Source organism: Lynx canadensis, chromosome A1 (assembly GCF_007474595.2).
Source record: "Lynx canadensis isolate LIC74 chromosome A1, mLynCan4.pri.v2, whole genome shotgun sequence".
In the NCBI taxonomy this organism is placed as follows: domain Eukaryota; kingdom Metazoa; phylum Chordata; class Mammalia; order Carnivora; family Felidae; genus Lynx; species Lynx canadensis.
Window position 1 is genome coordinate 174,153,240 of NC_044303.2, and position 251,748 is coordinate 174,404,987.

Here is a 251,748-nt window from a genome sequence, read left to right on the forward strand (position 1 = left end):
AGGTGATTAGCTAATAAATCTCCTCATCTTGGCCTTCAGGCCACACCTGGGTGACCTCCCTGCCTCACCCCCACCTCACCCCAAGTGCCCTGGACTCCCCTGGTGCCCCCAGCCTCTGTCTCTCTGCTTCCTTGGCCTACCAGTCAGACTCATCTTTTCAAATGGCAAAATCCTATTCAGCCTCATAACCCTGGGAAGGTATCACCATTCAGTCACTCACTTATGCAGCTGATGATTGAAAATGTATTTATTCAGCACCTTTATATGCCAGGCACTGGGCTTGGCATTACAATGAGTAATATACAAAGATACAGAAAGAGGAAACGAGAGAATCCTTGCCCCCTAAAAACCCCCAGAACAGCTGAGGAGGAAGGAGGGAGCTCTTTCTGGCCCCTGCTAGGCCACACTCAGAGCAGGGGTCTTAAATCCAGATGTCCCTGGGGGTCCACCAGACCTCTAAGTGAAGAGGCAGGCAGGGCATGGCTGATGCCAGGTGTAGACCCCTTCTGAATGGGGCTTCAGCCCAAGTGTGCCTTATGGAGGGCAGCTCAGTGTTGACAACTAGTTTTTCAGGAGAAGCTAGAAATCCAGATATTTATATGAAATCTCCTGGTTTTTAAATGCAATTCTGGTTTTCTTTAGATCCACCCTCCCTGGGAGCCACACAAACCTGCCTGCCTGCCTGTCTGGCAATAGGGGTGGGGGGAGTGGGGGGGGGGTGGGGCTGGTCTCTGGGGCTGGGTCTCAAACCTTCCAGAGCCCATCTCCTGCAGGGGGAAAGGAGGGGCAGTGTCTGGGTGGGCGATGCCTGATCACAAAGCCCAAGCTACAACCAGGCTCAGATGCCTCAGTGGGGTACCTCTACCCGGATCCCTGGGTCCTGGAGCCAGCCCACCCCACCGCCCCGGAAGCCCGGCAGAGCCAAATGGTCTCTTTTCTCTGCTGCAGCATCTCCCAGGAAGGCCGCTTCAACCGGTCGCTCTGCAGACTTAAATAATAAATTGCAGCAGAGAGAGGGAAATTAAGCAATGCAGGGTGGGGAGGTGGGGGCTGGGGGCTGGAGGCTGCAATGGAAAATCTGATGAGGAGTTAGCGAAGTGAAAAGGAGCAGGCGGGCGGGCGGGCGGGCTGCAGGGGCGGCGAGGGATGGGTCTCCCCACCACCCCATCCCCTGAGCTTAGGCCTGGAGCAGGGCTGCATTGCAGCCTCCATCTGTCGACACCAGGAATCTAGCTGGGTCCTGCCGTTGCTTAAAGCAAGATGAAGCCCCCTGTCAGGCCCTCGCCTCCTCAGCACACCCCTCAGTACAAGCCTTGCTCACACACACTTGGCACCCAGGACCCCTTAGGTTCATCCCCATCCTGGTCCAGCCTGGTGAGTGGGAGTGGGGGTGCCTCGGCAGCTTTCTTCCTTGCACCTTTTGCTCTCCCTTCCTCCCTGCATCCCCCTACTCTGAGCTCCCCAGGGTGCCCAGTGCCTAAGGCTAACATGGCACAAACAACAGGTCAGAGCATTCTGGTCAACCACACTAGAAGACGACCACCAGGCTGGGAGAGCCCTGGAGTGAGGGGGTGTGGAGGGGGTCTCTGCCACTCCTGGCTGGGAGAGGTGGGGAGATCTAGCCTGGCCCTGTGTGCCTCACTTTAGAGGCAAGACTTGGGGAACAGCAAGGCTCACCTGGCCCCCAGTCAGCAAGATAGAAGAAAGTCCTTTAGGAGGGGTCAGGACAGACAGCCCTGGGACAGCTCAGAAGGTCCCCTGTGCCTCAGGGAGGCAGAATGTTTGTCACAGAGTGAGATGGTCACCAGAGTGGCCCTGGAATGTTACTGGAGGACCCCAGTAGCCAGAAGGGAGCATGTGGTAGGGGATAGACCCTACCCCAGGTAGAACTGGGGATCTCAGTGGAGAGCCCTGGGAATGAAGACACAACACGGACACAGGCACAGATGCATGGTGAGCCCGGCCCCCCTTCAGGGCCTTGACCCTTCATGGGCCCCTCCCCGACCTTAGTGAGAAGGTGAGGACTTGAAACTGAAAAAAGAGACCCAGGATCAATTGAGAACACCCAAAATGACTATATGTACACCAAGTTTCCCAAAATAGGGGCTAAGATAGAAATTGAGTTCAGTATTAGAAAACCGGAGAACCATTTTTGCCCACCTGAGTTTGTAACCCTGGAGACTCTGCCCGTGCTTGGCACAGAGTTCTCAAGAGGCATTTGGTGTGCAGGCAGGGACTCTCCTAAGTGTCTGCTCTGCTCCAGGCACTGTCCTGGGACTGGGGTGGGACCGAGGTCCCAACCCTGCTCGCTGATATTGGAGGTGGAGGAGACGGTCAGTACGAAAGTGACGGTAACTGCGTGGGCGCATGTCAGATGGTGGGAGCTACAGTTTCGAACAGTCAGCGCTGGATCCTGTGATCAGAACTGCAATGGATGGGGCCCAGGAGGGCCTCTCTAAGGAGACACTGGGCTGAGTCTCCAGTGAGGAGAAGGCTAAAGGAGAAGGTCAGAGGAGAAGGCGTTTCAGGCGGAGGAGACGGCAGGTGCAAGGGGCCAGACATGGGGCAGTGGACCACGGCACGGTGTGAGCAGGGACAGAGAGGCCCGCAAGGCACAGGGGGATCTGCCCTTCCTTCTGTGAGATGGAAAGTCGGGAGCAAGAGAAAGTGAAGCAAAGAAGACTGGTTTGATTTACTTCTTTTAAAGAGTATGTCTTGATGATAGGAGACAATCCGCAGTGAAGCACGGGGTCCCCAGCCCCCTTGGATGGCTCCTGATGCAGTGTCCACGGCAGGCTCATGGCCTCACTGGCCCGGCCTGCAGCCCCGAAGACCGCTCCATGGGATTTACCGCCACAGAGATGCTATTTGTGCACACCACCCAGCAAATAGTACAGGAACTTAATTTGCTGTGAACCAAATGTTTCAACAATACGTCCTGGCTTCTTTTCTCTATTATCACTTTCCCTCCAAATAATACTGCCTGTGTCCCTTTACCATTTCCATGTCCTTCTTTCCCTCCCTGATTTGCCTTTCCTTGTTTTCTCCCCATTTTCTCCTGTTTCCCCCTCCCCGCCTTAAACATCTGTGTTTTCTCTCCAGGGATCGCACGAACCCTTCTGCATATCCTGTGTGCCACGCACATACTTGTGTAATATCTACGACAATTATCACAGGACTCTTGTTTGCAAGTTGCAGAAATCAAAACCACACTGTCCTGGAATGGAATGGCTGATACAACTAGAAAGTCCATGGGTAGCGTGCTTCAGGCATAGCTGGATCCAGGGGAACAAACCATGTTTCAAGACTCTGTTATGGACTTAATGTTTGTGTCCCTGCCTGCTGCCAAATTCACATACTAAAGCCCCAGCCCCTAGCATGACTATATTTGAAGATAGGGCCTTTACATTGGTAATCAAGGTAAAACGAGGTCATTAAAGATGGGGTCTTGATCCCACAGGATTGGTGTCCTTTATAAGATGAGACACAAGATTACTGGCACTTGTGAAGGTTCTCTCTCTTTCTCTCTCCCTGCCCTGCAAGAATACACTGAGGAAGGAGCCATCCGTAAGCCAAGAGGAGAGGGCTCAGAATGAAACCGACCTTGACTTTGGACTTCACAGCCTCCAGAACTGTGAGATATAGATGTCTGTTGTTTAAGCCACTCAGTCTGTGGTGTTTTGTTATGGCAGCCTGAGCTGACAGGGACAGACTCCATTTCTTTCATCTCTCCTCTGCTTTCCTGAGTTGGAGTCATTCTCAGACAAACCCCCCTTTTCATGGAGGCCCCCTCAGCAGCTCCAAGCAACGTACTTACTGCTCACCACCATGGGGAGACGGCGAGAGCCAGCTTCTTTTTGTCAATAGTTTCAACAAATAGACAGAATATAGTTTTGGCAGTCAGGTCTGGATCACGTCCCCACACCTGAAGCCAGAGACCAGGGTCAGCGCAGGGGGCAAGAGGAGGCTCAGGTACGCTGTTTGCAGTGAGGACTTGAAGGCTCAGAGAGCACAGGGCCTTGCCTGCGATCCCCAGAGCTCATCCTTGCCCCATGTCTGCTGATTCCTCACCTTGAGCCCACACAAGGACACGTCTCTCTGTCTCACAGCCTCCTCCAAGCTTCTCCTGGGACCAGCAGGTCCTGCCCACCTCCTTCCTCACTCTTCGTGACTGGCTCCTCTTAGCGTCATTCACCACAAAGGGGCTCCCTGGGCACCGGAAGATGGGTGGTTCTGCTCACCACTCACTCAACCCTCTTCATTCCCCTGGAATCCGTGTGCAGCCAGATGGGTCCCAAGGAAGGAGAGTGGGGAAGCCACATCTAGATCCATGCCAGCGTCCATCTGCATGGCCCAGGGAGAGGGGAAGAGCCTTCTCCATGACCCATGTGGGAGTCCCCAGTCACTGTCCCGAGTTAAGCTGTGGGTTGTATGACTATTCAGGCCACTAACCCAACTGTGCTAAAACCACAACCATATGTTCCTACTCTCTGTATTCTTTATTTCAAACCCCACTTTCTGCCCAGCAGCAGAATGTAAGACTTGGTCAGTTTAATGATTAGGGTTTCAACTCTGTTGATTTGGAGCTCCCCTTCCCCCAATCCCTTTGTCCCTGGATTCCAGTGAATGTGGATGGTGTCACCACATGGGGGGCATGGCAGATGGGTCATATAGGTCAATGTTTTCCCTGCTGGCATCCCCAACATATGTCTTGGCTGTCATCTCCCTTGAGCGTTGGCAGGAATGAGGTGTCTGTGCCCCCATCTGGTCCCTGCTTGTAAATTTGGGTGGTGGCCTCCCCTTGTCACAACTCAGAGGCCCAGTTGCCCCCCTAGTGCTCTGGGGCTGGGAAGCTCCCTGGGATGTCTCGGGCTCTTGCTGCAAACCACTTGTCCTTGTCACCACGCCTTGTCAGGGTACAGGATACCGGAGGACCTCACCCAACCAAGAAACAAGGCTCAGGTGCTCCCTGCTGCTGACCCTCAACTGCTCTGGGGTCTCCTCCTCCTCAGCCCTGCCAATGGTAGGATAAAGAGGGCATTGCAGGTATCACTAGCCCACCCTGGAAGACTTCACAGTATCACCCACCCCAGACTGGGTGGGGTCAAGCCACAACCCTAGGAGAGATGAGGCCATTTCTGGTAACACCGTGTGCTAAGAGCTACACATGGGGGTGGGGGTGGGGTGGCTGCAGAGGTGGGTCCCTCCCTCAGGAGCAGGTCTATCAAGGAATCAAGATGCCCAGTGAGGAGCTCTTGGAGGAGGTCAGAAAAACTACCCTGCCTGCCATGCAGAGGCCAAGTGGGTCTGGAAATCGAAAGCACCAGCCAGCAGTTGGTGAATGAGGGATTGAAATCAGGGCTGGGAGAGTCCGTTGGGCTGGGTTAGGCCTGCACATCTTGGGTTCTTGTGTTCATATTTTGTGATACCCCAGCACTAACAAAGCTGTGCTCAAGGGACCCTAGGGAAAGGTTATTTACATGGGAGCCAGGACATGAAAAGAGGTGGGTGGCTGGAATCAGAGAGAGAGACCTCCAGGAGGAGGGTGAAATTCAGGACATAATGACCCAGATTTAATTAATGGAAGCAAGAGTCCCCTTGCGGGGGCTACCATTGGGCTCATTTGCCTGGTCACATCAGGGAGTGCCACCTGGCCCCAGAAGATTCCTGGGCTCCAAGCCCCTCAAAAGTACAGATGGCATCAGCCAAGTATCTTTCAGTTCCAAGAGGCCAAAGTCCCACTGTGACCCTCAACCGCAAGGGGAAATATGCTGACTTACAACTAAAAGTCAAGAGATGGCTGAGCTGGTCACTGAGAGCCTCTGTGGTTAATTTTACTTTCAACCTGACTGGACCACAGGGCCCAAACATTTGGGCAAACATTATTCTGGGTGTTCTGTGGGGGTGTTTCTGAATGAGATTAACATTTGAATTGGTACACCCATAAAGTAAATTACCCTCCCCAATGCAGGTGGGCTTTGTCCAATCAGTTGAAGGCCTGAATAGAAGAAAAAGGCTGAGCTCCCCCCAAGTAAAAGAGAAGTCCTCCTGCCTGACTGCTTTTGAACTGGGACATTGGCCTTTTCCTATCTACAGACTTGAGCTGAAAAACTGCCTCCTCCTGGATCCTGCTGGCCTTTGGACCAGAACTACACCATGGGCTCTCCTGGGTCTCCAGCTTGCTCACTCAGAGCAAGATCTGGGGACTTGTCAGCTTCCATAATCACATGAGCCAATTCCTTATAATAAATCTCTCTCTCAATATATATGCATCCTATTGGTTCTGTTTCTCTGGAGAACCCTGATTAATACAGCCTCCCCGGGGTCTTGAGGAAAGGAAGCTCCAAGCTTAGGCCAAGAAGTGGCCTGACACTGCCTCCCAGGGCCAGGGTCTGACTGAGACGAAGCCAACCTAGCAGAGAGCAGAGCTGAGAATGAGAGAGCTAGATAAGGTCTCGAGGATCTTGGAGCCCAGAGGTGCACCAAGCTCATGCCACCACCTTCCGAAGTTGCCTCAAAAAGCAACTCCTCGGGGCGCCTGGGTGGCGCAGTCGGTTGAGCGTCCGACTTCAGCCAGGTCACGATCTCGCGGTCCGTGAGTTCGAGCCCCGCGTCAGGCTCTGGGCTGATGGCTCAGAGCCTGGAGCCTGTTTCCGATTCTATGTCTCCCTCTCTCTCTGCCCCTCCCCCGTTCATGCTCTGTCTCTCTCTGTCCCAAAAATAAATAAACGTTGGAAAAAAAAAAAAGCAACTCCTCCCACTAGGATGGCTAGGATAAAAAAAGTCAGACAACAGCAAGTGTTGGGAGACATGTGGAGAAATTAGAACCCTCATATGTTACTGGTGGGAATGTCAAGTGGAAAAACAGTTTGGAACTTTCTCATACACAGAGTCACCACAGGGCCAGGAGTTCCACTTCTAGGTATATACCCAAGAGAAATGGTTTCCTCACTGAAAGGTATACACCAATGTTAATAGCATTATTCATAATAGTAAAAAATTAAAAAAAAAAACTGGAAACAACCCAAGTGTCCATCAACTAGACCACAGTAGATGAACAAAATGTGGTCTATCCGTATGACGGAATATCATTCAGCCCTAAAAGGAATGAAGCTCTGATCCATGCTACAACACAGATGAACCTTGAAAACGTTATGCAAAGTGAATCAAGCCAGAACCAAAAAGACATGTAGTGTATGGTTCCATTCATATGAAATGTCCGTAGAGTAGTGGTTGCTGATGGGACACGGGGATGATAGCTAACAGGGTTCTTGTGGAGGTGATGAAAATGTTCGAAACTGACTCTGATGGTGGTTGCACGTATCTGTGAATATACTAAAAACCAGCGAATGGTACGCTTTAAGTGGGCGAAGTGTGTGGTATGTGAATCATATCTCAATAAAACTTTTTTTAAAGAGCCATTTGACTCCTCAGAGAGCTCTGAAACATGAGTCCTTCCGCCAGGGTAGAGATCCTAGTCCCCACCAGGCCACCGTCCCCAGCCCCCTAAGCATCCCTCCCACATCCCTAAGGGCGGGGCCCCAGATGCTGTCACACGGATCCTCAGCCCGTACCCACAGGCCCAAGTCTCTTATGCTCAGCTGGACCCTCAGGTCTCTGTGCTACCATCAGGGAGCCAAGGTAGACCCCTCCATGTCGGTGCTCTCCATCCCCTGCTCTGTGTTGATACCATCCACAGACTCAGACTTTGCCTTAGCCACCCTCCTTGGCCCTGCCGGCCAGCTACCCTGCCAGCCGCACGGTGCCCTCTGATTTCTGCCCTTACCTCCAACCCTTGCCTGTGGCCCCAGCATCCTGTCCAGCATCATGCCTGTTGGTCTTTTGCCTCCCTCACCTTGTGGGGTCAGCCTTAGCGCTCTGGGGTCGGGTCTCCTCCCTTCTACTCTGATGTCCTGTCCACCTTGGCCATTACTACTCCCTTCTCTGCCATCCACTTCCTGCTCACGACATGGGCAGGAACCAGAGCGTGAAGCTCTGTGTGATTTCACTCACAGTCACCTGGGAAGTGACTGCCGCAGTGGGGCTGCTGGAGACAGGTGGCTGGAGCCCCACAGCAGAGACATTTGGGACAGCAATTGGCAGCATCTCCTCCACCTGTAAATGCACACCCCTCCCCCTCCAGGAAGTTCAATGCTCACCTGCCCTCCAGAAACTGGCCCAGCTGCCTGGGAAGGGGGCAGGGATCCTTGCAAGGTTTGTAATTGTGAAAAGCTGGAAGCCACCGAGTGTTCGTCAAGGGAAGACTGGGTGGCTAAAACACGGGCTAGTCATGGAAGGGAAATCCACATCCAGTTTCAGGAAGGATCAAGAGCCACGTGGATTTATGCACACAGAGATTGAAAACATACTGAGTGCAAAAAAAAAAAAAACAAAAAAAACAACCAAGAAGCTGATAATACAGTATGATTTCTGTTTTAAAAAGAGGGGGAATCCACAAAAGAGTGCTACCTCTTTTAAGGTATCTTTATGTATTTGTAAAATCAAGAGGAAAAAAAAAATCATAGTAGTTACCTCTGGGGAAGGGGGAGAAGGGGTGGGGTTGGGGCTGGTGGTCACAGGGGGCTTTATCTGGAATGTTCTAATTTTTTTCAAAAGGAGAATGGATCCTTGTATGACATGTGTAATTTATCATAACTGAAGAAGGACGAAGAATTCCAACAGCTTGGCCACATGCCCCTTGTGCCAGCCTTGCTCCTGGCTCCCTGCCCACTCCCCTCCCCCACTCTCCCCATCTTGTCCCCTCCCGCCCCTCAGGCCTTCCTCCAGTCCCACCCCCTTCTCTCTCTGGACCCAGAGCTGGAGGCTGTTAGATCTTCCATTTAAAACTCCTCATCCGCGCCCGCACTGGGGAGTTTCTTATTCCCTTTCAGATGTAACTGTCTGTCACCAATAATAGTCTTTTTCGATTTCATTTCCTTCAGCTCCTGCCAGCCACTCCAAGAGCCTCCTTCCCATCCCAGCTGCCCCCCCAGCCCCAAGTCAGGGGAAAAAAATACATTTTTGCCTTTACTATGATGTATGCGATCCCATAAAATAGTGAAACAGATATGAAAGGTTGAGAGAAGGTAGATAAATGGCTCCTATTATTCTACCAATCAAATGAAATACCTCTCCACGTCCTCATTTGAATGATAATAAAACTCGGAGAGGCTGCTGGTTCGCTGTTGTCATCGCTGGCAGCCGCTGGAGCTGAGGAGCCACAGGCCAAGGTAACCTTGGGGTGTCCTCTGCAGCCTGCTGGGGCCTGCAGCCCCGTCTCCTCACCTCTCCCCCAACCCAGGGCTCCTCTTACTCACACCCGCATCCCCTTTTTCCTGCCCCACTGCCAGCTCAGCTCACCCACTGGACTGCTATGCACCTGTCTGCCCAGCCCCCAGCTCTCTCGGAGGTCCACAGGGCAAAGCCAGGGCCCCAGAATAAGAAACCAGGGTACCCCCCAGGAACGCCCTCCCTTTCTGCCTTCTCAGTCCAGACCTCCTCGGAAAGCCCCTGACCTCCTGTCTAGGCTGACCACCCATGCCGGGCATTCCCACGGCACCAGCCACACACCTCAATGACGGGGCTGTAACCTGTGTCTTGTTCTGTCTCCAGTCCAGGGCATGTCTGTCTCCACTGCTTGGCTCTGAATTCCAGAAGGCAGGGGCCATATGGGACTGGCTTGGCAGTAGCCTCACAGCCTAAGCACGTGTGCAGAGTTTTCGTTCACTCCGTCGGCATTTACTAAAAGTGCAGAGAGCCCCTCCTAGGTTCAGATACCTCACCAGCAAAGGAACTGGTGAGAAGCCCTTCCTGAGGGCACCCTCTCCACAGGCGTGGGGTGCAGTCAAGCCCCCACCCCTTTTGAGCTCTGTGATACCAAAGCCTCGAAGTGCCCATAGTTCAGTTTCCAGTGCATTCGCAGAGCCTCCCATGCATCCTGGCCTGACATCCAGGGGATACCTGTGGCTTTTGCCTTCCCTGCATTTCCCCCACTTTGTGGGGGGCAGCACCAGAGGACTCACCACTTCCTCACCACGGGCAGTCCTGCCCGGCTGCACCATCACGGCACTGTGTACCCTGGTGTGTACTAACAAACACAGGCCAGTGAGGCCAGGCAGACCCCTCTCTGTGACTGGGACTCTTCTGCAGAATTTTTCACCCTGATGGCCACACCCTAAAGAGACTTTATTTTTTTTTTTTAAATTTTTTTTTTCAACGTTTATTTATTTTTGGGACAGAGAGAGACAGAGCATGAACGGGGGAGGGGCAGAGAGAGAGGGAGACACAGCATCGGAAACAGGCTCCAGGCTCCGAGCCATCAGCCCAGAGCCTGACGCGGGGCTCGAACTCACGGACGAGATCGTGACCTGGCTGAAGTCGGACGCTTAACCGACTGCGCCACCCAGGCGCCCCCCTAAAGAGACTTTAAATTCTCATGACTTAAATTCCCAGCACAGCCCTGATTTCTGCCCCCGCTTCGAATGAATTCTACTTGCTTAAGGATAGCCAGGTCAGCTGCTGGCCCAAGGACGGCCAAGGTGCGGACAATGCCCCGAACTGGCTTGCAGGGCATCAGGACTTGCTCTGTCATCTGGCCCGGCTGTGATATCCCACTGTCTGCCCCTGACTCCATTAGAGCAGAGGCCTCACTCAGTAGTCTCCTCCTTCTGTCTCCCCAGTGCCAGTGACAGCTCCTGCCCACAGGAGGCATTTGATGGCAATGAATGAAACAGGGGTAAAGGTACCCATGTTAGAGATGAGGCAGATGAGCCCTAGAGGGCAAGAAACAAGTCGGGACCCAAATCCAAGCCTTCTCTCCCCTTGCCTGGGACCCCTTCCTCTGCCCCAGTGGCTCCCATATACCAGACTCTCCCTCCTTTGGGTTTCCTCAAGTCAAGGAACATCCAGAGGAAGAGCCTCCCAAGAGATAAGCCAGAACTGAGGCTTCAAGTCCATGAAGGGGAACACTACCAAGTACGGTGTGGAGGGTTAGCTGACTGCAAGCGACAGGAAGTTCCCAGAATGCACTGGAAGGTCGTCTGACAGCTCACAGAATTAACAGCAGGCAGAACACACAGGCCTGGGAAGGGCCAGGAGCGAGGGCTGCTCGGAGCCTGCTCCAGCTCCTTTTCGGTCCTTGTGTCAGGCCTCAAAACCCTGGGACAGAGAAAGGCATGTGATCCTCCTCTGGCCGGGGTGAGGAGGAGTGGAGCCTCTATGAGGCTGCACATTATGGGGAGTCTGCAGACAGAAATCAGCACTAGCACCTCCTCAAGGGGAGTGGACTCAGAGCAGCTGAAGCCCCACAAGCTGACAAGAGAGGTCACCCAGACTGTCACTCCTGGTTGCAGCCTAGCTCAGCCTCCCAAGGGCTGCTTTGGGCCTGGCCCCATTGCACAGGCTTCCAGCAGGGTTAAGAGTGCAGGCTCACAAAGCCGAGTGTTCCTTAGAGGAACTGAAACTGAACATTTGGCAGCTGGGGAACTAAAGGCCATGAAAAGACAGTGACAGAGCCAAGGACCTTCCTACCACAGCATGGGGCTGACCCTGACTAGGGACGGGACACTCAGGCCTCCACCAGGGAAGAGGCAGTGTGGCTGAGGCAGGAGCTATGAGCCATGTGACCCTCAGTAGGGCCACTGCGGATCTGAGTCCCCACCACCTCATATATGAGATGAGGCTGCTTCTCAGGACTGTTGTAAGGATTAAACAAACATGAAATTGATTTGCTTATATGAAAATACTTGGAATGGAAACGAAAACATACATCCGCTCAAAGACTTGTACATGAAAGTCTGTAGAAGCCTTATTCACAATCGTCAAATACTGGACACCATCCAAATATTCCATCAATTGGTGAGTGAAGAAAGAAACTGGTGCCTCTACATGATGAAATATACTCAGCACTAAAAGAAACAAACCACTGATACACCCCAAAACGTGGATGAATCTCAAAAGCATAATGCTAAGTGGCAAAGCCAAACTCAAAAGGCTGTGTATGGAAACTCACAGGCTGTGTATGGAAAGGCTGATTCTCGTTATTCGTGGCAGTTATGTTCTATAAACTTGCTAGAGACACTGAATTTGCAAATACTGAACCATTGCTCTAAGGGGAATCCAGGATTAGGATCCTGCAAGCAAGTTTCTGGTCGCATTTTCAGCAACCAATCAATACATACTGTGTTGTATGTGTGTTTCTGTATAAAGAAAGACACTTTAGGGGCGCCTGGGTGGCTCAGTCGGTTAAGCCGCCGGCTTCGGCTCAGGTCATGATCTCGCGGTCCGTGAGTTCGAGCCCCGCGTCGGGCTCTGTGCTGACAGCTCAGAGCCTGGAGCCTGTTTCAGATTCTGTGTTTCCCTCTCTCTGACCCTCCCCCGTTCATGCTCTGTCTCTCTCTGTCTCAAAAATAAATAAACGTTAAAAAAAAAAAAGAAAGATACTTTATTTAATATATATAGTTGATTCATTAATGTTGAACTCGTGGCCAACGACGCTAAAACTCAGGTATGAATAAAGCTTATCTAACATACGTATTTTCTCCACAAGGCACATCACAGCCTTCTTGGAGCTTAGGAACACTCAATGGCCCTTCAGCCCTACACTCGGGGGCCATTTTAAACAGCAAAACCACCAACAAAGAGCACAGAAATGTGAAAAACATGATATTAAATAAACTTCACAAAGGACACTTACTTACAGCAGGAGAGCTAAAAGAAGAAAGCAGAGTGTCACCTTGTTTAACCTTATCTGGGAACTTGTGCATCGAGTGAATTACATTGTTCCCCACTCTGCACGTGTCCATGCATGACCATGAAATCACCACAAGTATTGATTTGGGGTTTACAAATAAATTTTAGTGAGTAAACGAGTTCACAAATACGGAATCTGTGAATACTGAAGATTGATTGTATATGAAACTCTAGAGGAAAAATTCTAACTCACGGTGACAGAAGGCAAATCAGCAGTGGTTGTCTGGTAGGGAGAGGAGCAGAGACTGACGAGGAAGGAACACAAGGCAGCTTCTGGGTGATGGAAACATTCTCTATCATGATTGTGGTGGGGGTTATATAGGGGAATAAATCTGTAAAACGCACTGAAATATACACTTAAAATGGGTACATTTTATTGTTTGCGAATTATGCCTCGATAAGTTGACTTTACAAAAACGACTTAGCATGATGTCTGATCATTCTGCCGTTCCTTCTGGGATCTCAGGGCCAGCCTCCTTGGAAGGGTCAACCTACAATGAAGGAAGAGGCAGGGAGTGCCAACTTGGGCTCCATTTCGAAGCTGTTTGTGTCTCCCCCTCCCCATGAGATGGTATTTATGACCCAGACCTTTGGCTTCTCCCAACCAGACTTTCTCATTTTCTCAGTTGTCGATCAGAACTCTTTTAGCTTTAGATGTAAGAAACCCAATTCGAACCAGCTTAGACAAAAAAGTGGGGAGAGAGTGTTTATTTGCTTCTGTTATTGGAAAGAAAGCTCTGCATCAGACGTAGCTAGGTCTAGAGCTCTGGTGTGGTCACCAGGCCAAGATTGGTCACCCTCTCCTGAGTCTCTTTCCCTGTGTCAGCTTCACTCTGGAACCAGGGGAAAGAAGGAGGTCTCCAGCAGCTCCAGAACTCCAAGGAGAGGGAACTTCTCTGTCTCAGCCAAGACTCGAGAGCAGGCATCCTTTGCCCACTTCACTGCCGAGGGGATAGAACATGCTGACTGGTCAGACCTGGGTCCTGTTCTCACTTCCCATGAAGAACATAGACCTTCAAGGATGGAGGAGGATTCTTCCCAACCAGAATATGGGGGAAGAGATGGGGACAAGGCAGAAGCAGCAGATGCCCAACACCCAGTTTGCTTTGAGCCAGAGCTACTTTTCCTGAGCTGACTTCATAGATACACCAAGAACCCAGACATGGCAGGGAATAGATGGAAAGTCGGAATTCAACTCAATATTCTAGAACCCCATGGAAAAAAAGGCAGGATATTTTGACTTTAGTTGTCCCAGGACAAAGAGCAGAAAGAGTTCCTGGGTTCCACACCTCTTATCCTTGCAACTTCCTCTGACTAGAAGTAATTGACTGGCTTTGCTGCCCCAGCTCCCTGCTCCTCATGCAGAAACCAGGTGCCATTTGCTTTTTTTGCCACAGAGATTCCAGTGACCTAAGCATCTTGTCCCTGTTTTGAAACCAATACCAATTATTTTGAAAACTAAGTCCTTTCCTGGCATGCCAAGAGCTCTGTCATTCAGTTCTGGCCTTAGGGAAATATTGTGTTACTATCTTTTTGGAGGACATGATCATGGACTCTCCTGAGCATCAGTGAATTTTCTTGGACTCTTGCTAATAGAGGATTCGTTTTGTCCCCTTTTCAAGAAACTTCTTTGAGAACACACTGAATTTTTCTTCAATTTAACAAACATTTATTAAGTGTCTGCTTCATTGGAAACATGATGAAAGAGATGGTTCTTGCCCTTGTCTCTTCCCTTCTAATCTGTATACTTATTTATTTTCTTATGTTAGTGCATCATTTAGTGTTTCACTACAATGCTGAATGACAGCACTGATAACATCTTTGTCCTATTCATGCTACTAATGTTTCAACATTAAGTATAAAGTTTGTTCCACATGTCCGGTAGATGCCCTTTATTGGGTTAAAGAACTTTTTTTTCCTAGTTGCTAAAAAATTGTGTTTTTTTTAAATCATACATTAATGTTGAAATGTATCAAATACTTTCTGAATCACATTTTACTAGGATGTATAATCAAAAAGTTTTACTATATTGAGCCCTAATAGACAATAGAAAGGAACCTACAGGAGGGGGATAAAGAGGACCAGGGACAGCCAGGGAAACAAAGGAACATTTGAGTAGGTCCTTCATGAATATGAAGAAACTGACCAGCATCAAAGTGCGGATGGCACTGTGGGTCAAGGAGGACAATCTAAGCAAGAATATGGTGGTGTGGGGGCACGTGGGTGTCTCAGTTGGTTAAGCATCTGACTCTTGATCTCAGCTCAGGTCTTGATCCCTGGTTCATGAATTCAAGCCCTGCATTGGGTTCCATGCTGGGCATGGAGCTTACTTAAAATAATAGTAATAATAATAATAGTAATAATAATAATAATAATAATATGGTGGTGTGAACATGCCTTAAGAGAATGGGGACTAGTCTGGAGTGATCCTTTCATGTGAGATGCCTCTTCTGGTTGGCAAATGCCTGCCCACTGTGGGTCCAGGACCCACCTTAGCCCTGCAAGAATGGCAGCTTGGGCACTTGACAATGAAGTCAGCACATATGGCAAAAATCAAGAGAACAGTCAAGATTACCCTTGGAAGTTGCTTAAGTTGTCCATAAAACACATACATGGGTTTTATGTCTAAAACCCTATAAGAATTCTAGAGTGCTCCTGCTTGCCTGCCAGGCTAACTCCAACTTGCTTCGGTGTTAAGCTTTATCCTATAACATTAATGTTCATTAATAGATTTGTTCAGTCCTGGGGGACTTTTGAGTTTGAGTTTCCTCTCAAGTCAGCCAGAAGTTAGAGAATACAGGATGCCACTGTGATGTGCAGGTAGCAGGCCCTGGACACCTTCTCTTAAAACGGCCAAGGAGGTCTCTGTGTCTCCTCTAAACCAGGCCAAGTTTGGCCTGGACATCTCTGGGAGTTCCCCTTATCCCCCTGAAGTCTGCAGGCACAGTGACCAGGGAGTGGCAAGACTCTTCCCAAGCCTGGCTTTCCCAGAACCCTCCAGCCCAGCAGACCCAGGCAGCACTGGTGTATGGCCCACACCACCTCGGGAAAGGGGTCCGACCCACCATGACCCCGCAGACCTGGCAGCTCGGCTTCTGGTCTTGACTATGACCCTCCTTGCCTTTATTGCCACCAGTTTCTCAGCTCATCTCCTGCTCATGGGCCACACTCCAACCACACTGGTCTCTTCTTTTAAAAAACATTAAGGGGCGCCTGGGTGGCGCAGTCGGTTAAGAGTCCGACTTCAGCCAGGTCACGATCTCGCGGTCCTTGAGTTTGAGCCCCGCGTTGGGCTCTGGGCTGATGGCTCAGAGCCTGGAGCCTGTTTCTGATACTGTGTCTCCCTCTCTCTCTGCCCCTCCCCCGTTCATGCTCTGTCTCTCTCTTTCCCAAAAATAAATACACGTTGAAAAAAAAAATTTTTTTAAAACATTAAAAAAAATTTTTTTTTTAAATCTGTATGTAATCTCTACTCCCAATATGGGGCTTGAACTCATGACCCCAAGATCAAGAGTCACATGCTCTACCAACTGAGCCAGCCACACTGGCCCTTTCTTATTCCTCAAACATCCCAAGTTTGCTCCCACCTTAGGACCTTCACACTGCCTATTTCCTTTGCCTGGAACGCTTTTCCTTCTCATTGTTCAGGTCTCAGTTCACATGTTGCTTCCTCAGGGAGGCCTCCTCAGGCTCTTCCTAAAGGGCCACCTCATTCAGTCACTGTATCACATAACCCTGTTTATTTCTGAGCGCTTGTCCTCGCTTATTACCATCTTAAGTTTTTATTTTCCTAGTTACTCTCTATCACCCCCTCCCCCGCCCCCGCCACCCACAAAGAAGGTCTTGATTGTTTTGGTCCCCTTGCCCCTACCCAGAGCCTGGCATACAGTAAGCACTTAATAAAGATTTGTGTATTGATTATGCAATGGAATCCTTGTTTCCAGTAGGCCCCATGGCTGCCTGGCCCTGCTTTGGAATGTCTCTCTCCCTCCCCCAGACATGACTAATTGAGGACACTGCCTACCTTACCTTAGGGCCCCAATGCCTTCCTGGGATGCCATCCCAGAACTCCAGTCCTGCCTCCTAGACTGGCCTACCCCAGCAGGCAGCTAAATTTGAGAGCCCCTCTGCCCACCTGTGAGTTCATCTTGCCCCAGTGCCCGGGTTGAAGGCCAGATGGCAGCCTTGGTGGGTGGGCAGAGACACCTGCAGATTCCCCATCTGAATCACAGGCCTGCTCCAGGCATCTCCATCTCCTGCCCACCTCTCCTCCCCTTGCAGGCCTCCGGGTGAGCGTCCCTTGGCGGCACCTCCTGCCACATTCATCCCCATTAGCCGCCGTCCACACTGGGCCGGAGGGAGATCAATTACCAGTGCTGGCCACTGAACCGTGCTAATGAGGATGTACGCTCACCGGGCCGCCCGGCTGGAGGCAGAGACGGGTGGGAGGGGCAGGGGAGGCAGCCTAGGCCAGCTACCTCACTAAAGGCATGGTGGGGTGGGGAGGGAAGCTCCCTCTAGAGATCCTACAAGAAGCCCCCGGTGGGGCAGGGACCCCAGGCACCAAGCTTTAGCTCAAGCTGTGTGAGGGAGAAGAGGAAACAGCCTGGCTGGGGATTAGGGACTCAGGAAGCAGGGTGACTCTGCTGAGAAGAGGGGCATCCTCAGACCTGGACAAATAAGACGCCCCCTGAGTCTTCGCTCAGGCCCTCCCTCTGCCAAAGGTGCCCTCCCTGTGTCTGCCCCACACCCCAAGGACCAGTTCAGAGATCTCTGTCTCCAAACTCACCCCCAACAGAAAAATCACCCCCTCTTGGCTTCCAGGCCTCTTTTAGACCTTGCACTGCTCAATTCTGGCTATGCCAGATGGTGCTGTTCTGTATGAAAAGACGCTTGACCTCTTGTAAGAGCAATGCAAAGGAAAACCACAAGGAGAGATCATTTCCTTCTATCAGATTGGCAAAGATAGAAAAGCTGGATAAAGGCGGCGCTGGCCCTGGCTGCTGGGAGCGGGAGGGGCTGGTGGGGCTTTATGTAAATGGGTGTGATCACTTCAGAGGGCAATTTGGCAATAGCTATTTAAATTAAAAATGCACATGTCCTTTAACCCAGGCCATTCGCTTCCAGGCACTTATCCTCTGAGATATAACTGCGCAAAGACAAAAGTACAAGAGTGTTCGCTGCCTGGAAACATCCTACATGTCCATCAGGAGTGGCCGAGAAAGTCCATGAGGCCTCATCACACAGTGGGGCATCCCGGCCTCCTCGCCCGTGGAGTGAGATAAGCAGAGTGCCCATCTCCAGGCTGTTTGGGGAAGTAGATCAGTTAAAATAAATAAAGTGCTTAGAGGAGCATCTAGCACATACTAAGTGTAAGTTCTCACCATTATTATCGGTTTGCTATTGTTGAAAAGAATTGGGTGGATCTATACATACTGATATGTAATTATCTCCCAGAAATGCTGGTCAGTGAAAAAGGCAGACAGAAGATTCTGTTAGAGGCGCCAGTCGCGCAGTATGTGGATTGGGTTTGGGCTTGCTTTGTTTCTTGAGGAGATCTGCTTTTGAATGCATAGACCATCTCTGGGAGGACTAGGCTGGCAGGGGACTAACAATAGTGGCTGCCTCCGGGGAGGAGAAGGTGACCAGGAGACAGGGGCCAGAAGGAATTTGCACATATCCTTCCATGCCATTTGCGGTTTTTAACCACATGCCTGCACCACCTATTCAAACACATAAATCACTTGTCAAGACTGGTGACTCACCTGCCTGAATCTCCCACTGGACCCTGAGCCCCCTCAGGACAGAAATAGCGTTGGAGCTGTTGCCAAGTTCGGGGCACCCAGCAGCACGGCCGGGCACACACAAGTACCTGCAAATGTTGGCTGGCAGGCAAACCACCACATTCCATGTGGGCCCCCTGCCCAGAACCCCCTCTCCCCAGGCATGATTCCCGGGAGACTCCCACAGTGGGAGCCGGGGGCATGCTGGAGCAGCCGGGGGACAGTTTGACCTGATCAGGAGGCAGAGCTGAGAGCCGATTTCCAGAGGATCATTCCTGGAGGCAGGACCCAGGTGTCCAGGTGTCTCCGGGCTCCCAGGCACCTAAGCCTCTGCCAGGGACTAGAGCTTTGGGCCACAGCAGAGGCCCCTCTGTATACAGGTTACTGATGTCCCCATCTGTCTGTGTAGCTGCACAGGGGACCAGGTAGGCATTACCAAGGCAACACTGCCAAGGGGCTAATTGTGTCTTTCACACCTCGGATGGGCTGAGTTCCAGGCCCCCAGATGCAAAACTCCGCCCATCAGGCTAATGCCTGGGCTGAGGAGCAGAAATGAGGCCCCAGCCCCAGGAAGGGACCTGCTGGGGTCAACTCTGCCATCAGCCCTGACTTGAGGCCACCCTTCCCTGTAGCCCTGTCCTCTCGTCCAGTGAATCAGTGGCCACTCCAGCCTAAACCCCAGGAGAGAGGGCTTGGCTTCGCCTCTAACCAGAGCCTGGGAGTGGAGCCCAAGTGGGAACAGCTTGATTATCACCATCCATCAGGTGAGGGACAGGGAGGCAAAACATGGCTTGCCCCTGCAGGGAAACACCCCAGCAGTCACTCAGGGAAACACCCCTACAGTTACATGGAATGAAGCAGCTTTACACGCACAGACATGACTAAGTCTTCAAAACACATTGTGGGGGTTGGAAAAGCAAGCTGCAGCAAGACAGGGGCAGTATCCTGCCGCTTCAAACACACACACAATGATACCGAACCTTTTCCCTGTGTATGTAATATGAGTGCAAGATTTTAAAAATGTAAAAATGTCCGGAAGGATCTATAGTTCACAGCTGTGATGACAAAGGAGAAAGGCACGGGAGGGGAATAGAATGGGGCAGTAATTTAGTTTTAGTTTCATCCATTTTCTAAAGTAGATTGTGTTCCTATTTTACCTATGCTATCAAAATAATTTAAAATTAAAAGTCTTTGCTCCATCTTGCTTTTTCATAGAAAGCAAGACCACTCTCTGACCACCCCGTTTAATACCAAGGCCCACCCCCAACCCCCACACCCCCAAGACCGCCTACTCTCTCTGATATTCCCATAGCACTCACACACCTCCTCCCCTGCGAGTGCCTCATTCAACGCTCACTGTGTTGTATTTTCTTCCTTCCTAGGTGGGGTGGGCAGCTCTAGCCCAGGGAAAGAGCCCTGCCCACTGCCTGTTTTCATGTAGCTCCAGAGCTAAGAATGGTTTTATGTTTTTTAATGGTTGATTATCAAAAGAGGGATAATATTTTGTGACACATGGAAATTATATGAAATTCAAATTTCAGTGTCCAGGAAATTTTATTAGCTCACTGCCATGCCCATTTGTTTGTTTTGTTAAGAGCTCCTTTCTTTTTTTTTTTTTTAATTTTTTTTTTAACATTTTATTTATTTTTGAGACAAGGAGAGACAGAGCATGAACGGGGGAGGGTCAGAGAGAGAGGGAGACACAGACTGAAACAGGCTCCAGGCTCCTTTCTTTAAAAAAAAAAAAAAAAAATTTTAACGTTTATTCACTTTTGAGAGAGACAGAGCATGAGCGGAGAAGAGGCAGAGAGAGAGGGAGACACAGAATCTGAAGCAGGCTCCAGGATCTGAGCAGTCAGCACAGAGTCCGAGGCAGGGCTCGACCTCACGAACTGCAAGATCATGACCTGAGCCAAAGTCGGACCCTCAACCGACTGAGCCACCCAGGTGCCCCAAGAGCGCCTTTCTACCATAAAGCAGAGTTGAGTGATGGTTGTATGCCCTGAAAGCTTAAAATGTTTACTATTTGGCCCTTTGTGGACAAAGACTGCCGACCCCTGGTCTGGACTGTGAGCACCACAGGGTGGGAAGATCTTCATTTTGTTCCTTATGTATCCTTGTCCTACAGTGTCTGACATATTGTAGGTGCTCAGTAAATCTGATTGAATGAGTGAATGGAGATATATGTGTTGGAACATGTTGCCTGGACCTCCTAGAGGAAGCGACCCCCCCCCCCTCCCCCCACAGCGTGCAGGGGCCTAAAGGTGGGCTCAGGCCAATGTCATTGGCTCTGAGTCCTTGGAGAAGAGTCCAGACAGTGGCAATGCCTGGATTTAGCACTGACAGGGTCACCTCCAGGTCTCTGGAACCACGGAATGGACTTGCTCAGCCACAGGGGCCTCCCCTGCGATGACGCCCACACCTGCAGCCCCTCCCTGTCTCCAGCTGATTCTGCTGCACTGCATGGACTGTGCTCTGGTGCCCTCTGGTGATCACTGGGAGTGGCTCCCTCCAAGGTACGCACTACCTTAGCCTCCTCACTGGCCATCTTCTGAAAGGAAACCCTACCCCAGCCTCCTTAGCCCGTCTGACCTCCTCAACAAGAATTCACCAGTCCAGGATCTCTCTTTGCTTTCCAGTTCCCCACTCTGGAGTAGACGGATGTCACAGAATGCCCTCCCGCCAAGCTGATGCCAGAGGCTGCCAGCAGCATTCCTCCGGTTAGACAATGCAGGCCCAGGGCTATGTGAGGCTCCCAGGCTGCAAGAAGATGGCCACCTTTGTCGTCACTAACGTGCACTCCTCCCTGACAGAGGGTGGGTGCCCTTGGTTCCCATGGCCTAGGGACCCACCTAGAGGGATGGGCAGGGGGTGGCCTTATAAGCTTCCCTGTGTTTTCTACACATCTGGACAGATCCCCTTCTGGGTAGGGACTCCTCAGCACAAGGAAAAGAACTGCTTCAGCTTCCACTTTGGGGACAGGAAACATGTCTCTAACCAGCATGAAGTGCTGTCACCACATACACATTATGTATGCCATTAGCAATTGTTCCATCTGTCTCTGCCAAGAGACTGTGGGCTCCAGGACAAGGGCAAGTTTGAGCTGTCTTGGTAACCCCAGCCTCCAGCCAGGGCCTGAGTGGATGGTGGTGGATGGGGGCAGTGGATGGATGGATGGATGGATGGATGGGTGGATGGATGGATGAGTGGATAGGTGGGTAGGTGGTGGATGGATTGGTGGGTGGGTGGGTGGGTGGGTAAGTGGGTGAATGGTGAATGGAAGATGGACAGATGGATATCATATAGCAAAACTGAGCTTTGGAGAATTCTGGGTCCCCAGCCAGAGTCACAGCCACTCCTACCAGTCATACCTATCCCATCTCATCAGTCCCATTGCCAAATATATTCTGGTTCTACCACTTCCCTCTGCCTCTCAACCACCCCCACCTCTTCAGCACCCCAGGCTCCTTCATGCCAAGCCCACCCCAGCTTCAGGACCTCTAGGGAAACTGGCACCAAAACCTAGAACACTATTCCCCTGGAGCTTCCCAGAGATGGCAGCCCCTCCCACCAGCCCATTAAGGGGTCCCTTCTCCCAGGCACCCAACTGTCACTGTCTAGCCATCACTCTCTTCATAGCATATACTACTAGCATGAATGTTTATGTGCCTACTTGTGTTTGTGTCTCCTGCACAAGAATGCAGCACAAGGGCCAGGACCTTGACCTTTTCTTCTCTACTTCCCCACCCCTAAGCAGATGCTCAGCTCACACTTGGGGAGTGATAGGTTACTGCCCCTCACTAGTTGGCATTTCAAGTGTGCAGGTTTCACCTAGACTCGGCAGAAGGGCAGGACTGGTGCAGTGCAACACCAAGAGGGGTCAGACCTGGGTGCCTCTTCCCGGCTGTGTGCTCTGGGCAACTCGTTCCCCTGAGCCAGTTTCCTCATCAGGAAAGGACTCTCCACCTCACAAGGTGTTGCGAGGTTTCAGGGAAAATGAAAATGAAAACATTTAAAATCAGAGACCACAAGACACACGCACAATATCGTGAGCTGCATTTATTGTAGCACGTATAAACCACCCGCCACCTGTGTCTTTCGGAGGCCTGAGGACACAGTCCAGCCCGCATCTGGGAGCCACAGTGCTGGGCACATGACCCACAGCCCGCCCACCTGCAGCAGCTCCCAGAAGGCCTGAATCGCAGAGCGGCCAGAGACCCATGGGTGACTGCTCCAGAGGGATCCACAGTGGCACAGGGCCCAAAGCTGGCCCCCACACCTTTTGTTTGGCTAGCAGCGTTCAAAACGTTTTTTCATTAGTTGCCAACAACTTAAAAATTAAGATATTTCACATAAAACTCTGGCTCTTTGGCTTCTCCAGATGTCTCACATTAGACCCACATTCCCACTTTACAGTAATTAGCTACAGCTGAATGACAGCCACGAATTTCAGGTGGGAAACTGCTTTGCCACAGTCCCCACCACACCCATTGTAACTCAAAGCCAGTTGCCATTAGTGACTCAATCATGCAAATATTTCTCATTACAAAGCAGTCTCTGTGTCCCATCTCCAGTAATAGTGGGAAAAATCAAAGTTGCACTACAAAGGCCTCACAACGCAAAGGCCCACTTTATTTATTTTTATAACCCACCTGGCCCTGAGGGCATCTAAGTTAGAGATCTATGAACTAGCCCAAACCTCTCCTTTCATCCACAAATGCAGGGGGATGGACAGTCACTCCATATACCCCCTTTGTGCAGATCTGAAAGCAGCAGCCAGACTTCCCAAATCTGAGCCATTTTACTCCTTTAGAAGTCTATAAATTCCCTGAACCCCAAAGAGCTAGTAAGCAGGGTGGACACACCACGCACAGGGCTGTACCTTGGATGAGGTTGCCCTAGGAAAGCTGGACGCAGGTAATGCTGTGCTGATGCGCACTCTGGTGGCCATGAAGCAGCTCTGCAGGCCACCAGGAAGATTTTTGAACTGGATTCCAAGGGAGCCTAGGAGTCAAAACCATCAATGGCCCCCAAACCTGGCTCCCCCTATCCCCATGGGTGCCAAGCTCAGGCTTCCAGCTACTCCTTCCCAAAACCTTCCCGATCTCCATCCCACCCCTCAGCCCCTCTCCTGGGCATGCCTGGCACCCATCTTAGTCCCCAGGAGGACCAGACCCCTCCCAGGCGGTGGCCTCTTCGGGGCAGGCTCCAGCCTCCCCATTCTTCTCACTCCCATGCTTCAATCCGGGCTTGGCCCACAGCAGCCTCGCAGCATTTGCAGGGGAAAACCCTGCAGAGGTGGGGGAGGCCAACTCCCAGCCAACAGGGTCAGGCAGGGCACTTAGGTGAGCAGAACAGGCCAGGCAGAGAACGGGAAGCATATGTCCCAGGAGATGATGCCACTGAAGAGCCGTTGTGGCCAGATGGCCATTCTTCACAAGATGCTGGGGAGCTGGACTTTTATGTGAAATATACCAAGTTTTAAAGGTTGGCTCAATTGTATACACTGCCTAGGCCAAGAAAACACGCTGGCAGGGTGCATCCGGGCCTGGGCCCCAGGTGGAGAGTACCGCTGAGGCCCTGCCGCTGACAGAACCTCCGAGATGGTGGGCATAAGCCAGTGGTTTTCAAGGTTTTGTTTATTTGAGTAGTTTGTAGCCATCATCATGTTTGATCCTGAGAGGCAAGCGAGGGAGAAAAAATTCTTGGACCCATTTTAAAGTCTGAGACATTGAGGCCAAAGGGGGCTTCTGGCAGGGTCAAGGTCACAGCTAGTAGAGAAGACAGCTCTGAGGCTGCATGAGGCTGTGTCCCCAGCAACAGCAGGCCCCAAGCCTGCCCTAATAGCCATGCACACAGACGTGTGTCTCAGCCTGGGCGGGGGGCCCCTCCCACCCCACCTCACCCCACCAGGCCTGGACCCTCTTAGCTGGGCCATTCCTAGTCCCCTGGAGAGCCCACCACCCAACAACAGCCGCAATGGTGGCTCCCTGTGCACACTCACACACACACCTGCCCTCCATGCACACAGCTCCAGGACAGGCAGCCTGGGCAGAGGCACATAGCTTTCTCTACAGGTGCACAGTGCACACACACTCAAGCTCCCTATGGAGCGGAAATACCATAGCCTTGCCCATCATGGGTATAGTGGCAGGGGAAGGGGTGGGGGGCGGGTCCCTGGGTAGGCCAGGCAGGTGGCCATGGCCAGTGTGGCAGCCTCACCAGTTGGCCTTCACTGCCTTGATGTCACTCACAAGGTTCTGGGCCAGGCAGATACCAAAGATCTGTAGGACAAAGAGGCAAGTGAGGGAAAGTCTGCCGGCGGGGCAAGGGTGTGGGGGGGGCATGCTGTGCTGAGTCAGTACCTGGAGGAGGGCGATGCCCACAAAGACCCCAGCCACAACGATCAGGTTGTCCTGCAGCCACTTCTCAAACTGGCCCACACAGCCTTTGGTGTGGATGGAGCCCTGCTGCTCCAGCTCCTGGGGACACACAGGCAAGGGGCTTGGCCCACCCACCCGCACAGGCCTCCTCTCAGCCTAGACTGCCAAGCTTGTCTCCACCCCAGCGCCTTACACCTTTGCACCTGCTGCCTGGATGGAACTCTACCACAGGGCCTTTGCATGACAGATTCCTTCTGGTCATCAGAATCTCAGAACAGATGCCCCCTCCTTCAGGAGGTCTTCCCTGACCACCCGGCCCCAATCCTATCAACCTCCCTTACTTTATTTGCATTCAAGCTCTTGGTTGAAATTGTCACATTACTGTTCACATGTATTTATCCATTAGCTTTCTGTCTTTCTCCCTCTACTAGTGTGGGAGCTCCTTGAGAACAGGGGCTCTGTCTACCTAGCTCATGACCATGAATCCCTACCATCTAGGGCACTGCCAGGTGTGAGCACCAACGGGTGCTCGACAAAGAGCTGCAACGAGCAAACACACATGTGTCTGTGCTCACGGGTCCACTGCCCCCATGTTTGGAAGTACAAGCTCTAGGTGCCTGGATGGTTCCTAGGACTCAGTACCCCCTCCCCCACAGAATTCCTGAGACCTCACAGAGGAGCTTATGGGAGGCTGTCCTTTCCATCCCAATGCCCCCAACTCTGTCCCCACCCCTCTCACCAGCTTGAGCCGGACATCGTAGCCACACTGGGTGTTGAGGACATCTTCCTGAGGAGAAATAGGCCAATAAGCGAGTTGGTGAGGGGATATCCCACGGGGGCCCATGACACCCAGCACTGGAGTGGTTCTTGCTTCTCAGGGGAAGCAGATGGAACCACAGACTCCGCCATGCCCACCACTCCTAGACAAGGCTCACAGAGGCCCACACACCTCTTTCCTTGGTGCCAGGACACATGGCTACAAACGCCAGCCTGAGCTGCCTCCTGTTTAGGAATCCTGCCTGCTCGTGTTTTCTAAGAATGGGAAGAATCCTGGCCCTCAGTGTCCCAGGTGAACTGTGCTGGGAGAGAAGTCACCGGGAGAAGTTTCTGCTCTGAAGAAAGCCATACAAGGGGTCAGAAGCCCCACGCCCGACCACACCAGCATGGCGGCCCAGCGGTGTGGCAGCTGCCTCACTACAATCATAGAGGCAGGTTTTGCTGAAGGGGCGCAGGCCCCACTGCTGCCCACGGACACAAACTCCTCAGTGTAGGAGGGGTGCTCCCATGTAAAATGACCCCCACCCCCGGCACCCAAGGCCCCCAGAGCAGGGCTGAGCCCAGCAAGCCCTGTGGTGGATTTTTCCCACACTTGGTCTGTGCACAGCAATGCCCCTGCCCCTCCTCACCACATCCCACTCACCGCAGGGTCCCGGACGCAGCAGGAGAAGGGCACCCCGCAGCGCTCCCGGCTCGGGTTCAAGTCAGTGCAGTTGAAATAGATATTGAGGTTCCAATCATTAGGCCCTCGGGCTCCGCAGCAAGACCACTAAGGGGCGAGAGGAGAGCCCTAGGTGAGCCAGGCCCACCCCAGGAGCCCCATCCAGTTTGGAGACAGGCCCAGGCTACAGGGAGACAGGGCAGGGCTGTGCTGCGAGGGGGTCTAGGGGCAGCTGGGCAGGTGGGCCCCTCCTCACCCTCCCAACAGAAAGGCCAGACCTAAGCCCAGACCCATCAGAGCATCACTATGCTCCTGCCCAGGTTGGTGGGGGCAGGGAGGTACTGGGAAGGGGTGCCCTGAGAAGTGGGTATCAGGCCAAGCCCTGTGGGGGAAGGTACCACTGAACCCCATGTCTGTACTGGGCCTCCCCACACTTGCCCCAGAGATTTTGCGAAGACTTTCTCTCTTCCTCTCTGCAGGGACAAGAGGGTAACCCTGTCACCGTCATACACCCTTACACTTCATAAATGCCACGGCAGCACCTGTATCCCCAACACCTCTACCCAGAATATCGTGCACTGCCTCCCTAGGCGTGGCAATAGTGAGTGTGAGGCCGCACTGAAACTAGCTCGTGAGTCAGGGGAGGCAGGAGCACATGCCTTAGACCACCCAACACAGAAACCAGCCCTCAAGGGACCAGCTTAATGCAGACAGAGATAGGCCCCTATGGGCAGAGCAGGGAGAGTGAGGCCTGGCCAGCGGCTCTGTGTGCACAGGTCCCAGCAAACAGCCTGGCCTCTGCCTGCCTCTTCTCGCTCTGCTCAGCACTGATGTTCCTGTTGGGGAACATCTGCCCCTCTTTCCACAAACCCTGCTTCTTCTCCAAGGCCTTCCTCTTCTCCACCCTTCCTCATTTCAGCTCTTACCACTATTCACAATTTTGTATACACGCGTGCGCGCACACACGTACATTTGTCTGTTTTGCTTATCATCTGTCTCTTGCCCCAGACTGCCATCCCCATGAGGACAAGTCCCAGCTTTTTTCACCACTGAATTCCCAGCAACCTTCCCAGGGTCTGGCACACAATAAACCTGTACCAATTCTGTGTTGAATGAACAAATAAATCACATCCTAACTGCCTCACTATAGGTCTGCTCTGTCCTGAGTTGAAAAGTCCTCAAAGAGGTACCAGCTCTGGTTCATCTCTGGATCCCGGAACAGTCTCTTGGGTTGATGGCCCTGAAGGCATGTAACTGTGGAAGTGGATGTGACTGGGTGAGACTATGTGTAAGTGGGTGTGAGTGGATAAGGAGGTGCAGTCGGGAGGTGTCTAGGATCTCGTGAACTGTTCACTGACTGCTTCTTCACATTGGTTAAGTATAGAGTTTAAGAGCAGAGCTTTGGTTGAGGGGGAAAGTCTCAAACTCTAACATGTCCAGAGGCCAAACAAACAATAAAAATGAGAGAAGAGGGCCAACAGGTATAATAAAATAAAGAGTGGCAGACAATGGCAAACAGAGAGCTCCTATACCAGCAAAGGGGATAGCAGCAATGTAACTGCAGCCAAGACTATGGGTCCAGAGTTTATTAGAAGGGGAAATTTATATTTTTATATCAAATTTTCTCCTTTAAGTGTGTTGTAAACCTTGGCCTACGACCTGCCAGTTTGGAGTCTCTGGCCTCTATTCCCCAACACTGGGTCCTTGCAGAACTAGGCATAATGGGGACCTACAGGGATCACATAAACTAGCCTTCCCTCAGACAGGGGCCTCCTGGCTCTTTTCCCCGGGGCATGGGTGGAGGAATGGTCCCAGCACACACGGGACTTATTCTTTCACCCATCTGCCCAGCAGGAGCCTCATGCAGGTAGCGCAGGCTGGTGCTGGACTCACATATTCCTGAGCAAAGTCAATGAGGTTCTGGAGGTCAATGTCGTCCCGATAGGCCTTAACATTGTTGTTGATGAAGAAATTGAGCTGGTCTCGAATCCAGTCCTTGAATACGAAGGCCAGAATCCCTGTTGCCAGTTCCAGGAAGAAGATGAGGCCGAGGAACACGGAGAACTGGGGTGGGGGACATACAGATTGTAGGGATCAGAGGTGCAGGGCCTGCGGGTGCCACGGGGCAGAGCTCCACCCCCACCCCAACCCAATAAAGTGGACAGTCCCCACCTTTTCTCCCATTAACATTGTTTTATGATGGCGAAGGACAGCACTGCTCTTATAACCCACTTATTCTGCTTCCTCTGGTAATCATCCTGTTTTCGTTGAAAAACCACCCTCCACATAGCCTTTAATTTAGTTCCTGTGGCTCAGGCAGAGCCATCTCCACCTCCTTCCCCATTCCCAGATAGAGGACATGGCCTGTGCGAGGAGCCCACCAATCAGAGCGCTACCTCTCCCAGGGCCACAGGGATTGGTCCAAAGACAGCCAATCTGGACCAAAGAGATGCAAAGAAGTGACTGCTTCTGATTCTTGATTTCTACTCAGGTCCTGCTCTCAGTCAGATGAAACCCATCTCAGGCTCCTCAGGCTCCGCACTGACAGCAAGGAGCCTGCTTGGGATTCTTTCCTTCCTTCCATCTCTCCCTTCCTCCCTCTTTCTCTCTCTTTCTTCTTTCTCTTTCTCTCTTTCTCTCTCTCTCCCTCCCCCCCTCCTCCCCACCTCCACTCGCACATGCGCACATGCCTGCACTCTCTCTCTCAAAATAAACTTAAAAAATTAAAAAAAAAAAAAAAAAAGACTGGATGACTGGTTAGGAAGAGAGAGGTTCAGCCTCTAGTAGGGGTTCCCGGAGGGGCAGTATGAAGCTAGCCCCCACCCATTCGTGGGCATCCTTCCACCCCTTGGGGAATGGAGCCAACTGGAGGGACAGAGAAGAGAAACAGAGAGACCAGGCCAAGTGACATTGCGGTGGCCCCTAGATCCAAATGTGCTGACACCCAGCACACCCCTGGGCTTTCCCTAGTGAGCCCATAAATACCCTTTCATGCTTAGGCCCCTGGGTTTCAGTCATAGCAGAAAGAATCCTATATAGATAATACAATTCTGACGATTACTGTTATAATAACGTAATAATAAAACTACCCATTATTAAGTACTAACTACATAGATGTGGGAGGAGGTTGGGGTCCCCAGTGGGCCTAGGTGAGGGTGTACTCACAAACTTGAGCAGGAAGGTGTTCTCCCGGAGGGCCCCGATGCAGCCAGCAAAGCCCAGTACTGACATGACACCTCCAACCACTACAAACAGCCATACGGGGTCGAGGCCTCCCAGATCTGTCAGCGCTGAGATGTTAGAGAGAACGCCCTGTGCCAGGGGAGCAAAGGCAAGTGGTCGGCCCGATCCTCCCACCACCTCAACCCATGGCAGCCCCACGCCCTACTGCACCACCTTACCTTCTCACCCCAGGCCCAGAGGCCAATGGCCAGGAACAGGGCTCCCAGCACCTGCAGAAGCAGCATCAAAGAGCTGAGGGTTGGAGCAGCATCCTTCCCCACCCGGACAGAGCCCCCTCCTCCCTAGTACTCAGGGTCTTCAGGAAGCCAGGAGGAGAGAGAGGAGGAGGGGTGGGTCCAGGGTCCTTTCTACCTTTCCAAGAATACATTCCAGTGTTTCTCCCCCACCAAACACAGCCTGGAGGATGGATCCCACTTAGTCCTTCCCAGAACTCAGAACTGGAGCAGAGGATGGCCAGGATACTCCTGCCAAGCAGCAGCAGCAGCAGCAGCAGCTATGTCCTGAGCCTCTCCTCCCACCAGACCTGTCTGAGTTCTGGGCTCCTAGCCTCCTTTCTGCTCCTTCCCAATCTGGCCATTCCACTGCCCTCCAACTCTGTGATGGTTGCCCTACTCCATTTTCTGTTTTCATAGCTCATAAGCAAAGACCCCTGAATGACCAGGAATCCCAATGTGAGCAGGATCCAGCTGAGGGACCCTAGTCTGGGCCGGTGGCTGTGCCCTTGAAAACTTCTGGCCACAGTTCTGCCTGGGCCTTCTAAGCACAACCCACCATCAGGCCTCAGTTCCTTACTGGGAAGAGCCCTGGATGTCAAGGCTATCAACCTGAGACTGGGCAGCTCCCCAGATGTTCAATCTCACAGGAAGAGTGTCCCTCCTGCCCCAGCCAGCACAAGGCCGTGACCCCACCTTTTCAGACCTTCCCCACCCACCTGCTTTCATAGGCTCCTCCCCTTCCCCCCACCAATTCCAGTCAATTCCACCATGATCACCCAGTTTAACACCTTCCTCTCTCTGACCCCAGACTCCTCCCACTGCTGTATTCTTCTCTGGAAATAGCTTTCCTTCCCCTCACCTCTATACTAGATCTGGAATGTGAAACGCAACATCACTTCTCCTGCCTCATCCCATTTGACCCACCCATGGCCTTTAGACAGGTGACTGACTACTACTTTCTCCTTTCTGAACCCCTCTTTGGTTACCCAACACCAATCCTCTCTCTGCTCCTTCTCAGCCTCCCTCCCAGGATTCACTGCTTCACCTGCCCTATGCACATGGCCACCCACCCCCACCCCCACCCCCAACCAGGTTTAACCTTCAGCCTTCTGCTTTCTTCCTCCTCCACACTTATTATCCACACCATCAGATGCCAACATCTCCCAGATCTCCACCCAAACCTCTCCCTGGCTCCAGACTCCTATGTCCAACTGCCTGCTGCAAACACCTCCAAGTCCCAGGCCCTGTTACGTGTGCCGGGAATACATCAGAAAATAGAACAAATGAGCTCTCTGCCCTCATGGAGTTTACACTCCAGTGGGAGAAATCCACAGTGAGCAAACAAGGTAATTTCAGATACCAACAGATCCTTTAAAGAAAACCAAACAGTGATGCAGTGGGGAGTGACTGGGGGTTGTGGAGGCATGCTTCAGTTAGGGAAAATGGGGATATTTTAGCTGAGGTCTAAATAGCGAAAAAGTGTAGTGAGAAGGAAATTCCAGGTGGAGGGACTGGCAGAGGCCCAGAGGTAAGATCATGTTTGGTGGTGCGAGGGATAAACTGAAGGGCAGCAGGGCCAGACTCCAGAGAGTGCTGGAGGCCATGGGAGGAGTCTGGACTGTATTAATTGTGGGAAGGTTCTCAGCAGGGTAACAACCAGGGTCTGCTTTCCTTTAAAACAAACAAACAAAAATCTTGGGGCCTATATGATAGGCACCTCCCTCCAGCCACCTTGACCCAAACCTGAAACCCTCTTGGCCCTCCAAGCGTCCCAGTCCTGTCAATTCAGCCTCCTAACTTCCCCTGGAGCCTTCCTCAATTCCCACTCCCCAGCCCCTAGCTGTGACCCAGCCCTCCTCCTAGGTCTCCCACTTCCAAGCCCCATGCCCCTCACCCACTCTCCCCATGCAGCCAGACAGATCTGCCTCTAGTACAAAAGCCAAAGCAGACCCATTATCCAGCGCTGAAACCCTCACTGCTCTACATTGCCCTCAACATAAAATTCAAGCACCAGCCCAGCCTTTCCTGCTCTGGCTCCCCACCCCCACTCCCCTGCAAAAGTTGGTGTGCCTGCAAAGAGCCTGAGTTTCTCTTGCCTGTCCCCCTTGACATGCGGGGTTGGGGGGAGGGGGGTGGGACTCACTATGCTCAATGCTCTGCCTCACCTCTACCCACTGCCCTCTTGGCTCTGTGCTTACTGGCCCTGTCGTTCTAGGTTAAATGACTTAACATCTCTGTGCCTGTTCCCTCATCTATAAAATATAGATAATAAATAAAATAGCTGTGTGAATACAAGTTAGAATTCATTTAATGGGCCTAACAACCCTGAGGGGCAGGCTTCATTACCCCCACTCCCAGGAAGGGAAGCTGAGGTCCAGAGAGAAGTGACTTGCCCAGTCTCAGAGCTCTGCTTGCTACACCCAGGCCTCCAGACTTCCCCACCAGTACTCTCTGCACATTGCCCACACCCTGGAGAGCTGAGCATAGCTGGAACCAGAAGGCCCACCACACAGGGGCGACTGCATGGGCAGCACGTGGGTGGAGGGCGGTGCCAAAGTCTTGCTGAAAGAAACAGAATGGGCCCGGCATTTTGACACAAGGCAGCAGGAGTAGAGACTGCAGAGGCAGCAAGCAGCCTTGGAGACGGGATGGGGGAGGGAGAAGGGAGGATGACTTGGCAAGGCCCTGGGGGTACAGATGCCACCCGGGGAGGGGCACTTGAAGCTCCCTTCTCTGGCAGGGCCAGCAACTGCCCCCGAAACCTCGGTTTTGTCAGCTGTAGAATGTTGAATTGTTCCCCAGGGCCACCTCAGGACGTCTCAACAGGGCAGATCTCCTGCCCCCAGCAGAGGACTAGAGCTATTGGCCCTCCCCCAGCCTGCAAGCCTCCTCACTGAGGAGCAAGACCCACACACCACCCCTTCCCCGCTCCCCCCCCCAAAGGAGCTTAAGGCTGGGTGAGAGAATCCGGCCCTTCCCTTCGCGGAGACACTCCCCTCGGTGGGCTAACCAGGGGTGGAGTTCAGCGAACACCCCACACCCCAGAGTAGCAGTGAGGCTGGATGGGAGAATGGGCGACGGGGCACCAAGAGCATCCCTGGGAACCTTCCCCTTTCTCCACCTGGACTCTGGAAGATACCAAGAGACTCCACCCCCACATCCTACCCCGGCGGCGCCTGGGACCCGCCTCCAGCAATCCGGGACTCTCCGTAGTTCCCCGGAGTGGTCCTGGGAGTGGGCGTAGAGTGGGAAAAAGAGATGGGGGCTGGGGAGAGATGGGGGGGAGAGATGGGGGGGGAGAGATGGGGGGGGAGAGATGGGGGGGGAGAGATGGGGGGGGAGAGATGGGGGGGGAGAGATGGGGGGGAAAGACCGCTCTCTGCCTTCAGGATTTGGGACCGTCCCCCTCCCTCCCCCCAGCCCCTGCAGTAGGGGCTTGAACCTCCTTCTCCCGCCACCTGAATTCAGCACGGGGCCCAAACCCACCCCGCTCTCACCCAGAAGACAATGTTGAAGCCAAACAGGAAGTATTTCCCGCAGCAGCCGACCTCGGGTTCCTGGAAGTGCTGGTGCTTGCCCGGCATGGTGAGCAGTCGCCCGCCGGCTTGGGACCGGAGCTGGGGCTGGCCCGGCCCTCCACGGGCCGCCCTGGGCTAGAGCCGCCCGGGGCCTAGCCCGGCGGCTGCGGCTTCATGGCCGCGGCCACACAGAGAGCCGGTCGGGTCCCGCCCGCCCCGCAGGGACCGCCCCCGGCGCCCCGACCGCCCCGCTCCCAGCCCGCTCAGTCCCCTCAAAGCCCCGCCGCCTCTAGGCCTGACTCCGCCTCCGTCCTACTCAGTGCCCTCGGAGCCCCGCCTCTAGGCCTGAGTCTGTGACCTCCGGGCTCCGCCCCAGGCACGTTCCGCCCCAGGCAGGCCCCGCCCCTCTGCCCGACTCGGAACCCCGCCTCTAGGTCTGACTCCGCCCCGAGCGCCGGCAGCTTTCTCTTACACCCCCCCCCCCCCCCAGCGTCCTACGGACCTGAGAAGCTTGACGATGGCACAGCAAGTTGCAGGTACGAAACACCCTCATTACTCCCACCCCACCAGGCACAGTACCAGCGCCACTTCCGTACCCAGCCTTGCTGTTGGAACTCAGTCCTGGAGAAGAGTAACTGATGCTCTAATGAGCAGATGGGGATGGCGATATGGATCGTGTTTTTAAAACACAGGACGTTTTATTACAGTGTAATCGAAGCAGACGCACTTTTCACTCAACGGAAATTAACTCTGCCTACACTGGCTCAAACTCAGGCCTGATGACATCTAGGTCTTGTGAGGGCCGCGGCCTCTGCTCCCCGACACTTCAGTTTTGCCAGGGGCAAATACTCGACCCCCTGGCTCAATGACCCTCTGACATTGAAACCTCGCCGACTCTTCCCATCTTACCCCTCTCCCCATACTAGATGGATCCCTGATTGGGCCCTGGGGGGGGGGGTCTCACACGAGCCCCTCAAAGCAGGACAGGAGATTAAGGTTTTGGGGGGCCCAAATCTTACTCAATTTTAGAATCCTCAAAAATAATTCTAATAATTCTAATAATTCAGAAGTGTTTATTTGGAGCAGGAACAGAAAGGGGCTTAAACTTCATCACCTTCCAGTTAATCCATCTCAAACCTAACCACCACTGTTCTGTCTCCTGTCTCATCTATCTACCCGCCTCCATTCAGCCTGACTAAGGCAGGCAAGGCCCAGACAGCCCTGGCCACAGCTGAGGAAAGGGCAAGTAGACACACAGGGCTCTCAGTCCTTAGCTCACCACATGTCTGTGAGATAGTGGGGTTCTGCCTGTAAGCCTCCAACCCTTTTGATCTACAACCCCACTTCCGAGGCCCCACCCACGGCTGCTTGAGGGAAGGTACAGGATACTGGGGAGGCTCCAAGGCTATAAATCTGATGAAAGGCAATTCATAAAGGTTTAAAGTAGAGTGATTACAAAGAGGAAAGCCCATCCCCCTCCTGTCCTTGAGCTCCTGCTCTCAGAGTGTCAGTGGTCTTGGGCCTGCTCCCCCAAATCAGAAGAGTCTGGCCCTCAGGTCACCCAGCCTCTTTCTCAGGGGTACAGAGAGAGTAAGTGCTGGATTGTAGGGTTCTCTTGCCATCTTTCCACCTTCATCTGAGCTCTCCTTTCCCCAGTGACTCACCCCAGCCCACCCCCAGGTGAAACAAGGAAACTCAAGGCTTTCCTCCACCTGTTCTGCATCCTCAGGATGGCTCCCTGACCACAGATCTATGCCTAGGCCCCAACTCATGTTAAGCAATGTTCATATTCACTCCAGGACAAGTGAGAAACCGGTTCTCTACCCCCTAGTCCTACCCAGCATCAGCACTGTAGCCCAGCATCCCCTTACTTATACACACACACACACACACACACACACACACACACACACACACACACACACAGAGTGAGAGGCTCAGGAGCAGCTGAATCACACCACAAACTTATTCTTGGCTAGGGAGTTGCTCTTGGTGGCAGTGTCTGCATGGGCCTGGTACCCAATGACGATCTTCGTGGAGAGGCCCAGGCGCTCTTTGTACACACGCCTGAGGGAGGAGTAGGAGAGGAAATTAAATAGTCAGCAGCAAGTCCTGGAGATCACCTGGGACCCTGGGTCCTTTGCCCATACGTCCTACCCTAGTTCCAGCCACCATCACTCTTGTGACGTCTTACCCATGTGGAAACCCAAAATATGACTCTTTACGCAAAAGAAAAGAGTCCTGCTGTAAACAGCTTGAAATCTGGATTCCAAACCCTCATATACATGGGTAAGGAAAAAGGAGGAGCTGACATGGAGAGTTCCAGAGGTCTCCCTCACAGGCCAAGCCACACCACGCTCAACTTCTCCCCTAGAAGAGACCCTGTGCCAGAGATATCACTCACCCAATGTGCAGCACGCCCGCCTGGTTCTCTGCCTCCCTGGTCCACACAGCAATCTTGTCTCCCTTGGTTCGGATGTTGATGACAGCCCCACACACCTCCCGGCTGTGCTCCTCAAAGCTCTCCCCGATCAGACAGAGCAGCTGGGGCCAAAAGGAAGGATGGTGAGACCTCCACCTCAGTTACAGGGACTGCCCCACTATCCTTGATGGTGCCACCACACCAGCCAGCCTCTTCTCTTGGGGACCTCCCCCGCCTTCCCTCTCCTCCCAACCCCCACTCACGGTCTCCAGCCACAGGCGGTCCAGCTCACTGTGACGCTGCTGCTTGGCAAGACTGACCAGCCAGCGGCCACCCCTCTTATTCCTGCTATCTTCCCACATGGGCTCAATGCCATCCTAAGAGGTGGAATGACAAATCAACTGCCTCCCTTTCTTCAAAGGGAAGTGGGGACCCAACCATCTTCCCAGGCGCTGCTCTGACCCCTAAATAAGCCTCAGTAGGCCAAGTTCCCTCTTGCTTCCATTCCCTTTGTATGGGCAGCTTCCACCATCAGCCACTCGGCCCCCCACACCCTCCTATGAGCTCCCACAATCCCCTGATCCTCAACACTGGTCATCTTTTGTAGCCTTGTCATATATGTGTGTATGTTTGTCTCTTTTACTGAACTGAGCTCCTTGAGGCAGGAGTTCAAATCGGGGCGGGGGGATTAAGGAAGCCTCTAGGGCAGCCCTAGTGTGTGGAAGACCAGACATCCCAGGCTGGGCACAGACCCCCTGGGGAAGTCTTTAAACACTGATGTCAGGGCCCCACAGCACACACCTGCTAGGTCAGCACCTCCAGCGATGGGCCTGGACACTGATGAGGCGTGTCCTCGGGCAATTCTGATGCATATGCCTAGTTCAGGAGCCAGGCCAGAAACCTGGGCTCCTTCCTGGTTCCCCCTTCTCCCCTCTCCCCTTCCAGACTCGTAAATGTCCTATAAGTACAGCTCTAGTCTGACACTCTACCCAAGCTTCTGTATATAGCATTTCCTCAGATTGGAAGTCCCACCTTGGCTCTGAGGAAGACTGTCTGTGGCACCCCACCCCCAAACTCTCCATGAGGGAGGGATGCAGAAACTGAGCTGAGGAGAATCAGCCCTCCTGTGGCCCGAGGGGGTAGGTGGGCAGAGCTTACCTTGAACAGGGCGTAGTCACAGCCAGAAGAGAGCTTACTGGCCAGCTGGATGTGACTGTACATCCTGGAGAGAGCCCCCCCACCCCGCCCCAATCCAGGCTGAAAGTCCAGACTTTTTAAGGCCTGGTTCCAACCTGCCTCACCGCCCCAACTTCTTACCAGACCCCACTGTTTTCCACCCACCTTCAGGCCTCCAAGCCTTTGCTCACTCACCCTTCTCACCAACCCCTTGCCCCCTTCTATCTCTACTTACCCAAACCGTCAAATCCCACCTTCTCCCTGGAGCCTTCCCTGACCATCCAAACCCCTCAGGAGGCTTTTAGAGCCCCAGTGCCGGGGCAGGGGGTGTTTTGGGATTCACCCATGGACACTATCAAGTAGCCTAATCCTCACTTTGTGGCTGAGACCAGCTCAGAGGGGAAAGAACTTGTCCAGAGTCACAAAGCCAAGAAGTGGCAGAGTCAGGGTCAACTCCTGGCTCCTCCCACCTCTCAGACTCTCTTCCAGGTGTACAGGATGGTTTGGTGTTGATCTGGCTGTATTTCATGGACGCAACACACACACACACACACACAAAAGCTTCCATGCTGTTCTGGCGTCTCAGCTCCTCCCCTGAGACTCTCTTCCCTAAGCCCCAAGAAGTTTTCAGGGGGGTCTAGATCCTAGTCCCAGTGACCCCCACCCCCAAGCAGAACCCACCAAGCCCCAGCCCTCAGCAAATGCTGAGAGGTCGCAGGGAGGGCTGGAAAGCAGTGTAGGAAACAGCTCCCTGGAGGGGTAGGGTCTAGGAAGGACCCCCCTGGCTCTGGCCTCCTCTACAAGCAACAGACACTCACGCCCAAAAGTCCTCCACGGTGTCAAACTTGGTGACCAGATGCAGGTTGTCCTGCCAGGCTCGGCTGCGGTCATTCTTGAAGAACCATAGGGCCCACCTGGGGATAGGAGAGGCCAGGAGGAAGCAGCGAGCCCCTCCCAGGCCCAGAACCTGCAGCAGGTGCTGGCAGGGAAGTCCCACCCCTTCAAGTATAAATAAGGAGATGGGATTTAGGCACGGCCTCTACACGGTGACTGGAGTCAGTGATCCTGAAAGGCTAGGACAGGATGGGGGAATTGAAGCCAGAATCTCTACTGGGTTAAGGCCAGAAGAACCAACAGGACCCAAGTCTTAGGCTAGCTCTGGCCTTTCTTGGATGAGGGAGTGGGGGCAAGAGAGCAAGGCCGGGTGCAAGGCCACAAAGCCTGCCTTACCTGTTCAGCAGCGGGTGTAACTCCAACTTGATCCCCTGGGGGCCCCCATCCTGGGCTTCCTTCCTCCTCTCGGACAGCTGATCCCCAGGGGCATTCAGAGCCCCCTCAGCCATCAGGACAGCCACTGCTGCCCCCTCTTTCTCTTCCTCTTTCTCCTCCTTCTCCTCCCAGTTTTGGATTCCACCCTCAGCCTCTCCAACCTGACCAAAGAAAGAAATCAGGGTGAACAGCAAGCTCCAGCCCAGCCACCCCAGCCCCGTCCCTTGCTACACGAGGGGCAGGAAGGTGGACTCACAGGGCTAGCAGTAGCCATGCAGCTGCTTGGGCTTCGTCCCATTTGGCCCCCAGCTGCGGGCTTTTAACTCAGTCGTGCCACCCCACCCCCCAGAGCATGGGATGGGGAGGAGTCAGCGTGGTGTTGGGGGAGCTCAGAGGGGAAAGAGCTTGTGCTGTGGTGTTGGGGGAGCTCAGAGGGGAAAGGGCTTGCGCTATGTCTTCCATCGGCAGGCATTTAGTGAGCACCTTCCGCATGCAGGGTGGGAGGGGGACAGTGTGACCAGACAAACCCAGCCCTCACCCATAGGGTGCTGGCCATGCGAGGGCTGGGACACATGAAGCTAAAGGTCAATATTAGGGGTCTGCCCCTAGTGCAATCACGTCTCACAGAGGACGGGCCTAGAGTTTAAAGTGGACCATTCCAGAAATGGCAGAAACAGCAGGTCTGACAGTGTTCATAGCCAGGTCAGACCTTATACACACATTGGGGTATCTGTTTGTCTCTGTTGCCATTCTTTTGGCTACCAATGTCATCTGACACCCACGTTTATCTGGTCTCTGGGAACATCTGAGTTTTTTAAAATACATGATTTTGGGGTGCCTGGGTGGCTCAGTCAGGTTAAGCATCCGACTTCAGCTCAGGTCGTGATCTCCTGGTTCGTGAGTTTGAGCCCTGCATGGGGCTCTGTGCTGAGAGCCTGGAGCCTGCTTCAGATTCTATGTCTCCCTCTCTCTCTGCCCCTCCCCCACTCACGCCCTGTCTTTCTCTCTCTAAAAAATATTTTAAAAATGTTTTTAAATACATAATCATTTAGAAACAGACTATATTAAAAATCTACATCTTTGGTTACTCTTGAAAATTTGGGAAAGTCTCATGACACTGGAGCCTCCACCTCATGGATCCACAATCCGATATGCAACCCCCCCCAATGGCCCACTGCACTCCTGCTCTTCTGAGTGTTCTCAGCATTGATAGGGAAGGGGGAGGGGCAGTGCAACAGTCACATAGCCTAGGTTCAAATCCTCTCTGCCTGACTTCAGCCAAGTACCTGAACCTCAGAGTTTTCAGTTTCCCTGTCTGTAAAATAGGAATGTTAATGATATATAATTCAGAAGCTTACTGTATTAAATGATATACATAAAGCCCCTAAAACAGGGCCTGCTGCAGTGGTCAATACAAATTAGCTGAGGGCTACCTTAGGGTGCAGGAGGGAGGGGTGGGGAGGGGAAGAGGGAGGAAAAGCTCTGGCTACCCTTTCCCTGACTTCTCAGTAGCACACTTTTCTGCAAGGGCTGAGACCTCCCCAAATTTCTTAAGGCTTCTCATCCTCCCCTTGGCCACTTTTAGGGTCTGAGATCTATAAAGTGACCAGTCTCTTCCCCTCTCCCACACCCAGGGAAGTCCATGACCACCTGGAGTCAATATCCGCCCAACCCCCATCTCCTAAGCTCTCGGTACCTGCCAGGCATGGGGGTAGGTGCTAGAAGGAGTGAGGAGCAAATAATGAGTGACCCCTGTGCTCTGCTCTATCAGGGGAGCCAGACGTCAGGTCCTCTCACAAAGACCTGTGTAATCACTAACGCAGACCTCTGAAGGAAAGGAATTTGCAGATGGGAAAAGATAAAGTCCACAACCTGAACTGGGGGATTTAGAATGGCAGTTCTCAAAAAAAAAAAAAAAAAAAAAAAAAAAAAAAGAGAGAGAGAGAGAGTGGCGGTTCTCAAGTGCACAGATCAGAATCACCTGCAGGGTTTGTCAAACAAGCTGCTGGGCCCTATCCCCAGAATTTGATTCCTTAGCCCTGGGCTTGGACCTGAGAATTGGCATTTCTCTCTCTTTTTTTTAACGTTTACTTATTTTTGAGAGAGACACAGTGCAAGTGGGGGAAGGGCAGAGAGAGAGGGAGACACAGAATCTGAAGCAGGCTCCAGGCTCTGACTTGTCAGCACAGAGCCCAACACGGGCCTCCAGCTCACGAACCGTGAGATCATGACCTGAGCCGAAGTCAGACAGTTAACTGAATGACCCACCCAGGTGCCCCTAAGAATTGGCATTTCTTTATTTTTAAAAAAAAATTTTTTATTTTTTATTTAAAAAAAAATTTTTTTTAATGTTTATTTATTTTTGAGAGAGACAGAGACAGAATGTGAGTGGGTTAGGGGCAGAGAGAGAGGGAGACACAGAAGCAGAAGCAGGCTCCAGGCTCTGAGCTGGCAGCACAGAGCCCAACATGGGGCTCGAACTCACGAGCTGTGAGATCATGACCTGAGCCAAAGTCAGATGCTCAACCGACTGAGCCACCCAGGCGCCCCTAAAAAAATTTTTTTAACGTTTATTTATTTTTGAAGGAGAGAGAGAGAGAGAGAGAGAGAGTGGGGGGGGGAGGGGCAGAGAGGGAGACACAGAATCAGAAAAACAGGCTCCAGGCTAGGAGCTGTCAGCATAGAGCCCGACGCGGGGCTCAAACTCACGAACCGCAAGATCATGACCTGAGCTGAAGTCGGACGCTTAACCAACTGAGCCACCCAGGTGCCCCAAGAATTGGTATTTCTAAGAAGTTCCTTGAGGATGCTGGTCAGGAATCCCATTTTGAGAACACTAGCTTAGAGGCAGTTCATGGATGAGGTGATGTTTGAGCTGATACCTAAGGTATGAGCAAGAGTTAACTAGGTGGGTGGAGAAGGGCATGTCAGGGAGCAGCATGTGCAAAGGCCCTGGGGCAAAGGGAACATGGGACACTGGAAGAAAAAAAGGAAGACCAGTGTGGCTGATGCCTAAAGGAGAAAGGGATAGTAGGTCTTGATCTTAGGAAAGTGAAGGGCCACTGAGTGCTTCGGGTGGCTATAGATGGGCTTTCCAGCAAGTTCTTTGGGCTGCTGTGTAGGAAACAGACCCTGTGGTAGCAAGAGGGAGTGGAAGAAGATCTATTAGGTTGTTAATGTAATTGTCCAGGTGACAAATCTGGTGACAGGGAAGATAGAACATGATGGATTTCAGAGGTGTTTAGAGGAAGACTGGGGTGTTTGGTGATGGATAGGCTCTGGAGAGGTGAGGCACAGTGTCCCAACTACCTGCTGCTACATAATAAACCACCCCGAAATTAATGGCTTAAAACAGCAATAATCATCTATTTTGCTCACAGATCTACAATTCAGGCCATGCTCAATAGGGACAGCTCACCTCTGCTCCAAAGTGCTGTCAGTTGGAGTGGCTTACAGGCTGGGGCTGGAGTCATCTGCTCACTCAGTGGGGCAGCTGATGCTGGCTGTCAGCTGGAACCTCAGCTGGGAGTATTGGCTGGGACAGCTCTATGTACCTCTCCATGTGGCCACTTGGCCTCCTCACAGCATGGTGGCTAGGTTCCCAGAAGTGGCATCCCAAGAGATGGGAAGCAGAGGCTGCCAGTTCCTTAAGGCCTGGGCCCAAAGCCTGACACATCATGTCCGCTGTATTCTATTAGTGTCCCAGGGCCCACATTCAAAGACAGGGACATAATCCCACCTCCCAATTGGAAGAGTATCAAAGAATTTTGGACAGAGAATGCACTGGAGGAGGGCCAGGCTTGGGGAAAGATCATGAATCTAGATCTGATGGAGAAAAGGGGAGAAAGGACCCTCTTCAAGTGCCAGACATGGTCTTAGCTGCCTTAGAGTCCTGGCCTAGAGCCTGACATGGAACGGCCCTGCCAGCCACAGTACCCCTTCCCACCATCTTCCACATTTTCCAGCATGGGGCAGCCCATGGAGTCTGGAGTTAGGTGACTAAGGAAAGACCCCAGAAGCAACCCCCCTGGTCCCATGGGGTCCTATGGGTTGAACAAGCTGGGGCTCTTGAACCCCAATCCTACCATACCGTTCCTAAAATGTCTTGAATTTGCCCATTCCTCTTACTTCCCACTGTCCCAGCTCCAGGCAAGCCCTGCCATCTCTGGCCTCGGCCACTGCCCAAATCTCTCCTACCATTCTCCTTGCTCCTACTTTCTACCTCCCTATAGAACATTCTCCACTTGCCTCAGAGGGCTCATTTTAAATATTAATATATCACTTAAATCCTCTGTTTAACACCCTACAGGACACCCAGGGTGTGATCCAAAGTCCAGGTTCTGGACCTGCTAGTTTCTGCATGATCCAGCCTCACAGTACCTCAAGCACACTGATCCTCCAACAGGTCAGATTTGCTCCTGCCTCAGGGCCTTTGCACTTGCCATGTCTCTTCCAACTCTTTGTGTGACTGACTTCTCTTTGTCCTTCAGGGCTTGGCTCAAATGTCATCTTTTTTTTTAAGCTTATTTTTATTTATTTTGAGAGAGATATAGAGAGCAAGCAGGGGAGGGGAAGAGAGAGAGGGAGACAGAATACCAAGCAGGCTCCATGCCCTGTCAGCACAGAGCCCGATATGGGGTTTGAACTCACAAACTATGAGATCCTGACCTGAGCCAAAATCAAGAATCGGATGCTTGACTGAACCATCCAGGCTCCCCTCAAATGTCACCTTCTTAGAGAGGTCCTCCCTGACCACCTTATCTAAAGTAGACCACTCTCCATAGCATAATTTACGGAGTTGTTAAGTCACTATGTTGTACACCTGAAACTAACATTTTGTGTCAACTAGACTTCAATAAAAAATAAAGTAGACCATTCTCCCCCATGCCGTCTTTAACTCATCACTGTTTTATTTCCTTTTTAGCCCTTAGCATCGCTCATTCATTCTGTCAGCTATCCGGTCAACAAATACCGACTTAGCAGTTACTTTGTGTCAGGCACTGTTTTAGGCCCTGGGGAACACAGATGTGAACGAAATTGATGGGTCCTCCTGCTTCACAAGGCCCTGGGACTAAGCCCTTGGACTTCATCACTGCTCTGTCAGCCCTTGCCATTTTGTGATCTCCTCCAGTCATGGGCATCAAACGTCACGTATACAATATACCCCTGGTCCTACGTGAAATCCAGAGGAGCACATCCAACAGCCTGTTCACAGCTCCACCCAAGTATCTAATGTGCATCTGTCTCAGGCTTATTGTATCCAAAGTGCAATTCCTGGGGTGCCTGGGTGGCACAGTCGGTTAAGCGTCTGACTTTGGCTCAGGTCACGATCTTGTGGTTTGTAGGTGTGAGCCGTGTGTCAGGCTCTGTGCTGACAGCTCAGAGCCTGGAGCCTGCTTCAGATTCTGTGTCTCCCTCTCTCTCTGCCCCTCCCCGGCTCGTGCTCTCTCTCTCTCTCTCTCTCTCTCTCTCTCTCTCTCAAATAAATAAACAAACAAAAAAAAAACTTAGAAAAACCAAAGTGCAATTCCTGACTTTCTTCTGTCTCCTGTCCCCAGACCTGCTCCTCCTATCATCTTCTCCATCCTCCCAATTGCTCATCCAAAAATTCTGGAATGATCCTGGACTCCTCTCTTTCTAGCTCATCAGCACATCATTATGTCCAGCTCTACTTTTTTAATGTTTTTATTTATTTTTGAGAAAGAGAGAGAGAACGAGCAGAGTAAGGGCAGAAAGGGAGGGGGACAGAAGATCCAAAGTAGGCTCCCCGCAGAAAGCAGCAAGCTTGATCCAGGGCTCAAACTCACGAACTGTCACCAACCGGGAGATCATGACCTGAGCAGAAGGTGGTCACTCAACCGACTGAGCCACCCTGGCGCCCCAGCTCTACTTTAAAACATATCCAGGATCTAGCCACTTCCATCCACCTCCCGTCACCCCAGCCCAAGTGGCTGTCATCTTCCCTGTATTATGGTGATGCCATCTGAACTGGCCCCCACCCACCTTTGCCTAGGAGCAATCTGCTCCCTACACAGCAGCCGTTAAAAATGAAAGGGGTGCCTAGGTGGCTCATGGCTCGGTCAGTTAAGCGACTGACTCTTGATTTTGGCTCAGGCCATGATCCCAGGGTTGTAGGATCGAGTTCTGCGTTGGGCTTGTGCTGAATGCAGAGCTTGCTTATGATTCTCTCTCCCTCCCTCCCTCTCTCTGCCCCTCTTCCCTGCTTGTGTGCTCGCTCTCTCTCTCTCTCTCTCTCTCTCTCTCAAAAACAAAAAAAAAAAAAAAAGGAAAACGATCACAGGGCTCCTCTGCTCCCAGGAGAGGGTTTGCACGGCCCCAGAATCGCCCTGCCTCCTCTCCTACTCCCTGTGCTCCAGCCGCGCCACCTCCCGGATGGTCTTTGTTCAGGGTCCACTCCTGCCTTGGGACCTTACACCGGTCCTGCCCTCAATTCCTAACTCAGGTAAGGCCTTCCCTGCCCGCTGTATGTAACCGTCCAAGCCCTTAGCTCGACGCCAGCACTTTCCATGCCCTTCCTTACTCTTCGCTTCCTGTCCCAGCACAGCACCTCCCGACACACCATATAGTTCACTTACTTATTTTACTTATCTGCCTCCTTCTACTAGAACATAAGAACCCAGGCCTCTTTCCTTCACAGCTGTGTTCTCTAGTACCTAAAGTAGGGCCTGGCTCTTAGCAAGGACTCGGAGGTCAGAGTGAGGAGGCAGGATTGACCATTAGATGTAGCAAGGTGGACATCCCTGATTTGGACAAGAGCAACACAAACGAAATCATCTTATTTGGTCACTAGTTCTTTTGGTGTCTGTCGCTTCCTACCAGAATGTTAAGTTTTAGAAAAGCAAGGACTTCATTGGTCTTGTTTTCTGCTGAATCTCTGGTACCCAGAACAGTACCTGGCACATGGCAGGCACTCAGGAAAAGCTGATTGAAAACAATAGATGCCAGTGGCCAGTCATAGGACTTCTCCTCTTTGGGCGTTGGTTCCAACATCTGGAAAATGGGATTGAAAATGCCTGTTCTAAAGGACTGATTTTAGGGATTGATGATATAATGGCTGTCGTGCCTGGGACATGGTAGGTGTTCAATAAATATCACATTCCTCTCTCTGTTTCCAGCCCCCACCAGCCTGCCTCTCCCCCCACTCCCCACCCTGAGGCCTCTGGACAGCCGGAATGTTGATGAATGTTTAATCGCACCGTCAGGCACCACACACAGTGTTGTAAAGGCCCATCTGGATTTTCGCAAAACCCAGGAAGGGCTGGGATCACCAGGAGCCTCATGATCCTCTTAAGAGGATGCTTTCTGCTCCAGCTGCTCCAGCTGTTCCAGTGAGGATTTTCTCCCAACCCTGCCCTCCCCCAAGCTTCAAAAACCATTCTCCTTAGTATATTCTCAGGAAGAGGAGAGGGAAGAGAGGAATGGAGAGACCCATTTTCCTGGGGGAGAGAGAATGGAAACAAGGAGGGGGTTCCTGAGAACTCACATGTTTAGGTCCTGGCCAGAAAGAGGCCCAGGGGCCTGCCCTAAAGGGGGAAGGGGGAGCATGTGGGCTGCAGTGTGATACAGGGTGAAGTATCCGTTGTGCTGGAAAGTGGCGGCCCAGTAAGTACGCTCCTTCTTCTGGAGATAGTACACGTAGAGAGAGACCAAAAAAAAAAAAAAAAAAAAGTAGCAGATGTTAACACCTGCTGAATCTAGATGAAGAATATTTGGGTATTGATTTTATTAACACTGCAATTTTTCTGAAGATTTTATTCACTGTACTATGCTTGCAACTTTTCTCTAGGTTTGAAGTTTTTCCAAATAAAAACAGTTGGGGGCAAAGAGAAATAGTGACAAAGATGCTAGTGGCCCACTCAGTGACCACTGTCCCCTTGTCATCCTTTGGCTCTGGGAAGTCGTATGCCTGGCTAGATGACCACAATTTTCCAGCCTCCCTACAGCTAGGCATAGCCAAGAGACATGCAGAAGTTGTTAGCTTCCAAAAATTCCTCGTGAGAGAGACAACTGGCAGGTGTTCTTTTTACCCTACTTCCCCTCCTCCTGCTTTCTGCATAGATATGATGGCTGGAGCCGCGGCAGCCATCTTGGACCATGAGATGACCTTGAAGGTAGAATCCATGTACTAAGAATGGTGGAGCAGGAAGAAAGGAGTCTAGTTCCTGATGAATCTGGACTTTTCCACCTGCTGGATCCTCTGCCAAGAATGCCCACCATCACTTACTTGTAGGGTCCTTCTCATCTTTCAAAACCCAGCCAGAATGTGACTTTCTCCTGGAGGCTTTCTGTAGGTGCCCCTTCCTTCCTGGGCTCCCATAGCCCTTGTGCTGCTGTTAAAGTCCCTGATAGCCACTTGCTGTGAATCCGAGGACTCGTTGCTACTCATCGCTTTGGCCCCTCGGTAGCATTTAACCAGCTCTCCTCTAATCCTCTTGGTATCCCTACTACTACTCCTTCCAGCTTCTCCTCTTCCCCGTGCTGCTCCATCTCAGTCTGTTAGCCAGGTCCCCTGCCCCTGGCCACACAGGAAGTTTGCAGTGCCTCAGGATTCTGTTCTGGACTCTCTCCTTTTCACTCTCCAGGTTCTCCTGTGCAACTGCACCCTCCCCATGGCTCCAGCCACCACCTCTGTGCTAATGACCCCAAATCCAGCGGTGTGCTAGGCTGGCTTAGACCAGCTTATGAGAGCAGTTATTAAATCTTCAGGAATTTCGGAGCCAGGTGTAAAGTCATTATTTAAAAATTAAATTCTATAAACTTATGGTTATATAAAAATTATGTTTAAAACATAATAAACACTCGGGGTGCCTGGGTGGCTCAGTCGGTTGAGCGTCCGACTTCAGCTCAGGTCACGATCCCACAGCTTGTGAGGCCAAGCCCCGCGTCAGACTCTGTGCTGACATCTCGGATCCTGGGGCCTGCTTCAGATTCTGTGCCTCCCTCTCTCTCTGCCCCAACCCACTCACATTCTGTCTCTGTCTCTCTCAAAAATAGATAAACATTAAAAATGATAATAAAACATAATGGACACTCAAAATAGAACTTTCTAATTATTTTACTATTTTCCATTTTCTCTTTTCCATTTACTATTTTCTATTTTCTTAAGATTGTTTTGGGGCGCCTGGGTGGCGCAGTCGGTTAAGCGTCCGACTTCAGCCAGGTCACGATCTCGCGGTCCGTGAGTTCGAGCCCCGCGTCAGGCTCTGGGCTGATGGCTCGGAGCCTGGAGCCTGTTTCCGATTCTGTGTCTCCCTTTCTCTCTGCCCCTCCCCCGTTCATGCTCTGTCTCTCTCTGTCCCAAAAATAAATAAAAAAAAAAAAACGTTGAGAAAAAAAATTAAAAAAAAAAAGATTGTTTTTACCTATTTTGTCTGTGTGGTGAAAATACCGTAAAAGGCCATACTACGGCCCATCTCTTCCCAATTCTCTGCTCTGTGACAGTGAAATCAATCATGGTGGGGGGAGGCAGGATTTACCCCATGGATGTGGGCAACCTCTACAAACCAAGGTACTTCTCTGCTTAGAAAGCCATGTGTTAAAGATTTCCTAGTACACCATGGCCCAGATCTATATGTGGAGCCAGCCCTGGGTGACTTCCTGAGCTCCAGGCTCAGACATCCTACTGTCTGCCAAACACCTCCTCTAGTTCATCTGTCAAGCACCACACAGTCAGCCCCAATCATGCCCCAAACAAGCTCCCCATCACCCCCACCCCCGAGGCTGCCCCATCTCCTCAATGCCTGTTTCATTTTGCAATAGCATCTCTCACCTGCTGTCCTGGGAACCTTCCCCGACTCATCCCTCTCCCTCTTCCCCAACACCTAAGTTACCTCCTGAATAATACCCAACTGTCCCTCCAGCCCTCCTCCAGCCTCCCTTCGGCTTCCACGGTTCGGGCTCCATCATCCCTCCTGTGGATTCTGCCCCAGCTATCTTGTGATCTTGCTGTGTCCTCTATCCAACCCACCTCTATTTAGTCCCACAAAACGCAAATCGCATTTTGGTCTCTCTTGTGCTTAAAATCCTCAGTGACTTCTCAGTTCCTACAGTTGGAAGTACAGACACCCTTCACGTGGTCTTTCTCTCTTCCTCCTGTCCCTCCTGCTTGGTCCTTCTTCATCACAGATTCTGACATTCAGGGGCTCTTAGTCAAGAGTCACAAAAATTGCTTCTGGCTAATTTACGTAGATAAGGATTTTATTATCCGACACTGGAGAGCTCAGAAACTCTCCAGGAAGGCCAGAGAGTCCCCCTTCAAGACCACACTGCCTGGAATAACGCCCAAATCACACCGCCAAGCAGACCCCCTGCCGCTACAGCCCCCACGGATAAGGCAGCTTTTCCTGTTGGTGCTGGACACTCCCAGAAGCAGTGTCACCGCTGCCTGTGGTCCCTGGTAGGAGCCGCTACCACCAATATCACCTGCCCTCACCAGAGCAGACTGCCCTCCTTCCCTGATTCTTTGGGTTCCAAGTCTGGGACTGGCCTGTCTGGGGTTGAAGTCACAGGTCTTGGCTGCAAGAAAGGCTAAGAAAAAACTGTCAGCTCCTAGAGGGGGAGATGGACCCTGGCTCATAAGGTGGGAGATTCCCCCCAACATAGGAAGGGGAGAGTGTCAATGCTGAGGGCTCAAAAATAATGACAAGTGTCCCTTATGCTAGCTTTTAATACTATACAAGTAAAATACTATTCAAAGTAAAATAACCAAGCAGCATAAGAAGGAAGGTGATAAAATGGAAAACTTTCTCTCCCTGAGTGTTCTCAGCCCCACTTGCCAGGGGCAACTACTGTGAACAGTGTTTTGGAAGTCCTTGCTGGTGTGGTCCTTATATATCTAGATATAAGTAAACGTGTACATATTTGTATATAAGGGGTCTGTATATAACTATGTGTATGTATGTATCAAAATTGACTAGTTCCATACATGACGGTTTAGCACGTCAAGCTGTCACTTTACACTATTTCTTGCTACACTCCATGTCAGTACACATGGGTCCTGCTCATCCTTTGTAACAGCAACATAGCATTTCACTGGGTGGGTGTAACACACTTCACCAGCCAGTCCTCTATGGATGGACACAGATTATTTCCAGTGCTGCAGTGAACATCCTTGCACAAATGTCTTGCATGTTTGTGTGAGTAAATCCAAGGAATAAATTCCTGGAAGGGGAACTGTTGGCTCAAAAGGAGCATGCATTTATGTTTTTGGTAAACATTGCCAAACTGCCTTCCAAAAAGCATGCACCAATTTGCAGCTCTAGCAGTGGCCTATGAATACTTTATTCCAGGCCCTGCGCAGTCTGGCTGCCTCCTCACCTCATCACCTGTCACTTATACACCCTGCATTTCCAGCCACAGTGCCTTTGCCCATGCTATGCCCACAGCCTAAAATACCCTTCCTGCCTGTCTTCCAGGTAAAAATCTTGCCTCTCCCAGGAGACCTATCACAGATGTCACCTCCTCTGTGTAGACTTCCCTGACTCCCCTAAGCTGCCAGACTCCCCTTCCTCTAGGATCCCATAGCTTCTTGGGCATAATTATGTCATAGCTCCAACTGAGGGCCTATGTGTACCTGGCATTCTATGGCCATTTGACAATCACCACCATAACACACACACACACACACACACACACACACACACAAAGTGGTCTTGTCCACCTCCACACACACAAAGTGGTCTTGTCCACCTCCTCATTCCTTCCTGGTTCTCCAGCTGCACTTCCTTTTATCTATTCCCAAGCACCGTCCTGTCTCAGTGCCTTTGCACTTGCCAATTCCCTCTCTGGATCTTTTCCATGTTGGCCTTGGTCCCTCTCTGGGGTCTCTGCTCCCATTGGCCTCCTCACAGAGGTCTTCCCTGGACACTCTGTCCCAAGTCCCCCCTCTAGTCATTCTGTTACATCAGCCGTTCATTATCTTCATAACACTCCTCACAAGCAGAAACAATCTTCTTAGGTGTAAATGTTGACATGTTTGTTTTCTGTCCTGTGTCCCTTTCTGCACACACACAAACACATCATTGTAAACTCCCCAAGGACAGGGACCTTGTTTTCCTTTTCCACTGTCTCCATTGCCTCAAACTTACCTGGCACCTGTCTAAATTCTCAATCAACCTTCGTTGAGCGAATCATCCATCATCCACTATTTTACAGAAAAAGAAACTGGCTTTCAGAAAGGAGAGCTGAGTAGCCCAAGGTCCCACAGTTAATAAAAGCACAGCTGAGAATCGAACCCCTTGAATCCCAAAGGCAACTGCATGCAGTTTTTTTTTTTTTTTTTTCCCCTACTCTTGGCACTCTGCATTGTCTCCACCGCCAGACTCGGCTCCTGGGGTCGGGACGCGAGTCTGACGCCCAAGGGTCCCCAGAGGCGCGTCGGGGGGCCGCCCCCGGAGGCCAGCGGGCTCCGCGGAGATGTCACCCTCCCCGCCCCCTGTCAGTCAGGCTGAGGGGGCGGCGCGGCCGCCAGAGGGGGCGCTGAGCTCAGAGCTGCCGCAGCGCCCGAGCGGGAGCCGGAGCCCGAGCGTGAGAGCAGCAGGGCGCAAGGCGCGATCCGTGGCTGGCGACGCACCCAAGGCCAGGGCACTGCTGCGCCCCGGCTCAGGGCCCGCGCCCCGCCTGCCGCCGACGGACCTGGGCGCCTAGCGAGGCCCCGATTCCCCATCCGCCCCGAGCCCACCCCAGCCCGGCCTAGCCGAGCCCCAGTGTCCGCCGGCCGCAGCCGCAGCCGCTGCTCCATCCCAAGCCCGGGCTCAGCTTCCAGGTGAGGCGGCCGCGCTCCGGACGCCCGGGTTGGGGAAGGGCTGGGGATGGAGAGGGGACTGGGCGGGATGGGGAAGGGGCTGGGAGCAGAGTTGGGGAACCCGCTGGAGAACGGGGAGACGGCTCCGCTAGGTGCGTGTCAGTGTGCGCCCTGGGGTATGTGTGACTGCTGCTCTGTGTCTGCAACTGCCTGGGTGGCCTTGTGGACGTGCGCCCGTGCCCGTGTTCGTGTGTCAGGGTGTCCGTGTGCGTTTGAACGTCTGCGTGTCCTGTATGTGCACGTGAGCGTGTCGGTGGAGAATGTTTGTGTGTATGGTCGTGTGACTCTGTCGTGTGTGTACGTACAGGCAGGCGCTAGGGCTGCGCGCCGAGCCCAGCACCCCGGTTCCTCGGGGCTGCAGGTTGCAGGGCCCCGGATAACCGAGGCAGTGGATCCTCCCGCGTCCCTGGGTTTCAAGGACGCTAGGACTCGTCGCGGCCCTGTGGCCTCACGCTGGGCAGGGGGTAAGACGGGAGGGGGATCCCGGTCCAGAAGAGCGCTGGAGTCTCAGGAGGGAGGGGAGGGGGCCCGGCGTCCAAGGGGAAGGGCTGGGGTGAGGGTGCGTGGCCAGCGCACCCGTGCCCGTGTGTTCGCCCTCCCCAGGCCGCCAGGATGGACGTGTTCATGAAGGGCCTGTCCATGGCCAAGGAGGGCGTCGTGGCCGCCGCTGAGAAAACCAAGCAGGGGGTCACCGAGGCCGCGGAGAAGACTAAGGAGGGCGTCCTCTACGTCGGTGGGCAAGGGGCAGGGCTTTGGGGCTACCGGGTTCCGGTCCTTGGAGGGAGTGTGGCTGGGGTCCTTAGAGGGAGGGTGTGGGGGGGGGGGTCTGGGCAGGAGAATATGAGTCAGCAGATGGGGCCGGGTCAGCAGGGGTCACCGAGGACACAGCCAGCTGAAGGAAGCCTGGGTCAGTGATGACACCTATGGGGAGGGGGGGAGTGGGGGAAGAGTTGGTGAGGGTGGGGTTCAGCTGAATGGCCGGGGACCAATGTATTGGTCAAAGCAGGTAGCCTTTTATTTTCCCCCTGATTCTTCACATGATTAATAGTTACCTGGAGTTGGAGTTGAGCCCTTACTCTCTGCCAAGTATTGTGTCAAGTGCCATAATGCCCATTACCTCACTTTATGCTCCCGGCCCATTCCACAGAGGTCTAACTATGGTGCTCAAGGTCACACAGCTGCTGAAACCTGAAGCTGGAGTTCGAGCCAAGCTTTATGAACTCCAAAGCCCCTCTCCTTGCAGGCCCTCCCTCCTGGGGCTCCCTGTTCGCCCTCCTCTCCAGCTACTTCCATCTCTGACTTGCTCTGAGGGTCTTCCTGCCTGCCAATGCCTGTGGTTGCACCATTGCCCTCTCTCTGGGTCCGTCCTCCTAGCAGCTTCCAGCTGTGTCAGGAGAAAGACCAAGTGGTTAAAATCTCTCACCCCAAGGGTGAGAGGAGAGGGAGCCCCCAGGGTCATCGGCATAAGGGGATGCAGGGCCCCAAACTGACAATTACTGAATTTATATGGTGGTTCAGGGCTTACTAGTGTGGAGTAGGCAGAATTACCCTTCACGTGTGTTGAAGAGGGCTGGTTAATTCGCCCAGGTTTGTGGCAGATTTGGGATTGTGGCGATGTGCAAAATGTTTGTTGACTTCTTGCTATCTATGTACTAGGAGCTGCTGACTTTCCGGATAGCGATACAGATCATTGGCATAGTGGCATGTGACATCAAGTGGCTGGGATGGGGGCCACTTCAGTAGGGGAACCCGAGGGGGTGACATTTGAGCTGAACCCCAAAGAATAAGGAGCTGGGTGGGGGAGGGGAGTTGGAGGAAGCAGAAAAGGCCTGAAGGAGACAAGCCTGGAGAGCAGAGGGCAGGAAGCAATGGTAGGGGATGAGATCAGAAAAATGGGCAAGAGCCAATTCATGAGAGAGCCCTTGTGGGCCAGGGCAAAGGATTATTACAACTGCCACGAGAGATGGTAAGCTAGGGACAGACATGATCTGATTTCAGAGTAGAAAGGTTCCTCGGGCTTCTGGGGAGAGACCAAATGCAGGGAGGCCTGCCGGGAGGTGGTATAGCTGGAGCTAGGGCACAGGGGATGGAGACAGGCAGGGGCTTGAGCCCACACCTGCCAGGCCCCAGCTTTGGCCTCTCCCCTGCCTCCCCCCTGCCTCCCCCCTGCCTCCCCTTACCCAGCCCTTTCACTTCTATATGGATCCCTGGCTCCCTGACACAGTCTCCCTGCTAACAGACTCAAAGCACCCCCTTCCCCTTAGTTTGGCACCTCCTACTCCTCCCCCTGCCCAGGAACCCCTGACGGCCCCCTGTTCCTACACATTAAAACCTCAGCTTCCTATAGCCACAGTTCATGGTCCCACCTCAGTCTGTATTTCCATCTCTGCAGATGCACAGACAGCATTGATGTGCTCTGTGCAGGTCCAGAAAGCACACCTCATTGTACCTGTCCACATGGTTTCTGGTGGCTGAGATACCCTCCCCACCCCCACCCCACCCCCACCCCCACCCCCAGTCTCCTTTCTGCATATCTGCCTGTTCCCCATTTGTCAAGGCACAGACAGTGCTCTCTCCCCCCTTCACGTACCCTTGGAGGCTAGAAGTCCCCTCCCCACTACATGAGTTCCAGGACACCAAATCTGCCCTTCTCTTATCCCCATCCGACAGTGAGCCATTGGCCTGGGGCGTGGCACAGAGCAGGTGCCAACAAATGTTTGTGGGAGGAATGACTGGGTACAAGCAGCCCGCCCCCTGCTGTCTCGGTCTGGCTGACCTTAGCCCGGAGGATCCTGCCTTCCCATGCTGTCCTCTCCTCCTTCCACCAGCCTCAGCCCTACTAGACACCCTTTTACCTATTCTGGGGTCTGCTAGCTGTTGTCTGCACTGCCAGATCCTCAGTATAGCAGACTCCCCACTTCCCTGAGGGCTCCTGCCCCCCACGTCAGATCACGCCATCTTGCCTTTCCCAGCTACCTCCTAAGAAGGCCTGGCCAATGCCAGGGGTGTCAGTCCCCCTGACACCCATTGTGCACCTGAGACCCCTCACTTCATCCAGAAGGAGAAATTCACACCCCAGTTAGGAGAAGAGTCTTTAGTTGGAATGGAGTGGGAGCTGGCGGGGGTGAGTGTCCATGGGTGAGGTGTGAGCAGTCAGGCCTCAAGGACACCAGAGGAACCTTTCCAAATACGAACCTCCCAGCTCCAGCCCCACCCCCACCCCCACCTCCACCTGCTCACCCTGGTCGGACAGTTAAATGAAACCGGGGAAGTAGAGTGCTGGCTCTCAGGTGGCACACCCCAGAGGGGTGCAGGTATCATTGCAGGTGGAGAAGGGGCAGACTGTGGGGGAGAACTCGCAGTCCTCAGGGAGCAGGTGTGGAGGGTTCAGTGCAGTGATGAGGGATGTACCTGTGAGCTTTGGGGGCCCAAAGAGGCGGTGATGAGGCCAGGATGCCCACTGTTGTCTGGATCCCTCTGCCCACTCTGTAAACCCCGTGCTTGCCAGAGTGTCTGTTCCCTCAGCTCGGAGTCCTTATGTGTGCTCCTTTTTGTCCCTGCAGGAAGCAAGACTCGAGAGGGGGTGGTACAAGGAGTGGCCTCAGGTACCAGCCCAGCCCTGGCACAGCCCCCTTCCCACACCTCGGGCCTGGGATCTGACTGGGATCTGGAGGTGGGGGGCTGGCAGTGGAAAAGGGTACCCCCAAAGATTCCTGAGAGTGTGCTCCACGAGGGAGGCAAGCCCTGGGACACCACGAGGGACAGATGCATCTATGTCTGCTTTACCTTGGCCCCCAATCCCCTTCTCAAATCCTATACCTGCTCCAGTGGCTGAAAAAACCAAGGAGCAGGCGTCACATCTTGGAGGAGCCGTGTTCTCTGGGGCTGGGAACATTGCAGCAGCCACAGGCCTGGTGAAGAAGGAGGAATTTCCCACTGATCTGAAGGTGAGCTTTCCTCTCGCCATGGACACGCACACACACACACACACACACACACACACACATGCCAGGCAGGCACAGCTGTATGGGTGCCACCGGGCTGCCGGCTCCTCCAGCCAGCCCGGGCACACCTTGTCTCACGTTCTGCAGGACCCTGCTAGACTCAGCTCGGAATGAGTCCGCATGAAGTTGTGTATGGGTGTTGTGCTTCCTGTGACAGTGACCCAGATCTGATTGTATACATGTATCCTGCTTGTGAGCGTGACCTCGACCACTTAGGGCCACGTCTGTATGTCACTGATTGTTCATTCATTTCTTGTCATTCAATAAGTATCCATGCCAGAGAGGAATTATTCTAGGGGTTGCCACAGTGAATATGTTCATGGACCTGACACTGTAGTGGGAGAAGATAGACAGTAAAAAGCCAACCAATAAACCAGATGGTTTCAGACAGGGATAAGTGCTATGAAGAAAAGACAAAGGTGATGCGATAGAGAGTCAAGCGGTAAGGGGACTGCTTTAGTTGGGAGGGCTGCTCTGACAAGGTGACATTTGAGCTGACACCCAAGGGATGAGGCAAGCCATGCGAGAATTGTATTTCAGGCAGTAGGAACAGCATGTGCAAAGGCCCTGAGGCAGGCATGAGCAAGTGTTGGCCATGGAGGAGGGGCGAAATATGCATCACATATTTGTGCAGGCATGTTCCTCCAGGGGGGAGTGGCAGTGGCTGTCCACGTGCGCATGAAGGCAAATACTTTCATTAGAATACACTACAGCGTAAAAGCTGTGATCTCTGAAGCGCTGCAGAGTTGGATTTGAATCCCAACTCCACTGCATCCTGACTGTGTGACCCTGGGCAGATCCCATCACATCTCTGAGCCTGATTCTTTGGCTTTAAGACAGAAGATGAATACAATAGGGCTCTAACATAGATTGGGGATAATACATATTGGAGGTTCTCAAAACGTATGTGCGCATCAGAATCATCAGGAGGTCAGGTTAAAATGCAGACTGTTGGCCACATCCTTAGAATTTCTGACTCTCTAGGTCTGAGATGGGACCCGAGAGTTTGCATTTCTAACAGGTACCCAGGTGATGCTGATGCTGCAGGTTCAAGGACCACACTTTGAGAACCACTGAGGTAAAGAGCCTGACTTGCATTCAGTGAGTGCTTAGTAAAAGATGATAGCCCTGCCATCGTATGAGTGATCCATACCTGCCCCCAGGGGCGCACGTGACCACAGGTGTGCATGGAAGTGCACCACCGTGACAGTGAACTCTGTGGTCCTATATGTCTGCCAGACATTCCTTCTGTGAGGTGCTCCGTGTCTGTCCACATACAAGTGCAGACCGCCTTCGTGGGCGTGAGGGTCTCTTCAACTTTTGGTTTGGGAGATTAGGTACATTCTGCATGAGTGTATCCACTGGGCTCTGGGAGGAGACCCCACACCACCCTTCACTGCAGACATTTTACACAACTGGTCCTTTCCCCTGTTGGAAGTCTGGGACTTGACTCAGAAGTTCTGGTTCAAGTCCTGCCTATGCATTTTACCAGCTGTGTGACTTCCCGTTTCTTATCATTATTTCCAGGGACCGCTCCCATTCATTGATGTCTTGTACGGGCAGGCAGTGTTCTAGACACGTTACATGGAGTAACTCCACAACTAGCTCACTTTATAGATGAAGGAACTGAAGCCCAGAGAGGTGAAGTGACTTGCCCAAGATCCCAGTTCCTGCCTGTCTCTCTAAGAAGAAGGTGGTTGGGAGGATAAGCTCAGGTTACATCACCGGAGTAGCTTGGTGCCCCACAAGGCCGGCCCCTGTGCTGGGAGCTGGGGTGCTGAGAAATCCAGGTCTGAGTCTGAGTTGTCAGCCTCGAAGCTGTTTGTGAGAGGCCTTTGCACAGAACCATTTCTCTTAGGCCTCCTTCCTCCTACCAGCACTTGTGATACCTCTGCTCTAAGGGGGCTCACGATCGTGGATTTCCTCTTTAAACAACAGCCCTTTGGGGTTACCGGGCATGGGGAACCCGTGCAAGTCCAGGATGCACATTTCTGAGTGTCTCCACTTCCCAGCCTGCTCGTGTGCATTATCATGGGACCCTCCCCACATTCCTACTCTCATTTCCCATCCAAAGCAGCTGAGTTCACGGTGAAGTGACTTAACCTGATGCCAAATAGCTAGTGAGTGGCCAGGCTGGGATGTTTTTTAAGTAAACATTTTACTGAGGTACAACGTACACGCAGAAACCACACGATCGCATGAAATTTTCAAAGAGGGAACCCCCCCTCCCATGTAACCAGCACCCACAGCAAGACACAGATCATCAGCCCCTCAGAAGCCTGCCTTAGACCTCCTTCCAGTCCCAAACCCCCCAGGCCCAGGCTAGGGTAAGATGAGTGAGGTGTCTGGGGTGCAAAATTTGAAGGGGACACTCATTCTCGGGTCTCATTTGCATGGCCTTGAGAGTGAGTACCTTCTTAACATTTATACCCTTATTCACCTCGCCTTTGTCCTGGCCCTGCCTCCCCCTCCAAGGGTAATTGCTTCTTGACTTCTGACACCACGAATGAGTTGGGTATTTTTCCACTTCATACAAATGTTATCATCAAGTACATGCTCTTCTGTACGTAGCTTCTTTCACTCAACACTGTGAGATTCAGCCATGTGTGGCATGCATTGTCATTCTTCATTCTTGTTGCACATCAACTATCGTGTGATTAGCCATAGTGCACACCTCCATTCTACTGTTGTTGGACATTTGGGTCGTTTCCAAATGATGTGCTCAAGCTATTTGTTTTTTAAGAAAGGTTTAAAGTTTATTTATTTGAGAGAGCAAGAGAGAGAGGGAGCAGGGAAGGAACAGAGAGAGACAGAGAGAGAGAATCCCAAGAAGGGCTCCTCACTGTCAGCAGGGAGCCTGATGCAGGGCTTAAACTCACGAACTGCAAGATCATGACCTGAGTCAAAATCAAGAGTCAGACACTTAACCAACTGAGCCACCCAGGTGCCCCACAAGCTGGGATTTTTAATACTGGGTGACTCTGAGCAAACTAATTTTTCCCCACCTCCTAGGTTTTGGTGTACCCCATCTGTACACTGGGGGAAATGAGCCAGGTCAGGAGCTATAAACTCAGCCCACCTACACTGGGCCCACCTACACTGGCAATGTGAAAGAACTAAAGCTGCCTGGATAGGGGTAAGGCAACTAGACCACAGAGGTGGTCAGGCAGGCCTTCTCAGTGCCAGCCCCCCAGGCTCCCAAGATTCTTACCTCTGCCCAGTAGGGAGGGACCGTGGTTATATGTGGAAAATGGGGAGGTGGTATACCCCCTACCTACAGATTCCCTCAGGGGTCCAGGAGTGTGCCAGCCCATATGTGGCCTTGTGCAGCCGTGCACGCACCCCAGGTTATTGTGTGTGCTGTGGGCAGCTAGCTCAGTCTTGTGTTTGTGCACATACATGTGCTCACCTGCAGGTGGCTGGCCGTGTGTCTGGCAACCCCCTACTTGTGTGCCTGCTGGTCTGCACCCATCTGGGCAGCAGATGCAGGGGGGAGGGGAGAGTCTTAGCTCACACATCCAAGCAACACCATGAGCTGTTGCTTCCAGCTTATCTTAAAATAGCAACCGCTGAAGAAATCAGGCCACACAGGACCCTGGGGGAGGGATGGGTGGAAGGTGGCAAGGGAATGGCTCAGAGCTCCTGCCCAGCCCTGTCTCAGAGCTTCCATCTCCCTCCAGCCCAGAGGAGCCTCCAGGGTTGTCTCTGGGGTCCTGATGCCCAGCAGAGGCTGACACAAGGCAGGCAGGGATAAATGGGTGATCGAGCGTGCTCTCTCCCCATCCCATCCATCCAAGTGATGGAAGCGCAGGTGGCTACCAGGTACTGAGGGGATGGATATGGAGAGCCTTGTTTCCCCTTTCCACTCCCAGCTTCCTGGTGATCTGGGGTGATTTCACCCCTCACACCTTCACTCCACTTCTGAGGCACTCCAAATAAACAATTTAATGAGAAATTCTGGTTGTACTGCCAACAAAGCCCAGCCTTCCCCCAATCAGCCAAAAGCTTCCCAGGGTACAAATTTCAGGAGCATCTCCAGCTGCCCTCATGGCCCTGTCCCTTCTCTGCCTGCAGCCAGAGGAAGTGGCCCAGGAAGCTGCTGAGGAACCACTGATCGAGCCCCTGATGGAGCCAGAAGGGGAGAGTTATGAGGAACCACCCCAGGTGAGGGGTGGCAGGGCTGGGTGGGGCTTTGGGCATCCTAGAAGATTGCCACCATCCCCAGCTAGGGTGGGAGGACCCTGGTAGGGTACGGTTGGGCCAGGGAACTTCATACCCCCCTTTTCTAGAACCAGGCCCTAGGAGGTGGCAACAGAGAGGGAGGACAGATGGCGCCTAGCACTGGGCCCCAGGCACCCCTGCCCTGGAAAGTCCCAGCTTCCAGGTTCCTCCCCTGCCCAGGGAGAGGGGCGTGCACTGTTCCTCCTTGAAGGGGAGGAGTCTCAGGGCCAGAGCCTGGCCACTTGGTCTCCAACCACTTCCTCTTTTGCTCTTCCCCACTCCATCCCCCATCCCTCTACTGCAGGAGGAGTATCAGGAGTATGAGCCAGAGGCGTAGGGGCCCAGGACGGCCCCCCACCAGCAGCACAATTTCCTCCCTGTCCCCTGCCCCACCCCCCCAGAGCCAGGGCTGTCCTTCTACCCCTTCCCCCCAAACACGAGATCTTCCTTTGCTCCGAGGGGCTCCCTTGGAGCCTGTGTTGGTGTCTGTCCATCTGTCTGTCCTACCCGCCCGCGTCCAATCCTGGGGCGCGGACAGGGCCGGGGCTGTTGCCCCCACGTATGTTGCCCTCCTCCCCACCGCATCCCGTCCAATGTCTGCGCGGGTGTAGCATGTTCTATGTATTTTTAAACGAAGATCAGAAAGCGACGGCTCCCTCCACACATCCCCGACAGAGACTCTCCGAGGGCCCCCCCTCCCCCCGGGCAGCCCAGAGCCCCCCACCCAACTCCCACAACGATCCCAAGAACGTTTGTTGTTTTTGTTTTGTTTTGTTTTGTTTTTTTAAACCAAAACCAGGAGCCAGGCTGTGCCATGCCCCCTCCCTCAGCCGGCCCAGTCCGAACGCGGGCGTCGTGTGTCGTGATTGTGGCATGGAGAGTCCCCCACCCCCCGTGTGAGCGTGTCCTGGGTGGGCGGGCCCGGGCGCCTCCCCCCTTCGCGTGTCCACGAATAAAGCCAATCTGTCTGTAGCCGCCGCCGCATGGGCAAAGGCAGGGTTGGGAGGTGGGTGGGGGCGGCCGACCGGCTTCCAGGTCCCAGACTACAGGCCTGGCACCCTCAGCCCAGGTACAAGACTGACCACCTCGTGCCTCAGTTTCTCCATCTCCTATCTTCCCCTGGGATGACCTGGAGGGAGAGGGTCTACGCAGGCTGGGTACTGCTGTTGGCTAGGAGTGAAGGTGGCCTCAGGCGCCACCTGCTGGACCGTAAAGCGCCTGCTGGGGTGCAAGGCCAAGGGAAGGAAGCCCAGAGCCGCACGCAGCAGGGCAGGGTGGACGGGCTCACACCTCTCTGCACACTCAGCGTAGGGACGCGGATGATAACGCACGCGCTGACATGTGTACGGGTATCCTGGTCCTTGCGCGCCAGCCCGAGTGTACGCACCTTAGCAGGCGCGCACGAGCAGACACGCGTGCACACACACTGATCGGCACGTGCAGACTCGCGCGCGCACTCAGTCACACGCGCGCCGCAGAGGAGCCCCCGGAAACCAGCAGCGCGGGCACTGAAAGACCCCGCTTGCGCGCGAGCAGAGCGTTTACAGGTGCATCCCGCAGCGCACACCTGACTAACACAGAAAAACCCACGCAAGGGTAAGGGGAATGGCAGTTGCCCCAGAAGGAGGCAGAGCTCGGGCAACCGATGTTCTATCCCTCCCGGAAAGGCGTCTGAAGGTTTTCGGCTTCGGATGAGGTGGGCGAAGGTACGCAGAAAGCTGGGAGGCCGGCCAGGAGCCCTGAGAGGATCAGGATCGGCACTAGAGGGCCCCCAACACCGTCTAGGTGTGGGGAAGAAGGGGGCGGAGCCGCCGCGGTGAGGCGCAAAGGCTCCGCCTCCGGCAGGGGGAAGGCGCTGTTCTGATTGGCAAAGAAGCGCCAGCTGAGGCTCCGCCCCCACCGGTGCGGCGCTGCGGCCTCTTTTGCCGCAGTGGCTCTCTAAACCTGGCTCGAACGGAGGCCCCGCCCCCGCCCTTGCGGAAGCCCCGCTTTGCTTTGCCGCAGGGGCTCCTAACCTGGTCTGCGCAAGACGTCACCCCCTTTTCTCCCGGATGCGACCTCCTTTCCGACTTTAGCCCTGCCTCGCCCTTTAGACCCCGGGGCTGGTAGGAGCTTGCTCTATTTAATCACCTCCTAGGTGTTAGCGCTTCGTCTTTCCCTGAGTCGTTGGGGCCTGGAGATGGTGCCAGGGCCGCGTAGGCCTTGAAAGCTGCAAGAGACCCGTCCGTTCGGGTCACCTTGGCCTGCAGTGTGCGAGCCATGATTTCCGGAAGTAGGAGGCAGCTGGCAGACGTGTGCGTAGGGAGAACAAACCGGTGGGCTCAAGATTCTCTGATTCAACGTGTGGGTGCCAGGATCTCAGATCCCTTTTGACTGAATTAAGATACTATTTACAAACTCATAGTTTGCAGGGATTGCAAACTCGTGGCCTTCACGTTAACCTTGGCCTGTGGAGATGTTTAATGTGCTGGCACAAGGTTTAAAGGTTTCTCATTTGATTCCAGTTAATGACAGTCCCTTTCCCTCCCCATTGTATTCATCTCATCCACTTCACTCATTTTAATGAACTACCTGGCTGGTAAAGAATGTAAGTTTGCCACCTCTTTTCCAGCTACCATCACCTGATCCCCATTTTTAGATGCTAAAATCAGGTACACCATCTGGCTTATGGGGAGGTTTATTCTTCCTTCCTGAGTGCCAAGCCACGCACCTGGTTTTCTGAACCTGGTTTTCTGCTCAGAGTCCAATGTTGTCATCTGACAGGGTCACTTTAAATGCATTCCAGGCACAGGCCCAGATGCATCAGTGGAAGATACCAGCCCTGTGTCAGAGGGCAGTCCTGACTGTGGGTACACACGTGAGAGGACACCGCTGATGGGTTCCTCCCTTATGAAGGGATGGAACCATTTCTCAAGTGCCCAGTATGTCCCCAGCATCCAACACTTGTCTCCATTATTTTACTTGAAACCATCCTCAAGGATTCCTTGTTATTTTAAAGCCAAATTTATGGATGAGAGAATGGAGGCCAGACAGGCAAAGTTACCTGTCCTAGGTCATATTTCTGGGAAGTGGCAAAGTCCACATTCGGCCCCAAGCCTGAGTCCAAAGCTCACCTCCCTTGGAATTTTCCAAAACGACTTTCTCTGGGGGAGACAAAAAAAACACCAACAATAGGGAAACGTGGAGGCAGCCACAGAGCAGAAATAACAGACACTTGTGCAATTTCATGGAGCCTGAAGTGAGATGAAAGGGGTTGAGCTGTGTGGGCACACTTACCTATGTGATGCAAGTGTACCTGGGTCTACACGTGTACATGGATGTTGCTTGAGTGTGTCATGTGTGATTATTTAGTCGTTCAACAATGCCTGCTCTGTTCTTAAAAGCGAGGGGCTGCAGGTCGATGCCTTGAGAGAGCTCACATCCTCTGGATCCACGAATACTTGGAATAAGATAATTTTGAGTTTTATGACAAACGTAAAACAGAGTGATGTGATAGGATCTGACAAGGAGGGGTTGGTGACCAGTGTAAAATTGGGGTGGTCAAGTCAGGCATCTGAGGTGAGGTTACAGCTGAAACCTTAATGAAAAGGAAGTTGGCATGGGAAGAGCTGGGGAGCAAGGGCCCACCTCTCTGTTGGCCAGCCCCGCCTCACCTGACCCACTCCTTCCCTTCCTTTGCCGGTGCTCTTTCTTGTACCTGGACAGTTCCACCTCTACCTGTTGAAATCCTTCCCTCCTCTGATCTTAGTCCGTAGCCCTCCAACCAGAAGTGATTTATTTCTCCTCATCACCCCTGTGCCACCCAGCTGTGCACAGAGAACCCACACCCCACACCGCACCCATATTAGCACTCAGACGGTCTTTGCTGGCTGGCTAATCTGAAAATTGCCCTCTTCCCCCGATGAAGAGCTGGGGGCTGTCCTGGTGTTCCCACCATTCGCCTGTCTCCCTCCCGGTCTCCCCACCCCCATCCCTAGTAATGTGGTTCCACAGCTTTCTCTGGAACTTTATTTTTGTTTTCTCCCTTCCCTATTTATAGCTCTCTCCCCTCCGAACCATCCCTGCATCCATCCTGTTGCCTAGAAACTGGCTCTGGGCTGAGGGTGGGGGAAGGCCAGGCCCGAGCCCAGGCAGGGGGGAAGGAAGAGCTGTCACCCACTTCCCCTCTCCGCACCGCCCCCAGGCTCCCAGAAAGCCACTCCGCCCTCTGCCCAGCACCCACAGCTGTTTTATAAAAGATAAATCGAAATGTAAAAAAAAACAACAGCTTTTGTGAAGTCCTTCACAGCCTCTAAAGGGCATGATGCGTGTGATTTCATTTGTGCCTCTCAATAGCCTACCCTGCCAAAGGCCTGCACCCATTTCTTCAGATGAGGAAACTGAGGCTTTGGTAAGCAAAGGACCCACAGCTGAAGTCTTCTCAGTAGAAACTCCGCAGCTCTGGATTTTTTAGACTTGGGATATTGGCCTGAAACACTGAAAAGAAAAATTTTTAAGTATTAAAAAAATAACATGATCCATGAATTGCAGAGGGTAGAGAAAAATGTCATGATCCCGCTGCACACTAAGCAACCGATCATGCCTCGGCCATGACCTCCACAATGCCCCCTCCCAAGCCACTCCACCATGCCCCTTTCGATGCCCCAACAATGGTTTCACCATGCCTCCCACCATGGGCCCACTATGCCACCTCGCAGTCCCCCTACCATGTTCCTACCGTGCCCCACGATGCCCAGCTGTAGCTCATCTCTGGCCCTAACACTTATCTTCCACAGATTGGACCAGGAAGCCTGAGCTTGGCTCCTGGCTCTGTCATTTCACCAAGCGGGGTGACCCTGGATAGTTCGTGGAACCTCTTTGAGCTTCAGTGTGCTCAGCTCAAAAGTAAGGATACTAATTTCCACCATGGCACTAATAAGAGAATTAAATGAGATACCAATGAAAAAGTGCTTTGCAGACTGTGGATTGCTGAAACATGTGAGTGATCAATTAGAATAATAAATATTGGGGCACCTGGGTGGCTCAGTTAATTAAGCGTCCGACTTCAGCTCAGGTCATGATCTCACGGTTTGTGAGCTCAAGCCCTGCATTGGGATCTGTGCTGACAGCTCAGAGCCTGGAGCCTGCTTCAGATTCTGTGTCTCCCTCTCTCTCTGACTCTCCTGCTTGCACTCTGACTCTCTCTCTCTCTCTCTCTCTCTCAAAAATAAACAAACATTAAAAACAATTTTTTTAAGTTTAGAATAGTAAATAGTGTTATTGTTGTTATCATCAGGGCCAAGAGATGGGGCAGGGGAACCAAAGTGGGCCCTGGGATCAGAGAGGGAGCCCACAGCCTGTGTCCAGGAAGAAGGGCCTCTTTTCCTGGAAGAATGCAGGACAAGGGTAGAGACCACCTGAGAGCACCTGCAAACCACTGAGCAGTGGAGGACGGAGCCCCAGGTGCCTGATTCCTCTTTCTTTCTCAAGTGCCCCTGTTCCCTGTCCCTATCCCCTGCTTCCCCTTCTTCCTGTCCCCCATCCCGAGGCCCACTTCTGCCTTCAAAACAAGCTCTCTGGGCAGAATGGGGAAGAGGCCTGCCAAGGAGCAGCTGGGCCATGATTCAGCCTGAGTCACCCATCCAAATCCCAGGGCCGCCCCCAGCTGGGCCAGGGCCTGCAGCTGCCAGGGGAAGGGGGCTGGGCGGAGGGAGGGAGGGAGGGGCCTCTGTGGGCAGTGGACTGTGCTCAGAGGTGCCTAGTCCAGGAGCTTTCATGAATATAGGGCAGTGCTGTGAGGGCCCGGGTGTGATGCATATGAGGAGATGGGGTGGGGAGGTGACCCCATAGACATCTATTTGGGCTGACTGAAGAGGTAAGGTTTTCGTGTGTGTGTGTGTGTGTGTGTGTGTGTGTGCTTGCCTGCACATTCATGGGGTGTCACATGTATATCTGACTAAATGAAGAAGGGCTAATAGTGTGGGCAGAAGTTTGGCTCCCAGCTCTGTCGCTTTCTAGCTGTGTGACCCTGGCAAGTTACTTAATCTCTCTGAACTTCTGTTTCCTCACTTATGAAATAGGAATAATAATATCAATCTCAAATGGTTTTCCTTAAATGGTTTTTAAAATGTTTATTTATTGGGGCACCTGGGTAACTCAGTCGGTTAAGCCTCCAACATCCGACTTCGGCTCACGTCATGATTTCATGGTTCGTGAGTTGGAGCCCCGTATCAGGCTCTCTGCTGTCAGTGCAGAGCCCGCTTCAGATCCTCTCTGCCCCTCTCCTGCTCATGTTCTCTCTCTCTCTCTCTCTCTCTCTCTCTCTCTCCCTCCCTCCAAAAATAAATAAACATTAAAAAAATAAAATGTTTATTTATTTTGAGAGAGAGAGAGAGAGAGAGAGAGAGCGCATGGGTGCAAGTGGTGGGGGTAGAGAGAGAGGGAGAAAGACAATCCCAAGTAGGCTCTGCACTGTCAGTGCAGAGCCCAACATGGGGCTCAATCTCACAAACCGTGAAATCATGACCAAAGCCAAAATCAAGAGTCAGATGCCTAACCAACTAAGCCGCCCAGCACCCCCACTTAAGTATGAAACGTAATAAGATGATGACTGTAAAACATTTAGGCGGCCAGTGAATGGTACGATACTACCACCACCATCATCATCTAGAGTATATTGGATTATACAGTGCTTGCATGAGGATGGACATGTATCTGAGTGTTTGTATTCCTGTGTGTCTGTACAAGCCTAGGTGGGTAGGGGGTCTGGATGAGTGTTTCTTAAAGGACTGAGTGAATGTGTATTGTGTGTGTGTGTGTGTGTGTGTGTGTGTGTCTGAAGCAGAGATAAGAACTCTTCAGAAAGTGGGTTTATATGGCACTGTCTGCCATATGATCCACCCCCTTCCCCCCCCCCCCCATATCACACCTTCCCCAGAGGCCATGATTTGCTGAAATTCAGCCTAGACCACGACGAGCGCTCAGGCAAAGGAACTGAGAAACTGCGGATGCTGCTGTATGGGGAATCTCACTTTCTCAAAAGCCTTTAGCCTCAAGCAGATCTGGAATGGGCGTGAAAGGGGGACTGTGTTTGATGGAGTGGCTATGAACATGAGAGAGCACGAGGGGTACGTGTGTGTGCGCGCATGGAGTTGGGGGTTGGCTGCCGTCTCTGCTCTGGTACAGGCTGCTTGTCTCCATGGCGCCTGTTGCCACACACGCTTGCTTTTCAGAAAGTCACTGGGATTGTTTATTCCGCCCCCAGCCTGGGCGCCAGCCAAGGAGCTGCAGGCACTTGTTTATCTTCTGGTGCGTACGAGCGTGTGTGGCTTCCCAGCAGCAAACCAACCCGAGGTACGTGCGCACACACACTCACACGGGTGTGGTGACCATGTTAGTTTTTACAGGATGAGCCCAAACCCCAGGATGAGTCATAACCCAGGCCCAGGCAGATTCACTCCACATAGGGACGAAGATGACCCCTCAGCAGCTCTAGGTAGACAACACACCAATTTAGCAACCCCCAAAGCTCCAGGCAAATGTGAGAGCCAGTTGCTCTGGCTGTGGTCCTGTGCTCTGGCCCCAACCCCAGAACTAATCACTGTGCAATGGTTGGCCAGGCCTAGGTCACTGCCCACTCCTAAAGCTGGCGGTGAGGCCCGTCCTACCCCACCACATGGGCTGGAGCGGGAAGGTGGTTCCCCAAGGAAAATGGAGGTGCTGTGGTCAGAAAAGGGTGCACAGAGCTGGGCCTGCCATAACCCTCGCATCTACCATGAGTGTTACACTATGCTCAGTGCTTGGTAGTTTTATTTCTCCCTATATCCTCTTCAGAGGTCTGAGAGCTGAGGTACATAGGATGATGTTGAGGCTCAGACAGACTGCAATCAAGGCTACATACCTAGTAGCCGTCAGAGTCAGGATCTGAACCCACACTGCCTACTTCCGTGCGCTTTTTGAGCTCTCACTCTGTCTTAGCAAGTGTTTTATTTTGTTGTCTGGAAATTTTCATTTTTAAGCATGTTTCTATCAATAAGTTTGCATGGAACAAAAGTGGTTGGAGAGTGTGGCAAAGGGCACAGGTGGAGAGAGGCCCTGACTGTGCCCATGTAGCAGACACAGCTGGATCTCTGACCACATGCCTTCAGATGCCCTTACAATTTCTGTACCCGCCAGCTAGACTCCCAACAGGTGGTACCTGAATCTTTGTCAAAAATCTGCCCCTGGGTTTTGGAACCCACTTTATCCACATGTACTGTGGGCCAGAAGTGCCTGGGAATTAACACACAGCTCCACGGGTGGGCCCTTCATCAATGTCTGCCAGGTGCTGGGATATAAATACACCAGCTCCTCTGCCTTCAGCCACAGGAATTCTGAGGTGTACATTTACCCCATTTTCTAAAACTTCCTGCAGGATTAAGCTTCAGCCACCCACTGGGGTAGCTGGCTTAATAACCACCTCTTATTGGATGCCTTCCCCTCCTGGGTCACCTTTCCACTGCCCTGCTGGTGTCCCTACACCTCCCCAATAAACCACATTCCCTCAATCTTCATCTCAGGGTCTGTGAGCTGCCCCAGGACTCTGGATCCCATTCTCTTCTTCCATCCTGAGCATCTGGGCCCAGTCATTATGCTCTCCCTTCCTGGCATCTTTCCTTTCCCTCACTACTGGCCTCTCTCATCAGAATTCAAATGCCTCCAAATCTCCTCAACTTAACCTCCTATCCCACTCTAGAGATTATGATATTGTCTGTCTCCCTTCAAGCCCAAATTTGCTGAGAGAGTCATCTACTTGCTCTCTCTACTTCTTTACTCCAATTTATACATCAATTCCCCCACCCCAAGTCTGCCTTCCACCCCCACCACTCCACTCACTGTGCTTTCATTAAATTTCCATTACCCTCTTTGCAAGTCCAGAGATCGCCTCTCAGGCTATATCTTGTCTTCCTGATGCAGTTGACCGTACCTTCCTTCTGTAACATTCTCTTCCCTTAGCTTCTGAGACATCATTATCCTGAGTTTCTTCTGGTTTATCAGACTACTGTTTCTCATTTTTCTTTGCAGTCTTTTCCTAGCTGGTACCTTAATGTTGGCATTCCTCAGGGTGGATGTGGGGCCCTTGTCTCACCTTATTTGGCCTATACCCTTCCTTCACATACTGACACCCCTCTTGTGACTTCCGTCACCAGAAACCTGGTCTGTTTCCAGCCTGGACTACTCCAGATCTCAGGTTTGGATTCAGATGTCTCAGCATGGCCACCCCACATTCTTTCCCAGGGCTCATCAGGTATCTGTCCTCCATCCAGTCATCTCTGCAAGGCAGAACTTCAGAGAAGCAGCAGAATCCTCTCTCCCTTCACAGCCACAACCATCCATGACCAAGGCCTGTTTGCTTTACCCCTAAATAGGTATCAAACCTGTCCCCTCATCCATCCCAACAAGCAGTGCCATGGTTCAGGCATCATCATCTCTCACGTGGACAACTTCACGGCTTCCTCACTCATGCCCTGGTTCTACTCCTATCCACCCTCACCCTGCCCCAGGGGGACTTTTTAGGTCACAGGTTGGTTCTTGCCACTTTTCGTGTTTTATAAACCTCTCCAAGACTCGATGTCTTCATCCGTATCATGGGGCTGGTAATGTTTACCTGGAAGGATTGTAGAGGGAATAAAATGAAACGATGGATGTAGAATAGGGTTTGTAAACTGTGAAGCGAAGTGCTTTTGTGGGCATGAATGAGCAATTTTCAGGGCCTGAAACGTTAGGAAGCAGCCCTTGTGTGGTTGTTGTCCGTGGTGCTGAACACTGGTCCTGTACCCTGAGGTTTTCTGCTTCTCCGGGATGTTGGCTGAAAACGCCGGTTGGATAGACCTTCTTCTTTTAGCATCTGGATTTTAAAAATGATTTTTAAAAAGATAACGGTGATTTACGGTTCACTAGGTAAGCGAGAGGAATAGAAACTAGGGGTTTAGCGTGAGGTTTCAGGAGTTAGCTCCGCCATTAACTAGGTGTGTGAACCCAGACAATTAACCCATCACTATCTCAGGCTTCTTATCTGAAAAATGGGAATATAATATATAAATATTGTTCCTAAGTGATTGGAAATTGAAATTATATGACACCTGTAACAAAAACTTAGAACGGTGTCTACTCCTAAATAGGCGTTACATTAACGTTAGTTGTTACCATTTTTAATAGGTGGTTTCAAGGTGCAGGTGAGAAGGTTTTATCACCTCTCGGCAATTACAGAATTATTTGTTCTCCTCTGGGAAGTCAAAGAGGAGGGGACTATCTCCTCTTTCTGAGGAGAAACGTCAAGAAGGCCTCATGTCCTTGGCAATTCATATTCATCTGGAAGCCCCTGAACAGCTACTTCAGGTTCCTTCATCTTTCCAAGACTACTGTGAGATGATTAATGTTGGTCCCATTTTATAGATTGGGAAACTGAGGCTCAAAAAGGTGAAACAACTTGCTCAAGGGTACCCAGAGGGAAGAGAACCGAGCTTGCACAGACCAGAGAGTGGGCGGGCACTCTGGCTGGGGAGGCCCATAGCGAGGGAATCGAAGGCGCCTCCCTCCGACCCTACTCGTGTCGCCTCAACTCGTGGGAGCGTGGGCGGCGGCGAGACAAAGGGGCAGGGGCGGGGCGCGGTGCGGGGAGAGACGGCCGGAAGTGCGGCCAAGGCGGAGGCGGGAAATTTCCGCGCAGGTGGATTTCGGAGATCGCGCCGACCTGGGTCCCTTTCCAGGCGCTGCGTGTCTTTGGACAAATGGCTTTCCCTCTCTGAGTCCCAATTTCCTCCTCGGTAATACAAGTAGAGGGTGTTCGCGGGGCTGGATTGAGTGAAACCTGACGAGCAGCGCGCCCCGCCCTCAATACGCGCGGCAAATGGGCAGTCGCTCCGCCCCTCAGTCTCCCTGTCTGTGAAATGGGAACCCGGTCGAGAGGGGCGGGGAACCCAGGAGCCCGGGAACCTCGGTGAGGAGCGAGGGGCTAAGGGCGCCCCTCCCTCTCTCCAGCCTCCGAGTCCTCGCCGGCACCGCCCCCTCCCGGCTTCGGAGACCGCTAGTCGGCCAGCGCGCATGCCCGGGGCGGGGCGCTGGGCGGGAGCGCGGAGCCGGCGCGGGGGACGGCGGCGCGGAGTCCGCGGGTCCGCCCGCCAGCCCCGCCGGAGGCAGCCGAGGCCGCTCGGGCGGCGGCGGCAGCGGCAGCGGCAGCGGCTGGAGCTGGAGCGCAGCGCGCCAAGGAGACGAGCGGTGGCACAGCAGGGTAGGTGCCGAGCCCGCACCTGCTGCCCGCTATGGGCGGGCGGCAGCGACCCCATTCCTCTGTCCGCGGCCGCCCCAGAGCCGCTGTCCAGGGTCCTGGAACCACCTGGGTGGAGGGGCTCGCGCACCGTGCGAGGCGTGTGCCCAGCGTGCGCCGGTGTGTGTGTGTGCGCGCGCGGCCGGGGGCGGCGGGTGTCCATTTCCAGGCTCCTCGCAGGGGTGGGGCGGGGCGGGGGCGGGTCCCGCAGCCTGGGGCCCGGCGCTCGAGGGACCTTGAGGGCCAACCCTCCCTGTGTGTAGGACCCGGACCCTGCGCCCGGCCTCGCCGCGTGCGGCCGCATTGTTCGACAGGGTTGTGCGGGAGGGGGCGCTTCCCGCCACCGCGGGGAAGGGGGTCCGCCCGCGTTGATTCATCTGCCCCCTGGAGCGAGCTCTGTGCTCGAGTGGCTCCACTGAAACCACCGGCACTACTGAGCACACTCGCTGTCGCACACTCAGTATGGCATACACTCTGGGGCACCATCACACACCCCATTACACACTCACCGCGTTCATACATGGGCATCCCACTCCCGGGTGAGGCCACGATCTTCTCTCTCTCTCTCTCTCTCTCTCTTTCTCTTACACACACACACACACACACACACACGCACACACTATGGCCCTTGGTCATTCCATCCTACTCATACACACGGCCACCTGTGCACCCACCCAGTACACTAAGTGGGAGACTTGCGTATATACCCAGGCATAGCTACGCATTCACACCGGCCATTGCCTATCACAGAACACCCAACTCAACAATAGTCGCTTATCACACCACACTCACAGCCACCCTGCTCTGACCTGCTTCTGCCCATTCACATTTACTCATGGTATCCCTCACGTACCCCTAGACCCTGGAGTAGGCTGTGCACACACTCCCTCTCCCACACTCTCCATATCTTAGCTTGCTGCCCATCCCCTGCACTCACTCAGCCCAAGTATGTGCACCCCTGATTGTCCACTCTTGCCCTCTTGTGGATGAAGGGATGGATGGTCTGGGTCCATTTCTGGAAAAAGGTATGGCTGTCACCCTTTGCTAGACTCTTTCTCCCCTACGGCCCTAGGCAGGAAGCTTTGCTGCTCCAAGGATACTAGGAGACAAGGGGCGGAGAGGGTGAGGGGCAGCAGACCCAGATTGTCAGACACACACACAGGCATACACTCACACCTTCTGGAGTACTGCAAGCCTTTGTTGGTCTCATCACCATGGGAGGAGGTGTTTGCAGGTGCCTGGCAGCCCTGGCTTCATATAGAGAAGAAGGAATGGACTGGCCAGGTCTCTGGGCTGGAAGAAGAATTCACAGGGGCTCCTTTGCCCAAGCACCTGTGCCTACAGCCAGGCCAGCTCTCCATGAGTGAGACCCTGAGGCCATGTGGCCACACGTGTGTACACCCACAGGGTCCAAGTGGCCCCCACAAGACATAAAGACATAGGCCATTCTGCACATACAAGTTGCACGTATACACACGCAAGCTTTTCTTGAGCAGAATGCAGGAGCCAGGTCCTGCCTCTCCAGGCTGGCTTAAGCTGGCACAGACATCCGTAAGCAATCTGCATGCTCCTCTGCATGCGAGGTGAGCTGGCCCACACACCTAGGGGATCATTTCAATCTTCTACCTCAGTCAGGCCACATAAGTGTGCAGGCTTATCTGCTCATCTTGGTGGGCGTGTATCTGTTGGGACATGCTTCCTCACGTCCAAGGGATCAGGAGGACCCTTGGCCTGACCCCAAAAAGCAGAAAGGGGCTTTAAGAGCCAAGCGTCAGTGTCCAAAATCTTAGCTGATACAAGCAGGAAGAACCCAGGATTTGGGTTGAGACACAACAGGCTCTGAACCACAGCCCCAGGCACCAGCTGTGTGCCCTTGGTCAAGTCTTTTTTTCCCTTTGACTTCAGTGTCTTCATCTGTGAAATGGGATGATAATGCCCCCCCCCACCCCCCCACCATGAGATCGTTGTGGAGTCTAGATGACAAAATAAGCCTGAGAGTGCTGGGCCCAGGGCTGAGCACACAGTGGGGAAAGTGATGGAGCTGGGTTCCAGTGCGAGGGTAGGGCATAAGGAGGGGGTGCCCCAGGCCTGGGCTGCCTCTTGGAGAAGTGGCTTGAGGATACTGAGGCTCCATCAAGAGCCAGGAAGCACCCAGTAGAACTGTGAGCAGCAGAGCCTCTGAGAATGGTGTCTTGGCAGATCTTAAACCCAGGGCTGGGCCAGCGATTCTAGATATAACTACATCCCTTCCCCCACTTCACAGACTGAGGCCCAGACTGGAAATATTCACTCAAATTCATGGAGCAAGTCAGTGACCAAACTGGCACCTGATGCCACATCTTTCTAATGCCCTGACCAGGCTCTTTGTTCCTACCCCAGACCTTCTAGCATGTCAGAAAACAGCAAGCTGGGAACTGAGAAGCCAAACTCTTCCGGGGGGTGGGGGGTGTGGGTGGCGCTTTCAGAAGAGGCGTGTTACCCTCTGGGCCATGCCTGCCTGTCAGTGTCCACTTCTGGAAAATAAGAACACAGCACCTGCCTGGAAGGTGTATGGGGCCTGCACATAGTAAACATACTACAGGCTTGATGTGTGTGAGGTCATCTCCCACCCTTCTCAGCATCTAGGTCAAGTGTCAAAATTCAGGTGGCTAGAGGCCAAGGGGATAGCCTACATGAGAAGCTGGCTACAAGAAAAACCTTCAATGATCGATAGTAACGGGCAGCCAGCCTCAGTGCCCAGGACCCCATAGGGAGGGGTGGAGATTGTGGCTCGTTGGAGAGTGCACCCCCATCCAAGAAGGCAGCCACTGCTTGGCTCCAGCTGACTGTTGGCATGCAGGAAGCATGCTCAGATTGCCAAATTCTAGTTTTCTAAGAGAATCTGGAAATCTGATTTTGCACATGAAATCTTACAATTTTTAAATGTCGATCAGTTAATTCCTTTAAAAATTTCTTCTTAGCACTCTGGGTCAAACAAGCAGGTCTGAGGGCGAGATTTTGCCAGTTTGTGCCCCTGCTGTAGCTACCTCCCCCCCCCCCCCCCGCCCCATCCCCTGCCCCCTCCTGGGAGCACAGCTGGGCTCTGACAGGCTGAGTAGATAAAAACAGGCCTTCCGTGTACACAGCCCAGCCCCAAAGTGAGCAGAGCCCTGCACGCCCCTCATCTTCTCTAATCCTCACAACAGCCCTGTGGGAGCAGGGGAGGCCTTGTCAGGGTCCCCAGTGAGGAGAAGGGACATGACTGTGCTCATAGAGTTGCTAAGTAGGGAACTGCTTCCTCCTGCTCCCCTTCCGACTTCACTCCATTCACTCCAGCCGCTCTGGACTTTGTCTGGCTACTTCAGATGCTGCCCCCAAACCAAGTGCCCCACTGTTGTCTACAAGATGGCCCCTACCCCAGGCTCCCCATTTTTGTGATGACCCTCATCCACCCAAGTCCCATAAGCCCAAAGTCTGGGGGACACAGTGGTGAATGGTCTCAGCTGTGTCCCCATTCAGGGACTCGAGGTCTAAGCAGGGACCTAGAGGTATAAACGGCACATAACGTGTGTCTGGCTAGGGGAAGAAGAAGAGGCCATAGGAACTCCAAGGAAGCTAGTGGACAAAGAAAGCTCACTGGAGGAGGAGGTGTTTGAACGGGGGCCTGAAGGTTTAATGAGAGCCAGGCAAGAAGGTGTGCAGAGGCTGAGATGCGAGAGACTGTGAAGCCATGGATAAGCCCAGAGAGGTCGTGGTGCATGTGTGTGTGTTTGTACGCACTGTGGGGAAGTGCATACTGAAAGATAAAGCTTAGTGGGTTAGTAACTACACAGGGGCTTGGAAGCACATTATAGAATTGGACTCAACCCTAAAAGTAATAGGGAGTCACTAGGGTTTCTTTTTTTCCCCCATTTTTTTTTTAATTTTTTTTTTCCTTTCAACGTTTTTATTTATTTTTGGGACAGAGAGAGACAGAGCATGAATTGGGGAGGGGCCGAGAGAGAGGGAGACACAGAATCGGAAACAGGCTCCAGGCTCTGAGCCATCAGCCCAGAGCCTGACGTGGGGCTCGAACTCACGGACCGCGAGATCGTGACCTGGCTGAAGTCGGACGCTTAACCGACTGCGCCACCCAGGCGCCCCTTTTTTTTTTTTTTTTTTAAATTTTTTTTTTTCCTTTCAACGTTTTTATTTACTTTTGGGACAGAGAGAGACAGAGCATGAATTGGGGAGGGGCAGAGAGAGAGGGAGACACAGAATCCCCCCCATTTTTAAAAAGAGTGATATGTGCACACATAACCAAAATTTCATGAATCACAAAGGGGCATAGCAAAGGAAGGAAGGAAGGAAGGAAGGAAGGAAGGAAGGAAGGAAGGAAGGAAGGAAGGAAGGAAGGAAAAGGAAAGAAGGAAAGAAAGAAAGAAAAGAAAAAAAAAGAGTCTCTTCCACCTCTGGATCCCTGGTCTCACTTCCCAGAGGCAATTGCTACTAAATTTCATGGGTTTCCTTCCAGAAATTTTCTTTTTATAAATAAACCCATATATGTGTATCTGACCCTTTTTGTATCTGCATGCATGGGGTCCCATTAGCCAGGCTGTCCCTGGATTTTTTCACTTAATTTATCTTGGGCATCCTTCCTCATCACTCCGTACACTCTGACAGCTGTGGGGGCTCCGTGTGGCTGTCTCACATTTCATGAATTAGCTTCTTGGTTTTCTTCTCGTCACCAACCGTGTTCTCTTGCACCCTCGGTGCACCACCGATCCTTCCTCATGACCATGCCTGGAGGTGGGCTTGTTGACCTAAATGCCAAGTGCACTGTAAACTTTGATGGGAATTGACAAATATCTTTCCAAAAAGATTACAACCAGTTTACTTTCCCAGCAAGAACAAAGACGGGTTGGAGCCAATGAACGGCATAGTTGGACCAACCTATTAGAAAGATCATTCAGTCCTTCGTTTAACACATATTCATAGGGAGCTACTTGCTTACTCTATGCCAATCATTGTTCTCAACCCTGAGGTTATATCCATAAACATGACAACGTTCCCATCCTCCTGGAGCTGACATTCTAATGGGAGAGACAAACCACAAGTAATAAACAACTGTATGTAATATGTCAGATGGTGACAGGTACTATGAAGAAAACTGAGCAAGACAAGGGCGATGGAGAGTGCCACAGTGCTGGGGACTATGGGTCAGGGAAGGTCCCAGGAAGGCGACCATGAAGATATTGGGAGAGAAGCCCTTCCAGGCAGAGGAAACAGCCAGTGCAAAAGCCCCAAGGCAGCGGGTGTCCAACGATCAGCAAGGCAGCCGGTGTGGCTGAAGCAGCATAATTGAAAGTAGTAGGGGGGCGCCTGAGTGGCTCGGTCGGTTGAGCATCCAACTCTTCATTTTGGCTCAGGTCATGATCTCACGGTTTCATGAGTTTGGGCCCCACATCGGGATCTGTGCTGGCAGCTCGGAGCTTGCTTGGAATTCTCTTTCTCTCTTCTTCTTCTTTCTCTGCCCCGCCCTCACTCATGCTGGCTCTGTCCTCTCAAAATAAATAAAAATTTTTAAAAATTAAGAAAAAAAAAAGTAGTAGGAGACAAGGCCAAGATCAGTGATGGGGCCAGAAGATGCAGGGACATGTAAGGAGTTTACTTTTACTTCACACAGGATGGGGAGACACTACATGGTTCTGAGCAGAAGAGGGATGATCTGCCTTGGATCTTGCTAAGATCCCTCCAGCTGCTGTGTTGAGAATGAACTGTTCGGAGCAAAGGAAAAAGCCAGGATAATCCAGGTGGGAGATAGTGTGAGTTTAGCTCAGGAGATATTCTGGATATATTCTGAAGGGAGATCCATTATGTTTTGCTGATGGATGGGATGTGGGGTGTGTGAGAAAAGTCAAGGGTCTAGGGCTTTTGACCCGAGCATTAGTGAGGTGGCTTTGGGAAAGATGTCAGGCAGAGCAGGTTTGGGGGGAACCCAGTGCCCTGCTCACTCTGGCTGCTGATATGTAGTGGGATGGAGTTGCTCACAGATCCAGCTGCCTGCCAGATCCTCTCCCTGGATGTCCCCCAGACACCACACGCTCAGCTTGTCTAAAACACAACTCTGTTTTCCCCCAGATCTCCTGCCTCACACACACACCCCCACCCTGGCCAGAATCCTGAGGGTCGCCCCTACTGTCACCTCCTACAGCTGGCTGGCTCTTGTCAGTTTTCCCCAAGATTGCTCAGTTCTGCCAACTCTCTATCCCTGGGACCTTTACTGTACCAGCTCTCATCTAGATTATTGCAGAGAGGGGCTGGGTGGAATGAATGAAGAATTGGAAGGATGAGAGATTAAAGAATGATTGGCTAACCCCTCTCCTCCAGCCTCCACCCCAGAGCAGTCTTTGAAAGCACACATTTCAGACTATGTCCCTCAACGACAAACCATTCACGTCTCCCCAGGGCCTACACAGACCCAAACTGGTGGGCTACAGACGTGTTTTGTTTGACCCACATAGTGTTGTTTTTCTTTTTTAACCTTGAATTAGGGTATTTTACGTTAAACTTCTGGATTTCCTGCTGCTCACTGATACTACCAGGATGTACTTCTCCAAAGCAGTCCTTGGCTGGTGGAGTAGTGGCCCCCACTTCAGACAGGGCATGCACTCTCTGGTTTGTCCCTTTCCCCACCATTTCCTATTGTTTTCTATCCAGCCTGCTCCCCTCACTTAAATTACCTGCCTGGCCCCTATGGCATCAGAGTTTGTGACTCATGGTCTGGAAGACAAAAGCGTAACTTCTAGGTAGCATGCTGCACGGGGTGGGCTGACGAGGTAGATGAAGGGTGCATGCTGCATGGGTGATGGGACATAAGCTGAAAAGTTAGTTGCGAAGGGCCTTGAATGCCATTTTGAGAAGTCAGACCTTTATCCAGAGGGCCACTGGGAGCAGAGAAGCAGGGGAGTGATATGGTGGGACAGGAGTGGACCAGATGGGGGCAGAGAACCCAGAGGAGGCCCAGCTGCTAGAAGACAGGTGGGAAGGAGAATATAGAGACTCCTCCCCACTAGGTCGTCCTGAGTCTGAGTCTGTTTTCTCTGTGTTTCAGAACCAGATAGCAGCCTGGGGCACAGGTATGGTCACGAGGGCAGTTGGGCAGTGCTGAAGACCCAGCCTGGCTCCAGCTTCTTTGAAAGAACTCCAGCCCCCCAGCACCTCAGCCCACAGCCCTCTGCTGCCCACAGGATGGGAGCCTGGGGGCTGGGAACCCAGCCATGAGGGACTCCTGCCCCTCCCAGCAAAAGGCCAGCCCTGCACTCCTGAGGCACACCCCTACCCAAAGCCCAGGCATGGACTCTAGACACAGCAGCCCCATTGGGGCTGGGGAAGGGGCCTCCTGTTCTGAGGGCCCTGGCAGGAGTTTGGCCTGCCCCTCCCTGACCTGCATCCCTCCCCAAGAGGCAGCCACCAAGGAGACATTGGGGGCACATGGAGCCTTGATCTCAGGGACACAAGAAACCACCTTCTCTGGGAAGCCAGACCCTGTGTCCTCAGTGAACACTGATCTCTCATCCTTGGAGAATAGAAATCCTGTGTTTTTAGAGAAGATGGAATCCAAGTCTTCAAAGCAGGCAGATTCCACTTCCATGGGAGAGGAAGATGCTGGGCCCTTGAGAAAGGCAGAATCCGTGTTTATAGTAAAAACAGAGCCTGCAGTCTTGGGAAAAGGGGATCCTGTGACCCCAAGAAAGGAGGATCCTGGATCCTTGGGAAAGGTAGATCCTGTGTGTTCTGACAAGGTGGATACAGTGTCCCCAGGGAAGGAGGATCCTGTATCTGCTACCAAAGTGGATCCTGAGTTCCCAAGAAAGGAGGAGCCCAGGTATTCAGGAAAAGAGCTTCCTGTGGCCTCAAGAGAGGTGGCTTCTGCATCTGTGAGAAAGGCAGATCTTGTGTCCTTGAGAAAGAAAGACCCTGGGCCCTCAAGAAAGATGGATCCTGTGTCCTTGCTAAACGCAGATGCTGCATCTTCAGAAAAGACAGATCCTGGGTCTTTGGGAACACTGACTCCAGGGTCATCAGGCAAAACTGAGCCTGTATCCCCTGGAATAGTAGCTCTGGGGTCCTCAGGAAGGATGGATCCTACTCGCTTGGGGATGACAGATCCTGCATCTATGGGAAATACAGAAATTGTGTCCCCCACAAAAGAGGACCCTCAGTTCCTGGGGAAGGTGGATCCTGCCTCCTCAGGAAAGGAAGATTCCATGTCGACGAGAGTGATAAAAACTATGTCTGCTGGGCAGATGGGTCCTGTATTTTCAGGAAAGATGGAACCCACATCTTTGAAAAATATGGATCCTGTGTCTTCAGGCAGGGTGGGACCGGTTTCTTTGGGGAAGGTGGAGCCTGTGTCCTCAGGAAAGCCAGAGCCCTTGTCTCCCGGGCAGGCAGAGCCAATGTCCATGGGAAAGACAGAGACCGTATCATCACAAAAGGAGGACCCAGTATCCTCCACAAAGGTGGACCCCATTTCTCTGGGAAATACAAAAACAGCATCTTCTGGAAAAGTGAACCCTGAATCGAAAGGAAGAATAGACCCAGTGCCCTCAGGTCCAGAGACTCCCAAATTCGTGGGGACAGCAGGACTCTCATCCTCTGTAAAGGGCGAGGCAGTGACTGGGGGGGAAGCAGATCCACTGTCCTCAGAGAAGGCAGGTCCTATGGCCTCTGGAATGGTGGGTCCCACAGCCTCAGGGAAGGCTGATCCCCTGGCCTTGGGCAAGGCAGACACTGTGAACAGAGGGAAGGCAGAAACTATTCCCCCTGGGGAACTGGACTCTGTGTCTTCAGGAAAAGTGGACCCCATGACTCTAGAAAAAACTGTCCTGGCATCCTTGGGAAGAGCAGAAACTGTGCCAGAGGAAACGGTGGATCCTGTGCCTCCAGAAAAGGGGAATCCTATGAACTCTGTAAAGGTGGATCCCCGGGCCTCGGGGAAGGCAGAACCCAAGTCTGAGGGCAAAGCAGAAACAAAGCCCCTTGGGCAGGAGGGCCCTGCGGAAGAAGCAGAGGCTGCATCTCTGCAGAAGGAAAAGCCACTGGCTTTGGAGAAGGGGGAGCCAGAATCCTCAGGAAAAGCAGACCCTATTGCCTCTGGGAAAGTGGAGCCTGCGGTCCTGGGGAAGGCCAACGCTCCAAGCAAAGCAGAGCCCTCATCCTCCGGGAAGTTGGGCTCCCTGCCTCTGGAGAAGGCGGAGGCCTCCTCTTCCAGGCAGTCAGATGGCAAACCCTGCGGCCCAGGCGCTTCTCCCGCGGGTGCCGGTAGCGGCGGAGGCCTCCTGGAGCCAGCGCCAGCGCCCAGCACAGCGGTCTCCAGCCCAGGCCAGAAAGACCCGACGGTCGCTGGGACCGAGAGAAGCCCCGGCCCAGAGGCCGCAGGGCCCCCGGTGGGGCCACGGACTCGCGACAACTTCACTAAGGCGCCGTCGTGGGAGGCCAGCGCCCCGCCGCCGCGCGAGGACGCGGGCACGCAGGCGGGCGCACAGGCCTGCGTGTCGGTGGCCGTGAGCCCCATGTCTCCGCAGGACGGCGCGGGCGGCCCGGCCTTCAGCTTCCAGGCGGCGCCTCGCGCGCCCAGCCCCGCGCCCAGGCCGCCCTCGCGCCGGGACGCGGGCCTGCAGGTGTCGCTGGGCGCCGCCGAGACGCGCTCGGTGGCCACCGGGCCCATGACGCCGCAGGCAGCCGCGCCGCCCGCCGCGCCGCCCGCCTTCCCCGAAGTGCGGGTGCGGCCCGGCTCCGCACTGGCAGCCGCCGTGGCGCCCCAGGAGGCGGCCGAGCCCGTGCGCGACGTGAGCTGGGACGAAAAGGGCATGACGTGGGAGGTGTACGGCGCCTCCATGGAGGTGGAGGTGCTGGGCATGGCCATCCAGAAGCATCTGGAGCGACAGATCGAGGAGCACGGTCGCCAAGGGGCGCCCGCACCGCCGCCCGCCGCCCGTCCGGGCCCCGGCCGTGCGGGCTCCGTGCGCGCCGCGCCCCCAGAGGGTCCCGCCAAGCGCCCGCCTGGCCTCTTCCGCGCGCTGCTGCAGAGTGTGCGCCGCCCGCGGTGCTGCTCCCGAGCCGGACCCACGGCCGAGTGATCTCCTCCCCTTTCGTACGCCCGGGTTTCCAACCTTTTCAGGTTCCCTTCTTGACCCCGAGCTCCTAGAAGGGATCCCTTAGACGGGCGGGAGGCCCACGAGGGGTGGGCAGCCTCTAGGGCCTTCTCATCCTTTTCTTTCCAGCCTCCTCCCCCGCCAGCCACACAAATGAACCCTCGATACCCAGCCCCCTCGTGGTCATGAGACCACGAACCCAGCCCTGACACCCACCCTCCTGTCCCCTTACAGCTCTCAGCTCCACTCCCTCCGGGTCACGCTGGGTGACCTCGGGGCCCTGCTCAGCAGGCCCAGCCCTGAGAGCTGAGGCAGGCTCCTGAGATGTCCAGATTGGTAGGCTGAAGTCATCAGTGGCCGCCCGGTCCCCAGAACAGGAGAGACTGTACAAAAGCTCCAAGTGTGCAAGGATTGGTGTGTGAGATCCCTGAGTGTGCAAGGCTCCAAATGTGAGGCCCCTGGAAGAGCGTGAGTGTGTGTCCATGCAGTGGGCTGGCCCCCATGGCCCCGGGCATGTCTTGCATGCTGGTAGTCATCCCCAATTCCTGTCTCCCTCTCACCTGGCCCCATCCCCAGCCCTATCTCCACCCTCACTGGACACTTGTTCACAATTCCTGACAGGGGGAAGGCAGCTGCAGGGGTGCCCCTGGGGGGGCACAGTTCTAAGAGTCTCAGAAAGGTCAGAGGCTCTCAGACAGGTCTGGGAATCACAGACAGAAGCTCGTGGAAGGTCTTGGGTCCCAGGCAGCCTGACAGCTGGTCTTGGGTATTGGGGGCAGGACGGAGAGCTCATTCTACAACCCCAGTTGTCCTCTCAAGGCTGCCCTCTCCCACCCCTCGTCCCCCCTGTGCTGTGAGCCCCACGAGTCCCTTGTGATCACTCAATACCCGTTTCCCCCCACCCCTCCAGCCACAGTTTTTGGCTACAAACTGTCACAATATACATTGGTAATAAAAATTTCCCCCAACTGTTGTCAGCTGTGATTGGCTACAGGCAGAAGGGGGGCAGAGCAGCAAGATATATTGTCGTGTTCAGGGAGGGGTAGGTGTCATTTGGGGGTGACAAGACCTCTTCCAAGGTGCAACGGAAGAGCGGGGGCCATGTGGGGTTCTGCAGCCTGGGTCCTGTGGCAGCGACATCACAGGTCTGTGGTGTCCAGGCCAGCATTGGTGAAGGAGAGCTCCTGCTGTCCATCTGTGTCCACCTTCCTTCCTGACAGCACTGCACCCAGGGGTTCCGTATCTAGCTCCACTGGACTGTGTAGGGGCTCCTTCTGTGGGGAGAAGGAGGGAAGGTGTGAAGGCAGAGACAAGACGGGGTGATTTCCTCAGTCCTTAGCGGAGTGGGACTTCAAGCCCACGACAGGTGGCTCCTTTACAGGGGTCCCGCCTGTTCCTCCTAAGGCCTCAGTTTCCTGGCTGTGTCCCAGAGGTGGCGACAGCCCCTAGTGGTGCAGACACACTCAGGTGAAGGGGTGGGCCTGAAGGGGGTCTGTTCTGGCCTTTGCCCCAATCCACGGACAGAGGAGCACTTTGGTGTTCTTCCCAGTCCTGAATAACAGCAGGCCCTGTGTCCTGGGCCGAGGAGCCAGTCCTGTCCACTACCTGCCACCTGCATCCCAAGGCAGGCCACCGTGCTGGGCACAGTCCGTCCGTGACCTAAAGTCCCCACAGGAGCCCCCTGGGGGAGGGATCACGTACCCCGCTTTACAGATGGCTGAGGCTCAGAGGGATCGCATGGCCAGGAAGAGGCAGAGCAGGGTTTGGATCACTGGTTGTTTTGACTCTAAAGCCTGTCCATCGCTGCCTCTGGTTGAATTTGGCATCTCCTTCTGCCACAGTCAGAGGGACACATCCCACCCGGGGTCCCACCTGCAGTTCATTATGGTACGCACTCCCTAATTGGTTCTAATTGAACCAACTCGTCTACTGAACAAATGATGGCACTGCTGATTATTCGAGCCTACACCCTGCCAGCTTTCATATAAAGGGTATGAACAGAGGGAACCAGGTTTTTTAGCACTTGTGTCATGCCGGGTGGTTTTTTATACCCACTCAAACTTCATCCTCACAAAGTCCTGCATGCTTAGTGTTCTCATCCCCATTTACAGATGAGAAAACTGAGAGCTAGAAGGAAGCCGCCCACCCAGAGTCACGGCGAATGAGTAGAAGAGCAAGGATTGGACCCCATTCCGAAGCCATGGGGCTTCCCGGGGCCTGGCGCAGGGACATGCCCATGTCATCAGCAGGTCCTTCAGCTCTGTCCTGAACCCCGCCCCTTCAGAGAAGGACCCCAAGTCAGAAGCCCCAGGCACCCGCTCATCCCCCATCTTGCCTTGGTTTTCTGCTTGTCCTTTTCCAGGTCCACAGAGTTGTCATCCAGGGAATTGAGGCTGTGGGGGAGATGGTGGGGCTCACATAGTTAGCAGCCCCAGACCTCCCTGTCTGTGGCCAAGAACCATCATTGCCTCCATCACCACCACCACCGACCAGCCTGTCCGTGCGGGCCACTGCTCACCTCATGTGGTCTAGGTCACTGGAGGAGGATAGGGACTCGAAGTTCAGATCCTTTGTGGGGAGGTTCAGCATAGGGTTGGCCCTGGAGAGAAGGCCTGTTTAAGCAGTTGGGAGCCTCAGACACCACACGGGGCCTCTTACCCACCCTTTGACCCCCGCTCACCGCTCAGTGGTATACATGTTAGTCCCAGGGATGGCAGAAGCTGAGGGCATCACCCCTGCTGCTGTCCTCCGGGCCTCTTTGGCAGCCTTCATAGCCCGAAGCTTTCGGTGGTAGCTGTGGAGAACCAGGAGGAGGTGGGGCGCTACTCTCCCTGCACACCCACTGTGTGCCTAGTGCAGGCCCTGCGAGTGTGACTTCACAACAACCCTGGCAGGTGAGAGTGTTAGCTCTATGTACGGAGGGTACAAGTAGGAGCCAGAGATAGGATATGATTTGCCAAAGGCCACAGCTGGCCAGCGACAAGACCTGGAGTCAAATCCAGAGGTGGCTGCTGCCTCCAAATATATTGGAAAGGGGAAAAGAAGCAGTATTTATAAATGGATAGTATGTGCCAGACATCCTGCTGGTTGCAAGATGCACACTGCTTCCTTGTGTGCTTTGAGGAATCTAGTGTTGTGCTCATTCTGCAGATGCGGAAACTGAGGCTTAGGGAGGGAGAGATGAGCTGTCCAAGTTGTCACGACAGGTCTCTGGGGATTAAATACAGGTATACCAGATGCCTACACCCAAGCTCTTTCTACCCACCGTATGTCTTAGATGGTGGGAAAGGTGGGGTTGAAGACGGAAGGGGTGATGGGAGCAATACCTCTTCCGGGTGCACACAAGGGCCACGGTCATGATCACGATGACCAGCAGCAAAGCCACTCCCAATCCTATGATGACACTGCTGAGCAGCTTTGGCAGGTCTGACTCCTGGCTCTCCTGGGAGCCCTGGAGAAGAAGCATGAGGGAGGTTGTGGGTTGACATTCCCCCTCCCAATGCCCCCATTACCTCCACCATGCTGACACTCACCAGCACCACCAACCCCAGCTGCAGCAGCTGCGTCAGGGAGTCCTGGTCATTCCGGATCATCCTGGCCACAGAGTCCCACTCAGGCCCGAGGGACATTGGCATCCCCCAGGCTTCCTGCTCACCCTCCTGCCCACCCCAAGGGCAGCCCCACTCACACACTCAGCTCATCAAGTGTCAGGGCAGACCCATTCGAGAAGACAAAATAGGCATCGAGGTAGGAACGGCCCCGGGCCCTGGAATGGGGCAGGGATGAAAAGTAAACAACCCAGAACCACCCAGCAGGTCCCTCATACTGCTGCTTCTTGTCCTCCAACCTCTGGGACTGTGGGCACTCACCGAGTCATGGATTCTATGTCCTGAATGCTCACAACGTAGACAGTAGTCCTGGTGGCCTGAATGAGGGCCCTGCAAAGGGGGAAGATGTCGCAGAGGCATGGGGTAGGGGCCCTAGTACAGCCTGTGGCCAGTGGAATTAGGAGTTGTGTTAATTAGAAAGGGGCACCCTCTCTGGACAGCTTCATTGGCTAAGCAGGTAACACCTCTGCAAATCAGGCAAGGCAGCCCCTTCCTTTGGGGCTGGGTTTATGACTTAGCAAGCAGAATGCCCTTGTGCAGTGCACAGCCTTCACAACTGTACATGGCGGCCCTATTTAGGCCTCTCTCTACCCAGCCAACCCTAGGCTTCTAGGAGCATTGAGAAAGGAACTGCAGGTACAAGTACTGGATCAAAGACAGAGACAAAATCAGGGGTAGGTCAGGGACAGAATCGACATACATTCCATCCAGGTCCTGTCAGGGATCAGACTCCCAGGCCCTGTTCTTCCCTACAGGCCCCTCTGGATGCCCCAGACCTACGCTGTAATCTCTTCCATGTTGGCGCCCACCTCCTCCTTGTTCATGGAGAACTGCAACCTTACACGGTAACTTTGGTCCACAGTGAAGAGCTACAGGAGGAAGGCATGGTGAAGATGAGGCACGAGGGACCTGGGAGCAGGCAGAGGGTACTAGAGACAGGGCCAAACACTCACATTCAGGGTGATAATGGCTTCCTGAGCAGGACCCACAGAAGGTCTGTCCCGGGCCTCGACTGTCACTTGGTAGGTGCCTTGGAGGGTGGAATCGAGGTTGGTCACCAGCCTATTGGAGATGGAAGAGCACAGCTTGGTCTTGGGACCCAACTGAAGTCCTCTGGAACCTACTTATGTACCTGCTAGGATGAGGAACTCACTGTCTTGAGGCCCTCCCTTGGGTCCCCCCCCCCCCATCCAGGGGCTGCCCACAGTTACTCAATGTTGCCAATGAACACATTGGCCTCCAATGAGGTGGAGACCCGGAAGAAGCCCTGGAAAGGGGTCGTGGTCCCATCCTTGGCGATGAAATCCACTTGGAAGATGGAGAACAGGATGGCCCCGTTGTTCCCTGAGTCATCGTCTTTGGCCTGGGAGAAAGAGTGGATGGCACCTGGGAGCCAGGCTAGGCACCCCTCCACCCCCAGCAGGACTCAGCAGCTAAGATGGCCTGAGAGACTGGTCCCATTATCTCCATCAGCCTTCTCCAGGCCACGTCAACTAAGCAAACATTTTAGGCAATGTTCTTGCTCTGCAAATCCAGGTTTGGACAAGTCCCTGCTTCTGGCCCTCTAACTCATCAAGTCACTGCCCAAAGCCCTTCCCATGTGGAAATCCTGCCTTGCTTCCCCTCACCCACTGCCACACACACACACACACACAAGCACAAGGACACTCAAATTTCCTGAGTAGCTACTGTGTGCCAGGCACCTTCCCTTAGATCCCTCATTTCAGTATTTACCGACATTGGTACAAATTCCCCTAGTAGGCCATGAAAGCGGAGGTGAGGGCACAAACATTCTTATTCATTCTATCACCTTTAGAGAAAAATATACCAACATACAGACCATGAGCCTACTGTTCAGAATGAAGCCAAAACTGGTGTTTATGTTTCAAAAAAGAGCCAATTTAAAGAAAACGGGTCAAAGTTATGGCCAGACTCATGACATTGGACTGCAACCGGCTGAAGATTTGAAGACTCTTTAAGGCTTGAAAGAACCTGGAGAGGGAGAATTACTATCCCCATTTTGTGAGAAGAAACCAGAGCTCTGAGAGAGACGCTGTGCTGCTGAAGGCCCAGCTCGAAGTAGGGAAGGTCAGGCCCAGCCATCTCCAACACCCGTGCGCTTTCCACAGCCCAGGGACTGGCACAGGCATACCACTCATCTGTTAACCCCAAGACTACTGCTGGGAACTGCCAACTTCTTGCCCAGGAAGGAAACTGAGCTCCAGAAAGGCAGGCAGCTCCCCGGGTCGGTAAGAGGCCCGAGCAGGCCTGGTCCCCAGAACTGTGTGGGAGGTCTCAGCCTTCTGTGAGGCGTGGCCAGCACCCTCTAACAAACACACCCACATCCAACACCATAAAAACACTGAAAGTATGTTTATAATTTTACTCTGAAAATTACTTATCTCCAAGGAGCTCATTTAATTTACAGTTGCTATGATTTCTCCGTATTGCTCAAGAATTCTGGCATAGTGAAAAAAATCTGGCCTGCAAATGGTTTTTATGGTCACGAAAATTTTTATAAAAACTAAATAACAATTAATGGAGTTGAATCATATCAATCAGGCATGTGTTTGTTTCCATCCTGGGGTTTTCTCTTCATGTGTTGGAGCCAACAAATTTCCTCTCTAGTGTTAAAACATTTTAGGGGCAGCTGAAAGGCCTGAAGGCCTTGGTCCTGTGTCTCCTGGGGCTAACGTGATGGACAAAGGCGGGAGCCAAGGACTTACCTGGACAGAAGCCACCTGCTGGTTGGGCACCACAAGTTCTGGGATGATAACTACAAATGTGGACAAGAAAGGGTCAGTGGAGTCGGGGCCCGTGCCCACTTGTCTGAGGTGCTGACCACAAGCCCAGCTCAGAACTCATTCCCCCAAACTTTCCCTCGACCTCTTTGTCACCAGAAACCCCCATTACAATGGCCTCTGAGCCGTTAGTTAGCAGCTCATCCACCTCCCAGTGTGCAGATAATGAGGAAACTGAGGCCTAGAGAGGGAGGGAGGGACTGGCCCAGGGTCAGATATGAGTTGGGGCAGACCTGGGATAAAAACTCAGATCCCCCCTCCTTTTGAAATCCTGGGAAAGAGGCAGGATTAGGGACCTTTCTTTCTTTCTAAGGGTCCACTTGGGGCCTGAGGAGGGTCTATGGGAGCTACCTAAAGGTAATTCTAGCAGAGTATGGAGGGAAAGGCTGACTGCTTACCAAAAGTCTTATTGTCAGGCAGAAAATAGGGTTTATTATCATTTGTGTCCTCGATGGTGATGGCGAGGCTTCCTAGAGGAACAAGGTTGGCTCGTTCTGGTCTCTAGGCAAAGGCCTGACCCAGAAAGCCTGGGCCTCAGGCACACTCCCAGCTGCCTCCCTCCATGCATCTCCCATTCTCAGCCCCCTCCCCTGCTTTTGACCTGAGGTGTCCACTCAGTCTCCTCTGGCCTTTGTGGCAGGGTGTATCCTCCCCATACTTCAGAGAAGGTAAGCAAGTTGTCCAAGGTCATCCAGCAAGAGCATCAGGCCAGGATTGAGCCCAGCCTGGATATGTCCCACCTGACCCCAACATTGTCCTGACACTTGCTAGCTGTGTAAGCTAGGTTATTGAACTGGCCGCTGTGTGCCTCAGTTTCCTCATCTATAAAATTAGATAGGGATCACCTACCCCACGGGTTGTGTGGGAATAACATAAGGAAATGCTTATAAGGTGCTTGGCATAGCTCTTGGCTCTAGCAAGTTATCAAAATATGCTAGCTCTTAATGTGGTTATTATTGCTATCATAATCAAAGGTAGGATAAGAGCACTCTGAAGCGTGTTCCTTCCTTTACACTGCCTCACAGAATAATAGCATTATTATTTTACACGCGTGTTTTCTTTTAATCTGTACAGCCAACCTACTACCCAAGTCCACTTGACAGATGGGTAAACTGAGGCTTAAGGAGGTGTCACAACTTTCCCAGTGACACAGCTGATAAGGGCTGGAGCCAGAATTCGAACCCTGACCTTGTAGGTCCCAGCCCATGGCTGCTATGCCGCAGCCTGCCAGGCCACCTCACCATTGTCACTGTAGGCCTGGAAGCGGAGGTCCGTTGTGAGGTCACAGGCTCGCACGACTAGCGTGACCAGGTCACAGGTCTCATAGTCAATGGCCTCACTCTGATTGATGAACACAGAGCCATTGGCCGACACAGAGAACCAGCCACGGCACAGGCTGCCCACGTTGACCCCGGCCTTGGTGCAGATGACGTTCACAAGCTGTATCTCCAGCTGGGCCATGGTATCCACATCGCGAGCAACCACCTCAGCCACCAGGCCACACTGCGAGCCATTCTCAGCCACACGGACGCCCCGGAGTGAGGCTGAGTCCAGAGTGGGCGGTTCATCATTCACATCCTCCACAGCCACAAGGATTTCTGCTGTGGCCTCTCTCCCGTGGGGGTCTGGGTTCTCAGCACTCACTGTCAGATTGAAGAAGGGCTGTGTCTCGTAGTCCAGACTCACATCCGAGGGCAGCCAGAGGCGGCCCTCAGCCCACCCAGCCCCCAGCACCGAGCCTTGGAGCACGAAGTTGTTGGCACCACTCCCTGAAAGACTGAAGCTGATGCGGTTGTTGGCTTCCGTCTGATCCGCATCCCAGGCCTTCAGCACGCCCACCAGCTCTCCTGTGGGTGAGGGCAGAGTTCACAGGGACCCCTGGCCCAGGCATCGGCGGCTTCATCTGCTCTCACCTCCCTCAACTGCACCCTGGGGGGACCAGATGCCTCACTGGGCCCCAGCCCCAGTGCCTGGCCTGACCCAGGAAGGACTTACCTGGGTCCCTCTCCTTCACCGAGAAGGAATAGATGGACTGGTTGAAGACGGGCAGATTGTCATTGATGTCCTGTGGGCAGAGGTAGTTCTGAGCCCAGGGACCTCAGGAGCACCCACGGTTCGGCCTCCCCCGAGCCCATCTGAGAAATCGGTGCTTCCTCTGACCCAAGGCACAGAGGCTGTCAGCATCTCCTCAGAGATCACCGTCCGCTTTGCAGATGAGAAAAGGGCCTTTGAGAGGACGGAGCTAGCCCAGAGCGCACACCTGGGGCTCACAGACTGGTCGCAGGACCTCTGAAGTTAGTTCTACAATTTCAGGGAGCCCCACCTCCTTCTTGTTTCTCTGACCACAGCTCAGAGGCACCTTAGACCCTGCCTTCCAGAAGGGTGGTTGAGTACCCCCATCAGTGTCCCTGCTGGCCCAGCTCGACTCCCCATCTCTTGGATTTATTGTGTTGGCACCAATGCCACTGTTTCCGCAAAGGCCCTGCAGCCCAAGCTTTCCCTTGTCACGTCTTTTCTCCCGTCCCTCCTGCCCTCAGCCGACCCCAGGACACTCGCTCCTGTGCTCAGGCAGAGCTGAGTTCAGGGTACCTGCCAGGGCTTAGACCTGGTCCTGCCCCCAGATGCCCACTGTTTTCTGTTCTCACCTTCCTTCTCTGGCCCTGGCCACTCACACCTACAAATGCTGCCACTGTTGTTACAACACAGAGCTTCCTTCCCAAACACTGGTGTGTGTTGGGGGGGGGGTGCCCTTTGCTTTTCCAGCCCTTCCCCGAGGTGGCCCACAAGTGTCTGCTTTTGCTTTCAGCTTTTTTAAAATAATGGTTCAACAGACACCTTTGAAAACAAAGCCATGTCCCCCTTAACTAGATGTATTTTCTGGGGGTGATTTCCCAGAATGGCATTGCTGGCTCAATGCACACGGCCAGCTGCCTCCGAAGTCGCAGGGGTCGCTAAGAGCACAGCTCTGAGTCAAATCCAGCTCCCCCTCGGCTTCACGCATGACTTTGACTTCTCTGGGCCTCAGTGTTTTCATTCTGCAAGATGGGTCGTAGTGCCCAGTCTAGGGGCTGTTATGAGGACTAGTTCATGGGTGTGAAAGGACCTACTTGCTCAGCTAATGCAATTCTGCTTGCTTCCTTCTTCGTGACCTACTTCACCCCAAGGACAGCTGAACAAGCTGGCAAGTCCTAATTTGGCTTCTGTTCCTCCATGTTCCCTGAGGTCTCACTCTGATCCTTGTAGGAAAGCCGTGCATCCCGACCCAGTGGGACACAGGGCTGTTCTGTGGGATGTTGCGGACTGTGCATCGCACAGCCCTAGGGGGCGCCAAACACATCACGGACATTGTAGAGGTGCACATTTGTTACAACACTTTTCTGAAGGAAGGTGCCCTGTGGGCTGGTGGCAGCCTTAGAACCAGAGAGACTGGGTTCAAAACCCGATTCTGCGACCCTAGGCAAGCTACGCCACCTCTGTGCCTCAGTTTCTTGATCAGTAAAATGGTAATAACCATCCCTACCTTGCAGGTGTGATGGAAACCCCATAAATGCTGATTTTCATCCCTTCTGTTTACCCCGGAGCGGTGGTGAGGAGATAGGAGAGTTTCAGGTGGAACTTTGTGAATGATAATTAGAGCCAATACAGTGAGTAGTTCCTGCCTTATCTGTGGGAGAAACGTTCCAGGAGCCCCAGAGGATGCCTTTAACGGCAGATGGTACCAAACCCTATATGTACTGTGTTATTTCCTATACGTATGTACCTATGATAGGGTTTAATATATAAATCAGGCACAGAAAGAGATGAACAATAGCTGATAATACAATAGAACAATTATAACAATATACTGTGATAGCTGATAATGCGAATGTGGTCTCTTTCTCTCTCTCAAAATAGCCTTTTGTCCTGTACTCATCCTTCTTCCTGTGAGGCTGTGAGATGGTGAAATGCCCATGTGATGACATGAAGTGAGGTGGATGACATGGGCGTAGTGATGTAGCGGTGGGTAGCTACTGACCTCCTGATCATGTGTCAGAAGGATCATCTGCTTTGGGGACGCTATTGACTGCGGGTCACTGGAACTGAGGAAAGCGAAACCGTGGATAAGGGGGACCCGACTGTATTCACGGAGTACCTTCCTTGGGTCAGGCACTCTTCAAAGCCCTTTCCATTCGCTAACTCACTTTAGGTTGTTTTTATCACCATTTTACAGATAAGGAACATGAAGGCACAGGGAGTTTGAGTGATTGTCTAAGGCCACACAACGGAGCCAGAATTCTAACCCAGGCAGCCTGGTTCCAGACCTCTCTTGCCCACCATACTGCAAAGGGCAGAAATGTGACTCAAGTTGGAGGGGTGGGATGCTGGCCGTACGCAATGAGCTCCCCAACACAGGGCCCACCCTGGCACCCCTCCTATGGCCGAGCCAGGCCTTACCTCCACGTTGATGGTGATATTGACTTCAGTGCTGAGGACAGGCACACCACAGTCAGCCACAAGCACGGTCAGCACAATTCGGCCGCCCAGGGCAGGCTCAATGGCCTCTCGGTCCAGGGGCCCCAGGTTTCTGAGGATCCCTTTTTCAGGGTCCACTGAGAAGTTGTGGCTGTAGGGGCCAGGCAGCAGGCTGAAATGCAGATGGCTGTTGTTGGTGTCTGGCTGGTCGTTGTCATGAGCCTGTGCGGATAACCAGCATTGGGCCATCAGCTCCCAGATGCTCCCCAGCCCCCCTTCTGCAGCCTGGCCTGCCCCTCCAGCACTGGCACGCAAGGCCAATAATTAGGCCTAAAGCCAGTGGGACGCTGGCCAATCTCTCAGCCTCAGTCTCCCATCAGAGGGTCAGATCAACAGCTTGCAAGAGTTCTGAGGTCTTAAGCTCCTGATGTCAATCATTTGCCCCACAAATATTTCCTGCCTACCTACCGTGTGCCCAGCCCTGTTCTAGGCACTGGACAATCACAGAGCCATGATCAAGGCAATTCCCTCATGGAGCTGAAATTCTAGTGGAGAGGGGGCATGGGGGAGTATGTTATAGCTATTCAAAATTCAAAAACAGGGGTGCCTGGGTGGCTCAGTCAGTTAAGCGTCCGACTTTGGCTCAGGTCACGATCTCGCGGTTGGTGAGCTCAAACCCCGCATTGGGCTCTGCGCTGACAGCTCGGAGCTTGGGGGCTGCTTCCGATACTGCGTCTCCCTCTCTCTCTGCCCCTCCCCTACTTGCTCTCTGTCTCTGTCTCTGTCTCTCTCTCAAAAATATATAAACATTGGGCGCCTGGGTGGCGCAGTCGGTTAAGCGTCCGACTTCAGCCAGGTCACGATCTCGCGGTCCGTGAGTTCGAGCCCCGCGTCAGGCTCTGGGCTGACAGCTCAGAGCCTGGAGCCTGTTTCCGATTCTGTGTCTCCCTCTCTCTCTGCCCCTCCCCCGTTCATGCTCTGTCTCTCTCTGTCCCCCAAAAAATAAATAAACGTTCAAAAAAAAAAAGTAAAAAAAAAACATTAAAAAACGAAAAAAGTAACAAAATTCAAAAACAAACAAGTATAAAATAAGTGTGAAGTCCAACCAGTTTCTGATTTTCCCACAATGACTACTTCAGTGCTGTTTTTTTTTTTTTTTAACCCGTTGATTCTTCACCCAATTCGTGTGTGTACGTGTGTGTGTGTTCCTGTCCCGCCAGGGTCCTGAACACATGTGCTTGGTTTGCCTTCGGGGTGATCCAGCATGGAGAATTCAGCAGGTTCCTTGAGTCCTTTGCATATGCCCTCCCCTCACCCCAATGCCTTCTACGCCTCTCTGCCTGACTCCAGGCCAGGTTGGTGATTGCCCGGGGCCTCTACGTCCCCTGTGCTGTCTTTAACACAGCACGGGTGACACCCTTGGGTGACTCTCTGGCACCCTCCCCTAACTGAGAGGCACCTGCAGAAATATGGTGGATTCATCTGAGAGGACCTGGGGCCCAGCAAAGGGGCTTTGAATCCAGGGCTGGGCTACTCTGACTTGGAAGCAAGTCTTCCTCCTTGCCCATCCCCCACCTTCAGCTCTTTCATCTCAGCTCCACTGGGACTTGGTTATTAAATGCCTCCTGTACAGGCAGCCAGAGATGTTTGCTCCAGAAGCCTGACCCTGTCTGTTCACGCCTCAGCACTTTGAATTTGGGCCAGTTAATTCACCAAGCGCTTCTCGGGGCTAACGCCGGGCACCGTGGTTACAGCAGCAGGTCTGAAATGCTCCTGCCCCAAGAAGCTCACAGAGCAGAGTGAGAAGTTATCAGGGAAAAAGAAGAAAAGGCTCAGGTTTCAGGGCAGAGAGGTCTGAGCTCTGGCTCCAGGGCTGCCACTTACTCGCTGTGCAAGCCCCCAAAAGTCACTGAACTTCTCTGAGCCTCAGTTTTCTCCTTCTGTGAAATGGGGATCATTACAGCATCTGCTTCACAAGTCAGTCGAGACACCAGAGGTGGGAATGTGCCCTGGAAACCACACAGCCCCAGAAATACGAGAGCATTCTGTGGCCACATGATTGTCATTCTGAGGACCTGGTTTCTTTCCCGCTTCTTACAAGACCCCCTTTCAGATGACTCAGGGGAGATGCTTGTGTCTGATGTTTCTTTGGAGCCAACAGTGGGTTTTTATCTCATAGACTCTGTGAACCTAGCCACTGATATTTCCTGTTTTGCACTGGCCATCAGGGAGCTCAGAACTGAATTTTCAGCCCACTCTTAGCAATTGTGTGGCTCTGGGTTCTAACTTTACCTTTGTGCCCGTTAGCAATACCATTCTTATTTTCTCTTTTTCCTTATTTCCCCCATTTTTACCTTACTTTTAATCAAAATCACCTCAAGTCCCTTTTGGAATGAAACGGGGGCTGAAATTAAAAAGAACTATATGTTTTTGAGGGCTTGCTCTATGCTAGGCTTTACACTGAGCACTCTGAATGCATTATCTCATTATTCTCTAGTGGCCACAATTGTCCTCATTTTCCAAAGAGGAGACGGAGGCCCGGAGAGACAGATTAACTTTCTCAAGACCACAGAGGAGAGCCCAGATTCCATCTCAGGGCTGGCATGACTACAGAGCCAGGCTTGGTCCCTTGTCCCTGTTCCACCTGCCAGGTCCAGGCCGGCTCGCACCTGGATGGTCACAAAGACATTGCCCTCCTCCTCCCGGACAAAGATGTTGTAGGAGCCGGTGACCACAGGCGGGTTGTCATTGACATCCAGCAGGATGATATGCAGTGTGGTGGAGGTCGACATGTTCCCGCCGTCTGTGGCCTGCAGCGTGAGGTAGTACACCGCCTGCTTCTCACGGTCCAATAGCTCGCTGTTCCTCACTGTCACTGTCCCTGAGTCTGGATCCACCTCAAAGACGTCTGCCCTGCACAGCGTGGCCAGAGTGAGCAAACAAAAATATAGGATGCCCACTTAAATTTGAATTTCAGATAAGCAATGAAAAATATTTCAGTATGTCCCAGGCAATATTTGCAATCTACTTATTCTAAACAAATTATTTGTCGTTAATCTGAAATTGGAATGTAACCTGGTATCCTATTTGTTACCCACCTACAATAGCCCCACTGTGAGGCAGAGAGGCGGGCCTGGGTCCCGCTCATCCACCTGCCCCCTGCCCATGCTGAGACCTTACCCGTTCCCCGGAAGCAGGCTGTAGGTGATGCGGCCCCCATCACCCGTGTCAGGGTCGAAGGCCTGTGAGCAGAGAGTTAGACAATGGGACACTGTTTGGAAATGATGTCACTCCCTGTCAGCCATGCAACTGATGGGGACAGGGCTGTCCTGCTTCTTGACACAAAGGGAGAACCCCTAACACACTGGGATTCACAAATAGACTCCCCACGCATATGTGTACACACTGGCTAGGACGTGATGACATCAGGTGACACAGAGACATGGCAGGGTCACGGTCCCCAGGTCTGCCCTTCTCCATGTCTCTCCTGGCCCAGCCCACTCAGGTCCCCGTCACTCACATGGATGCTGTTGGTGACCACAGTGCCGTCTGGACTGTTCTCCGAGACACTGAGGTTGTACAAGCTGTGGGTGAATGTGGGTCTGTGGTCATTAACATCCCTAATGTGGATGGTCACCAGGGCAACGGAGGAGTTCCCACTGACTGAATCAGTGGCCACGACCTGAAGACAAGGGAAGAGCAGCAGCATTGGGACCAGAGCACCCGTGGACCGCACTCCCCGGCACCCCAGAGCACCCCTCACCTGCACCAGCATCACTGTCTGCCTCTCGTAGTCCACCAGTGCGGGAGCTCTCACAAGCACCTGCACATCCACTGAGCCCGCCGCCCGCTCGGGGGAGACACTGAAGGCTTCGGCATCGGGGCCCCTCGTGGACAGCAGGAAGGTGCCATTGCTGCCCTGTAGAGTTGGGCATATAGTAGAGCAGAGCCCCCACCTCCTACAATGCACCAACCTGTATCTTGCCTGTAATCCCCGCCCGTAGGCTCCTGCCTCAGGAAGCCCAGACTTCTGAAGTCCCATAGGTGGGGCATTGGTGGGGGGCTCTCAAAACACTGAGGCAAGAGGGCCCTGGGGAAGCTGGGCTGTGCACTCCCTGCAAATGTGAGCTCATCGGAAGAAGACATCTCTAGGTGCCTGGACTCCTGGCTTGGGCTGGAGAGACAGAGCCTGGACACATTCCCCTCACTCCCAGGAGACGTTACTGAGTCTTGCTTACGAGCTCCCACTCAACATGCTCCACCACCCGTACCAACACCAAATACCAGTAATGCCCAACATCACCCCATTACCCATAGCACCCTCCATCCCACACCCCCTCCGCTCTACTCAACACCAACCACTAACTCAACACATCTCCCCACCCACCACCACCCAGTGCCATCCTCCCCTCCACATTTTGTATCAACTCAATATCACCCAATAGACCAAATACCATCCATAGGTATTCATTGCTCAACACCACCCCGCTCAACTTCCACTTAAGAATACTCTCCAACTTAGCACTCATTCAGATCACTCTGTGCTCAGCACTGCCATTTCCCCAATATCCAATACTGCCCAACACCCCTCAACTTCACCAAGCACCCATCAGCACCCCCTCCTCAACACCACTGAAAACTATACTCCATTCAACATTATGTAGTATCCGGTAGTAACCTCCGCTCAACACTGCCTTTCTTTTCACCACCACCTAGCATTGCCCTGAGCACATGACTACCCATCAGCGTAACATAACCCAACATTTCCAAGTATCGCCCAATAACTCCAATTTTCTACCACTGTTAATGATCAGCACCAGCAACACCCACCACTCACCTCCCCACCTTGCATCTTAGTACCGCGTTCTATGGGTCAGTCTCCATCTCCCTCCCCCAGTCATCTCCCAGCATCACCCTCACCCAACCACCCCTTGTCTGGGTGTACCTGCCTTGTCTGGGTCGTACACGACCATGGTGAGGTCATCGATGGGGATGCGGGTGGAGGCATGCTCATCAACATAGCCAGTGAAGTTGACTTGGGTGTCTTGGGGGGTGAAGGTGCAGGCTGGGAGGCTGCAGTTGTAAAACTCGGGTTTGTGATCATTGACATCTGTCACCCTCAGCGTGACCCATATGCTCACCTTGGCATCTTGCCCGTAGATGTTTTGGTGCGTCTCGGTGGCCTGAGAGCAGAGCAGAGGCCAAAGGGCAGCACTCAGAGAACAAAGGCTCAGAGAGAAGGGAGATTTAAGGCCAGAAGCTGAGAGTTGGGGTGCAAAAGGGGGCAGTGGAGCCCTCACTCACCGTGACCTGCACCTTCACCTCTTCATCCTCCTCCAGCAGCTGCTCACGGTCCAGGGAACCACTGACCGTGATCACCCCATCTGGCCTGATGTCAAACAAGCCGGGCCTTGTCGAGTCTAGTGACAGGCAGTAGGAGCTGCTGTTTCCAGTGGCTCTGGCAGAGCCCCCATCCCTCCCCGGCCTGGGAACACCCCCATTCTCACTGGAAATGCTGTAGATCATCTGGGAATTGATGCCTCTGTCACTATCCACAGCCTCCACCTTCAGCACTGAGGTTCCCTGCGCAGAGAACCACCTGGTTCAATGGCCCAGACCCTTTCCTTGCCTCTTGGGCCCACCCAGGCCCCCTCCTTGTCCTCTAGCACACCTGGGGTGCATCCTCAGCCACAGAGGCTGAGTAAAACTCCCTGACAAATTGGGGGTCCAGGTCCGGCTGGTCGACCACAGAGATGGACAGGAAGACAGGCGAGGAGCACTGGGTGATGTGGCTGTTGTTGTATATGCCGCCTGAGTCCTGTGGGGAGACAGGTCCCTGTGAGCCTGGGCCTCGGGTCACGGCACCCCTCCGTCTGTGCCCCCACTCACGCAGGCCTCCAGCTCCAGCTGATAGAAGGCACTTTTGTTGTTGTAGCTGAGGTTGCCATTGAGGATGATGGAGCCATTGGGCAAGATCCTGAAGAGATGCTGGCTGTCTCCAGTGCTAGGGATGACCTGAGGCAGAGCACAGTCAGGCCAGCCTCCCCTCTGAGAGACCTGGGTTCAAATCCTGGCTCTGCTCTTGACCAGCTCTGCCACTCTTACCAGGTCACATAACCTCTCTGAGCCTCAGTTTTCGCCTCTGGGAAATGAGCTCAGATATTTCATCGGTGGGTTGAGAGAAGGGTCAAATGAAGTAAAGTATGTGCTAGGCACATCATGGGCACTCAGTTAACAGGAGCTATCGCTAGTAAACTTGTCTTCAGGAGAACTGAACACCCCCTTGGACAAGACACTGAACATCTCCAGTCGGCCACCAGGCGGTGTGATATGAACTCAGCAAGGGCCCAGACAGTGCCCTGAGCAAGGAGGTGGGAAGGAGGGTCCTGTCCACAGCTTGGCCAAGTGAGGTCCAGCAGGGGCCAGCGAAAGGTTTGGGAGCTAGGGCTGGGCCACCACAAGGACACTGTCCTCAAGCCGACACTCAAGGTTCTTGCAGGTTGTGTGGGAGATGCTGCCCCCTGGTGGCTATGAGGGGCAGTGGGACCTATACTCCCAGGGACTTGCCAACGCTCACCGCCTGTATGGAGTACACCACGGCTCCTGCAGACCCCGTGTCCGGGTCCTTGGCCATCACAGAGAACACCAGGGAGCCGACTGGCAGGGTCTGTAATGAGGAACTCTAATCCATCCCCTCCATAACTGAGCACTCACTTCCCCTCCCTGAGCTTCAGTGTCCCCAGCTGTACCACAGGGATAATATATTCCAGAGCCTGAAACCCAGTGTTCCCCTTTCCCTCCCACCTGGGCTGGGCCTCTGGAGACAACTGGGGGGGGGGGAGAGGTAGGGAGGGGGGAAGGTTACCCCCTCTTCCTCTCCCCAACACCTCAGCTGGCTTCTGATTTGCAGAGCCCCTCAGGATAAGGATAAGCAATCATTCAGGAACCCAGGATGTGTCACTCCCCTGCTCAAACTTCCCATGGGCTCTCTGTAGCCTATAGCAGTACATTCCAGACAGCACCCTGCAAAGCTGGATGGTTCTCTGGGGAGGCCTTTGCCAACTGTGACCTGTCCACACCTTCACTATTTCCACAAAGTGGTCAAAGTGATTTTTGAAAATCATGAATCAGACCACATCACTCTTATGTTAAAAACTCTCCAACGGTTGCCCCATTCTGTCCAGAATAAGGTCCAGACTGCCTCTACGGCCCTCTGAGGTCAGGCCACTGCTCACCTGTCTGACCTCACCTCCTCCTCACCTTTTACCCTCCGCTCACGCCCGCTTCCTGGTTATCCCTAGAACACCCCAAATTCATTCCCAGCTCAAAGCCTTAGAATCTGCTGTCCCACTGACTGGACCATCCTTTTCCTGGAGCATCCCATGGCTGGCTCCTTCTTGCCAGGTAGGTCTCTGCTCAGATGTCACCTACTCAGAAAAACCTTTCCTGGCCACTCAACCTAAACCAGCCCCCTTCCTGGTCACTTTCCTCCATTTTGTCCTGTCTCATGCTCTTCATAGAACTTAACACTGTCTAAAATAATCCTGCTTATTTAATGTTTCATTGATTATTATCAGTACTCTTCATTAGAATGTGAGCTACTGAGGGTGGTAACCAGGTCTGTCTTATTTACCAAATATTCTCAGCACCAAGGACACTGCCTGGTACATAGTAGGTGCTCCATCACAGTCTGTCAAATGGCTGCCTGGATTTCACTGGTCTTGTGTCTGGCCTAGTATGGGGTCCTACATCTTATCATCTTCAAAGCCACAGGGTAATGAAGATCCAGGAGTGATGTTGTATTTGCTGTTCAGGGACCATTGGGGAACCTCCTCCCACACAGGCAGTTCAAGTGGGGCTGTCCTCCCTTACTAGAAGGGAGGGCTCATGTACAAACCTAGCCAATCAGAGCATTCCATACCTCTAGGTTCATGGGCACATGACCCAAAATGAGCCAATAAGAGTCAGCTCTGGAGTTTTGGCCAGGACTATGGAGAAAGAGGCACTCTATGTTCAAGTTGCAAAGCATAGAGTTTCAGAGAACACTTTCATCACCACAAGAGAGAATGGCCCCCTTGCCCAAAGATGGGGACAACAAGAGAAACAGAGCTGAGACATGGAAAGAAATCTCTTCTTGATCACATGGTTTGAGTACCTGAATCCAGCCATGCCTAAAGTTAGTGTACCTCTGAATTTTTCAGATACATGAGAAAATCAATTCCTTTTAAAAAAAATTTGCTTTCATAACTGAAATCATTCTAATCCAGTCTGACTAACATGTTGCTATAACTATTGTTCATGGGGTTACATTCCCCTGGATTTGGTTCCTGCAGCTGCCCCTTCTAAGAGGTGCTTTTCCCTGATCTGGACCCCCTGCTGGCTGTCTCTTGTTCTTTGCACTCTAAGAACTTCTGGGATGCCCGCATCACACACACACACACACACACCCATTAAGGTAGATGCTACCTCATTGATTTTGGTGGAGAAGCCAGTATTCTGGAAAACGGGAGCATTGTCATTTCTGTCCTCCACGATCACATGCATTTCCTTCTGCACCTGCAGGTAGGAAAGCCCAGGTGAGCCTGGAAAATGTGAGCACTTGAGAAGACAAAGGGAGCAATGTCTGGGTTGGGAGTGCAAACTGACTTCACTTCTCAGGCAATTAGGCAATATGTGGGATAATCTTGTGTTTGATACAGCTTCAAACACCAGAAAAGTTGCAAGTATAGTACAGAAAACTCCCAATACTCTTCATCTAGATTTACCCATTGTTTGATTTCTTGCTCTCCATGTGTTTACAGAACTATTTCAGAGTAAGTTGCAGACATAATTAGGTCATTTCTAAAACATCTAAAATGTGCCTGTCCTATTATAGGAATGGTCATTTTCGCTTGTTTGCCATAATTTGAAGCTGTGAACAAACCTAGGTGTCTCTCAGAGGAGACCAGCTAACACAGTATGTACGTCCCCACGCTGGAAAATACTACAAGAAACAGGTAGCTCGTGAGCAGACATGGGCAGAGCTCCAGAGCCAATTGTTGAGTGGACAGCACAGTTCAAGATAATAAATACAGCAAGATCCCACTTGAGTTTCAGAAAATGCACAAAAACGACAATCTTTCTTCCGTGGATGTATGTATATATCTACATACATACATACGTGTGTGTGTGTGTGTGTGTGTGTGTGTAAACGCATAGTGAGGGATGTGAAAGAGCAGTGACCGTGGACGCTTCCGCTGGGGTGGATAGGGAAGTGTCATCCCAGGGACTTGAGCTTTAGTTGCGACTTTTGAGATGTTTACGAAGAGAATATGTTCATGAATATCCAAGTCATTAAAATGATTTTTTTTAATGGACAGAGTTCGGGGAATATGTTATGAAGACAAAATCCTCCACTAAGGCACAGTGGTATAAGTGTGTTATTTAGAAATATGAGCACGGATACCAGCTTGTTCAGCCAAGGGAGTTGAAAGCAATCGGCTCAAAAGAGCTAAGGTAGGGAGGTATTTAGCACCTGTCTTTTATTAACATTTATATTAATATAAATTAATATAATTCATGTTATACTTATAAACAGCATATTTATATAATTAAAGTAAATTAATAATAATATTAAAATCTTGGTAATATTGTGTGACCCAAAATGGGCAAGTATAATTGGGATGAAAATAAACATCAAATTCAGTTTTTGTTAACTAGGGCCCTCTCTGCTTGCTTGAGGTAGGGGACAGTCAGGAGTGGCCCTTGGTCCTCCACTCTCCGATCCCAGGACCACCCTGCCCTCCCTTCCCCCCTTCCAACTCACTGGGTTGTTGTGACCGTCGCTCACGGAGATAGTGATGGGGAGCAGGTAGCGCGTCTGCAGCGGGCAGAGAGGAGAGGCCCCGAGGTGGACTCCTGCTCAGGGTGGGAGCACAGACAGGGCCCCCACCTCCCCGCCCCCCTCATAGGGCCCTCCCAGGCTGCTGCCCTTTACCTCATAGTCCAGAGGGCTGGCCAGCTTCACTTCCCCAGTGGCTGGGGTGACACTGAAGAAGTAGGCAAATTGGCCACTAATCCCATAGGTCAGAGGGTCCTGGTCACGGTCCTGAGCTACCAACCAGAAGGCCTCGGCACCTGAAGGTGGGACAGAGAATGCCCACAGTCCATGGTCACCTCTTCTGGCGCTGGCCTAGCTGAGCTGGGCTAGGGGCCCTGTGTTCTCTGGGACCTCCCGGCCACCAGGGCTCTGCCCGCTGTGGTCATAAATGTCAGGTTTGGCTGTTGCTCCTCAGCACCCACTCCGTGGCCTTTTGATAACATCATGCTGATGTCCTCTACGGTGAGACCCCATCTGCACTGGACACGGCAGGGTGGGCTGTTATCCAAGCATCTCCCTTTCCCCTGGCCCTGGGATTGCCTCCCTGGAATTGGTTGAGAAGAGACCAGAGATGATTGGAATGGAAGTATCTAGCTGCAGCTGCTGGGTGCATCCTAGACGAGGACCGCTGGAGTCCCTCTGGAGGTGCCTGGGCCTCCTCTAAGCCTTTCCTTCACCCGGAGACTGTGCCCCCAGAGCCTGCCAGAAACACCATCTGCGCAAATGAGCGTCTACAGGAGCCCCGGCTCTTTCGTTGAGCCTCCGGAGGGCATGTCCCTGGGCAGAGCAGAGGCTCAGAGATAGCGGGGGACTTGAAAATCCCAAGGCCTTCAACTCTCCAGTCTAAAAGAAACTTTTTACAGATTCATCAAACCCTGCTCCAGGGCCTCACCTCCTTTATCACATCCAACCTCTGCTCAGCCACCTCCAGCATCAAAACTTACTCTCTCCTCAGCCACCCCCTCCCATTGTTGGACAAATGTCCATGAGCAAGGGCTTTCTCCATCTCACCAAAGTGTTTCCCTGTAACTCCCACCCACAGGTCCCCAAAGGCCATGAGCTGGGGTGCCCTTGGGCCCTTGCTACTTGTAAGGGACCCACAAGAATATTTCATTTCTGTCATAAAATATAATTTTAATATTTATTTTGGAATAAGGGGCTCACAAAGGCAGAAGTGCCGTGTGGCTCAGCGCCCAGTCTGAGGGCCTCAGGGACCCAGTCCTCCCCTTTCGCCCATTACAGCTTTTCAGAGACAAGCTCATCAGCGTGCCCCGGAGTCAGCTTTCTTTAGCCAAACAGTCCCAGCTCCTCCCACAACTTCTTGGACAGCTTGGTTACAGTCCCTCCCCCCAAGCCGCCTCTTCCAGGAAGACCACCAGACCACTGTTCTGCTAAAAAGATGTTAGTGTTGGGGCGCCTGGGTGGCGCAGTCGGTTAAGCGTCCGACTTCAGCCAGGTCACGATCTCGCGGTCCGTGAGTTCGAGCCCCGCGTCAGGCTCTGGGCTGATGGCTCAGAGCCTGGAACCTGTTTCCGATTCTGTGTCTCCCTCTCTCTCTGCCCCTCCCCTGTTCATGCTCTGTCTCTCTCTGTCCCAAAAATAAATAAACGTTGAAAAAAAAATTTAAAAAAAAAAAAAAAGATGTTAGTGTCTACTTTATTTTTCCTTGGTCGTGAGACACGCTGTCAATTTAATGACTGTTTGCGGGGGGAGAAAAGTCACTCTGGGTTAGATGACTATCTCAATTGTAAGACACATCCTGGTTCAATTACAGTGCAATAGGATGTGGCCCTTATGCCTAAGGAAATATGGGAGGTGAGCAGGTGGGTGTAAATCCTTATGTGTTTATATTTGTCCATGGGCATAGAAAGACGTATCAGTGGACAAATGCTCTTTAAATGCTCTTTTTTTCAGGTTGACCTGAAAAAAGAAATTAAATATAAGAAATCTATAAAAGACATGTATTAGGTCTCTGTGTATAAGGAATTATATAGTTTGTCACTAAACGAAAATGGATATATTTAAAAATTTTTAATGTGTATTTATTTATTTTGAGGGGGGGGAGAGAGAGAGAGAAAGTGGGGGAGGGGCAGAGAGAGAGAAAGAGAAAGAGAATCCCAAGCAGGCTCCAGGCTATCAGCTCAGAGCCCGACACAGGACTTGATCCCACAACCTGTGAGATCGTGACCTGAGCCGAAATCAAGAGTTGGACACTTAACCGACTGAGCCTCCTAGGCACCCCTAAAATTGATATTTAAAACACCATAATTATATATTTTTTAAAAATCTGCCTGATGAAGCTAAACTATTGTATAGCGTTAGTGTCAGAAAAAGAGGTCTTGTGTGAGAGAGAAAGGACAGGGAGTGACCGAAGGGACGAGAAAGGGGACCTGGGAGTGTTGGCAACATCCTAGTTCCTGATCCAGTGGAGGTTACGTGTGAATTCAATGCACTTTCCTGTACATATATATTTTTTTTTAAATTTTTTTTTCAACGTTTTTTATTTATTTTTGGGACAGAGAGAGACAGAGCATGAACGGGGGAGGGGCAGAGAGAGAGGGAGACACAGAATCGGAAACAGGCTCCAGGCTCCGAGCCATCAGCCCAGAGCCCGACGCGGGGCTCGAACTCACGGACCGCGAGATCGTGACCTGGCTGAAGTCGGACGCTTAACCGACTGCGCCACCCAGGCGCCCCTCCTGTACATATATTATACTTCAAAATAGAAAGTCTAGTTCGTGTGTTCGCACCCTGTGTCGGGCTCTGAGCTGGCATTGTGGAGCCTGCTTGGGATTCTCTCTCTCTTTCTCCCTCTCTGTCTCAAAATAAAATAAAAAAAAAATAGAAAGTCTAAATGACATAGTTTTTAAAAATCTGACTGAAAATACTTCCCATTGTAAGAGAGCTGTAGAATTTGTCTCAGGAAGAAGGAAATCATCCTTTACTTTAAAAGCCCAGGGAGGAGGCCTCCTGACTGTCGGTTAAGCATCCGACTTCAGCTCAGGTCATGGTCTCTCGGTTCGTGGGTTCGAGCCCTGCGTCGGGCTCGGTGCTGACAGCTCGGAGCCTGGAACCTGCTTCGGATTCTGTGTCTCCCTCTCTCTGCCCCTCCTCCGCTTGCACTCTCTCTCTCAAAAATAAATAAACATTCAAAAAATTAAAAAAAAAAAAGTTCAGAGAAGAGCCACGTGGTTATAAAAAACCCTCATTTGGTATGGCTCAGGGAGGGAGGAGCACTTCTCTGAACAACGAAGGAATTAGTTTTCTGTTTCCAGGGCGTTTGCAGAGGGAGGAGTGTGCCACAGGGGAGGTGAGGAGAGACAGACAAGGGTCAGGTGACCTGACCAGGCTCCGAGTGGACACTTTTGTGACAACAGGGAGTGTGGCTTCCCGATTCATGCTGCAATTCCTGCTTTCTCCCCAAACCTTCAGTAGAGGCTGGAGCTGGCTGGAGGGGACCAGGGACTGGCCACGGAGAGGGAAGAAGGAACGAGAGGTGAGCCTCAAGCTCCAAAAGAACATCCACGGGAGGGGCCTCCGGAACTAGCATGGGGACTTAAGCTGTTTTGTTTAGACATTAAAGTCTTACCCCAGAGAATGGAGATCTTGAAGGCATTTGGGTTGTAACATCTGTGACATTTGCTTGAAGGTATGTATGTGTTTTATCTATGACCAAACAGCTATGAAAATATATGTAAATATCGTTCATGTTTACACATTACTTCTCTGTTGTACAGAGAACATTTATAAATATCTAATGGTTGGACACCAGCCCAGCCCTCCAGGGGACGTTGTGTCATCTCTGAGTGAAATGAGACTATTACCTCCCTTATCCTGGGCATTAAATTTTTACTAATATAACCCTGAATAGATCTTGCTGTCCTGGCAACCACACCCAAAGGCACGTGGCCTTTGTGCCTGCAAAGTCCATCCCCATCCTTCCCTCAGATCTGGGCATCTGAATCCCAGGACAAACTCTGGGTTTCACTTCCTTTGATGCAGTCTCTTGTGTTATGTTGCAGCTTTACATATCTGAGATCCCAATTCTGATGCTAAGACAAAGACTGCGGCTTGTCCCCCAGTAGTCATACTCCTCCTTTCCCTCAGAGTAAGAGAAGCCCAGATTCTGAGCTGGTTACACGGTCAACCAGAGTAAAGACTTCATTTCCCAGGTTCCCTTGAAGCTAGGTGTGGATATGATGCTAAAATCTGTGTGTGTGGAGTCTGGAGCCTGTCCTTAGGACAAAGGGCCAAACTCACGTTGCCCCTTCCTCCTCTGGCTGGCTGGAATAGGGTGAGGCATGAGCCATCTTGGACCACGTGGATGAGGGCCGCACCTGAGGGAAGGCAGAACCTGGACGTGGAAGGAGGGAGGGTGCCCGACACCAGGAGCCTAGAGTTGGGAACAGCCTACTGTTCTCATGGAACAGAACCCCAGACAGCCCTGGACTTGTTGCTGTAGATGGCTAGATGAGAGAATTATAAACCTTGACCTTGTTTACACCTTGGTTGTTTGGGGTCTATAATGTACAGCTGAGCCTATATCCCAGTAAAAATAGTCATCTTTGTTTCTGCTTCTCCAATCCACATCCTGCTGGGAATTTGGTATTCAGTTCCTATGGTTCCTCCAAAACGATATTTCCCAAATGTCATCCCCTCTTATACGCTGCCACCATCTTTACCATAACCAAATATCTCATTATTTATGATCCTTCTTTTAATCCACTTATCATTTCATGTAAGTACATTTATTTTAAAAGCAAGCTTTAGATCGCGGCTGTAAATAGAAATCCATTTCACTTGCCATAGATAGAAAGTAACTCTACAAACAAAGGCAATAAAAATAAAGCAACCTTATTAACTTCTGGAGAGAAGTGTGTGAAAGGCTCTGAGTCTTAAACCTACTCTCTGTTTAGGGGCTAAAAACAGGGACCGGAGGGAGGTTAGCAAGTGGGAGAGTTGGAAGAGAAAGAATTGTCCCAAGTGGATCCTTTCTCCTTGGGGAAATCAGAAACACCAGAAAGTGATGGGAAACAGGAGGAATGTTCTCATGGGGTGTCTTGGTTATTTGATGTTGTGTGAGGGCCCTGACGCAAAAGCTGAAGAGGAGGAGAAAACAGATTTCTGGAACTGACTCCCATCAGTCCACCTTTGCCCCTTGACGAGCCATGCAGCTGCAAGGATGGGGAGCTAGCTCCTAGGGGAGGCCCTGGCACCCTCTTTGGGTAAGGGTTTGGCACAGTCTCTGCACAGGGATGGTTACTCACCCACTGGTAGGTCCTCAGGCAAGTTCACTCTCGTCATGTTTCCCGAGAACACTGGGGCCACATTGGCTGCCACTGTAGGAACATAGATCACTGGAACACCTGGTTGCCATTGCAAAGCCTGACCCTCACCAGCCCCTGTGGGAGCCCATACCAGTCCCAACCTTCAGCCAAGCTCACCCGCCAGGGCCTGTATTGCTCCCCAGGCCTCCCCAGGGCAGCCAAGCATGAGGCTGGGTCGTAGGAGCTGGGAGTTTGATGATGAGACAGTGCCCCTTCCTTCTGGAAGGTCCTGCCAAGGATCCCCAGGTTAATGCTACTCTGATAGGGGAGGAGAGGCACCCACCGGACACCATGAGGGTAGGAAACAGGAAGCAGGACAGCCACAACCATGCCATCATGTCTGGAAGGACCTAGGAGAAGAGGTGTCAGGGAAGAGGCACATATACACATGCCTCCCTCCCTTTGGCGGACCCCCCATCTGTCTGGGTCTGACCCAGGCCACCCACAACGACCATCAGCAGCTCTCTTAAAGGGCCCCTATTATCCTCTGCCCATTTTCCAGATGTCCCAGGGTAGGAGTAATGGCGGGAGGGGGGGGCGGTGGTACCCAGAGGGGTGGGCAAGGTAGCTGAGCCTGGTCCAGAATTCCATTCTGAGAATGACTCTGAACTTGACTCCAGAATTCAGTGTCTACTGTGTAGTAGGTACTGCTCTAAGCCAATTGTATGTGTAATCTTGATATTCCTGCAACTATGAGGTGGTTGAGAGAATAAGGGGCTTTCCTGAGGCCACACAGGAAATCAATGACAAAACTACACTCTTTTGGGGGCGCCTGGGTGGCTCAGTTGGTTGAGCATCCAACTCTTGATTTCAGCTCAGGTCATGATTCCAGAGTCATGGGATTGAGCTCTGCTCAGCATGGAGCCTGCTTAAGATTCTCTCTCTCTCTCTCTCTCTCTCTCTCTCTCTCTCTCTCTCTTTCTCTCAGGGGCACCTGGGTGGCTCAGTCGGTTGAGTGTCCGACTTCGGTTCAGGTCATGATCTCACAGTCCGTGAGTTCGAGCCCTGCGTCAGGCCCTGTGCTGACAGCTCAGAGACTGGAGCCTGCTTTGGATTCTGTGTCTCCCTCTCTCTCTGCCCCTCCCCTGCTCATGCTCTGTCTCTCTCACTCTCCAAAATGAATAAATGTTTTAAAAAATTTAAAAAAAAAAGATTCTCTCTCTCTCTCCCTCTGCCACTCTTCCCTGCTCATGCTTGGTCTCTCTCTGTCTCTCTCTCTCTCAAATAAAATAAAATCTAAATTTAAATTTAAATTAAAAAAAAATTGACACAAGGCTTTTAGTCTTCAGAATTCACTCCCCCAGCCACTACACTACTCTGCCTATTTGAAGTGTCTAAAACTAATAGCATCCTTCAAAATCAGGTGCCTGAGGAGGGACTGTGACTTATCCAGGACAATCCAAAGACTCTATGGGTGGGCAGGGTCCTTTGTCCTACTTGTGGACACATTTAACAGCTGCCTTTTCAGCCTTTCCCAAAGTGTGCTCTGTGGAACACTGCCCATGTAAGATGCCCTACAGCAGGAGGGTTCCCTGGTTAAGTCAGTTTGGGAAGGATCCAAAACTATGGGACAACCAAGAGAAAAATGACCTCAATCTATGGCTGATTCCAAAAGATGGGACCCTCCAAAGGGGAGAGTAAGGAACAAGGGAGAGAGAGATTGGCTTCCAGAGCTGATCCTGACAATGAAACAGCATCAAAACCCAGAAGTCCTCTCCCTCTCACCACCCAGCCCTCTCCCAAGTTCCCACCTCAGGAATATACCCATTTGCCCAGGTTACCCTGACTTCCCTTTTCTGGAGTGCCCCACATCCAATCCATGGGCACCCCTGCATTTCTCTCCATCCCACAGAGGCCACACTCACAGGCCCCCTTCCCCCCTTGCCTGGCTCAGCCCTCCTCCAGGTCTCCCTCCCCTTAGTCTCTAATCCAGTTCGCTCAGCTCAAGTAATCCTTCCTTGCCCCCTCTGATGGCCTCCCTCCCCTGTTCAAAAGCCTTCGATGGCTCCGCATTGCCTGAGTCCACACTGCATAAAAGGGCTTCCACAGACCATCCATGCCTGACTGCCATCTCCCATGCCTCGCATGGCCACAGGTGCACCCCGCTTTCCCTCACTGCCAGGGAAACACGGGGGTATCAGGTGGATTGGTAATTTTAAATATCTGCTGACATTTCCTGAGCACATACTATGTGCTGGGTACTCTGATTCATTCATTCATTCTTTTATAAATATTTATGGATGTCTACCATCCACCATGTGCTATACCTTGTTCTCAGCACTGGGAAAATAATGGCCAACAAAAGACTCTGCGTGCTGCCTTCACCAAGCTCCTGGCTTAGTAAATGAGACAGACCCTAAACAAGTAAACACAGTGCTATCTAACTGCTTGCTGCATCCTGTGCTATGAAGGAAGAGAATGTGCCTAGTGTGGGAGCAGAAGGAGGGGTGCCACTTTGGGCACTATGGCAGATAAACTGGGCTACGCACTTTTTGACACTTCTCCCAGCAAGAGATGAGGACTAGGTCTGCCCCCCTTGAATCTGGTCCATTCATCATGTTTTTATTTTCTCTCTTTTATGAGACTTTAACACCTGGGGGGCCTTGCTGGCCTTTCCCAAGGTGAGCTATTTCCTAGAGATGACAAATGACTTGTCTGCAAACACTCCTCTCCTATACAAACCAACCAATCCAGAGACGACACCCAAACCACCTCCTTTATCTAACGCACACACCAGGTCAATATTCCCCCTGCCCTAAGTCACCCCAGGGCCAAGCACTGGACAGCTAAGGACAGCCCCTAGACCCTACCAAAACTATTCAAACTACTTAATCCTAATCTTGCTCTGCTGCTTGACCTGAAGCTTCCTTCCCATGGAAAATACACTGAGGCTCTGGGTCATGCTTTCTCCTCCTTCCTGCCTCCTGGCCAAAAGCTTCCCCATGTGGCCCTGCATGGTGTGGCAAGCCACCTCTTCGAGAAAACTGTAATAAAAATTCTTACAATTGCCTTAGCCTCTCCATGTCATTACACAGTCACCTCCATGAATTAAAAATCCCACTGGCTTTATAGTTAAGACATCTGGGCAGGCCCCATGACTGATCGATAGACTATGGCACCAGAGATGCTATGCCGGTTTCCAGGCCTAGGCCTCAAGATACTGGCAGTTTCCTTTCCAGTGTCTTGGAACACTCACTCTTGGAACTCAGCAGTCATGCTGCAAGAAAGCCCAAGCAGTCTCTTGAAGAGACTCATGCGGAGAAGAACCGAAGCCCCTGGCCAACAGCCTGGTTGAGCTCCCAGTGGACAGCTAACATCCATGTGAATAAGCCGGTGTATAAACCATCCCCAAATGGCTGCTCTACCCCCAAATGAGCCATCCCTTCTGAGCCCTGCCCAAATGGTAGATCTCTAAGCATAATAAATGACTGTTGCTGTTTGCCAGTAAGTCCTAGCGTGGTTGGTTATGTAGCAGTGGATAATGGGAACACATAGGGCTGAGTCTCTGAGAAAGTGACGCGTCTGACAGATAAGGAAAGGGCATTGTGTGAGGAGTGGAGCAGGGAGCTTTCTGTTCAGGAGAATTCAACATTTATCTCCACTTCTTCCTTCTTGAAACCCCACTCAAATGATGGTAAAGATTTTAGAAGTTCAAAAGAGTTGATGAGAGATGAACAACTTATCAAGCTAATGATAGTGAAAACCAGAGTACGGATGACACCCACGAGAAGCCAGCTCAAAACCCCAGAAAGGCCAAAGCATTGACGGTTCTAGAACCCTCTGAAATCGGAGGTGTGGGGTGGCCTAAAAGCAGGAAAATTAGTTGAAAGTTTGCATGTGGAACCGTTAGACTCCCAGATACCGCTTCTCCACCCATGCAGTCAGGGGGCTGACATCCCACCCCCCACACACATTAGAGAACTTACATGGAGGCTACTTCCTGAAAAGGCTGAATCGGAGAGATCTGGAGCCAGGGGGCCCTAGGCCTGGCAGAGGTGGGGTACCACAGCAAAACAGGGAGCTAAGTGAAAGACTGCACACTAAATGGTGACGCTCTCAGCCCCTTGTCCCTTCTCAGTTCCAAAAGCACTGGAGATGACAGGACACCTCCCCCAACCACCAGAAATTAAAAAAATAAAAAATAAAAAAATGAAAAAAAAAAAAAACAGAGAAAATGGACCCACTTAAGAGGAAACAACCCACAGATTCTGAAATGTAGGGGCTTCCATTGACCCACTTTATGGTGCGGCTTCTAAAAGACAAGTTCTGCCTTGCCCCCTGACCCAGAGCCCCCACGGATTTCATTATGTATGAACAGGAGCCATCAGACATTGAAGGGAAGAGAGATGCCATAGCATGTGGGAGCTCCTACTGAAAACTGCCATAGCTTCAGGAAGTTTACAATCCGGTTGGCACGATCTTCATGGCTTGAAGTCAGGGTGGAAGTATTTACACCATGGAAATAAGCAAACACAATAAATCATGGAAACCTGCACACCAGTGACAGACACTGAAAAATCCAAACCAAGTCAAGCAAAAATATGGGGAAAGGCAATTCGGGGGCTGTTTGTTGTTATAAATCTCGTAGTATGATTTGAATTTTTTATTTTTTTATTAAAAACATTTTTTGATTATTTATTTTGAGAGAGAGAGCGCGAGAGACAGAGTGCGAGCAGGGGAGGGGCAGAGAGAGAGGGAGACACAGAAACTGAAGCAGGTTCCAGCCCCTGAGCTGTCAGCACAGAGCCCGACACGGGGCTCGAACCCACGAACTGCGAGACCGTGACCTGAGCCGAAGTCAGACACTCAACCAAATGAGCCACCCAGGTGCTCCTTATTTGAGTTTTTTAAATTCAGGGCCCATGGGGCGCCTGGGTGCCTCAGTCGGTAGAGTATATGACTCTTGATCTGGTGGTTGTGAGTTCAAGCCCCACCTTGGGTGTAGAGAGCACTTAAAAATAATATCTTTTTTAAAAAATTCACAGGGCACCTGGGTGGCTCAGTCGGTCGAGTGCCCAACTCTTGGTTTTGGTTCAGGTCATGATCCCAGGGTTAGGGATCGACCCTGGCATAGGACTCTGCGTGGAGCATGGAGCCCGCTTAAGATTCTCTCTCTCTCTCTCTCTCTCTCTCGCTCTCTCTCTATCTCTATCTCTCTCCCCCTCGGCCCCTCTTCCCCTCTCTTTAAAATAAAATAAATCAGTACCCATACTACTTGTCTGAAGCGAGCACTGTTACAAAGTTGCTCAGTCAGTATGAGAGGTGGTCCCAGGTCAGGTAAGAACCAGTTGTGTTCCGGGAATTGTAAGATGGGTCCTGTGGCTGGACCCAGGAGAGAGAGGGGCAGGGAGGGAGACGGGGAGGGGAAGCAGGCAGAGGCAGATCACGCCTGGCCCTGTAAGACAAGGCGAGGCTGGTTTGCTTTATTCTAAGGAAAACGGAGGGTCATTCCAGGGTTTTAAGCAGAGGAGTGGCAGGGACTAATTTACTTTTCTAGAAGATCTTTCCAGCTGCTACATGCTGGTGGATTGAAATGGTGGCAGCAGGGCTAAAGAGAAGAGGCAGGAATAGAGGTATTTTGGGGGCAGGACATAAATTCACATCATCTCTGCACAACCCATTTTGCCGACAGAGAAACAGGCTCAGTGGAGCTCACAGCTAGAAGTGAGGGGGTCTTTCCCATGGGCTTTCCCCAGGGCTCCAGCAGGAGGCGGAAAAACCCAGTTCAGCTATGGGCCCCACACCTTCAAACCATCTGTTATCTCAGACTTAGTGATCCAACGAACCTAAAATAAAGAACTCTTGGGGCGCCTGGGTGGCTCAGTCCGTTGAGCGACCGACTTCAGCTCAGGTCACCATCTCGCGGTTCGTGAGTTCCAGCCCTGCATCAGGCTCTGCATTCACAATGCAGGTTCTCTCTTACCCTCTCTCTCTGCCCCTCCCCCCCCCCTCTCTCTCTCTCTCTCTCAAAATAAATAAATAAAGTAAGGAAACTCTTTCAGCAGAAAAACTGTTCATCACAAGTGGTGATTTGTAATCATGGAAAATGGAAGTAACCTAAATGTGGGAACACCAAGCAACAGTCAAGAAGGATGGGACGAAGGCCTCAGTGGAATATGTGGCAGGTGTTAAGCATCCCGGCAGTGAGCGACAGCAGCTGCCACGGAAGGAACATGTACTCCATGCCGGACACCGAGCTGGGCACTATTTGACACAGGAACACTTAAGATAGGCACCATTATACCCACTTTACAGATGGGGAAACTAGAGGTCAGAGAGGCAAAGAGCTTACAGAGCTGAGAAGCAGCACAGGCTCTCTGGGCGATTCACTCTAAGCCCATTTCCTCCTTTGTTGTTTTTTTTTTTTGTTTTTGTTTTTGTTTTTTTTTAATTTTTTTTTCAACGTTTATTTATTTTTGGGACAGAGAGAGACAGAGCATGAACAGGGGAGGGGCAGAGAGAGAGGGAGACACAGAATCGGAAACAGGCTCCAGGCTCCGAGCCATCAGCCCAGAGCCCGACGCGGGGCTCGAACTCACGGACCGCGAGATCGTGACCTGGCTGAAGTCGGACGCTTAACCGACTGCGCCACCCAGGCGCCCCCATTTCCTCCTTTGTAAGATGGACTGACAACTCTACGAAGTGATAGGGGTGGGGGGAATGAATGAGAAGAGAATGTGCCAGCTCAGCCCCTGGCACACAGAAAGCACTCAACAAATGCAAATCCCCTTCTTCTGCCTGTTGTGCGGTCATCCTCACCATATGACTGCTCCTCCCAGTCCTACGCGAGACGTTGACGGCCAGGCGGTGGAGGATGCCGGTGTGATGGAGCTGGGGTCACCATGCAGTGACTGGGGTGGGGGGGGCGCCTGGAGTGGGTCGTGGAGGTGGAGTTGGGCCAGGACGGTAGTTTGGTTGGGGGTAGGGATGACAAAGGATGGAAGCAGGGACGGTGGTGGCAGTGGTGTGGGGATACCGTTTGTGATGATGAGGGTGGGGAGGCAGGTGGAGATGGTGGTGGCGGTGGGCACACAGTAGACGCACAGATGGAGCTGGACCCTGATGATGGCGGGAGACAGCTGGCATCCACTGTGTGAGCAAAATCGGGGGTACCTCAACACTGGCTGGATGCAGCCAGTCCTGATGTCCCCTTGCTGTGTGATCTTGGACCTCACTCCTCACCTCTTTCGTTCTCCCACTTCCCCTCCTTCAGGGGTGAGTCAGCAGCCACAGGGAAATTAGTCACTAAGTGTGCAAGGTGTGCTTTTCACTATGACAAAGTGCAATAGGGAACACAGGAAACCCCTGCCCTCGGGATCCAGTCCTCAAGGGGAAGGAAGCCGGCAAGGATGGCCCACGTGCTGTGGCTGGCACTTTGTACCCTGTGCCATTCAGTCCTCGGCACACCACGGCCCGGGAGCAGAAGGGACGTGACCCAGTCAGTAATGGGATCAGAACCCAAAGCAGGAAGTCTATTCTCTCTCTTTCTGGGCTTCTGATTTTCTCTTCCTCATCAGCCAGACTTCTCCCAGACAGTGTGTGCAGAGCACCCAAGGGCAAGGTAGAGGGAGAACAGCCTTAACTGGCAGGCATCCTCTAGGGTCCCCAAGGCCTCCACCTCCTGGCCTCCTGCCTATAAACCAGCTACACTCATTGCTCATGGAAGCTTCTTCCAACTTCCCCCTCCCATTGTCGTGGGGCCTCAAGAAGCCTGCTGATCGTTACTCCGGGCAACAGTGATATATCCAAAGTCTTGCCCCTGCATCTGGTCCAGACCATCCCAGAGAGGTGGCTGTCAACCCCTTTTATTCCTGAGTCCCAGGGAAGATAAGGCTCCTGCCCAACGCCCGCAAGCCAGCTGGGGGCAAAACTGGACGCCTCCCTCCCACCCAGTCCAGTGCTCTTTCTTGCTGCGGTCCTGCCTCTCCTCCCCACTTTAGTACCTCCACCCTGGGTTTCACACAACCTTGTCCCCTTGTTACAGAGACTTTTTACACACACACGCTCACTTGATCATAATGAGGCCAAAGTTCTATGGTCCAGAGTGTCACCTCTGGATTTGGTCATTTGAGAAAAATGTACAGAGCCTGTGTGAGCTGGACAAGGAACAAGAACGAACCTGCCCCACCAGTGAGCCTTCTCGCCCGCTGGGCACAGCTACTCCCAAGCACAAGCCTCCACCATGGCTCTGGCGGCAGGAAACACTTCCTCCCACTCGGCCTGGCAGGCTGAGTCCTCACAGGTCCTGGGTTTCTCTTCCCACACAAGCTGGTCCCCTTCCCCCTCCTGTGGCACACCCTCTATTTTCCTCTATCCAGGCATTTGCATATGCTGTCCCCTCGCCCAGAATGCCTTCCCTCGCCTTCTGCATATGTGCAAATTCTCTCCATCCTCTGAGGCCAGGTCAGGTGCAGAGCCATGTGTATGCTTTGGTGGGCCCTCCTCCGGCCCCTGAGTTTCTGGTCTCCCAGCAAGGGCAGGGGACAGAGCAATTGCAAATGAACAAGAAGCGAATGGCGTTGCCTGTGGGCTGGGACTGGGGAGAGGCCTTGATAGTGCCCTGGCCGGCCCACCCCGGGCCTGTGCCGCTGGGCAGCCTGGGCGCGAAGAAGGCAGTCTCACCCCAGCCCCAGTACCACGCAGCCACACCCAGAGGCTCTCCTTTCCCTTCTACCTCTCAGTTTGCCTTCTAAAAAGTGGGACTATCTACATTCTAGAAATCCCAGCTTCCCTCTCCCCACACTTTCCTTCCTCTCAAAAAGTACTCCTTAAAGAAGGAGCGATGTCAAACAAGAAGTGAATTAGGGTGCTTCTGAACCCCTACTGGCCACATGAGATGTGCAGGCCCCCCACCAGGAGTGCCCCTCTCACCCCCTCCCCCGCTTGGATGAGGCACACTCACCCTGGCCTGGGAAGCACTGGCTCCTTGACCCCAGTGGGAAGAGGCAGCAGCCACAGTCCCCAACAGCCCAGGGCACCCACACCATCTCCCAGACGGGGGGTGAGGACCCCAGATCTGCCCAGGACCTCCAAGAGGGTCAGAGAGGGTGGTGGCCCTTGTCACCCACAGGCCCCCAAAGAGCTGACTCGGCCAGCATGGCCACTGCCACCTCTAGCTCATCGCGTACTTTCTCTTCCGTTCTGTTTCCTTCTCACAGCTGTGCCCCAGCTGTAGGAATTATCGTTTGGGGTGCAGTGAGAAAACTGAGGCTCCGAGAAGTTCAAAGAGGGATGTCCGAAAGTGTGGGACAGGGCATTAGACCCAGACTAGCTCCAAATCCAGGAGTCCTTGGGTGAGCCTTGGTCTGGGCTCCATTTGACTTCATGGGGCCCTACCTACACCCACAAGGCAGACACCAGCCCAGCTAGGGAGCCCCGGTGCCAAGATGTGGAGCCGAGAGCACTGGGCTCCCTGCCACAGGGCCCCTCCAGTGCCCATCACCCCGGCTGTTTCAGCGGCAGATAGATACGGAGGCAAATGGCCCTGGGTTGGATTCAGAATTTCACTTACTCACTGTCGCCCACCCCCAGGCAAGCCCTTGCCCCCTCTCAGCCTCAGTTTCCCTCCTGAGAAATGGGGTGAGGTTAAGAACCATGGAGTCCATACGCCGGTGGCCATCAGTCAGATCCCAAATTCCCTGAGCCCACGCCGGTGTCTGGTGCCCCAGCCGTGCAGTGCCGGCCTCAGGGAAGAGGTCCAGCCGGGCCCTGGCTCTCACACCAGGCCAGGGCTGGGGCCCGGCCTGCAGTTCGTCCCAGCCAGACCCTTCCTAGTACTGGCTGAGGTGGCACTCCAATCCATCACTGACCAAAGACCCAACTGGGCTTCAGAGGCTCTCCAGCTTCCTTCCTGCATCCTTACCATCCTGACTGCACCGATGTGGAAACTGGGGTCCAGAAGAGTTACAGAGCCCACCCAAAGTCAGGACGGAGCTGGGATCTGAACCCACGCAGTTGGGGTCGGAGCCCAGTTCTTTCTCCTGGAGCTCTGGAGCCCTCCGGCTCAGCCGCTCTGTCTTTACCCCTCGAGCTTCTTGTGAAAGAGGCCCAGGCAGGTTAACGCACTTGCCTGAGGGAACTGCCTCCCTTCTGTCCTGTGAGAAACCTCAGTGGGTCCAGATTATCCAAGGACTTGGAAGGGAGGGGAGCCATCAGCACCTGCGAACAGGTCTTATTAGCCCCACACTGAGAAGAAACTGAGGCCTGGCAGTCAGACCGGGACTCCCTCAGCTCCAGGTCCGCCCAACCCAGAACGAGCCCTCACTCCCTCTGCCCGGGGCTCCCACCCAGCTGGGTGGGAGCCACAGAGCTCACCTTGGCCTCAACAACCTTACTCAGCCCCTACCCCTGGCCTGCAGCCCCCTGCGGCCCCGTTGCAGCCAAGCTGTGCGGTCCCTACCTGTGCCCCGGAAGGGGCCGTGGAGGCGGCAGATGGGCACCAGCGGGCACCGTCTGGGGCCTGCCACAGCATGGCCGGCAGACTTTAGCACCATCTCCTCCTCTCTTGAGCAATCATTAACCCTGCCAGAGACGACACCTCCCAGGATGAGAAGGATGGGACAGACTCCTCAACAGGCACTGACTGTGGCTCTAGCAAGGGGGCAGGAGGGCAAGACTGAGGCGACCCGCCTCCGTACTCCCAGGACAGAAGGCTCAGGCCACAGGAGAAAGAGCCTGGCAGAACCCCAGCCCAGAGACCTGGGAACCAGGCCCAACCCTGGGGCAGGCAGGAGGTGGGGAGGGTGACAGTTGGTCATCAGAAGGTGACACCTAAGCCTCCCATCTCCTCCTGGCTGTTAAGAGGCCTCAGTGACAGGCGGCCTGTGGAGAAAATGAGAGAGTAGTTAGGCCAGGAGAAGGAACTAATAAGCAATCAAATATGGAGACTCCAGTGGACATCTGTGAGGTTTTCAGAAGAGAGTGAGGGCAACCTTGAACTTGGGTAACGTACTCTCCTGCCTACTGTTGCTAATATTCCCCTCCACTGAGGCCCTCAAAGGGTATCTACCCTTCCCCAGGGGCTCATCCACCCCAGGCTGGTGTTAAATACCATCTAGGTGCTGTGGCCTCCCAGCAGGGTCTGAGCCCCCAATTCCCCCTCCAGCCATGCAGGCCCCACCATCCATCCCTGTGTTGACACAGGAGAAAGGGGACCCCCAATACAAGATCACCAGCCTCTTCTATGGTGACCCTCTCCTTATGGACAGGGACCCTACCTGACTCAATAGATACAGATCAGGCACTTTACAGGGATGTTTGTTCCCTACCCCCTCACCCATCACTCCCCAAATTTAAAATAGATTATCAAAGTACACATGCTTTGTGTATACCCATGTTCATAGCATACTTATTCGCATTAGGTAAAGCATGGAAACAACCCGATGTCCATCGATAGATGAATGGATAAACAAAAGGAAGGAAATTATTATACATGCTACAACATGGATGAACCTTGAGAACGTTGTGCTGAGGGAAATAAGCCAGTCACAGAAGGACAAGTACCATACGATTCCATTTACATGAGGTATCTAAAGTAGTCCAATTCATAGGAAAAAAAAGTAGAATGGTGGTCACTAGGGGCTGGCGGAAGAGGAATGAGGAGTTGTTTAGTGAGTACAGAGCTGCAGTTTTTGCAAGGTTAAATGAGTTCTGGGGGCACCTGGGTGGCTCAGTCAGTTAAGTGTGTGACTCTTGATTTCGGCTCAGGTCATGATCTCACAGTTAGTGAGTTCGAGCCCCGATTTGGGCTCCATACTGACAGTGGGGAGCATGCTTGGGATTCTCTCTCTCTCTTTCTCTGCCCCTCCCCTGCTTGTGCTCTCTCTCTCTCTCTCTCTCAAAAAAAATAATTAAAAAAATATTAAATGAGTTCTGGAGATAGATGGCTGTGATGGGTGCACAGCTTTATAAATGTACTTAATACTTCTGAACTGTACACTTAAAATTGTTAAGATAGTGAATTTTTATTTTATTGTATTTAAAAAAAATTTTTTTAATGTTTATTGTTGAGAGACGGAGAGATACAGAGAATGAGCGTGGGAGGGGCAGAGAGACAGGGAGACACAGAATCCAAAGCAGGCTCCAGGCTCTGAGCCATCAGCACAGAGCACACGGGGCTCGAACTCACAAACTGCAAGATCGTGACCTGAGCTGAAGTCGGACACTCAACCGACTGAGCCACTCAGGCGCCCCGAATTTTTTTTTTTTAAGTAAGCTTCCCACCCAGCATGGAGCCCAACACTGGGCTTGAACTCACGACTCCGAGATCAAGACCTGAGCTGAGATCAAGAGTCAGACACTTAAGTGAGCCACCAAGGCGCCCGGATAGTGAATTTTACGTTAGGTGTATTTCAGCACAATTTAAAAAAAAAAAAAAAAAAAAAAAAAAAAGGAAGGAAGGAAAATATATGCTGCAACAAGCTTAAAAAAGGTGAAGAAACCAGGATGACGGGAAAAGGTATAGGAAAAACAAGGAGAATATAGGCCTGAATCGAATCCATAGAATATGTAAATATTTGCCTTGCAGTTCTGGTTACTTGCCAGAGGTGGGTCATGAATTGGCTTCTGAGCTTCTCCGCAGGCAAAGCAAAAAGGGAAACAGGATCCATTAAGTCCAGCATCCAACCACTAAACACACACACACACACACACACACACACCCCTTGGGTGAGTATGTCGGGGGCTAGAGAGAGAGCATGCAATGGTCAGCATCTGGGAACCATGGTGATGTGAGATCTGATACCTGAGAACTCTTGTCTGTCTCCAAGGAGCGGATGCTGCAGGAGGTGAACAGCACCTGAAATGACTATTATAAGGTAGTTGTTAAGAGATGGGGCTCAGGGGCCGGACATCTGGGTTCAGTTGTGATAGGGCAAATGACACCATGTCTCTAAGTCCCAGCAACCTTGTCTGTGAATCACGGACAATGTATGAAGCCTCTCTCAGAAGGTGGTGGTGGGGATGAAATGGAGTCATGCATTTAAAGTCCCGAGCACAGTGTCCAACACAGAGTAAAGTCCCAATGAATGCTAGTGTTTGTTATAGTGTGGTGGGATCGCTGCTGACCTAACTACTAAGAAGACAGGCAGGCTGCTCCCCCCAGCACTCTGGGCTCTGGGCCTGCCCCAGACCGAGGGAGTCAGCCTGGTCTCCCTGGCCAGCTCCAGGTAGGGCAGACCCCAGACCCAAGTCCCTGCTCCCCGTCCCTGCTCTGACACCTGGGACCAACAGCTCTGAGTCACTGCTATGGTCCCATGAGGGCATGTGCTAACCTGCCAGACCTTTGGACAGCATCTGCACGATCCAGGTGTGGCCAAATGGTGCCCTGCCCTTCTCAAGTGGCACCTGTGTGCCTGCCACAATGCAGCCTCAGAAGTTCACTGAGCCCGGGCTGTGAAAATGCTGATCCAAGTAATAGCCCTAGGCACAGGCTCAGCTTCAGGGAAAGGCAGGCAGCCAGTCAGAAAGTGGAGCTAAGAGGCCAGGATGTGGATTCAGATGACTTGGGTCCTAATCACCTGCCCACTGCTTACCAGCTGGGGGTCTCGGGCATCTCCCTGAGCCTCAATGTCCTCATCTGTAAAATGCGTCTCGGGCATCTCCCTGAGCCTCAAAATGCGTGTAACAGCAGAACTCAACTCAGAGGTTTATTATAAAGATTAATCAGGGAGGTGCAGCTCGCTCTCTCTCGCTCTCTCTCCCTGTCTCTCACCCTCTCTCCTATCTGGAGAGTGTACTTTTTGCTTTAATAAACTTTCCCACTCGTGTTACTCATTCCCATTAAAAAAAAAAAAGATTAATCATGTGATACAGTAAAGCACTTAGCACAAGAACAAGTGATAGAGAAATGTGCACATGAGATAGCAATTCAGATACACATCAGGGTTCCTTCCCAGCCACTGTTCTAAGTGTGTGTGTGTGTTTTTTAAACAATTTTTTAACATTTATTTATTTTTTGAGAGACAGAGCATGAGCAGGGGAGGGGCAGAGAGAGAGAGAGAGAGAGAGAGAGAGAGGGATACACAGAAACTGAAGCAGGCTCCAGGCTCTGAGCTGTCAGCACAGAACCTGATGCGGGGCTCGAACTCACTAGCCATGAGATCAGGACCCGAGCTGAAGTCGGAGGCTCAACCGACTGAGCCACCCAGGCGCCCCTAAGTGTGTGCTTTTTAAATATTTTGTTCAGAAAAACTTCTCGTTGCCTGTCTTTGCTGGCAACCTACTGTGTGCACCCACTATGTGCTCAGAAATTGACCAAGTTGAAATCAAGTCCTCACTTGCCTCTGACTAACTGGGTGACACTGGGCAAGTCACTCCTCTCTGAGCGGACCCTTCTTCATCTGCAACACAGAGACACCATGTACCCTCACCTACCCCTCCACTCCACTGTGCAGCGTCACAGGTTGACCCGGAGAGCCTGAGCCAAGAGTGGCTCTTTGCTGTGAATGTGTTCAATCCCTCCTCAACTTCCTAGTCTTCCCTTCATGCCACACATGGCTTTGCAGAGTACAAAATTCCTTCATTATTCTGTTCTACAGTAGAGGGGCCAGCCCAAGAACAACCCCTTGGTGTCGGAGACTCCTAGCCTCCAATGCTAGAAAGAATTTGGGACAGAAGAAACTAACTCCTCCCCAACCCAGACACCTGGGCCCCTTTCCAGGGCACACATTTGCTCTAAAGCACCCTTTCCAAGTGGCTGTTCTGCCGTGGCTTGTACACCTCCAGTAATAGGAAGCTCACCTTCTTACATGGCCTCCACTCCATGAGCCTAGTTGTATATGTTTCATTGAGTTGAGAGTTTCCCTGACCACTTCCACCGGGTCTACCTTCTGAGAGCACCAGATCCTGCTTCCTGTCTCCACTGTAAGACGGCTCCTCCAGAGCTTTCCCTCAGGCTCCTCCAACCATGCCCCACTACCACCACACATAGGTATAGCCGCCAGGCCAACCTGGGTTCACATTTCAGCTCTCCCTTTCCTGGCTGTGTGACCTAAGGGAAGCCACTCTCCCTCTCTGAGCCTCAGCTTCCACATCAGGAAAATGAGGGTGGCTGTTTCCTTTCAGTCAAGTTAGTGGAGCTCCGAGATGGAACGTAATGTCTCTGGGCCCTCTAGGAACGTGACTCGATGCCACATGGCCCTCCTGGGCCCCCTGCCACTTCAGTGTTCATTCAACAGACAGGGATTGAACATTCCCTTTATGCCAGGCACTGTCCTTGGTTCTGGGCACCAGCAGAGTTGGAGGGGATCTGGGCACTCCTGCCCCACAGAGGGATAATCTGTATGACAGCAGAGTAGGCCAGGCCAAGAGGAAGGAAGGAAAGCCCAGGCAGAGGGAATAGTGTATACAAAACCCCACTCCAGAAAGAGCCCGGCCCTTGGGGGGACTGCAAGAACAAGGCTAGAACTCAGAGGTCATTTGTTCAGAAGACTGGGTTTCAAAAACGTTTGTACATTAATACAGCGGAATACTATTCAGTGGTTTAAAGGCAGCTCCATGTTCATGGCCGTATTGTTCACAGTAGCTGAGACGTGGAAACAACCTAAGTGTCCATCAACGGATGAATGGATAAAGAAGATGTGGTATATCCACAGTAAAATATCATTCAGCCATTAAAAAAAAAAAAAAAAAAAAGGAGGGGCACCTGGGTGGCTCAGTCGGTTGAGGGACCAACTTCAGCTCTGGTCATGATCTCACAGTTCTGAGTTGAAGCCCCACCTCGGGGTCTCTGCTGTCAACACAGAGCTCGCCTCACATCCTCCATCCCCTCTCTGCCCTCCCCCCACCTCATGCTATCTCTCTCTCTTAAAAATAAATAAACATTGGGGCGCCTGGGTGGCTCAGTCGGTTGGGCGTCCGACTTTGGCTCAGGTCATGATCTCACGGTCTATGGGTTCAAGCCCCGCATCGGGCTCTGTGCCGACAGCTCAGAGCCTGGAGCCTGTTTCCAATCCTGTGTCTCCCTCTCTCTCTGCCCCTCCCCCACTCTCACTTTGTCTCACTCTGTCTCTCAAAAATAAATAAATATATTTTTAAAAAAATTTTTTTAAATAAGTAAACATTAAAAATTTTTTTTAAAAGATAAGTTCTGGGATCTAATGTATAGCATGGTGACTACAGTTGACAATACTGTATCTTATCCTTGAAAGCTGCTATGAGAGTAGAGCTTTGAAGTTCTCATCCTAACAACAACAAAACGGTAATTACGTGAGGTGAAGGATGTGTCGACTAAGGTTACTATGGTAACATTTTGCAATTTATACATGTATCAAATCATCATATTGTACACCTTGAACTTACACAATGTCACATATATTTCAATAGAGCTGGCGGGTGGGGAAGGATCAGACTACTAATACATAGGACCTCAAAAATACTTTAACCTCTAAAAGGGGGCGGCATTTACAGAGCCAGTCATTCCACTAGCCTAAAGTTCTAAACACACATAACTAATCTATAGTGACAGATGAATAGTTATGTACGGAGGGAAATGATGTGGAGGGGGCAAGAGGGAACTTTCCGGAGTGATGAAAACGTTCTAGATCTTGATCAGGGTTTTAGTTATACAGAGGTATATATTTAAGAAAAATTCAATTATTGTAAGCTATACACATAAGATTTGTGCATTTTACTGTACATCTGTAAAATATACTCTAAATTATGCCTTAATTTAGATGCAGTTCTGAAGAAGCCAAGGGCAAGGAGAAGGGAGAAACATGTTTGTTGAAGGATGAACCAGAGTAAGGCAGAAAGCAGGCTCTAGGTGTCAGGGCTTAGTAGAGATCTTGGACCGCCTAGTAAAATCTCTTCCCCTCACTAATGCCTCTGTTTCCAAATCTATAAAAAATGGATAATTGAAAAAAAAAGGGATAATATTTTCCCCTCACTGAGTTGTTAGACTTTAAGGAATAACCAAGTTAATTCACGTTAAGCACTTAGAATGCTGCTTCGCACATGGTAACAAGTGGAAGCTTAAAAAATTACGCAGGCCTCCAGGCAGCAGGCAGAGGAGCCGAGACCTGGGCCGAGATAAGAGGGCCCCCGTGGGGCAGCCTCTGAGGTCTGCAGGGACTACAACCACAGGCACGACCCAGCGTGGGGAGGGGCAAGCTGAGAGTTGTAGTTCTCGCCAGTCTGAAACAGCCACGGATGTGATGCGGGGCGACAAGGATCGGCTCCTGGGACCGGGGAATGCTGGGCCTGAGCAGGTAGCGGCCACGCTCTGCACCAGGCTGGCTGCAGAGATGGGCATATGCATCCTGTGGTCAGTGGAGTCTTCTAACGTCCCAAAAGAGGTATCAACGCTCCCAGTTCGAAGACGAGAAAATGGGCTCAGAGAATGGCCCAAAGCGGGAAACCAAGATCTGCTGACCCCAGTCTTTACTCTTCGTATACCGACCCTGCCCCCCTCAATCCGAGGCGGAAGCGAAGGTTCTTTGAACGGCCACGTTGTCGTGTTATCTTCCCCATTTCACAGACGAGGAGACAGAGTCTGTCACTCATCCAAGGTCACTCGGGCAGTAAGGGGGAGGCTGGGATGCCAAGCCTTGGGCGCTTCGCCCTTGCACGCCCTTTGCCGCCGGACGCCGAGGAGCGGGGCCTAGAGACGCCCCGCCCCCTCCCCCCTCCGCTCCCGTGCGCTTGGTGCAGTCCAGGTAGTTTCATACACGCGCGGGAGCGGGGGTGAAGCTGCGGAGCCGCCGTAGGCCCCGCGCGCGCGCGCGCGCCCTGGGGGTGAGATCCGCAGACGGTTCCACTGCGCGGGGCCAGAGGGGGGGAGGGGGCGCGGCAGGCGGCTCTCGGGCCGCCGCGGGACCGGGACCCCGGGCTGCAACGGGGAGCGACTCGCCGGCCGCCGGGTTGGGGTGGAGCCCAGCCGCGGCCCAGGTAACGCCTGGCCCGGACCCTGCGCCAAGCGCCCCAGGCGCGAGGCCAGCGAGGACGGAGTGATAGGGGGCGGCCTAGGGCTGACAGAGTAGCGCAGGGACTTCCAGCGTGGCCTCTGCCTGCACCTGCAGGGCCGGAGCTCGCTACCCCGGGACCCGGAGCCAGAGCTGCTCCGCTCATCAGTCCGCCCGCTAGGTCCAAGTGTCCTAGTTTGGGGACCCCCCCCCCCCGGGAACTACAAGTCCCAGCGTGCCCTGCGCCCCGCACGTGACCCGTTCGCCGCTCGACCCATCCCACCACAGTCACCGGCAGGTTCCGGCTTCAGCGGGGGCACTGGCAGTAGGGGACGAGAGCTGAGGAGGTGCAGCAGTCCTTTGGTTTTGTAACGTCGGTCCCAAACATTTTACCAGCGCTCCTTGGGCCAGCCGCTGGGGAGCCAGAGCTTCCCTAGCCCAGCCCTAGAGCGGCTGCGTGTCCGGGGAACCGACCACTGCAAACCCAGCGCCGTTGTTACAGCTTTCAGGATGTCAGAACGCCGAGGGGTCCAGAGAGGGTCTGTGTCTTGCCCAGGGTCACACAGCTTCCGCTGCCTGAGGATCACTAAGCTCGAATCGAGCTGGTGGGGTGGGGGCTTCGGGGCGGCAGTGTGGGCAGGATGGGGGTAGGAAGCTGGCCCTCTCAGTAGGGGAGAAATATAAGATGGAGGGAAAATGGGGAATTCGGTTGGACTCCTCTCCCTGGGTTTGCCAGGCGCCCGTACTCCTGTAGCCTCCGGTGTTCATCTCTGGACGATGTGATACTACCTGCTCCCACCTCTGCAGACCCTGGAAGTCACAGTGACCAGAAGTGCAGAGGGAAAGGAGTCAGAAAGGTGAGCCCTTTCCAACACCATACCCACAAAGCTTACACATTCAAGTGCAGACTCAGACTCAGAAAGTTGGGCGGGTACCGCGAAGATGCACACATAGAGCCACTATTGATTCACGGAGGTGCTCTCACCTCCGTTTTACACCTGGCCAAACGGAGCCTCAAAGAGGTGGTGACTTCCTCAAGCCCGAGGACCTAATAAGAGGCAGAGCCATGTTCCAAGCCCAGAGAGGCTGGCTTCACAGGTATTTAACCATCAGTGTATGCCTGTCCTCCTCAGTAGCCTATAGTAGATGAATAACAGTGGTGCACACTAAGTGCTCAGTAAATGTCATCTGTCACTAGGGTCATTGTTCTGATTTTACAGGTAAGACTGAGGTGGAGAGAAGCCAAATAACTGATCCGAGTCAAAGCCAGAGCCCCAGATCCAGGAATACCTTTACAGACACCCCATCCTCCCCCCATGTCCACAAACACTTCTTTTTAGGGGAGCCAAAGCTTGGAGCTCAGATGCGAGGGCGATGTGTTCGGGCATGACCTGAGCAGAGAGGACTTGGCAGGGAGCCCATCAGTCCCCACCCTGGGTTGTGAGGCTCTGGGCTCAGATCTCTGATGCTCTGTGGTAGCTAGGAGGTCTGCATCCTGAGCTGGCTCTACCAGGCTGTGCTGTGTGTCCCTGGGTGATCCCTCAATCTCTGTGTTCTGCAAACTCCACCTGGGAAGACTATTGGGCCCTGTGTCTGGAGGAGGATTTGAGGGGTCCTAGAAGAAAGGAGTGGGGTGCTTTCTGACCCTGAGGGAGGAATGGAAGCAGCCAGCTGTCCAAGCTCTTGGCTGGCGGGGGGAGGGGGTCCCCTCCCCACTTCTTCCTGCCAAAGTGGAATCCCTTGCATCTCAAGAGGAGGCTTGGGGGTGGAAGCTGGAAAGTAACATCCAGTGTTACACTAGGCACTAGGAGGCACTAGGATTTGAATCCTCTGCTGCTCATCCACCTTTGAGCCTCCATGGTCTACTCTTGCCTTTGGACATCTGTGCTTTTGACTGTTGAGCAACCTTTCCGGACTCTGCTTTGGCATTTGTATTGGTTCTGGTGTGAGATTAGAATGTGATCGCAGGTTTGCCCCTTGATGGCTGAGGCATATCCCCTCACCCATTTCCTCATCTGCAAAACGCTGGCACCTAGCTCTTAGGTCATTGGGAGGACCAGTGAAAAGATGACTAGGATGGGACTTGCTTAGACTGTGCAGGAGACCCTAGAACTCTAATTTCTCCACAGAACCTCACTGCAGATGCTTGGGTCAAGAGTGAGCCGCTCCCACCTGTGGCTTCTGGAGCCCACTGGGCCACACTTCCCCAGATCTGAGGCAAGGAGAGGCACTTCCTGAGCCACTTTCCTCAGCTGTGAGATGAAAACACAACCTGTCTTCAAGCGGGCAGGGGTGGAGTTGGGTGGAGTGATGAGAATGAGGCACACAGGTGTGCAGGCCACATCACCACATTGGGATTCCAGAGCAGGGGACCTGGGGGTTAACCTGAGGGGAGATTTCACGGGAAAACAGACTCGTGGCTTCTCTGGAAAATCTGGTAAAATTGAGCCTCCTTCCCACTTCCTCCAGAGTGATTCTGCATGTGCCCGGGAAGGTATTTCAGATCAGGAGGAGATGTGTTACTGGCCTCTGGCCGTGGAGGATCCCTGAGGGGCTGTGAGGATTTGCTGAGGGCCTCTCAGGGGAGTAAGAGGGTCATCATGAGAGAAGACAGGGCAGGGTTTTCCTGGCCCTGTAGCATCAGAAGTAAGAGTCAAGCCCAGAGCCCCTTCCTTGGGCATCCACCACCCAGTGTGAGCCAGCCCCTGCTGGGGTGGGGGAGCAGCCCCATGGAGATAGCTAATGCTGTCATGATGCAATGTGGTAGCAGTCTTGCTGTGTAATAAGGAAGCCAAAGCAGCTGACTGCCGGAAGACAGGTCAGGGGGGTTCCGAGGAGGCAGTCTTTGAGCTGAACTTCAAAGGTTGAGCAGGATTTTGCCAGAGGTAAGGATGATGATGTTTTAAGTAGAATTGTATAGTCAGAGGTTTAGTAGCTTTAAAGTACATGACTTGATTGTGGGTGAATGCTTTCTCAGGGTGGAGTGGCCTCACTGTTCTCAGTGTGGCCTTGGGCAAATCATTTCACTCCTTAGGCCTCGGATCCTCACCCATAAAATAAGGCCTTCCAATGAAGACTGGATGATAGTGCATTTAAAAATTCTGGATCCCCTTAGACCAGAGGGGATTATGGAGACATGCAGCAAAATGACTGACGGGGCTGTGTGCGAATTAAATGGTATGAAGTGAAGGTTAGGGTAGGTCTAGGCCTGAGTTCAGAGATGAGGGAGTTCAGTACAAAATGGAGACCCCAGAGCTTCCTGTAAGAGGTGAGATGAGAACAGAGCCCCGAGGACAGAGAAGAAGAATAGACTGATAGAAAGGAAGAGGGAGGGTATCTCAGGCAGGGAAGGTCAGCGGGTGCACCATCATGGTTGTGGGAGAAGGACTGGGGAGAGGTGAGCCTGAAAGGGTGGGGGAAGTTTGTTAATTATAGCCCAAAAGGCAGGCAGCAGGGAGCCATTGCAGGTTCTGTCCCTACAGAGGCAAGCAGGAGGGTGGTTTTAACAATGTAGCATCTTCCAATGAGGGAAAGATTTTCTAGTTGCTTTTACATAGTGGGAAAAATAGAAGGTTGGGAGGGATATAGGAGAAGGGAGAGTTGATGATAAGGAAGTGGGTTAGAGAAAGGTATCACTGTGTACTTTCCCATTCATTCTCAAGCACGCCTAGTTTTAACTGATGGATAGAGTTTGGCAGGTAACATCTATAGTACTACATCACGAACTTGATCTCCTGTGCTCAGACATCTGCAAACCACCCCTGGGTACCATCTTCATTGCGTTGCTGGCTGCACATCCACAGTGCTGTAACAGATTGTTGCTGGTCTAAACAACACTTGGATAAGCATCTCTGTTCCCCAAACCTCCTTCTGGATTGTTTCCATTGGATACCTTTCCTGAAGGGAGATTTTCTGACTTTAAGGGAACTGATGTTTTAATGCCTTTTTTTAAAGTATGTTTTTTAAGTTGTTAATGTTTATTTTTGAGAGAGAGTGACAGAGAGAGAGAGAGAATGTGAGCAGGGGAGGGGCAGACAGAGAGGAAGACAGAATTTGAAGCAGGTTCCAGGCTCTGAGCTGTCAGCACAGAGCCTGACGTGGGGCTCGAACTCGGACTGTGAGATCGTGACCTGAGCTGAAGTCAGACGCTTAACCAACTGAGCCACCCAGGCGCCCCTGTTTTAATGCTTTACAAGATTTAAAACATACCTTTACAGTAATTTTCTTAACGATTTTCTATAGGCTATTCTGTACATGTTTTTTTCTCTTTCTTTATTGTTATTTTTTCATCATGAAGAGTGTACTCTTTAACCCCCATACCCTATTTCACCCATCCTCCTCCCCAAATTGTACAGGGTTTTTTAAAAAGAGCAAATGTACACAAGCATATATAATAAAAAGTCTGTCCTCCTGACCCCATACTCTCTTCCAGTTTTCCCTGAGGACAGTTGTTAGTTCCTGTATATCCTTCCAAAAATATTCTATGGAGATATCATGTATATCCAATTTCAGAAAAATTGATACATACTGTTACATTCTGTTCAGGAAATTGCTTTCAATTTTTATTTTTAAATTTGGGATTATGAAGTACACCAAAGAAGCATAGAAAATGACACCACCACACCTCCAGTAGGCCAACACAAAGGTTTAACAAATATTAACGTTTTGCACTGGCATCTTGTTTAGGGCTGTCTTGCAGGTGGCCCTATGTCAGTGCAGCCCCATGCAGAAGAGTCCAGTTATTGTTTATTGCACACATCATTCTTTTCGGCCTGTGCCCAGCTCTGGGATAGAGTATTACTGATTTTTATTCTTAAATAATCGATGTGGAGGCAATACCCTACTTTGTATAATGTCTGCCCCAGTATTATTAGGCAAAGGAGAACGAAGCTCGGTTTTGGTTTTAATTAAAATATCTGTTCAGCCACACTTCCTAGCTGTGTGACCTGGGGTGAGTGACGCGCCCCCCCCCCCTTGATTCTCTTTACCCATCTGTAAAATGTCGTAGTCATTCCTCCGTCTCATCGCTGCTGGGAGAAGTACAGTGGAAAACTGAAGACTCCACTGGGCTTAGTTCCCCAATACCGTTAAAGCCCTCCGCTGGGGAGACTAAGCTCTCATAGCCACGCGCTGAAAGCACCCAGAGCTCCCGACAACTGCGGCTCAAGCTTCAAACTGTTCCCCGCCCCTTTCCCGGGCCACGCTGGGGGTGGGGCGGTTAAATGTCTCTGTGACGTCAGCGCAAGCAGGACCAATCGCCCTGCCTCACAGGCGTTAGTTCGTTTGCCTGGGTTGCCCGCTATTGGTCCATTGGGCAATCCAGGCCCTCCCAGCTTTTTAAAGCTGCCGCGTAGTATAAACAAGGAGATGTAGGGCGGCCAGGCCATGATGTCATCGCGGCGCGGTAGCTCTTGGGGCTGACGTCATCTCCGGGGAGGTTGCCGACCCAAGGCTGTTAGAGCCTTCCTAACCTACTCGGGCTGGCTCAAGAGGCCGCTCCTGCCCCGTCGAAGGTCAGTCCCATTGCACTTCAGTGTCTCAGGCGGCGCCCTGTCCCGGAAGAGAAGACCATGACACAGTAAGTCCGGGCTGCGGCTCTCCTAGCGGGACTCCTTTCTCCGGCAGGGAAACTGAGCCTCAGAGGCGCGAATGGTTCGCGAGTTTGCATATCAAGTTCGAGTTGCAGCCGGTTGGCCTTGCCCAACCCGGGGTCTCCCATCTTTAGCTCAGGCCATGTGGCCCCGCCCCTTGCCTGTGGTGACTGCGGTCACTTTAAGTGCGAAGGTGGGGGCAAGAAGGAGGTTTTAAAGAAAATCTGCCCTCAAGATGGCGTCCTATTAATCACGTGCCGAGCCGCCGCAAGTGATTGGCTCTCATGGCACCTGCGGGGCGGAGCTCTTGGCGGGGCTGCCGCGGGCAGCAGCCGGCTACTGTTTGCCGGAACCTCACGGCGCGCCCCCGCGAGCCCCCCTCCCGCCCGGCGCGCGACCCCGCCGCTTCGAATGTTGTGAATCAAATGTGGGGTTTGTTACATTCCGCTGCCGCCGCGGACAGTTCTTAAAGGGCCAGCGGCCCGCAGCTGCGCAAACCCGGCTGCGTCCTGCGCCGCCTCCCGCTCCCGGAGGGCCTGGGCTGAGGGAGGCAGACCGCGCGTGGGCCTCGCGAGGCAGACGCCGGCGGACCGACAACAAAGAAAGGGCCCCGGAAGGAGCTGTACTGCCCCCGGACCGGGGGGTGGGGAGGGGAGCACATTGTTCCGCAGGGCGGGGGCTCTTAAAGGGTCCAGGCAGCCCCCCCTCCCCCCCTGCCCAGCTTGGCCGTCCTAGATCGGGAACAAAGGAGCCAACGTGTGGCCTGGCGGCCGAAGGTGAGTAGGGGCCAGAGCCCCAACTCCCTATTTCCGCATCCCTGGAACTCCTTCCTCTCTCCCCTGGGGCTGGGGGCTGTGGTGTAGCTGGCTCTGCAGGGGTTAATCACGGGCGGTCCGGAGGGGGACGGCGAGACCTCTAGATTCAAGGAGGATTACCACCACCACCTCCCCCTCCCGCAACCTCCCAAGGCCAGGTCGAGTCTCCCTTCTCCGGAGACTGAGTGTTGCGGTTGGAGAGGAAGGAGCCGCCCCCTCCCCCTGCCACCGCCACTTCCTTTGTTGTTGCTTTTGTCTCACGCCGAGCACATGGTCCGGGATCCTCGGCTCTTAAAGTCACAGCGCGCTGGCCCCAACGCCGCAGTCTGGCCTCCCGCCCCCCCATGCCCTTCCGAGCACGGCACAAAGGAGTGAGAGGAGGACGTGGGAGACCCCTCTTCGGGCGGGTGTCTACATCTCGGGCCCCACTATCCCCGGGTAAGGGAGGCTGAGTAAGCTCCCCAGAGCCCCGCAACCCGCATCGAGTTCGCGTTGAGGAGGGGCCGGCCCCTCAGAACACTGATTTCCCCTGCCCGCTAATGTGACCACCTGGTTTCTTGCGTCTTGTTTCTTCTGGCTTTATTTGGGCATTCTAAGAAGGGGAGATTTCCACCCCCATTTCACAGCTGTGACAACTGAGGCTCATGGAAGCAGAGAGATTTCCTTGATCAAGGTCATCTAGGGAACCTGGGCTGGCCAAGGACTCCTAGCCAGGAGCCTGATGGTCCTGCCCTCAGCTACCTCCAGGCAGCACATGTTGGGGAGCTCTGCTTGCCCACCAGGCAGTGGTGGCCTAGCCTGCCCCTTGGGGTGGAGGCGGCTTCTCATCCTGCCTGAGTCTACTCATGCTCTCAGAGGCTGGCTTTGCTTAACAGCAAAACAGCCCTTGTTCCTGCAAACATCACCCAGGGGCAAATGACTTGGCTGGGGCTCCCTAGACTAGGATTGGGATGGCTGTTTGGGGCCTTGGAAGTAGGGATTTGGCTACCTCCTGGGGGAGAGGGGTGGATGCAAAGTGTGGTTCCTGTTTCCAGGCCAGATTGGATTTAGGGATGGGACCCTCAAGACCCATTTGCCCATACCTTAAGAGAGCACAGCACAGGACTATGGAAAGGCAGAGGAATTGATGAGGGTGGTTACCTGGCCACCCTTGCTGTTTGACCTTGAGCAAGTTGATAGCTCCATCTCTGGGCCTCACTTGCGTCACCACAATAGTGTTAGTCATGGGTGCCTGAAACAGAAAACTCTTGAGATCCCCTTTAGGGACTGGAAAAAGAGACCTGGGATAAGGTGGTTATTGGGGATACTGATGCTAATGAGAGAGTCAGGAGTTGGGGGCCTAGAGGGCTAGCCAGGCAAGACTAGTTCTGTTTCTCTGGTTTTGTGAGCTAGAGTAAGTTACTTCCTTTCTCCATGTCTCAGTTTCCTCAACTGTGAAGTGGGTGTGTCCCCTCTGTACAACTTGTGTTCTTGGTAGGACTTCCAAGAACCAGGTGCCCCTCACTTGCCAGCTGGAGTTTTCCCCTAGGGAGGCACATTTCCCAGCTAGCACTTAGAGCGCTTGAAGTGGCATCTCATTTTTGCTTGTGAGCCAGAGTCAGCTAGGAGGTCAGCCTATCTTAATTTCTGATAGTGATCATTCACACCTGAGCTTTGCAAATCACCTCTGCCCTTGAGCAGTCCTTGCCAGTCCATTGGGAAGTTATTGGGCTGTTCCTATTTTATAGGTGAAGGAGCTGAGGCTCAGAGAGGGGAAGCGATGTGTCCAAGACTCTGGCCAGAAGTTGGGGTATCATGTGTAAGAATGCAAGGGTTGATGCTTTCACCTTTAGCACCATCATCTACAGCTGGAGGCCCTTCTGTCTGCTGATCTGGTTTCTCAGCTCCTTGCCACTTACCTTTCCTGAGGAATGGGTGTTTTTGAAGGGGCTGGCCACAGAGAAGATTCCCATGTACCTGGGCCTCTGTGGCATCCACCCCCCTCCCCCCCCCCCCCCCCCCCCCCCCCAGAGCTCAGCAGGGCAGCCTGGCACAAGAGGAACCATTGAAGCCACTGCCTGGATCATGTCCCAGTGCACTCACAACTCTGGCTGACAGGCCTTGGACCTCACCTCTCTGAGCCTCAGTGTCCTTATGAGGGTTGCTATGAGGACTCAAGATGACACATGCGAGGTGTCATAGTTATTATTGTTAATATTCCTCATCAATAGGACTGTGGGCTCCCAGGATCTCTGAGGTCCATTAGAGCACAGGTTCCCAAACCTGGCTGTGTTGTAGAAACTGCTTGTGAATTTGATAGAAAATCTAGGTGTCCTTGTTCCCCAGCCTCCAAAGATTCTGATCCAGAAGGTCTGGAGTAGCCTAGGAGTTTATTGTTTCAGATATTTGGGGGGTTTACTCTGAGTCTCTCTTGGCCTTTGTTTGCTAGGCTGGATTGTCAGCAAGAATCAGGAAGGCTGTGTGTGTAAGGATGTGCCCTTGGCCCACACCAGGGGTTACAAACCTAGTTACCTATGGTGGGCAGGTAGGGAATGGGCCTGGGGTGGCCTAGGGGGAAAGCTCATGCATGCTCTGAGTGAGGGCGCCAAGCAGAAATGAGGGCCTAATGGAACCAGATTGTCTCCTTTTTTTTTTTTTTTTTTTTTTCCTTTCAGGGAAGGCCAGATTTTTATATAATCTCCCAATTGAAAAAAAATTTTTAATGTTTATTTTTGAGGGGTGGGGAGGGGCAGAGAAAGAGGGAGACACAGAATCCAAAGCAGGCTCCAGACTCTGATCTGTCAGCACAAAGCCCAACATGGGGCTCGAACTCACTAACTGTGAGATCAGGACTTCAGCCAAAGTTGGACACTTAACCGACTGAGCCACCCAGGCACCCCTGTAATCTCCCAGTTTTTAATCATGGGCACCAACTTCATTGTTGGTAGACTGTGGCCTTGGACCTGTGTGATTGGCTTTCTAGTGTACATTTCCCAGATCAGTGCTGAACACAAGCTGGTCACTGGGCCCTGCCTGCCTTTCTGCCAAGTGCCAGAACTCAAGTTAGATGGGAGAAGTGTGAATTACAGCTCTTAACACTTCCTGGCTGTGGCCTTGGCCAGGCGCTGCCCTAGCAAGTGAAGAGCTTCCTCTGCAGGCTGGTTTTTTGCGATTTAGGGCCCAGGCTTGTAAAGCTTAGCACAGAGGAAGTGTTCTTGCCACTGTTGGCAGGAAAAAACAAAATGTTGAGGGTGTTGTGTTGGTACACTGGCTCCCAAGCTGTGTCAGCAGGGAGGCAACACTGAAAGCTGGGTATCAGAGAACTCACCACAACCCTGGGTATCAGAGATGCATAGGAGTTTTGTCAGATGGAGAAGGGGTGGCTAGAGGGGGCCTTCCTGTGGCAGGAACAGCAAAGGGCTGGTCCTATTTGATGCAACCTTCGGCTTTGCAGGGCCTGATAGGTTCCAGCATTGTCTCTGCCAGGGCCTCATCCCAGTGTCTGGAGTAAATAAATTGTGGCCCTGCAGCTTATCCCACTTGGACCCCCAACTCCTACCAGAGAGGAGACCTGCCACACCCCTTTCCCTCCCAACTTCCTCCTTTAGGTTCTCAGTTCCCCTTTTTTCTCAGCAAGCCCCACCTCTACTTGAGGGCTGTGTTATGCCCTCAGAGCAAGGGCTTGCTGTATGCCAGACCCACCCATCCACCAGTAGCCACTTCCTTCATCACCTCCTGTGAAGCCCTTGGGCTGGACCCCTCCCTGCTGGCAGCAGGGTGCAGTGAGAGGCTTGTGGCCAGCTCACCTCCCAGCTTTGAACACTTGGACAAGTCTCTTCCTCTCTGTGAGCCTCAGTCTTCTCTTTCTTGAAATGGAGCTGACAGTGCCTTCCCTAAAGAGTAAATAAAGTCACATGTGGGTAGACACTGCGGGAGCTGGTTATGGAAAGATAGAAAACTAACTTGAATTTGGAGCCCCTGAGGGCAGGAACCAGGTCAGAACCTCTTACCTGGCAATACTGGAAAGAGAAAGCCTGATTGGAATTGACCCCGAGCCACCCCAGTAGAAGGGAGGAAGCTGGAGTGCCCTCCCAGGAACCCCAGCTTCCTGGAGATTGAAGTTGTAGACCTCCACACCAGGACAAGGTGCCCTGGGAACCCTACTGTGAGGGAACCATGCTGGCCAGCCCTCTGAACTCACCACAACTCTGAATGGGAACTTGACCCCATTTCATAGAGCAGGAAACTGAGGCCTGGGCTCCCTGTCCCTGATCTGTCATCCCTAAACCCCAGTGCCAAGAAGGCCAGACCCAGACAGAGTACACACTACACGTGGAGCACAGGGTGTGATGGGCATCTGTGGCCCCTGGAATTGGACTCCTGAGATTTGATTCTGTCTCTGCAGTCCCTAATGGGGCAAGTGACTGGACTTCTTTGTGCCTCAGTTTGTTTATCTGTTTGCCTCCTAGGGTTGTGAGCCCTGGCCCAGCCCCTCTACCCCTGTGCCACCCCTGATGCGACCATGGGCTCTGGCAGTGACTAGGTGGCCACCCTCTGCCCCTGTGGGTCAGCGGCAATTCTCTGTAGGACCCAGCAGTACCCCGGGCCAGCTCCGGGGAAGGTAGGAAGGAACCTCCTAGTCCTGCAGAGCCTAGAGCCCCTGGTGCTGGGGCTGTCAGCTTGGGTTGGGGAATAGGGGCTGGGAGGGTGGGGCATAGGGCCCTGAGCTTTCTTCCTTCCCCAGTGGGTAGTGACCTTGGCTTCTCTCCATGCTCTCTGAATGAGTGGCTCCCCTCAGTCCTACTGGGGCCTCCTCTCTGTGGTGCAGCCCCAGCCGCGAGGGCCCCCTGGCCAGCCTGCCTGCCCAGGATGAGCACTTACCCTCCCAGCAGCCACCGTCCCGACCACACCTCCCTGTAGAGGAGCACCGAGCCTCGGCTCCTGCCGGCAGGAGCCCCCGAATGCTGCACCCAGCCTCTCAACAGAGCCCGTTCATGGTTGATCTCCACGAGCAGGTAGGCAGAACACCCTTCACCTGTTTCCCCACCCTGCGGGCCCCTCCCCACCAGTCTCTAGCAAACCTGTCTGAGGACCAGAGATAGTGGAGCCCTGATTGCACTTTCCTTAACTCATTGCATGTTCAGTGAGGCATTATTAGCCCTGTTTTACAGGCTGGTAAATCGAGGCCCAGAGAAGGAAAGGGCCACCTTTGGGTCTACACAGTGGATGAGTGGTTGAGCTGGAAGCCCCTCCCAGGTTTCCCAGAGGGTTCTCTCTGCCCTTTAGGGCTTGGGGCAGGGGGACAGCCAGGTCTGTACCTAGGTAGGACCCCACTAGAGAAGGGAAGGGAGCTGGTCCAGCAGGGTTTTCTCATTTAGGGGCAGCAGCATGGCCAGGTTTCCTCCCTACAGTTCTTGGGTTTTCTGTCCACCCACAGGTGCACCAGGGACCCGTCCCTCTGTCCTACACAGTCACCACAGTGACGACCCAAGGCTTCCCCTTGCCTACAGGCCAACACATCCCTGGCTGCAGTGCCCAGCAGCTCCCAGCATGCTCCGTGATGTTCAGCGGGCAGCACTACCCCCTCTGCTGCCTCCCACCCCCGGTGAGTGAGTGCTTTCACCTCCTTCCCCACTACTACCTGAAAGCCTCAGACACAGGCCAGCAGTAGAAGCAAGCCAAGTTTATGATAGCCATCAAGGCTATCAGAGCATCTGCCCAGTTCCAGGCCCCAACACTGTTCAGAAAAGCATGTGTGTGCTCATGTACAGTTAGCACCTGGGGTTTAGGGACCTTCCTGCACCCCAGTACCTGCCTTTTGGTTTGGAATTGTTAACTAAGGGCCTTAAGAGTGTAGTGTCCTGCCTAAGTGGCCTCTAGCAGGGATGGGATGGTCCATAGGGCTTCTGTGGGGACCTCTCAATGAATGGAATTGCTCCTGGTTCTCAGCACAAGCATAGCCCCAACCCAGAGCCTAGAAGAACATTCTACAGTACACCCCCCACACCCCCTCTCTTGGCAGCTGATCCAGGCGTGTACCATGCAGCAGCTCCCTGTGCCCTATCAGGCCTACCCCCACCTCATCTCCAGTGACCACTACATCCTGCACCCCCCACCGCCAGCCCCACACCCCCAGCCTGCCCACATGGCACCTCTTGGGCAGTTTGTATCGCTGCAGGCCCAGCATCCACGTATGGTGAGTCTGGGCGATGGGTTTGATGCTATAGGGCATGGTATGGGGGGCGGGGCTTCCCTTGTTGCTGACTCTGGCTGACCCACCCTTGCCTCTTCCAGCCCCTGCAGCGGCTTGACAATGATGTGGACCTTCGGGGGGACCAGCATCCCCTGGGGAGCTTTACCTACTCCACCTCTGCCCCAGGCCCAGCCCTGTCCCCATCTATGCCCCTGCACTACCTGCCCCATGATCCACTGCACCAGGAGCTGTCCTTTGGTGTGGTAAGTAGCACCCCCACCCAGACTCTAGGGCGATCAGGAGACAGGCCCACTGGTCTGATCTGCACCTGGCACCCCTCTCACAGCCATATTCCCACATGATGCCTCGGAGACTGAGCACCCAGAGATACCGCCTGCAACAGCCGCTGCCCCCGCCACCCCCACCGCCACCCCCGCCACCGTATTACCCCAGCTTCCTGCCCTACTTCCTGTAAGTACCAGCACATCTGCCCCAGAGCCCTGGTGCTCTGGTCTCCTGGGGCCTCCAGTTGTTGGACCCAAACATAGCCCTAGGAGGTACCCAGGACCTCTGAAGCCATCTGGCATTCCCACCAAACCACACATACTCTCAGCACCCACCAGCTGGGTTCCTTGCTCTCCTATAATGTCCTGGGACAAACACTGGAGCCCTGGTGTGAATGGTGCAGAGCTCTGGGCTTTGTTTCACGGAGGGAGTCGGGAGCAGCTCTGCACCCCCTACACCTACTGACCTTGACCCTGGGTCCCCCACACCTGTCTCCCCTAGCTCGATGCTGCCAATGTCACCAACAGCAATGGGGCCCACCATCAGCCTGGATCTCGACGTGGATGATGTGGAGATGGAGAACTATGAGGTCCCGTGGAGCACTGTCCTGGGAGGTAGGAGCTTGGGGGACCTCTGGCCTTGAGCACTAATGACCCTACCCTCCTGTCTGTATCCAGGCCCTCCTGAATCTGGCAGAGCGGCTAGGAGATGCGAAGCCCCGAGGCCTCACCAAAGCGGACATCGAGCAGCTCCCATCGTACCGCTTTAACCCAGACAGCCATCAGTCAGAGCAGACACTGTGAGTACTGTGCCCCTGTCTCCTCCAGGGGGACCCCTTCCTCCAGGGGACTTTGTGCTACGTAGTGAGCCTCCCTCTGCTGTTAGTGTGGAAGTAACACTCAGTGCCCTCCTTCTAGATGTGTTGTCTGCTTCAGTGACTTCGAGGCACGGCAGCTGCTCCGAGTCCTCCCCTGCAACCACGAGTTCCACACCAAGTGTGTCGATAAGTGGTTAAAGGTAACGCAGCCCAGGCCAGATCCTGGGTATTCCTCATGTGGTGAGGGAGGTGGGTGGACCTTGGAGGGTTTCCCCCCTTATCCTTGTCATCACCCAGAAGTTGAGGCTCTGTTCAGGGGTCAAGTCCCAGAAGTAGAATAGACCCAGCTGAGGTGGGGGGCAGGCAAGAGTGGAGCCTGATGTGTGCCTGCTCCCCCAGGCCAACCGGACGTGTCCCATTTGCCGGGCCGACGCCTCCGAGGTGCCCAGGGAGGCTGAGTGAGGCCCACAGCTGCCCAGGATAACCCTGCCCGAAGCTCTGGAAGCTCGGGTTGGGGGGACCTGGGGAGGACGGGGAGGGAGTGGCTCAGGCCTGCCCCGTCATTCCCGCCTGCATCTCCAGAGCTGGTGCCAGGGTCAGCCCCGAGAGAAGCCCCTGCAATAAGCCCCTGCATTTGCCAAGCTCCAAAGACTCCTGCCCCGATATGCCTGCCAGTCTGCCCACCACGGAGCTGCCTGAGTGTCTCTAACTCAGTCTCCCTCCTGTTTGCCCTCAAGTCCGTCTCCTTTACCTGCCAGCCCTGGGAGCCAGGAGTCCATCCCCCACCCCAGTGCAGCTGGGGGAGATCCTCAGCCCCAGGGTGGGCAAAGGGAGCTCCATCCTGGGTTGCCTGGTCTCTTGCACTGAAATGGTGTGCCATCTGACTGGTGGTACTGACAGGTGTGTGGACAGATGGTGGCATGAGGCCATTTCCTGAGCGCCCCAGGCCTGGGTCCTCCTGCCTTGACCCCAGACAGATTCAGGCAGCCAGCCCCACGCAGGCTGCTGTGAGGGGTGGGTCTGGCTCCCTCAAGGACTGTCACCCCAGTCACAACATTCCAGCCCCACCCCCAGGCTGGAGGGCATCAGAGCCAGCCTCCTGAGCAGGTGGGAGACAGGCTCTGAGCTGAGGTGGCATGTATCTTGAGGGGGCCTGGGCCATGCAGGGGAGAGTGACCTCCTGTGTTCCTCATGGCCACCCCTCCCTGGCATTGATGGGGGCCAGACCCATGCCCAATCTCCCCTCTCTGTTGTTTTGCATGAACGTGAGGAGTTTTTATTTATTCATTTGGCCCAAAATCGCGTGTAGGATTTGGGGGTGTGGATTTTTAAACAATTTATTTTCTTTTGGTTTAATGGGGGGATACAGGGACCAACCAGGACCAAGTGCCCAGGGGGCCGGGAATGGTCTGGTGGTGCCGCCTGGTCTGCATGCATGCGTGCGGCTGGGGCTGGGCTGGGCGGCTGGCGGTCACGGGTGGGGTTGGGGGGTGGTCTGTGCTCAGCTGATAACTGCCATGCACTGTACTGCACACGTCCCCAGAGCCTACCGGGACCGTACGCTTTTCAGGGCATTTCTCCCTCCAGCCAGGGCCCATCTCCCATCTGACTGGGCTAGTCTCCTCCTAGGAAGTCCCAGGAGGACAGGGACCAGGGAGGGCGTGGATCCCACCTCCAGGGGCCCCCTCCCAGCCTGAGCCCTGCCCTCCAAGGTCTGGAGGAGGCCCCCTGTAGGGTCTGGCTGAGCTCCCACCTTCTCCCTCCCTGGTCCCGTTCCTTTCCTGTCCTACCCCTAGCTGGGGTTGCTGCCCCTGAACGAACCGCGTGTGGGGCCGGCACATCCTAGCAGGCAGCCCCTGGCGCCTGCTGCCTCAGGGATGCTCCAACCACCCTCGTTCTCCCCGCAGCGGCCCTGGCTCCCTGCGTCCCCTCAGCCTGCCATGGGGCCCCATCAGCCTGGCCCCACCCCCGTGGAGAACCCAAAGTCTTACTGTATATAACTCCAGGTGACGTTTCTATATTTATAGCAGTGTTGAAACCCCACGTGTTTTACACAGAGAACCACCCTCTCCAAACCCCCCCTCCCTTTCCCACCCCAACAAAAGGTTTTCAGAATCCTTAAGGTTCCTGGGGCAGGCGGAAACAGGCTCTCGGATTGTGTGTCGGCTGCAGCAATGATTCCAACGAGCAGCTATGGGGGGGGGAACACAACATTAAAAAAAAAAAATCATTAAAAAAAGATTTATAAACAATTATTTAGGATGTTTGTGATTTGCCGACCTTGCTATAGATGCCATGTTACCAATGATTTCCTGTGGTGGGGGCTTGTCATTGTTTACTCTTTTATTTACCAACTTCTGGCCTAGGCATGACAGTGGGCACCATCCCCCAGCCCTGGCTGGGCCCAGCACCTGTGTTCTGTGTTAGAAAGGTTTTATATATATATATATATATACATATATATATATATATACATATATATAAAAATATATGTAATTGGGGGGGCCCTGTTCCTTGCACATTTTACAGTTACCTCATTTTTCCCATGTATGTATTTGAGAAAATGCTAATATATAGAGAAAAAAATGGTTCTTAAAGCTTAAATGTGTGGTTTTTTCCATTCCATTGGATTCACATTGGTTTGTAGCATTTAACATAACTAGTATGTTGTATTATATATATGTGTATACTGATTGAAATTTTTAACAGATTTGTACTTTTTTTAAAATGAAAGTTGCTAGTTCTGCTTGACCAAGTAGTGCAATCATTATTTTTTTTAATATTGTTGCTGATTTCAGAGGGATATTCACTAATAAATGTATGATGTATATCAAGTATTGCCCAAGCTGCCTTTGGCTACCTGTGTTCTTTTGGTGGGAAGTGGGGGTAATAATGTCGGTCTGAGAGTGGGTAGGGGATAGGGATAAGGTGGGCAGAAAAGACTGTTCTGTGCTGTGGCACCTTGGGGGTACCTCCTGATCAAGAAGGTCTGCCAAGCCAGGTTAGTGATGACATTGTGGGCCATCTGCTTCACACTCAAATTAGGCAGGATTCTGTTGACAAGTGGCAGAATTCCATCTAACTGGTTAAGGCACTTGTTGGTCTGTCATTTAAATTTTGGAGGTAGGTTCTGCCTCAAGCATGACTGAATCGGGCTCAGGCATAGTATAAGGAACCAAGACCTCCCCTCATTTTACAAGTTTGTTTTGAAGGAGCTGTTTCTGTGTGGTAGTTCTTGGTAGCTCTAGCTCCATTTCTTCTAGTTTAGCATAATTCCAGGGGAAAACCATTTTCCCCAAAAAATTCTAATGGGATTTCTGGGATGGAGTCATTAGACGCAACTTGAATTATGAGTGCATCCCTGAGCCATTCGCTACCGTCTCAGGGAGCTACAACAGCATGATTGGCCTGGCTTGCATTACATACTCTCCCACCCACAGGCCCTACCCGGACTACGTGGACTTGAGTCCCTCATCCTCAGGCTCAGTGGGGACAAGGGGCTTGAGAACCACCCAAGAGACCAGGTTGGTAATGCAGTTGCATTCCTCTTACCCATGATGGTGTATGGTGCTGCAGGGTTATCAGCTGACTTGTTAGCATGTCAAAGCAACATGGTCTGGAGCAGGAACAGTGGGCTGGGGTCAGGAGACCCAGGATCTGGTATCTGTGATGCCACTATCTGTAGCCTTGGTCAGGTCACTTTCCTTTCAGCTTCTGGATCATCTGCAAAATAAGGGACAATCAGTTGAGTGGTTCCCTATGTCCGTTTCAGAAAATGTGCTATGGGAGTGTGTGTGTGTGGCGGGGGGTTTGGTTAAGAAGGGCTCTGTGGTTAAATAAGTTTGGGAAATTCCACACTAAAGGGTAACAGGAGCCTATATTGCAGGGCTTCTCTGAGCCTTGGCTATGCTGATGTGTTATAAGCTTCCAGGAAGTACTTCCTATGAGCAGTACTTCCTACATTTAGCTTGTTTGGCTACGGGCAGTGTTCAAGTTGCATTTGCTGGAGTACACTGGGAAGTGCTGGACTAGACCAGTGGTAGCAATAGCAACTGAGTTCCCAGGGCCCTAGTCTGAAGTCTAGGGAAGTTGCTAGACTTTTTTCAATATTTCAAAAAACCTGTGGGGGAAAAAATAAAAACATGAACTTACCAGTTGATGCAAAAAAAATCAAAACAAAAAAATACACCAAAATTCAACAGTTATCATGATAAAAAAAAAAAAAAAAAAAAAAAAACCTCAGCAAGCTAGAAATAGAGGGTAACTTCAATGGGATAAATAGCATCTACAAAAAACCCAACAGCTAACCATATGTAATGGTGTGAAAGACTAGGTGCTTCCCCCTTGAGGTCAGGACTAGGCAAGGTTATCCACTCTTCACTACTTGTATTCAACATCATACAGAAAGTCCTAGCCAGCACACTGAGATATGGCAAGAAAAAGGAAATAATATTAAGCCTACAGATTGAAAAGAAAATTGTCCCTGTTTGGAGATTTGACAACCTATAAATTATCAAGATCTCATGGAGATTTTAAAAATCCCAAGGAATATACAAAAAAACTAGAAATGAATTCATCAAGTCATAGATTACAAGATGAATATACAAAAATTATATTCTACATAGTAGCAGTGAACACATGAAAATCAAAATTTGAAACACAATGGTACTATATAATCACTCAAGAGATATGAAACATATACATCTAACAAAACGTGTTATGAGATTTATATGTTGAAAATTACAAAACACTAGATGAAAGAAATCAAAGATCTACATAAATAGAGAAACATGTCATGTTCTTGGATTAGAAGACTTGGCAGTCGGAAGGATACTATTTCTTCCCATATTAACCTGTGAGTTTAATGCAATTCCTATCAAAATTCTGGCAGTTTGTTTTGAGATAGACATTCTTACTTCAACATGCATATGAAAAGGCAAAGAAATAAGTAGCAAAGACAACCTTGAAAAAACAAGAATAAAGTGAGAAGAATCACTCTACCTGATTTGAAGAGTTACTGAAGAGCCACATTAAAACAATATGGTAGAGGGATAAACAAGTAGATCAATGGGACAGAATAAAGATCCCTGGAACAGACCCTGTACAAGTATGACCAACTAATTTTTGAGCATTCAACGAAGGATAGTCTTTTCAACAAATACTACTGGAATAGCTGAACATCCATAAAAAATAAAAAAGAATCTTGCCTTAAGTCACAACACAAAAATGAACTGAAAATGGATCATTGATTTAAAGGTAAAACAAAGCTAGAAAACTTTTAGAAGAAAACAAGTGAAAATCTTCACTACGACCTAGGGCTTGGTGAAGACATCTTGGACATGACACCAAAAGCAATACATGAAAGGGGGAAAAAATGATAAATTGGACTTTACCAGAAATTAAATGCTTAATTTACAAGTAACATATCTGAAAAATGACTCATGTCAGATATATAAAGAACTTTTAAAACTCAAGACAATCCAATTAGAACATGGGCAAAAGACATGAAAGGACACATTGAACAAAGAGGATATTTCATTTGTTCAACATCATAAGCTATTAGGGAAATGCAAATTCAACTACAATAAGATCATTACACACCTGTAAAAAAAATAATAAATAGTGACAATATCAAATTCTGGTAAGGATGCAGGGACATTGGATTTCTCATACATTGCTCTCATACAGCCACTCTGGAATACAGTTTGGCAAGTTTTTTTTTTTAACATTTATTTTGACACAATCTATCATAAGTAAATAGAGGTTCCACTCTGCCACAGATGCATCTGTGAAGAGTCCTGTGCCATTCAACTGATGATCATCTAAATAGTGTCCCATCTTTTTATCTCAGTCACAGCACATACCTTCCATGTTATTTCTGTCCATTTATTGCTTCCAAATCCAGATGACCAATATAGTTCCTTATCCCTTAAGAAAGCTCAACATGATTGGTTCAGGCATTCCAGGATTTGCACCCCCCTTAAATTGCAGGTAAATCATGAGAGGAATAACACTCCAGTGGGTGGCAAATTGGCTACCCTTGAAGAGCTATGCAGCCCCTGCTTGGCCTCTTTGCTCAGCTTCACCATGGCAACAGCCTGGCAGTTTCCTATAAAACTAAACTTACTTACTAAATGACCCAGCACTCCTGGGCATTTATCCCAGAAAAATGAAAACATGTCCACACAAAAGCACGTACACAAATGTTCACAGCTGCTTTCTTCGTAATAGGGGAACAACTTAAATATCCTTCAATGAGCAAATGGTTGAATTATGACCCATCCAGATCATGGAATACTACTTAGCAATAAAAGAAAGAAACTCAGGGTGCCTGGCTGGCTCAGTTGGTGGAGCTTGTGACTCTTGATCTCAAGGTCATGAGTTCAAGCCCCACATTGGGCGTAGAGCTCACTTAAGAAAAGAAACAAACTATTGATACATGCAACAACTTGGATGGATCTCAAGGGAATTATACTGAGTGAAAAAAAGCCAATCACTAAGGTGACATATCTATCCATTTTTATAACATTATCAAAATGACAACATTAGAGAGATGGAGAATAGATTAGTGGTTGCCGGGGTTAGGGATGGTGGAATAAGGGTGTGTGTGTCTCACTTATAAAAGAGTAGCAGGGGTAAGATCTTTGTGGTAATGCAACAAAGATTGCTTCTTGATTATGGTGTGGTTACATGAATTTATACAAATGATAAAACTGGCAACTGCCCCCCCACACACACACATACACAAATATGTATATGTAAAACTGGTGAAATCTGTGGATATTACCAATGTCAGTTTGCTGGTTTATATAAGAGGTTATCATTGAGGGAAACTAAGGGTTAAATAAGACCTTTTTGTAATAGTTTTACAACTTCCCATAAATCTATATTTATTTCAAAATAAAAAGTAAAAAAAAAAAAGCCTGTGGGAAATGGATAAATTATGACATTATGAATCAGATTAAAATCCTATCATTTTTGCACTACACATAGAAAATCCTAAAGACTCTACCAAAAACTACTAAAAATAATAAAAGAATTAAGTGACAGGATACAAAATTAACACCCAGAAATTGGTGGCGTTCCTATACGCTAATAATGAAGTAGAAGAAAGAGAAATTATGAAAACAATGCTATTTACAATTGTACCAAAAAGAACAAAATACCTAGGAATAAACTAACCAAAGAGGTGAAAGAACTATCTCTGAAAACTATAAAACACAAATGAAAGAAATTGAAGATGACAAAAACAAATGGATTGGAAGAATATTATTAAAATTCCCATATTACCCAAAGTAATTTACAGATTCAATGCAATCCCTATCAAAATACCAACAACAGTTTTCTTTTTTTAACATTCTTTTTTTAATTTTTTAATTTTATTTTAATGTTTATTTATTTTTGAGAGAGAGAGGCAGAGACAGAGGGAGACACAGAATCCAAAACAGGCTCCAGGCTCTGAGCTGTCAGAACAGAGCCCGACGCGGGGCTCAAACTCACAAAACTGTGAGATCATGATCTGAGCCAAAGTTGGACGCCCAACTGACTGAGCCACCCAGGTGCCCCTTCTTCTTCTTCTTTTTTTTTTTTTTTTTTTGGTATTTTAAGAGAGTGAGAGAGTGAGCAGGGAGAGGGGAAGAGGGAAAGAGAAAGAATCTTAAACATGGGACTGGATCCCTCAACCCTGGGATCATGACCTGAGCTGAAATCAATAGTCGGGACACTAAACCAACTGAGCCACCCAGGTGCCCCACCAACAGCACTTAAAAACACAAAACAAAACAAAACAAAACAAAAAACTAGAACAAATATTACTAAAATTTGTATGGAACCACAGAAGGCCCTGGATAGCCAAAGCAATCTTCAGAAGGAAGAACAAAGCTGGAGATATCACAAGTCCAGATTTCAAGATATAGTACAAAGCTGTAGTAATGAAAACAGTATAGTGCTGGCACAAAAATAGACACATATTTTTCTCAGTGGAACAGAAGACCCCAGAAATAAACCCACAATTATATAGTCAATTAATCTATGACAAAGGAGGCAAGAACATACAATAGGGAAAAGACAGTCTCTTTAATAAATGGACAAACTGGACAGCTACATGCAAAAGAATGAAGTTAGACCACTTTCTAACACCATGTACAAAAATAAACTTGAAATGGATTCAAGAACTAAATATGAAACCTAAAACCACAGGGACACCTGGGTGGCTCAGTTGGTTGAGTGTCTGACTTTGAGTCAGGTCATGATCTCACAGCTTGTGGGTTCAAGACCCACATCGGGCTCTGTGCTGACAGCTCAGAGCCTGGAGCCTGTTCCAGATTCTGTGTCTCCGTCTTTTTCTGACCCTCCCCCCCACCCCACCCCCATGCTCTGTCTCTGTCTCTCTCTCCCTCTCAAAAATAAACATTAAAAAAAGTTTTTTTAAAATACATAAAACAAAAGAAACCTAAAACCATAAAAAGCTAGAAGAGGAAACAGGCAGTAATTTTTCTGACATCAGCCATAGCAACAGTTTTTTAGATGTCTCCTGAGGCAAGGGAAACCAAAGAAAAAAATAAACAATTGAGACCACATCAAAATAAAAAGCTTTTGTCCAGCAAAGGAAACCATCAACAAAATAAAAAGACAACCTACTGAATGGGAGAAGATATTTACAAATGATATATCTGATAAGGGGTTAATATCTAAAATATATAAACAACTTATTCAACTCATCACAACAGCAACAACAATAAAACTGAGTAAAAAATGGGCAGAGGACCTGAATAGACATTTTTCCAAAGACGACCTACAGATGACCAACAAACACATGAAAAGATGCTTACATCACTAATCATCAAGGAAATGCGAATCAAAACTACAATGAAGTATCACCTTACACCAGTTAGAAAGGCTAAAATCAAAATGACAAGAAACTAGTGTTGGCAAGAATGTGGAGAAAAAGGAACTGTTGGTGGGAATGTAAACTGGTACAGCCACCGTGGGAAACAATATGGATGGACCTAGAGGGTATCAGACTGAGTGAAATAAGTCAGACTGAGAAAGACAAATACCATAGGATTCCGCTCATAAATAGAATCTAAAAAAATGTATTAAAAATTATTAAAAAGCAGACCTATAAATACAGAGAACAAATTGATGGCTGCCATAGGAGGAGGCGGGGGGGGGGGGTTCAGCAAAATGGGTAAAGGGAAGAGGGAGATACAGTCTTCCAGTTATGCAATGAATAAGTCACAGGAATAACAGGCACAGCATACAGAATACAGTGAATGATACTGTAATAGCAATGTAATGGAACAAGTGGTAGCATACATTTGTAGTGAACATAGCATAATGTATAAACTTGGTCAAATCACTAAGTTGTACACCTGAAACTAATGTAACATTATACTCAAACAAAAAAGAAATTAAAAAAATTAAAAATCCTATCGTCTTGGAGCACCTGGTTGGTTCAGTTGGTAGAGCATTCGACTCATGATTTCGGGGTTGTGAGTTCAAGCCCCATGTTGGGTGTAGAGTTTAAAGAACAAATAAATAAAATATTTTTAAAAATCCTATCCTCTTTGGGTTATAGTTTTGTTATTTGAAGGTGTGGCAGCAGGTGTCGGGGCAGTAGGGTGGTAGGAGGTCATTCTGGTTTCCTCCCTTGTATCAAAAGCTCTGCCTGCCAGCAACTACAGCTATGCCTGGCCCATGGTAGCCATTCTTTGAAGAGTGAATGAATTGGCAGTAAAATGCATCTTTACTTTAATAATAGTTGGTAAAACTGGCAACATCCCTCCAAGGGGTACATGCCACAAGTCCTTGGAGGGAAGAAGGTGGGGCTCCAGGACCAGATGCTTTCTCACCACTTTGGCCTTGGCCTCAGTACCTCAGAATCCTTTGAGCTCGGCCTGTATACTGATGGGAAAAACGTCCTTCTCTGGGTACAGAGTGGGTAACAGCCTAGATACTGTATAAGGGAAGTTTAACTGCCACAGAGTCCTCAGCACCTTGTATGGTGCTTCCCATCTTGTTTGTGCTAAATAAAGTCATTCAACAAAACTGGCTGAGTGTTTCTGCCCAAAGCCACAAACTGTTCTAGGCAATGACTGGGAACTCCAGTGAATGAGACCAAGTTCCTGCCTCCAGGAAGCTGGCATTCCAGAAGGAGAGCTAGACAATATACAAGTAAACAATAACTTCAAATTAGGGGCGCCTGGGTGGCTCAGTCAATTGAGTGTCTGATTTCAGGTTAGGTCATGATCTTGCAGTTCATGACTTCAAACCCCACACTGGGCTCTGTGCTGACAGCTCAGAGCCTGGAGCCTGCTTCAGTTTCTGTGTCTCCCTCTCTGCCCCTCCCCTGCTTGCACTCTGTCTCTCTCTCGTTCTCTCACAAAAATTATTTTAAAATTTTAAATTCAAATTATCACAAGGGTCATGAAGAATACAGGGGCAGGGGCACCCTGACATAGGGGTGGTCTCCCAGGGGAGGTGATGTTGAGATGAGACCTGAATGATGAACAGGAGCTAGTCAGGAGAAAAGCTTTCCAGAAGGAGGGAACAGAATGTGCAGAAGCTCAGAGGCAGGAAGGAGTTTGGGCAAGAACACAGGATGAAGCTGAGGAGATGAAGTTGAAGAGAAGGGCAGGGGCCAGGTCCCAGAGGGCCTTATAAACCACAGTGTTTCATTTGTTCCTCAGCTCCGAGTTGAGGTATATATTATCTTTGGTTTCCATATGAAGAAGCTGTGGCTCAGAGAGGCCCCAGTCTAAGTCCCAGGCCCAAGTAGAAAGTGGGAGAATCAGGATAGCCTGGTAGTCTTTCCACTCTGCATTCTCCAAGTCAGAGAACCCACTTCTGAAAAATCCTAACAGAGGCCTCCTTCAGCCTGTTTTCCCCTGCCACCTTACAACTTCCTGGATGCAACAGGAGATGGAAGCCCTCTGTCCCTCACACGGGTTCTTGGGAATGACAGCCGCAGAAGAGTCTTGGGTTTTTGTTTTATGAACGGGGAGACTGAAGTCAGACTGATTTCAGCCCTGAAGATAAACCTCCTTTGTCATTTCACTGGAAGATGGGTGATGACAAAGACATTGAGGTTCCGTTTGTCTTTCCCTCCTCTCACCTGTCTTCTCCAGCTTCCCTATGACACGGGTTGGAAGCAGTAGAACCATTATCCCAATCTAATCTCACTCTCATCAGCCTCTGCGTGTCCCTCCTTCCTTCTAGCCACCCCCAGTTTCTCATGGTTTACCCAACATGCCATTTTCACCCCTGTGTTGTGCATGCTGTTTCCTCTGCTTAGAAGACTATTCACATTTCATTAAGTGCCCACCATGCTGCCGAGTTACCCCTCATGGGATCCTTCTTCTGATTTCTTTACTGTAAAACTGTTATTACTTCCCTCATAGTTCCTGCTGAAGAACCTGAGACTCAGATAGGGGAGAGGGCCTTCCAGAGATTCCGGAGAGTTGGGATCAAGCCCAGGTCCATCTCCCCCTGCAGCCCTTGCCCTTGAGCCACACTATGTTGTCTCAAATGCTTGAACTCCTCTCCTCCTGGTAAGCATGCTCCTTTTCCAAAGCCAAGTTTGAATGTCCCATCCTCAAGTGAGCTTCCCCAGATCCCTCCCTCAAGTCAGAGAAGAACACACTTCTACTCTGCTTCCTCAGCACACCATGCAGACAGCTTTCCCCATATGCCTCACCTGTTACAATCAATCTGGTTGGCTGCCCATGTCTCTGCTTCACTAGACCAAAAGTCATCACATACGCCAAATGCCCAGATCCTAGCAAAAGGGCAAGGACACAGTAGGCATCAGTGAGGGGTTATCTGAACAGGTGATTGAATAAGTGAAAAAATGAGCTGCTTGGAGGGAAAGCATATGGGAAGTTGACCCCAGTCCCAGGGCCCAGATGATTACACAGGCCTTGCCCTCTCTTTCCAGTGTCCAGCATAGTGAATTAACTGTTATCTCTCGCATTTCCAATTATTTTTCTGCACGGTGATACTTTGAACCACCACCACCCTGGCCTCCACAGTTCTGACAAGCTGGGGCAAACCTGTCAGCCTCCGCTGTTATTTCAACCTCAGATAAAGTCTCTGACAGAGAAGTGCATGCTGGGAAAGCCCTCCTAACAACAGAGGGCTCACTGCTGTTCAGTGCTCAACACAATGGCAGGTTGCTCAGCCAGAAATTAACCACATCTGCTGAGGGTGAATGGATTTATTTTAGCAAATGTATAAACATTTTATGTGATTTTAACCCAAGTATATCCGGGGGGGAAAGCTGGAAGCAACTATGCCAAAATATTAATCTTAATAATTTTGGGTGATGGGACTACGAATAAGGGTTATTTTCTTCTTTATGCTTTTCTGCAATTTTTCAAAAGAAAAGGCTTTCCCCAATCTACTTGCCAATTATGTTTCTCCATCCCAAAGGTGGAAGTCCCAACATCCCATGGATGTCCTCTACCTCTAACAACACCTTTCCACCAACCCACCCTTTCTGAAACCTAGACCTCACCCTTTCTAAGATTTGGCTTTCAATTCTGGGACCTACCACATAGTCTTTCAACACATCAGTTTTTTTGGGTTTTTTCCCCCCCTTAAATTAGCTACAGTGGGTTTCCTGTTTGTTACCTGCAAGTAAAGATCTCTAATATAGGCACCAAAAGATAAGAGCTATGTGAGAAGATCCAGGGGTGTGCAGTTTCTATGTGTCTAAATTGATTTATATCTACACTCCTTGCCATGCCAGCACCTGTGTTATAATAAGCCAGAGTGTTATAAATATGATTCTGGAAGACCAGAATCACATGGCATAGGCACTTGGTAGGCTGGCAATCAGAGGAGTTTGAGAAATTGACAGCTTATCTTCTAAACCATTTATCTTGAGTGTTAGTTGTGTTAGTACAGCTTTAGGCAGGAAGTGCATTGGTGTGTTTAGGGAACAATCAAGAGATCTGTGTGGTTAATTAGTATGACCATGCAGGGGAACAGAAAAACAAAGCTGTAAAGAGGCCCCAGAGTTGAAGTCCCCAACTTCTAGGCTGAAGAGCTGGACTTTCATCTGGGACAAAGGGGGTGCAGAGAGATTCTGAATGCCTGCATGTGCCCTCCGTTTTCAGAAAGAAAACTGGCAGCAGTGAAGAAAACAGACTGGCGACAGGTCCTGGCTTTTCATATCTACTCCCACTGTATATTCTGGTCTCAATCTCATATGGACTCTCTGTTTTCCCAGAAAACCACCTAAGTCTTCCTATATTCTAGTCTGCACTCTTTAAAACAGCTCTTTCAAATCAAAAGTCTTCTTAGACCTCTGACCCCACCATCTCCCCACAATCTGACAAAGAGTTACCATCACATGTGGACATTTTCAACTTCTGCCTTCAAATCTACAAATGCACTTTCTGCTCCCATCCTTCCTCTTAAGGCCAACCTTTCCACCATCCCAGGGACATCTGTCTCTGTTATCCTTTCTCTATGCACCTTCAACATTTTTCTCTAAAATCTCACTGCTGTTAACACTTACACATAATGAAGTCTCTCCTATGTTAAATAACCTTTCCTCATTCATAACGCTTCTCTGGCTTGTCCTATTTCCTCCAATACCTTGCACTGACAAATTTCATGAGAGCTGCCTACATTCCATCTTTCCACTTCATTTCCCATTCATTACTTCTGCCTTCTGATACTGTACTCTACTGAAATAGCACCTGTGAAGGTCACCAGGGACTGTTTTGTTCCTAAAATGCTGTTGTCAGAAATCTGGACACTCCATCACCCTCCATATCTAATCAGCCTTCAGGCCCTCCTTGGTTATTGTGCCTTCTACATACTTCTCATTCCCATCATTAACGCTTCTCTATCCCCACACCATTCCTAATCCAAGACTCCATCATATCACCTCTTAGTCTTGCCCCATCCCATCCAATCTCCCCAAAGTGACAGAATCAGCTTTCTGAAACCCAAATCTAATGTGTCTCCCTTGCTTAAAGCCCCTCAATGGCCCTCAAGATAAAGTATGATTCCCTAACCTAATTCACATAATCTGACCCCCAGGTACCAGGTGGGGAACTTTTCTATTTACAAAGATCTTGTAAGACACCAATGAACATGGCAATTAGGAGGTTGCAGTTGACTGTAAGAGATGGTCAGTGGGGATGGAAGTTCAATCAACAGGAGGTTAAGGACGTGGAGGCTGGTTGTGCAAGCTATCTTGGCAGGAAAGGAGATAGGACTGGGACCTGTGGGTAAGGTAAGATTAAGGTTTTGCAAGGGAGGAGATGCCAAACATTTTTAGATGGAACATGAAGAGAGATTCAAGCCAATGAAAAGAAGATAGTTGTAAAGGTTCTGGCAATGATGACACAAATCAGAGACTGAGCCCACACTGCTGGCAGGAGTATAAATAACTTTTCTGGACGATAATTTGGAAATCACACAATCATTTAAAAAAGTAAAATTTCCAACCTTTGATTCAGTAACTTCACTTCTGGGATTCTTCTTCCCTGAGAAAACAAGCATGGGTGTGTACACTTAGCTACAGGGATGATGTTTATCAGTCTGTACTTAGAAAAGCAAAACAGGGGTGCCTGGGTGGCTCAGTCGGTTAAGCGTCCGACTTCGGCTCAGGTCATGATCTCACGGTCCGTGAGTTCGAGCCCTGCGTCGGGCTCTGTGCTGACCGCTCAGAGCCTGGAGCCTGTTTCGGATTCTGCATCTCCCACTCTCTCTGCCCACCCCCCCCCCACCCCGTTCATGCTCTGTCTCTTTCTCAAAAATAAATAAACGTTAAAAAAAAATTTTTTTTTAAGAAAAGCAAAACAAACAAAAAAACCAAACCAAAACAAAAAACAACCTAAAATGTCGTAAGAGGATTTTGATCAGTTTATGGTACATCCATTCAGTGAAATGATGCATAGTCATTAAAAATATACTGATAAGATATGAAATGGAGAGAATACAATATTTACAATGCCATCCCATTTTTGTAGAAAAAAATGTTTTTATATGCAAAGTCTGGGAAGACATACACTGGAATATTAACAGTAGATACCTCCGGACAATGTGGTATTGTGAAGTTTTATTGTTTATTTGCACTTCCTAAAGTTTATCATGAATAGGAATACCTGAATAAAGAAAACAATTTATAAAATCACATACACACAGCGAGCCCATTTATATGAGTTTAAGAACAAACAAAACTTCTATGGTGAAAGAAGTCAGAGTAGTGGTTATCTCAGAGATGCTACAGACTGGGAAGACACACAAGAACTTTCTGAGGTAATTAAACATCCTTCATCTCGTTTTTGGTGTACACATAGGCAAAATTTTATCAAGCTGTGGATTTAAGATTTGGGCATTTTACTGTATGTAAATTATATCTCCTTCAAAAGAAAATACACCCACAACACAGAAGGGAAAGAGGAAGCAGTTAACATCACAGAGCAATTTTGGGGTGAAAAAGGAAGATGATGAAGTTCTGTGACAAGATCTCAATTTTCTCAGGAAGTAGGCTGTTTTGTAATGGGCTGTGAGTGAGGAAGATGCAGGTTGGCTTGGATTGAGAAAGGGGACACAGTGGAACAGTGCCTATGCAGTAGAAATGCGTGGGGAGTTTCCTAGGGCTGGATCACAGGAGTGGGCATCAATACCCAGGGCTCCTCAGTTTACTGTGGTATATGCCAGGACTCTGGCTTAAGGAACAAGAGGAGAGAAACCAAATGGTTCAGTTTCACTTCGTTAATTGTGGCAGCGCTGGACTGTCATAGAGAGGGGGTAAAAAGCCAACAGAATTCTAGCAGGGAGAACTGGGAGGAGTGGAGAGGGACAGAAAGGCCTTGATGGCAGAGTAGAGATAGCGGAGTGGGAGCACTAAAGGCTGTGGTCAGAAAGGGTTTAGTTTTGAGGTCCTGAGGGTGAAACAGTTCAAAGTGGAAGCCATGCTCAAAGCACAGCACAGCTGGTAGGGACAGGAGCAAAGAAAGCAAACATTTACCAAGCATTCATCTTCCACCACCAGGCACTTCACAGGTTATCAGGCCATTTAAGCAGCACCTGAACTTTGCAAGGATGCACCACCATGATGTTTATAGATGAGGAAACACCCTGAATCAGTCAGTCAGCAAGCAGCAGTTTCAAATCCAGATTGGACTCAAAGCCTCTACTACATTCAGCGGCTACACAAGTCAAATCATGAGCAATAGGACCAGAACTTTAGAGAATCCACATACGTAGATATAAGAGTCACCCAGGTTGCTGGTGGAGAGGAAAAGTATCAGTTGTCAACATCTGGGGGAATGTCCAGTAGCAACCAGAACAGGAAAAAGCCCAAGCAGGTGGCCCATGCTTTGGGAGCATTGTCCTGGAAGACAGTGCATCAGAGTGGCAGAAGAGAAATAGAGATCCATACCCTGGTTCAAAGATTCGAGAGAAAATGAGCAGTATTTGCTTAAGGGTTGTTTGAAGTGGTGTCTTCAAGGGAAAATCAGGTTTCAGCTTAAAGAAACCCAGGAGTTTGGGGCATGATTCCAAGAGTTACCAAGAAGGGCAGAGAGAAGAGGGGAGGAGTAGGGTTGGGAGAGGGAGGATAGGCTCAGCACTGTGTTGGCAGGACCCGAAGTCATGAGGAAAAGACTTTGAGGGCTGGAGGCTCCACTGGGGTAAAAGCACATGGAGTTACAACTGCAACACCAGAAGCATGGCAAGGAAAAGTGTCAGGCATTACCTGACTGACCATAGGCAAAGCTTCAACTTAACCCCTCCGCTTTAACCTCTCCTCCCTTTATCTAGGGTGAATGGTTAGCAGTGGGCAAGCTACAGACTGTTTTGAAAACAGTAATAGGAGCTATTACTTACCAAACACCAATTGTATGCCAGGTTAACTCTGCAGTAGCAATTCACTTAATCATGACTGCAGGGCTACAACCTACCCCCTTTTTACAGAAGATCAAACTGAAGCCTAGAGAGTTGAGGTTACTTGGCCAAAATTATGGCCACGGCCAGGATTTCGAACCAGGTGTATCTGGCATCAAAGTTCTAATCTTCCTTTACTCTGTTCATTGATGGCAAAAATTTTATACATAAGCCTCACAATCGTGAAGTGTTCATTTTTAAAAATGGATTGACCTAAGGTGAACAAACTCTTCTTGCAGACTTACTAGACTGAGCAGAAGACGTTCTAGTTCAGAGGTACATTAAAAATAAAATGGAAGCCACACATCTTTGGATAAGCAACAGGGCAGATTCTGAAGGTAACAAGAATTCGTAGCTCACAGGAATAAGTTCTTTGCATGAAGTCAGACAGTGGGGAAGAAAAAGGCAAATAACTGAACCTAAAACTTCCTCTCAGAAATTAAAATACAAGGGTGTCTGGCTGGTTAAGTTGGTAGAGTGTGCAGCTCTCGATCTCGGGATTGTAGGTTCAAGCCCCAAGCTGGGTGTGAAGTTTACTCAAAAAGAAAGTTAAAAAAAAAAAAAGAAAGAAAGAAAGAAATGAGAATACAAGCAACAATACCTTAGGAGGGGAGCTCCAATAATAGTCCAGACTTTGTCAGATCAAAGGTGACTCTTCTTTAGGGACTCATTCGCAAGGACGTAGATCTGTTCTAGCAGGAGATGTGACATCCCTTATGAAACCGACAGTTACAACTGCAAAAAAACATTCCTTCAAAACACACTGCCATGGAGAAAGGGAACAATGACACCTGTGTTGGGCCCTTCATATATATTTGATTTAATCTACAAACCCATTCCAAGATAGACAGTGTTAACTTCATTTACAGTTGGGGGAAACTAACGAACTTGTTTGAAGCCACAAAAGGCCAAATTTGAACCCATATCTATCTGCCCCTCCTACCTATCCACACTAAGTTGCCTCTTTTCACTGGAATGCACTACTGATTTATTTTAATTCCTTGCTTCTCTTTGATTCTCCCTTGCCTCTCAGCAATGCAATATCCTGTTCCCACCCCCATGGTTTCCCAAACTTTCCTTCATGAAGACAGAAAATATCTACCACATCTCTCTTAAACAGAAAGACCCAAAACTCATTATGAGATTTTGTTATAAAACATTTAATGTTAACCTACAATACAATGTAAACTTTTATGAAAAAAATTTAAAGTACACTAGATTTCTTCAGTAAATTATCACGTAACTATTCAGGCGCAGTACAAGTTGGGGCACTGCATCCTTTATGGATGGATTTCCTGTTGCTGCGTTCCTCACAAGTCCTAAAAAAGCCAGTTGTAAAGTGGAGCTCCTTGTTCAAGCACCAGATAATACTCCCCTGATTTTGCATTCTGGGGTTATCACTCCTTCCCACAGTCATTTTCTGAAACTTTTTCCTTGGCCTTGGCACCATTAGCAATTTTCATAAAGACTGCTCAGTTGAAGATTATAGGTTCTTCTTCTTCTTTTTTTTTTTTTTTTAAGAGATAAATATTCTCCTCTGGCCATTTTTTATCCAACCATCATAGTGGAAGCAAGCAAGGACAAAGTATTTGCCGCAGGAAATTCTGCAGAAGTGGAAGAAAAGACCAGAGAGGCCCCACTGAGGCTGCAAAAATTCAACTGACTCCAATTGGAGGTCTTTGCTTGGTGATTTCCCATGGTTATTCAGCTGAATCTATTTCAGTTTGGGGCGTGCAGAACAAAACTTGAAACAGGTGTCTTCATTAGGTTGACGACTTGCTGTCTGAACAGCTGAAATAACCAAAGGTGATTTGGAAATGAGCAACTGCTTGCAGATCATCAGCTTCTCAGTATTTTCTCCCTTGCAGGTCCCATTGAGTTCTCTGAGGTCCTTGGGAGTAACATACAGATTGTACTGACTTGAAGTGATAAAATGTGCATCCTTCATGGGGGAGGAAGGGAGATGGCACCAGGCAGCAGCCCTAGGGTCAGCAAGGAGACAGGAATGGGGTCTGAGCAAAGCAGGCCTGTTTCAACATGGACTAGGAAGGAACATGTGCTTCAGATAAAACTTCTTGAAACCTAAAGTAAATGAGTAGGCAATCCCAAGAGCTGTACCGACATAGACTTTTTCTTAATATTCTGGCATCTGACCTCCTTCACTGAACAAGTTTTGAAAGGGCAAGAGGCATAAAGTGCACACTGTAGAATAAGATGCAGACTGAATTAAGGAAAAAGATTTACAACTTTCCAAGGAAGCATAAGCAAGACAGTACACCCAACCTAGAGAAGGCCCATAATACCCTCCTCTCCTGTGTAAGGCTAGGGAAACAGCTATGAATTTGACAGGGAGTGAGGCTCTGAGTTAAGTGGAAAAATTCCTCTTTGCATGGTTGTCAGCAGGAAGCAGACGTCACATAAAGCTAAGTGGAGAATATGGTTTATCCTGGTATTCACTCCAGATACATTTTATACCAACAGACAGTGATCTTCTACTCATCTGGCCCTGAGGCAGCTAGGAGCAGAATTAAGTTTTCCTATAGATGGTGTTCTAGACACCTGTGCCAAGGCCACTGGGAAATTCCCAGGCTCCCCACCCTGTCCCATGGTGTTTATCCCAACCACTGAGGGTTGCAGAAAATAGAAGCCACATCACTGCTACCTATAAGAGTGGCCCTTAGATTTTAGGTAAGCAAGAGAGAAAGCCTTTGGAGACCGCAAATCTACCAAGTTATGCTTTATTTTGATATGAACCCCCAGCCTCACAGCATGCTAGGAACTACAGTTACTTTGGTAGCTTGCTGTGTTACAAGTCTGCACCAGTCTAGCTGTAGAACACTTTGGAATATTTGCCAGCTCATGCTGGCATCTATTAATACATGGCCTAACCCATGTACCCATTACTAGAAACTCAACCACAGAAGAGACATCCAGAGGTTAAAAAACCCTATTACTTAAACAGAGCAATAGAGGGAGAGGATTAAAAACTGCCTCCAGCAAGTGGCTACATTAGAAACTAAAATGTGCCTTCCAACAACTTGGAAGTTCAGGAGTTTGGTCTTGGCTCCCCTCAAAGTCTCTAGTTCTAACCTTAAACCACCATCATCACCACCACCACGACCACCACACTCCCACTGAGACAGGCAGGGCACTCTCATGGGGTTCTGCTGGTTCTACCATAGGCCCTGCTAGTCCTTTGGGAAGGCACCAAGCTTGGCAATTCAGGAAAGCTCAGGGATGGGCACGAAGAGCATGCATGTGTCAGAAGAGGAATGAAGAGCTGCTATCCTTTGGTTCAGATCCCATAATAACCACCTGGTACAGATTCCAAGGGAAAGCTGCAGTCATGTGTATAGGTGAGTATACACGGGAGTTCACACCACACGTATGGATATATCTGTCTATACATAGCCTTTGCAGGGCAATGAATCCAGATTTCCTCCCCAATACTCCAAGTGGGGCGCACAGGTGGCAAGAAAGGACAGCAAGAGTTGGACCAAAAAGAACAACCTCTCTGGGAATGTGAGAGGGACAATGGCAGAAATAAGCACAAACCAGCCCAGGGCACCTTTATTATACTCTTGTGGGCTAAGGAGCCCAGGGCATGAACTCATAGGTTTAAGAATTGGCTCTTTATCAAATAAAGTTAAGGAAAAAAAAAAAACAAAAAACAAACACCTACGTCAGCCTCATTCCTTTGGTCATTACAAAGCAACAGAAAACATTTAAAAGTTATTTATAAATGGTGGGAAGTTCAAGGAACATCTCTGTTCTGTGCCTTCTCTTCCCTCTCTTCTCTGGTGATGGGAGAAGCAAGTCCTCAAGAGATGCTGCAGTAGCTGGTTGATGGGGAGGTCTTTTCACTTTTATTTTCCATAAAAGCAAGAATGAATGAGAACTAGTGAGAATGTCCCCTTCCCCAGCTGGGACAATGACTGGGTTGGAGGTGAAGAGTCTCCTTTCGTTGGAAGGTGCGTGGTGCAGAGGCAGTAGGGAAGGGTGGGCTTGCCGGCGGGAACATTCATTGCTGACCTCGCGCGCACACACAGGTGGTGACTCTTTTAGGCAGCATGGTTTCTGATCCTTCCTTAGGATGCAGCAGTCTTTTAAAAAAAATATTGTATTATAATAATAATAATATGAATTTCTCTCTCTTGTTTTTTTGTTTTTGTTTTTCCATTTCTTTTAGGGATTAGGGTAGGAGGGGAGAGGAAAAAAAATGTCATTCATCTGTAAGGTCCTGAACAAAGAGAACCTCTGTGTGGCTGAGTCCGGCCTCCTGCAGCGTGGGGGGGTTGGGCCACTCCTCTGAAGGGATGCAGGGCAGCACCCGCCGGGGAAAGTTGGCTTCAATCTGAAACTTTTCTGGGCTTTCTTTCAAGGAGAATAAGAAGTCGTGGATTACCTGCAGATCATACAGGAAAAGGGTGGTGAGAAAGACAAAGACAAACAACACAACTATGAAATCAAATATCCCTAGCTCTCTCCAGGATGACTCTGAGATATGAAGTAATCACATTACAGTGGAATTCTATTGTGAGGTCCTTCCATTTCACACAGCAAATACGTAGGGCAGTTCTTTGAAGAGATTACACAGCCAGTGCCAGTCCTACTTCTGAACTGATTCATGTTTTTTTTTTGTTTTTTGACAACTTGTTTGCTATAAAGCTAAAAATTTTTTACTTAGAAATAATCAGAGGGGTGCCTGGGTGACTCAGTCAGTTAAGCGTATGACTCTTGATTTCAGCTCAGGTCACGAGATCAAGCCCTGCATTGGGCTTTGTGCTGAGAGCGTGGAGCCTGCTTGGGGTTCTCTCTCTCTCCCTCTCTCTCTCTGTCCCTCCCCCGAGCACGCTTCTTGCTCTCAGAATAAATAAATAAGCTTAAAAAAACATAGGCGCCTGGGTGGCTCAGTCGGTTAAAAGTCCAACATTGGCTCAGGTCACAATTTCACAGTTCGTGGGTTCGAGCCCTGCATCCGGCTCTGCGCTAACAGCACAGAGCCTGCTTCAGATCCTCTGTCTCCCTCTCTGCCCCCCGCTGCTGTGCGCGCACGCTCTCACGTGCTCTCTCTCAAAAATAAACATTAAGAAAAAAATCAGAGAGTTACAGAAACAGAAGTACAGAATTTTTTTCTTTGAACCAGTTGAGAGCGAACTGCCAACCTGACGTCCCATCATCCCCAAAATACTTGTGCATGTCTTATAAATAGGACAATCTCCTATGTAACCATAATATAGCCCTGAAAAAAAAAAAGCCAGGATATTAACTGGCACATTATTGTTGTAACATAATATATATTTATTATTAAAGTTTTCAAGTTTTGCTAGTTGCCTTTAATAGCAAAACGCATCAAGTTTAGGATTATGTGTTCCATTTCATCGTCACATCTTCTAAGCCTCCTCCTCTAGTCTGGAACAAATCCTCAATCTTTCCTTGACTTTCATGACCTTTCACTTTTTAAAGATAACTGGTCACTTATTTTGCAGAATGTTTTCTCAATTTGTTTGCCTGATATTTACTCATGATTAGATTCTAGATGTGTTCTTTGGAGGGCGTGTTACAGAGATGCTGCTGCGTTCTACTAAATGCATCCTACGCAGTTGGAGCACAATTCCAATCTGCCCCAGTGCCTATAATGTGCACTTTGATCACTTCATTAAGGTGGTGATTGCCTCTCCACTGTCCAAATTCTTCTTCTCTTTGTAATTAAAGAGATTCTGTGGGGAGGTACTTTGAAACTATAGTCATAGTGTTCCTCAAACTTTCAACTTATTTATACTAACACAGAGTCATGATTTCCTACTTTAATAGGTTATAATGTTATAATATTCCTTTTAATGTTCAAATTGTTCTAGATGGAGTCAGAAGGAGTCCAATCAAGATGGCTTCTGTGTCTTTATGGCAAGTCTCATCATTTTTTGAATAATTCCTTGCCTTCTGGCACAGGGTATTCCAGGCTGATCTTGTGTTTTCCTGCCCCAGCTCTGGAATCAGCCATTTCTCCAAGGAGCCCTGGTTCTTCTTAATGGACAATGGTACTTAAAAGCCACGATCCAGGTGTTAGGTATGTTCATTGCTATTGGGGTGTTTCTGCTCCCAAGCACTCTCTGTGTAAAAAACTAGAGAATATGTGAATATACATACATACATTCAAATCTATATTTCTCTCTATATATGTACACAGAAAACCAGGAGTTTGCTTCCCCCTCCTCAAACAGTTCTTGTTGTTATCTCAGTAAATAACTTTTACTGAGCACCTATTTAAGAGTCTTTAAGGATTCAATAGTTAACAAATGGGTTGGTTCCCCTTCTACCAGAAGCCTATTCTGTTCCACAATTCTAAGAGATTTTCCTCCAAAACTCTCAAGAGAGTTAATTTTTGTTAGGTTTTTCACATACATAATGTGAGTTTGAGGAGTAGAAGCTCCACAGGGTTCAGGTGTACTATGATGTGAAAGTGAGCATGGTGACAAGCCAAAATCCATATGCAAACCATTGTTAGGAAACACATCAGGGGAAGGGAATGAACATTTAGTGACCACCTACTACATGGTATGTAGTATGTGAGGCTCATTCATATTATCCCAATTTAAAAATCAAAAGTTAGCGATGTGAGCACCTTCCCTCAATATAAATAAATGCTCATGAATGAGAGAATAAACAGGAAAATGAGAGAGCTGCTCACTTTTCTTTCGCCAGGATTCCTCCCAACTTTTTATCCTGCATTAGCAGAGTCTTACATTCCCTACTAGTCATAAGCTCCGTGAATTCCAGAACCATGTCTCACTCATCTGTATAATCCTTAGAGTGTCTAGAACAGTGACTGAGGTATCTTTAGTTTAAAGTTATCGGAGGGCAGACTATACTTCATTTAACGAGGAGGTATCTGAGGCCCTGTAAAATATTCTGCAACTTGTCCAACGTTCTTTACTTAAACAGGAGAAATAATAAATATGCTACCCAGGCTCACTTGACTACAATGCATCCTCATTACTATTACATAGTTTATTCTTGACTACTTCGAGTGATCAAGGAAATGGCAGAATCTACTGTAGTTGGTAAATCTGGAAAGGCAACATACCAACTCTCAATGTAAACAGAAACTTCCTTTTGGTTATAAATACCAAAACCAACAGTTAGCATTTGAGTGCTTACTAAGAGCCAGGCACAATGTTGAGCCCTTTACATATGAACTTAATCCTAACAACAATCCTATTAGAGAGTACCTAGTATTATACCCATTTTATAGATGAAGAAATTGAATCAAGGAAGTACACTGACCAAGAAAACACATCTCTAATCTTAGAAGCATGAAAATTTGATCCTCATTCTGTGAGACTCTAAGAGTCTCTGCTCTTAACGATTTCCCTACAGAATGACAAACACTATTTACCTTTAGATACCAAATATGCAAGGCAGCCCCCACAAGTGAGGTTCCATGTGGACTAAATGGACAGGAATGGAAAGTGACAACTGCATGCAAACTGTACATGCATTTATATTCAGATGTGTAAGGTCAGTGGAGATAGAGTGAGGGGTTCTAGTGGGATTCTGAAGCCAATGTGAGCCAAGCAGCGTGGAAGAGCCTCCCACCTCAAATATACAGTCTTTTGGTGGAGCTTCTTGGTAAGGTACACTTTTTTCTTAGCAGAGCTCAAACACGAAAGGAAAACCATAATAGCGGCCTTTGAGTTGGCCAGCTAGAACTGAAGGAACCCAGTGGTTCATTGCACTCTTCTCTCTGTACACCCCTTCCTTCCCTGTTCATCAGCCCAGCAGATGTGCCAACAACACTCTCAAGACTCCTTAAAAGCTTCCAAATCTATAGCCCAGACCCTACATACACTTTACACAACTTAGGCTGTCCTTACTGTTAGAGACTGTGAGAAGTGGAATCGTCTCTCTACTCGAGAATCATTGGGTAATTTGAAAATGATCTTGACACTCTCAGGGTCATCAGGGGAAGGCTCCGGGGGCAGGCACTCCAACTTCCTTTCCTTTTCCTCTTGTAAATTCTGTATAGACACGAAGCAAAATTGAGGCTATGGCTCCAATAGGGAAAACAGAAAACAGCAATACCATCACCATGTAGGTTTACTGTGAGGCCAGAAGAAAAATTAATGACTAATATCTAAGACAAACTTCTTGGGAAAGTCAGAAACACCCAAATTCAAAGTAGGATTGCATCACATGTATTATATATTAACTATGTTAGGGCATTTATCTATCCAAAAAAAGGCTTAAAAAATGGCTAAAAGGGGTGGCTGGGTGGCTCAGTCGGTTAAGCGTTCACCTTCAGCTCAGGTCATGATCTCACGGCTCGTGAGTTGGAGCCCCGCGTCGGGCTCTGTGCTGACAGCTCGGAGCCTGGAGCCCGCTTCGGATCCTGTGTCTCCCTCTCTCTCTCTGCCCCTTCCGTGTTCATGCTCTGTCTCTCTCTGTCTCAAAAAATAACTAACACATTAAAAAAAAAATTAAAGAAAAAAAAAGAAAAAAATGGCTAAAAGACCACTGGCTATAATCAAGTGGCAATACATGATGAAAGAAGATCACGAATGAAATGCCTAATTAGCTAACACTGGTGCTAAAAAATAAAAACTGCTGTGAATTAACAGCATTTTGACCTGCTTGTTATCCATTTATGCTTACTTTTCATGGAAGAGAGTTGTTTTGCCTTTTACTCACTGTGTTTCTGTTTTAATAAACAAAAAATTTTTTTAAAACTAATTTTTTGTGAAAATGCAGTAAATATAAAATGACAAGGATGTGGGTAGCTGGCTAGCTCAATCAGTAGAGCATGCAACTCTTGATCATGAGTTCAAGCCCCACAATGCATGTAGAACTTACTTTAATAAAATGGCAAGGAGAATTAAAACACCCACAAATCCCATCATCTTCTAGTTTTTTTCCTTTCACACTTAAGGCCACTTTGGGAATCACAAGGAGTAAAGACAGGTTCATTACCCGCCGACGTCTCTCCTCTGCCAACTTTTGTTGTTGTACTTCCTCTTCCTTCCGCCGTTTCCGTTCCCGCTCCTCCCGTTTCTTCTTTCTTTCTCCTGGTCAGCCCTGAGAGAGGCCAGGTAGGCCTCATCCTGCTGTTGTCTCAGCACCTGGGTCTGGTTTCGTTCTTCCCTGTGGCCAAATCATAAGCACAGAAGGAAAAGAGCAATCTGTTTTTTTCTTATATTTTCTTATATTGAAATTTTTTGGGGGTAAAAAGGTGACAATCTTGGTAGGTGAGTATTTCATACTACCATAAAGGATTCCAAAGCAGAGCATGGCAGAATCTGAACAAGCCATCTTTTCCCCAGTTTAATTTGGCAAAAAAAGAACTGGCAAGCTTTTCAACTTCACAATTAAAACTATTCTGTTCCTCAATTCTAACGAATCAAACAGTATTATTGTTGAAAAGCAATCATCAAGATCATGTTTTACAAATAATACCCTTTTGAGTTACTGCATTTTTGTATATACTGCTTTCATAAAACCAAAAACCACATCCGTGGATCTCGTAAGACTCAGAAAATGGAGAAATATCTTTGTTCAGAATTCTACTAGGAGAAAATATTATAACGTTCTGGTGTATTTTCTATTTTCTCTCCCAAAAATTGTATATGTACGTATACATAGGAGTGAAAGAGAGAGAGAGAGAGAGAGAGAGAGAGAGAGAGACCATAAAATTATAAGAAAATATACCAGAATATTAAAAGTTGTGGTAGGATTATGGGTGATTTTAAATTTCTTTTTTGTGCTTTTCTGTATTTTCAAAGTTTTCTACAATTAACGTATAATACTTCTGTAATGGAGGGAAGGGTTTTAACAATTCCATGTATTTTATATTTAAGCTCCTTATATCATGGTTCAGCTATTTTAAATGACATGACATATATATTCCTGAGCCCAGACTCTTGTCTTTATTTGGATTCACATCTCCAGGAACAGATGATCTGATGGGAGAATTATTTAGGTCAAAGTACATAAGTATTCTAACACTAAATAGACAAGGTTTTCAAAGTTGCTTAAGACAGAGAAGTCAGGATCTATGGAGCCCTGGGTCAGCCACCCAAATTTACAGCTGGTTTCTGCTTGTTTCAGAGAGGAACTCCTCTGTACCTTTCAAGGCGTTCTGACACCAGGTAAGTCTGGTTTGCATCCATGATAAACGTTAACTGGTTAATAAGGTCATCGGGCTGAATAAGGCCTTCTAGCCGTCCCACCACAGTCATCCTCCGATCCTTCAGCATAATCATGGCCAGGAATGGATAGGTGTTCTCTCGTAAAGCCTGTGACACTGACACAAAGAAAAGCCAACAGATTACGGGCAGCCCTCGGGAAGAACCAGATCAGCTCTTAGACTTTCCACCATGAGCAAGAGAGAACTGTTTTAATTCCACCTGGGAAAGAAAGGAGGTGTCATTTATTCTCTGCATACCTTTTTTTTCCTCCTAGTTTCTTAACCTTTGTTGTTGGTATATTTTCGTGTCCCTATTTCCAGGTAATCTGATTAGAATAGGACAGACTTTTGTGGTGGGGTGGTTGTCATGATGATGCTAGGGAAGACTGCAGAGGTCAAGGACAGTGTCTTTTTGATAGGTAGGAAAGGATCTATAAAGAATCTGGCTACTGCTGAGCATAATTTTTCTCCATGTTGGGTATCAAGCCCAAAGCAAATAAGACTGCAAATCTCAGTTTTATACTACTGGTGATCAACTCCTATCATAGTCTCTGCCTTTTCTTCCTCTTATTCAATCCCTTCCTTACTCCTTTTTTCATGTCTCCCTACCTTGCCCTCCATTAAAAGAGCTAGTTTTTCTGTTCCAAAGGAGTTTAGAAAGTTGGTCTTCCAAATAACCAATATTTTACCATAACAGAGTTTTACTTATGTTTTTCTTATGGTTTGAAAGAGATTTTATAAGCATCTGTAAAAAAATATCCTTAGACTCTTTCTATTCACTACCCCCACCCCAGAGCCATATTAGAACGGCAAAACGCACCCTGTAGGAATTTATCAGAGGTATAAATACCAGTTAGGGGTAAAGAGTCAGATTCTAAAATGTAGGCAAAACATCTTTGATTCACTGTGCTAGGATCTACTAGCACAGTGCCTGGTCCACTAGCATATACTCAAAAGCTGCCGAACAGAAGCAACAGTAAAGTAACTGTATGTTTCTTCACTGGATACCTTTATATGCTATACTGACTTCTAAAAATACTTATCTCCATCTCCAGGTAAGAGTTACTGTCAACAAAGATCTGAACTTTCTGAATCCCTATCAGTACTCAGGGTACTCAAACAACTAATTCATTGTATAAGAAGCTCTGTTAAAACTGCTGCTGCTGAGAGTAAACTCCTCACTAAAAAGCCATTTAGATTAAAAGCAAGTTTCTGCACAGGACTGGGTGTTTTTAAAACTAAAACAGGCCCTGGAGCACCTGGGTGGCTCAATTAAGCAGTTAAGTGTTCAACTTCAGCTCAGGTCATGATCTCAAGGTTTGTGAGTTCAACTCCCGAGTCAGGATCTCTGCTGTCAGTGCAGAGTCTGCTTAGGATCCTCTGTCTCCTTCTCTCTCTGGCCCGCCCCTGCTCATGCATGTGCTCTCTCTCTCTCTCTCAAAACTAAACAAGAAGACATTTTAAATAAATAAATAAATAAATAAAATAAAACAGGCCCTGGCAATGGTTACTTGTAAATAAAAGGCTAAGAGTCTGAGAGACGGAGCTTGCTAACTGTATGATCTTTGGTCAGTGGCTTAAACTCTCTGAGTCTATTTCCTAAACCATAGATAATACAACCCCCATATCTCAGGATTACTGAGAGGATTAAATAAGATAATGTATACTAGCATTATGTCTACCACAGAATAATCATGCAATAAATGGCATGTTTTTCCAGATTATTCTAAAGATAGCTCAACAATCTCAATGAGGAAAAAGAAAGACAACTTACCCCTGTATCCCTCAGGTTTATTTGTGGAGCATGCCCAGAAGAGCATCCTAGTGTTTATTAGGGAAATAACTTCAGGTGCACAGAGTGTGTTGCTGAGGAGAGGGATGAAAAGGACATGAGAAGAACCTGCTTACTACAAAATATCAGCAAAAAAACACAAAAAAACCCACAAAAAAAACAAAACAAAAAAACCGATCAATCCACTTACCGACAGAACTCATCAGAGTCCTGGTGATCATCTCCATGAAGATAAACCAAAAGAAAGCGAAGTTCTCGCTTGGCATCATTAAGTGCCTGTAGGAGACAGAAGACCACCAATTATTACGATGACTGTGCCTTGAGCTTTTAATTAGGCTAAGGGAACAAAAGGAGAATGAGGAAAAATGGTGAACAATAAATCAGATTCCTGGGCTCCTACCTTCACACCCCTGGCATTTTTCCCCCTACAGAAAGTCCACGCTAACAAGCTTTAATGAAAAGGTTTTAGTGTTGTTAGGATTTAAACTGTATTAGGCACATGACAGTAGACAGGCTGACAAAGAAAAGTCCCAACAAATCACAGAAGTCAGCTGTTCCCACAGTCTAAAGGAAGATAAAAACAGAAGAATCTGACCACGTGAAAAGGGAGGTGAGAATTTTGCCACTTTACAGCTACAACATCTCTGTACATAAAAAATACTGCAAAGGTGAGACTGATCCCAGGCCACATACCAAGCAGGCACGAGAGACTGGGGGACCCAAATGCATTCTAAAGAGCACAGGATTTAAAAGATCTTCAAAGACAAGGCTAATGTCCAAGATTCCTGTGTATGCTTTTTCATTTGCTTAATCCTGAGCACATTACAATTCAGTAAAGATTTCCTGAATGACCAATGGTGATCTATCCTCAGGATCATAGCAAAGAGGGTGCAGGAGAGGTACCCATCTCATTCACATCTGCATTTCCAGCATTGAGCACACTGCCTGGGCATATAGTAGGTGCTTAATGCTTGTTGAGTAGGGTAGTAGTAGAGCCCCTGAGGAGACCATAGAGAAAAAGCCGATATGGGAGACTCAAAGCAGGAAGTACGAGAAAAGTATTTTTCTCTTTCACCAGATAGATTCAGGAATTCTGGAGGCTGCAGAATAGAACCACTGTTTGGGCTATGTTCACAGTGTTATTTCTACATTTTTCTCTGGCAAACTAGAGATATGCCTAACACCCATAGAAGTCTTAATTTTCACCCCCTGAGAGATAACAACAGTCAAAGTTCTGTGTGGCTTGGGTTGAAAGAGATGTGCTGCCTTGAGGCTATGCTCTATGCCCTTGTTCATTTCTGTGAGGGATCAAAGATAACTTGGGCTTTGCCTTCAAGGGGATTATTGTCTGCTATAGGAGATAAAACACAAATATAAGCAACCATAATATAAGGAAAAATGTGAAAATGCTTTAAGTTTCAAAAAAACTATGATAGCACCATAAGAAAGATTACTATTTTAGACTGCAAGGTAGGCCAGGGTAGGGTACATCAATCAGAAAGGATATAAGAAAGGAGTGATATGACCTAGCTGAAGGATGGGCAAGCTTCCATTTACCAAAAATGTGAGGAAGGCATTCCAGGTGGAGGGAAAAGCAAAAGCAAAGGCACAGAGGTAAAAAGTACAGAGTATGTACAGGAAATGGTTTAGCTGGAACCTAGGGTATGCAGAAACAAGTTATATAGGAAAGACCTCCAAAGGAGGTTTGAATTAGATCAAGTAGGGTTGGCTTTTTTTTTTCTATAAGCAGTGAAGAGGTATTTAAGGTTCTTGAGTAAAAGAATGACATGATCAGTGCTGGGCTATGCTTTCCTTTGTGGATATAACCATATCAATAAATTGGCATCTATATGGTTCGTGGCACTGACCTGGCTGTACGTTCCCTGGTAGAAGACAGGGTGTGCCCTCCCATATTTCTCTTCAAAAGAGTGCATAAATGAAACAATGTCCCCAACGGGGTCAGTGACCCGGCTGCGAGGGTCAGGCCGTATAAAACGAAGAGCAAACCTGGGGAGGAAGGAATAAATATCACATGAATCGGCTTACTGTAGTGCATATGGAGTGGGCCAGTTTGTAAAGATTCCTACAACAGAGCCAGAGGCATGGCAGCAAAAGGAGGTGAAGGGTTTGTGAGTGGACCATCAAACCCGAGAGTACAGTCTGGCTCAAAAGGTGCAAAGCAGCAAGTGTTGTTCCATTGCCTGTTCAAGACGAATGCAAACTGCTAGGATTATAAATTCCAACACTGGTCTAAATAAATCCTGCATGCTTTTTGCAGAAAAATTCAGGACTAGAAAAATTGGGAAAGAAGACACAGTCCAAAAAGATCACAGGTCAGGCTGTGCCCCCAGATTTTCTAGAATGGCACTGTCTAATAAGGTAGCCACATGTAGCTATCTAAATTTAAAGTTAACTAAATGAAATACAATTTAAAATTCAGCTCTTCGGTCTCGCCACATTAAGTACTCAGTAGTCATACGTGGTTAGGTGGCTTCCACACTGGACAGTACAGATACAGAACGTTTCCATTATCACAGAAAGTTCCATTATCACAGAAAGCAGCAGTTCTACTGCTCTAGAAAAGAGCGCTGTCTCTTTCTTGTTGTCCTACTTGCCTCTTCCTTTCCTTTCTGTCATCCTGGGATTTTGAATTTTTAGTGCATACTCCCAAGCCATTCAAATTATGGTCAGGCTTCAAACCCGAACTTGTGCTCATGATTTACTTGCTTTTCAAGGGGTCAAGTAAAGTCCTGCTTAATGATTTATGGTTGATGGCATCCATGAAGGAAGTTTATAAAACTAATCTAGAGTACACTGATAGATTTGGCACCTGGCAGCTATTGTCAAGTTAAGGGTGATACCACACATCTGTTTCTAAAGAGCCTATCTTAATCATAATTATATAGCACCATTTATTTAGCCTTTGGGTTTCCACAGAAGGCAATGGACACAGTTCTGATAAGTCAATGTGCTACATAACATTAAACAAGTTGCTTGGATGATACAGTTGCATTAAAATTAGTGACACATGCCATGCATATTTTTTTCCAAGAAAAGCAAACAATATTCACAGATTTTCAGCACAGAAAAGGCAACTAAACTATGACACTTTCCTTACCCAATCTTGAGCCAATTCCTTAGCCCCTCAAATTCCCCATGTGTATACAATTTCACTTGGAATTTCTCCTGAGTAATCAAATCAAATTCACTTACACAAACATTCCAGAGCAAATTAAAAACAAATGTAAGAAATTGTATATATGTAAGGGAGTGGTTAAAAATCTTTTAAAAGATTGATGTTTTGATAACTTTCTCTGAAATTAAGTATTTAGGACTATCTTATTAAGTTAAGTTTTCAAATTTTGATGAATGAATGGATAAAGGCTGTAACTTTTTTAACTGTAATATATTCTCATGGCCTACATAATTCAGGATGATCAGCTTTTTTTAAAAAAGATCTCAATTCAGTCTGCTATGATTTTAACGGTTTATATGTGTCCATTCTCAAATAAAACAGGATGCAAAGAGTACCAACTGATTAACTGATAACCAATAAGAACTTTGCTAAAGCAAAAGGAAGCCATTAAGCAGGCAGACTCCTAAAGCACCAAGTAGTCTTATCTGATCCTTGCACTTCTACACCTGCTGGGTCCTCATCTCCAGCCTCTGCTCCCTAGAGCAAGGCAAAGCTATTCCATGCATCAGGGGAAGCACAGGTTGCCCTGTATGCAAGGCCCAGACCACATATTCCAGCTCCATCGGTTGGCCTAAATGCCCATAAAACATTTTAGTAGTTCCCCATAAAGCCTAGGTGTGGGTTCATTTACTACTTATAGACCAGATGCCCCACGACTAATGCCAGAAACCTGGGCTCCTTTGACATTTTGTAGGCCTGGCCCCTCTCTGTCTTCCAGTACTGAGCTCTCTGAATGGCACATGAAGGAAGTGAGAAGAAAAGTGAAAGTGTAAAGCAAGGGGGTATATATATGGAAGGGTGCCAGTGCCAGCAACCAATGAGCTGTCAGGACAGAGGGGAATGTACAGGAGTGTCCAGAGAGGTAAAAGTGTTGTGGGAGATGTAGAGAAAAATGGGTAATCTAAGAGCAAGAACATTGTTTGGGATTATGAGTAGTCAGATATAGTTAGATGGTTTAGGGTAAAAGTTACAAGGGGTGTGAAGCTGGTAGATAATGGTGGTTAGAAAGAAAAGGGTGTGAAGATTCACTAGGGAATGTAAAGGTGACAAACATGGTGGGAAGAGGGAGGATAATGATAAACATAGGTAGACTGATCTTGAGAAAGATAGGCAAGACTACTTTACAGGGTTACTTTAAAACAGTTCCATTTCACAACATCTGTTATGTTTGAACAATTTAAAATATTGTCATACTACAGTATTAGAGTGTTCTGAAAGAGTATTCAATCTGATGATCAATTGGCAAGTCAAAACTGACAAAGCATAAACCTTACTATTCTGGTCTATGTTTCAGCTCCAAAGTCTACCCTATTTCTACTAACATATAAATACAAATGTACATACCTAAATATATCAAGTATTGTGTAATAGGTAAACCGGAATGGAAGCATTATCAAGTAATAACCCCATCCAAGCAGCCCCTGAAATTCCAAAAACAAAGTTAGACACCATTCTCTCAATCTCTAATACTCCGCAGATGGCTAGTTCAAATTTTCACTCTTTTTTTGTTCTTTTGCATGATTCCTCCACTGCAATACAGTTCCCTCTTCCTGGTCACATCATCCTTCTTAAAGACTTATTGCCTTTCATCTCATTTCATCTAATACTATCATATTTTTATTTTATCACATAATTTTTGTATTAAATCTGCTTCAGTGCTTCAATTCTGCAACTATTTATATTGTCAAATTTAATTACAAGTTTGCCTCCCTAAATCATAAGTATTCATTCTTTCCTTTAAAAATTTTTTTTTGTTTTTATTTATTTTTGAGACAGAGAGAGACAGAGCATGAACGGGGGAGGGGCAGAGAGAGAGGAAGACACAGAATCGGAAGCAGGCCAGGCTCTGAGCCATCAGCCCAGAGCCCGACGCAGGGCTCGAACTCATGGACCGCGAGATCGTGACCTGAGCTGAAGTCAGATGCTTAACCGACTGAGCCACCCAGGTGCCCCAATTCTTTCCTTTTCAAATTTATACATTAAAATATGGTATACAGAAATAACAATAACCACAATTACTACTTTGGACATTTGTATATAAATGAGAAATAATTACATAAACCACAATTATAAGTCTCCATATGACCATTAATCTTAGTAATAATATTAATTATAATTTTAGCAATGCTGATTATTGCTGTTATTATTAACTATGTAGGGGCTCTATCATTTACAAAACATTTCTTATATGTCACATTGTGTTAACCTGAGACTTTCCCTGTGTCTACGGCCAGGGAGCTCTGGAGCCCCATGGCTGACATAAGAGTCCCAAAATAATGGCGGAAACATTAGACATATACAGAATTTCTTGAGTCATGTAACTGCTCTAGGAACTTGTTTTCTTCCACTTCAGAATACCCCAAAGCAACTACTTAGAAACTCCATTTTTGAAATGTTGTCAAGTATTCCACAAAAAAAAGTATGATGGGGTGCCTGGTTGGCTCAGTCGGTAGAGCGTGTGACTCTTGATCTCAGGGTTCTGGGTTTGAGCCCAATGGTCAGTGTGGAGACTGCTTAAAAACAAAGTCTTACAGTGTGATAACAGAGTAAATTCTAACTGCTGCAAAGTTAAAGTGAGTGCTTTCTTGGAATTCTAAATCCAAGTGTAAGAGTTTGAGTGTAATTCCAAGAGTAAGAAAGAGAAACTCTAAAAAGTTCTCTAGAGTTCATCATCACTATACATATCTGACTTTCCTAATTAGACTATGAGAACAATTTGAAGGGGGAGGACTGGCTCTTATTCATATCTGGATCCCCAACAGCAAAATACCTGGTACATCGGAGCATTCTTAAATGAACCACTTATCACCTCCCTGCTACTAGCCCTTCAAGATGAATTTTAAAGATATGGCTAAGGCTCCCACAAAGATTCCAAGTAACTTCCCTAGAAGTAGCTTACAATTAAGTAAAATGAAGCAACAAAGAATCCAGTAAACATTTTAACTTAAAATGGAAAGATTTAAGGGTGCCTGGCTCAGGTGCTAGAGCATACAACTCTTGATCTCATGGTTGTGAGTTCGAGCCCCACGCAAGGTGTAGAGATTACTTAAAAAATAAAATATTTTTTTAAAAAAGTGATAAATCTACTGAACATGCAGCCAACATTTTCAGACATGTAAATAAAATTGTGTACTCAAATAAGGTGCACAAACTTCAAATAACTAACAAAGAGCCAAAAAAAAAAAAAAAAAGATAGTTACTGTATCAATTAATTGAAGAATAAAGTGAAGATGATAAACCCAACATATCTACCAAGAAGCCAGATCTACCTAATAGGTTTACATTCTGAATATTTCCTTTGCTCCTATCATACAGAGATCAACATAACCTAGTGAATGGACTTATGAAACAAACAAGGGGGAAATTCCAGCTATAAAATAACTTGCCCTTGGTTGTGGTCTTGAGACAACATAGCTGTAGATCCTGTGGTCAGCTGTATTAACTTGCAAGGGTCGGGATGGAGGTGGGTTGAAAACACTTGGTACACCCTCTTGTTCATTCAATCGGTCCTGTACAGCAGCCTGAGAAGAAAAAAGAGCAGCAAGAGTTTCAGTGTTGCTCAAATCAACCTAAAAGTAACACCATTGCTTGGTACTTCAAAACAGGTTATATGATGAGTATATCTTCATAGACCTTTAACTTGCTTTGCTGGGAGGCAATGTGTGGTGATGGCTCCAGAATTCACAGTAGAGGAGTCCAAGAAATTTATCTGAAAGCTCCATTTGTGCAGTAAACACAACTGCTTTTATTCAGATGGTATGTATTATTTAGAGTGGCTGGGATCCAAGGTGCTTCACTGTGTGAAGGAAAGCCATCCACAGAGAATACAATGTAGGAAGTGCCCCTAGAGCGGTCTGATGGAGCAACTCTGATGAGCAGTGTTTGGTGGAGGGCTTGGCTTTGGAACAGAAACTTAGGTCTGAATCTTAGCTCCACCACTCACAGTAGTCACTTGGCTTATGAGCCTCAGTTTCCTCATATGCAAAAAGGAGGAACAGTATTTCTCAGGGTGAATTTGAAAATTTAGTAAGATGTACATACATAAAGATCCTAATATAATCCTGACAGAGGATATTCAGTAAAACGCCTTATTCTCTTATTAACTCTGCCCCAGAAAATGGATACTTGTCCCAGTGTAGTAAAAAATTTCACTGTGTCCAAAAAAAGATCTGGTATTTGGCTCTGGATTCTGGGAGATAATCTATACCTGATAGGGTAGACTGCCACCCCAGAAAGGTCAACCATGGGGTTTAGGGTGGGGACTGTGGGTAATGCAGTATCAGTTGACCTGGAGACTGAGTTCAATCATAGGTAATCAATCAAAAACAATTATACTCTGTAAATAAGACCCAATGAAAACTCTGGACACTGAAGCTGAGGTAAGCTTCCCTGACTGGCAATACTTCATGCATAATGTCACAAATCTTTGCCAGAAGGATAATGCATTCTGACTGCATGAAAGAGGAATATACTGAAGCTTTGTGCTTAGAACTCAACGTTCTGCCTTATAGATCTCTTCCTTTAGCCGATTTTAATCTATACCCTTTCCCTACAATAAATCATAACCATGAGTATAATAGCTTTTAGTTAACTCTTCTAGTGAATTATCAAACCTGAGAGTGGTTTTGGGAAACTACAGTTGCTGTAAGAAGTGAGGACTTGAGGGGCGCCTGGGTGGCGCAGTCGGTTAAGGCGTCCGACTTCAGCCAGGTCACGATCTCGCAGTCCGTGAGTTCGAGCCCCGCGTCGGGCTCTGGGCTGATGGCTCAGAGCCTGGAGCCTGTTTCCGACTCTGTGTCTCCCTCTCTCTCTGCCCCTCCCCCATTCATGCTCTGTCTCTCTCTGTCCCAAAAATAAATAAACGTTGAAAAAAAAAAAAATTAAAAAAAAAAAAAGAAGTGAGGACTTGAGTGTTCTCTCACCGTGATAGTTGGCTTTAAATTTTGCAGTGTGGCTAACGCCAGGCAGTTCTCTAAGTTTTCATATTTTCAAGTATAAAGGCACAATTCAATGTGGAAAGAACAGTCTATCAACAAATGATGCTGGGACAACTGGACGCTAACATGCAAAAGAATGAACTTGAACCCTTAAATCATATCATATACACAAATTAACTCAAAACACATCAAAGACATAAATGTAAGAGCTGAAATTATAAAATTCTTAAAAGAAGACATAGGTGAAAATCTTCATGACCCTGGATTAGGCAATTGTTCCTTAGATATGATGGTAAAAGCACAAACAACACAAGAAAAACATTAGATAAACTGGGACTTCCATCAAAACTGAAAACGTTTGGGGCACCTGGCTGGCTCAGTTGGAAAAGCATGTTGTTGACTCTTGAACTCAGGGCTGGGAGTTCAAGCTCCACATTGGGCATGGAGCTTACTTTAAAAACAAAACAACAAAAAAACTGAAAACTTTTGTGCATCAAAGGACACTATCAAAAGAGTCAAAAGGCAACCCACAGAATAGGAGAAAAGATTTACAAATCATGTATCTGATAAGAGTGTAGCATCTAGAATATATTAAGAACCCTTACAACTCATCATCAAAAAGACAATAACCCAATTTAAAAATGGGCAAAAGACTTGAATAGATGCTCTCCAAAGATGATTTACAAACAACCAACAAACACGTGAAAAGATGCTCTATCATCATTAGCCATTAGAAAAATGCAAACCAAAACCACAAGATACTACTTCACACCCACTGAAAGGCTATCATATGAAAGACAGATATTGGGGTGCCTGGATGGCTCAGTCAGTTAAGCGTCCGACTTCGGCTCAGGTCGTGATCTCACAGTTCGTGAGTTCAAGCCCCGCAATGGGCTCTGTGCTGACAGCTCGGAGCCTGGAGCCTGCTTCGAATTCTGTGTCTCCCTCTCTCTGTTCCTCCCCCACTCATGCTCTGTCTCTCTCTCCCTCCTTCAAAAATAAATAAAAACATTAAAAAAATAAAATTTTAAAAGACAGATATTAACAAATGTTGGTGACATGTGGAGAAATTGGACCCCTTATCCACTGCTACTGGAATGTAAAATAGTGTAGCCTCTTTGGAAAGAGTCTGGCAGTTCTTCAAAAGGTTAAACATAGAGTTGTCATAGGAGCCAGCAATTCTACTCCTAGCTATACACCCAAGAGACATGAAAACATACATCTCCACAAAAACTTGCACACTAACGTTCCCTGCAACATTACTGATAATAGATTAAAGTGGGAACAGTCCAAGCGTTTATCAACTAATGAATGAAGATACTGTGGTATATTCATACAAAGGAATATGATTTGACAATAAAAAGGAATGAAGTACTGATACACACCATGACGTGGATAAATCTTGAAAACATAATGCTAAGTGAAATAAGCCAGATACAAAAGGACAAATACTGTCTGATGCCTCTTACATCAGGTATCTAAAATAGTCAAATTTTATAAAGATAAAATGTGGAATTGTGGTTACCAGAGGCAGGGAAAGGAGATAATGGGAAATAATCGTTTAATGGGTACAGAGTTTCAATTTTGGAAGATGAAAAAATTCTGAAAACAGATAGTGGTAATGGCTGCACAATAATGTACTTAATGCAACAAAATTGTAATCTTAAAATGATTAAAATGGTAAACTTTTGCAATCCCTATCAATATAACACCAGCATTCTTCAAAGAACTAAAACAATTCTAAAATTTGTATGGATCCAGAAAAACCCTGAATAGGCAAAGCAATCTTGAAAATGAAAACCGAAGCTGGATGCGTCACAATGTCTCACTTCAAGATGTATTACAAAGCTGTAATCATCAAGACAGTATGGTACTGGCACAAAAACAGACACTCAGATCAACGGAACACAATACAGAACACAGAAATAGATCCACAAACGTATGGCCAACTAATCTTTGACAAACCAGGAAGGAATATCCAATGGAAGAAAGACAGTCTCTTCAGCAAGTGGTGCTGGGAAAACTGGACAGCAACATGCAGAAAAATGAACCTAGACTACTTTCTTACAACATACACAAAAATAAACTCAAAATGGATAAAAGCTCTATATGTAAGATAGGAAGCCATGAAAACCCTAGAGGAGAAAGCAGGCAAAAACTTCTTTGACCTCGGCTGCAGCAACTTCTTACTCAACACCTCTCCAGAGGCAAGGGAAACAAACGCAAAAATGAACTATTGGGACCTTATCAAAATAAAAAGCGTCTGCACAGCAAAGAAAACAATCAGCAAAACTAAAAGGCAATCGACAGAATGGGAAAAGATATTTGCAAATGACCTGTCAGATAAAGGGTTAGTATCCAAAATCTATAAAGAACTTCTCGAACTCAACACCCAAAAAACCAAATAATACAGTGAAGAAACTGGCCAAAGAAATGAAGAGACACTTCTCCAAAGAAGACATCCAGATGGCCAACTGACACATGAAATGATGCTCAACATCACTCATCATCAGGGAAATACAAATCAAAACCACAATGAGATACCACCTCACACCTGTCAAAATGGCTAACATTAATAACTCAGGCAACAAACAGATGTTGGCGAGGGTGCGGAGAAAGAGGATCTCTTTGCAACTGCTGGTAGGAATGCAAAATGGTGCAGCCACTCTGGAAAACAGTATGGGGGTTCCTCAAAAAATTAAAAATAGAACTACCCTATGACCCAGCAACTGCACTACTGGGTATTTACCCAAGAGATACAGATGCACTGTTTTGAAGGGGCACATACACCCCAATGTTTATAGCAGTGCTATCGACAATAGCCAAAGTATGGAAAGAGCCCAAATGTCCATCAAAAGATGAATGGATAAAGATGTGGTGTGTGTGTGTATGGAGTATACACGGCAATCAATGGAGTATTACATGACAATCAAAAAGAATGAAATCTTGCCATATGCAACTACGTGGATGGAAATGGAGGGTATTATGCTAAGGGAAATTAGTCAGAAAAGACAAATATCATATGACTTCACTCATATGAGGACTTTTAGATACAAAACAGATGAACATAAGGGAAGCAAAAAGAATATAAAAACAGGGAGGGGGACAAAACATAAGAGACTCTTAAATATAGAAAACAAGCAGAGGGTTGCTGGAGGGATTGTGAGAGGAGGGGATGGGTAAGGGGCATTAAGGAATCTACTCCTGAAATCACTGTTGCACTATATGCTAACCAACTTGGATATAAATTAAACAATAAACTTAAAAAAAATGGTAAACTTTTATGTTATGTACATTTTACCACAATACAAAAAAAGGCATGCAGTACGGATACATGCTACAACATGAATGAATCTTGACAATATTATCTTAAGTAAAAGAAGCCAGTCACAAAAGACCACATACTATGATTCCATTCATATGGAAGTACAGAAAAGGGAAATCTATAAATGGAAAGTAGATGAGTAGTTGCTTAGGGGCAGGGAGGGATAGAAGCAGCAGGGTAACAGCTAAAGGGCATGGGTTATTTTGCGGGGGCGGGGGGGTTCTCAATATTTTAAAACATTTTTGGGAAAATATTTTAAAACTGATGGGGGTAATGGATGCGCAACAATGTGAATATACTAAAAACTACTGAATTTCACATTTGAAATGGGTGAACTGTTTGGTATGTGAATTACATATCAATAATAAAGCTGTTAATTTAAAACCCACAACTAACAGCAATTATTGTCAATTATAAATTAGAATTTGCGAACTTATATCTGCCACTGTAAACCTGCCAATTTCCTAATACCTCTTAAAAGCTTTTATGATGAGTTTGGTGGTGCTTTTAACACATGAAATTATGTATATGGTAAAATGCAACAACATTTGGAAGATCTGTATTAATTCAGTGAACAATATTTTCCAAATAATGAATGTCTGAAGTAATGAAATCAAGCTACAGTCAAAAATCCTCACAAAGTGCAAGACACATCAACCACTTTTCAGCAGGACCTTGTGGGAGGGGAGTGACAAAGAAAGCACGAGGCCCACGACAGCAAAGGGGAGACCAGATGTAGTCTTAACACTGATATGAGTCAAGTTAACTGCGAAGTCAACTGCCATGGTGGGAGGATACTCAAGCAGTCCTATGGAGCATTTCACATGCCAAGGAACTGAGAGCCTCGTGTCAACCACCAGCACTACCTTGCTAGATGCGTAAACTGGTGCTCGTGGTTTGGCTTTCTAGATTAGACAACAATACTTAGAGAAGTAATGGGAGGAGAAAGCAGGTGGCCGACACGAGATAGCTCATCTGATAGCTGCTGCCGCCAGTTCCATTTCCGACTCATGATGGCCTTTAAGGAACATTTTATTTTTGGGAAACAGATATGGGGGAAGTTCAACATGTGAAAGGACTAAACATATAACTTAAGAAAAAGATGACTGGGGCGCCTGGGTGGCTCAGTCGGTTAAGCGTCCGACTTCAGCTCAGGTCATGATCTCAGAGTCTGTGAGTTCAAGCCCCACATCAGCTATGTGCTGACAGCTCAGAGCCTGGAGCCTGTTTCAGATTCTGTGTCTCCCTCACTCTCTGCCCCTCCCCTGCTCATGCTCTGTCTCTGTCTCAAAAATAAATAACATTAAAAAAAAAAGAAAGAAAGAAAAAGATGACTGGATCCAGCATCCTGAAGCCCACCCATCCCCAAATATTCTCTCCAAGTCAGGCTCAAGGCACAAAGCCAAAGAGGGGCTAGAGGAGTAGCCAGGGGGCTTCAAGGATGCTGGGGGAGGTAATGAACTGACTAGATCTTAAAAGTTTTCATCACAAGAATAAAGTCTGTAACTATGTATGTTGACAGATAGTAACCAGACTTACTGTGGTGATTATTTTGCAATATATAAAAATAATCATTATGTTGTGCAACTGAAACTAATAACATTACATGTCAATTATACTTCAATAAAAAACATTTTTTTAAGTTTACTGAGAGAGAGAGAGAGAGGATGAGAGAAGCAGAGAGAGAGAGGGAGACAGAGAATCCCAAGCAGCCATCCAGGTGCACCAAGAAAAATCATTTTTAATTAAAACAAATAAAAATTAAGACTAGACCTCAAAAAAAGAACTGAAGAAAAGTTATGCCTCTCAGAAAATTGTGTGTGAAAGCGTCTACTAACTACATTAAAAAGACCATTCGTAGCGTGGCCTGGATGGCTCAGCCAGTTAAGCGTCTGACTCTTGACTTCAGCTCAGGTCATAATCTCACATTTAGTGAGCCAAATTTCTTGATAAACACCTAGCTGTCAACAGTGGTTACTTCTCAGAAAGAAGGAATAGAAAGGAGGTGGGGGGTTGGATAGGGATGAAATGTAAGCAACATCGAGCCCCACACATTGGGCTCTGCACTGACAGTGTGGAGCCTGCTTGGGATACTCTTACTCCCTCTCTCTCTCTGCCCCTTCCCTGCTTGCACAGGTGTGCGTGCATGTGTGTTCTCTCTAAAAATAAACTTAAAAAAAAAAAAAGACCATAAGAAACTTAAAAAAAAAAAGTGCAAGACAGATCAATAGATTTCAACGTAAAAGAGAATGAAAAGTTCCTTGGTATGGTTTCAAATTCCATATTACAACTAACCTTTAAGAAACTTATCACACTATCAAAGAACATCCATGGTTATCTGAAAAGGCTGTTGAAATACTCTTCCCATTTCCAACTATATCTTATGTGAAACTGGATGTTCCTCATATACTTCAAAACTACGCATCATGGAGTGCCTTGGGTGGCTCAATCGGTTAAGCGGTCCACTCTTGATTTTAGTTCAGATCATGATGGTTCATGAGTTTGAGCCCGTAACAGGCTCCCCTTGACAGCATGGAGCCTGCTTAGAATTTTCTCTCCCTCTCTCTCAAAATAAATAAGCTTTAAAAAATTTTTTTTAATTTAAAAATAAAATTATGTATCACAAGAGATCAGAGGCAGAAGCAGATAAGAAAATCTAGTTTTTTTATTTTTTACTTATTTTTAATGTTTGTTTATTTTTGAGACAGAGTGCAAGTGGGGGAAGGGCAGAGAGAGAGGGACACACAGAATCTGAAGCAGGCTCCAGGATCTGAGCTGTCAGCACAGAGCTCAAACCCACAGACCATGAGATCATGACCTGAGCCAAGGTTGGATGCTCGACTGACTGAGCCACCCAAGCGTCACAGTTTTTTTCTTTATTAAGCCAAACATTAAAGAGATTTGCAAAAATTTATGTTAACATGTAATGAGTTTTTTTTAAGATGAACTAAAAAATTTTTGTTTTAATTTGTAATATGTTAATATATCAACTGATATAACCCATATATAAAAAGAAGCTCTATGGAGGTTCCCAATAATTTTTTTTTTTAAGTTTACTTATTTTGAAAGAGAGAGTCACAGAGAGAGCACGTGCACAAGTGAGGGTGGGGCACAGAGGGAGAACAGAGGATGGAGACGGGCTCTGTGCTGACAGCAGAGAGCCTGATGTGGGGCTCAAACTCACTAACTATGAGATCATGACCTGAGCCCAAGTCAGACACTTGACTGACTGAGCCACCTAGGTGTCCTGATTCCCAATAATTCTTTTTTTTTTTCATGTTTATTTATTTTTGAAAGTCAGAGAGACCATGAGCAGGGGAGGGGCAGAGATAGAGGAAGACACAGAATCTAAAGAAGGCTCCAGCCTCTGAGCTGTCAGCACAGAGCCCAATGCAGGGCTCGAACCCATGAACCGCGAGATCCTGACCTGAGCCGAAGTTGGATGTCTAACCAACTGAGCCACCCAGGCACCCCCAGGTTCCCAATAATTCTTAAGTATAAAGAGTGACACCACAAAGTCTGAGAACCTCTGGTTTATTTCGGGGAAAATAAACATAGAGTTTTAGGCATAAAAGTATGTGGAAACAAATAAAAAATTGTTAATATCACTATGTTGGAGATTTAGGACTAAAAGATTGCAGTAGGAAAGTGATTCGAATGGGTTTTTTTTTTTTTTTCATATTTCATCTTAGGCTTTAAACTTTTTAAAACCAGATTTTAATATAGTTCATGTATTATTTTTATGAGTTACCGAAACAGATTTAAGTGAAAAAAGCTGTAAAGGTGGCATAATCCCACCTGTGTAACAAGAAAATTATACTTCGATTTATGTAGTCATCTAAATGCATACAAAAAGTCTGAAAGGTGGGGCATTTGGTGGTTCAGTCAGTTAAGTGTATGACTTTGGCTTAGGTCATGATCTCACGGTTTGTCGGTTCGAGCCCCACATCAGAATCTGTGCTGACAGCTCAGAGCCTGGAGCCTGCTTCAGATCCTGTCTCTCCCTATCTTTCTCTCTGCCCTTCCCCAACTTGTGTGCACACGTGTGCGTGCGCGCTCTCTCTCCAGTATATAAAAACATTAAAAAAAACTCAGAAAGTCTGAAAGGCTATACACTAAAACTTAACACCAGCTATCTAAGAAGTGGTGGAATTAAGGGAGAACACTTACTTCCTTTTTTATTGATTCTTTTTTTTTTTACAGCTTTAATTCTTTACGTTTTTTGGAATTCTTTGTGTGGGTATGCACATGTGCAGTTATTTTTGCAAAAAGCTTCTAATATTTTGATAAGTTGTTTCCTATTAAAAGATGGTTGACATTATACCAGGTAACTGAAAATCAATAAAGAAAAGCAGTGGGGTGGCTGGGTGGCTCAGATGGTTGAGCATCCAACTCTTGGTTTTGGCTCAGGTCATAATCTCATGGTTCGTGGGTTCAAGCCCCAGGTCAGGCTCTTCACTGTCAGTGCAGACTGCTTAAGATCCTCTGTCTCCCTCTCTCTCTGCTTCCCCTATTCCCCAAAATAAATAAATATTAAAAAAAAATAAAGAAAAGCAGGGGCAACAGTATTAATACATCAAAGTAGAATTTGAAACAAAAAGCATCATCTGATATTAAAAGATATTATAAAAAAGCTCTAACAGCCACTTGTCTTTCTGTGTCAAATAAAGTAGTCAAACTATACAAGAGTAAGGAAGTATTTCCCCGAAAATAGACATAAAATGTATTAATGCTTTTTATCTGCACCATGGACTGCCCTTTCACAGCATGTACAAAAAATAAGCATTTCTTTGATATATTTGTTTTTAACACTGGAAAAGCATATACATATATTTCCAGCACATATTAGAAGGTCCAGAAGGACATACATTAAAACATCAAACGTGGTTATCTTAAGTGTAATTACCAAGAACTTTCATTTTCAATTTTATCAACTCTTGTGTTTCAAATTCTGGGAAGACATGTATTATTTTTATAATTAGAAAAAAAAATCATCAGTAAGAAATAAAGAAATCTATGAAACCACATTCAAGTTCATCATGTCCAGTAGTCTCATTAAGTAAACAGAAAAGAAATAGCAAATTTTAATTATACATGTAATAAGCTTGACTGAATACAGACACGAACCTTTATCCAATAAAAACCCACATTCCTTGATAAACATCTAGTTGCCAACAGTGGTTACTTCTCAGAAAGAAGGAATAGAAAGGTAGGGGGTTGGACAGGGATGACATGTAGCAACTTACACGGGGTTTAAGTTTATCCATATTTGTTTCAAAGAAATTTTAAACAAGTAATGCAAAATGTCTGGCTTTCAGGAGCTGGATGGAAGGTACATGGTTGTTCCCCTAAGTTTAAAACATTTAATTAAAAAAAATATATTTCATAATGTTAATGGAACATTATTAAGCTGTAAGGACCTCGGGGCGCCTGGGTGGCTCAGTCGGTTGAGCGTCCAACTTTGGCTCAGGTCATGATCTTGCGGTTCTTGAGTTTGAGCTCTGTGTTGGACTCTGTGCTGACAGCTCGGAGCCTGGAGCCTGCTTCGGATTCTGTGTCGCCCTCTCTCTCTGCCCCTTTCCCGCTTATGCTCTGTCTCTCTGTGTCTCTCAAAAAATAAACGTTAAAAAAAAACTTTTGGGGCGCCTGGGTGGCGCAGTCGGTTAAGCGTCCGACTTCAGCCAGGTCACGATCTCGCGGTCCGTGAGTTCGAGCCCCGCGTCAGGCTCTGGGCTGATGGCTCAGAGCCTGGAGCCTGTTTCCGATTCTGTGTCTCCCTCTCTCTCTGCCCCTCCCCCGTTCATGCTCTGTCTCTCTCTGTCCCAAGATAAATAAACGTTGAAAAAAAATTTTAAAAAAATAAAAAATAAAAAATAAAAAAATTAAAAAAAAACCTTTTTTTAAATAAAAAAAAAAGCTGTAAGGACCTCAATAAATACCTACATGAAATAAAATGAAAGACTGATATGAAAAGGTAAACAAAAAACAAAAGAACGAGCTACTACAAACTCCAAATATGTTCCTAAATAACCCTTGGGTCAAAGAAGAAAATCAAAACTTTAACAATGTATTTTCTTCTGAAAATTCAGAGCCTTCAATGCAAGGAAGAATACAAATAAATTAACCAAGCTATAAAAATCAAATGCTAAGAAAAAGAATATGAATCTACAAAAGGGTGAACAGATTTTTCTTAAAAAAATAAAAAGAAGAAAATAAGAACTGATAAATACAAGAGCTTTTTATAAACCAAACACATTAAAATAAACCAGTCTCCAGCAAGTCTCATTTTTATTTATTTATTTATTTTTTTTTAATTTTTTTTTTTTCAACGTTTATTTATTTTTGGGACAGAGAGAGACAGAGCATGAACGGGGGAGGGGCAGAGAGAGAGGGAGACACAGAATCAGAAACAGACTCCAGGCTCTGAGCCATCAGCCCAGAGCCTGATGTGGGGCTCGAACTCACGGACCGCGAGATCGTGACCTGGCTGAAGTCGGACGCTCAACCAACTGCGCCACCCAGGCGCCCCGCAAGTCTCATTTTTAAAAAAGAAAATATAATAAAAACAATGAGAGGATAATAGAACAGATACAAAAGAGAGTAGAAAACATGCTACTTTGTATAGCCTATGCTAAAAACCTTGGAAATATCTAAGAAAAAAGCATCTCCTAGGAAAGCTCATCAAGAAACATGTAATGTAGCTAAGAGGTGCCTGGATGGCTCAGTTGGTTAAACATTCAACTCTTGATTTTGGCTCAGGTAATGATCTCACAGTTCATGGGATCAAGCCCCAAGTCAGGCTTCACACTGACAGCATCAAGATTCTCTCCCTCTCACTCTCCCCTTCCCCGCTCACTCTCTCAAAAATAAGGAAACTTAAAAAATAAATAAATAAAAAGATGTAACAAAGAAATTGTGAATGATGGGAAAACATGAAAAAGTTAATAGAGAACTGGCAGAAACAAAGTTTCAAGTGCTTTCTTTCAAATCTGCGCTATATATATACCCTTCTCAATTCATTTTATCAAGCCTGTGATCTAATAAAGCCACCTTATGCTTGAAATAAAAATCTAACAAGGAGATAGCACAAAATTATCATACAGATCATCATTTCCTCTGCCTAAAATGCAGAAAATCCCCCCAAGATTTTCACATTCATCATCCCTTTTCATTATTTGGGTGTCAGCTCAAATACAACCTCCTCAGAAATGCCTTTCTTTACCATCCTATTTATTTTTTAAATGTTTATTTATTTTTGAGAGAGAGAGAGAGCAAGCAGGGTAAGGGCAGAGAAAGGACAGAGGATCTAAAGCAGGCTCTGCACTGACAGCAAAAAGCCTAATGTGGAGCCTGAATTAACAAACCATAAGATCATGACCTGAGCCAAAGTCGGGGGCTCAACCAACCGAGCTACCCAGCTGCCCCTTCACCACCTTATTTAAAATAACTTCCCAGATCCTGTTACATTTCGTACACTCATCTTATTCACAGCATTTATTACAAATTGAAATTATCTAGAATTTCATGATATCTAGAATTTCATGGGAGTAGGCTATTAGTCTTGTTCTCTGGTATAATTCCAGAGCTTAAAAGTTTGTTGAATAACTAAATATAACTTAGGAATACATTTTCAGAAATCTAGCACCCAATTCAAATAACATACTATAATTAAAACAGTAATCTCACCAGAGATCATATGAATATACTAAGGTTGGAAGACAATCAGCAGATATTTATCGAGAGTCTATGATGTGCTGGGATCAGTTTTAGATGCTCTTAGGAAGACAGCAGTTAACAAAACCAAATATAAATATTTCTACTTGCATGGAGCTTAAATTCTAGATTTGTCTCCAAACAACAACTAACATCACACTCAATAATAAAACATCAGAGGCATTATAGGGTGGACAAGATGTTTGCTATTACCATTATTAATTGACATTGTTAGGACGTTCTAGCAATTCAATGATCAAGTAAAAGTAACAGAAGATTTATATACTGAAAAAAATTATTGAATTGCAGATGATACAACTACCTAGAGAATCCAAAAAAAAAAAAAAACTATGAAATATGTAATAAGAAAGTTCACATTAAGGTATCTGGTTACAAACCAAATATATAAAAACCAACTTTTTCCAAAGAGCCACTGAGAAAAAAATAAGAGGGAGGGACACTACACAGAAGGATCTGGTCACCATCTTTTATAAAATTTTATAATAAAGCTTTGATCATAATTTTTATCTTCCCCACAAATCTTTTTAAGATTAAAGAGTTGTAAATTAAAAAAAATTTTCTATGAAAAGAAAGGATTTCTGTTGTGGAAAAATACATGTCTTTGGTTCACTATCTAGGGGAAAAAAATAGGCTCAGAACGAATCATACTATACCTCTATGTTCCAGTTATGCTGTTCCAAGGTATGGCGACATTGATCCATAGATTCTATGCCAGTCAGATCCTGAAAAGAAGGAAAAACCAAAAAGTTACTTAGGGAAAAATCATCAGTAAATATGTAGATATTTTTGCCCCTAATACTAATGAATGTTGTGGGGAAACTACACTGAAAAGTACTGAAGGTAAATGCTCCAGTATGGTAAAAACTTCACTGTTCAGAATTTATCCAGTCTGTTATAGCAGGTATTACTGCCATAGAACAAAAACATGGAGTTTCTTACCCTTTAAAACTTCAAGGCTTTCAATTAAGATGATTATTGATTAAAATCAATTTCTCCTCTCAAACTGAAGTTTAAAAACTTAAAGATTTTGGGGCACCTGGGTAGTTCAGTAGGTTAGGCGCCCAACTTCAGCTCATGTCATGATTTCACGGTTCGTGGGTTCGAGTCTCATGTGGGGCTCTGTGCTGACAGCTCAGAGCCTGGAGTCTGCTTCAGATTCTGTGTCTCCTCTCTCTGCCTTTCCCCTTGCTCATTCTCACTCTCTCAAAAATACACGTTAAAAAAAAATTATAAAGATTTCTTCAACCACTAGGTCTAGAAAAATATGTTGAATATTGTTAATGTTCAACAAAAATTCTGTTAATAATACATAATAATAAAATAATACAAGTTTCCTGCAAAATACCATCCCCTTTTTTTAGATTTTTTACTATCTTTGAGAGAGAGAGAGACAGAGTGCAAGCAGGGGAGGGACAGAGAGAGAGGGAGACACAGAAACCAAAGTAGGCTCCAGGCTCTGAGCTGTCAGCACAGAGCCCCATGCGGGGCTTGAACTTATGAGCCGTGAGATCATGACCTGAGCGGAAGTTGGATGCTTAAATGAATGAGTCACCCAGGCACCCCAAATGGCATTTTACCTACTGTCATATAACCTACCTTATAATACGAACTGTGTGTAAACTATTTTCTTTTAATTAAAAAAAAATTGAGAGAGAGCACACATGAGTGGGGGAGGGGCACAAAGGGAGAGGGAGAGAATCCCAAGCAGGCTCCACATTGTCAGCACAGAGTCCAAGGCAGGGCTCGATCCCATGAACTGAGAGATCATGACCTGAGCCGAGGTCAAGAGTCAGACGCTTAACTGAGCCACTCAGGTGCCCCAAAACATTTTATTAAAAAAAGTCTGTTGGGGCAGCTGGGTGGCTCAGTCAGTTGGGCGTCTGACTTTGGCTCAGGTCATGATCTCACAGTCTGTGAGTTCGAGCCCCGCACTGGGCTCTGTGCTGACAGCTTAGAGCCTGGAGCCTGCTTCAAATTCTGTGTCTCCCTTTCTCTCTGTTCCTCCCCCACTCATGCTCTCTCTCTCCATCAAAAATAAATAAAAAACTTAAAAAAAATTTTTTTTTTAATAAAAAAAGTTTGTTACTCATGTTTCCCTATGAAAAGTATTTCCCCTACCCTCTTCTCCTTGGATTATTCTCAGGTTTCACTTTGTTTCTTCTCTGGCTCCTCTTCTACCCCTCTTAAATGGAATTTCCCTATGGATGTGTCCCTGGTTTTTGTCTCTCTATACCTCCCCTCCCTGGCAATCACATATATATATATACATATACATATACGTATATATATATGTATATGTATATATATACATATACGTATATGTATATATATGTATATACGTATATGTGTATATATATATATATATATTTTTTTTTTTTTTTTTTTTTTTTTTTGGGACAGAGAGAGACAGAGCATGAACAGGGGAGGGGCAGAGAGAGAGGGAGACACAGAATCGGAAACAGGCTCCAGGCTCCGAGCCATCAGCCCAGAGCCTGACGCGGGGCTCGAACTCCCGGACCGCGAGATCGTGACCTGGCTGAAGTCGGACGCTTAACCGACTGCGCCACCCAGGCGCCCCAATATATATATATATATATTTAAGAGAGAGTGGGAGAGAGGGGCAGAAGGAAGGAGGGAGGGAGGGAGGAAGAGAGGGAGGGAGGTTGGGGGGGAGCAAGAGAGAGAGAGAAAATATTTTAGGATCCATGCTCAGTGGGGAGTCCAACATGGGGCTCAATCTCAGGACCCGAGCTGAAATCAAGTCGGACACTTAACTGACTGAGCCACCCATATGCCCTGGCAATGTCATTTAATCCTTAGACTTCAACCACCCTTTCTACTCAGATGACTCCTAAACAATTTCTGGGCCCGCCATCTCTTCTGAAGTTTAGCAGCACATTTCTAATAGCCTATTCAACATTTTCACCCACATGTGGCATCAGTACCTCAAATGCATCACTTAAAACCACTACATATGTTAACGACACTATCACCCTCCAAAATAGATAGGCAAGGATGACATCTGGAACCTCAGCTTCATTTTTGAGTATTCTATTCCCTTGAATTCCACGCTTCATCAGCAATAAAGTTCTGGCCATTTTCTATATACATCTGTAACCACATTTCCCTTCTCACAGCCAGCATCTTTAATCAACACTTCAAGTGAACTGTCAAAATAATTTTTCTCTCTCCTTCTAACTATTCTTCCTATCATGTATATGTGTGTGCATGCATGTATGTGTATCACTCCTTGGCTCAAAACTTTTCAGTTGATTGGATAATACATTCCAAAATCTTTAGCTTAACATTCAAGTACTCCTGTAATGTGGCCCCAGCCTCTCTTTCTAGATTATTTGCTAACTGTTTCCCTTTTGGTGTCCAATACTTAATAAATCTAACAGTTCGTATGTACATCTAATGACCAGAATTTCCACAAAGCTAAATCCTAGACTTTTTTTCGAGGACTAATACAAAAGCCAAATCCATCCATCCATCCTTTCATGTAACAAATGTCTATTGTTACTGTCTATTCTGTGTGTTATTTACTACGTCCAAGAGATACGGAGATGATAATGGAGATGATACAGTCTCTATCCTCAAGAAATTTCTCCTAACAACCAGCAAGCAACAGAAGAAAGACATTGATCTCAATCTCACAAAAATGTGGTAACATGCACTTCTGAATCAGGAGCCTAAGGTTCTTACATTGATTCTGACCCCGTAACCATGGACCAGACACATTTTAACTCTTTAGGATTTAATTTTAAAAGATTTTAGCTCCCTTTATGTGCACCATGAAGGACTTAGTTTGGGCTGGTTGCCCTTTCCAGAGCTTAAAAACAAACAAACAAACAAACAAACACCTAGAAGTCTGGATTAGTTAGGTATGCAATTATTTATTTTTATTAAAAAATTTTTTTAAAGTTTCTTTATTTGAGAGAGAAACAGATCAAGCAGGGGAGGGGCAGAGAGAGAGGTAAAGAGAATCCCAAGTAGATTCTGCACTATTAGCACAGAGCCTGATAAGGGAGCTTGAACTCAAATTGTGAGTTCATGACTTGAGCCGAAATCAAGAGTCAGAAGCATGGGCTCCTGGGTGGCTCACTCAGTTAAGCGTCAGACTTTGGCTTAGGTCATGATCTCCTGGTTCCGGGGTTTGAGCCCCGCCCTGGGCTCTGTGCTGACAGCTCAGAGCCTGGAGCCTGCTTCAGATTCTGTTTCCATCTCTCTCTGCTCCTCCCCTGCTCGTGCTCTCTCTCTCAAAAAATAAACGTTTAAAAAAAAAAAAAAAAAGAGTCATGCTTAACCGACTGAGGCACCCCTGAAAATTTTCAATGTTTATTTATTTTTGAGAGAGAGAGAGACAGAATGCAAGCCAGGGAGGGGCAGAGAGAGAGGGAGACAGAATCCGAAGTAGGCTCCAGGCTCTGAGCTGTCAGCACAGAGCCTAATGCAGGGCTTGAATCCACAAATTGCAAGGTCATGACTTGAGCCAAAGTCGGATGCTCAACCGACTGAGCCACCCAGGCACCCCAAAATTGTTTACTTTTTAAAAGTCCCACAACAAATTTTGATTTTTTTTTAATGTTTAAAGTACCATGGGGCACCTGGGTGGCTCAGTTGGTTAAGCTTGGTCCAAGACTTGATTTTGGCTCAGGTCATGAACTCACAATTTGAGTTCATGTGAGGTTGAGCATGGAGCCTACTTGGGATTCTCTCTTCCTCTCTGTCCCTTTCCCCCACTCACGTGCTCTCTCAAAAATAATTTAAAAAATACTTTAAGACTAAGAAAATAATAAAATACTGTGCAAATTTCAAAACTGAAATTGAAAAGCTCTATTGAGTACCACTGGCTTTGACAGCTCTGACAGTAAGGACTTTAGTGCCTGACCATTCTAGGCCTCTGACCAATTTGGCTGCTGCCTTCTGGCTTATAATAGGCTCCTTCTTAACTTCCAATTTCCTCACAGCCTTCTGCAGAAGACTGCAATGTCCAGGGTTCCCTCCTCTTCTGTACATATTCTCTTTAAGAATTAGACTCTACTTCTGCCTTCTTCTCAGGGTGTAATGGCCACTCAATCTTTAAAAACTAAAATTGTTTTCTCTCTTATGTACCTATTATTTTCTACTTTCTACCATGATTATTTATACTCATTCTATTGCCTTATCAGAGGATACAGGCTCCTTGAGAGCACTGTCTGTGATTCATCTATATATAATGCTCCCCTGTACTTAACACACAACACAGTAAGGACTTTATAAGTTATAGAAAAAGTTAGTATAAATTAAACAGACCCTTTTTGTATAAGCTTTAATAACTGTTGCTATAAACTGAAACCTTTAGACATTTTCACCAGATCTCAACTGTCTATTAAAATCCCAAACGTTCTGACTACATGTTAAGCTGGCTGTTAAAAACACAAATTTGCAGAATCTTCCTGAAAATTAAGAAGTCAGAGATGGAGATTTTTTTTTTTTTTTTTTTTTTTTAAAGCTCCTGAGCTGATTCTAATGCACAGCCAGACTGGGAAATTCACGGTATTGCACAATTCTACGTAGAACCAGAGACTATATTATGTCATTTATTAACTTTAAAAAAATTTTTTAATGTTTATTTTTGAAAGACAGAGAGCAAATGAGGGGAGGGGCAGAGAGAGAAAGAGAAACAGAATCTGAAGCACACTCTAGGCTCCACACTGTCAGCACAGAGCCTGACACGGCGCTTGAACCCAGGAACTATGAGATCACGACATGAACCAAAGTTGGCCCCTTAACAGACTGAGCCACCAAGGTGCACCACTTATTAACTTTTTTAAAAAGGAGTTAGAAACATTGCAGGAGAGAACAGAGTAACTGCACATCTTCAATAGTGAAACACTTAACCTAATTTACAAGCAAAACTCTTTTGTAAGTGGTGAATCAGGGTAAACTGGATGCCCAAGTGAACAAGCCTGCTTTCAATCACTACTGTTGAGTATTGGAAACATGCACTAGGACTAAGCAATGCTAGACACACCTAGGACAGGTGTAATTTATTCATCTAGCAACAGATGTTCACCAATCCAGTATCCTAGAAATCCAGATACAAATATAATACCTGGTCTCATTCAGTTTACATCCTACTGGAGGCAGACTCACCAAAGCAAACCACACACACAGAGCAAATAAATGAACAAAATTTTAGGGTAGGGGATTCCTTTGGAATAGGTGTTCAAGGAAGGCCTCTACAAGGAGCAAACATTTCAGCAGAAAGCTGCTGAAACATTAGGGCCCAGCCATGGAAAAATATGCGGGGAAAGTATCCTAGGCAGCAGGACAACAAATGCAAAAACTCTGAGACAAAAGGACATATGACATTACGCATTTGTCAAAACCCAGAGAACTTTATGGCAGAGTGAATCTTAATGCATGTAAACTTAAAAAAATCGTTTAAAAGGTCAGAAGATCCTAGGATGGAATACAGTCTGTGACAAAAGAATGTAATTGTATTATAAATATATGAAACAACCTCTTTGAAGAGGGTGAAGGGGAGAGTTGCTGACCTAACTGTGGAAATGAGTGGGGTCTGAAAGGCTAAAGGCAAAAGAAACCGCACGTAAGTGCAATCTCTAGCTGATAAAGTTGTTTGCCATGGGGTATGAGTTCTGAAGCCACTAAATCTATATACATATACTGGAACTGAAAAATTAAGTAAACAGATGTGGGGTGGGGGGAGACAGTTTTCTCTGTGATGAGGTGGGAAGTTACAGATAACCAAGGGGAGAAAGCTAGAATGATCCATGTGGTAATGGATTAGAGTTGGGAGACATCTGAATCAACTCATGTTTAGCTTAATATAGAATGGTTACAGAGAGAAGCAGATAACTGAGTATATACACATGTATGTCCCTGTTGCATCAGCTGAGAGGGCCCAGAGGCAACAACACACATTCCAGTAAGTAGCAAGCACACATAATGCTCAGATTTTTGTTGCTAATACTATTCTCCAAAAAAAGGAACCAGGCTCCTTAGAGAAAGAGATGATCTTAGGACTGGGGCAGGAAATATATAGGATAACCTCAGAGAATTTCATAGTGCCAGAAAGTAAGGAAGTGCTCAAAAGAACCCCACAATGATGGGGGTATATAAAGAGATACAGGAATCAACCCAAATAGCTCCCAGTGGCCAAAGATGATACAATTTAGGTAACAAAATAAAGTAGTAATGGATTATAATCCTGAATACAAACTAAATATCCACGAGTCCATATAAATACATAATTGAATAAATAAATGGGGGAGAGTAGACAAACAGCCTATGCAGAACAACTCCAAATAATTGTGTGGATACTATCCCTTCAAGGAGGTGGAATATAATTCTCTACTCAAGTGTGAGCTGTGTGCAGTAACTACTTTCCAAAGAGTATGGTATGGAAAAGAACGGGAAAACATTAACTTTATAGTGGGGAAACCCAATAGACACTACCTCAACCAGGTGATCAAGGTCAATGTCAATGGTGATAAATCCTGTTGACAGTATGCATCCTTGATAAGATGTAATAAAAAAGCATTTTACCTTTGTGTTCTTCCTTCCAAAAATCCATAACCCTAGCCTAATCATGAAAAAAACATCAGGCAAATCCCAATCTAGGGGCATTCTACAAAATACCTGACCAGTACTCCTGAAAACTCTCAAGGTCATCAAAAACAAGGAAAGTCTAAGAAGCTGTGGCAGCCAAGAGGAGCCCAAGCAATTTGCCTACTAAGTGTAATGTGATATCCTAGATGGGATCCTGGAACAGAAACACATTAGGGGGCACCTGGGTGGCTCAGTCAGTTAAGCATCACACTCTTGGTTTTGGCTCAGGTCATGATCTTGCGGCTCTGGTTTCAGGGGTTCGAGCCCTACATCGGGCCCTGCACTGGCAGCACAGAAATCTGCTTGGGATTCATTCTCATTCTCTCTCTCTCTCTCTCTCTCTCTCTCTCTCTCTCTCTCTCCGCCTCTCCTTGACTTGTGCTGTATCTGTCTCTCCCAAATTTAATAAATGAACTTAAAGAAAAAAAAAAAACCTTTAAGAAAACATCAAAAACTAAGGAAATCAGACTGAAGTATGAACTTTAGTTGATAATAACGTATCACTGTTGGTTCAATAAGTGTAACAAAGGCATGAAATAATAATGTAAGAATGTTGATAAGGAACACCCAGTGCAGAAAATATGGGAAGTTTGTGTACTATTTTTAAAACTTTTCTGTAAATCTAAGTAGCAAGTTTACTTGAAAATGTTTAAAAAACAAAAGTAGGGGACACTTCTGAGACAGAATGAACTTAGCAAGTTAGCAGATAATGTCTGAGAAGTAGGCAAGGAAGAGAACATTCATCTAGGACGGTGCTTCTCAGCCTAACTTGTGTATCAGAAGTACCTGAGAGGAATCTACAGATGCCTAGACCTCTACCCCAAGCAATTTAATCAGACTCTCTGAAAATGTTAACTTAGGCATAAATTTTTTCCTAGGGGAGTGAGAACTTTCAGGTGATTCTACTGTACAGGATTGAGAATCACCAATGAAGAGCTTTAATTCTAAATTCAATGGGAGTGTCATTCTGTCTGTGAGAAGCATTAATTGCAGAGGGAATGAAAGAGAACAAGACACCAGCTAGGAGACTATACAGATGTCTGTGAGAAAGAGAATGGTAGTTTACAATGGTAGCAGTGAAGAGGGAAAGAAGAGGACAGATTTAGGGTATATTGTTAAAGCTAGAGCCAAAAGGACCAAATGATAAATATGTGGGGGTGGAAGAGAAATACTAAGATGAACCCAAGCTTCAGTGGAGGGATGATAGTGTTATTTACTAAGAATGAGGAAAACTGTTGATATAATTTTGTACATCTTTTTGAGAATCATTTACTTCTGGTAAAGCAAAGTGTTTAAAAAAAGATTAGGGGAAAAAGTAGAAACACACTGCCAAAGATGAATGCACTCTATGCTTAGATGTATCATATGGGAATGGACCGCCTGATCGCAATGCCAGCCAGCAAGATGGATAGTGATCTATCCAAAGGGTCAAACGCAAAACATGAGGAACTCACTTGCCACCCACTGTCTGAAAACAGTTGCACTCATAGCCTGGATAGGGTTGGCTACCTTTTCTCAGTTTCATATTTTTTTTCTAAACCTAGGATAAATTAGGCAAAGAAAGTTTAAATACTAGAGAAAGATGGGAAAAAGGGAGGTTTCCCTGTGGTCCCAATCACTACCAATACAACTGGTTTACATTTTAGTATTTCCTTGTAATTCACTGCACTGCAAGAAAAGGATCTGGGATTTTGATTCAACCTCCATTCAAACATTTTAATTATAGATGGAACTGGTTAATGGGCGTTGCTTCTCTTTTCTAAACTGTAAGCATCTTGAGAAGAATCCATTTACTTTTGCTTTCTGATCTTCGTAGGACTCTTCTGGTGTTGTCTTTCCTGACTTGGGAACCAATCCCTCCACTGCTCTCTTTCCACTAATCAGCCCTGCCTCCCACATCACTGCTAACAATCACTGGTTGAGGAGTTTTCTATATTTTCTCTTCTCTGTGAGACACCTCTCTCCTAGATACACAAAATTTTGAGCACTCCTACTTATTTTATCAAGTACTCTCTTATATATTACTCTTCATAACCATTTTAACGGTTATATAATACAGTAATTGGCCAAAACAATTTACATACAGATGTTACAATTGCTTCTGATTTCCCACTATTAAAATAGCACTTTGATGAATATTTCTGTTACAACGTTTCTCTGTATTCAGAATTTCCCCCTTTAGGATCCAATCAAAATTATGATCGAAGGAGTATGCATAATTTTTCAAGTTCCTGATACATATTGCCAAAATCTACTTCGGAAGGACTATTTCAATTTAGGGCTGGTTTCAATGTGAATCAAAAGCTAAGTATGTCTCGAGCCAGTATTCATTCTCATTTCAGTGCCAAAGTGAGTTGTGCAAAGCCAGCTTTGTTCGAACAAAGAATATGGCAGTTTTGGCTGGAGACACTGCATTAGCTTTGTTACCAATTCTTTCGCAGCAATAACATGTTTGGCTACCGGCACTTACGGAAGATAGGTGAAACAGAGAAGTTAAAGAAATGATGGATTTAATAACCTTAGTCACTGGTTTCCAGTTCCTCCCAAATTAATTTCTTTAGAATTCAACAGGTTATAATTCTTTTCATTTTTAAACTTATTTATTTATTTAGTAGGCTTCACACCCAGTGTGGAGCTTGAACTCACAACCCTGAGATCAAGACTTGAGCTGAGATCAAGAGTCAGATGTCCAACCAACTGAGCTACCCAGGCGCCCCTATAATTCTCTTTTAAAAGGAACTTTTTCTTAATTTTTTTTTAAGGCACTCTCTATGCCCAATGTGGGGCTCAAACTCATGACCCTGGGATCAAGAGTCAGTCTCCACTGACTAAGCCAGCCAAGGGCCCCTCTTTTTTAACCCTGCACTCCAAGGAACTTTTTTCTAATGTTTATTTTTTATTTTTACGAGGAAGCACGTGTGTGTAAATGTGGGAAGGGCAGAGAGGGAGAGAGAGGACTGAAGAGGGCTCTGTGCTAACAACAGATAACCCGTTGTGGGGCTCAAATTCATGAACCTCGACATCATGACCTGAGCTGAAGTCAGATGCTTTACGCAGGTGCCTCAGGAACTTCTTTTTAAACACTATATGTTAACTCTAATGGAATTTAAGATTTTTATTAAAAAAAATTTTTTTTAAACATCTGCACAGAGTGCAAGCCGGGGAGGGGCAGAGAAAGGGAGACACAGAATCCAAAGCAGGCTCCAGGCTCTGAGCTGTCAGCACAGAGCCTGACACAGGGCTCGAATTCATGAACTGTGAGATCATGACCTGAGCCAAAGTTGGCTGCTGAACGGACTGAACCACCCTGGTGCTCTGAATTTAAAATTTTTAAAAAGGAACTTTCTTTCTTTTTTTTTTTTTTTTTAATTTTTTTAACGTTTATTTATTTTTTGAGAGACAGAGAGAGACAGAGCATGAGCAGAGGAGGGGCAGAGAGAGAGAGGGAGTCACAGAATCTGAAGCAGGCCCCAAGCTCTAAGCTGTCAGCACTGAGCCCCATGCGGGCCTCGAACTCACAAGCTGTGAGATCATGATCTGAGCTGAAGTCAAACGCTCAACCGACTGAGCCACCCAGGTGCCCCAAAAGGAACTTTCTTTTGAGAAGAGAACTGCATCCCAAAGACACAGTGCAGTGCCTTAGCAAACAGTTAATAAACTGTGGAAACTGTCTAAACGAATAAATGAATGAATCCTGTTCTTACACCAACAATCAACTTTTATCTCTCTAGTTTTTTGTTGTTTTTTTTTCTTAAAGATTTTATTTTCAAGCAACCTCTACACCCAATGCAGGGCTTGAACTCACAATGCTGAGATCAAGAGTCACATGCTCCCCCAACTGAGCCAGCCAGGCACCCCATCTCTCTCTAGCTTTTAAATACTGTTCCTCTCATTATCATTTACTCCTACTTTGTGTCAGGATGCTAGCCACCTTTACTTCATCTTCCTCAACAATCCTGAGATAGATATTGCCACCATACCCATCATGAGTTGAGAATACAAAGACTCTTTGAAAAGAATTATGTGGGGGCGCCTGGGTGGCTCACTTGGTTGGGCGTCTGACTTAGGCTCAGGTCTTGATCTCGCAGTTCGTGAGTTCGAGCCCTGCATCAGGCTCTGTGCTGACAACTCAGAGCCTGGAGCCTGCTGCAGATTGTGTCTCCCTCTCTCTGCCCTCCCCTGCTTGTGCTCTCTCTCTGCCTCTGAAAAATAAACATTAAAAAATTTTTTCTTAATGTTTAAAAAAAAAATTATGTGGAAGCATTCCCACACTAAGGCAGGTACATCATAAGTACTCAAAGGTTAGCTAAATCTGCTAACCTTTATTTCCTAGTTGGCTTGCTTTCCAGTACTCCGGTTTACATTAAGATCTACTAACATCTGAGGTGACTTGAGATGGCATTGGACAAAACCGCTGCTGTGGCTACAAAGATTAATTTTAGTACCTGGATATTAACATTGGGACCTTCTCCCTCTAATCTCCCAGGGCCACTGTCTAATGTCAAAGCTATTACAAATCCCCTCCTGGGTAGGTCCATCCAGGTCTGTCTTACTGAGATATCCCTTGCTCCAAGATGATCTTTCCCTCCTTCCTCCTCCCCTCAAAGCTAACTCCCCTTCTATTAATTGCTCTCCTAAGGATTTAGGATAATGCTACATTTAGTTACAGCTATTTACACAACAGTATAATTGACTTGTAGCATTAGTAAGAGAAAGGCAGTATGTATCTCTAGGGCAAAAAATATCCTGAACCCCAATCAATCTCTAACTAGTAAGATGCATAGAGGAAATTGGAGGAAAGTGTGCAAACTATTTCTATATCCTTCTCCTATTCCATCTTTGGTCTAACTTACTCCTCTCCCAAGTCAGAAGACAACAAACAGGATGTCAACACCACCTGGCAACTCACTTCTGAAATACTGTGATCCTTGACTTAACTTTTAAGTATGATTCAAGGAAGGTATCACAAACAATAGATGATGTAGTGTTTTAACTAGATGTCTCATTCAACTATTTGGATAGGGATTAGGTAACACTCAAGATTACCCAAGTGTAATCACTCGAGTGCTTTCCTAAGAAGTATTTCTCTTCCCACACCTCATCTGTTTATACTAACACTGTAGGAGGTTGATGTGAAATCTCAGTTGAAATTTAAATGCTCTCTTTCCTCAACAAGATATTAGCCAACCAGCTCCAACAGTACATTAAAAAAATTATTCACCACGACCAAGCGGGATTTATGCCTGGGATGCAGGGCTGGTTCAATATCCACAAAACAATTAACGTGATTCATCACATCAATAAAAGAAAGGACAAGAACCATATGATCTTCTCAATAGATGCAGAAAAAGCATTTGACAAAATACAGCATCCTTTCTTGATAAAAACCCTCAAGAAAGTAGGGATAGAAGGAGCATACTTCAAGATCATAAAAACCATGTATGAATGACCCAATGCTAATATCATCCTCAATGGTGAAAACTGAGAGCTTTCTCCCTAAGGTCAGGAACAAGACAGGGATGTCCACTCTCACCACTGTTATTCAACATAGTATTGGAAGTCTTAGCCTCTGCAATCAGGCAACACAAAGAAATGAAAGGAATCCAAATCAGCCAGGAGGAGGTCAAACTTTCACTCTTTGCAGATGACATGACACTCTATATGGAAAACCCAAAAGATTCCACCTAAAAACTGCTAGAATTGATTCATGAATTCAGCAAAGTTGCAGGATATAAAATCAAGGCACAGAAATTGGTTGCATTCCTATACACCAACAATGAAGCAACAGAAAGAGAAAGCAAGGTTTTGATCCCATTTACAGTTGCACAAAAAACCATAAAATACCTAGGAATAAATCTAACCAAAGAGGTGAAAAATCGATACACTGAAAATTACAGAAAGCTTATGAAAGAAATTAAAGAAGACACAAAAAAATGGAAAAAGATTCCATGCTCCTGGATGGGAAGAACAAATATTGTTACAATGTCCATACTACCCAAAGCAATCTACATATTCAATGCAATCCCTATCAAAATAACACCATCATTCTTCACAGAGCTAGAACAAAGAATCCTAAGATTTGTATAGAACCAGAAAAGACCCCAAATAGCCAAAGCAATCTTGAAAGAGAAAACCAAAGCAGGAGGCATCACAATCCCAGACTTCAAGCTATTCTACAAAGCTGTAATCATCAAGACAGTAATGGGACTGGCACAAGAACAGACACTCAGATCAACAGAACACAATACAGGACACAGAAATGGACCCACAAATGTATGGCCAACTAATCTTTGACAAAGCAGGAAAGAATATCCAATGGAATAAAGACAGTCTCTTCAGCAAGTGGTGCTGGGAAAACTGGACAGTGACAGGCAGAAGAATGAACCTGGACCACTTTATGACACCATACACAAAAATAAACTCAAAATGGATGAAAGACCTCAATGTAAGACAGAAACCCTTCAAAATCCTTGAGGAGAAAGCAGGCAAAAACCTCTCTGATCTTGCCCGCAGCAACTTCTTACTCAACACGTCTCCGGGGGCAAGGGAAACAAAAGCAAAAATGAACTACTGGGACCTCATCAAAATAAAAAGTTTCTGCACAGCGAAGGAAACAATCAGCAAAACTAAAAGGCAACCAACAGAATGGGAGAAGATATTTGCAAATGACATATCAGATAAAGCGTTAATATCCAAAATCTATAAAGAATTTCTCAAACTCAACACCCAAAAAACAAACAATCCAGTGAAGAAATGGGCAAAAGACATGAATAGACACTTCTCCAAAGAAGACATCCAGATGGCCAAGTGACACATGAAAAAATGCTCAACATCACTCATCATCAGGGAAATACAAATCAAAACCACAATGAGATACCACCTTACACCCGTCAGAATGGCTAACATTAACAACTCAGGCAACAACAGATGTTGGCGAGGATGCGGAGAAAGAGGATCTCTTTTTTTTTTTAATTTTTTAACATTTATTTATTTTTGAGAGAGAGAGAGAGAGAGGGGCAGAGCAGGAGTGGAGGAGGGGCAGAGAGAGAGAGAGGGAGACACAGAATCCGAAGCAGACTCCAGTCTCTGAGCTGTCAGCACAGAGCCCGATGCGGGGCTCGAACTCACGGACCGCGAGATCATGACCTGGGCCGAAGTTGGACACTCAACCGACTGAGACACCCAGGTGCCCCAATCTCTTTTGCATTGTTGGTGGCAATGCAAGCTGGTGCAGCCACTCTGGAAAACAGTATGGGGGTTCCTCAAAAAACTAAAAATAGAACTACCCTACAACCCAGCAGTTGTACTACTAGGCATTTATCCATGGGATACAGATGTGCTGTTTTGAAGGGACACATGCACCCCCATGTTTATAGCAGCACTATCAACAATAGCCAAAGATTGGAAAGAGCCCAAATGTCCATCGATGGATGAATGGATAAAGAAGATGTGGTATATATATACAATGGAGTATTACTCGGCAATCAAAAAGAATGAAATCTTGCCATTTGCAACTACGTGGATGGAACTGGAGGGTATTATGCTACGTGAAATTAGGCAGAGAAAGACAAAAATCATATGACTTCACTCACATGAGGATTTTAAGAGACAAAACAAATGAACATAAGGGAAGGGAAACAAAAATAATATAAAAACAGGGTAGGGGGCAAAACAGATGGGACTCCTAAAAATGGAGAACAAACTGAGGGTTACTGGAGGGGTTGTGGGAGGGAGGATGGGCTAAATGGGTAAGGGGCACTAAGGAATCTACTGCTGAAATCATTGTTGCACTATATGCTAACTAATTTGGATGTAAATTTTAAAAAAGAAAAAAGAAAATTAAAAAGAAAAAAAGAAATTTAAGTGCTCTCTAAATTCCAATTGGATTGTTAGCTCTAGCTTGTTTGGGATAGATTATTTATTTGTTTAAAAAAATTTTAATGTTTTATTTTATTTTTGAGAGAGAGCGAGTAAGCATGAGTGGGGGAGGGGCAGAGAGAGAGGGAGACACAGAATCTGAAGCAGGGCTCAAACCCACAAAATGCGAGATTGTGACCTGAGCAGAAGTCGGATGTTCAACTGAGCCCCGAGGTGTTCCTTTTTTTTTTTTAATTTTAAGTTTATTTGTTTATTTTTGAGACAGAGAGCACAAGTGGGGGAGGAACAAGAGAGAGACAGGGGAGCACAAGAGACAGAGAGAGAGGGAGAGAGAGGGAGAGAGAGAGAATCCCAAGCAGGCTCTGCACTGTCTGCTCAGAGCCCGATGTGGGGCTCGAACTCAGAAACCATGAGATCAAGATCATGACCTGAGCCAAAATCAAGAGTCAGATGCTTAACCGACTAAGCCACCCAGGCACCCCTGAATATTTTAACTTGTTTTCAGTTATTCCCAGAGAGAAACTTGGCAAAAACCAGGGATCTTTGTTCCCTCCTTCCTACTACACAGATACCTTTGCTTTATGCAGTAATAATACGCCTTCTCTGGTAGCGGCAGGAGAAATGGAATTTGAAGTCTCTTCACACCCAGCAATCACACTCACCCAGCCTCTGATCTATACCTGAAACTCTTATACTCAAATCTTATTATTCACATTTAATTATTAAGCTCCCAAATTAAACAACAGCAGCTTCCATTTACCAAGCACCTACTACTATGTAATAGGCACTGTAAGTAATAAAGCCTTCATTTTCCTCACTGAGAAAGCCAAGGATTCAAAAGGATAGGTAACCTAAGAATATCCTTGTCTAGGAATAACAACAAATGGTGGAGCTGAGACTGAAACCTAGAATAACTACATCCAAAGTCCAGGCTGCTTCCTATGCCACAATGCCTCCCATTTTTATTTGATTAATTCATACTATAAAACAAATTTTCAGGGGCACCTGGGTGGCTCACTCGGGTAAGTGTCCAACTCCTGATTCTGGGTCAGGTCATGATCTCACACTTCATGAGATCAAGCCCCATGTTAGGTTCTGGGCAGACAGCACAGAGCCTACTTGCAATTCTCTCTTCCTCTCTCTGCCCCTACCCTGCTGGTGCTCTGTTTCTCTCAAGATAAACTTAAAAAACAAAAAAAACAAACAAAAAAAACCAAGTTTTCAATAAATCCTCAATTCAGAAAATTTCAGCAAAAGTTTTGAGAATGTCTGGAATGCTTTAAGTTTATTGATTGGGAGAGAGAACGCAAGCAGGAGAGGGGCAGAGAGAGAGAGAGAGAGAGAGAGAGAGAGAGAGAGAGAGAACACCCAAGCAGGCTCCACACTGTCAGCATGGAGCCCAAGGTGGGGCTCGATCTCCCAAACTGCAAGATCATGACCTGAGCCAAAATCAAGAATTGGATGCTCAACCAACAGAGCCAACCAGACACCCCTAAAACCTGTTTTGTTTTTGATTTTAGAGAGAGAGGCAGAGTCACACCAACTGAGCAAGCTAAGTGTCCCTGGTCACTTCTTTCTTAATTATACTTATTGGTAGCTAAATATCAGCCCATAGATGTATATAAAAGTGTTCTCATTTATGTGTAGTGTCAACAATTTATTGGTATAGTTTTGCTCTACAAACAAAGGGTTTGATGTCAATTAAGCCTGGAAACGTTACATACCAAAATCCCCTTTTTGGGCATTCCCAATATATCTTTTAAATTTCTTGCTTTTAGGTAAAAAGAAAATTTAACTTCACAACTTCACAACTCCACAAAGGGAAAGATCTATTTTAGAAGAACACTATTAATATCCAATGAAGAGCTTTCCTGTAGAACTGGCTTGGGAATCACAGATTAGAGGCCACCACTGGATGTCAAACTAAATGGTCTGTGTAAATCAAGAGATAATCCTACCCCCTAAACAGATTCTTAAATATTTGAGAACTGACTGGACACAATGACAGTACACAGGATGCTTTATGTGCAAATATTTGAATCTACATTAAAGTACCATTTGGATGAACATTTCCAAAAAACAATCAATAGTCTTAATCCAAGCAATTAAGAGTAGGTAGAATAAGCAGTTACCTTTGTTGGAAAGTTAGAGGATACCAACATCTTCAATAACCCTTCACTCTAATTCTACCACTAACTAGCTTGGTGACTTTAGGCATCTTTCTGAGATTCAGTTTCCTTATTTGTAAAATGTAAATAAAAATGATTAACTCATTGGGTTGGAAAGATTAAGTATACAATGCTCAATTCAGCTATTATAAGGAAACATGAAGAAAACATTAAAAATGCAAATGTAGTAAAACTTAGTTTCATGTGGACAAGTAAAAGACATTTGTACATCAAATGAGATTATTGTGTGGATTTTTTTTTTCCTTTCATTCTGTTAAAGTGGTATATTACACTTGAACCATTGTTGCATTCCAGGAACAAATCCTACTCGGTCATGGCATATAATCCTTTTAACATGCTGCTAAATTCGGGGGCACCTGGGTGGCTCAGTCAGTTGAGCATCTGACTCTTGATTTCAGCTCAGGTCATGATTTCACGATTCCTGGGATCAAGCCCCACAGCAAGCTCTGTGCTGACAGTGCAGCCTGCTTGGGATTCTCTCTCTGCCTCTCCTCTGCTTGCACTCTCTCACTCCCAAAATAAATAAATAAACTTAAAAAAAATGCTGCTAATTTCAGTTTGCTGGTATTTTGTTGAAGATTTTTGCATTAATGTTCATAAAGAATAATGGACTCTAGTCTTGTGTCTTTCTTTGCTGGCTTTGGTAACAAGTTAATTCTGGCCCCAGAATCAGTAAAATGTTCCCTCTTTTTCAATTTTTTGGAAAAATTTGAGAAAAATTGGAATTGGTTCTTTATACAGTTGATAGAATTCACCAGTGAAGCCATCAGGTCCAAGGCTTTTGTCAGGAGTTTTTTTTATTATAGATTCAATCTCCTTACTAGTTATATATTCAGATTTTCTATTTCTTTGTGATTTAGTCCCCAGGAGATCTTATGTTTCTAGGAATTTGTCCACCTCATCTAGGTTACCCAATTTGTTGGCACACAACTGTTCATAATACTTTTATCAATTTTATTTCTGTAGGGTTGGTAATATAGGGTTGGTAATAATGTCTCCGTTTTCATTTCTGATTTTAGTAACTTGGATCTTTTTTTCTTAGTCCACTGAGCTAAAAGTTTGTAAATATTGTTGATCTTTTCAAAAGAACCAACTTTTGAGGGCGCCTGGGTGGCTCAGTTGGTTAAGCATCTGACTTTGACTCAGGTCATGATCTCATGGTCTGTGAGTTCAAGCCTGGGATCAGGCTCTGTGCTGACAGTTCAGAGCCTGGAGCCTGCTTTGGATTCTGTCTCTCTCTCTCTCTCTCTCTCTATCCTCCCCTCTCCCACTCATGCTCTGGGTCTCTCTCTCAAAAATAAACAAACATGAAAAATTTTTTAAAAAAGGGGGTGCCTGGGTGGCTCAGTTGGTTGGGTGTCTGACTTCGGCTCAGGTCATGATCTCACCGACCATGGGTTCGAGCCCCGCATCGGGCTCTGTGCTGACAGCTCGGAGACTGGAGCATGCTTCAGATTCTGTGTCTCCCTCTTTTTCTGCTCAAGCTCTGTCTCTGTCTCTGTCTCTCTCAAAGATAAATAAACATTAAAAAAAAAAAAAATTTTTTTATTAAAAAAAAAAAAGAACCAACTTTTGATTTCACTGATTTTCTCTATTGTTTTTCTATTCTCTATTTCATTTATCCAGGCTCTAGTCCTTATCATTTCCTTTCTTCTGCTAGCTCTGGGTTTAGTTTGTTCCTTTTCTAATTCTCTAAGTTATAAAGTTAGGTTGTTGATTTGAGAGCTTTCTTGTTTTTTTAGTGTATAGCTAAAAACTCTCCCCATCAGCACCTCTTGCTGTATCCCTAAGTTTTGGTATGTTGTGTGTTTATTTTCATTTGTCTCTATGTATTTTCTAATTCCCCTTGTGATCACTTCTTTGATCTACTGGTTAAGAGTGTGTTGTTTACACAAATTTGTGAACTTTCATTTTACTGGTTATTTTTCTAACTTCACCCAGTTGTGGTTGGAGAAGATACTCTGTACGATATATATCATTTTAAGTCTACTGGGACATAAGTTATGTACAGAAAACCCTGAAGATTCCCCTCCCACCCACACAAAAAAACCTGTTAGAACTATCAAATGAATTCAACAAAGTAGCAGGACATAAAATCAATACACAGATTTCAGTTGGGTTTCTTTACACTACAATAAGCAATCTAAAAAAGAAATTAAAGGGGCGCCTGGGTGGCGCAGTCGGTTAAGCGTCCGACTTCAGCCAGGTCACGATCTCGCGGTCCGTGAGTTCGAGCCCCGCGTCGGGCTCTGGGCTGACGGCTCAGAGCCTGGAGCCTGTCTCCGATTCTGTGTCTCCCTCTCTCTCTGCCCCTCCCCCGTTCATGCTCTGTCTCTCTCTGTCGCAAAAATAAATAAACGTTGAAAAAAAAAAATTAAAAAAAAAAAAAAAAAAAGAAATTAAGAAATAATTATATTTACAATAATATTAAAAAGAATAAAATATTAGAAATTTACTTAACCAAGGAGGTGAGAGACTTGTACAATGAAAACTATACAATGCTGGTGAAAGAAATTTAAAAAGATTTACATAAATGAACAGACATTAAGTTCATGGATTGGAAGACAATAGTGTTCAAATGTCAATACAGGGGTGCCTGGGTGGCTCAGTTGGTTAAGCATCTGACTCTTGATTTTGGCTCAAGTCATGATCTCACAGTCATTGAGATCAAGCCCCAAGTTGGGCTCTACAATGACTGTGAAGCCTGCCTAAGATTCTCTCCCGCTCTCCTGACCCTCCCCTGTGCACTTTCTCTCTCTCTAAAAAAGTCAACACTACTAAAGTGATCTACAGATTTAAAGAAATACCTACTAAAATTCCAATGACTTTCTTTTTTGGTGGCAGAAATAGAAAAACCAATCCTAAAATTTACATGGAATCTCAAGGGACCCCAAAGAGCCAAAAGTCTTGGAAAAAAAAAAAAAGGAACAAAATTAGAGGATTCTCATCTCCTGATTTCAAAATCTACAATAATCAAAACAGTGTGGTACTGGCACAGAGACAGACATATAGAGAGCCCAGAATTAAAACCTTACACGTGTGGCCAAATAATTTTTTAATAGTGATTTTATTTATTTATTTATTCATTGTAAATGTTTATTTTTGAGAAGGGGAGAAAGAGAGAGGGAGAGCTTAAGTGGGGAGGGGTAGAAAGAGGAGGGGGACAGAGGATCCAAAGCAGGCTCAGCTCTGACAGCAGGGAGCCCAATGCAGGGCTCAATCTCATGAGCCGTGAAATCATGATCCAAGCCAAAGTTGGGATGCTCAACCAACTGAGCCACCCAGGTGTCCCAATAAAGATTTTATTTTTAAGTAATCTCTATACCCAATGTGGGGCTCAAATTCACAATCCCAAGATCAAGAGGATCAAGAGTTGCATCCTCTACCCATTGAGCCAGTCAGGCACTCTTGGTCAGATGATTTCTGACATGGGTGCCAAGACCATTCAGTGAGGAAAGAACAGTCTTTTCAACAAATGGTACTGGAATACTGGATATCTGCATGCAAAAGAATGAAGCTGTACCCTTAACTCCGAAGATGAAGATGTATTTATATCTGTCTCCAGTTCCTGACACACAGCTCCTAAAACTCTTGTAAGTTCCGAAATGATAAGAGTACTAGCAACATCTTCCATTCTAATGTTTGGTCTTTGACCCTGGTTCCTGGCAGAGATGCTAAATCCCATGGAATTTCCTGGATGACAGCAGCATCTTTTGTTCTAACAAGGTGATCTCAGTGGGCTCCTGGATTGGTGCTGCTCACCACACAGACCAAGCCATGATTAGAAGCTTGAAATTTTCAACCCCACTCCCCATTCTCCAAGATAAGAGAGTGAAGCTGGAAATGGAATGAACAATTCATCATGCCTACATGATGAGCCTCCATAAAAACCTCAACAGAATGAGGTTCAGAGAGCTTCTGAGTTGGTGAACACATTAACACATTGGGAAGGCAATATATCCCAACTCTACAGACACAGAGCTCCTCAACTTAGGACCCTTCCAGACCTTGCCCTATGTATCTCTTCATCTGGCTAATCTTCTGTATCCTTTATTATATCCTTTGTAAGAAACCAGTAAACGAAAGTGTTTCCTGGAGTTCTGAGTACCATTCTAACAAATTATTAAACCCAAAGAGGAGATCATGGGAACCCCAATTATAGCTGGTCAGTATAGGTGACAGTCTGGGAGACTTGTGATTGGCATCTTAAAAGGGGCAGTCTTGTGGGACTGAGTCATTAACTTGTAGGATCTGATGCTAATTCCAGGTAGATAGTGTCAGAATTGAATTGAACTGAATCTAGAATTGCTTGATATCTGGAAACTCCATACATCTGATGTTAGAAGTGTGGTAAGTGTGGTAACAGTGTGAGAATTAAGAAGAAACACAGGAGTGTGTTTTCCTCTCTCATTTACCCAACACCAAATACAAAAATTAACTCAAAATGGATCCAAGACTTAAAATGAAATTCTTATAGAAAACAGGATGAAGGCTTCCCAACACTGGATTTGAAAATGATTTCTTGGATATGATACCAAAGACACAGGCTACAAAAGATAGACAAACTGGACTTCATAAAAAAGTTAAAAATTTGTGCATCAAAAGATATTACTGATAGAGGCAACACACACAATGGGTAGAAATATTTGCAAATCATGTATTTAATAAGGGATGATATCCAGAATAAACAGAGAATTCTTAAAACTCAACAACAAAAAAACCTGATTCAAAAATGGGCAAAAACTTGAGCAGACATTTCTCAAAAAAGATATGCAAGTGACCAATAAACACACAAAAAAAACATCAACATCAAAATGCAAATCAAAACTATGAGCTTCACACCTAACTTCACACCTAACAGGATGGGTGCTATTAAAAAAACCAGAGGGGCACCTGGGTGGCTCAGCAGGTAAAGCATCCAACTTCAGCTCAGGTCATGATGTCACAGTTGAGTTTAAGCCCCACGTCAGGCGCTGTGCTCATAGGCCAGAGCCTGCTATGGACCCTCTGTTTGCCCCTCTCTCTCAAAAATAAATAAATATTAAAAACAAAAACAAAAACAGAAAATAACAAGTGCTGGTGAGGATAGAAATTAGAACCCTTGTGCACTGTTAGTGGTAATGTAAAATGGTAAAAACCACTGTGGAAAACAGCATGTGTTCCTCAAAAAATTTAAGTTATCATATGATACAGCAATTCCATTTCTGTTATTCCAAAATAACAGAAAGCATAGTCTCGAAGAGATACTTGTACACTCATGTTCACAGCAACATTATTCAGAGTAACTAAAAGGTGGAAATAATCCAAGCGTCCATTGACAGATGAGTGGATAAGCAAAATGTGGCATATACATTCAATGTAATATTATTAAGCCTTCCAAAGGAAGGAAATCCTGCAATATCCTACATCATGGATGAACTCTGAATACACTACACTAAGGGAAACAGACAGTCACAAAAAGACAAATACTATATGGTTCTACTTATATGAAGTATCTGGAGTAGTCAAACTCATACAGACAGAACCGCGGTTGCCCGAAGCTACAGGAAGGGGAAAAAAAGGGGAGTTACTGTTTAATGGATACAGCAGTCCCCTCTTATTTGTGGTTTTCAGTTACCGGTAGTCAACTGCCATCTGGAAGCAAATGATCTTCCTTTTGATGTGTCATCAGAAGGTTAACAGTAGTCTAATGAAACATCACAATGCCTACATCATTCACCTCACTTCATCTCATCACATACACACTTTATCATCTCACATCATTGTAAGAGTACAGTATAGTAAGATATTTTGAAAGAGATCACATTCACAAAACTTTTATTATAACATAGTTATAACTGTTCTACTTTATTTTATTAATCTCTTATGTTCCTAATTTATAAATTAAATTTTACTACAGGTATGTATATACAGGAAAAAAAATAGTATATATATTTGGTGCTACCTGCAGTTTCAGGTATCCATTGGGGTCTTGGAATGTATTCCTCATGAATAAGAGGATATACAGTAGTTTATATAGTTACTGTATAGTTTCAGTTTTACAAGATAAAAAGATTTATGGAAAAGGATACTGGTGATGGATATGCAATACTATATTATATATTATAAATTTGTCATATATTATAAATTTATTTAAGATGGTAAATTTTATGTGTATTTTGCCACAATAAAAATGGGGGATAAAAAGACATTTGTAAAGTGTTGTGAGATGAGCTTGAACTTGTTTAAAAGGTTCTGAAGTACTGTCATCAGATTACTTTATTTTCTGGAAAAAAATAAATTACTTTTCAATAAATTCTTATTCTATGATGTATTCTTTAACACAATTCCACTTAAAAGCAAACAAAAAACAATTTGGCCTTATTCAACCTTTCCGAAAGTGCATGCATTACTCAGAAGCAAGCAGAAAAGTTGGTTAGGGAGATGTGAGGGTATTATTTTTCTCTTCACAAGAAACATTACAAGGCATCAAACTTGACCAATCCTCCAAAAGTCATCTGAGAGTCTGGCCTTCCCTGTTTCCTCCCCATGCTCTGGTCGACAAAATCTGCCACTATGCAAATGTTTAAAAATAGCTTGAAATCACATTTCTAGAACTTGCCATGCGTAAAATGTGTGTGTATGTACACATAATCCAATGTCAAGTCACAAAATGTTAATTTATCACTTCAATTTCAAAACATAGAATGTTCTAAGATTTAGATACAACTCTTAAGCACCTATGAGCCAAGCACTATAATATGTGCTTTGTACTGATTATTACAACCTTGTACAGTTAGAAATATTAGAGTCACGCTGCAGATAATGGAAACTAAGGCCCAGGATTAACTGTCATACAGATCTCAAATGGCCAACCTCCTAATATGGAGCTCTTTCCCCTATACCATGCTGCATAGATGAGATTGTGGATAACTGGATTTTTTGTTTTCCCATTTCTCCTAAAAACTGGATGCTTAATGCTGTTGGGAAATACTTTAACAAAGAGAAAAAAAACAAACATCAAGAACTACAACAGGGGCACTTGCATGACTCAGTCAGTTGAGCATCCAACTCAGTTTCAGCTCACATCATGATTCAGCTCATGGTTCATAGGTTCAAGCCCTGAAATGGGCTCTGCGCTGATAGCTTGGGGCCTGCTTGCGATTCTCTCTCCCTGTCTCTCTGCACCCCCTCCTCAAAATAAACTTAAAAAAAAAAAAAGAGCTACAACAAAAACCCTCTGGTTAAGAGAGATTTCTGGTGAATCACTCAATTCATTCAACAAATATTAATTCAGCATCTATCATGCATCAAGTACATCAAAGAAATCACAGTCCCAATCCCCAATAACTTTGTGGAGTAAAAAGACACGTACATAACTGTATAATTATGACAATGACCATACACGAGTGGTAAACAAATCCTGAAGTCTTTCAGGGGCCTCAGGGAAGATACAAAGTTCTGAGCTGAAAATTAGCAGAAGAAAGTATTTGAGGACAAGTATAGAGGCACAGAAGCATGAGAAAGAATGTTACATTAAGGGAACTAGAAAGTCCAGAAAGTATTAATGGAATAGAAAGGGAAGGGATATGGGGCACCTGGCTGGCTCAGTTCATACACAAGCAACTAGAGCATACAACTCTTGATCTCGGGGTTGTGGGTTCAAGCCCCACTTTGGGTGTAGAGATTACTTAAAAATAAAATCTTTAAAAAAAGAGGGAGTAAAGTAGAATTATGGGATTGGACACTGAAGTACGGTTCAGATCATGAGATGCAAAGATTTCATGCAGTTCTAATCAATGCAAAGCAAATAAATTTTAAGAGAGTGACATGAAATGTTTGTTAGAAAGATTATTCTGGGGAGTGCCTGGGTGTCTCAGTTGGTTAAGCGACCCACTTCGGTTCAGGTCATGATCTCGTGGTTTGTGAGTTCAAGCCCCCCCCCCCCCCCCCCCCCGTTGGGCTCTGTGCTGACAGCTCAGAGCCTGGAGCCTGCTTCGGGTACTATGTCTCCCTTTCTCTCTGCCCCTCGCCTACTCGAGCTCTGTTTCTCTGTCTCTCTCAAAAATACATAAAGATAAAAAAAAAAAAAAAAAAAGAAGGAGGGGGGGGGGGACGCCTGGGTGGCTCAGTTGGTTGGGTGTCCGACTTTGGCTCAGGTCATGATCTCACGGTCAGAGCCCGGCGTCGGGCTCTGTGCTATCAGTTCGAAGCCTGGAGCCTTCTTCGGATTCTGTGTCTCCCTCTCTCTCTGCCCCTCCCCCACTCACGCTCTGTCTCTCTATCAAATAAATGAATAAACATTAAAAAAATTAAAAAAAAAAGAAAAGAAAGATTATTCTGGAAAAACTAGGGAAGCTGAAATTGAAGAGGAGAGAGACTTGAAATTAAGGCCACCAGTATAACGTTACTGAAATAGTCCAAAAGAAAAACAAAGTGTTAAACTAGGGGAGAGGCAAGGCAGATAGAGTAGAGGGTTAAGAGGAGTGGATATTTTGTTGGGCTTTTTTTTTAGTACTTCATTCCTTTTATTTATTTATTTTTCTGAAGCATAGCTGACACACAATGTTACGTTAGTTTGTATGTAACATAGTGATTCAGTAAGTCTATACATTATCCTATGCTCACAAGTGTAGCTACCATCCATCACCATACAACTATACAACATACACTATACAATACTGTTACAATTCTAATGACTATATTCCCTATGCTGTACCTTTCATCCTCATATTTCTTTAACTCCAAAAGGAACTTACAAACACTAAAATACTTTTAAAAATTCTCCAGATATTTAGCATAAAGAGATTTTTCTCTTCAAAATATATCCCAAGACAGAAAATTTTTGAAATTTCTTTGGTGGGAAAAACCAAAGCCAACAAGCACCTCAGTGATTACAATAATTTCTGCTATTTATCACTTCTCACACACACTGTGGTTTAAAAACACACATACACAACTGGAAGCAGTTAACAACACACCTTCAATTTTATTACTTTACTATATTTCGCTGTTCATTTTAAGCAAAAATATTAGAGAAATGACAAGAGCTCCTGAATATGCAAAATGACTCTCAAATGGCCAAAAGAATATTGACAACATTAATCTTTATCAATATCCACCTCAAAGATTTGCTTCCAAAAGAATATCTGCAGTATAGGTAATCAGAGTAATTCAGAGTAATTCAGAGTAATATGATTTTATACTACTCTGCCAATAACACTAATATTCCTCAAATCACTTAGAGGAGTGCACAAACACTGATGCCCAGCCCATTCTGAAGAAATAACCCCAAACTTGAACACTTGAACCAACCTGTTCACAAATACCTGCACTTGTCACATAAAGATGTACTTAAAAAAAAAAAAAAAAAAAGAGCCAGGAAGCACTAAAGCAGTTTGTCAAAAAGCTTCTAAGAAGATTTAACTGTGTTCTTGTACAGGAAGATTCAACATAAAGATGTCAATCACACCCCCCCATATTCATTTATGAACTTAATAAAATTTGAGTTTTGAAAAGTTGATTATAAGGTTCTTTAGGAAAAGCAAATAAGCAAGAAAATCTGGGAAAACCCTGAAAAAGAACAATGAGGGACACTAGCCCTCCAGATTAAAATATATTATAAGCCTCTGTATTATGAGTAGTACTGGCACACGTAAGACCAATGGAAAAAAGAAAATCCAGAAACAACACACCCAACTACATATAAAAATTTAGTACCGATAAAGGCAGCATCTCAAACAGTAAGGAAAAATAGTTAAAAAAAATTTTTTTTAACATTTATTTTTGAGAGACAGAGAGAGAAAGAACACAAGCAGGGGAGAGGCAGAGAGAGAGGGAGACACAGAATCCAAAGCAGGCTCCAGGCTCCAAGCTGTAAGCACAGAGCCTGATGTGGGGCTTGAACTCACAAACCAAGAGATCATGACCTGAGCCGAAGTCGGATGCTTAACCGACTGAGCCACCCAGGCGATGCAAGGAAAAATAGTTTTTTAAAAAAACAGACATTATTGGGGCACCTAGGTGGCTCAGTTGGTTGAGCGTCTGATGCTTGATTTCAGTTTAGGTCATGATCTCACGGCTCATGGGAATGAGCCCTGCACTGGGCTCCACGCTAAGTGTGGAGTCTGCCTACAAATCTCTCACCCTCTGCCCTTACCCCCCCCCCTAAAATTAAACCAACAAATGAACAAAAATAAACATGTTTCAGGGGTGCCTGGGTGGCTCAGTTGGTTCAGCATCCCACTCTCGATTTTGGCTCAGGTCATGAACTCATAGTTCATGGGACTGAACCCTGCGGCAGGCTCCACACTGACAGCGTGGGGCCTGCTTGGGATTCTTTCTCTCCTTCTCTCTCTGCCTCTTTCTTGCTCCATGTGCACACCCTCTCCTCAAAATAAATGAATAACTTTAAAAAAAAAAAAAAAGGACATTATTTCTTAGAACAGTTCCAGGTTTACAGAAATATTGAAAGTACAGCCCTTCCCCTCAAAAAACCTTCTGTATGGCAATAAAACACCATATGCAAAGGAAAGACCTAGGAATAATATTTACAAGTTATTTCATGGACAAAGGTTAACATTCCTAATATGTAGTTTTTAAAAATAGAGAAGGGGCAGGGACACCTAGGTGGCTCAGTCAGTTAAGTGTCTGACTCCGGCTCAGGTCATGCTCTGGCTCGTGGGTTCGAGCCCCGTGATGGGTTCTGTGCTGACCACTGACTCAGAGCCTGGAGCCTGCTTCAAATTCTGTGTTTCCTTCTCTCTCTGCCTCTCCCCCACTTGCACTCTGTCTCACTCTGTCTCTCAAAAAAAAATAAATGTAAAAAAAAATTTTTTTTATAAAAAAAATAGAGATGGGCGCCTGGGTGGCTTAGTCGGTTAAGCGGCTGACTTTGGCTCAGATTATGATCTCACAGTTTGTGAGTTTGAGCCCTACACTGGTCTCTGTACTGACAGTACAGAGCCTGGAGCCTGCTTCAGATTCTGTGTCTCCCTCTCTCTCTGCCCCTCCCCCGATCATGTTCTGTCTCTCTCTCAAAAATAAACACATCATAAATACATCAATAGAAATAAATAGAGAATAAAAAGAACAACAAACTAACAGAAAATTAAATTAAAACTATACTGAGTTTGCCTCATACACTGTTAGTAGGAGCACAAAATGGCCCAATCTTCATGGAGGAAAATTTGGCAATATCTAACAGTTACATATGCATATACATAAGCATTTAACCCTCTGACCCAGAAATCTTTCTAGGAATCTATCCCAGAGACACACTAGCAAAAAATAAAGTCATGAATAAGGCTACTTACTGCCCTACTATTTGTAACAGTAAAAGATGGGAAATAACCCAGATGTCCATCAACAAGGAGCTATCCATACAATAGAGCTAGCACACAGCTATGAATGAAAGAGAAAAAATTCCCTATAATGCTATGCAAGACTATCAGGAGGTATTAGATATAAAAATAAGATAGAAAAAAGTGTGTAATGTGTATTACTGTTTATCTTTTTTAAAAGGGGGAGCAATATATATATACATATATATATACATGTGTATACACACACACAAACACACACACAGTACATTAAACAATGGAAAGATAAAGTTTTTAAAAGATTTTAAGGGGGCGCCTGGGTGGCGCAGTCGGTTAAGCGTCCGACTTCAGCCAGGTCACGATCTCGCGGTCCGTGAGTTCGAGCCCCGCGTCAGGCTCTGGGCTGATGGCTCAGAGCCTGGAGCCTGTTTCCGATTCTGTGTCTCCCTCTCTCTCTGCCCCTCCCCTGTTCATGCTCTGTTTCTCTCTGTCCCAAAAATAAATAAACGTTGAAAAAAAAAATTTAAAAAAAAAAAAAAAAAAAAGATTTTAAGTTTATCCTTCCTCTCTCTCTGCTCCTCTCCTGCTCATGTTCTGTCTCTCTCCTTCTAAAAAAAAAAAAAAATTAAAAAAAAATTTTAAGTTTATCTGTAGCAGAAAGGAACAAAGTATAAGAAAGGAGTAGAAGTTCAATTTCTTTATAAAACATATTCATAAATATATCTATGTTTACATTATATATTTATAATGTATATTCATAACTATTTCCAAGACAATTTTTTTTTTTTTTAAGCAGCAGCAAGGGTGCCTGGGTGGCTCAGTCAGTTAAGTGTCTGACTCTTCAAAACAAAACAAAAAACGTCCAACTTGATTTCAGCTCAGGTCACAATCTCAGTTTAAGTGCAAGCCCCACATCGGGCTCCACACGGTGTGGAGACTGCCTGGGATACTCTCTCCCTCCCTCTCTCTCTGCCCCTCCCCTGGTCACGCTCACACTCTCTCAAAATAAATAAATAAACTTAAAAAAACTTTTTTTAATTAAAAAAAAAATGAAAAGCAGCAGCAATCCCTAAACATTAGAAGCTAAAATCAAATAAATGTACCTAGTTGGTGGCATAACAATATAGATAAACTATCCCAAATGACTTTAAAACACTAAACTGACAATACATCCTGTAAAAACAGGGACTTAAATTATTTTACATAATCATATTGTTGTTGCTAGTATGAGTATTGCTATTTTGAGAAAGTTAAGTGCTGATTATGTCATAAAGCAAAGGAATAATCATGTTGTCTCATTAAGATGTTTCTGGCATGAAGAAAGAAGACAGAGAGGTAAGGTGTAGGGCTGAATTTGAATTGGTAGCCCTCAATCTGATCTAGAAATATCAAATTGTTTTATTATGAAATAAATAAATACAAATATACTTGTGTGTCTGTGTATATATGTATTCTTAGTTCTGTCAACTAAAAAGTTCTAGACCAACCCAATAGCAATAAGCAGTCATAACTCTAAGACCTATAGCATCTAAATATTATTTCTTTCCCACCCAAAATGAGCTTTTTTAGAGAACTGGCTAATTCTAGATCTAGGCATAAATTCTAAAACCTACTCAAGATGAGTTTGAAACATCTTATGTCAGAAAGCCAAACAACTATCAAAAATTACTGGGACCATGGCAATAAGACAAAATTAGGAACAAAAATACGAGGCTCTTACAAACTCAAAAGGAAAATCTCTTCTGTGTCTCTGAAAAAATAAATTGTGTAAATACTAGGATTTAGAAAAAGTCATCAGGGGACGTCTGAGTGGCTCAGTCGGTTGAGTGTCCAACTCTTGATTTGGGCTCGGGTCAAGATCCCAGGGCAGGTGGGATAGAGCCCAGGCCATGATCCCAGGATGGGGGGGCTCAAGTGGGGAGCCTGCTTGGGTTATATTCTTTCTCTCTCTTTCTGCCCCTCTCTCCTGATTGAATTCTCTCTTAAAAAGAAAAAAAGTCATCAGGAATCAAACTAAAGAAACTCACAATTGTCAAAGATGGCACAATCTGAGCCTCAATAAGCACAATGGCAATAACTTACAATACATTAAATATATTTAAATTCAAGAGTTCATACCAATACTCAATTTTTTAAAAACCTCACTGGTTACTTTTGGAGGATGCTAGGAAATCAACTCATTATTTAAAAACTACTAAATAACTGAAAGCATCAAATGCTTATCCTGACTTTACTATACATATACTATATAACTCAGTGTAACTAAACAGATGAGGGAATCTTTATACAGGAATCCCTATTAATAAATAAAGAAGAAATGAGAGAATTAGAATGTCTTCATTTTGTATGTCAAAAGGCTAAGTAAAAGCTAATGAAATATATTAATATTAAGCTTGTGGAAAATGTGTTTAAGGATACTAACACTGGTCCCAACCTGTCTGTGGTTTGGGGTTGTTATCTGTCTTATAAAGCAAAGTAGAGGGTCTGTCTTCTGGGAATACAAAGTCATCTTCTCCTTTGAAAAAGCCTCCTACACAGTTGGCTTTGGCATCTTCTGGGAATAGGGAGGCAAACTAAGGCCTCATAAGTCTGGGTTTTCAGCCAAGGTAGAGACAGAAGACAGTGCTCATAACCAGAAAGTCCAGAGCTGGATAGATGTAGTACCTCCAGGACTCATTACCATTTACCCAGCCTGGGCTTTATGATAGTCATAGAAGGGGATTCATTAACAATAAAATAATAAGTTTCAAGAAAAGAAAAAGGATACTAACACTGTAAGCTAAATTTGAATTTTTTTAAGTTTATTCATTTATTCCGAGAGAAAAGAGAGAGAGAGAGCAGGTACATGTGATGGTGGGACAGAGAGAGGGAGAGAAAGAATCCCAAGCAGGCTCCTCGCTAACATTAAGGACTCAAGGCTCGAATCCAAGAACAGCAAGATCATGACCTGAGCCAAAACCAAGAGCTGGACGCTCAACCAACTGAGCCACCCAGGTGCCCCTAAATTTGAATTTTTAAGTGAAGAAATTCTACAAAGTTTTATTGTCAACACTTTTAATTCTCAAATCGCAGGTTTAATTCTGTACATTTGAATAATAAAAGACAAGTCTTCTGTATGTAAAATCTTTTCTATATCCTCTTTGAAAGGACTTTTACTCCTTCAAGTATATTTTGGGTTACTTGGCAAGTGTTTCTTATCTACTAACTTCCAAGTTTTAAAAGGGACAACAGTTTTGCAAATTCTCAAGTCCACCCTTTATTAAATACTCCCCAGAAAAATAAACAGAAATAGAAGAGAACATGTGAAAAATTGAACATTCTCCAGGATTGGGTGGAAGCCTGCCCCTTTTATGTCCTGGGATAGGACAGAACTTGATCAGAGCCCATTTGGGCTGGGAGAGGTTTGGCCAGTTAGAAAGGAGCTCTCCCTCCTCTGAGTGCTGAGGGTGTGCTGGCCACTGTAAGACTGAAGTCACTGGCTGGCATTGACCCTGAGCCTTGGGACTACTTTCCCAGCTTCTGGAGGTGATGTGTGGCACTGAGGGGCCTGGGTCCACACAGTACCTATGCATCAGGCATTTTACATGCATTGTCTCATTTAATCCTTTTAAGAACTCAAAATACCCTTTCATGATAAGAACTTAAACTAGGAACAGAAGGGAGCTTCCTCACACTAATAAAGTACATGTGAAAAAAACTCACAGCTAAAATGATAATGTGAAAGACAATGCTTTCCCCTTAAGATAAAGAACAAGAAGATAAGAATGTCTGCTCTAGGGGCATCTGGGTGGCTCAGTCGGTTGGGTGTCTGACTCAGTTTCGGCTCAGGTCATGATCTCACAGTTGGTGGGTTCAAGCCCCACATCAGGCTCTGTGCTGATGGTGCAGAGCCTGCTTGGGATTCTTTCTCTCTGGCTCTCTCTGCCCCTCCCACACACTCTCTCGCTTAAAATAAACTAAAAATAAATAAATAAATAATAATAATAATAATAATAATAAAGAATGTCTGCTCTTGTCACATATTCAACATTTTACAGGGAAATTAAGCAAGAAAAAAAAGGGGGGGCATCCAGACTGTAAAGAAAGAAGTAAACCTTTTTTCACAGATAATATGATCTTGTATATAAGAAATCCCAAGAAATCTACAAAAAAAATAATAATGAGTTCAATAAGGTTGCAGGATACAAGATCAACATATAAAAATCAATTCTACTTCTATACACTAGCAATGAACAATCTAAAAATAAAACAGTTCCTTTCACAGAACCATCAAAAACAGTAAAATATTTAGGAATAAATTTAACAAAAAAAAAGTGCAAGACTTGTACACAAAAAACTATAAAACATCACTGAGAAAGACTAAAGAAAAAAAAAAAAAAAGACTCCCCATGGTCATGGATTAGAAGACTTAAGGGGCACCTGGGTGGCTCAGTCGGTTAAGCCTCCGACTTCAAGTCAGGTCATGATCTCATGGCTGGTGAGACAGAGCCCCATGAGCTCTGTGTTGACAACTCAAGAGTCTGGAGCTTGTTTCAGATTCTGCCTCCATCTCTCTCTGCCCCTCCCCCATTCACGCTCTCTCTCAAATACAAATAAAAACATTTTTTTAAAGCCTTAATTTTTTTTAAGATGGCAATAATCTCCATATTTATCTACAGACTAAACAGCAATCCCTATCAAAATTCAGCTGCCCTTTTTTTTTTTTTTTGCAGAAATTGACAAGGTGATTCTAACAATTTGGAAATTAAAGAGACCCAGAATAGCCAAAATAAATCTGAAAAAGAACAAAGTTGGAGGACTCACATTTCCTAATTTCGTACTTACAACTACAACAGTCAAGACAGTGTGGTACTAGCATAAGAATACAGATCAAAGGAATAGAAATGAAAGTCCAGAAATAAATCTGTAATTATGGCTGATTTTTCTTTTTTTTTTAAATTTTTTTTTTTTCAACGTTTATTTATTTTGGGACAGAGAGAGACAGAGCATGAACGGGGGAGGGGCAGAGAGAGAGGGAGACACAGAATCGGAAACAGGCTCCAGGCTCCGAGCCATCAGCCCAGAGCCTGACGCGGGGCTCGAACTCACGGACCGCGAGATCGTGACCTGGCTGAAGTCGGACGCTTAACCGACTGCGCCACCCAGGCGCCCCAATGGCTGATTTTTCAACAGGGGTTCCAAGGTCATTCAACAGGAAAAGAATAGTCTTTTAAATAAATGGTGCCAGAAAAACTGAACACCCACATGCAACAGAATGAAATAGAACCCTTACCTCACATCTGTTAACTAAAAACAGATCAGACCTTATATATGTAAAACAACAAAAGATACAGATAGGACACCAAATGGACAAGCAACAAAAGGTAAAACAAATAAATCAGGTTCCATCAAAATTTAAAACTTCAATAAACACCATCAAGAAAGTGAAGACAACCCACAGAATGGAGAGTATTTTTGCCAATGATATATCTGATAAAAGACTTGTATGAGAATATATAAAGAACTCTTACAACCCAAAAGCCATGTAACCCAATTTAAAAAACGGGCAAAGAATCTGAATAGATATTTCTCCAAGACGACTGACATATGACCAATAAGCACATGAAAAATGCTCATCATGTTAGTCATTAGGGAAATGCAAATCAAAATAACAAGATACTACTTCACACTTACAAGATGGCTACAAAGATGGATGATTAACAAATGTTAGTGAGGGGGCGACTGGGTGGCTCTTTCTATTGAGCGTCCGACTTCGGCTCATGCCATGATCTCACGGCTCATGAGTTTGAGCCCCACATTGGGCTCTGTGCTGACAGCTTAGCTCTGTGCTGACAGCTCGGGGCCTGGAGCCTGCCTCAGATTCTGTGTCTCCCTCTCTCTCTGCCCCTAACCCACTCGCGTTCTGTCTCTCTCTCAAAAATGAATAAACATTAAAAAAAAATTTTTTTAGGGGCGCCTGGGTGGCTCAGTCGGTTAAGCGGCCGACTTCGGCTCGGGTCACGATCTCACACTGTGAGTTCGAGCCCCGCATCGGGCTCTGTGCTGACAGCTCAGAGCCTGGAGCCTGTTTCGGATTCTGTGTCTCCCTCTCTCTCTCTGACCCTCCCCCGTTCATGCTCTGTCTCTCCCTGTCTCAAAAATAAATAAACGTTAAAAAAAAAAAAGTTAAAAAAAATTTTTTTTAATAAAAAAAGAAAAAAGAAAAAACAAATGCTAGTGAGGATGTGGAGAAACTGGAACCCTCACACAATACTGGTGAGGAAAATGGTGTAGCTGCTTAGGAAAAACTGTTTGGCAATTTCTCAAAAAGTTAAACAGAGTTACCATGTGACCCAGACATTCTACTATTAGGAGAAATGAAAACATGTCCACACAAATATTTGTATATATTCACAGCAGCATTAGCAGTAATAGCTAAAATGTAGAAGCAAGCCAAATGCCCATTGAATGCATAAACAAATGTAGTTTATTCACACAATGGACTATTATTCAGCCATAAAAAGGAGTGAAGTACCAATACAGGCCACAACATTGATGAACCTTGTGACTGCTAATGGGCACAGGTTTCTTTTGGGGATGATAAAAATGTTGTAAATAGTGGTAATGGTTGCACAACTCTGTAAATATACTAATTGTGTATTTTAAAAGGGTTAATTTATGGTATGTGAATTATAGCTCAATAAAACTGTTATAAAACAAAAAGATCCCAAAAGACCAAACTAGAAAACTATTAGTAATGATCATAAAACATTAAGAAATTAGATAAAAGATCCAAAATCTTAAGATAAATGTACAGAATTCAATAGCATTTCTATTAGTAACCATTTAGAAATAAAGAAATGTTCTATTCATAAGGGACCAAAACTATAAAATACCTAGGAATAAATTTAATAAGGAACATATAAAATTTATTTTATTTTTTTAAATATGAAATTTATTGTCAAATTGGTTTCCATACAACACCCAGTGCTCATCCCAACAGGTGCCCTCCTCAATACCCATCACCCACCCTCCCCTCCCTCCTACCCCCCATCAACCCTCAGTTTGTTCTCAGTGTTTAAGGGTCTCTTATGTTTTGGCTCCCTCCCTCTCTAACCTTTTTTTTTTTTTCCCTTCCCATCCCCCATGGTCTTCTGTTAAGTTTCTCAGGATCCACCTAAGAGTGAAAACATATGGTATCTGTCTTTCTCTGTATGACTTACTTCACTTAGTATAATACTCTCCAGTTCCATCCACGTTGCTACAAAAGGCCATATTTCATTCTTTCTCATTGCCATGTAGTATTCCATTGTGTATATAAACCACAATTTCTTTATCCATTCATCAGTTAATGGACATTTAGGCTCTTTCCATAATTTGGCTATTGTTGAAAGTGCTGCTACAAACATTGGGGTACAAGTGCCCCTAGGCATCAGCACTCCTGTATCCCTTGGGTAAATTCCTAGCAGTGCTATTGCTGGGTCACAGAGTAGATCTATTTTTAATTTTTTGAGGAACCTCCACACTGTTTTCCAGAGTGGCTGCACCAGTTTGCATTCCCACCAACAGTGCAAGAGGGTTCCTGTTTCTCCATATCCTCTCCAGCATCTATAGTCTCCTGATTTGTTCATAAGGAACATATAAAATTTAGATAAAGAAAGTTACAAAAAATATTTTATTTTTAAGTTTACTTATTTATTTGGGGGGAAGGGGGTGGAGAATCCCAAGCAGGTTCTGCACTATCAGCACAGAGCCCAATGCGTGGCTTGATCTCACAAACGGTGAGATCATGACCTGAGCCGAGATCAAGAGCCAGACACTTAACCAACTGAGCCACCCAGGCACCCCACAAAAAATATTTTAAAGCATATGTGATACATCTGAATAAAGAGATGTACATGTTTCTGAATGTCAACCAGTCCCAAATTAATATACATATATTATGCACTTCCAATAATCCCACAACTGCACAAAACGATTTTTAATTACTTTTGTATATATCATCTATAATCATATAAATTTTTGTATGTAAAATCATTTTTGCATACAAAAAAGCTTGCAAACACCACCAATAATTTTTTAAAAAATAGGGAAGGAGTCCTATCTTTCAGATATTAAAACTTAATATAAAGCCTATTGTTATTAATTCAGTAGTGGTACCAGCAGACAAGTTGGTGAAACAGAATACAGTATGATAAAAAGGACTGGGGGAAGGGATGGATTATTCAGCTAACCTATAATCTCTTCTAGAAGAAAGTGAGCAATTTAACAAATGAAAGTGAAAAGATAACAAAATCAGAGATAAAGGATAGATATCATGAAAAATATTTGCTATACATATACATGACCAATATCCCTTTTTATATAAAGAACTACAAATCAATAATAAAATGTCAAATAATCCAACAGCAAATGAACAAAGGATAGACAATTTACACAATAACTGTAAATAGCCATTAGAAGCTTAATCAGGAGTTTATGGAACAATGGAATTCAATAGTAAAATAGGCACTTTTATTCTGCAACCAACTTGGCCAGAAAGCAAACTCCCCATACCTGGAGACACCTGCTAGCTCTTAAAAAAATAGAGGCTAGGGGCGCCTGGGTGGCGCAGCTGGTTAAGCGTCCGACTTCAGCCAGGTCACGATCTCGAGGTCCGGGAGTTCGAGCCCCGCGTCAGGCTCTGGGCTGATGGCTCAGAGCCTGGAGCCTGTTTCCGATTCTGTGTCTCCCTCTCTCTCTGCCCCTCCCCCGTTCATGCTCTGTCTCTCTCTGTCCCAAAAATAAATAAACGTTGAAAAAAAAAATTAAAAAAAAAAATAGAGGCTCATAAGTCAGTTCTTGTCTCCAATGTTCCTTATTCTTTCTTATTAGAAATAGGTTAAAACAAGTGTTTGCATTAGCTATTCAAACTTGACTGAAAAACAAAACCAAAAATTACAAACACCACTACCACTACAAATGCAAATTAAAACGAGAAGCTTAAAAATTTTAACTGAATCCACAAAACTTCAAAAAGATACTATCCAGTGCTGGCAGTGGTGTGGGGAAACAGGTCCTCTCACATCCTCTTGGTCAGAGTGTGAACTGCCAAAACTCCCTAGAAAATAATCTACCGATAGCTATTAAAATGTACAAAGTACGTTTTGACCAAGTAACACATTTTTAGGATTCTGTTCTACAGAAATAAAAGCCCTACTATATCAGCAACATCCCCTACATCCATAACTACATCTCTGACCACTTCCTTCACCTTCATGTTCTCACTGAAACTTGGCTTTTCTCTGAAGATACTTCTTCCTCTGAAGCCTTCTCTCTCCCATTTTCTCTCTCATATCTGTAGGCATGGAAGTGAGATGCCTACATTTACATCATTCCCACTTTTGGAGATTCTTCTCTTTCTCCTTAAAAAGTCCACTTTTGGGGTGCCTGGGTGGCTCAGTTGGTTAAGTGACCAACTCTTTATTTCAGCTCAGGTCATGATCTCATGGTTTGGGAGTTCCAGCCTCATGTCAGGCTCTGTGCTGACAGCATGGAACCTGCCTGGGATTCAGTCTCCCTCTCTCTCAGCCCCTCCCTCACTCACTCTCTCTCTCTCAATAAATAACTTTTTAAAAGTCCACTTTTATGTAGAAGAGGTTAAGAGAATTATCATGGAGTGATGATGTCCTGAATTAGAATCATAGTTTGACTTCCTTTGCTGTGTTTGCTTTCTTAAAACTACCACATAGCATTGTTATTGGTCCCTATTCATTTACCTATAGTTGAAAACAAATCAACACTTAGGGCTGGAGAGGCAGTGCCAGGTGGTAGGAAAGAAGAGAAAGAATCCAGAATTCTAGATTCAAATCTAAGCTTGTCACTACTGTAGGTAATTACCTACAGATCTTAGTTTACTCACCAATACCAGAACCTATGCCATTTATTTTTTGAAAGGAATCAATGACACAATGAATCTAGAGCACTCTGGATAGAGTATGGTAGACCCCAGAACAACATGGATGGTGGGGGACCAAGCTCTATGCAGTTGAAAATCGAGACCTTTGGACTCCCCTAAATTTAACTACTAATAGCCTACTGTTGAAAAGAAACCTTATTGATAGCACAGCTGATTAACACATATTTTGTAGGTTTATATGCATTATATACTATATTCTTACAATAAAGTAAGCTAGGGGAAAGCAAATGTTATTAAGAAAATGATAGAAAATACATTTACAATACTGTACTGTATTTATTAAAAATAATCCACTTATAAGTTCAAATCCATGTTGTTCAAGAGTCAATTGTAAATGCTCAATAGATGTTTAAGTGACATTACTAACAAAAACACCTTCAAATCTCAAATTTTCTTATGTATTCTTGCTCTACAGATAATCTAAACAGTTTCAGGGCTTTAAATATTATCTACATGTAGATGATTTCCAAATTTGTATTGCTAGATCATTCTCTTGCACTAAGTACTAATATATCCAGTTAGACATCTTCACTTAGATGTCTAATACAAACCTCAAACTTTACATAACCAAAACTGAGGTACTGAACTCGCCCCACACCCAAATGTGCTCCTCCCATAGCCTTCCTTATCCCAGTTAATGACTCTTCCATTTCTAGTTACTTAGGTCAAAAATCTGAGATATCCTTAATTTCTCCCTCTCTCACTTAATATACAATCCCTTAGAAAATCATCCATTTTACCTTCAAAATATATTCCGAATCCAATTACTCCTTATGACTTCCTACTTCATCCTGGTCCAAGCAGTTATGCATCACTGCAAAAATCTCCTAATTGGTCTCCTTACTCCTCCCTTCTTTTTAAAAAAAAAAAATTTAATGTTTTTATTTATTTTTGAAGGAGAGAGAGACAGAGCATAAGTGGGGGAGAAACAGAGAGAGAGGGAGACACGGAATCCGAAGCAGGCTCCTGGCTCTGAACTGTCAGCACAGAGCCTGATGCAGGGCTCAAACCCACGAACTGTGAGATCATGACCTGAGCCGAAGTCGGACGCCTAACCGACTGAGCCACCCAGGCACCCCATTACTCCTCCCTTCTCTTCCTTCAGGCTAACCTCAAGAAAACAGCTAGGGTAACCCTAATAAATCATAAATCCTGTCGTCACTACCTCTCATGCCTCACAAATCCTCTCATGTCTACCCAACTTGCTTCAGAGTTAAAGCCAAAATCCTTACAGTAGCCTCAAGGCCATCTGTGAACTAGCCCTGCCTTCAACTCTCTGACCCTAACTCCTACGATTTTCTTTCTTCTTCTTTTTATTTTTTTAGAGAGATAGCACACAAGTGGGGAGAGGGCTAGAGGGGAAGGGAGGGAAGGAAAGAGGGGAAGAGAGAGAGAGAATACCCTAAACAGACCCCATGCTCAGCACAGTGTCTGATGCCACAAGCCTGGGATCACGACCTGAGCTGAAATCGACAGCCAGACGTTCAACTGAGCCACCTAGGCACCCCTCTCCTACTACTTTTTTCTTCCTTCTCTCAGCCACACTAGCCTCCTGGCCATTCCTGGACAAGGTCTCTTGAGGCCATGCCTTAGGACTCTTGTATGCCCTATTCCCTCTATCTGGAATCCAAATCCACATTTGTTTAGTACTTCCTCCAGATTTTCACACAATTAACACACTCCCAGTGAGGTCATCCCTTGATAATCCTTTTTTTTTTATTTTTTTTAATGTTTATTTACTATTGAGAGACAGAGAGGCACAGAGTGTGAGCAGGGGAGGGGACAAAGAGAGGGAGAGACACAGAATCCAAAGCAGGCTCCAGGCTCTGAGCTATATATAAGCACAGAACCTGACGCGGGGTTCGAACTCACAAACTGTGAGATCATGACCTGAGCCGAAGTCGGTTGCCTAACCAACTGAACCACCCAGGTGCCCCGATAATCCTATTTAAAATTAAAACCCGGGGCACCTGGGTGGTTCATTTGGTTAAGCATCAGACTCTTGATACAGGCTCAGGAGTGATCTAAAGGTTGAAATCGTGCTGTGCTGAGTGTGGAGTCTGCCTATTCTCTCCCTCTTCCTCTGCCCTCCCCCTCTCAAAATTAATAAACTTAAAAAAAATTAAATTAAATGCCCTCCTCAAAATTCCCTATTTATTCCCCTCCACAGCATTTATAGCCACCTAACATACTATATATTTTATTTACTTTAACTCTTCTGTCTCCTCAACTAGAATGTGAGCTCCACAAGGGTAGGAATTATATTTAATTGTTGTATCCTGTGCCTAAATATTTAATCTAATTATATTTAACTGTTGTATACGTGCCTAGAACTATACTAATAAAAGTTGATTGAGAGTTTTATATACAAGGATATTCACTGTAGCATTAGTTGTATGAAACCAACCTGATTGTCCCCCAATGTTTTAAAACCCACAAAGTATAGGGGCACCTGGGTGGCTCAGTCGGTTGGGCGTCCGAATTCACCTCAGGTCATGATCTCACAGTCCGTGAGTTCGAGCCCCGCATCGGGCTCTGTGCTGACAGCTCAGAACCTGGAGCCTGCTTCAGATTCTGTGTCTCCCCCTCTCTCTGCCCCTCCCCTGCTCATGCTCTGTCTCAAAAATAAAGACATTAAAAAAAAAATTTTTTTTAAACCCACAAAGTATTAACCTTAATAATGTTTAACATTCAAGTGCTTAATATTTGCTTTAGATATATTAACATTTAATTACTGAAATAACCCCTATAAGGTAATACAGTAAGGGCATAGACAAGGAAACTAAGGCAGAAAGGTTAAGTAATTTGCCCAAGATCACAAAGCTAATACCTGGAGAAGCAGGATTCAAATTCAGATTGTCTTACTTCACAGCCAGTCTTCATGACAACCTACTATGTTGTGCTGACTTTCAAAATTATAATACGATCCTACCTCTATTAAAACAAAGACAGCAGACTCTCTTAACCAACGAGAATAGGTCACTTAAGGGTGGCTCAGTCGGTTAAGCGTCCAATTCGGCTCAGGTCATGATCTCATGGTTCGTGGGTTTGAGCCCCACATCCGGCTCTGTGCTGACAGCTCAGAGCCTGGAACGTGCTTCAGATTCTGTGTCTCCCTCTCTCTCTGCCCCTCCCCTGCTCATGTTGTCTCTCTCAAAAATAAACATTTAAAAACAAAAAAGGGAAATGGGTCCACTGGCATTCTTTGGAGTCTTTCTAGCATAAATCATATCCATAGACACAGATTTAATTTCTTGGAGTGCAAGAACTCCAAACACTTGCCAAGCAGAAAGGGCACAATACTGAATCTCAGTGATTTTTCCCAGAGTTATCTTTATACCTGTTTTGCTCTCACCTAACTGAACAGCTGTTTTTCAGCAACTTGACCCTATAGACCTTCCCCAAAGCATTTAATTGTCAGATAAAGTTTTCAGATAAAAACTCTTGCACTGATATTTTATTGGTTTCTGTATCATATTTTTATGACAAATATAACCAGCACACAATGGTATGGAAGCAAACACAACTGTTAAGAGTACAACTCAACTGATGAAAGCAGAAATACTTGGGACATATTACAGAGAACATATTAGGAAATGGAAGCCATCTGTTCCAACTAAACAGTCAAGGGTAAGTTAGCGTATACATTAAGCATGTATATCTGTATATGGAGAAGAAAAAAGTATACAAAGACACACAACAAACTGGGAATGAGGAGGGGGAATAAGATGAGATTTAATTACCCTTTTAAACAATTTTACATTGCTAACTTGCAAAAAGTATGCACTATTTGGGAGATTTTTTTTTAAGTAAAAAACAAAAATCAATGTGAATTGGGGAACAGTATCCCTATTTTATAGATGAGGAAAGATTTAAAAAAGTAGGAACATGCCCTACGTCACAGAACTCATTAGAAGCTAAACTGAACAGCTAGTTCAGGTTTGCCCAAGTTTCCAAGCTCATGGCTTTCCTACAATACCTAATTCCCTGGCAAAAAGTTCAAACAGCTCACTCTATGATTTTTTAAAAATACATGAACAAAGAGCATCATATTACTCTTTTTCCTTTAGGTAATAAAGAGTCAGATGAAGCCAACAAGAGGTTTTCAAAATGAATTATAAGCTTGATTCTACAGCCCAGAGTTCAGGCTTAACTTTCTATAATTTAAAAGAACAAAGATCAACCCTAATATTCATTTAAAAGGACAGAAATTTCTTATTCCTGTACAAAAGCAGAAAAGGATAATTTCTTCTTCCACTGGCCATGCATATAGCTCCTTTAATCCCTTCTCTCTGTCCAGGTCATCTTTCTCCAGGTGTTCAAACAGCAACCTAGAAGCAGTAAACCAAGGCACTAGAGGAGTCTGTTATATTTGGAAATTTAGGGAAGTGGATTTCAATACCAGTAACCTTACCCATACCTGCATTAACTCTTACTAAAAAAAAAAAAAAAAATTAATGTTTATTTTATTTTTGAGAGAGAGAGAGAGAGAGACACACACACACACACACACACACACACACACACACAGAGCATGAGCAGAATCTGAAGCAGTCTCCAGGCTGTCAGCACAGAGCCCGACGCTGGGCTCGAACTCACGAACCATGAGATCATGACCTGAGCCGAAGCGCTTAACCGAACAAGCCACGCAGGTGCCCCTGCATTAACTCTTCTTAAAACCTATTCTCTTCCATTTGGAACAGCTTGAAACAAATGTGTGCTTTATTCATAGTCAATTGGCTCCAAAATAAACAGGAGAAAAGGATAACTAGAAAAATCTAAGAAAACATCAAACAGACTGAGAAGCATGATAAATACACCCTAGGGAGTTCAGTCAAAACACATGTCACAAAAAAAGTGAAATAGAGGAAACCTAAGATTTCTAAAATATTTTACTTCTGCTAATTTCAATATATCAAATGAAACAACATACTGAGAACTAGTTTCAGCAGTACCACCCTTTTCTGTCCTAACTCCTATGGATATTCCAAGCACACGCTCCATACTGTTAGTGAAGCAAACCTGAAACCTAGTATTATCCCTTTCTCTAGTTGAAAAAACCTGTGATGGCTCCCTATGTATACAGATTAAAATTTAATTCTGCACAGCTTTGAAAGGCCTCCAAAATCTGGCTCTAATTCACCTTTCCAATCTTATTTTTCACTTCCAGATTTCTAAATCCATCACAGCAACACTCCACACTATTCCATCTTCATGCATTGCTCAAGCCATTTCCTCAGCTTTGAGCATCTTTCTGCCTACCACCTGTTGAAATTCTATTCCTCCTTCAAAATTAGCAAAGTACAGTGGAAAGAGCCCAGCCTTGAAGTCCAGACCCAGACCAATTAGATTTCTAATTCCATCTCCACTATTTAATAGCTTAATGAACTTAAGCAAATACTTCAATAGATGTGTTTCCTCACCGAGGAGCAGCCATATCATCTATGGCACTTTACAAGAATTAAGCACAATAGTTATAAACTATCTCGCACCATGCCTAAGGCATAATAAATACAAAAAATGCTTAACTACTAAGTCATCCTCCTCTCTTCTCTCCCTCCCACCTCCATCAATGTTCCTAACCTTTCCCTAATTCCCACAGCACTTTGTTTATACCATATTGCACTATGAGCACTAATATACTGCAGGATACTCATTGTTCATGTATGTGTATATATATGTATACGTGAGTGTGTATATGTGTATATATACACACACACACACAGCTCCTCCAATAGGTTATACAAAAGGTGGTAACGGGTATGGATTTCTAAATTTCCATTTACAAAACGAATGGGGGTTAATTCCTTACAGAGTTATTAAGAGATTTTAAAAAGTTAAGGTATGTTAAATACCTAGTATAATGCTTGGCACCTAGTTAAGTTTCAAAGAATGTTTAATGGCAATTGAATGATGAACCTGATCCAGGAACTGTTTAAGGAACACATAAATGCAAAATGCATTTGCCTTAGTAAATCCAATTTCATAAAGCGATCTTTTTTTTTTTTTTTTTAAGTAAGTTCTACACCCAACATGGGGCTTGAACTCATGACCCTGAGATCAGGAATTGCAGGTTCTACTGACTGGGCCAGTCAGGGACCCCTCATAAAGCAATTTTAATATAGCTTTAATCTACTACTCACCTCTTACTGATTTAAATGTCCAGTGAAGACAAAATGGAGGTACCTATGTACTTTACCTCAGAAATACTACCACATATTCATGTCTTGCCACTATGAGACTAAGTACATCATGACATATAACTCAAATCACCTCATAACAATCCGGGAGCTTACCCCTAAAGCGTTGTAAGGGATAAGTTACACGGTTACCTTCCTACCCTCTACTAGGAAGAGGAAGCTGGTTGTCTGATGTTTATTCATTCTAATTTATATTGTCCTCAATTTCTTTACTCAAATCTCCAATCAAATGTCAACTATTTGGGTTTTTTTAAATTTTTTTTTTTAACGTTTATTTATTTTTGAGACAGAGACAGACAGAGCATGAACAGGGGAGGAGCAGAGAGAGAGGGAGACACAGAATCTGAAACAGGCTCCAGGCTCTGAGCTGTCAGCACAGAGCTGGACGCGGGGCTAGAACTCACAGACCGTGAGATCATGACCTGAGCCGAAGTCGGACGCTTAACCGACCAAGCCACCCAGGCGCCCCAAATGTCAACTATTTCTACAATAGTTTTCCATTATACACTTCCAACCCACTGCTCAATTTAAAGAAAACCCACTTCAAAATTAATTATAGTGAAATCTAATCAAAGAAATTACAAAAAAGTAGTAACTTTTTTTTTTTTTTAAAGACTTAATATCACAGCATTTGCATTCCACTCTCGGCTGTACACAGGTGGTACAGCACACAAGAGATCAGAAACGGTTTTGGAAAGAGGGATCTGGCTTTAAATCTGACACCACCACTTACTGGCTGTGTAACCGAAGTGTTACTTCTTAAACCCCATGGCTCATCTGCGATACAGGGATTGTTAACAGCATGAATCTCACAGGGTTGTTGTCTTAAATGAGATCATGCATGCTATGCATGTGTTTAGCACAGTACTTACAACATCATGAGTACTCAATAAATGGTATTTGAACTAGCTGTGCATAAGCACTAAGGTTCTTGGTAAATACTGCTGAATTAATGAATGTTTAACCCATTTTCTATTCGGGAATAAGTGTACCACTAACTTTAATTCTATCCTAAGTTAAATAATGATTAATAGGAGCAATACCATTTAGCAACATTTCAGCTTACAAAGCCCTTCATATATCCATAAACTCATTTGATCTCCACAACATCCGTAGGGGGTAGACATTTTTAAGAGAAGTATTTTAGAAACAAGGAAACTGATATCCATTATAATGGTAATAAAGAGACAAGGTTACCCACCCTGGTGGGTACCCACCCAGATTCTCCAGGTCAGAGACAAGTGCTTAGTGCCAAAAGTTCTTAACACGACAACCGCTAAAAGGAGGCAGATTTCTGCAAATTACCACCCACCTCAAGCACAGTCAATAACCGGAGTCCAGGAATAAGCCCAGGGTAATAAACCAAGTCAGAAGCCACTGATGACACTTACAATGTTGCATTGTTTCCTTACGTGGTGTCCTCCCACACCTTTAGGGCACGGGGGCCAGGTCTGCCCCCTCCCCCACCAGAGCGCCCAGTACAGGACCAGGCACCCAAGAGGCCATCAATAAATATTTGCAGAAATAGCATGGGATGCTGGTAGGTTTTCCAGAGACCCGAAACGAGGCCAACTCCTTGGTGGGGATTAAGCATCTCGGTAGGTCTAGAGTCGATGGGCGGAGAAGGTCCGACGGGTAGCCGGACTGGGAAAGATAGTTGAGGACAGGTGCCGCTAAGGGAAACCAGGGAAGCTGACCCGCTGAAGGGAGAGGAGAGGGCCGCAGCCCTGGCTGGAAGGCCGGGGACCGACAGAGGTTCGGGGCCGGGAGCAGCAGGGCAGTTGGCGTCTGGGGGGAGGGGGCCGCCGCTGGTCTGAGAAGAATCTCGGGCCCAATCTGAGGTTTCTGGGCTCCTCTAGGGGCCCATTCCCCAGCCCGTGGCGGCATGTGCTGCACCGAGTACTCGCTGCTACCTGAAACTGCAGCAGCTTCTCTGTCTGCTCCTGGGTTAGATCCCGCTCCTCAGGCGCCGCCATTTTGCCGCCGCCTCTACGCTTCTGACCCGTCCGCACCGTCACCCGCCGGAAGTGACCTCAGTAGCAACCACGTCCGCTCTGAACGGGCCGCCGGCGCGCAACTGCGCCTGCGCCTACTGGCGCAGCGTGAGGGTACCCGTGGTGACAGTTCCTGCCGTCAGAGGGCGCCACTCTCGGGCCAATACCGAACGCTTCCGGAAATTGCCGAGGGACTGTCGGTACCAGTCGCCCTTACGATTTAGGCGGCGAACAGACCTGCCAAACGGAGACCCAAAGACTTCTGAATAGATCGCAAAGAGCCGAGAGGTACCGAGTGCTCCTCGAGAAGCTGCGGAAATTCCCGAACGCCAGTTGGCCGATTTCGCCTGCTTGTTAACCATCTTCCCACAGTCTCCAATATTCCTGAATATTTTTTTAGGAGATTGTGCCGTTCGGAAATATCGGCTGTTTGATGTCTGATTGCTTCCTTTACGTTTCCAAAAGCTCCTGAACATCTCTCGGGAGATTCCAAAAGTCTCTGGAATAGAGTGGTTGGGTATTTTCTGAAGCCGACTTGAGCTGGAAGTTGGGAAAAGCCCCAGCCACGTGAAAATCGTGGCTTCAAATTCGCTTCCTAGGATTGTTTGGATTTGGCTACCTGGGTCTTTGTTAATGGCGCTATCGCCAACCAGATGGCGACTCTGCTACCTGTCTCAGGCCCACTGGCCTGTCTTCCCTGTGATGAACAGAGGGAAGATCCTGGACTGGGATCGGGATAATTGAGCTCAGGATCTAGGGCCCACCTGGCAAAGTGCTGGACGTCCTTGGGCAAACCACCTTCCTTCTGGGCTCCATTCTGCCATTGGTGGAATGAGGTTCTCCCAAAGCCACTGACATAGCGCCTCAGCTCATTCTCCTTGGAGGCCGTCCCTCACCCTTTCCACTGTCTTATTTCTACTCTCCAATATCTGACTTCCTCTTCACTTTCCTTGCCCTTTCAAACTGCCACCTCTCTTTAGGCCTCTCTCTTTCATTTCCACCTTTTTCCTCCTGCCATCTGCCTCTGTTCACCCTCCACAAGGCCTCCAGAAGGCAGAGGGGTCTGGGTCTGGTGTATGCTTTTCCACAGACTACCTGTGTGCCTAGGAAGTCACTCTACTTCACTGTGGAATCCCACGCCTACACACTTCTCAGAGTTGATCAGGCAAGACAGGACAGGAGGTGCTTTCAAAGCTGAAGTTCTGTGAGGAGTACTTTAAGGGACAGAAGGGCTCTATCTACTTCTTTCAAACCTGTATCTTGTAGGTCTTAGCCAGGTCTACACAAACTGCCTAATAATACTTTGGAATTTTTCTTAGACCTTTAGGGTAAATTTGGAAACAGACAGATGTGACTTGACATCAACCCAAAGCTCAAAGGAGACCTGGTATTATTCAACATCTCCTATAATGTTGGATCCAGCCAGACCAGATGAGGGATTGCAAAATCATACACTCTCCAGAGTTGTTGGGAAATTCTGACTTAAAATATAGTCCTTCAACAGACAAACTTTGTAATTATATTAAACACCATTGAATGTTCTTCACTTCTTTAAAAAAAAAACCCATATATATATATATATATATATATACACATATATATACTTTCTGTTTTCTTTGAATTAAGACATGGTTACAAGAAATGTTTTACTTTTTTTTTTTAACTCCACCAGTAAGAATTTGCCTCAGTGTAGGGAATACAATATGGCAAGCTGGAGAGTCCATTTCCTGTCCTAAGGTGGTTTCTGCTTTTTAGTTGTAGCTGATGGTTTCCATGTAAGGCCAGTATTGCTAGAACTTGCCATTTCTTTTTATAGGTAATACCTTTATTTTATTTTTTTAGGTAAGCTCTACACCCAACTAGGTAGGGGCTTGAACTCATGACCATGAGAACTAGAGTCACATGCTCTGATTATTGAGCCTGTCTGTCCCCCAAGAGCTTACCATTTTTAAAAGAGCACCTACAAATTTGGAGCTGCATATGAAATCTCCCCATTTTAAAAAGGTAATAACTTACTCAGATTTTAAGAAAACTACCATGTCAACTATAATTGCAAGCCACATTCCAGCCTATGAACTGCCATTCTGCCCCTCTGACCTAGATAGAATCCTGATGGTCTCTGTTTGCCATGGGAGAACGTGGCCTTGGAAGAAACCTAAGATTTTTTTGATAAGTTCAAGGGGAAAAGTATGGAAAGTGTAATTAATTAATGGCTTGTCCTCTCCTTTAAGAACAGTTTTTCCCCCTGAACTTTATTCTTTTAGAGCAGTGCTGTCCAATCAAAATATAATGTGAGCCACATGTGTAATTTGAAATACTTTATTAGCCATATTTAACACAAGTGAAATTATTTTTAGTAATGTATTTAAGCCAGTACATGCAAAATATTCTTTTTTTTGTATTAAGTCTGCAAAATCTGATGTGTATTTTACACTAACCCCACATCTCTATTTGCACTAGTCACATTTCAAGTATTCAGTTGCCACATGTGGATAGTGACTACTGTATTGGATAGTGAAGTTTTAGAACATTCTAAAGATCTTTTTAATAGATTTATTAATTATATTAGTCTACAGATTTTTAGGAATTCCCCCACAAATATTTATTGAGTGCTTATTCTGAGCCAGACTCTGGACTGGATGCTACAATGATAAAGAGGGCGTGGCTGCTGCCCTCTAAGAACACACAGTTTATTGGTAAAGTAAACAAATTTCATCACTCTTGGGAAGGATGTGTGTGTGTAGGCATGTGTGTGTGTGTGTATGGGTGTGATAGGTCTTTGAATCCCAGTTCTATGCCTATAACATACTAGGATTTGTGACTGAGAGCTATTTTAGAGAATTTAATGAATATATTTGTTTCTCTATTACTAATAATAGGGCTTTGTTTATGCCTTACCATTTTTTTCCTGATAAAGGACAAAATCTGTCCTGCCAAGTCATGGAAATCCTAGAACAAGCCTTCAATTTCTGAGTGCCTGGAACATAACATATTTTCTATCAGTTGGGGACACAGCATCTTGATTGCTGAGTAAAGCAGACCATTAATGTCAGCAACAGTTTTTTGTTTGTTTGGCCTCCTGCCCCACCAAATTAATGAGAAAGGTAAAACCTGCTCCCAGGCTTCTACTAGGAGTATTTGGACTGACAAAACAAATCAGGCTTGGAGGCAAAGTTTTGGCTTACATAAGTCACCAAGCACATCTCATGCTCTTCAGGGAGGCCTGAGTACAAACTGATGCCACCATTAACTGTGTGACTTTGGCAAGTTAACCTCCCTAAACCTCAGTTTGCTTATCTCTCAGCTGTAAACAAATAGTCCTTACCTCATCAGGTCATGGCAAGGATTAATTCAAAGGGGACATGTAAAATCTATGACCTAATCATATCTACCTTGCATACTTGACAAGAGGATGGGATGGAATAATCGATTAAGAAAAGGCTTTGCCAAGGCACCCGAGTGGCTTAGTCACTTAAGCATCTGTCTCTTGATATCACCTCTGGTCTTGATCTTGGGGTCATGAGTTCAACCTCCATGTTGGGCTCCACTTTGGGTGTAAAGCCTACAAAATAAATTAATAAAAAATTTAAAAAATAAGGAAAGGCTTTTGTCAACGCTGAAGTTCTTTACATAAGTTAGCACTGTAGATTGATTCAACATGTGTTTGTTACTGTCTTACAGTTGTTAGTTCTTGGGATGACCTGACATCAGTAATCTCCTAGTCTAGCAAGAAATTAACTGCAATATCAAGTAGAAAGTGACAGAGACCCAAAAGTATGTAGTTTGTGGTAGACTGCATCGATGACATAGGTCCCCATCTCATCTCTCACCTGGGTCACTGTAATTACCTAGTAGCTGGTCTCCTTGTTTTTACTCTTATCCCTCTCCAATTCAGTCTCATCACAGCTGCCAGAAAATCTTTTTTAAAAACTAAATCAGATCCTAACATTACCCAACTCAAAACCCGCTATTGGCTTCCCATTGTCCTTGGAATGGAATCCAAACTCCTTAATGTAGCCTACAAGGCCCTACCCAACTGGCCCCTACTGGTTCTCTGACCTCATTACTGGGAACTCATTACTTTCAAACCTCCACTTCATTATTCTCATTTATACCTCAAGGACTTTGCATTTGCAGTGCCCTCTGCCTGGAACACTCTCCTTGGGTCCTTATGTGGCTGGCCCCTTTTGACACTTAGATCTCAGTACATGTGTGCTATATCCTCAATGAAGACCTAAACATATTATGTTTTCTTCAAAGCACTTATCACTAGATGATGTTATCTTGTTTACCTGTTTATTTTTGTATTTCCCTACTCTGCATTCTGTGAGGATAACAGAGGCCACGGTGGCTTCAGCCACCAACCAGTCCTCAGTGATGAGAACTGTGCTGGGCACGAAGTACAGGGTCTGTAAATATTTGGCCCAGGCCACATCCTTAGAGCAGGGCCTAATGGACTGGGGTGGGGGTGGGAGGTTTATGAGAGTAAAGCCATGGAAACTAAATGGGAAATTAAGCTACTGCCTGTAGGATATAGAGGGATGATCTTTAATTAGAGCATCTCAAATCAAAAGATACAAGAAGGACCACATCAGTTTTGGGTGATGGGGGAAAAGAGTGCTGATGACAGGTGATCTTTAAAGCAGAGATATTTTATTGCTCATTTTAAAGCCCCATGCCCATAAAAAATTACATGATTTGTGAACTGCGAATGAGTTCAAACAACACCTCAGTTGGCAGAATGGGAAAGGGAGGAAAAGCAGGACACCTATTTACAGATGGTTTAAATAACCCAGATGCATTTAAATTGTCCCCACAATCTTAGGCTCTGATTCAGAAAGGAGGAGCATGTTTCTCAGAGGACAGAGTGTGGGTTCCACTGAACCGGGTGCTGCAGTTACCATCTGGACACCTTGGGGTCCTGATGGCTGTGAACTTAGAGATGGTGGAGCTACCATACTGGCCAGGTAACGCCTCTGATTACAATGAGGGGCCAGTGTTGCTGTTACACACAATGGAGGCAGGAGGAGTATGTCCAGTGCCCAGGGGATTCACTAGAACATCTCATGGTAGGTACTTCCATACCCAGTGATAATAGAAAGTAAGCAATTTTAACAGCTACAACTTGACAAGGGAAAGGCACCTAAAGGCTCAGACCCTTCAGAAATGAAAGTCTGGGTTAGTCCACTGGAGAGCAATCTGGCCAGCTGAAGTATAAGCCAAGAGTGAGGGAATCTAGAATGAGTAATGGAGGAAAAAGATGCTATGATTATCACTTACAGGCTTGAGACCAGCTGCAGCTTCAGAGAACTGTAGCTTATCTCCCTAACGTACTTGCCTTCAGTCTTTACAGAGACTCTGGCTGTAAAAGAGGGACTTTTGTAAGTGATTGGATTTGCACCGTCTTGGAAGGAGTGAAGGCATTTTGTCCCCACAATGGCAGAGAACCCATATTATAGTATGGGACTGGACATGATGAGGGGAAGGAGCAGCACTGCCCAGTACAAGGAGGGTTACTGTGTCGAACTTCATAGGTTTTACCTCAGAACTTTTGAACTCTCATCTATCTCCAAGGCTCTTGGCCTTTTGTTTCTCTTTAGCCACTTCTGTGGTGACCAACGCTATGTGGATTCTATCTAGCCAACACCCTGGTGACCATCTTACTCAGACACGATCCCACAGCACCTCACCTCACACATGCACCACAAGCGTCCTGTCTCCTATCCAAAGCCTGCCTATTGCTAGTGAAGCATGAAACACCATAGGCCAGCACAGTGCCCATACATGCATAACTCAGAAGTGCAAAGGAATGGAGCAAAACCCTGACAAATAAGATATGGGATCCACCAAATAAAAGCCCATTTCCGGGGAGCCTGGGTGGCTCAGTTGGTTAAGTGTCCAACTTCAGCTCAGGTCATGATCTTGCGGTTCATGAGTTCAAGCCCTGCGTCAGGCTCTGCGCTAACAGCTCAGAATCTGGATCCTGCTTTGGATTCTGTGTCTCCCTCTCTCTCTGTTCCTCCCCCACTTGCACTCTGTCTCGCTGTCTCTCTCTCTCTCTCAAAAATAAAGAAAGAATAAAAAAAAATTTTAAGGCCCATTTCCTGCCCTATGTTGAGCTATTCTGAGACGCAATCGTTCATATGCTTTCTCTGAGGACAAACCCCACGAATGGAACAACACACTTGCTACCAAGCAGCAGCCAGGCCCTTGTATTTGCCCTCCATCTTTCCCTGCCCCACTCCCCTGTTCTGTCATGCCATGCTGTGTTCCCTGGGATTGCACTGCCTGGTAAAGTACAAACAAGTAAGCTTTTGATTCAGGGAGGCCATGTTTTCTATGCAACCTGGGCTATGAGACTATGTATCAAGTTGGTGGCTCAACTACAGAGAAAAGAACAATTTCAAGTGAATTTAAATCACAGTAATTTGCCTATATATTCCTTATAGGTTGGGTTCTAAGAACAGAAAGAATAGTGAAGAAACCTTAAATGATACTCAGTAATTACAGTGTCGATAATAATATATTTTTTAAGATTTTATTTTTTTAAGTAATCTCCACACCCAGCATGGGGCTCAAACTCACAACCCTAAGATCAAGAACTGCATGCTCTACCAAATGAGATAGCGAGGCACCCCTCAGTAATAATATTGATGTTATTATTTAAAAGATTTTTCAGTGAAAGGGAAAATACATCTAAATTAGAAGAGATTAAGAGAAAACATTAAATTTGAATTAGAAATTATTTGGGGTGCCTGGATGGCTCAGTAGGTAGAGTGTGTCACTCTTGATCTCAGAGTTGTGGGTTGGAGCACATTGGGTGCAGAGATTACTTAAAAATAAAATCTTCAGAAGTACCTGGGTGGCTCAGTCAGTTAAGCATCCAAATCTTGATTTTGGCTCAGGTCATGATCTTGTGGTTCATGAGTTCGAGCCCCACATCGGGCTCTGCACTGACAGTGAAGAGCCTGCTTGAAACTCTCTCTCTCTCTCTCTCTCTCTCTCTCTCTCTCTCTCTCTCTCTCTCCACCTCTCCCCTGTACTCTCTCTCTCTTTCTCAAAATAAATAAATAAACTTAAAAAAATAAAATCTTTAGGGGCACCTGGCTGGCTCAGTTATTTGAGCATCCAGTTCTTGATTTCAGCTCAGGTCATGATCCCAAGATCGTGGGATTGAGCCCCACATTGGGCTCCGTGCTGAGCATGGAGCCTGCTGAAAATTCTCTTTCATTCTTTCCTTCTGCCCCTCTCCCTCCCTCTCTCTCTCTCAAAAAAAATGTAAATTAAATAACATAAATAAAATCTTAAAAAAAGAAATATTAGTAAGAACACAATGCATTTTTCTCTTTAAAAAAGAAAATGTATTTCCTAGTTCTGTTGACCAAAGAGGTCTATAAGAAGTACTTAACTACTGACGGGCCCAGACAATGGTTTCTGCATATCATTTCCCACTAGAAGTTTGTAGAACCCTTTGAAGAAATGACTGATTCAAGTCTGGGACAGGAAATTTACAGAATGAGCCAGGAATACCTTGCTGTACCAAAAAGCAAAGAAGGTATCAAATTATTACAAGGGCCCAAAGATGGGAAAATTTAAGCATCAAGAAGTCCAGGTATCAGATATGTTTATTATCTTTATTGTCTTGAGGGTTTCTTAAATGAACACACATGTCAAAATTTATCAACTTGGAAACTTTACATATGTGAAGTTTATTGCATGTCAATCATACCTAAATAAAGGTATCTACTTAAAAAGTACAATGCCTACAATAAGTTGGAACACATCAAATATCTATAAATACAGGAGTTCATTATGATCCCTCCCCCCAAAAAATAAGCAACCAACCCAACAACAACAGCAACTCACAACCAAATAGCTCATTAATCACTTTTGGAGACTGTCAGCATATCAACTCATTTTTTTTTTCTGAAAGCTGGCAGTTAAGAGAAGTAATCAAGCATTTACTTGTCCTCTATGAACCCTACCTCTAGGTAACCAAACTGATAATGAGTGAAAGTTCTTTAAAAATTTCCAGCTAATGACAAAATTTTCCAGGTGAAAATTTTCACCTTACACCTGTCATAATAGCTAAAATTAAAAAAAAAATACACACCAACAAGAAATACAAGTGTTGGTGAGAATGTGGAGAAAAAAGAACTCTCTTGCACTGTTGGTGGGAATCCAACCTGGTGCATCCACTGTGGAAAATAGTATGCAGTTTCCTCAAAAAGTTAAAAATAAAACTATCCTACAATCCAGTTGCTGCTGTTGTTGGGTTGTTTTTTGTTGTGGGGTTTTTTTTGGTATCATAATGAACCCCTATATTTATACATATTCAATATGCTTCAATTCATTGTAGGCATTATACTTTTTAAGTACATACCTTTATTTAGGTATAATTGACATGCACTAAACTTCACATGTGTAAACCCAGTAATCACACTGCTGGGTATCTACCTTCAAAATACAAAAACATTAATTCAAAGTGATACATACACCCCTATGTTTATAGCAGCATTATTTACAATAGCCAAATTATGGAAGCAGCCCAAGTGTCCATCGGCAGATGAATGGATAAAGAAGATGTGGCATATATATATGCCATTATATATGCATATATATACTCAGTCATAAAATGGAATATTACTCAGCTATAAAAAAGAGTGAAATCTTGTCATGTGCAATGACATGGATGCGTCTAGACAGTGTAATGCTAAGCAAAATAAGTCAGTCAGAGAAAGACACCACATGATTCCACTATGTGGAATTTAAGAAACAAAACAAATGAGCAAAGGGAAAAAAGAGAGAGAGGGAGAGACAAACCAAGAAATAGACTCTCAACTATAGAGAACAAACGGATGGTTACCAGAGGGGAGGTGGGTGGGGGGATGGGTAAAAGAGATTAAGGGGGGGGGGGGCGCCTGGGTGGCTCAGTCGGTTAAGCGTCCGACTTCAGCCAGGTCACGATCTCGCTGTCTGTGAGTTCGAGCCCCGCGTCGGGCTCTGGGCTGATGGCTCAGAGCCTGGAGCCTGCTTCTGATTCTGTGTCTCCCTCTCTCTCTGCCCCTCCCCCGTTCATGCTGTGTCTCTCTCTGTCTCAAAAATAAATAAAACGTTAAAAAAAAATTTTTTTTTTTTTAAAAGAGATGACAGGGTTTAAAGAGTGTACACATCATGATGAGCACTGGGTGAGGTATGGAATTGTTGAATCACTATATTTTACACGTGAAACTAATCCAACGCTGTATGTTAACTACATTGGAATTAAAATAAAAACTTAATAAAAATTTTCCAGCTAGTACAGAGATACTGAGAGAAATAAGACTGCCACAATTTTTAAACCTCAAATAAAATAATTGACTTAGATGAAGATCACAAAGGTTGCTAAAACCTGGGGTGAAAAGCTGATCTGGAACTTTATTATTGATGGATCAGGCTGACAACACCTAAATCTGCTGATCAATTTTTTTTTTAACGTTTATTTGTTACTGAGAGAGAGAGAGACACAGAGCATGAGCAGGGGAGCGGCTGAGAGATGGAGAGACACAGAATCTGAAGCAGGCTCCAGGCTTTGAGATGTCAGCACAGGGCCTGACGTGGGGCTCGAACCCACAAACTGTGAGATCATGACCTGAGACGAAGTCGGACGCTTAACCGACTGAGCCACCCAGGCGCCCCAATTTTAATGTCACTAAGGGCAACTAAACATGACATGATGCAAGTGAATTTCCCAACATTATATATGAAATAGCCTTAAAAAAAAATTCATGGCGAATCTGATCAAGCCTCTAAATCAGGGTTTCAACTTGGGCATTAGTGACATTTTAAGTTGGATAATTCTATTTTTGTGAAGGCTGTTCTGTGCATTGTAAGATGTCTAGCACATTCCTGGCTTCTACCCATGATGTTAGTAGCACCTATGCAAGTTGTGACAATAAGAAAGGTCTCTGGATATTGCCATATGGTCCCTCGGTTGGAGGGAATGGAAATTGACCTCAGTTGAAGTGGGACTATATTTGAGGGCAGTAAAGAAGCTGAAAGTCAGGAGAATAAGAAAGGCAGTTGCAAATCTTAGAGAAGAAAATGTCAACTCAGTACTCAGGTATAAGGAGAGAGTTCCAGCACAGGCAGATGCTTTAGTTGGACATCCCTGCAGCCTTCATGTGGCCTTTGAGGCTCTGAATTTTCTAGGCAGAAACAGACAATTCAGAAACAAAGACAGATGCCATAGGAAAATTGTGAGATTCCAAGATCAGCAGCTGTGGTGGAAAAATTCACCTTCTCTGCCCCCCTGTGCCCCATCTAGCACCAGCCAGGATGCGCCAAGGGTGCCAGGATCTCAGAATGCTCTCTCCATCTTTGGGAATGTGTGTTTCATTGTCAACCAGAAAGTCTTCCACTAACCCCTTTAGAGAAGAAAACTTTGCTCAAAAAAATGTCTCTGTCTAGTTTCAGCAACTCCATTGACTCCCACAGAAGCACATCCTCTAATGACAATTAACTCTTCCTTTAATAAGCAATGATATTAATCCTCTATGGACACATTTGGTTTTTTCTTTAAAAAAAAAAAAGACTTAAGAGATGTCTACTTTTCTACACTGACCACGAAGGAGTTTTAGGATTCAAAATTACTCTCCCACTGTAAATAACTTGAAAACTGGACAAAATATGTGCTAGCATTGTTTTTAGATATTGACAAGAGAGCACAGAACTGTGATCCCTGGAAGAAGAGAAACAAACAAGTTAAGCCCTATGATTTTCACACTTTCTACCTAAAGGAATTTCTAAACTGCTGAGTAGGAAAGGGGAACTCAAACAGAGCCCGTTGGTCTCAAGAGTCAAGGGGACAGAGATAAGAGTTTGGGGAGGTTGAAGTAGCTAGGATTTATAGGGCACAGTACCGGAAAGGAGGGAGATAGGTAGAGAAAGTATTCCAGAATATGCAGAGAAGTTGGCCTTGAATCTTTAGCTAAATAACAATCTGCTTGTGATGATGTGATCTTATATATAAAAAACCCTAAAGTTACACACACACACACACTGTTAGAACTAATAAATGAATTCAACAAAGTAGCAGGATACAAAGTCAACACACAAGTTTCAGTTGTATTTCTTTACACTAACAATGAACAATCTGAAAAAGATATTAAGAAAACAGTTCCACTTATAATAGCATCAAAAAAGAATAAAATACCTGGGAATTAACTTAACCAAGAAAGTGAAAGACTTGTACAATGAAAAATACAAAACATTGCTGGGGCGCCTGGGTGTCTCAGTTGGTTAAGCATCCAACTCTTGATTTAAGCTCAGGTCATGATCTCAAGGCTTCGTGGGATATTTGCTGATATTAATATTGTCAAAATTTTTTTAAATTTTGAGACAGACCGAAACAGCCTGAGTGGGGCAGGGGCAGAGAGAGAGAATCCCAAGCAGGCTCTGCGCTGCCAGCACAGAACCCTACGCGGGGCTCGAACTCAGGAAACCTCGAGATCATGACCTGGGCTGAAACCAAGCGTCGGACACTTAACCGACTGAGCCACCCCCTCACGCTGATTTGAAGCCTGGCAACTTGGGCCCAATTTACAGGGCACTAAGTATATAATTGGAAAAGAGTGAAGGTGCCTCATTTCAAAACTGAATTCCAAGATCTAAGTCAGACAAAATCAACCCACATTTCTGCTAAGGGTTTATTCAAAGAGGTGAGCTACTGCTCTCTGGCAGCTAGCCAGCCAAGTTGGCCTATTGCCCTGGGTACTGAACACAGCTTTGTTTCTGGATTTAGGGTCAGGCTTATTTTCCAATTGTTAGGCACGACTGTGAGTGCGTGGGAGACTGTGGACTCCAAGGTGCCCTTGCCAGGTAGCCAAGCCATTTAAACCAGTGAATCCGTGTTCACCTAGTGCTTCCACCTTTGCCTCATCTCTGCAGGTGCTCTACAGGTTTGCACTAATTCACAGCTCTCCACCTTCCTCCTTCCCTCTCCGGGGTGACCGGACAACTCCTGGTGGTCATTGCTTCCCAGGAGAAGTGAGGATAAAGTTGGAAAAACTCAACCAGATCTAGAGCAGAGTGCCAAAACACAGTTGGGGGAGGCTTCAGCGAGCCAGAAAGGGAAAATCACTTTAAACATAAAGTCACATTTAATGGATGGCGAAAGATACCAGGCAAGCACTGATCATAAGCAAGCTGGAATGGCTATATTAATATCAGACCAAACAGATTTCAGAATAAGGAGTATTACCAACAACAAGAAAGATCTTATCATCACAGTAAAAGATTAAATTTATGAGAAGATCTTACAATCTGAACTGTATATGTACCTAATAACAGTCTCAAAATACTGAGAAAGCAAAAATTGGTAGAACTGAAAGGAGGAAAAGACAAATCCACAATTACTGTTGGCCATTCCTTCTCTCTCAGTAATCAACAGAACAACTATAAAGCAAATCAGTAGGGATACAGAAGACAAACACTACCCACCACCTTGACTTAAATAATATAAAATACTGCACCTCAAAAGTGCAGAACACATATTTTTTTATTTTTTTTTTAAATTTTTTTTTTTCAACGTTTATTTTTGGGACAGAGAGAGACAGAGCATGAACGGGCGAGGGGCAGAGAGAGAGGGAGACACAGAATCGGAAACAGGCTCCAGGCTCTGAGCCATCAGCCCAGAGCCCGACGCGGGGCTCGAACTCACGGACCGCGAGATCGCGACCCGGCTGAAGTCAGACGCTTAACCGACTGCGCCACCCAGGCGCCCCCATATTTTTTTAAAGCACACATGATAGACTCTATGCTGGGTCATAAAACAAGCCTCATAAAACCTCAAATTATTAAAATTATGTAAAATATATGCACTGTAAAGCTCTCAAATATTTGTAAATTAAACAACACACTTCTAAATGACTAAGTCAAAGAAAAATTCATCAGGGAAATTAAAACTCACTTTCACTTAAATTAAAATTAAAATATTTCAATTAAAATACATATATCTAAGTTTGTGAGATGCACCTGCAGTTTGACAGTTTTAGCATTCATGTTTGAGTCTACAATCCATTTCAAGATAATTTACATGTGCAATGTGAGATGAGGATTGAAGTTCATTTTTTTCTATATGATATCCACTTGTTCAAGTTTTATAGGTCACCAATAAGAAAACAGTACAGAGGCGCCTGGGTCGCTCAGTCAGTTAAGCAACTGACTTCAGGTCACGATGTCGCATTCCGTGGGTTTGAGCCCCGCGTCGTGCTCTGTGCTGCCAGCTCAGAGCCTGGAGTCCGCTTTGAATTCTGTGTCTCCCTCTCTCTCTGCTCCTCCCCCACTTGCAGTCTGTCTCTCTCTCAAAAATAAATAAACATTAAAAAATATTTTTTTTAAAAAAAAAACTATGTAAATTATATGTCACTTCTCAAACTTTCACCTATTCATTCATTATAGCATCTATCGATTTTTGCATGATTCAGGTATTGTGATAGTTGCCAAATGATAATTTTCTAGCATTGTCATTCCTTATACATTTATTAGTTGGCTTTCTACTACAAAGAAAACGTTTGTTTGTTTCAGTCTACATGGGTTCACAGACTCTTATTTTATCCCATGGACTGTGACACTTTGCTATCATTATTTCTTTTAGTGCTCAAATGGTCCAAGATTGGATCAGCGGGAGCCCCTTCAAGCTGGCTCCTGGTTTTTATCTCCTCATCATCTTTCTTACTTTCTGGCACAACAAAATGTTCTAGGCTTAAGAATAAGCCATTTCTAGGGGTGCCTGGGTGACTCAGTCGGTAAGCGTCTGACTTCAGCTCAGGTCATGATCTCGTGGTTCGTGAGTTCAAGCCCCGCATTGGGCTCTAGGCTGACAGCTCAGAGCCTGGAGTCAGCTTCGGATTCTGTGTCTCCCTCTCTCTCTGCTCCTCCCCCACTCACACTCTGTCTCTCTCTCAAAAATAAATAAACATTAAAAAAAAAAAAAAGAATAAGCCATTTCTAGGGATGCCTGGATGGCTCAATTGGTTAAACATACAACTCTTGATTTTAGCTTAGGTCACAGTCTCACAGTTCGTGAGTTCAAGCTCCGCATCGGGCTCCACACTGACAGTGCGGAGCCTGCTTGGGATTCTTTCTCTCTTTCTCTCTCTGCCTCTCCCATGCTCCCTCTCTCTCTCAGAATAAATAAACTTAAAAAATATTTATTAAAAAAAAAAAAAGAAGCCATCTCAACAAGTACTCCTGGTACCTTTGAGTGGAAGATGAAGAAACCAAGATTTGTGTGCCAGGTTTGATCATCATAATGGCTACAATTTCTTCTCCTCCTCCACCTTCATTTTTATCTTCTTTTTTACACAACCACAGAACTATTATAACATCAAAAAAGTTTCTCCCCAAATTCCTCAATGTCAGCTGTTTGCTAGTGGGTATTCAAATTTTCCCAATTGTCCCATGAGTATCTTTTTATTGTGCGTTTGCTCACTTAGGATCCAAACAAGGTCAACACATTGCAAATATATACAGCACATGTACAAATGTGGAGGTGATAACAAAGTACAATAATGAAATTTTAATTGTTTAACGTAGTAAATGCCATGGGGCCCACCCCCAGACTCAATACTTATCAGCATTTGGCCCAACTTGTTTCATCCACACCCCTTCCACTGTCCTGTGCTTTAATTCTTTTTAAAGCAAAGTTCACATGTCTTATCAATCCATCCATAAGTACTTCTCTAAAAGAGAAGGAATTCTTTTCTCTCTTTCAATAGAACCACAATATGGTTATTACAGCTTAAAAAAATTTAACAATATCAATATCAGCAAATATCCAGTCAATAGTCAAATTTTCATGATTGCCTTATAAATTTTTTTGCAGTTGGCTTATTAGAATCAGGATCCAAACAATGCCTCCACATTGCATTTATTTATGCTTAAGTCTGTTTGAAAAATCAATTTTATGAGGTCAAATTTATAATTGATAAAGTACATCTGGGTTAAGTGTACAACTCCCTGAGTTTTGACAGATATGTATACCTATGTAACTACCAGCACACTCCAGATATGAAACATATCCGTTACCCTAAAAAATGCTCTTGTGCCCCTTCTCAGTCAATTTACAACCCCTTGCCCAGGCAGCTACTGCCTTCTGTTACCACAGATTACTTTTTTAAAAAAAATATATTTATTTATTTTTGGCAGAGCGCAAGTAGGGGAGGTGGATTCTTGGACGCTCAACTGACTGAGCCACACAGGCACCCCAAAATTTGCATAGTCTTAATATACCTATCCACAGGATCTTTATTAATTATAAAAGGAAAAATAGTTTTGCAGTGGAGAAACCTGACAGATACTACCTTAACCAAATGATCAATGTTAATATCACCAGTACCTGGACAAAAGCACATAATGTGCTTCCTGATATGATGCACTGAGAAGTCAGGATCACATCCACGCTAATCCTGCCAAAAATGTTGAAGCTGACTCTAACCATGAAGAAACATAAGACAACTGAAGTTGAAGGACCAAATAGCTGGCTAGTAATCTTCAAGACATCAGCGTCATGAAAGGCAAAGAGAGGAACTGTTCCAGATTAAAATAGATCAAACAGATAACAATGCAATGCATAATCTGAGATTTTCTTTTCCTCTATTATCGAGGCATTTGGTAAAATCTAAGTTATGTCAATTAGATAATGGTATTATATCAATATTAATATCTGGATTTTTATAATTATAATGTGGTTATGTAAATAGATGTCCTTATTTTTAGGAAAACAATGAAATATTTAGGGATAAAGGGGGCATCAGCTCTGCAATTTACTCTCCAATAGTAGGGGGAAGCAAAAAGGATAAAGGTAATGTGATGAAATGTTATCATTTGGGGAATCTTGATGAGAGGCAGGTGGGAATTATTTACAACTTTCCGTAAGTCTGAAATTATGTCAAAGTAAAAAGTTGGAAAAAGGGGGGAAAAAAAGCCTTGAAAGTCAAACCAACCAATCCAAACAAAACAAAAAAGAAATTATTCGTGGGAATGTAAAATGCTGCAACTGCTATGGAAACCATTATGGCAGTTCCTTAAAAAATTAAAATCGGGGTACCTGGCTGGCTCAGTCAGCAGAGGATGTGATTCTTGATCTATTCTTATGTTCACTTGAAAATTTCTCTTAAAAAAAGTTTTAAGAATTTCTCCACTTTAGACTTCATAAATTGAAATTTAGATTCTGTGAGATTGTCTCATATGTTTGCTCAACTTTATTGATTTCTTTTGACTTTTATTGAGTTTCACAATTGAGTGGAGAATTAGAAAAGTAGGGCTGTCTTAAAAAGTCTACAAAGATGTGCATGGGGGCATCAAGGTACCGGGAATCTCCGGCACATAAAAATGCTACATGGTTCAAAATATGACTTTAGTAATGATTTTTGGGACGCTTGTTTGGCTCAGTAGGTTAAGCGTCTGTTTTCAGCTCAGGTCATGATCTCACAGTTCATGGGACCAAGCCCCGGGGTGCGTAGGCTGCTTGGGATTCTCTCTCTCCCTCTCTCTCTCTGCCCCTCCTCCCCGCTCTCAAAATACATAAACTTTTTTTTAAAAAAGAAAGGGAAAAAAGTCTTAAAAATAATGATTTTTAGGGGCGCCTGGGTGGCTCGGTTGGTTGAGCAGCCGACTTTGGCTCAGGTCACGATCTCACAGTCCGTGAGTTCGAGCTCCGCATCGGGCTCTGTGCTGACAGCTCGGAGCCTGGAGCCTGTTTCGGATTCTGTGTCTCCCTCTCTCTGACCCTCCCCCGTTCATGCTCTGTCTCTCTCTGTCTCAAAAATAAATAAACGTTAAAAAAAAATTAAAAAAAATAATGATTTTTAATATTAATGTAGAACAAGGAAGGGTAAGGTACAAGATTATTCTGTTGCAGAATAATCTAGACCAGTAACTCATGTAACTGTAAGCATGGAGCTAAAGGCTGCTGGCGGCTAAATTAGGAGGGTCAAGAAGGAGGGAGGAAGCTCTGCATTGGATTTTGCACATGAATATGCTATGTAGTGTTGCCTACATTACTGACTGAGGTCTCTAGGAATCAAATAAGAATAGTCTGCTGAGGTCACAATGGACACAATGTTCATAGCTCTTCTCTAGCCACAAAACCTGCAGTGGACATTTATGGCTGGTTTGTTAAACTAGCAAACTTTCTAGGTCTTCACAGCACCTGAGCCTGGGGTTAGGGGAACAATAGACATATGACTGTGTGCTTGGATTGGGTTGTGCAGGAATGTAAGTTTTTTTTCTTTTTTACACTCCTTATAAACAACTATATTCTCATTATACGATTGAGGCCTACATCGAAATATTACTGAGGGAGAGAGAAATTCCCCTTCACCCTAACTCTGCTTCTACTCACCACCCATTAGGGAACCACTACTCACAGTTTAGGGCGCGTCTTTTCTTTCTGTTTTCCAATTCATAGTTGACTTTCAAGTGTCAAATCAGAAAGAGAAAAATCCCAATGTCCAAATCTGATGGTGGTTCTCTGAGTCTCCCAGGGAGAGTTTTAAAGGTGTTTATATGTTTAATGTTTAAATGTCAGAGCACCTCACATGTGATGCTGTGATGGGCCATTTATCATCTATTGGTCTCATAGACTGTAATCTCTCCTTGGCCAAAGCTGGCTTTTTCTGCCACATTTTGGTGCCCTGGTGCTTGGCCAAGTGCTGGCAGGGAGGAGGCAGAGACTGTTTATTGAGGGTGGAGGGTTGGACCAGTGGCAGGACGCCTGGATAAATTAGGTCTGCCGTTCTTAGGCAGTTTCATACTTAAGGGACATTTAAGGGACCCAGCCTGTAAAGTAGAGGCCCAGTCAGGTCACCCAAACTCTGGCAGTCTGAGCTGAAGCCGCCTTAAATGAAGAGAGATGCATAAGATATGTACTTTAGCAACAAGGCTTAGTGGGGAATGCTCTGGACTTGCAGGAAGGATGCAAGAGGCGGTGGGACATAGGGTCTACCTCTCCAAGCCTCCTTTTCCTCCTCTTATAGAGCGGGACTCTCATAATAATGGGATTCATAATATCTGCCCAGTTTAGGCGAAGAATCCGCAGAATGACTCAGGAGGAAGGTCTGCGCAGCCACTACCCCCTCCCCCACGCCCCCCGCCCCGGTGCTCCCCAGGCCGGGGTTGCCTGCCTGAGATGGATAAATAGGTCTTTCTCAGACCAGTTCATACTGAAGAACATTTAAGGGGCCAGGTCCCTAAGTAGGGGCCCAGCCGGGCGACGCAAATTCTGGAGGTCGGAGCTGTTC

At 47.1% G+C, this 251,748-nt stretch overlaps 7 protein-coding genes and 1 pseudogene across 23 annotated transcripts; 3 read left to right on the forward strand and 5 right to left on the reverse strand.

The window, feature by feature from the left end:
• Positions 1–22,574: 22,574 nt before the first annotated feature.
• TSPAN17 (tetraspanin 17) lies at positions 22,575–33,531 on the reverse strand. 2 transcript variants are annotated; one of them, XM_030326984.1, is made up of 9 exons: positions 33,310–33,531; positions 29,756–29,806; positions 29,520–29,666; positions 28,248–28,418; positions 26,337–26,462; positions 25,656–25,703; positions 24,899–25,015; positions 24,756–24,817; positions 22,575–24,209 (listed from the first exon to the last, which is right to left on the reverse strand). In XM_030326984.1, exons 1-9 carry the CDS (start codon positions 33,394–33,396, stop codon positions 24,173–24,175), a joined length of 846 nt encoding a protein of 281 aa, XP_030182844.1. In that variant the 5' UTR covers positions 33,397–33,531; the 3' UTR covers positions 22,575–24,172. The 2 variants fall into 2 exon arrangements, with proteins under 2 accessions (XP_030182844.1, XP_030182853.1); XM_030326993.1 differs by lacking the exon at positions 24,899–25,015.
• A 1,751-nt stretch (positions 33,532–35,282) lies between these two features.
• EIF4E1B (eukaryotic translation initiation factor 4E family member 1B) lies at positions 35,283–38,753 on the reverse strand. Its single transcript, XM_030325279.1, has 7 exons — positions 38,736–38,753; positions 38,159–38,358; positions 37,747–37,842; positions 36,911–36,974; positions 36,016–36,129; positions 35,735–35,874; positions 35,283–35,397 (listed from the first exon to the last, which is right to left on the reverse strand). The coding sequence occupies exons 1-7, from the start codon at positions 38,751–38,753 to the stop codon at positions 35,283–35,285; spliced, it is 747 nt and encodes a 248-aa protein (XP_030181139.1).
• A 12,145-nt stretch (positions 38,754–50,898) lies between these two features.
• Positions 50,899–59,980, forward strand: SNCB (synuclein beta). Of its 2 annotated transcripts, none has more exons than XM_030327139.1 (6): positions 50,899–50,981; positions 51,624–51,753; positions 54,584–54,625; positions 54,849–54,967; positions 59,099–59,188; positions 59,550–59,980. In XM_030327139.1, exons 2-6 carry the CDS (start codon positions 51,633–51,635, stop codon positions 59,580–59,582), a joined length of 405 nt encoding a protein of 134 aa, XP_030182999.1. In that variant the 5' UTR covers positions 50,899–50,981; positions 51,624–51,632; the 3' UTR covers positions 59,583–59,980. The 2 variants fall into 2 exon arrangements, with proteins under 2 accessions (XP_030182999.1, XP_030183008.1); XM_030327148.1 differs by lacking the exon at positions 50,899–50,981 and adding an exon at positions 51,380–51,484.
• Positions 59,981–70,419: 10,439 nt separating this feature from the next.
• Positions 70,420–81,600, forward strand: GPRIN1 (G protein regulated inducer of neurite outgrowth 1). Of its 4 annotated transcripts, XM_030327015.1 has the most exons (4): positions 70,420–70,493; positions 76,174–76,300; positions 77,042–77,165; positions 77,602–81,600. In XM_030327015.1, exon 4 carries the CDS (start codon positions 77,768–77,770, stop codon positions 80,630–80,632), a length of 2,865 nt encoding a protein of 954 aa, XP_030182875.1. In that variant the 5' UTR covers positions 70,420–70,493; positions 76,174–76,300; positions 77,042–77,165; positions 77,602–77,767; the 3' UTR covers positions 80,633–81,600. The 4 variants fall into 4 exon arrangements, with proteins under 4 accessions (XP_030182875.1, XP_030182884.1, XP_030182894.1 ...); XM_030327024.1 differs by lacking the exon at positions 77,042–77,165; XM_030327034.1 differs by lacking the exon at positions 76,174–76,300 and having other exon boundaries at positions 70,427–70,493.
• Positions 81,601–81,651: 51 nt separating this feature from the next.
• CDHR2 (cadherin related family member 2) lies at positions 81,652–117,165 on the reverse strand. The gene is made up of 32 exons (XM_030327002.1): positions 117,094–117,165; positions 106,978–107,044; positions 106,635–106,706; positions 101,485–101,624; positions 101,314–101,367; positions 99,975–100,064; positions 98,086–98,175; positions 97,398–97,523; positions 97,180–97,326; positions 97,016–97,091; positions 96,813–96,928; positions 96,458–96,691; positions 95,272–95,427; positions 95,029–95,190; positions 94,689–94,750; positions 94,178–94,421; positions 91,491–91,730; positions 89,052–89,121; positions 88,298–88,903; positions 87,455–87,526; positions 86,982–87,031; positions 85,467–85,618; positions 85,209–85,317; positions 85,036–85,124; positions 84,517–84,585; positions 84,336–84,413; positions 84,181–84,241; positions 83,974–84,098; positions 83,328–83,441; positions 83,166–83,246; positions 82,983–83,040; positions 81,652–81,921 (listed from the first exon to the last, which is right to left on the reverse strand). Exons 1-32 carry the CDS (start codon positions 117,163–117,165, stop codon positions 81,787–81,789), a joined length of 4,017 nt encoding a protein of 1,338 aa, XP_030182862.1. The 3' UTR covers positions 81,652–81,786.
• An 8,201-nt stretch (positions 117,166–125,366) lies between these two features.
• Positions 125,367–141,119, forward strand: RNF44 (ring finger protein 44). 12 transcript variants are annotated; one of them, XM_030327060.1, is made up of 11 exons: positions 125,367–125,451; positions 135,449–135,600; positions 135,778–135,994; positions 136,417–136,584; positions 137,002–137,175; positions 137,274–137,435; positions 137,519–137,643; positions 137,959–138,046; positions 138,135–138,256; positions 138,375–138,474; positions 140,182–141,119. In XM_030327060.1, the coding sequence occupies exons 2-11, from the start codon at positions 135,494–135,496 to the stop codon at positions 140,272–140,274; spliced, it is 1,356 nt and encodes a 451-aa protein (XP_030182920.1). In that variant the 5' UTR covers positions 125,367–125,451; positions 135,449–135,493; the 3' UTR covers positions 140,275–141,119. The 12 variants fall into 12 exon arrangements, with proteins under 12 accessions (XP_030182920.1, XP_030182933.1, XP_030182927.1 ...); XM_030327073.1 differs by having other exon boundaries at positions 125,368–125,451; positions 135,808–135,994; XM_030327067.1 differs by lacking the exon at positions 140,182–141,119 and adding an exon at positions 138,674–139,559 and having other exon boundaries at positions 125,369–125,451.
• A 2,996-nt stretch (positions 141,120–144,115) lies between these two features.
• LOC115521720 lies at positions 144,116–144,363 on the reverse strand (annotated as a pseudogene).
• Positions 144,364–156,329: 11,966 nt separating this feature from the next.
• On the reverse strand, positions 156,330–233,475 carry FAF2 (Fas associated factor family member 2). The gene is given in 12 exon segments (XM_030327165.1): positions 156,330–159,590; positions 163,060–163,203; positions 164,153–164,238; positions 164,241–164,323; positions 165,305–165,482; positions 167,140–167,231; positions 167,348–167,433; positions 169,026–169,164; positions 171,698–171,774; positions 173,740–173,874; positions 187,003–187,071; positions 233,384–233,475. Coding segments are annotated over 12 exon segments (1,335 nt in total). The 5' UTR covers positions 233,447–233,475; the 3' UTR covers positions 156,330–159,407.
• Between the last annotated feature and the right edge of the window lie 18,273 nt (positions 233,476–251,748).

Bases quoted from the DNA above. Each gene is read 5' to 3' on its own strand.
- TSPAN17 (XM_030326984.1), bottom strand. From the start codon at position 33,396: ATGCCGGGCAAGCACCAGCACTTCCAGGAACCCGAGGTCGGCTGCTGC. The intron at 25,704-26,336 runs GTGAGTGGGATG...ATTTCTCCTCAG, and splicing joins GCTGCGTCCGGGACCCTGCG to GAAGATGTCCTCAACACCCA. The intron at 24,818-24,898 runs GTACTGACTCAG...TTTGTCCTACAG, and splicing joins TGGGCATCGCCCTCCTCCAG to ATCTTTGGTATCTGCCTGGC.
- EIF4E1B (XM_030325279.1), bottom strand. The intron at 35,875-36,015 runs GTGAGTGGGGGT...TTTTGGCCCCAG, and splicing joins ACCGCCTGTGGCTGGAGACC to CTGCTCTGTCTGATCGGGGA. The intron at 35,398-35,734 runs GTGAGTGATATC...CTCCTCCCTCAG, and splicing joins GCGGGCGTGCTGCACATTGG to GCGTGTGTACAAAGAGCGCC.
- SNCB (XM_030327139.1), top strand. From the start codon at position 51,633: ATGGACGTGTTCATGAAGGGCCTGTCCATGGCCAAGGAGGGCGTCGTG. The intron at 51,754-54,583 runs GTGGGCAAGGGG...TTGTCCCTGCAG, and splicing joins GGAGGGCGTCCTCTACGTCG to GAAGCAAGACTCGAGAGGGG. The intron at 59,189-59,549 runs GTGAGGGGTGGC...CCTCTACTGCAG, and splicing joins GTTATGAGGAACCACCCCAG to GAGGAGTATCAGGAGTATGA.
- GPRIN1 (XM_030327015.1), top strand. From the start codon at position 77,768: ATGAGGGACTCCTGCCCCTCCCAGCAAAAGGCCAGCCCTGCACTCCTG.
- CDHR2 (XM_030327002.1), bottom strand. From the start codon at position 117,165: ATGCTGTGGCAGGCCCCAGACGGTGCCCGCTGGTGCCCATCTGCCGCC. The intron at 95,428-96,457 runs GCAGGTACACCC...CCAACTCTACAG, and splicing joins TCGTGTACGACCCAGACAAG to GGCAGCAATGGCACCTTCCT. The intron at 81,922-82,982 runs GCAAGATGGGGG...TTCTCCCCACAG, and splicing joins AGGACAAGCAGAAAACCAAG to AAGGAGCCCCTACACAGTCC.
- RNF44 (XM_030327060.1), top strand. From the start codon at position 135,494: ATGCGACCATGGGCTCTGGCAGTGACTAGGTGGCCACCCTCTGCCCCT. The intron at 137,644-137,958 runs GTAAGTACCAGC...TGTCTCCCCTAG, and splicing joins AGCTTCCTGCCCTACTTCCT to CTCGATGCTGCCAATGTCAC. The intron at 138,257-138,374 runs GTGAGTACTGTG...CCCTCCTTCTAG, and splicing joins CATCAGTCAGAGCAGACACT to ATGTGTTGTCTGCTTCAGTG.